Raw genomic sequence first — 288,358 nt, forward strand, 5'->3', positions numbered from 1 at the left:
GTGTTATATACCTGATACCTGTGTATGCTCACCTTGTTCCAGAGGCCATGTATACCTACCTTGCACCTGCATATGCTCTCCTGGTTCCTGAATGCCAAGCATACTTACCTAATATCTGTGTATGCTCACCTTGTTGCAGAGACCAAGCATATTTACCTAGTAACTGTATATGCTCTCCTGGTTCCTGAAAGCCAGACGTACTTACCTGATACCTTTGTATGCTCACCTTGTTCTAGAGACTAAGCATACTTACCTTGTACCTCCGTATGCTCACTTTGTTTCTGAAGCTGTACTTACCTAGTATCCCGTGACAGTCTCACCAACAATACCTGCTGGGTATCCTGTGCCTGCTGAGTGTCCGGCGTCTACTATACCAGTGACAGCTTTTCTCAAACCAGCTGTGCCTGCTATATCTACCTGGTACCTGGTGGCAATGTCACCAACAGTACCCGTTGGGTATCATTTGCCTGATGCATATCCTGTCTACTATACCGGTGGCAGCTTTCCTCAAAGAACCTGTGCTTGCTGTATCTACCTGGTATTCTGTGACAGTCTCACCAACCTGCTGGGTATCCTGTGCCTGCTGAGTATCCTGTGTCTCCTATATTAGTGACAGCTTTCCTCAAACTAGCTGTGTGTGCTGTACTTAGCTGTTACCCCGCAACAATCTCACCCTCTACACCACTGGGTGTATTGCACAATTCAAGCATCAGTGTCCACTGGACTTTGTTACTGCAACCTACTTGAGTATTCTGAACTTTGAATTGGACTTTTGTGTTTTGCATTGGGCCTATGTTCATACTTGCTGGCAGTTTCTGTAATCTTCAATTTGAACTACCAGCTGTTCTTTTGCTTATCATTCAGTAAAGCTTTTAAAAGATGTTTGCTGTTCAGTGTATCTGTTCCTGCATTCTGAGTTCCACACACCCTAACCTCCTCACATACACAGTTTGGACCCACTAGTGGCTCCTTTTTTCTGTCATTTATCCCCTGTTATTACCAATTATGTTCAGTTACTGAATATGTGGGGACAAGAGTGGCCCCCAAGTTGTCAGAAGGGGAAATTAATTTTCTATAATTTTATTTATACTCAGTGGAGGTTATTAAATATGTCCAACTTAAATTTGAGGTATTGGTCCATTTATTACAGGCACCCTATCTATGCTATGCAGCATGCATTTCTCTGATATACCACTGTACAGTACTTTTTAATATGACTATAAATATTGATGTAATTTTTTTAATGTATATTTTGCATGTAATGTTTGTTCAATCACCTAAATAAAAATTATATTTAAAAAAAAAAATATGTAAACCAGACAAGGTAGTAAGTGGTTACCAGAATCATAGGTCAAACCCTGTTTCAGGCAATGTACTAAGAAGTATACCAAAGGAAGCTTTTAGCATACAGTTAGACTTTTGCATATGGAGGAGAATACAAAGGCCTCAGGCAACCCCAGCCATACTGGTACAGACAGGAAACAAACTCTGTATCCTTGCAATAAATTCAGTTAGGAGTTCAATGGTGCAAAGGATGATGTGGTGGCAAAATGTCAGCCTATTGCTCAGAGAATACATTTGCAAAGCTATTATACAGAGAAGGGATGGACTGTAGAACATCAGGATTTATGAAACAAGCAGCAGAATGGAATGCTCCGTTTTTCATAAAGATACAATTCTTTTGACAAAGAGGGCTCCAATAATTTAGTTTGGACATCAAATTAATAATAGCATTATGAACCGGCCACACAGAATAACTCAAAATCTCAGTAGCTGAAGACACTTGGATGATATTAATGATATCATATTTCAAGGTTTTGGTATGAAAATGTCCAATTTGGTTAAAAAGTGACAGAGTTGGAGAAGATACAGTCCCGGAACCAACTGGTCTCCCATTAACAGCTTGTAAATACTAAAACGCATCTTTGGAGCAAATTGCTGGTGCAAAAGTTCATGAAAGAATAGGTACTTCTAGAACAATCTTTCAAGGAAAGTGTGATTGGAACCTGGAGTCTTCAAGGAAGAGGCTATTGAAGATAGCCAGACCTAAAAGATGCTGATTGAACTTTCCTGGTTTGCCTGGAATTTAATCATTAGAAGATCCTTTTTTCTGAAATAGAAATTAAACTCTTTATTTCATAATTGTTTCTCCTTCTTAATTAGACAAGACCTGCATCCTCAGAGATGGTAGTTGATGTAAGTATCTGCGCACTTTGGTGCTTATCAAAAATAACAAGGTTTCTTATCTCAGATATAAGTGAAGACAAGTTGAGAGGAGAACCCAGGGAAATATGCTTAACCTTATAAAAAAAATCTACTCTTGAATTATTTAAACAAACCCCTTTCTTAAATAAAAGAATTAGAATGTTCTCATTCCAGCCAGCTACTGCAGATTTATGGGCCGAATTATCAAGCTCTGAATGGACCTTGATGCCCCTGTTTCCGCGCGAGCCTTCAGGCTCGCAGGAAACAGCAGTTATGAAGCAGCCGCTGCTCCATAACTGATCCACTGCCTCTGAGGCTGCGGACATCAATCCGCCTGATCCTATATGATCGGGCTGATTGACACCCCCTAGTGTCTGACTGGCCACGAATCTGCTAGCGTTCGACTGAAATCTGCAGGGGGGCAGCATTGCACAAGCAGTTCACTACTTGTGCAATGATAAATGTAGACAGCGTACTCTGTCGGCATTCATCGATGTCTGTCGGACATGATCCTCTGAGCGGATCATGTCGGACAGACCGATGATAAATTGGCCCCTCAGTCTGAATCTCAGTGGCATTGTTTCCAAAATATTTATTTTATTGGTAGAAATTTAATAAGGCCATATCATCAGAAGAACTTTTACATAGTGTGACAAACCCCCACAGAGGCAAAACATTTTCTCCAACATAGGTGTGTCCGGTCCACGGCGTCATCCTTACTTGTGGGATATTCTCCTCCCCAACAGGAAATGGCAAAGAGCCCAGCAAAGCTGGTCACATGATCCCTCCTAGGCTCCGCCTTCCCCAGTCATTCTCTTTGCCGTTGTACAGGCAACATCTCCACGGAGATGGCTTAGAGTTTTTTAGTGTTTAAGTGTAGTTTTTATTATTCAATCAAGAGTTTGTTATTTTAAAATAGTGCTGGTATGTACTATTTACTCTGAAACAGAAAAGAGATGAAGATTTCTGTTTGTAAGAGGAAAATGATTTTAGCAACCGTTACTAAAATCGATGGCTGTTTCCACACAGGACTGTTGAGAGGAATTAACTTCAGTTGGGGGAACAGTGAGCAGACTTTTGCTGCTTGAGGTATGACACATTCTAACAAGACGATGTAATGCTGGAAGCTGTCATTTTCCCTATGGGATCCGGTAAGCCATTTTTATTACAGAAAGAAAAAAAGGGCTTCACAAGGGCTTTTTAAGACTGTAGACATTTTCTGGGCTAAATCGATTTATATATAAACATATTTTATACTTCATAGCCTTGAGGAATTATTTTAATCTTGGGAATTATGTAAAATAACCGGCAGGCACTGTATTGGACACCTTATCCTCTAGGGACTTTCCCTAATCACAGGCAGAGTCTCATTTTCGCGCCTCTATTGCGCACTTGTTTTTGAGAAGCATGACATGCAGATGCATGTGTGAGGAGCTCTGATACATAGAAAAGACTTTCTGAAGGCGTCATTTGGTATCGTATTCCCCTTTGGGCTTGGTTGGGTCTCAGCAAAGCAGATACCAGGGACTGTAAAGGGGTTAAATATAAAAACGGCTCAGGTTCCGTTATTTTAAGGGTTAAAGCTTCCAAATTTGGTGTGCAATACTTTTAAGGCTTTAAGACACTGTGGTGAAATTTTGGTGAATTTTGAACAATTCCTTCATACTTTTTCGCAATTGCAGTAATAAAGTGTGTTCAGTTTAAAATTTAAAGTGACAGTAACGGTTTACTTTAAAACGTTTTTTGTACTTTGTTATCAAGTTTTTGCCTGTTTAACATGTCTGAACTACCAGATAGACTGTGTTCTGAATGTGGGGAAGCCAAGGTTCCTTCTCATTTAAATAGATGTGATTTATGTGACACAAAATTTAGAGAAAATGATGCCCAAGATGATTCCTCAAGTGAGGGGAGTAAGCATGGTACTGCATCATCCCATCCTTCGTCTACACCAGTCTTGCCCACACAGGAGGCCCCTAGTACATCTAGCGCGCCAATACTCCTTACTATGCAACAATTAACGGCTGTAATGGATAATTCTATCAAAAACATTTTAGCCAAAATGCCCACTTATCAGCGAAAGCGCGACTGCTCTGTTTTAGAAAATACTGAAGAGCATGAGGACGCTGATGATATTGGTTCTGAAGGGCCCCTACACCAGTCTGAGGGGGCCAGGGAGGTTTTGTCTGAGGGAGAAATTTCAGATTCAGGGAAAATTTCTCAACAAGCTGAACCTGATGTGATTACATTTAAATTTAAATTGGAACATCTCCGCGCTCTGCTTAAGGAGGTGTTATCCACTCTGGATGATTGTGAGAATTTGGTCATTCCAGAGAAACTATGTAAAATGGACAAGTTCCTAGAGGTCCCGGGGCCCCCCGAAGCTTTTCCTATACCCAAGCGGGTGGCGGACATTGTAAATAAAGAATGGGAAAGGCCCGGTATACCTTTCGTCCCTCCCCCCATATTTAAAAAATTGTTTCCTATGGTCGACCCCAGAAAGGACTTATGGCAGACAGTCCCCAAGGTCGAGGGGGCGGTTTCTACTCTAAACAAACGCACCACTATACCCATAGAAGATAGTTGTGCTTTCAAAGATCCTATGGATAAAAAATTAGAAGGTTTGCTTAAAAAGATGTTTGTTCAGCAAGGTTACCTTCTACAACCAATTTCATGCATTGTTCCTGTCACTACAGCAGCGTGTTTCTGGTTCGATGAGCTAGAAAAGGCGCTCAATAATAATTCTTCTTCTTATGAGGAGATTATGGACAGAATTCATGCTCTCAAATTGGCTAATTCTTTCACCCTAGACGCCACTTTGCAATTGGCTAGGTTAGCGGCGAAAAATTCTGGTTTTGCTATTGTGGCGCGCAGAGCGCTTTGGTTAAAATCTTGGTCAGCGGATGCGTCTTCCAAGAACAAATTGCTTAACATTCCTTTCAAGGGGAAAACGCTGTTTGGCCCTGACTTGAAAGAGATTATCTCTGATATCACTGGGGGCAAGGGCCACGCCCTTCCTCAGGATAGGTCTTTCAAGGCCAAAAATAAACCTAATTTTCGTCCCTTTCGCAGAAACGGACCAGCCCCAAGTGCTACGTCCTCTAAGCAAGAGGGTAATACTTCTCAAGCCAAGCCATCCTGGAGACCAATGCAAGGCTGGAACAAAGGAAAGCAGGCCAAGAAACCTGCAACTGCTACCAAGACAGCATGAGATGTTGGCCCCCGATCCGGGACCGGATCTGGTGGGGGGCAGACTCTCTCTCTTCGCTCAGGCTTGGGCAAGAGATGTTCTGGATCCTTGGGCACTAGAAATAGTCTCCCAAGGTTATCTTCTGGAATTCAAGGGGCTTCCCCCAAGGGGGAGGTTCCACAGGTCTCAATTGTCTTCAGACCACATAAAAAGACAGGCATTCTTACATTGTGTAGAAGACCTGTTAAAAATGGGAGTGATTCATCCTGTTCTTTTAGGAGAACAAGGGATGGGGTTCTACTCCAATCTGTTCGTAGTTCCCAAAAAAGAGGGAACATTCAGACCAATCTTAGATCTCAAGATCCTAAACAAGTTTCTCAAGGTTCCATCGTTCAAAATGGAAACCATTCGAACAATTCTTCCTTCCATCCAGGAAGGTCAATTCATGACCACGGTGGATTTAAAGGATGCGTATCTACATATTCCTATCCACAAGGAACATCATCGGTTCCTAAGGTTCGCATTCCTGGACAAGCATTACCAGTTTGTGGCACTTCCGTTCGGGTTAGCCACTGCTCCAAGGATTTTCACAAAGGTACTAGGGTCCCTTCTAGCGGTGCTAAGACCAAGGGGCATTGCAGTAGTACCTTACTTGGACGACATTCTGATTCAAGCGTCGTCCCTTCCTCAAGCAAAGGCTCACACGGACATTGTCCTGGCCTTTCTCAGATCTCACGGGTGGAAAGTGAACGTAGAAAAAAGTTCTCTATCCCCGTCAACAAGGGTTCCCTTCTTGGGAACAATAATAGACTCCTTAGAAATGAGAATTTTTCTGACAGAGGCCAGAAATCAAAAATTCTAAACTCTTGTCAAATACTTCATTCTGTTCCTCTTCCTTCCATAGCGCAGTGCATGGAAGTAATAGGTTTGATGGTAGCGGCAATGGACATAGTTCCTTTTGCGCGAATTCATCTAAGACCATTACAACTGTGCATGCTCAGTCAGTGGAATGGGGACTATACAGACTTGTCTCCGACAATACAAGTAGATCAGAGGACCAGAGATTCACTCCGTTGGTGGCTGTCCCTGGACAACCTGTCACAGGGGATGAGCTTCCGCAGACCAGAGTGGGTCATTGTCACGACCGACGCCAGTCTGGTGGGCTGGGGCGCGGTCTGGGGACCCCTGAAAGCTCAGGGTCTTTATTCTCGGGAAGAATCTCTTCTCCCGATAAATATTCTGGAACTGAGAGCGATATTCAATGCTCTCAAGGCTTGGCCTCAGCTAGCAAGGGCCAAGTTCATACGGTTTCAATCAGACAACATGACGACTGTTGCGTACATCAACCATCAGGGGGGAACAAGGAGTTCCCTGGCGATGGAAGAAGTGACCAAAATCATTCAATGGGCGGAGACTCACTCCTGCCACTTCTCTGCAATCCACATCCCAGGAGTGGAAAATTGGGAAGCGGATTTTCTGAGTCGTCAGACATTTCATCCGGGGGAGTGGGAACTCCATCCGGAAATCTTTGCCCAAATTACTCAATTGTGGGGCATTCCAGACATGGATCTGATGGCCTCTCGTCAGAACTTCAAGGTTCCTTGCTACGGGTCCAGATCCAGGGATCCCAAGGCGACTCTAGTAGATGCACTAGTAGCACCTTGGACCTTCAAACTAGCTTATGTATTCCCGCCGTTTCCTCTCATCCCCAGGCTGGTAGCCAGGATCAATCAGGAGAGGGCATCGGTGATCTTGATAGCTCCTGCGTGGCCACGCAGGACTTGGTATGCAGACCTGGTGAATATGTCATCGGCTCCACCATGGAAGCTACCTTTGAGACGAGACCTTCTTGTTCAAGGTCCGTTCGAACATCCGAATCTGGTCTCACTCCAACTGACTGCTTGGAGATTGAACGCTTGATCTTATCAAAGCGAGGGTTCTCAGATTCTGTCATTGATACTCTTGTTCAGGCCAGAAAGCCTGTAACTAGAAAAATTTACCACAAAATATGGAAAAAATATATCTGTTGGTGTGAATCTAAAGGATTCCCTTGGGACAAGGTAAAAATTCCTAAGATTCTATCCTTTCTTCAAGAAGGTTTGGAGAAAGGATTATCTGCAAGTTCCTTGAAGGGACAGATTTCTGCCTTGTCTGTGTTACTTCACAAAAAGCTGGCAGCTGTGCCAGATGTTCAAGCCTTTGTTCAGGCTCTGGTTAGAATCAAGCCTGTTTACAAACCTTTGACTCCTCCTTGGAGTCTCAATTTAGTTCTTTCAGTTCTTCAGGGGGTTCTGTTTGAACCCTTACATTCCGTTGATATTAAGTTATTATCTTGGAAAGTTTTGTTTTTGGTTGCAATTTCTTCTGCTAGAAGAGTTTCAGAATTATCTGCCCTGCAGTGTTCTCCTCCTTATCTGGTGTTCCATGCAGATAAGGTGGTTTTACGTACTAAACCTGGTTTTCTTCCGAAAGTTGTTTCTAACAAAAACATTAACCAGGAGATAGTCGTGCCTTCTTTGTGTCCGAATCCAGTTTCAAAGAAGGAACGTTTGTTGCACAATTTGGATGTTGTTCGTGCTCTAAAATTCTATTTAGATGCTACAAAGGATTTTAGACAAACATCTTCCTTGTTTGTTGTTTATTCTGGTAAAAGGAGAGGTCAAAAAGCAACTTTTACCTCTCTCTCTTTTTGGATTAAAAGCATCATCAGATTGGCTTATGAGACTGCCGGACGGCAGCCTCCTGAAAGAATCACAGCTCATTCCACTAGGGCTGTGGCTTCCACATGGGCCTTCAAGAACGAGGCTTCTGTTGATCAGATATGTAAGGCAGCGACTTGGTCTTCACTGCACACTTTTACTAAATTTTACAAGTTTGATACTTTTGCTTCTTCTGAGGCTATTTTTGGGAGAAAGGTTTTGCAAGCCGTGGTGCCTTCCATCTAGGTGACCTGATTTGCTCCCTCCCTTCATCCGTGTCCTAAAGCTTTGGTATTGGTTCCCACAAGTAAGGATGACGCCGTGGACCGGACACACCTATGTTGGAGAAAACAGAATTTATGTTTACCTGATAAATTACTTTCTCCAACGGTGTGTCCGGTCCACGGCCCGCCCTGGTTTTTTAATCAGGTCTGATAATTTATTTTCTTTAACTACAGTCACCACGGTATCATATGGTTTCTCCTATGCAAATATTCCTCCTTTACGTCGGTCGAATGACTGGGGAAGGCGGAGCCTAGGAGGGATCATGTGACCAGCTTTGCTGGGCTCTTTGCCATTTCCTGTTGGGGAGGAGAATATCCCACAAGTAAGGATGACGCCGTGGACCGGACACACCGTTGGAGAAAGTAATTTATCAGGTAAACATAAATTCTGTTTTTTTTTCTAAAATAGCAGAAGTCCACGAAAGTGCTCTCCCAAACTTCAGGGAAAAAATGTAGGCCTTGTCATGGGCAACCCTGGTCTGATAAAAAAGCAAACACAGAATAGCCAGTAATAACTATATATACAGGGGTATACAATTGTTAGAGGATTTGATGAAAATATGATGAAAAACAAAACCTTCGAGTTGTTTTATGCATGTAAGGTGTGACACAGTCTACAAATATAGCTGTGGGTGTTGTTGATTTCATCCAGTGAGCAATTTATCCCACACGCATGCACACCTTGTTTCTATCAAAATCAGTTGAATCAGCTTTATCTTTTTCCTGAACACACGCACAATATGTTGTTTTATTTAGTGTCCTTTAAAAATAAGATATAGATGTATTTTGACAAAGGGTATTATGAACCATAATTATGGCGTCAAGTGAAAGACAGATGTCTTGTATGAGTAAGATGTGATTCAGCACAAGAATATTAGATGTACAAAACATACAACTGACACTGTAGTCATGGTTCTGTGTTTAAATTAAAACAGCACAATTCAAATGTTATTAAATTATATTAGAATTATTTTATTTAAAGATGCATGTTCCTCTTCTACTGTCCGCTATAAAACAGCAATTCTCCCTCCTCACCAATAAAGCTGTGGTGTTTGTCCTTACAAGTCACGGAGGACTAGTTGTATGTGTACAATTTAAATGTAAAAAGAAATATTTGCATCATGTTTAAATATTTCATTTTTAAATGTGCCCCTCAAGTTAAAGGGACATGAAACCCACATTTTTCTTTCATGGTTAAGATAGAACATGACATTTTAAACAACTTTCAAATTTTCTTCTATTATCAAATGTTCCTTGTACTCACTGTAGCTTTTGTTGAAAAAAACTCAGGAGCGTGCACGTGTCTGGAGCACTATAGGGCAGCATTTTTGCAAGAATGTTATCCATTTGCAAGAGCACTCAAAGGCAGCACTATTCCCTGCCAACAAAGGATACCATGGGAATGAAGCAAACTTGATCACTAAAGTAAATTGGAAATCGTTTTGTAAAATGGTTTGCTCTGTCTGAATCACAAAAGAATAGATTTGAATTTCATATCCCTTTAAATATGAGCTAAAAATACAACAACTTTTCAAATGAATAGAAATTAATATTAATATATTAAAGGGACAGTCTAGGCCAAAATAAACTTTCATGATTCAGATAGTGCATGTAATTTTAAACAATTTTCCAATTTACTTTTATCACCAATTTTGCTTTGTTCTCTTGGTATTCTTAGTTGAAAGCTTAACCTAGGAGGTTCATATGCAAATTTCTTAGACCTTGAAGGCCACCTCTTTTCAGAATGCGTTTTAACAGTTTTTCACCACTAGAGGGTGTTAGTTCACGTATTTCATATAGATAACTCTGTGCTCGTGCACGTGAAGTTATCTGGGAGCAGGCACTGATTGGCTAGACTGATTTGGTTATGCAAAACTGGGGAATGGGTAATAAAGGGATTATCTATCTTTTAAAAAAATAAAAATTCTGGTGTAGACTGTCCCTTTAATGTTTTGGACATAAACCTGTTCAGTGATGGTACAAAGATAAAATAAATACATGCTTTATAAGAGGGCTGTCAAACCTAAATACTTACCAATATGAGTACTTTTATGTGGCTTTTACTTCCTTTGATTCTATAATTTCTTAAACACAGAGGTGGCAGCACTTTCTCTCTATGCGTTACATCAACCTATACTTTTGCTGCATAGGGTTGGGTGATCCCATAGTGAAATATCTTTATTTTAAGTTTGTATAAACACACATCTGTTTTGGGGTCTGTTTCATGGCTCCCAACATGAGAGATAATATCCAGGACTGAGAGGCTGGAATAACTGTGGGAAAAGCTGTAGGTGGTGGTCTGTTTAGTGGGGAGAGCTTGTTTTGATGTTATGGACAGATGTTCCCATACTTAAAAAAAGAAAGTGTGTCAAGAAGGACAGCAGAATGAGCTTCCAAACGAAAATGTGGAACGGTTGGGCAATAAATTATTATTATTATCGGTTATTTGTAGAGCGCCAACAGATTCCGCAGCGCTAAATAAATCTGTTGATTTGCTTCTCTGGAGCTTACAGTGACTGTCATATTAAAAGGCCATACATCTTGTCACCTGCGGTCCCTATAACTCTTGCATGAGCCTTGCATAATTATCATTCTAGAAGTATAGTGTGTGCAGATCTGTACATTCCTGCAGTCAAGGTGGAGGCATCTACTGTGATATACTCAAAACATGTTCCTCACGTTATTTACGGCGCAGCTGAGCGGTAGCTCATTTCTATTTTTCTTTTCAGCTTTAGAGTCGCTTGTTCTTTATTTCCTTCTTTATCTGCATACCTGTGAACCTGTTTAATATCAGTGGCATCAAGATAAATCAGTGTATCCTGTATACAGCCTATGCCACAAAGTAACATCTGCATAGCTATGGATCCTGTATATAACCTGCACCATCATAAATCAGCATACCTGTGTATCCTGTATACAACCTCTGCCATCAAGTTACATCTGCATACATGTGTATCCTGTAAACAACCTGCAGCATTAAGATACATCTGTATACATATTTATCCTGTATACAACTTACACAAACAAGGTAAGTGTATATACCTGTGTATACTGTATATAGCCTGTTCTCTGAGTACATTTCATCTGTGCTAAAAAAAAACAAGCTTACTCATGAACTATACCTCCTTTGCCTTTAAATGTCAAGTCTGCAAAGTCTTTGTATTCAGCATTGTTTTTATGCTGTATACAGTATATATACATCATGAATTTGCACCAATGTGCTTAAAGAAGTTTCCCAGATACTCAAGTATTCAAATGTCTTCTAACCGCTGCAACACTTTTGGCTATTCAGCCTATTAAACTGTTCAAGTGCTCCTGAATCTCCTGTTGCCTCTGTAAATTGTAAGTGCGTCTCGGCTCCTTTCTGGTGGCAAGCACTAGGCTCTTTTGCCTTTCTACATTTGCCTTGAGATTTGTAGAGGTCCTAACCTTCCTGTATACTGTGGGATTGTCACAATATGGTAGTTCTACCCCACTGTCCCTCCTGCAACTTCCTCTTCAGGACAGATATCAACAGTTTCCAGAGCAAAACCAGGGACTATCCCTGCTCTACCCCTTAAATTATGGCCCCGGCACTTACAGAACACCAGTGGCCATCGTCCTTAAAGAGACATGAAACCCAATTTTTTTCTTTCATGATTTAGAAAGAGCATGCAATTTTAAAAACTTTCTAATTCTATTATTCAATTTGTTTAATTCTCTTGATATCCTTTGTTGAAAAACATATCTAAATAGGCTCAGTAGCTGCTGATTGGTGGCTGCACATAGATACCTCGTGTGATTGGCTCACCCATGTGCATTGCTATTTCTTCTTCAAAGGATATCTAAAGAATTAAGCAAATTAGATAATAGAAGTAAATTGGAATGTTGTTTAAAATTGTATTCTCTATCTATTTTTTGGGTTTAATGTCCCTTTAAGTCTACTCTCCACCTCCCAGTGCTGGTAAGCTTCTGGGAAAATGTGGGAGGTAGGGATTTGACCTATATTAAAGAGTTCTGTCATCTTGGGTTCCAAATTCTTCATACTTGTCACCTTACTGGCTATCAGAGCAGTTCACCAGTGATCCAGCCACCTGTACCTATAAGTTTAACCTGAAGAGTCGTCAAGCCCACCACTTCCTGTTTGCCAAGGGCGCTTTCAGTTTAACCATTTCTACGAGAATGTCTCCTCTCCTACGTTGATTTTGGATTTATGCCTGCCTGCACCTATTTCCTGAAGTTATAGAGGTTTTACTAATGATTTCCTCGTCTATGTATATGTTGTACCACACAGAGCTTTACCATGTAGTATACTGTACCCCATTCTTTCTGCTATGAGTTTACTCCTGCAATTTTAACATTATCCCTTTATGTATCAAATGATTTTGTTTGTTTAACAGCTTAGGCCAAGATTTAACCCCTTAAAGGGAATCTTATTTTATTTTGTGATTCAGATAGAGCACTCAATTATAAACGACTGTCTAATTTACTTCTATTATCAATTTTCTTCGTTCTATCAGTATGTTTTGTTGAAAAGTAGTGACATAAGCTCAGAAGCCTGCTCATGTCCAGAGCACTACATAGCAGCAGTTTTGCAACAATGTTATTCATTTGTAAGAGCACTAGATGGCAGCACTATTTCCTGTCATGTGGCGCTCCAGACATATACCTAGGTATTTCTTCACTAAAGAATAGCATGGGGACAAAGCACATTTTATAATAGAAGTAAATTGGAAACTTTTTTTAAATTGTATTTTCTGTCTGAATCACAAGAGCACATTTAGGGTATCATAGGTTTTCCCCAGTTTCCATTCTGAAATGACCCAACAATGTTGGCATTTTTGTGCACTATTGGTTGTCTGCTCTCTTGTTAAGTGCACCCATACATATTATACTTATTTTAACAGACAAACAGGCATTTCTAGTGATATCTTATATGGGTATATATGGGTATATAAAATAAAATTAAATGTTCATAATTTAAATAGATCATGCAATTTTAATCAACTTTGCAATATAAATCTATTATCAATTTTGCTTAGTTCTCTTGGTATCTATAGTTAAAGAGTAATCCTAGGTGAGCTCAGGAGCATGCACGTGTCCTTCGCCATCTGGCAGCTGTGTTTGTAACAATGTTATACAACTGCTGCCATAGATTGTCTGTATAATTCTATGGCAGCCAGTGTTTGCAACTATGTACAATATTTCTACATTGTTGCGAACACTGCTGCCAGATGGCTAAAGACACGTGCATGCTCCTGAGCTCACCCAGGTTTATTCTTTAATAAAGGTTACCAAGAGAACTAAGCAAAATTGATAATAGAAGTAAATTGGAAAGTTTATTAAAATTGCACAATCATTTTGAAATATGAACATTTTAAATTTTGACTTTACTGTCACTTTAAACTTTACTTCTAGTTTCAGATTGAAATCATATATGCGTTTTGGCCCTCTTGACTTAGCAATGGAAATGTCTGTACATATATTTATGTTTAATAAAATTATGTTGTGTCCATCCAGTTGCATCTTACATGACAGCGGCATTATGCTCCTCAGGTTATATTTCAAGACCAGATATTGTGACAGACAGAATTTTGAAATCAGTCACTAAATTAATTATACATCACATCTGATTCAGACGGTGCCCTGCATTTATGCAATGTACTATGCAGGGAATATGACAACCAGTCTAAAAGAATGCAGTGCAGAATGCAGTAAGCTGTGCTGTTATATGATTTGTTGTAAGAGCTGGCTCCTGAAACCAGCAGCAGAGCCATCAAGTCACACTATATGGGGTCTATTCTCGAGATCACACTATAAATAAGCATTTCACACTACAAAATGAATCAGCAAAATGCCTATAAAATATCTGCTAATTTACAGTATTATAAAACAAAGTATGTTGATAAAACCATTCCTGATTGTCATCCTATAATATAAAAGGCCAAGTGTGTTTGTCCGAAGCTGTCATGTGCAGTAGAGACTGCGTGAGGACAAACACACCTGGCCTTCAACAGACTGACCTGCAGTGGCATCTGGGTCCGACTGGGCGTGAAAGGGGCAGGACCAGGTGTGACAGGGGTGGGGCCATGTGTGACATGGGCGGGGCCATGTGGGGCCGTGAAAGAGAGAGCTCAAATGAGGGGGATAGAGAGAGAGCAAAAGAGGGGGATATAGAGAGCAAAAGAGGGGGATAGAGAGAGCAAAAGAGAGGAAGAGCAAAAGAGAGGGGGGAGAAAGAGCAAAAGAGAAGGGGGAAAGAGAGGGGGAAGATAGGGGGAGAGAGAGCAAAAGAGAGGGGGAGAGAGAGAGCAAAAGAGAGGGGGAGAGAGAGAGCAAAAGAGAGGGGGAGAGAGAGAGCAAAAGAGAGGGGGAGAGAGAGAGCGTAAAAGAGAGGGAGGAAAGAGAGAGAGCAAAAGAGAGGGGAGAGAGAGAGCAAAAGAGAGGGGGAGAGAGACAGCAAAAGAGAGGGGAAATAAAGCAAAAGAAAGGGGAGAGAGAGAAAAGGGGGGGAGAGAGAGAGAGCAAAAGAGGGGGGGGAGAGAGAGCGAGCAAAAGAGGAGGGAGAGAGAGAGCACAAGAGAGAGGGGAGAGAGCAAAAGAGAAGGGGGAAAGAGAGGGGGAAGAGAGAGAGCGCAAAAGAGAGGGGGAAAGAGAGCAAAAGAAATGGGAGAAAGAGAGCAAAAGAGGGGGGATAGAGAGAGCAAAATAGGGGGAGAGAGACAGCAAAAGAGAGGGGCAGAGGGCAAAAGAAAGGGGGGAGAGAGTAAAAGAGGGGGGATAGAGAGAGATCAAAAGAGAAGGGGAGAGAGCACAAGAGAGAGAGAGCAAAAGAGAAGGGGGAAAGAGAGGGGGAAGATAGGGGGGATAGAGAGAGCAAAAAAGAGGGGGGGAGAGAGAGGGAGAGCGTAAAAGAGAGGGGGAGAGAGACAGCAAAAGAGGGGGGATAGAGAGAGCAAAAGAGGGGGGATAGAGAGAGCAAAAAAGAGGGGGGGAGAGAGAGAGAGAGAGAGAGCAAAAGAGAGGGGGGAGAGAGAGCAAAAGAGGTGGGGATAGAGAGAGCAAAAGAGAGGGAGAGAGACAGCAAAAGAAAGAGAGGAGAGAACAAAAAAGGGGGGAGAGACAGAGTAAAAGAGGGGGTTAAAGAGAACAAAAGAGAGGAGAGAGAGACAGCAAAAAAGAGGGGGGGAAGAGAGAGAGAGCAAAGGAGGGGGGAAGAGAGAGAGAGCAAAGGAGGGGGGATAGAGAGAGCAAAATAGAGAGGGGAGAGAGAGCGCATAAGAGAGGGGGAGAGAGAGAGAGAGCAAAAGAGAGGGGGAGAGAGACAACAAAAGAGAGAGGGGAAATAAAGCAAAATAAAGGGGAGAGAGAGCAAAAGAGGGGGGATAGAGAGCGCAAAAGAGAGGGGGGAGCGAGAGAGAGCAAAAGAGGGGGGATAGAGAGAGCAAAAGAGGGGTGGAGAGAGAGCAAAAGAGAGGGGGGGAGAGAGCAAAAGAGGGGGGATAGAGAGAGCAAAAGAGAGGGAGAGAGACGGCAAAAGAAAGAGAGGAGAGAACAAAAAAAGGGGGGAGAGACAGAGTAAAAGAGGGGGAGAGAGACAGCAAAAAAGAGGGGGGGGGAAGAGAGAGAGAGAGCAAAGGAGGGGGGATAGAGAGAGCAAAAGAGAGGGGGGAGAGAGAGCGCAAAAGAGAGGGGGGAGAGAGCAAAAGAGAGGGGGGAGAGAGAGAGCAAAAGAGAGAGGGGGGAGAAAGAGAGCAAAAGAGGGGGGATAGAGAGGAAGAGCGACAGCAAAAGAGAGAGGGGAGAGAACAAAAAAAGGGGGGAGAGAGTAAAAAAGAGGGGGGTTAGAGAGAGCAAAAGAGAGGGGGAGAGAGACAGCAAAAGAGAGGGGGAGAGAGACAGCAAAAGAGAGGGGGGAAAGAGAGCAAAAGAGAGGGGGGAGAGGGCAAAAGAAAGGGGGAGAGAGAGAGCAAAAGAGGGGGGATAGAGAGAGATCAAAATACGGGGGAGAGAGAAAGCAAAATAGAGAGAGGGGGGAGAGAGAGAGCAGAAAAGAGGGGGGAGAGAGAGAGCAAAAGAGAGGGGGCAGAGAGAGCAAAATAGAGGGGGGATAGAGAGGGGCGCTGTACTGCAAAAAATGGCTTGTGTACACAGGCTTTAGGACTAGTTATTTATATTACATTTTCCATTAAACATTTAAAAAAAATTAAAAATCCTCAAAAAGGAAATCTCTATCAGACACACAAGTTACTGCACATTTTGAATTATTTTGTTTTATGAAACAAAAATACCATTCATTAGTATGTTTTTTTTTTTTATCAATAATATTTTGTAGTTTGAGTAGTTGCAACTGCTTTTTGGATACTGGATTGCATTTTCCCACTAGCATTGAATACACATTTACATTCAGCATCTTATAAGGTGCTAACACATTTGGATGTGATTTAAATATGCATTACATTTGTTTAACAGAACATTATGCTTATGTATATATGTATGCAAAACAGCAATTAAACATGTTCAAATATTTTTATCTAAGAAAGTTAACTAAAAGTTAAGGGACAGTCAACACCAAAATTGTTATTGTTTTAAAAGATAGCTAATGCCTTTACTACCCATTTTGCACCTCCAACATTGTTATATTAATATACTTTATAACATTTAAACCTCTACATTTCTGCCTGTTTCTAAGCTATTTCAGACAGCCTCTTATCACATGCTTTTTTATTAGGTTTTCACAACAGGAGACTGCTAGTTCATGTGTGCCATATAGATACCATTGTGCTCATGCCCGTGAAGTTGTGGCTGATACTGCAGTAATTGGCTAAAATGCAATTCAATAGATAATAAATAAAATGTCATGTGATAAGGGGGCAGTCTGCAGAGGCTTAGATACAAGTTTATCACAGAGGTAAAAAGTGTATTTATATAACCATGTTGGCTGTGCAAAACTGGGGAATGGGTAATAAAGGGATTATCTATCTTTTTAAAAAATAACAATTTTGGTGTTGACTGTCCCTTTAAGTTTAAAATTCAATTGGCAGAAACTGAAAATGCATGCTTAAAAACTGGGACCTAGATTTGGAGTTTGGCGTTAGCCGTGAAAACCAGCGTTAGAGGCTCCTAACGCTGGTTTTAGGCTACCGCCGGTATTTGGAGTCACTCAAAATAGGGTCTAACGCTCACTTTTCATCCGCGACTTTTCCATACCGCAGATCCCCTTACGTAAATTGCGTATCCTATCTTTTCAATGGGATCTTTCTAACTCCGGTATTTAGAGTCGTTTCTGAAGTGAGCGTTAGACATCTAACGACAAAACTCCAGCCGCAGGAAAAAAGTCAGTAGTTAAGAGCTTTCTGGGCTAACGCCGGTTTATAAAGCTCTTAACTACTGTGCTCTAAAGTACACTAACACCCATAAACTACCTATGCACCCCTAAACAGAGGTCCCCCCACATCGCCGACACTCGAATAATTTTTTTTAACCCCTAATCTGCCGACCGCCACCTACGTTATCCTTATGTACCCCTAATCTGCTGCCCCTAACACCGCCGACCCCTGTATTATATTTATTAACCCCTAACCTGCCCCCCACAACGTCGCCTCCACCTACCTACACTTATTAACCCCTAATCTGCCGACCGCAAAGCGCCGCCACCTACGTTATCCTTATGTACCCCTAATCTGCTGCCCCTAACACCGCCGACCCCTATATTATATTTATTAACCCCTAATCTGCCCCCCACAACGTCGCAGCCAGCTACCTACAATAATTAACCCCTAATCTGCCGACTGCAAAGCGCCGCCACCTACGTTATCCTTATGTACCCCTAATCTGCTGCCCCTAACACCGCCGACCCCTATATTATATTTATTAACCCCTAATCTGCCCCCCACAACGTCGCCTCCACCTGCCTACACTTATTAACCCCTAATCTGCCGACCGGAGCTCACCGCTATTCTAATAAATGTATTAACCCCTAAAGCTAAGTCTAACCCTAACACTAACACCCCCCTAAGTTAAATATAATTTACATCTAACGAAATTAATTAACTCTTATTAAATAAATTATTCCTATTTAAAGCTAAATACTTACCTGTAAAATAAATCCTAATATAGCTACAATATAAATTATAATTAGATTGTAGCTATTTTATGATTAATATTTATTTTACAGGTAACTTTGTATTTATTTTAACCAGGTACAATAGCTATTAAATAGTTAAGAACTATTTAATAGCTAAAATAGTTAAAATAATTACAAATTTACCTGTAAAATAAATCCTAACCTAAGTTACAATTAAACCTAACACTACACTATCAATAAATTAATTAAATAAACTACCTACAATTACCTACAATTAACCTAACACTACACTATCAATAAATTAATTAAATACAATTCCTACAAATAAATACAATTAAATAAACTAGCTAAAGTACAAAAAATAAAAAAGAACTAAGTTACAAAAAATAAAAAAATATTTACAAACATAAGAAAAATATTACAACAATTTTAAACTAATTACACCTACTCTAAGCCCCCTAATAAAATAACAAAGCCCCCCAAAATAAAAAAATGCCCTACCCTATTCTAAATTACAAAAGTTCAAAGCTCTTTTACCTTACCAGCCCTGAACAGGGCCCTTTGCGGGGCATGCCCCAAAGAATTCAGCTCTTTTGCCTGTAAAAAAAAACATACAATCCCCCCCCCAACATTACAACCCACCACCCACATACCCCTAATCTAACCCAAATCCCCCTTAAATAAACCTAACACTAAGCCCCTGAAGATCTTCCTACCTTATCTTCACCCTGCCAGGTTCACCGATCCGTCCTGAAGAGCTCCTCCGATGTCCTGATCCAAGCCCAAGCGGGGGGCTGAAGAGGTCCATGATCCGGCTGAAGTCTTCATCCAAGCGGGAGCTGAAGAGGTCCATGATCCGGATGCAGTCTTCATCCAAGCGGGAGCTGAAGAGGTCCATGATCCGGATGAAGTCTTCTATCAACGGCATCTTCAATCTTCTTTCTTCCGGATCCATCTTGCAGACCTCCGACACGGAACATCCTCTTCTCCCGACGCCTACTAGCCGAATGACGGTTCCTTTAAGGGACGTCATCCAAGATGGCGTCCCTCGAATTCCGATTGGCTGATAGGACTCTATCAGCCAATCGGAATTAAGGTAGGAATATTCTGATTGGCTGATGGAATCAGCCAATCAGAATCAAGTTCAATCCGATTGGCTGATCCAATCAGCCAATCAGATTGAGCTCGCATTCTATTGGCTGATCGGAACAGCCAATAGAATGCGAGCTCAATCTGATTGGCTGATTGAATCAGCCAATCGGATTGAACTTGAATCTGATTGGCTGATAGAATCCTATCAGCCAATCGGAATTCGAGGAACACCATCTTGGATGACGTCCCTTAAAGGAGCCTTCATTCGTCGTTAGTCCGTCGGGCCAGCAGGATGTTCCGCGTCGGAGGTCTGCAAGATGGATCCGGAAGAAAGAAGATTGAAGATGCCGTTGATAGAAGACTTCATCCGGATCATGGACCTCTTCAGCTCCCGCTTGGATGAAGACTTCATCCGGATCATGGACCTCTTCAGCTCCCGCTTGGATGAAGACTTCAGCCAGATCATGGACCTCTTCAGCCCCCCGCTTGGGCTTGGATCAGGACATCGGAGGAGCTCTTCAGGACGGATCTGTGAACCTGGCAGGGTGAAGATAAGGTAGGAAGATCTTCAGGGGCTTAGTGTTAGGTTTATTTAAAGGGGGTTTGGGTTAGATTAGGGGTATGTGGGTGGTGGGTTGTAATGTTGGGGGGGGGGGTATTGTATTTTTTTTTTTTACAGGCAAAAGAGCTGAACTTCTTGGGGCATGCCCCGCAAAGGGCCCTGTTCAGGGCTGGTAAGGTAAAAGAGCTTTGAACTTTAGTAATTTAGAATAGGGTAGGGCATTTTTTATTTTGGGGGTCTTTGTTGTTTTATTAGGGGGCTTAGAGTAGGTGTAATTAGTTTAAAATTGTTGTAATATTTTTCTTATGTTTGTAAATATTTTTTTATTTTTTGTAACTTAGTTCTTTTTTATTTTTTGTACTTTAGTTAGTTTATTTCATTGTAGTTATTTGTAGGAATTGTATTTAATTTATTTATTGATAGTGTAGTGTTAGGTTTAATTGTAGGTAATTGTAGGTATTTTATTTAATTAATTTAATGATTGTATAGTGTTAGGTTTAATTGTAACTTAGGTTAGGATTTATTTTACAGGTAATTTTGTAATTATTTTAACTAGGTAGCTATTAAATAGTTCTTAACTATTTAATAGCTATTGTACCTGGTTAAAATAATTACAAAGTTGCCTGTCAAATAAATATTAATCCTAAAATAGCTATAATATAATTATAATTTATATTGTAGCTATATTAGGATTTATTTTACAGGTAAGTATTTAGCTTTAAATAGGAATAATTTATTTAATAAGAGATAATTAATTTCGTTAGATGTAAATTATATTTAATTTAGGGGGGTGTTAGTGTTAGGGTTAGACTTAGCTTTAGGGGTTAATACATTTATTAGAATAGCGGCGAGATTGGGTCGGCAGATTAGGGGTTAATAATTGAAGTTAGGTGTCGGCGATGTTAGGGAGGGCAGATTAGGGGTTAATACTATTTATTATAGGGTTAGTGATGCGGATTAGGGGTTAATAACTTTATTATAGTAGCGCTCAGGTCCGGTCGGCAGATTAGGGGTTAATAAGTGTAGGCAGGTGGAGGCGACGTTGTGGGGGGCAGATTAGGGGTTAATAAATATAATATAGGGGTCGGCGATGTTAGGGCAGCAGATTAGGGGTACATAAGGATAATGTAAGTAGCGGCGGTTTACGGAGCGGCAGATTAGGGGTTAATAATAATATGCAGGGGTCAGCGATAGCGGGGGCGGCAGATTAGGGGTTAATAAGTGTAAAGTTAGGGGTGTTTAGACTCGGGGTACATGTTAAAGTGTTAGGTGCAGACGTAGGAAGTGTTTCCCCATAGCAAACAATGGGGCTGCGTTAGGAGCTTAACGCTGCTTTTTTGCAGGTGTTAGGTTTTTTTTCAGCTCAAACAGCCCCATTGTTTCCTATGGGGGAATCGTGCACGAGCACGTTTTTGAGGCTGGCCGCTTGCGTAAGCAACTCTGGTATCGAGAGTTGAAGCTGCGTTAAAAATGCTCTACGCTCCTTTTTTGGAGCCTAACGCAGCCTTTATGTGGACTCTCAATACCAGAGTTATTTTTATGGTGCAGCCAGAAAAAAGTCGGCGTTAGTTTTTCGGGTCTTTACCGACAAAACTCCAAATCTAGCCGTGGGTGTTTATTTTTCATTGCTGGATTAATGCTTGGTTGCCGATAATGGGGAAGTGGGTTCGTTGTATTGACGAAGAAGAGACTCTAGCCTCTACATGTCTGACATGAAAAGCACATATATTTAGCACATGAATATCCATTTTTTAATTAATATATTTTAAAATATTCCTTTTCACTGCTGAATTGATAGTTCCTTGCTGATACTGTGAAAGAGGGTTCAATCTACTAAGCAAGAGGGTCCAACGATCATCTCTATTGGGGAATGACATGAAATGCAAATTTATTCAGAACTTGAACATCCAAATATGCTGTATTCCAGGGGTGGCTCTAGTAAACTGAAGCACCTCTAAACCTCACAGGTGCCAGGTATCCTGAATGTGCAAGGTATTAACTTTTTGTTTTTCCCAGCTCTACAAGAGCAAAGAAAGAGGTTACAGAAAGAAGAAGGGTTATTAAAAAAAAATAATGATAGACATATGCGTTTCGTTTCGGTGGAATTAGTTTTTCGACCAAATTTTGGCCAATTCGGAGATTCAAATGCATCTGAATTTCTGAATCGGCACATCCCGAAAAATTCAGAAAATGAATAAATTAGTTTCCGAATTTTCGGATCCATTATTCATACTCAGAATCTAAATCATTAAATAAAGCTTTTAACCCCTAAACCGCCATTCCCTGACATTGCCGACACTAACTAAACCGATGTTCCGAAACATCGCAGACACGAACTAAACATATTAACCCCTAAACCGCTGTTCCCAAACATCGCCGACACGAATTAAACCTATTAACCCCTAAACCGCACCCCCCCACATCACCAACACTACCTAAACTTATTAAGCCATAAACCGCAGTTCCCCGACATTGCCAACACAAACTAAATCACTAAATAAAGCTATTAACCTCTAAACCGCCGTTCCCCGACATCACAGGCACTAACTAAACCTATTAACCCCTAAACCGCCATTCCCAAACATCGCTGACACTAACTAAACATATTAACCCATAAACAGCCATTCCCAAACACCCCCAAAACAAACTAAATCTATTAACCCCTAATCCGCCGTTCCCAAACACTATCTAAACATATTAACCCTTAAACCGCCGGCACCCACATCGCAGCAACCTAAATTAAACTTTATTAACCCCTAAACCTAACCCTAAACCAAACACCCCCTAACTTTAACATAATTAAAATAGACCTAAATGAAAGTTACAATTATTTGTAAAACTAAATACAAACTTACCTGTGAAATAAAACCTAAGCTAGCCACAATATAACTATTAGTTATATTGTGGCTAGCTTAGGTTTTATTTTTATTTCACATGTAAGTTTGTATTTATTTTAACTAGGTAGACTGGTTAGTAAATAGTTATTAACAATTTAATAACTACCTAGTTAAAATAAATACAAATTTACCTGTGAAATAAAAGTAAAACCTAAGCTTCCTTATACTAAAACCTAAAATTAAAAAAAAAAAAATGAACAATACAAAAATAAAAAACCTACCATTACAAAAATAAAAAACACTTAAATTACAAAAAATAAAAAAACTATCATTACAAAAAATAACAAACGAAATTATCCAAAAGAATAAAAATGATTTCTATTCTAATACCCCGTTTAAAAAAAAACAAAAAAACACCTGAAAATAAAAAAAAACTAATCTATAATAAACTACCAAAGGACCTTAAAAGGGCCTTTTGTAGGGCAGTGCCCTAAAGAAATCAGCTCTTTTGCTAAAAAAGAAAACAAAGACCCACTAAAAGTACACAAACCCACAAACTAAAAATAAAGTTAAACCTAATCTACCCATTGCCCTGAAAAGGGCATTTGTATGGGCATTGCACTTAAAAGGGCATTCAGCTCTTTACTGCCCATTAAAAATAAAAAATGGCTATTCTAAAATCCCCCTAAAAAAAAAAAAATACACAAAATAACCAACGAATTATCCAAAATAATAAAAATTATTCCTATTCTAATACTCATTTAAAAAAAACAAAAACCCCAAAATAAAAGAACCCTAATCTACGTATAATAAACTACCAATAGCCCTTAAAAGGGCATTTTGTAGGGCATTGCTCTCAAGAAATCAGCTCTTTTGCTACAAAATAAAAACAAACAGCCCCTAACATTACAAACCTCCACCCCCAAACCCACAAAATAAAAAACCTAACGGCTAGATTTAGAGTTCTGCGGCCAAAGGGGTGCGTTAGCTACGCATGTATTTTTCCCCTCGCACCTTTTAAATACTGCTGGTATTTAGAGTTCTCTGAAGGGCTGCGTTAGGCTCCAAAAAGGGAGCGTATAGCATAATTTACCGCCACTTCAACTCTAAATACCAGCGGTGCTTACGGACGCGGCCAGCTTCAATAACGTGCTCGTGCACGATTTCCCCATAGGAAACAATGGGGCAGTTTGAGCTGTAAAAAAAACCTAACACCTGCAAGAAAGCAGCGTTCAGCTCCTAACGCAGCCCCATTGTTTCCTATGGGGAAACACTTCCTAAGTCTGCACCTAACACCCTAACATGAACCCCGAGTCTAAACACCCCTAACCTTACACTTATTAACCCCTAATCTGCCACTCCACTATCGCTGACCCCTGCATATTATTATTAACCCCTAATCTGCCGCTCCGTACACCGCTGCAACCTACGTTATCCCTATGTACCCCTAATCTGCTGCCCCTAACACCGCCGACCCCTATATTATATTTATTAACCCCTAATCTGCCGCCCCCAACATATCCGCTACCTACCTACAATTATTAACCCCTAATCTGCCGACCGGACCTCACCGCTACTCTAATAAATGTATTAACCCCTAAAGCTAAGTCTAACCCTAACCCTAACACCCCCCTAAATTAAATATAATTTAAATCTAACAAAATAAAATAAATCTTATTAAATAAATTATTCCTATTTAAAGCTAAATACTTACCTGTAAAATAAACCCTAATATAGCTACAATATAAATAATAATTATATTGTAGCTATTTTAGGATTAATATTTATTTTACAGGCAACTTTGTATTTATTTTAACCAGGTACAATATCTATTATATAGTTAAGAACTATTTAATAGTTACCTAGTTAAAATAATTACAAAATTACCTGTAAAATAAATCCTAACCTAAGTTACAATTAAACCTAACACTACACTATCAATAAATAAATTTAATAAACTATCTACAATTATCTACAATTATATCAACTAAACTAAATTACAAAAAAAAAAATGACAAGAATTTTAAACTAATTACACCTACTCTAAGCCCCATAAAAAAATAACAAAGCCCCCAAAATAAATAAAATGCCCTACCCTATTCTAAAATAAAAATTGTAAAGCTCTTTTACCTTACCAGCCCTTAAAAGGGCCTTTTGCGGGGCATGCCCCAAAGAATTCTGCTCTTTTGCCTGTAAACAAAAACATACAATACCCCCCCAACATTACAACCCACCACCCACAAACCCCTAATCTAACCCAAACCCCCCTTAAATAAACCTAACACTAAGCCCCTGAAGATCTCCCTACCTTGTCTTCACCACGCCGGGTATCACCGATCCGTCCAGAAGAGGGTCCGAAGTCTTCATCCTATCCGGCAAGAAGAGCTCCTCCAGAGGGTCCAAAGTCTTCATCCTATCCGGGCAGAGGAGGACATCCGGACCGGCAGACATCTTCATCCAGGCGGCATCTTCTATCTTCTTCCATCCGGCGCGGAGCGGGACTATCTTCAAGCAGCCGACGTGGAGCCATCCTTCTTCACCGACGGACTAATGACGAATGAAGGTTCCTTTAAGGGACGTCATCCAAGATGGCGTCCCTCGAATTCCGATTGGCTGATAGGATTCTATCAGCCAATCAGAATTAGGGTAGGAAAAATCTGAATCAGCCAATCAGATTGAGCTCGCATTCTATTGGCTGATCAGAACAGATTTTTCCTATCCTAATTCCGATTGGCTGATAGAAGACTTCGGACCCTCTTCTGGACGGATCAGTGATACCCGGTGTGGTGAAGACAAGGTAGGGAGATCTTCAGGAACTTAGTGTTAGGTTTATTTAAGGGGGGTTTGGGTTAGATTAGGGGTATGTGGGTGGGGGGTTGTAATGTTGGGGGTGTGTTATTGTATGTTTTTTTTTACAGGCAAAAGAGCAGAATTCTTTGGGGCATGCCCCGCAAAACGCCCTTTTAAGGGCTGGTAAGGTAAAAGAGCTTTACAATTTTTATTTTAGAATAGGGTAGGGCATTTTTTTATTTTGGGGGGCTTCGTTATTTTTTTAGGGGGCTTAGAGTAGGTGTAATTAGTTTAAAATTCTTGTAATCTTTTTTTTTTTGTAATTTAGTGGGGTTTTTTTTTTTGTAATTTAGTTTAGTTGATATAATTGTAGATAATTGTAGATAGTTTATTATATTTATTTATTGATAGTGTAGTGTTAGGTTTAATTGTAACTTAGGTTAGGATTTATTTTACAGGTAATTTTGTAATTATTTTAACTAGGTAACTATTAAATAGTTCTTAACTATTTAATAGCTATTGTACCTGGTTAAAATAAATACAAAGTTGCCTGTAAAATAAATATTAATCCTAAAATAGCTACAATATAATTATTATTTATATTGTAGCTATATTAGGGTTTATTTTACAGGTAAGTATTTAGCTTTAAATAGGAATAATTTATTTAATAAGATTTATTTTATTTCGTTAGATTTAAATTATATTTAATTTAGGGGGTGTTAGGGTTAGGGTTAAACTTAGCTTTAGGGGTTAATACATTTATTAGAGTAGCGGTGAGGTCCGGTCGGCAGATTAGGGGTTAATAATTGTAGGTAGGTAGCGGTGACGTTGGGGGGGGCAGATTAGGGGTTAATAAATATTATGTAGGGGTCGGCGATGTTAGGGGCAGCAGATTAGGGGTACATAGGGATAATGTAGGTGGCGGCGGTGTGGTTGGCAGATTAGGGGTTAAAAAATTTTAATAGAGTGGCTGCGATGTGGGGGGCCTCGGTTTAGGGGTACATAGGTAGTTTATGGGTGTTAGTGTACTTTAGAGCACAGTAGTTAAGAGCTTTATGAACCGGCGTTAGCCCAGAAAGCTCTTAACTCCTGGCTTTTCTCTGCGGCTGGAGTCTTGTCGTTAGATTTCTAACGCTCACTTCAGCCAAGACTCTAAATACCGGCGTTAGAAAGATCCCATTGAAAAGATAGGATACGCAATTGGCGTAGGGGGATCTGCGGTATGTAAAAGTCGCGGCTGGAAAGTGAGCGTTAGACCCTTTCCTGACTGACTCAAATACCAGCGGGAGGACCCCCTAACGCTGGTTTGGACGGCTAACGCAGAACTCTAAATCTAGGCGTTACTAAATAAATAAACCTAATTTACCCATTGCCCTGAAAAGAGCATTTGTATGGGCATTGCCCTTAAAAGGGCATCCAGCTCCTTTACTGCCCTTAAAAGGGCATTCAGCTCCTTAAAGGATGCCCATTAGCCCTAATCTAAAAAAAAAAACACCCAAAAAAACCCCTTAAAAATACCTAACACTAACCCCTCTTTAGGTACTCACATTTGCTGAAGTCCGGCTTGAACGATCTTCATCCCAGCGGCTCCATCTTCATCCAGGCGGCTCCATCTTCATCCATTGTGGGACCGGCATCTTCTTCATCCTTGCGGAGGCAGAGGTCCAGGCGAAGGTCCAAGCGGAGGTCCATCAATCTGATGTGGAGGTCCTCTTCATGTGATTGTCCGCCGCACACTGAGGATTCAAATGCACGGTACCCCTTTTTTACTGAGGGTACCTTGCATTCCTATTGGCTAAAAAATTTAAATCAGCCAATAGGAATTAGAGCTGCTTAAATCCTATTAGCTGTTGAAATCAGCCAATAGGATTTAAGCAGCTCTCATTCCTATTGGCTGATTCAATTACATAATGAGTTATTTCATTTAAGCAGGTGGTGAATAACTACATACATAAAAAAAATTTGATGTGATGATGATAAAGCAATACACAAGAACATGGATTTGGAATCAGTGAAAAAAGCTGGAGGCAGCGATATATAGGGTAAAAGAATGTAAGAAGAGGTTTTCACTAAAGGAACAGTAAATAAACTTTTATGATTCACATTTGTTTTTAATAAACCATATTGCTTTTATACTGGTTGTGCGTCCCAGTTCTGTAGGTGGTGCAGACTTTACCAGAGTTTCAGTCAGCTGGAGACTGTGAATGCCAGTTTGCCGTTTTAGCACTATTTGTTAGTGCCAACAAAATTGTTACCATTTGGGACTCACAGGGAGGATATAAAATAAATGATTTAAAAAACTAAAATAAAAAAGATTTTTTTTAATTTATATCTGATTTTGTTAAAAAAAAAATGCTTTTTGCAGAAAAATCTATCAAAAGATAATTTCTATTTAAAACATTATAATCCAAATATAGATTAGTTTTTAAAGGGACAGTCAAGTCCAAAATAAACGTTCATGATTCAAATAGGGCATGTAATTTTAAACAACTTTCCAATTTACTTTTATCACCAATTTTGCTTTGTTCTCTTGTTATTCTTAGTTGAAAGCTAAATCTAGGAGGTTCATTGGTAATTTCTTAGACCTTGAAGGCCGCCTCTAATCCACTAGAGGGCATTAGTTCATGTGTTTCATATAGATAACATAGAGCTCACGCATGTGAAGTTACCTAGGAGTGAGCACTGATTGGCTAAAATGCAAGTCTGTCAAAGGAAATGAAATAAGGGGGCAGTTTGCAGAGGCTTAGATACAAGGTAATTGCAGAGGTAAAACGTGTATTATTATAACTGTGTTGATTATGCAAAACTAGGAAATAAGTAATAAATAAATTCTAGTGAACTGCTTGTGCAATACCGCCCCCTACAGATTCGCGGCCAGATTGGCCACTAGCAGGGGGTGTCAATCAGCCCGATCACATAGGATCGTCTATAGACCGCTGCTTCTTAACTCCTGTTTCCGGCGAGCAGGGCCGCCACTAGAAATTTTGGGGCCCCTGACTTAACCATTGATCAGGGCCCCCCCTCCTCCTTTGACATGTGCAATTTTTGACCAAGTGACTAAAACATAAATGCACTTTATTCTTAAGTGTCTATTTAAAGGGCCATAATACCCAAATGTTTAAACACTTGAAAGTGATGCAGCATAGCTGTAAAAAGCTGTTTAGAAAATATCTCCTGAACATCTCTATGTAAAAAAGAAAGATATTTTACCTCAAAAGTTCCTCAGTAGCCACCTCCCATTGTAAAGGATTTCTAAGCAGCATTTTAGTGTGTTTGTCCTGGGACATCTGAAGGGACTAGCATCGTGCACTCTCATATTATTTCACCAATCAGGTAAAGGAAGCTTACTATGAAATCTCATGAGAGTTAAGTGAAATCTCATGAGATCACAGTAAGAGTTCATGACCTCAGCACTGCTGATGCTGATTGGCTGCTGTTCATTTCTTCATTTTTTTTAAATTTGTTTACCTGCAGCTGGGAGCAGCTGAGTATAACTTTTTACACAGAACTTACTCTGGTGAGCTGAGGAGATTGCGAGGTAAAATATCTTCCTTTTTTACATAGAGATGCTCAGGTGATATTTTCCTGTCAGCTTTTTACAGTTATACTGCATCAGTTTCAAGTGATTTAGCATATGAGTATTATGTCCCTTTAAACTTGGAAATGTTGTAAAGTTAGTAACATACACTGACACACACACACACACTCACACATAAAGATTCACATATAGACACTCTAGCAGACACGCAAAGAAACTCAGACACAGACACCCAAACAGACACTCAGCACTTGTTTACATTGACCTGACAAGTAATGAGGTAAACTACAGTTTTGTAAAAAAAAAAAAGGAGATTTAGAAAACAAAATATGGAGTTCTGATTATCTTTTTGTAAAGGAAGATGCCAACTAAATGATGACAACAGCATGCAGTGGCTGAAAGGAAGGGCCCTGAACTGCCTAAACAATAATTTAAAGGTTAAATGGTAGATTGGTGACTTCCGGAAAGGTCTCATTAGTCTCAAAGTCTGTAGAAAGATGTGAATAATCAGTAGTAAGGTCAAAATGTCCTAAAAAGGAACAGACAATGGACACACACACACACAAACTCAAACTTGCACATACACCCAAGGAAACACCAACAGAGACAGCCTCAGAAAACACACAAACACAGAGACACCCACAGAAAACACACAAAGACATACACACATACACAGAGACAACCACATAAAACACAGAAAGACATACATACACACACCCTCACTGAGACATCCACAGAAAACACACAAAGACATACACACACCCTCACAGAGACACCCAAAGAAAATACACACCCTCACAGAGACATCAACAGAAAACACAGACATACACACCCACCCTCACAGAGGCATCCAGAGAAAATACACAAAGACAAACACACACACACCCTCACAGAGACACCCATAGAAAAAGCTCAAAGACATATGCACACACCCTCACAGACATCCACAGAAAATGCACAAAGACATACACACCCACCCTCAAAGAGATACCAACAGAAACAAATACATACACACTCATAGAGACACAAACCAAAGCACAAAGACATAAGCACAGACACCCACAGAAACACTCACAGGAGGAAACATTTATGCACCTTGTATCCCCTAAATCAACAGTGTGTGACATGCATGATAAATAAAAATGCAGAAATTAAGAGATCACTTTTTAAAGAATCATATTTGTAAATGTGCAAACAAAAATAATTCTGTGAATTCAAAATTGTACATTAATGATCTGGGTAGATGGCTAGATGAAGAAAAGTACTTTTAAAAGTTTGACATATGTTTGTTTGATATTTTCCCCATTTTCCCCAACCAAGAGCACCACTTCAAATATAGTGTACAAATGTTCCCATCTGTCAGCTGTACTTGTGGATTTTGAAAATGCTGTACTCTATATGGTCTTGGTGGAACCATAAGCTGTGGTACTCATACCATTAGATCTGGTTAAATGCAGGATTTAAGCTTGTTGGTATGCATTTCAAAATTAAGTCAGCTGTAGTGTAAACTGAACAGTTTTAAGTTAACCTGTCTCATTTCCAATACTGAGCAATCTTAGTCTGAGAGTATAACATGTTATGCAGATGTAAAAATCTTAGATAAAATGCCTCCTTTACCTGGAAAGTCCTTGCATAAAGGGGCAGTAAACTGGAATGTAATATATATAATTTGTGTATTGAGGAGCAAACATTTCTGCATGGTTTTAAATATAGAATTTCTACAGCATTGTCAAATAATCATAAATACACTGCTGCTAAAAAATTGTGTTTTTATGGACCCCTGGCCCCACCATACAATTACTACCACACTGGAGTTACAATCTTAAATTGCACAAAGAAATAAAAAACATTTGCTAATTAATTCCTACCTCCTCTGCAAATGAAAGTGATCAGCCATCTGACTCAGGCACACACTGTACAAACAAAGTGCCAAGTCTGTCTCACGCTGTGCATAGTGGTTTAGTGCACACTCAGAAATCCTCTCAAATGCTAATACTTTACTCCTTGTAATAACATTTCCCATGCTCAATTAGCACTCTGCTGTAGTACCCACTGGTGGCTGCCCTAGCCCATTGGGCCCCTGACAGGAGTCACCCCTGTCACCCCCTGATGGCGGCCCTGCCGGCGAGCCTAAAAGCTCGCGCAGAAACAGGGTGAATTGGGTAAATTGACCCCAATTTATCAATTTGTTGTAGCTAAACATAATACAATTTGAAATTCTTTTCTTATTTTGGAATCTTCTCTGAAATATATGTTCTTAGCCTTTTAGATATGGCTGCTACTTTTTTTTTAGATTATTCTACAAATACCTATAAATAAAAACCTTTGGTCCCACAAATTAAGAGCAGATGACTCATCATGAATTTTAAGGCTGGTTCCTAACCTTTATACACATTTTTCAAATCCAGTTTCAAATCAATAATAATGTTGTTATTGTTTACATAATATAATTATGCCAATTACAATGGCTGACTTGTTTCCAACAAAGGTTACAAAAGTCCATATGATCTTTATTTAATGTATCTAAATATACAAGAAACTTGGAGCTCACAACAGAATGCAAACAAGTAACTATTTATTACAAATATTATAAATACTTCTTCATTTTTAACAATCCATTTAAATAATAATTGCAGTAAATGTGTTGTTGTTTTATGCTAAGCATTGAAAACGATACATTTACCAATGCTTTCCTTCCTTACTGATTTTTTTAGGTGGCAAGCTGCCAGCCCTCTGCTTTGAGACTACCTTTTTAGTTGGTTCAGGCAATCATTTAAAGGGACAGTCTACTCCAAAATGTGTATTGTTTAGAAAGATAGATACGCCCCATTTTCAAGTTTTGCATAACCAATGAAAAAGATAGAAAAAACAGGTATCAGAGCACGCTGTGCGTGTCTGCAAGCTCCACTATGACGCCAATGGGTGTGGTATTACGCGTTTCGTGGGTTACCAGCATGCTCTGATACCGGTTTAAAGAGACGCCAAGTTAGTTTGGGCCAAGTGGAACTAATATACCGGAATGTGGGGGACAATGTGCCAATGAGAACTAACGGTTGGGAGCAGTTCAACCGCAACAGACAAGATTCCAAGTTACATCTGACGGTATCTTTGTTTGGTTATCCACTACAGAAATCTGTGCATTTTTATATTTTTAATGTTTGACACATACCTCGTGAAAGTTTTTCTATGAGGTAACTTTGTGTGCGAGCGCATTTTATATATACTTTTATTAAACGTTTTCACGACTGACATACTACACTTAAATTCTCTCTGCGCTTCATGCTTTTTCTATCTTTTCCTAGTGTAATGTTTGCTTACCAGTCATTGCAACAGTGTGGGGGAAAGCTGCAGTCAGAGTCGGAGTAACCAGCCGTTTTTCACTCACACAGTGGAATTCGTTTCCAAATCACTTGACATTGTGATTGCCTATATCATTTTTAATGTTTTTGTGGACAATATTGTTAATACATTGTACATTTCAAAGTGTTTCTTTGACGCGTTTTACTATATCTAGATTGTTTGCGTTTAAGGCGCTAGCGCTCTAAGACACAGCGAAACCAAGCCAGGATACTGGTTTGCTTTGGTGTTGATATGGATATGTTTGCATAACCAATATACTTTTTACCTAGGTGACTATTGTATATCTAAGCCTCTGAAGACTGCCCCCTTATTTCAGTTCTTTTGACAGACTTGCACTTTAGCAAATCAGCAATGACTGAATACCAAGAGAACACAGCAAATGTCATAATAAAAGTAAATTGGTAAATGATTTAAAATCACATGCCCTATCTGAATCATGAAAGTTTCATTTTGACTAGACTGCCCCTTTAAATCTTGTTGGGGTCTATTGGGCAGGTTGTATGGTGTGACTGAATGCATCAACCACCTGCAGTTTGATTTTAAGAAACCCAAAACAGTCAAATCAGAGCACTGTTGGCCTGTAACCTAGTGCTGGAGCAGTGAGCTAGGAAAACATATTACTGTAATGATGCAAATAGATTACTAAGAATGTTTGTGTCCCTTTAACCCTCACACCTAAAATACAGATAGTCATGACTGGCTATTTTTTTTTATGTATATGGATCTGCAATGCTTCCTGTTCATTTGCATTTTTACTGTTTATTTACAGATGAAAATAAAGATATCTTCTAACACTGACAATATCGAATATAGGTCTGACCCATACATAAACTGAAAAGACTTGACAAACTGGTTGTCACCTTCTTTTTTACATGCATTAGACGTATGCGGGCATGTGATAAATAACCAGCTATTACATGTGGCTGATTATTACTACCTCAAGCTCAAAATATTAAACAGAGATCTGACTCTCTGGTTAATGTTTACCAATTGCCCCCAAAATTAAGTCCCTTTTTAAAAAACAACATTTTGCATTTTTTGTTTTTTAAAAAAATAACTGCACTAGGCAGTTTTTGGAGGCTAAAGTTAGCAGGTGTGGGGTGTTTGGAAAAAAAACAAACGGCACTGAAAAGTGCCTTTACATAGTTGTCTGTGGGAACTGTCTGTTCCCTGTAAATATATATGTATATGCTTATAATTACATACTCTTTATGTGTTAATATGTGCATATACACATATTAAAACATAAATAAATATGTATATAATTATAAACGTATATATTTATATTTGCTGCCCATCGCTGCGCGACTTACCCCCTTCGCTGTGCTAGTTCTTATGCCGTGTCTGACGGATCCCATTGCAGCCTATGGAAGTGCGTTCTCATGAGCGTAATGCTTCCTTGCAATTGCACCTCACTTGTAATACCAGTGCACATTTGTAATCTGGTCCTAAATGTACAATTATTTATGACGTATGTACAGCATTGAAATACACTACTTCACCATTTCCAGTTCTCTTTCTTCTTTGGAGTTCTTTTCTACAAGGAGAAGATTACCAGACAAACTATTTTCTGGATTATATCCTTTAGTGCACCCATATACATATTTATTTGTGTTTCTATCCTGATTTTTATTTTGTGTATAATAAGTTGTATCTTACTATTTTTGTTATATGTGCAGCATTGACATACATCAGAGATTTACACTGGACCACCCTTGCCATACTTTTTGATACCCATAATAATGCAACAACCCATAGTCTCCATAATTTATTAGAATTATATAAAAAATAAATACTTTACTATTTCATAAATTTGGAGGATGACATCTATTTTCTGACTTAGTACTAAATAATATAGGTATTGTGAAGAGTAAACAGTAAGGCAGGATACCGTTAAAACTGTTCTTTATTTAGAAATATTTTTAACATAAATATGACACCGGTCAAGCTGATATCCATTATTTCTTAACACATTTCACACCTCTGTACTTACTCAGAGAACCATCAATGCAATTGGACACCAAGGGGGCGATTTACTAAAATTCGGACGGACATGATACAATGTAGCATATCATGTCCGCTGCACATCGATAAACGCCGACAGCATACGCTGTCGGCATTTAACATTTCACAAGCAGTTCTGGTGAACTACTTGTGCAATGCCGCCCCCTGCAGATTTGCGGCCAATCGGCCGCTAGCAGGGGGTATCAATCAACCTGATCATTTAGGATCGGGCAGACTGAAGACCGCAGCCTCAGAATAGGCGGAGAAGTTATTGAGCAGCAGTATTTAGAAGGCTCCATTCGGAGCTTGATAATTCGGCCCCCAAGTGTATTTGGCTCTGCCTGATCACATTCCTAATCCTAAACCAGTAATGGGAATGCAACAAATAAGAAGTCTACTTTTCTCACTCTAAACTGCAAATTCTACTCATGCCTCACCTGGATTATCTTAAAAATGGAACAAGTCCATGCAGAGACTCTGGATGGTTGCACTTTCAGGAGCTCCTGAAGAGAATCAAATAATCCGCTGAATATTGGGGATAGATTTATCATAGTGTGAGCGGACATGATACGATGTAGCGCTGCACATCGATTGCTGTCGGTATTTATCATTGCACCAGCAGTTCTTGTGAACTGCTGGTGCAATGCCGCCCCCTGCAGATTTGCGGCCAATCGGCCGCAAGCAGGGGGTGTCAATCAACACGATCTTATTTGATCGGGTTGATTTCTGTCTGTGGCCTCAGAGCAGGCGGACAAGTTATGGATCAGCGGTCTTTAGACCGCTGCTTTATAACTGCTGTTTCCGGCAAGCCTGAAGGCTTACGCAGAAATAGGGGCATCATTCCCAGGGAGTCTCATTCTATTATGAAGAGTAAAATCAGGAATGATTCAGCCCTCTGAGGCAAAGGACTGTAGTGTTAGGACCAGTCTATATTGGGGCACCTTGTAAATTGGTGACTGGCTAAGCAGAATTTGGCCATATTGTGTGACTAAGATCACAATTTTATTTAAAAAGAATAGTTGTCTCTCATTGTTTTTTGCAGGCAATTTTTTGCAGCAGTTCAAAAAATGGATGTGCGCCAATATCTTTTTGGTTAAGTATAGTATAATGTTAGAACATGTATGTAAACTGTAAGCGTGATTGTACAAATCTTCTATTGTATCCTTAGGCGTCTTTTTTTTTACTTATTTCACAATATTACGATTGTGATGTTGCATCTGTAATATTCATATTTCACAATATTACAATTACACTGTACTATGTTAAAGGGACAGTCTAGTCAAAAATTAACTTTCATGATTCAGATAGGGCAATTTTAAACAACTTCCAATTTAAATTTATAATCAAATTTGCTTTGTTCTTTTGGTATTCTTAGTTAACAGTGTTGGTTATGCAAAACTGGGGAATGGGTAATAAAGGGATTATCTATCTTTTTAAACAATAAAAATTCTGGTGTAGACTGCCCCTTTAATATTAATCTATATATACACACACAGTATATATATATATACACACACACATACATATATATTAATGTAGAACACATTTGCTACAGTGCGATCACAATATTATAAGTAAAATGCGGCCGCAAAAACACGTTCACAATATTGTGAAATATGAATATTGTGATTGCGATTGTCCGTTCTCAATATAATGTAAATATGAATACTGAGAACGTGCAATAGCAATCATGAAATAACTATACAAATATATGCCTAAGGATACAATAGAAGATTTGTACTATTACAGTTTATATACATATTCTAACAGTATACTGTACAGTCCGCCAGCTCCTATAGTTTCAAAAGTTTTTTTTGTCTTTATTAACAAAGTGAATTGCAGACATGACAAATATATAAGCTCTCTGTAGGAGTTTAAAGGGCGTTCCATGTGATTTACATGTATTTTAATGGGGGAACATTGCCGTGGGTTTCTAATATTCAAAGCACTGTCCTGACCTTTTCAGCCATATCAGTATTTTCAGTGGTGATATTTCCCTGTGTGACAAATCTAGTGACTGTATAGTGAAACTGAATTTACATATTTATAATTTAAGTGTCACTACACAGAAAACATTTTTTTTTTTGCATAAACACAAATTAAAGAAAACCACCCCCATGCTGCCTACATCGCAGCTCAGTGGCGATATGGGCGGACTTTTGCTGAAGTTGCAATCCCCATTATATTCTACAGGATACCAAGCTGTTCTCAGCGTCAGGTCCAAAAGTCAGCGGGGGTTTGCACATCTGTGAGGGCACCATTAATGCACAAAGATATGTATACATTTTGGCGCAACATATGCTGGCATCCAGATGTTGTCTTTTTTTCAGGGATGTCCCTGCATTTTCCAGCTGGAGAACGCCAAACCACATTCTGCCCAGATTACAAGGACATGGTTGCGTAAGCAGAGAGTGCAGGTGCTAGCATGGCCTGCCTGCAGTCCTGACCCGTCTCTGATTGAGAATATGCAGCACATTATGAAGCGCAAAATAAGGAAACAAAGGCCCCGTACATTTGCACAGCTGAAGACATACAAAATGGATGAATGGGGGAAAATTCTGCTTGCTAAACTTAACCAACTGGTGTCTTCAGTGCCCAAACGCTTACTAAGTGTTATTAAAAGAAAAGGTGATGTTACACAGTGGTAAACAGTTGACTGTCCCAACTTTTTTGGAGTGTGTTGCAGTCATCAGATTTGAAATGAGTGTATAGTTTTAAAAATATATTAAATTCACATTTTACAAAGTAAAACATCAAATAATGTGTTAATAATGTGTTTTCAATATAGTACAGGGTGAATTGTATTTTCAAATGGCTCTTTTTATTTTTTTAATTTTCCATACTGTCCCAACTTTTTCGGCAATGGGGTTGTACAGGGAGTGCAGAATTATTAGGCAAGTTGTATTTTTGAGGATTAATTTTATTATTGAACAACAACCATGTTCTCAATGAACCCAAAAAACTCATTAATATCAAAGCTGAATAGTTTTGGAAGTAGTTTTTAGTTATAGCTATTTTAGGGGGATATCTGTGTGTGCAGGTGACTATTACTGTGCATAATTATTAGGCAACTTAACAAAAAACAAATATATACCCATTTCAATTATTTATTTTTACCAGTGAAATCAATATAACATCTCAACATTCACAAATATACATTTCTGACATTCAAAAACAAAACAAAAACAAATCAGTGACCAATATAGCCACCTTTTTTTGCAAGGACACCCAAAAGCCTGCCATCCATGGATTCTGTAAGTGTTTTGATCTGTTCACCATCAACATTGCGTGCAGCAGCAACCACAGCCTCCCAGACACTGTTCAGAGAGGTGTACTGTTTTCCCTCCTTGTAAATCTCACATTTGATGATGGACCACAGGTTCTCAATGGGGTTCAGATCAGGTGAACAAGGAGGCCATGTCATTAGATTTTCTTCTTTTATACCCTTTCTTGCCAGCCACGCTGTGGAGTACTTGGACGCGTGTGATGGAGCATTGTCCTGCATGAAAATCATGTTTTTCTTGAAGGATGCAGACTTCTTCCTGTACCACTGCTTGAAGAAGGTGTCTTCCAGAAACTGGCAGTAGGACTGGGAGTTGAGCTTGACTCCATCCTCAACCCGAAAAGGCCCCACAAGCTCATCTTTGATGATACCAGCCCAAACCAGTACTCCACCTCCACCTTGCTGGCGTCTGAGTCGGACTGGAGCTCTCTGCCCTTTACCAATCCAGCCACGGGCCCATCCATCTGGCCCATCAAGACTCACTCTCATTTCATCAGTCCATAAAACCTTAGAAAAATCAGTCTTGAGATATTTCTTGGCCCAGTCTTGACGTTTCAGCTTGTGTGTCTTGTTCAGTGGTGGTCGTCTTTCAGCCTTTCTTACCTTGGCCATGTCTCTGAGTATTGCACACCTAGTGCTTTTGGGCACTCCAGTGATGTTGCAGCTCTGAAATATGGCCAAACTGGTGGCAAGTGGCATCTTGACAGCTGCACGCTTGACTTTTCTCAGTTCATGGGCAGTTATTTTGCGCCTTGGTTTTTCCACACGCTTCTTGCGACCCTGTTGACTATTTTGAATGAAACGCTTGATTGTTCGATGATCACGCTTCAGAAGCTTTGCAATTTTAAGAGTGCTGCATCCTTCTGCAAGATATCTCACTATTTTTTACTTTTCTGAGCCTGTCAAGTCCTTCTTTTGACCCATTTTGCCAAAGGAAAAGAAGTTGCCTAATAATTATGCACACCTGATATAGGGTGTTGATATCATTAGACCACACCCCTTCTCATTACAGAGATGCACATCACCTAATATGCTTAATTGGTAGTAGGCTTTTGAGCCTATACAGCTTGGAGTAAGACAACATGCATAAAGAGGATGATGTGGTCAAAATACTCATTTGCCTAATAATTCTGCACTCCCTGTATATAACCTAATAATAATAATAATTATCCATTTCTATAACCCACCATGTAATGGTAAAATATTACTAAAATTAACATATACTATTTTAACATTTAGAATCTGCACCTCTAGCATGAATATCTTGAGGTTACTGGCATTTTACTAAACCCAGTATAAGCTTTTTTTGATGAGTATCTTCTTTTCTGTTAGAGACTATGGTGAATGTTCCCCTATTCTTAGTTACACTTTCTTCCTTTATAGAGTAGTAAATTAGATTTACTCTCTTGTGTAGTGTTCAGTAAGTTTGTTTTATAGCATGTAAATAACAGGTGCAGGAGTCATCTTTATTTTCTGTTTATTATTCAAGTTATATATACAGATGGTTCTAAAATGGCCCTTTTGTAATCTTAACCCCTTATTGACTATAACTTTTATAATCCAGAGGTCCAAAAGTGACCTATTTAAAGCAGAAAGGGGGTGGGGGCTGTTACCTTCTATTACATTCAAACAGCTCAATGTATTGAAAAGGCAAGTAAATTGTGCTATAGCTGTTGCCCAACCTACCCAAAATGCAATTGAGAATTACAGGACTAACATAATTAACAGTGGCAAATATTTCAATAGAATCCCATAGAAACAAATTAAATGTATGCAAATATGGACTACACGAAGTAGAAATTAATCCAATACTGTAAATTGGCATACTCCCTCATATTTAGCTAAATGTTATGATTTTATTAGAGAGGCCACTAATATTTAGGATTAATAGTAGGCAGCATTTGATGGTGAAGAGTGATGTTGGATTTCTACAGCAGAATATTTCAAGAAAAACCAAGATGAAAATACCTAGATACACTTTAAATAGGTATCTTTTTAATACCTAACAAAAAAACAAACCACAAAATAAAAACATACAACTGAGCAGGGTCTGGGTCTACAGAGAGATATGGTCATAAGTGATCAGTGATGGGGAATTGTTTGACTGGGGTGAGGGTTTAGTTACACTAATAGAGCTGTGAAAGTTGTCCTTTTAGCTTGTGAACAACCTAGGCACGAGCTGTGCATTTTCAGTAAATATAAATTTAAACAGCTACATCTAGACCCCCTTACATGGATTTTTTTATATATATTTATATCTTTTTAACATGCTTCATTGCGGAACTGGCTCACTGACATACTTCTAGACAGGTGAGATGCACTGGTTTAAAGGGACATAAAACCCACATTTTTTCTTTCATGATTCAGAAAGAGCATGCGATTTTAAACAATTTTCCAATTTACTTTTATTATTCTATTAATTGTTTTGCTTCCTCCTCTTGTTATCCTTTGCTGAAAGGTTTATCAAGGTAAACTCAGGAGCAGTAAAGAACCTAGGTTCTAGCTGCTGATTGGTGGCTGCAGCCTGCATATTAATACCGATAGTCATTGGCTAACTCAGGTGTTCAGTTAGAAACCAATAGTGCATTGCTGCTCCTTCAACAAATGATACCAAAGAGAATGAAGAAAATGTGATAATAGAAGTAAACTGGAAAGTTGTTCAAAATTGTATGTTCTACCTAGTTGAGACTCCTATTCTGCAGATGAGAACTAGCTTCCTTATGGTGAACAAGCGAGTTCCCATACTTTTAATGGAACTTCTGCCCCCTAGTGGTCAGATCCTGTACAAGGATGGGAACTATACTATTCACAATAACATAGATAGAGGCCCATTTATCAAGCTCTGTATGGAGCTTGTGGGCCTGTGTTTCTGGCAAGTCTTCAGACTCGCCAGAAACAGCAGTTATGAAGCAGCAGTCTAATGACCGCTGCTCCATAACCTGTCCGCCTGCTCTGAGTAGGAGGACAGGAATCGCCACAATTCAACCAGATCGAGTACGATCGGGTTGATTGACACCCCCCTGCTGGCGGCCGATTGGCCACGAGTCTGCAGGGGGCGGCGTTGCACCAGCAGCTCTTGTGAGCTGCTGGTGCAATGCTGAATACGGAGAGCGTATTGCTCTCCGCATTTAGCAAGGTCTTGCGGACCTGATCCACACTGTCGGATCAGGTCTGCAAGACCTTTGATACATAGGCCTCATAGTCTCTACACTACTACTGGACCTTTTGTCAGGTCATGTATATGGATGGTAACTAGACCAGTGACAATGACATGCCTAGATACCATACCGTCAATGGTCTCTTAAAAAAAAACATACTGGTACAAAATTACATAGCTGTTAAAAGGGAATGTAAGTGGTTCATGTTCCATACTTCATAGAGAGGCCGAAAAATCAAACCTAGGTTTTAAAAATTCTGTAAATTGCCTAAATCAGCTATTTTGATTTTTTTCTTTTACAAATGCAAGAGATGTTAAGTGTTCTTTTAATATACATGCAGCTTATGCCATACTGAAAAATAAACACAAACATATAAATGCAAAGGGACTTTTCAGGTATGAAAAAAAGTTTTATTTAGTGTACAATAAAGTGAAAACGTGTGAAGCTGCATAAAACTTTACCTACACTGAAAAACAAACAAAAAACAAGGTGCTGTATATCCTGCTCTTGGGTATGTTCAGATATCCTACAATAAAAGAAAAAGGCGCCACACTGTGTGTTCAGTAGATTCACAGAGAAGCCACACACATATGACCAAATACTCACAAGCGTGGCAGCACTCACGTGTGCTGGACTAAGCAATCTGGGTTATTAAACAGTGGCTTAGCTCACTGACTCTCTCAATCACACCACTTTGCCGAATTCCGTCACCAGGACTGGGGATTCCTCCAGAGAAGTAGCACGCTCTCGTATCTGATACGGCAGGTCCAGCTATTAATGCTAGGCTGCTCTCGTTCATAGAGTGTTAGGGAAGTTCCACCACAAGAGACAGAAAAAGTAAGTAAAAAAAAATAACATACAATGAATGGCTCTTTATATATAAAAAAAATTAATTCCCCCCCCCCCCCCACATGTAAGGTCCAGACTTGAATTACTATGTGTTTGGCCTCAGGAGCTAGTGGGCACAGATAAGGCACTAGTATGGCACCTCTTTCTGTCTTTTTAGTCAGCAATGTGTTTTATCAAAAACATTAAAATACCAGTGCTCCTCTTTTTTTGTCAACATCAGATTGCCCTGAGCACACATCCCTTACAATGCACAAACTGCAGCTGGCACTGGTTGTGCTATATGTACGATTGTGTAACATGGCTGTGCAGTCAGATGTAGTGCCCCCTAGTTGGCATGGTAACCACGCAGCTTCTAAATGCACAAGAGAGATTTATTTGTATAGCATCGCAAAATGGAGGAGACATGCTTGATCTAATGACAGGAGCAATGTGCATCAGGGCACAGGCAAGACTAGACAGGGAATATGAATAGACCGGTCCGGTCGCCAATGGCGAGTAAAAATTCTTGCGGGCAAGTAAAATTTTTAAGTTACCAGCCCGAACTGCGACCTGACATTTTAAGTGAGATATAAGAAGCAATTAAAAAAAAATTCAAATTGCCTTCCACATGGGAAAGGAGGGTAGAAAGGGGAGGTTCTTTCTGTTAAATGCATTCAAAGACCTCCCCTTATCTTCATGGCTCTTGGTCTCTTCCTTGTCAGTTGCTACTTCCCACCCCTAAAGTTGTCTGCGCGGGAAGACATCCTGCTAGAGCGGTGAGTGTTTATTCTCTGTGTATGAATGAAGTATGGGTTAAAGTGACTATATAGTTATGGTAGGCAGCTTGCTCACGTACATTATGCCGACGTACTCCAGGGTCCTCTGCAGTACTTCAGCACAATGTACACGAGCAAGCTGCCTACTATAACAATATAGAGCACTGCACAATTTTTCTGGATGCTATTAATGCTCCAAAAACTGACTTTACCAATTAGTAGAGAACATACCATCTCCATGCACCCAGTTAAATCTGCTAGCACGGCACTGACAGTCGCGCTAGTAGTTGCAAGGCAGCCAGGCAGAAAGGGAAGAAAAAAAAAAAGTATTTTTAACATGCTCGTTATCTCACCTATTTATGCAGTACCACTCAAAGCGCTATAGGTTAAAGAGTGGCAGAATTAAATATGCTAAGTCAATCGTAACCCCACATATGCTGAAGGAAAATTTAAAAAAAGCTCAATTATATCTTTTTTTTTTTCCCCCTTAGGAGAAAATAAGTCAAGACTGTACATACAGTTTTTCAAAGATAATATCCCTGTTTTTTTCTACCTGGTGATAGAAAAATATTTTCTAAAGTTAAAGCCTTTTTATTAATGCTCAAGTCCCAAGTAGTAAGCAGCTTGTAAAACATTCAAATTGGGACCTCTGTCTGCAATGCATGTGAGATTACAATAACACTATTTATATTGCCTTTTTACATAAGATATATACACACTACATGCAGATATGCACGGGCGACTAAAGATTCTTGTGGGCTGGTAAGTTTTGTGATTTACTTGCCCGGTGGGCGAGGGAAGTTTTTGGGTATTCATAGGCCCTGCTAGAGAAGGGCAACATTCCTACCTGCCACTCTACAGCAAGACCCTCTAACAAAACAGCATGGTTGTGCTTGTCAGTATGGTAAAGAGATGGAGGAGACCAATGTTATCCAGGCACAGGAGCCGATGGCAAAGCAGATTACCAAGTCTGGAATTAGCTCATGAATAGTGGGTAGATGATATTCTGAATTAGAGAACAAAAATATATTTTGGAAGCAAAAAAATAAATAATCTAAAACATGTAATTAAATTTCAAAAAATGTTTACACTTTTACCCTTTAATACACTGTACGTCGCTGGTCATTAAGGTTTTTTTGGCCGCTCCTGCAGGCCTCCTCAAATAGTGTGATTTCATGCTATAAAAAAAAACAAGCCCCGTGCAGGGTACCTCGCTGGTTGTTAAGGGGTTAAACAACTTTCCGATTTACTTCTATTAGCTAAATTGCTTAGTTCTTTTAGTATCCTTTGTTGAAAAGCATACCTACGTACTAGGCCCAGAAGCAGCAATGCACTACTGGGGGCTAGCCAGTGGATGGTGGCTGCACATTTATGCCCCTTTCCATTTGGTCACCCTGTGTATTCAGCTAGTTCCCAGTAGTGCACTTCTGCTCCTTCAACAAATGATACCATAGGAATAAGGCAAATTTGATTATAAAAGTTAATTGGAAAATTGTATGCGCCTTATGAATCTTAAAACAAACAATTTAGGTTTAAGGTCCCTCTAAAATATGAACAAGAACAACATATATTGATGCATAAAAATAGCTTTGTGCATTCACTAGCAATATCTAGATAATCAATAAAATGTAAAGAGAGAAAAAACACAGTTCTTGACCCATTCGTTTCACAAACTGAGTTATCACCCTCTCACACTCACATAACTGCTGTTAACCTTTTATTACCGCACATCAACTGTTAAGAGACAAATTGCTTTTTGTATATGCAACATTTATATCAACAAAAATGTATTTAATTGCAAAATAATGCACATGCAAAATACATGTTTTGCATAGGATAACCACAATTTTTACAGCAAAGCAATCACAATAAACAATGAGCATCAGTGTTCTCCATAGAAAATGTTGCCAGATGGGCATGGGTGGCATTATGAAGTGGCCAGGTGGGGTCAGTGCAATACTTTGCAATCTTATTACATTCTGATATTTGTAAATGTAACTTAAAGTGAAGGTAAACTTACCTGGTCTTCGATCTACAATATCATTCTTTGTGCAAAAATAATATGAGTTTCATGCATCATTATTTTCTAATTTATGTGTAAATTCAGTTATTGCCATAATAAATAGATTTTTTATGCTGCCCAAATTCAACCCGTTATAAAAAAAAAAAATTCTATCTTGGTCACGTTTTCTGACTAGCCAACTGAAAATCTGGACTTTAGGTCGGCTGTCAATCTGCGTCATCTGCCTCCTTCTTATTCCGCGCATGCGCATTCAATTTCTTTTGAACCACCGCAAAACAACATCAGCTTTTACAGACGGCTCTTTCGCGCATAACATAGTACTGAATGAATAGATTTTAGCTATTCGAGTATTATGTTTCTAAAGCATGCACATTGTCGACTTCACTAAGAAGCGCATGCGCAGTAGACTTTCAGCGTGCTGAATCGCGCATGCGCATTTCAAAGGATCATTGTGAACAGGTTTTTGAGATATGTATAGAGCGGGTGGGACCGCTCTATAAGTCACAGCACAGAAACATAGGAAGTAGAGGTTGGGAGGAGTTATGGAAATGGTAGGAATATATATACAAATATGATTCAGATAGGGCATGCAATTTTAAACAACTTTCCAATTTACTTTTATCATTAAATTTGCTTTGTTCCCTTGGCGGTATTTTTCAAAAGCTAAACCTAGGTAGGCTCAAACTGATTTCTAAACCATTGAAAACCGCCTCTTAGCTCAGAGTATTTTGAAAGTTTTTCACAGTTAGGCAGTAGTAGTTCATGTGTGTCATATAGATAACATTGTGCTCACTCCCGAGGAGTTATTTAGGAGTCTGCACTGATTGGCTAAACTGCATGTCTGTCAAAAGAACTGAGATAAGGCGGCAGTCTGTAGAGGCTTAGATACAAGGTAATCACAGAGGTAAAACATATATTAATATAACTGTGCTGGTTATGCAAAACTGGGGAATGGGTAATAAAGGGATTATCTATCTGTTTAAACAATAACAATTCTGGTGTAGACTGTCCCTTTTAGGTGAAGGTAAACTTTACATATTTTAAAGTCTTGTCCGGAATCTGAGCGATATTTTAGAGGGACTTTAATTGATGACTTCTAAAGAAGATGCGCAGTAACTAACTTTTTAATCTAACCGTTCCATGTTAATACCTCGCTCTCCAGCCGCCCACTTCTAAACTCTAAATATTTTTGGTGAGCTAACGGTTTGAACTGTTCTCCAATCAGCGCTCTAGTTGTACAGCACTTTTTTTTCTGTAGCGCCGATTGAGAAACACTTCAAAACAAAAATATGAGTTTTGAAAGGGAGCGTGGGGTATTAGAATGGCACGGCTAGATTAAAGTAAAGAAAGTTACAGAGCATCTTCATTACAAGTGATCAATTAAAGTCCCTCTAACACACTGATTTCCAAACCTGTCCTCAGGCCACATTTTGAGGATTATCTGAACTAGAGCACAGGTGAAATAATCAGATGATTAGTAGACAAGGTTATTTAACTGCTCTTATCCAAGGAGGAAATCCTGCAAACCTGGCCTGTTGGGGAGGCCTGAGGACAGGTTTGAAAACCAGTGCTCTAAAATATCACTTCGATGCAGTGGCGTCACTAGGGGGGGGGCGGGCCGCACCCGGGTGACACCCTCCAGGGGGGTGACACAAAACAAAAAAAAAAAATTTTATTTTAAATTTTATTGAAATTCAAAGAAATACAATGTTGAGATGCATAGATTATTTTATTAGAGGCTGGCATTTGTGAACATTGGTGGGACTGGGGAAGATGTAGACATACAATTTTTTTGCCCCTTGAGCCAGTGCTGCAATTTCAACAAATAGTTTTCCCGGCTGCTTTTGCTTGTTTGTACTTTGCTCCTCCCCTGCCCAATTTCACTATGAATGTTGTGGGTGTGCCGTGGGGCTTGCAAAGTTGCGCTGCTAGCCTAAACCTGCCTGCCTATCTGTGCTCACTGCTCAGTGACATGCGGCCCAGGGCTGTGCATTGACAGACTTGGAACAGAGTCAGAGAGCAGAATTTTCATAGTTTGTGCGCCTAAACCTTTTCTTCAGTGATTTATTTTAGAGTGCTCTATTTATCTTTCATTTGATGTTCTGCAGTGCAGTTTACATATTTTGTATGTGTGTGTCTGAGTTTTTGTGTGTCTCAGTGTTTTTGTGTGTGTGTTTTTGTGTGTGTGTCTGAGTGTGTTTCCGAGTGTTTGTGTGTGCATCTGAGTATGTGTTTAAGTGTGTCTGAGTGTTTGTATGTGTGTTTGCCTGTGTTTTTGTGTGTGTCTGCTTTCTGGGGGGGGTGACACCATGACTTACCGCACCGGGTGACACCAACCCTAGTGACGCCACTGCTTCGATGATTCCGGACCTGATTTTAAAAAATAAAAACAAGTTTCCCATCACTAAGCAATCCAAATAACACAATTTGACATAAATGATAATATGAGCAACAAAAATGATTAGTCAAAAATAAACTTTTTTTTCTTAGCTTAACTACAATATATTTCCCACATCCAGGCCTCCTGCGTTTTTCCTGTAATTGGAAAACTAATCCTGACCTTTGAGAATCTATGAGAAACCTCAAGAACATTTATATAAATTTCAACTCCCCATTGCAGCCTCAGGCGGTGAAAGTATCACGTGGTATCTACATTCCCCTGACTGCTGGCATAGCAAGTCCTCTAACTGTATTGGAACTAGTAGTGCTCGTTACCATCTGTACCATATGATCGCAAATGTCACGTGACTGCAGTAACATCACAGGTCCTTTGGCCATGTGAGATCTAGCTGCTACCTGAATTTGATTGGTCAAAAAGTGAATAGCGACAACTTTCTGAAGAATGTAAGATGGATAAATATAGTCATTACTGAACTTGTATTTTAACTTTTTTTTTCTCCATCCTCTACTTCTGTTATGAAAATATTACTAAATGCCACGTTGCTGTATCGCATTAGGCACTAAGCAGGTACGTTTGCCTATTAGCAGATATTTGTGATATATGTTTTTTTTTAAATGTTGTGTACATTATTATAAAATGTTTATCGAGTGTTATGTTTTGGTATTATTTGAATCTGGCAATGCACATCTCTAAAAACGTGGAAAATATGAGTACATAGAATATCTCTCTGTTTTCTAAATGTCTAATTAAACAACGTTTAAAATGTGTAGGGATACAAGTATTTTAGTCCGTGACTCTTTATGATCTAATATAACCTTTGATTTGGTAGGTATAGGAATATTAAGCAAGAAATAGAACCCTTTATAAAGCTTCTGCCGTTACTATAGCAACGCTTAATGTAAACATTCTAATAACATTCTTTTTTGTGACATGAATCTATGGTAAGACATCATTATGTTAAAATGGAGAAAGGGTGAGTTGTTCAAGTTATCTTTTGTTGACACATTAGGGAAATATTAATATTCGAAACAATATATTTAGTGTTCTGTGTTTATGCATCTCTGTGTGTATATAACAGTTTCTGTTTATACTCCTGTGCTAAAACTATTATTTATGCTTGTTTGAATTGTAACTCTACACCAATAGAGATGGGATAGATGTTCTTACCATCCCATGGGCACATCAGTTTTCTTCCTATTAAAATTAATTTAAACAAATTTAATTTAAAAGGACATTGTATCTTAAAGGGAGAGTAATGTCAGTATTAAACTATCATGATTCAGAGAGGGAGTATGCAATTTTAAACAACTTTCGAGTTTAATTCTAGTATCAAACTTGCTTTTTCATGTGGTATCTTTTGTTTAAAAACATACCTAGGTAGGCTCAGGATCAGCAATACACTACTGGGAGCTAACTGGTCATTTGTGGCTTCACATATGTTCTTGTCATTGGCTCACTCAGTGTGTTCAGCTAGGTCCAAGCAGTGCGTTGCTGCTCTAAGCTCTTTAGCCTACCTAGGCTTATTATTCAACAAAGGATACCAAGAAAACAATGCAAATTTGATAATATAAGTGAACCGGAAAGTTCTCACGTGCTCTGTATGAATCACGAAAGCTTACCTTTGACTTTACTGTCCCTTTTAAAATGCTTATGCATATTTTTAAGCATATTTGTTTATTTTACTATTTGTTGAACTGCTGCAAATTAGTTAAATACATAGCCAAAGTTGTGATCTTATACCACTCCAGATCATGATTCAACTGTTAGCAAATGAGAATCACTGATCATATGCTCATCTGGAGCAGAATAGGGCAATTCCAGCGATTGGGGGGAGGGTGTCTGTGTAATCCACCGGTTATCACACCCTTACTACAGCATCCACCTCAAAAATATCTACTGCAGGATCGCAAAACATTGTGGGTCCTTTAGCTTTTACACTTAGCTATATTTTTGACTTTGGAGCAGCTTAGCGGACCCTGGAGGCCTATAGTGACAACTTATCATTAGGTCAAGAACCCCCCACCTCCCTCAATAATCCAAATGATCAAACACAACTGGATCAAAAATATATACATTTGCTGTTTGTTAGGTTTATCATCTATATTACAGCAAAGTTCTTATCTAGCATAGAGCAGATTTAATATGTCGCTTAGATGAAGCATACCTAAAGTTTGAGGTAAAGATGGCATCAATACTAGAGAGAGGATTTAATTAGCCCACATCTAAGAAACAGAACCAAGAACCCTCAGTGAACACTCCTCACATGGATAACTCAGATACAGGTTCCTATCCTGAGGACATCAAGCCGGCCAGCATGGGTAAGCCTGGCGTTTTACGTGACCCGAGCTCTATTCACTATCGCAACAAAAGGTAATATAATATTACATCAGACACCCCACCAAGTCACCAAAGATCTAACAAAAACATGGCTACGGTATGAAAATAAACCTCCTGACATGACTGATAATTTTCTAAATTTCTTCCCCTCTAAGATCGCAATATACAAATTTTCATAGTACCACTGCAACAAATAATGGGAGGACAGGTTCAAATGAACTCTCTGCCTCGCTCCACAAGACTCTCCCCTAGTTTTGAAAGCTTCATGCACTCCCTAAAGACTCTTCTGTTCAGGGATGCATACAACCTACACTAACCTTTCCTAATACCAGTTCCTCTCCTCCATTGCTATCCGCCATGAGCCCCCTTAGAATGTAAGCCTAAGAGCCCAACTGCTTGCAGATCACCTTCACAAGAGCTGACTACAACAGTGCGGCTTTAGGCAGGAACCTCTACCCATTTGATCCCTATAATTGCTACCTTGTATACGCCTATGTTTATAGCCCTGCAGAATCTGTTGGCGCTCTACAAATAACCGATAATAATAATAATAATAAAATAATAATTCTGCTAATATCACTAAATAGCAAGACATGCCTTTATTATACGCTATAACATTGTTCCACTGTCCCCAAACCAAGTTTACAATACTCTGAAACACCGGTCCTGCTATCCGGCACTTCAATATGTTACACACGAGACTCGACGCGGGGAAGCAACCATTAGGGATAGTGACTTTGGGTTCTACTTCGGTTCATATGCAGACTGGCTGTAAGTCGATAATGTCATATCCGAAAGGCAATGATAGTGGAATCTTATACCGCTTCTTCTCCAAGACTCCAGGAGCTTTTTACATCTATGCTTGGCTCTTCAGAAGCTCTTGGGGGCTTAAGGCATGCTTAAACATGGGACTTCCCGAGAGTCCAGTCATTTCTAATGTGTGTAGGCCTTACCTTCACTATGAAGAGCCTGCCCCTGCAACTAGAGAGGGTTAATTTGAGTTAACTCATTATTTTCTGCAGTTTGTTTTAACTCACATTCATGTATACGTCTGTATACTAAATCGGTTTTATGAATGTTCAATTGTCTATGGTTTTATTTTTCTGTTAAATTTTGTTTTGTAGAATTTAGAGATACAAGATCTTATCATTACAATTTATAGGTATTTTTGCTAATATTTTAGTTTCTAGAAATGCAACTTAGAATCCAGATATGTATCCTAGAATTGTTCATTTTTTATACCCTGCCCCTTTTAATGGTCTATATGCACTACACTCTTGCATTGCTGCTAGCGGCCGGGGCTGTAGGCAAGAGTTGGATACTGATGTATATCTGAAGTGCACTTATATATTTTATATAGGAAATCATCTAATTATCCATCTCTAGATCTATTTAGGATTGGAATTTATCCCTATGTTCTATTACTTACTTTATAGGATATTATCCTTATTCGCATAACTGCATTTAGCTGCTTCTTTTCCCACCAGTTGCCTAATTGTATCACATTCGTTTATTTACTATTAAAGGGATAGGAAAGTCAAATTTTAAAATTACATGATTTAGATAGAGCACGTCATTTTAAGACACTTTTAAGTTCACTTCTATTTTCAAATGTGCTTTGTTCTTTTGGTATCCCTTGTTGAACAAAATACCCACATATGCTGCACTAGTGGGAGCTAGTTGCTGATTGGTGCCTGCACACATTTGTCTCTTGTGGTTAGCTAACTAGATAAATTCTTCTAGCTGCCACTAGTGCAATGCTGTTCCTTCAGCAAAGGATAACAAGACAATGAAGCAAATTTGATAATAGGCATATATTGAAACAAATAAAGGGGACTTTCATTCATGAAGTATAAGATACTTCTTGTAAAAAGCTCCTTTATTTGTTTCAATCAATCGCCATTCTTAGCTGCTTCAGCAGCCCACGGCTAAAAAATTTTTTTGCATGGGCGCCATGCCGGATTTACCGCACGGCTATTGGCTAACAGGTGAAAACGTCGCCTCTTAGCAAATTTTTTTTTTTAACCGTGGGCTGCTGTAGCAGCTAAGAACGGCGATCAGTTGAAACAAATAAAGGAGCTTTTTACATGAAGTATCTTATACTTAAAGGGACACTGTACCCAAAATTTTTCTTTCGTGATTCAGATTGAGCATGAAATTTTAAGCAACTTTCTAATTTACTCCTATTATCAAATTGTCTTCATTCTCTTGGTATCTTTATTTGAAATGCAAGAATGTAAGTTTAAATGCCGGCCCATTTTTAGTGAACAACCTGGGTTGTCCTTGTTGATTGGTGGATAAATTCATCCACCAATAAAAAAGTGCTGTCCAGAGTACTAAAACCCAAAAAAGGCTTAGATGCCTTCTTTTTCAAATAATGATAGCAAGAGAACGAAGAAAAATTGATAATAGGAGTAAATTAGAAAGTTGCTTAAAATTTCATGCTCAATCTGAATCACAAAATAAATATTTTGGGTACAGTGTCCCTTTAATGAATGAAAGTCCCCTTTATTTGTTTCAATAGTCAATCCTAGCGTTTGTACAACGCTAGGATTGACTTTCACTTTAAGTCTAATTCACTTTTTGACCACTAGATGGCGACAATGACATAGTAAATAGAGCAATAATATCTACTATACAAATATATTCGTGAAATTGGCCAAAACTCTTCTTTTATTCATCAGAAACTATTTACCTATTTGGCTAAGCTCCTCCAAGTCTTTTTTTTAGAACGTTATGCTTGCATGGTGCAGTTCTTACATACCATTTTAATGTCCAGTTCTAGTTTTTTTTTATTTTTATTTTGTTCTATATTACCTTAATAACCTAGTTTTTCTACTTATCTTAAAGGCAATTTGAATTTAAAATAGCATAAGGTTCATAAATTACCTTAACCTTATATAATCCCTATATTTATTCCACATTATTATAAAGGACCCGAGAGTGGTTTCTTCTGATGATTCACGGTACAAAAATTAAGCCAGTAACAATGAATGTTTTATTTTGTTTTCCAGGCTCTCATTGTAATTCTGTTGTACATTTTTATTCTTTCATGTCTGTATGACTAGTTTTCTCTTCTTGCATGCCCTCAATAAAAATAACTAATAAAAAAATACTCTAGTGAAATAAATCTTTTTTTTTTTTACACTGTAATGTTTGTTTAACATTTTTCACAGAAATAATATGATTTTTAATTTTAAAATGGAGCTTTTTCTTGTGCTTCGTTGAATTTTCTTTTTATTTATAGATTGTTTAGTTTATTCTTGTATTTTGCAGGGTTATACATGATGGTGAGGTAGCGGTCTCATTTGTATGGGTTTTCATGAATACCTCAATATGGGTACTGCATCGTCCCTGGTGAACCCAGGAGAAGTGATTGAAGATACATATGGTGGAGGGGAAGCTTGTGAGATACCTGTAGAAGTGAAACCAAAAGCTCGCCTTCTCCGTAGCTCATTCAGGCGAGGCCCAAGGGTCATCGGAGCCAGCTTTAAATCCACGGCTTCAGTGGACCTTGAATATGCTGCTGAATATGAAAGGTTGAAGAAAGAGTATGAAATATTTCGGGTTAGCAAGAACAATGAGATTGCCTCGATGCAGAAGAAAGAGATTAAAATAGATGAAGAGAACAAGAGGTTGAGAGCAGAGTTACAGGTGATTGCAAGTCTTGTGTGTATTTATTGCTAGTTTATACTATTACTACTTCAAACATAAACCTTCTTTTTGAAAGACAATTGTTTTGTTCAGTTTAGGTGATGTGAGAAGGTGAACTGTTTCTCTAAGTCAAAAATAGACCTGTCACAGTAAAATAGTCAAGGCCAGGCAATATCCACGGTACATATGCTTTTAAACAAAGGATACCAAGAAAACAAAGTAAATTTGACAATAGAATTGATTTTAAAAGATTCTTAAATGTAAATGTTCTATCTGAATCATGAACGTTTACTTCTGTTATTAAATTTGCTTCGTTTTCTTGGTATCTTTTATTAAGAACTCAGGAGTGTGCACGTGTCTATAATACTCTATTTGTAGCTTTGTTATACAATGTTGCAAAACACTGCTGCCATAGAGTACTAAAGACACGTGCACACTCCTTAACTCTTAAGAGCCTACCTAGTTTTACTCTTCAATAAAAGATACCAAGAGAACAAATCAAATTTGACAACAGAAGCAAATTGGAAAGTTGTTTAAAATAGCATGCTCTGTCTGAATCAGGAATGTTTAATTTTGACTTTTACTGTCCCTTTAACCCCTTGGCGACCATGGATGTGTCAGGCACGTCCTACATTGGGTGTCCATAAATGACCAAGGACGTATCTGGCACATCCTCTGGGGTTTCAAGCATGCTTTCAGGGTATTGCAGCGATGCCTCGATGTTGAGGCATTGTGCAATACCCTTTTTTAGGCAATCAATGCAGAGAGGGCCACTCTGTGGCCCCCTCTGCATCGGCCAGCGATGGTGCCGAACGTTGGTGCCGAACGTTGGTGGCGTGGGAGGGATCGGAGGGTGGCGGGTGGGTGGCCTATCGCTGGGGGAGGCGGGAGGAGGGCAGGACGGGATGTGAGAGGGGCGGGAGGGGGCGTGCGGGGACCGCTATGCTACAAAAAGTCTGCACTTTTGTGCAACATGAAGCATAATACACATGTGGTGCGCAGCGGCATTTAGCGGCCTTCTAATTACCACAAAGCAATGCCAAAGCCATATATGTCTGCTATTTCTGAACAAAGGGGATCCCAGAGAAGCATTTACAACCAGTTGTGCTATAATTGCATAAGTTGTTTGTAAATAATTTCTGTGAGAAACCTAAAGTTAGTGAAAAAGTTTGTGGAAAAAGTGAACAATTTTTTTTTTTTGTTCGCATTTGGCGGTGAAATGGTGGGATGAAATATACCAAAATGGGCCTATATCAATACTTTAGGTTGTCTACTAAAACAAAATATATACATGTGAAGGGTTATTCAGGGATTCCTGACAGATATCAGTGTTACAATGTAACTATTGCTAATTTTGAAGAAAAAAAAGCTTTGGGAATAGAAAAGTGCTACTTGTATTTATTGCCCTATAACTTGCAAAAAAAGCAAAGAACATGTAAACATTTGGGTATTTCTAAACTCAGGACAAAATTTAGAAACTATTTAGCATGGGTGTTTTTAGGTGGTTGTAGATGTGTAACAGATTTGGGGGGTCAAAGTTAGAAAAAGTGTGTTTTTTTTCTCCATTTTTTCATCATATTTTCTGAAAAATTTTTTTTATAGTAAATTATATTATATAATGAAAATAATGGTATCTTTAGAAAGTCCATTTAATTGGCGAGAAAAACGGTATATAATATGTGTGGGTACAGTAAATGAGTAAGAGGAAAATTACAGCTAAACACAAACGCCACAGAAATGTAAAAATAGCCCTGGTCCCAAACGGTAAGAAAATTGAAAAGTGCTGTTGTCACTAAGGGGTTAATTTTGTCTTTTGTGTCCTTTTAAAATTGCCACCTATAGCTTCAGTCATTGCACTAAGACATCAGTTACACTAATCCTTAAATGGACATTAAACGCAAATTTTAATTTGTCAGAAATGTTTTATTAAAGAAAATAAATTAACATTGCAATATGCATAAATTGTTTGCCTTGCCTGCTTTTGCTGTAAAATGCCACTAATATAGACTAAACATGGTACAGGAGTTATATTATTATTTTTAAGTTAGGTTATAGCAGCGTTTATATAACAAATTGTACCCAATTATATATTGTTAGTAATAATGTTTGAGGCTTACATGTAAGTAGTTTGTTATGGGTTTTATTAATTTCAAATATTGTGGGCAATTGTTTACTTTAGGCTCTTCAAAAAACCTATCAGAAAATATTACGAGAGAAGGAGAGTGCAGTTGAAGCTAAATACCAAGCTATGGAGAGGGCAGCTGCTTTTGAGCATGATCGAGATAAAGTGAAGAGACAGTTTAAGGTGAGTCCCTCGCCAACAATATAAAAAATGGTAACTTACACTGGGTCTACATAAACTGTTTTATTTGCTCTTGTAATTCTTTAGTTTAAATAATGAATATTTAATTATAAGCAAAGCATTTGTATAATGCATCAAGAATCAGTCCACAACATAAAATATAGAAGCAGCTTGGCACAGCTTTATAAGTATATTTAATCAAGTTCAAGTGATCAGTTGTTATAAATACATCATGCTACAAAATAATCAAGACATTTAAAGTATTTAAAATGAGGACACTAGTTTAACTCATCAATGCAAAATACACATTCTTTTTTCAGAGCTACAAACAGTTTCGCATTTAGGGCTAAATTACAAGTGGAGCGCTAATTTATCACGTGCCCCAAATGGGCAAATTTAACCGGCAAGTGCGCGGTAGCAATTAGCACTTATAAAATTAACTAGAGATCAGATCTCTGGGTAATTTTATAAATGTGCCCCAAATGCCCCCAAAAATTGTAGCATTTTTATAAAATAACTGCAGTATTTTGGGGGTAAAACGGCATTGAAAAGTGCCTTTACATTGTGGTCTATGGGAACTGTGTGTTCCCAGTAAATATATATGTATATTAACACATAAATATATATGTATATAATCATATATATTTATAATTTGCTGCCATCGCTGCGCGACTTACGCCCTTCGCTGTGCTAGTTCGCATGCAGTGTTCACGTTCGCATTGCTGTCAACTTGTAATACCAGCGCACATTAATGTGCGCTGTTATTACTCAGTGGAGCGCAAATATTGCTTTCACGAAAGCGAAATTAAGCACTCCACTTGTAATTTGGCCCTTAGTGGGATAGTGCTGGTTTGGGAGCTTTGTTACCTCCCTCCTGCCCCCCCCCCCTTACCATAAGTGCCCTTGATTCACAAAATGAAACTAGGGAACTCAAAATTGACCAGTAAATGACTGACCACTCTGCAGAAATGTTACCATCTCCCCCGTTGCACTTCTCTGCCCCACCTACCCCAGGCTGCAGGTACCATAAACCAGTCCAAAAATGTTGGGAGATAGGTTTATTAGAAAAAAGAGAGGGAAGTGCACACCATACTGTGTTATCCAAGGAATCTTTAACTGCTAGAATAATGAAATACACTGACTACAAGAGAAATGTAGGCTTTGTAGTTATTGAGCCCCCAGATGTTGCTCCAGGTCTTTTGCTGAACTTCTGTTTAATTCAAGTGGGTTTCAGATGTATCTTCAGTCATTATACAGATAAGTCATGAATAGCTCTAAATACAATTGTCATAAATAGATGATTAAAACTTTATAAAGCACAATTACTTTAAAACAAACAAAAAAATGCTCCACGTCACTCAGGATGAGGTTGTTTTATCGACCATATCTAATAGTGAATAACAATATATGATTTTGTGTTAATGTTATTTTACAGATCTTTAGAGAAACAAAAGAAAAAGAGATCCAGGACTTGCTGAGAGCAAAAAGGGATCTTGAGGCTAAACTTCAGAGGTTACAGGCTCAGGGTATCCATGTGTTTGATCCCGGAGAGTCAGATTCAGATGACAACGGAACAGAAGTGACTGGTACATACTATCAGGGGTCATCATGTGAATTAAAGGGACAGTTTACTCAAAACATGTCTCCCCTTTAATTTGTTCCCAATGATCCACTTTATCTGCTGGAGTGTATTAAATTGTTTACAAGTATTTCCTTTACCCTCATATTGGCTATTGAAATAGTTTATTTAGCCTGTGGTATCCCCACCTATCCTGAAAGTTTTTGGCCTCGAGTCCAAGCTGTGTTAACACAGCCAGTAGAAGAGATTACACTCCCTGTAGGTTATAGAAGAAATAAGGTAATCAAATGATAATTTTCCATTGTTCTCTCCAAGTAATGGTGATTGGTTTATGGACAGATATAAGATAAAGAAGCAGGTATATGTACACAATGTGATAACGTAATGAGATCTGATTATACCTACAAGCTCAACCCATTTTATTAGGTTGTGGCTTCAAAACACAAAAAATCGTCTAATTCTTATACACAAATAAGCCTTAAAAAAGCAAATCTCATGCATTTTATACTCTGCATCTGATAAAAAAAGTTATTGGAAACACATTAAGGGAGAAACAATTTTATAGTGTACTGTCCCTTTAATCACAGTTTTTTTATTTTCCTGCTTTCAATTAAAAATGTACCTAAAGTCTAATGTATTAGTAACACATTTTATGGAATATGCTTTATTCCTTGTAGATGGCTAATACCTATTCAATACCAAGTTTATTTCTAATTGTCATTAATAGTAAATGCTAATATGCACAGCACAAGAAGTAAGTGGTGTGACCACAGGCATAAATTAGAGACCATATAAACTTTTATTTTGTGTTGCTAGTCCCCATTTACATACATTTTTATTACCAGAATTCTGTATACTGAGCTAGATTCTTGGGATTGTATATGGATGTGAGATGACAATTGCTATGCTATTGCATCCCATGTCCTTCTCAAAATTGATTTAAAGGGACAGTCTACTCCAGAATTTGTATTATTTAAAAAGATACTGTAGAATAGATAATCCTTTTTTTACACTTTTCCCAGTTTTGCATAACTATATCATGATTATATTAAATATATCATGATTATATTATGTTATATTATAACATGATTATATTAAAATACCTTTTACCTCTGATCACCTTGTATCTTATCTCTGTGCTTTTGACAGACTTGCATTTTAGCCAACAAGTGCTGATTCATAGATATTTCCAAGTAAGTGAGCACACTGTTATCTATATGGCACACATGAACTAGCTCTGTCTACCTGTGAAAAACTGAAAGTGCACTGAAATAAGGGGTGGCCTTCATTGGCTTAGATATCAGCATATTAGACCAACCTAGGTTTAGCTTTCAACAAAGAATATCAAGAGAACAAATCAAATTTGATGATTAAAGTGGAAAGTTGTTTAAAATTACATGCCCTATCTAAATCATAAAGTTTAATTTTGAATAGACTGTCCCTTTTGATGTAAGTTTCTCTTGGTACCTACATTCAATTTATTGAAAGCTTTTTTCCATGAGAGCCAATCTAGGTAAGTTCAGGAGCGTGCATGTGTGTCGGAAAGTTGTTTATAAAAATGTAATGTTTTGTCTAAATCATGAATACTTCATTTTGAATTTCATGTCCTCTTAAAGCTCTTATTAATGGTTCTAGTTAAACCTTAAGTGTGCCTCAGTTTCTATTTGTGAAACCTTTTTTAATAGATTTTAAATATGTTTTCAACTCCTTTTGATGTCTGTAGAATTGAGATGATTTTTATAAATCTAGCTGACCTCATCACAAGTTTAGCTTATTCATGAATAATTAGTCAAATGCATATGAATGCAAAAACAGTGATTATTAAGGATTAGTGGAGCGCGGTTGTATTATCTTGTGCTCAGTCCTGCGCTAAGAACAACGCATAATCTGGTATTACAAGTGAATGGCAAAAAAGGTTAAGGAGAGAATCTTAATATGGCTGTAATTTTTTTAGCGCACCCTATACTTTAAAAGGATAGCACATGGAGCACTATTTGAGCTCATATTATAAGTGCAAAACTGCTAAATGGGTAGTAAAGGCATTATCTATCTTTTTAAACAAACTTTTGTGTAGACTGTCCCTTTAAGTACTGGAGACCTGAAGTAAACCATTATGACTTGATAGTTTGCATAACAAAACGCGTGTAAATTATATTGAAAAAAAGTTTTTCATTTCTATTTCTATTTATTACATCTAAAAGGGATATGGAATATGACAAGGTGTGGGACTGTGAAGGGCTCAAAGATGCGTGTGTGTGTATATATATATATATATATGTATATCTGTATGTGTGTGTATGTATGTGTGTGTGTATATATATATATATATATATATATATATGTATATCTGTATGTGTGTGTATGTATGTGTGTGTATATATATATATATGTATATCTGTATGTGTGTGTGTGTATATATATATATATATATATATATATGTATGTGTGTGTATATATATGTATGTATGTATATGTGTGTGTGCGTGTGTGTGTTTATGTATGTATTTCTAAAAAGTTTTATACTTAAAATAAAATGATATGCTATTGTATAATATTATTATTGTTATTATTATCAGGTATGTGTACAGCGCCAACAGATTCCGCAGCGCTGTAAACATAGTCGGTGTACAGGATAGCTTATGTAGGGGTCAAGTGGGTAGAGGGCCCTGCCGAGAGTATCACTGTTGTAGTCGGCTCTTATGAAGCGATCTGTAAACAGCTGGGCCCATAGGCTTATATTCTAAAGGGTTCAAGGGGAAAGCAATGGCGTTAGGGAAGGTTAGTGTTGGTTGTATGCATCCCTGAATAGTAGAGTTTTTAGGGAGTGCTTGAAGCTGTAAAAACTAGGGGAGAGTCTTATGGAGCGAGGCAGGGAATTCCACAAGATGGGGGCCAGTCTGGAGAAGTCCTGTGAATGTGAGGAAGTAACAAGAGAGGGGGAGATCCTGAGCTGATCGAAGGGGACGGGAGGGAGAGTATATAGAGACAAGTTCTGAGATGTAGGGGGAGCAGTGCAGTTGAGAGCTTTATATGTCAGGGTGAGGATTTTATGTTTAATCCTAGAGGCAAGAGGAAGCCAGTGAAGGTATTGGCAGAGAGGCGCAGCAGATGAAGATCGAAGATGAGCCTGGCAGAGGCATTCATAATGGATTGTAAAGGAGCTATGCGGCAGCTAGGTAGACCAGAGAGGACGGAATTGCAGTAGTCGAGGCAGGAAAGGATGAGAGAGTGGATTAAAATCTTGGTTGTATCTTGTGTAAGGAAATGTCTAATTTTAGCGATGTTTTTAAGGTGGAAGCGGCAGGCTTTAGCCAAGGACTGAATGTGAGGAGTGAATTAAAGATCTGAGTCAAGTGTGACCCCAAGACATCGGGCGTGCGGGGTAGGGGTAATGATGGAATTATCAACAGTTATAGAAATTTTGGGGGTGTAGACATTGGAAGAAGGGGGAAAAATAAGGAGTTCAGTTTTGGAGAGATTTAGCTTAATACTAATGATTTTGATGAGATGATTTTACAAGTTTATGAACTAATTATATAATACCTTTCTCACTGCACAGTTTTTAACACTTGACTTGTGGTTATTAATTAGTGAATATGGTGTAGTACATACCGTTATATGTTTTTGTTATTTCTCTTATTAAGGACTAATACTAAGTAAATAACTTCACTACTTGAGAGGAGGTTCGTGGCACCATCAGTTTAGCACTCTAGGGATTAGCTGAAATTAGTTTTTCAGTCGGCCCTTATAGATGTCTATTTATGTGAGGGATTTAGCTCACTCACACTATCCAACATCCAGATGTTTGCATTATTTAGACTATCGCTCTAGCGATAAGATATTACTTTTTACTTGTAATATGAATGCAAAAATAGAAGTGCTATTGATTTACCTCAAGCAATGTTAATGTACAATAACTCTAATATTTTCATGCTCCACTTATAATCTTTGCATGCCAGCAAAACCTCCCTTTGAATGGAAAACTCTAATACCCTTTAGCCCAGGGTTCTTCAAACCACCGGTCAGGGCCCATTACTGGGTTGCAACACCATATTTACTGGGTCACGAGTCGCGACTTGTGTTTGTGGTGTGTGTGTTGTAGGAGTGTGTGTGGTGTGTGTGTGTGTGTGTTATATGACAGTGAGTGGTTTGGCTACAATCGGGTATAAAGAACGCACTAATTTTACTCACTTTACACTCATTTTACTCACTTTGACAAAAATAGAAGATATCTTGCATATTACTTCAGAAATTTTCAGACCAAGCATAAACAAAGTTTTGCAAAAGTATGTGGTGTCAATGCACTTGGTCTTGGGAAAAAAGTTTTTAACCCTGCTGTAACGAATGTAGGTAGGACCATATTGCTAAGTATTTGCTAATAATATGAGTATCTAGTGTTGGCGTTTTATATGTGATGCTAAATTAGCTAATTTTCCTACTTGCAGTTCCTGGAACACAATGTGATTACTGGACCGGTGGCGTATTGGGGAGTGAACCTTCTATGGGTAGTATGATGCAGCTTCAACAGTCATTCCGAGGCCCAGAGTTTGCTCATAGTTCAATTGATGTTGAAGGACCATTTGCAAATGTGAACAGAGGTAAGGAGGTTCCATAATACAGCAGCTGCACATTATGATCATTCAGGGAGACTATTTGTTAAAATACTGCACATAGTTAAATATAGCTTGTAGGGTTTTCTGCTTGAACTCTTGGAAAATTTGTGAGCTACTCTTTAAATCCCTAATTGAGAACTTGTACTGTAGTCTAGGGTAACCCGGAAGCACCCTTTACACCCATTATCAGGATGGCACTTTGAAATGACCATGAGGCAGCAGCCCCAAGGCAGAACATACAGTGATCTGAGATGTCATTGCAGAAAATGCAGCATGTCTGCAGAAAGAACAGGGCACATGCAGAAACTGTTAGCGATTTAACTTTTTAGTGCTGCTCCACATTAGGCTGTTCCCTGGCTACACTGTAAGTTTTCCTTATAACAGTTCCTCCAGAGCACCATACTGTTTGAAGTGAACAGTCAAATATGCAGTAGCGCTGAAAAGTAGCAGTGCATTAATTGATTGGCTCTCAGAGATCGTTTCAAGCCCGTCCCCTAGCCTTGTTTTTTTTTTCTGAATGTAAAACGTTCATATAAGCAATGCACCTTTTTTAGAGTGTCTGCAGCTAATTTGCAATGCAATTTTCAACTACTGCACTATATTATAAAACTTTAAATATTGCTTTATTCTCCAGTGAACTAACACATTACATTTGAACTGGTGCTTTAGTGTAACTGCCTATTTTAAGTCAAAACCAGAGCTGGTAGTCAGACGAGCCAAGTCAGGAGCCAAAGCGAATAGTCAGACGAGCCGGAATCAGGAACAAGGAGAACAGCAGAGTCAGGAACAAGCCAGGGATCAGGAATCAGGAAGGACGTCAGGCAGCCAGGTAATACACAGGAACTCTCACAAACAGGTCTCAGACAACGTAAAGGCAAAGCATACTGAACAGAGGCCCTTTAAATAATAAATGATGACATCACAATTCTGAGACGGCATCCTGTCTCACATGGATGATGCAAAACAGTCTGGCCATAAAAGGAAGTGCAGGAAGTGAGCAGCATCCCCCACAATGCACCAAGTCAGGAAGAGAGGTGAGTAAAATGGCTGCCAGCAGCACATGGCAAACACAACAGGAAAAAACCCTGACAGTACCCTCCCCTCAACAACCCCTCCCCCGCGGGAGGGCAAAAGGCTTATTGGGGAAACGGGCATGGAAGGCACGGAGGAGGGCAGGAGCATGAACATCAGAGGAGGGAACCCAAGAACGCTCCTCCGGACCGTAGCCCCTCCAGTGAACCAAATACTGTACACGGCCCCTGGACATACGAGAGTCAATAATGCTGCTGACCTCATACTCCTCATGGTTGTCAACAAAGATAGGACGGGGACGAGGCAACACAGTAGTAAACCGATTACAAACCAATGGTTTCAAGAGGGAGACATGAAAAACTTTGGAGATGCACATAGCAGGAGGAAGGTCAAGAGCGTAGGCCACAGGATTAACCCGTCTGAGTATTCGAAAAGGACCAACAAAACGGGGAGCCAATTTATTGGAAGGCACACGAAGGTTCAAGTTGCAGGAGGACAGCCAAACTCACCAACCTGGTAGGAAGGTGCGGGCAGACGCCTACGATCAGCCTGGAACTTTTGGCGCTGCATAGAACGATGAAGGCAATCCTGATTCTGCACCCACATGGAACAGAGTTGCCGGAGATGCTCCTCCAAAGCCGGAAAACCCTGAGACATGAATGAATCGGGCAACAAGGATGTTTAAACCCATAATTCGCCATGAACGGGGATAACTTGGAGGAAGCATTAATTACACTATTACTAGCAAACTCTGCCCAAGGTAACAGTTCAGACCAATTATTGTGGTGATCTGAGACATAGCAACGGAGGAACTGTTCCAGAGCTTGATTAGATCGTTCCGCAGCCCCATTGGATTGAGGGTGATATGCTGAGGAGAAGGAAAGCTGGATGCCCATTTGAGCACAAAAGGAACGCCAAAATCTGGAGACAAACTGGCTACCCCGGTCCGACACTATCTCCTTGGGTAACCCATGTAAACGGAAGACCTCCCGGGCAAAAATTGAAGCAAGCTCCTGAGCGGTAGGCAGCTTCATCAAGGGAATGCAATGTGACATTTTAGAAAAACGGTCAACCACCATAAGGATAACAGTATTGCCATTGGAAACAGGGAGCTCGACAATGAAGTCCATGGAAATATGTGTCCAAGGACGCTCACCATTAGCAATAGGTTGAAGAAGACCCACAGGAAGACGTCGAGGAGTCTTATTCTGTGCACAAACTGAGCAGGAGGCAACATACGCAGCTCGAAGATTCTCAGGAACAAAACACTTACCACTAGGTTTCTCAGGCGGTGCATTGGTTTGTGCAGCCAGGATCTCCTCCCCCAAGGGAGAAGTCAAATTAGTACGTATAGTAGCCAAAATATGGTCAGGAGGTATAACAGGAGTAGGTACAGACTCCTCCTTGGACAGAGGCGAAAATTGTCGAGAGAGGGCATCAGCCCTAACATTCTTACTACCAGGCAGGTAGGAGACCACATAATTAAATCGAGACAAAAATAGCGCCCATCTGGCCTGTCGGGGCGACAAACTTTTTGCTTCAGATAGATAAGTTAAATTCTTGTGGTCAGTAAGAATGTAGAAGATAAAGGTAGGCCCAGAACTCACTCCAAAACAGGGTGCACGCTGCAGGGGTCTCTGCACCAACCCCAAAGTAGACAATGTAGAAGCAGAAGGCAGCAGCACCACAATTTAAAGAATGAGCACTGGCACGCTAGTACCCTCAAGAAGATGCCTCCATTCCTTGAGTGCCAAAATTATGGCCAGTAATTCCCTGTCGCCAATTTCATAATTGCACTCCGCTGGAGACAATTTCTTAGAGAAGAAACCACACGGATGCAAGGAACCGTCAGGCGTAGGACATTGAGACAAGAGAGCACCTACTCCAGTCTCAGACGCATCGACCTCAAGAACGAAAGGCAGGACAGGGTTAGGATGAGCCAGAACTGGAGCGGCAGCAAAGGCAGTCTTAAGACTATCAAAGGCCTCAATGGCAGTAGGTGACCAATGGAGTGGATCATTCTCATTACGGGTCATGTCTGTTATAGGTTTGACCAAGGAAGAAAAGTTTTTAATAAACTTTCTATAGTAATTGGCGAACCCCAGAAAAGTTGAATAGACCGAAGACCAACTGGTCGAGGCCACTGCAGAACTGCAGATAACTTGTCAGGATCCATGGAGAACCCTGCAACGGAGATAACATAACCTAGGAAGGTTACTTGAGTCTGATGGAACTCACATTTCTCAAGTTTACAAAACAGGCCGTTCTCAAGTAGTCTCTGAAGAACCCGTGTAACATCAGAACGATGAGCCTCAAGTGTGGGTGAGTGTATGAGGATGTCGTCTAAGTACACCACAACACACTGTTGCAACATATCTCGTAGGACATCATTACTAAATTCCTGAAAAACAGCAGGAGCATTACATAGGCCAAAGGGCATTACAAGATACTCATAATTCCCGCTCCTGGTGTTAAATGCTGTTTTCCATTTGTGACCCTCCTTAATCCTAACGAGATTGTATGCTCCTCTCAAATCAAGTTTAGTAAAGACCGTAGCTCCCTTGAGGCAGTCAAAGAGGACAAACTTATCTTCACAGCCTGCCAGACAAACTGTGGGCAAATTAAGAGGCTGATTCCGCCTTATCCTACATCATTTTAAACAGTATGAAGGCTATTAGCTGGATCCAAGAGATGATTTTACAAGTTTGTGTTTATTTTTTTGTTATTTCTCTTATTAGGGACTAAGATACGCACTTGGATGGATTGATCTTTCCTATCAATATGCCTGATACTACTATATAGGGAACATATATATTTTTTATAATACTCAAAAAGTGACCGCACCACCAAATAAATGTAAAATGCTCAGGCACAGGATAGAGTCTGGTCCATGACTCAATAATAATATAATACTGAATAATTCCAGCCAATGAGTCTTGGAAGTTTGTCAACAAAGAATTTTAATTGTTTCACACTATGTAGTCAATCTGGCATTACTTAGATAACAACAGGAGACGACCAGAGATAAGCTCATTCATATCCACACAAACCCCATCCACCAAACACATCTGTACCATTAAACAAAAATAAAAAAATTAATAGAACAGAAAAACACCCCCAGGGCGTCCCCAGGGAGTGAAGGACAACAGCACCTGTCACACAACCTGTCAGAAATCATGTGACAATATAATTTCGAGAGAACACAAGATAATTCTCATCATTGGAAGAGAAATAGCATAAACTGTATCCAATGTATTGAAAGAGTTAATGAAACACAGTCATCACATTTGAATCCGGATATTTTGGCGGTCAAAGAGTTCCGTAATGAGCGGAATAGGGTAAGCATTCTTAATGGTAAGACGATTAAGACCCCTATAATTGATACATGGTCTTAACTCGCCACCCTTTTTCTTCACAAAGAAGAAGCCAGCCCCTGCAGGAGAGCAGGATTTGCGGATGATCCCCCGGGACAGAGCATCAGCAACATACTCCTCCATAGCACAATTCTCTGCAACAGACAGAGGGTACACCCGGCCCGAGGAGGAATGGCTCCGGGTTGCAGGTCTATGGCACAATCGTAAGACCGGTGAGGAGGCAACGTACCAGCACGCACCTTGTCAAACACGTCTCAGAACTCTCGGTACTCCTCTGGCAATTGAGATACCGAAGAAGTGCACAAGACTTTAACTGGTTTCCGAAGACAAGTGGAAATACATTACAGGGACCACAACAAAATTTCGGACCTGCGCCATTCGAGACTGGGATTGTGCTTTTGGAGCCAGGGATAACCCAGAACAACTGGAAAATGCGGAGAGTTTATCACCTGGAACTGGAGGGTTTCAAAATGGAGAGCCCCAACAGCCATGGATAACGGAGCAGTTTTGTGAGTAACGAGTGCGGGCTTAAGGGGCCTGCCATCAATGGCCTCAATAGCAAGCGGAACGGACCGAGGCAAAACAGGAATGGAGTGCTTTGATACAAAAGCACTGTCAATGAAATAGCCAGCAGCACCGGAGTCAACAAGAGCCTGAGTGACTATGGAGGAGTCCACCAAGGAAAGGACAACCGTGACCAAAGGTTTCTCCTTAAGCGGTTCCGGGGACAAGGATAAACCACCCAAGGTCTGCCCCCGACAGGACCTTAGGTGTGAGCGTTTCCCGGCCGTGTAGGACAAGACTTCAAAACTTGGCCCTGTAACCCACAATAGAGACAAAGCCCCTCCCTCCTCCTAAAGGCCCTCTCCGCCGCGGAGAGACGCGTGAATCCCAACTGCATCGGCTCAGCAGTACCTGGTGACTCTGGACCAGGAGGCATGGGAGGAGAGGGAGGCATGGGTGGGAACGAACACGTAGGAGACAACGGAACAGGAGGCTTCCGCAAGCGCTCCTTGAAAGAGGGCCTCTCTCTGATGTCAATTAGGATAAAAAAAGACACCAATCTCTGGCAGCAACTTCGTCTTTAATCGCATCAGAGAGCCCATGAAAGAAGGCGGCAACAAGGGCTTCATTGTTCCAACCTACCTCTGCGGCAAGCGTATGGAACTCAATAGCATACTGAGCAAAAGATCTTGTACCTTGCTGAATGGACATGAGTCGTTTAGCAGCAGAGGAGGAGCGAGCCGGAACATCAAATACCCTTCGAAAGGAGGCCACAAATTCAGGGTAATTTGAAATCACAGGTTTATTAGTCTCCCACAAGGGATTAGCCCAGGCAAGAGCTGTGTCAGAGAGTAACGAGATGAGAAATCCCACCTTAGCTCTGTCAGAGGGAAACGCCTGAGGTAACATCTCAAAGTAAATGCCCACCTGGTTCAAAAACCCTCTGCACTGAATAGGATCGCCTACATATCGCTGAGGTAGAGGTGAGAACCGGACATGCTCCTGGTAGGCAAAGATGCAGCAGCAGAAACAGGAGCAGCCATAACATGCGGGACACTTTGGTCCAAATGTGCAGTGCAAGTCAGCAGGGTTTGCAGGGCTAGTGCAAATTGATCCAAGCGGTGATCGTGTACATCCATCCTGGAAATGATGGCAGGTAAAGGTGGATAATTAGCAGCATCAGGATTCATGGCCTTTGCGTAATGTCAGGGTGCCAGGAATCAGACTGAGACGAGAAGTGCAAAAATAATCACACCTTTATTAATAGCAAAAAATTATAAAATGTCCAAAAGTCAAATAACAAGCCCGGAGTCAAAACCAGAGCTGGTAGTCAGACGAGCCGAGTCAGGAGCCAAAGCGAATAGTCAGACGAGCCGGAATCAGGAACAAGGAGAACAGCAGAGTCAGGAACAAGCCAGGGATCAGGAACCAGGAAGGACGTCAGGCAGCCAGGTAATACGCAGGAACTCTCACAAACAGGTCTCAGACAATGCAAAGGCAAAGCATACTGAACAGAGGCCCTTTAAATAATAAATGATGACATCACAATTCTGAGACTGCATCCTATCTCACACGGATGATGCACAACAGTCTGGCCATAAAAGGAAGTGCAGGAAGTGAGCAGCATCCCCCACAATGCACCAAGTCAGGAAGAGAGGTGAGTAAAATGGCTGCCAGCAGCACATGGCAAACACAACAGGGAAAAACCCTGACTGAGGTTGACTCAGTTGAAAGGTGCTACTATGGCAGCTGTTAAAGACATCTGCATCACTGTATTAGCACCCACTGCAATAGGCGAGAGAAAAAAAGGACAGTCCCGGCCTCATGAGAGAGATGACCGGGACAGTGAATGCGGCGACAAACTGGAGAGATTACCCTATTGTTACCAAATGGCTTCATATTAATTTTATGGGCCCTCTTCATTCTAGTATCTATCCTGCAACAGATACTAGTAGAAGGGGAATTGGCTAACGGCCCTCTACACAGCCAAACTTATCTTCACAGCCTGCCGGACAAACTGTGGGCAAATTAAGAGGCTGATTCCGCCTTATCCTACATCTTTTTAAACAGTATGAAGGCTATTAGCTGGATCCAAGAGATGATTTTACAAGTTTGTGAACTAATTATATAATACCTTTCTCACTGCACAGTTTTCAACACTTGACTTGTGGTTATTGGTTAGTGAATATGGTGTAGTACATACCGCTATATTTTTTTGTTATTTCTCTTATTAGGGACTAAGATACGCACTTGGATGGATTGATCTTTCCTATCAATATGCCTGATACTACTATATAGGGAACATATATATTTTTTATAATACTCAAAAAGTGACCGCACCACCCAATAAATGTAAAATGCTCAGGCACGGGATAGAGTCTGGTCCATGACTCAATAATAATATAATACTGAATAATTCCAGCCAATGAGTCTTGGAAGTTTGTCAACAAAGAATTTTAATTGTTTCACACTATGTAGTCAATCTGGCATTACTTAGATAACAACAGGAGACGACCAGAGATAAGCTCATTCATATCCACACAAACCCCATCCACCAAACACATCTGTACCATTAAACAAAAATAAAAAAATTAATAGAACAGAAAAACACCCCCAGGGCGTCCCCAGGGAGTGAAGGACAACAGCACCTGTCACACAACCTGTCAGACATCATGTGACAATATAATTTCGAGAGAACACAAGATAATTCTCATCATTGGAAGAGAAATAGCATAAACTGTATCCAATGTATTGAAAGAGTTAATGAAACACAGTCATCACATTTGAATCCGGATATTTTGTAATTTAAGAACTTTCAATCCGGTTACTTATAGCGTGTGGTGTCATATAATAAACCCAGGATACTTGTAAATGCTGATGGTATTTGTAATCCGTGTTATTTGTGTCACAAAAGAAAATTCAAGCTGTCATATGAGCGGCCACAGTTATAAGATACAGACATATATTCAGAAGCGAGGTAAATTCAGGCTGCAGGTCCAACCTCACACCCTTTGCTATTTTCACTCACGGTAAATATTCTAACACAGCATGCAAAATCACATTCATATGCTCAATATACAGCCCAAACATGGGGATTAGCTGAAGATGCCGGTTTAAAGTACCTTGTATTCAAATGGTAGACTCTTCACTGCAAAACAGAGCAGTAGCGATAAACAGTGTTACCTGTAACAGTCAGTGCTGGTATATGTGATACTACTGTGAGACTTGTCAGCGGCGTGTTTTTGAGTGTGGAAATGGACCGCAATCATGATACTCCCATCTCGCTTCCTCCGTCTTAGAAGCCGTTAACAATTAGCATGCAGAATGGCTTAGACAGCACAGGTAAGAACAGGTGTTGGCGTCCTAACTGGTTCCGACGTGCCTTTCGGGGACTCCGCCCCTTTGTCAAGGAATTTTTTTTAATCTAAGGGACAGATTGGGCTCCAGATGGGGCTAATAGATGCTGATACAGGATTGCCTGCATGGTGTGACCTAAGTCATATCATATGGTTATGCATTAAATATTTATATAACTGGGAAAGATAACTTTAAATACATCTCTTAAAATATTATAAGTAGAATTGTATGGATATATACATCAGATAGATATATTGTATAGATTTAAGGTTATGCATAGACCTGGTATCTGAATGTATAGGAAGTCTATATATATATATATATATATATATCCTCTTTTTTTTTTTTTTTTTTTATAATATATTATGGGATTGAAGTATGCTCATGCTTAGTCTCTATAGATACATGATACGTCATAGTAGATGGGACAGATATGTGACCAGACAGGTTTCTTAATATCAGGTAATAATGAGTATATTAAATATACAATTAAAAGATACATAGTAAACTGTATTTACTGTAGCAGTATTGATAATGATACTGCATTTCTGGTTGTTAAGTGGTTTAAAAGGGCCAAATCCTCATAATGAAAACCCCTCTATTAGCAATGATTATAATGTAGATAATTTTAAATCCCTTAAAGAATTGATGAGAAATGAACTGCAGAATATTAGGGAAGAATTTAATCAAAGGACCCCTATTGGGTCAGAAATACACTTCCCAAATAGACAGTCACCTTAGTTTATAAATTCAGAGAAGTGCTATACTTCAGATGAGGGGGTAAGATCTAGTAGTGAGTCAGAAGACGGAGCCAGCTACCCAAAACGTAGGGGGTCTCCCCATAGTAAATATAGGGCAGATAGGGGGAACTCCAGCCCCAAAAATAAGGTCCCTAGGAAAGCTCAAGATACGTCTAATAAGGTATATGACACCCCTAAAATAATTACTTTCTTAAAGGATGCAGTACCTAAATTTTCCAAAAACTGAACCACTTCTATAATTGACTACTTAGAGAACTATCAAAATGCTTTATCCATAATGAATGTTACTAGTGAGCAGTCACAAATTGAATTTCTGCCCTGGGTATTTGAGGGTAAACATCACAAATTCTTTGCTTCACTAAAGGATATGAATATTCATTCCAACAGGCACATTTATCAAAGGGCTTGCGGACCTGATCCGACACTGCGGATCAGGTCCGCAAGACCTCGCTAAATGCGGAGAGCAATACGCTCTCCGCATTTAACATTGCACCAGCAGCTCACAAGAGCTGCTGGTGCAACGCCGCCCCCTGCTGACTCCAATCGGCCGCCAGCAGGGAGCTGTCAATCAACCCGATCGTATTCGATCGGGTTGATGTCCGGCGATTCCTATCCGCCTGTTCAGAGCAGGCGGACAGGGTTATGGAGCAGCGCTGCTTCATAAGTTGTGTTTCTGGCGAGTCTGAAGACTCGCCAGAAACACGGCCCTTCAAGCTCCGTACGGAGCTTGATAAATGGGCCTGCTGGAGTGAAACGAAAAATCAGTGCAAAAAGGAGTTTGGGCAATATCGCACTAAAACCGCTGTGAAAATAGCTGTATGCGGTTTGAAATGTAGTGCCAATAAAAGCCCTATAGAATTCCTTTCTGTACTAAAAAGTGCGTACAGTATGGCCGAAGATTACCCCATATTTGAAAGCTCAGAATTTGTGAATTTATTTTACGAAGCATTGCCCGCGCACATCCAGCTGAATTTGGCTAGAGATTTTGATTAGCACTGCTCATAGGACTGGCTGATCAAAGAGAGTACAAAGTTATACTCTATTCAGCAGTCTGATAAACAGGGGGTTAAAAAGGAACCAAGGCCCAGCCCCGAAATTGTGGCAGAAACTAGGGTGTTACCTAGCCCCTCAATTTGAAGTCTAACAAGAAAACTTATGCGGAGGTAGCCCGAGAAAACGGGCATTCCCAGCAAAGTTTTAACTCTGCCCCTCCCCCAACATGGACTGAGGTGCAGAGAGAATATACTCAAAATGGGGGGCATACACAAATAGATAATTATCCCCAAAGAGATGAATACCCACAAGGTAATCGGTACCCCCATAAAAATAAATACCAAAAGTGGCGAAAATACACTCAGGGTAACCAGACACCCCAAATAAATAGTGCTCCCCAAGATATTAATTCTGAACAAGTTGAACCCCAAAGACAACCATGTAAAAATAGGAATAATAGCTATGATTCTGAGGGATCCCAAGGATCTAGGAATCAATACCCTGGGATATCAAAAAATCGGTCCATGGGAAAAAATAGCTTGTCCGTTCAAGTGGGCCAACTTAGTACAAAGTCAATTATGTACACTATTTACTAATATGAGTAAAGCTTTGACGGCTCAGCACCCTAATAATCCTTTTTTAGGGGTACAGCCAGTGACCAGCAGTGGACCACAGGCACAGTCATAAATACTGCAGTATTTACCTGAGAGAGGTGGGAGAGATATACCAAATAAAATGATAAATGTCAATAATGATACTAATCATGTTCTCTCCCTACATACCAGGAACGGATGATTTAGCCGTGATGACGAGCAATCTCAGCCTTAAAGCTCTAATAAACGTCTTCCTTTGCAGTTTTATCCTAACCTTATTCCCACAGATGCAATACACAGGAATCCTGTAGACCCTATTACAGAGGGAAGGACTGGTAAGAATGAAGTTTATTCTGCATCAGGTAATGTGGCGAATACAGGTAAAACGTGGCAAAGCCCACAGATATGTAATCATGCTAATTTTATGTGTGAAATGGTAGAAACTGCAGGAAGATATTATGTATGTGCTGAACGCCAGGATTCAGTTGCTGAACTGATCGTTTAATTATTGGTAGTGATCTCCTGAAGCGATTAAGCACCATAATTTATTACATAAATAATGTAATTTGGTCACAAGTAAAAAGGCCTATTAATTATGAGCGATCCAGTATATCTCGCAACCGACATAACTGTCACATGGTGGAAGAGAAACCAGATGGTGTGGAGATTCATTTCAGGAATAACTCTGTACCTGAAATTACTATCCTACAAATGGATGATCAGACTCCCTTAAGCAGCACAGATGGTAATACTTTTAAAATTTTGCCTGGAAAGATAGCAAATATTTCCCTAGACGGCGATGTATTAACCATATCTCTCCACAAGGGGGATCATACATTCCCTAAAGGGGGAGATCATTCGCAATTCCTCGCAGAAATTGAGAAAGTTAAAGAGGATCTATTTATCCCTATGCAAGTGCATGACCTTGGGAAAACCAAGTATGCCAAATTAAACTTAAAACAGGAAGCTAGCTATATAAGCTATATAAGCGAAGGCTTATTAGCACAGATCGCTGAACCTAAAGTGATTAATTATCTCCCCAAGACCACTGTGTCCATGACCTAGATGATAACTCTGAAAGCTATAAAATTACAGCTAAATGCTTATTATCTATCTCCATAGGTAATAAATCAGCAAAGCACCTGCTTTTAGCTTTAAATACTCCCCATAATCAAATATATATCGGCAATGATCTCTTACATAGATATGCCATACAAATAGATTTGATTAACCTTTGCCTCTGGAGCAGGTTAAAAGGGGACCCTGAAGTATTTTGCGATGAAAATGCGGCCCTGAAATCAAACAAGCAATTGCCATACGCTGTGAATATGCAGGTGTCTAATGATATTGTAATTCCTGCTGGGGCTGACAAATTCCTCTTGTCCTTACAGGTAAAAAGAGGTCAGAAATTAAAAACTTCTGAAACGCTAATTTGCTTCTCCCATAGAATGCAAAATCTGGGTATAACCATGACCCATACTCCTATGGTAAATATTGGAACTATTCAAATACATGTTATTGTGCATAACATGGCCCCACAGGATATAACCTTATCCAAGGGAACTACTGGAATCAAGTTATTACACCTTTTGGATTCCAGAATAATGTAATTTGGCTAATACCAGAAGGATACTTAACTGAAGAACAATTAATAGAACAATCCTTTGCATCTATGCCAGAGGCACTATTTATAATTCAGTCTATTTATCCCTTCAGCTCAGAGGAAGGCATCTGTAAAATTGAAGAAGCCTCTCTAGTATTTGATCAGCCTATCAAAGAGCAAGAATACCCTAATACCCAGAGTCATGGGGGCAATGTAAATTATAATCAAGGGGATCTCACCTCTAGGTTGGAAGAAGCCTATGAGATAGGACAGCCTGAAGTCTTTCCAGGATTTCAGCAAATAGTCAAAGAGCAAATATCTTTAGCTAATGGCCGTTCCAGTGATGATGAACGCCAACAGCTATGAGAACTCCTGATGTACAAGGATATTTTTGCTAAGGTTTCTTATGACTGTGTGACTACAGACTTGCACATTGCAAGAATACAAACAGATCCTAATGCGCCACCTGTCTTTGTTAAACAATACAGACTTCCTTTAGCTTCATATGATTCTCTTGCAGAAATCATAAGGACCTGGAAAATCTAGGCCTAACTTCCTTATCCATATTGCAAAAATACCTCTCTTAAATTTATGAGGTGAACTTCAATTTTATCTGATAACATATAAAAGGTTATTTCATACTTTTATATTTAAATCAAAGATATTCTAAAGCTTTAGTTAGATTGTAGTAAGTTTACTGATAATAAATATTAATGTTTAGAAAGAATTTTGTATTTTAATATCATAAATTAATTACAGTTATTGCTATATATATATTTTAGAATTTGCCTTATTGTAGCTAAATAAGAAGTTATTTCAGCTCAGATAAATTGGCATATAAATTGGATATTTGCATTAATCCAATTTCTAATGTTTCTAATTAAAGTTATATAGAATCATTTGTGGGCTAAATAACTTAATTATACTTGTCTGAAAGTTATCTTAAATCTATTGAGACCCAGTAAGATTTGTGTGAAGTATCGTAGTATATTGTTTGTTTATTTAAACACTGTTAAGGTAACGGTCCATACTCTGGTATTTTATTGTGGTATTTTAAGGCGATTATTGTGAGTAAAGTTAATTTTAAAGGTATTATTTTTTTTTAATGATCTGTTGTTTAGAATATTGTAACGGAATAAGCTTGCATAGTTGATTCAAAGCTAGTCTCTACTTACTATATTTCAATGTGTATATAAATCTTAACTAATCTAAAGAATTTAGGAATAATTAGGAAATTATTAATTTCAATTGTTTCGTATATACATTTTAATTGGAGGTTGTTTTAAAGAATAATATAAATAAATTGTATTATAACCCTGGTATATACTGACACCCTCTACTCTTCTCAATCTATACTTCCTCACTGGGTAAACTTATCAGTAACTATGGCTTCAACTATCCCCTCTATGCTGATGATACTCAGATCTACCTATCAACCCCTGAACTCTCTCCTTCTGTCCTTTCCCACATCAGCCACTGCTTACCTGCCATTTAAATCAACATGTCCGAAACTGAGCTTCTTCTACCCCCCCATCTAATTCTACTCCAGTTTCTAACTTTACTATCACTATTGGCGACACCACTATCTCCCCATCACCCCAAGTCTGCTGCCTAGGAGTTACACTTGACTCCAATCTGTCCTTCATATCCCACATCCAATTGCTCTCTCATCCTGTCGCAACCACCTACTCAATATCTCTAAAATTCGTCCTTTCCAGAGTGCTGAAACTACTAAACAGCTAATCAATTCGCTAGTAATTTCCCAGCTTGACTACTGTAGTAACCTACAAACTGGCCTTCCTCTCTCCCGCCTCTCCCCCCTTCAATCCATCCTAAATGCCTCTGCTAGGCTAATCCACCTCTCCCGACGCTCTGTATCTGCTGCACCCCTCTTTGAGTCCCTTCACTGGCTGCCCATTCACAGCAGAATTAAATTCAAAATTCTCACTCTGACCTACAAAGCCCTTACTAATGCAGCCCCCCCTACCTGTCCTCACTCATCAACAAATATACTCCAGCCCGTCTCCTAAGATCCAACAATGATCTACTCCTTGCATCTTCTACCATCACCTCCTCCCATGCTAGACTACAGGACTTCTCTCGTGTGGCACAAACCCTCTGGAATGCACTTCCTTGAACTGTTAGACTTTCCCCCAACCTCTCCTCCTTTAAATGCTCCCTAAAGACCTTTTTGTTCAAGGAAGCCTATCACCAAATCAGTAACTAATGAATTCCACTTGCCTAATAGTTGCCCTCATCTAACTCCACACTAACATTATCCCCACCTTTGCAGTCCCCACCTCCTGTTTCTCACCCTCCTACCCATCTAGATTGTAAGTTCCCACGGGAACAGGGCCCCCAATTCCCCCTGTATTTGTTTGTTAAATTTTGTCTGGTGTCTCATATTGTACTGTCCTTTTATCTTTGTTACCCATGGACAGCGCTGCAGAATCTGTTGGCACTTTATAAATAAAGAATAATAATAAAATAATAATAATATATATATACAGTATCCCACAAAAGTGAGTACACCCCTCACAGATTTGTAAATATTTTATTATATCTTTTCATGTGACAACACTGCTACAATGTAAAGTAGTGAGTGTACAGCCTGTATAACAGTGTAAATTTGCTGTCCTCTCAAAATAACTCAACACACAGCCATTAATGTCTAAACCGTTGGCAACAAAAGTGAGTACACCCCTAAGTGGAAATGTCCAAATTGGGCCCAAAGTGTTAATATGTTGTGTGGCCACCATTATTTGCCAGCACTGCCTCTTGGGCATGGAGTTCACCAAAGCTTCACAGGTTGCCACTGGAGTCCTCTTCCACTCCTCCATGATGACATCACAGAGCTGGTGGATGTTAAAGACCTTGCGCTCCCCCACCTTCCGTTTAAGGATGCCCCACAGATGCTCAATATGGTTTAGTTCTGGAGACATGCTTGGCCAGTCCATCACCTTTACCCTCAGCTTCTTTAGCAAGGCGGTGATTAGAGGTGTGTTTTGGGTTGTTATCATGCTCTACTTCCGTGTGTCACAGTACATGTTGACATTCATGGTTCCTTCAATGAACTGTAGCTCCCCAGTGCCGGCAGCACTCATGCAGGCCCAAACCATGACACTCCCACCACCATGCTTAACTGTAGGCAAGACACACTTGTCTTTGTACTCCACACCTGGTTGCCGCCACACATGCTTGACACCATCTGAACCAAATAAGTTTATCTTGGTCTCATCGGACCACAGGACATGGTTCCAGTAATCCATGTCCTTAGTCTGCTTGTCTTCAGCAAACTGTTTGCGGGCTATTTTGTGCATCATCTTTAGAAGAGGCTTCCTTCTGGGATGACAGCCATGCAGACCAATTTGATGCAGTGTGCGGCGTATGGTCTGAGCACTGACAGGATGACCCCCCACCCCTTCAACCTCTGCAGCAATGCTGGCAGCACTCATACGTATATTTGCAAAAGACAACCTCTGGATATGACGCTGAGCACGTGCACTCATCTTCTTTGGTCGACCATGGCAAGGCCTGTTCTGAGTGGAACCTGTCCTGTGAAACTGTTGTATGGTCTTGCCCACCATGCTGCAGCTCAGTTTCAGGGTCTTTGCAATCTTCTTATAGCCTAGGCCATCTTTATGTAGAGCAACAATTCTTTTTTTCAGATCCTCAGAGTTCTTTGCCATGAGGTGCCATGTTGAACTTCCAGTGACCAGTATGAGAGAGTGCGAGAGTGATAACACCAAATTTAGCACACCTGCTCCCCATTCACACCTGAGACCTTGTAACAATAACGAGTCACATGACACCGGGGAGGGAAAATGGCTAATTGGGCCCAATTTGGACATTTCCACTTAGGGGTGTACTCACTTTTGTTGCCAACGGTTTAGACATTAATATGTTGAGTTATTTTGAGGGGACAGCAAATTTACATTGTTATACAGGCTATACACTCACTACTTTGTAGCAAAGTGTCATTTCTTCAGTGTTACATGAAAAGATATAATAACATATTTACAAAAATGTGAGGGTTGTACTCACTTTTGTGGGATACTGTACTCTTCATATGCTCATATTTTTGCAAGGTGCCCCAGGAGAGTCTAAATGTATTTGCCATCATGCTACCAGCGGCTGAGGTAGTATGAACCCTCATTTAAGCCAGGGCTTTTTTTATCTAAATATTGTAAATGAAGTTTATATGAGTCACTGATTATATTTTTGACTATTGATCCTGCCAATATCTATGGAAACAAGTAGTGATACATCATATTTACTAGCTGTGTACCATATATACAGACACTCCCTACTTTATAAGATGATAGTATATTGCTATCACTAATGCTCCAGTATCCATTTTATGTTTCCCTGAATCATACATACACTCCCAAGGACCTAATACTAATCCTTAGATTACTCCAAGGAAAGTAGTGCTACTTGGATGTCCACTAGAAGAGTAAGAATATTGTTATAGTTGTTATTTTACTGTTAACACCACAAAATTGTAACAGGATAAATGTGCTTATCTGTTTTTCTATTTTTTAAATACCCACAACTCTACATTACTAACTTCGCATCTCCCGACCACACCCATATATTTTACTTAGTGAGCTAAGGAAAATATATCATACGAACTATACCCTTAAAATTATTATTTGCGACATTTTATACTAATTTCACATTTACAGTCCATTTCCCCTCTATGGCCTAGATTTGGAGTTCGGCGGTAGCCGTCAAAACCAGCGTTAGAGGCTCCTAACGCTGGTTTTGGCCGCCCGCTGGTATTTGGAGTCAGTGATTAAAGGGTCTAACGCTCACTTTTCAGCCGCGACTTTTCCATACCGCAGATCCCCCTACGCCATTTGCGTAGCCTATCTTTTCAATGGGATCTTTCTAACGCTGGTATTTAGAGTCGTTTCTGAAGTGAGCGTTAGAGCTCTAACGACAAGATTCCAGCCGCCTGAAAATAGCAGGAGTTAAGAGCTTTCTGGCTAACGCCGGTTCATAAAGCTCTTAACTACTGTACCCTAAAGTACACTAACACCCATAAACTACCTATGTACCCCTAAACCGAGGTCCCCCCACACCGCCGCCACTCGATTAAAATTTTTAACCCCTAATCTGCCGACCGCCACCTACGTTATACTTATGTACCCCTAATCTGCTGCCCCTAACCCCGCCGACCCCTGTATTACATTTATTAACCCCTAACCTGCCCCCCACAACGTCGCCGCCAGCTACTTAAAATAATTAACCCCTAATCTTCCGACCGCAAAGCGCCGCCACCTACGTTATCCCTATGTACCCCTAATCTGCTACCCCTAACACCGCCGACCCCTATATTATATTTATTAACCCCTAATCTGCCCCCCTCAACGTCGCCGACACCTGCCTACACTTATTAACCCCTAATCTGCCGAGCGGACCTGAGCGCTACTATAATAAAGTTATTAACCCCTAACCCGCCTCACTAACCCTATCATAAATAGTATTAACCCCTAATCTGCCCTCCCTAACATCGCCAACACCTAACTTCAATTATTAACCCCTAATCTGACGACCGGAGCTCACCGCTATTCTAATAAATTGATTAACCCCTAAAGCTAAGTCTAACCCTAACACTAACACCCCCCTAAGTTAAATATAATTTAAATCTAACGAAATTAATTAACTCTTATTAAATAAATGATTCCTATTTAAAGCTAAATACTTACCTGTAAAATAAATCCTAATATAGCTACAATATAAATTATAATTATATTATAGCTATTTTAGGATTAATATTTATTTTACAGGCAACTTTGTATTTATTTTAACCAGGTACAATAGCTATTAAATAGTTAAGAACTATTTAATAGTTACCTAGTTAAAATAATAACAAAATTACCTGTAAAATAAATCCTAACCTAAGATATAATTAAACCTAACACTACCCTATCAATAAAATAATTAAATAAACTACCTACAATTACCTACAATTAACCTAACACTACACTATCAATAAATTAATTAAACACAATTGCTACAAATAAATACAATTAAATAAACTAGCTAAAGTACAAAAAATAAAAAAGAACTAAGTTACAAAAAATAATAAAATATTTACAAACATAAGAAAAATCTTACAACAATTTTAAACTAATTACACCTACTCTAAGCCCCCTAATAAAATAACAAAGCCCCCCAAAATAAAAAATGCCCTACCCTATTCTAAATTAAAAAAGTTACAAGCTCTTTTACCTTACCAGCCCTGAACAGGGCCCTTTGCGGGGCATGCCCCAAGGATTTCAGCTCTTTTGCCTGTAAAAAAAAACATACCATACCCCCCCCCAACATTACAACCCACCACCCACATACCCCTAATCTAACCCAAACCCCCCTTAAATAAACCTAACACTAAGCCCCTGAAGATCTTCCTACCTTGTCTTCACCATACCAGGTTCACCGATCCGTCCTGGCTCCAACATCTTCATCCAACCCAAGCGGGGGTTGGCGATCCATCATCCGGTGCTGAAGAGGTCCAGAAGAGGCTCCAAAGTCTTCCTCCTATCCGGCAAGAAGAGGACATCCGGACCGGCAAACATCTTCTCCAAGCGGCATCTTCAATCTTCTTCCATCCGGTGCGGAGCGGGTCCATCTTGAAGCAGGTGACGCGGATCCATCCTCTTCTTCCGTTGTCTCCCGACGAATGACGGTTCCTTTAAGGGACGTCATCCAAGATGGCGTCCCTCGAATTCCGATTGGCTGATAGGATTCTATCAGCCAATCGGAATTAAGGTAGGAATTTTCTGATTGGCTGATGGAATCAGCCAATCAGAATCAAGTTCAATCCGATTGGCTGATCCAATCAGCCAATCAGATTGAGCTCGCATTCTATTGGCTGTTCTATTGGCTGTTCCCTTAAAGGAACCGTCATTCGTCGGGAGACAACGGAAGAAGAGGATGGATCCGCGTCACCTGCTTCAAGATGGACCCGCTCCGCACCGGATGGAAGAAGATTGAAGATGCCGCTTGGAGAAGATGTTTGCCGGTCCGGATGTCCTCTTCTTGCCGGATAGGAGGAAGACTTTGGAGCCTCTTCTGGACCTCTTCAGCACCGGATGATGGATCGCCAACCCCCGCTTGGGTTGGATGAAGATGTTGGAGCCAGGACGGATCGGTGAACCTGGTATGGTGAAGACAAGGTAGGAAGATCTTCAGGGGCTTAGTGTTAGGTTTATTTAAGGGGGGTTTGGGTTAGATTAGGGGTATGTGGGTGGTGGGTTGTAATGTTGGGGGGGGTATGGTATGTTTTTTTTTACAGGCAAAAGAGCTGAAATACTTGGGGCATGCCCCGCAAAGGGCCCTGTTCAGGGCTGGTAAGGTAAAAGAGCTTGTAACTTTTTTAATTTAGAATAGGGTAGGGCATTTTTTATTTTGGGGGGCTTTGTTATTTTATTAGGGGGCTTAGAGTAGGTGTAATTAGTTTAAAATTGTTGTAAGATTTTTCTTATGTTTGTAAATATTTTATTATTTTTTGTAACTTAGTTCTTTTTTATTTTTTGTACTTTAGCTAGTTTATTTAATTGTATTTATTTGTAGCAATTGTGTTTAATTAATTTATTGATAGTGTAGTGTTAGGTTAATTGTAGGTAATTGTAGGTAGTTTATTTAATTATTTTATTGATAGGGTAGTGTTAGGTTTAATTATATCTTAGGTTAGGATTTATTTTACAGGTAAATTTGTTATTATTTTAACTAGGTAACTATTAAATAGTTCTTAACTATTTAATAGCTATTTTACCTGGTTAAAATAATTACAAAGTTGCCTGTAAAATAAATATTAATCCTAAAATAGCTATAATATAATTATAATTTATATTGTAGCTATATTAGGATTTATTTTACAGGTAAGTATTTAGCTTTAAATAGGAATAAGTTATTTAATAAGAGTTAATTTATTTCGTTAGATGTAAATTATATTTAAATTAGGGGGGTGTTAGTATTAGGGTTAGACTTAGCTTTAGGGGTTAATACATTTATTATAGTAGCGGTGAGGTCCGCTCGGCAGATTAGGGGTTAATAATTGAAGGTAGGTGTCGGCGATGTTAGGGAGGGCAGATTAGGGGTTAATACTATTTATGATAGGGTTAGTGAGGCGGATTAGGGGTTAATAACTTTATTATAGTAGCGCTCAGGTCCGCTCGGCAGATTAGGGGTTAATAAGTGTAGGCAGGTGTCGGCGACGTTGAGGGGGGCAGATTAGGGGTTAATAAATATAATATAGGGGTCGGCGATGTTAGGGCAGCAGATTAGGGGTACATAGGGATAACGTAGGTTGCGGCGGTTTACGGAGCGGCAGATTAGGGGTTAAAAAAAATATGCAGGGGTCAGCGATAGCGGGGGCGGCAGATTAGGGGTTAGTAAGTGTAAGGTTAGGGGTGTTTAGACTCGGGGTTCATGTTAGGGTGTTAGGTGCAGACGTAGGAAGTGTTTCCCCATAGGAAACAATGGGGCTGCGTTAGGAGCTGAACGCTGCTTTTTTGCAGGTGTTAGGTTTTTTTTCAGCTCAAACAGCCCCATTGTTTCCTATGGGAGAATCGTGCACGAGCACGTTTTTGAGGCCGGCCGCGTCCGTAAGCAACTCTGGTATCGAGAGTTGCATTTGCGGTAAAAATGCTCTACGCTCCTTTTTTGGAGCCTAACGCAGCATTTGATTAAACTCTCGATACCAGAGTTAAATTTATGGTGCGGCCAGAAAAAAGCCTGCGGAGCGTTAACAGCCCTTTTACCGCCGAACTCCAAATCTAGGCCTATGTTATTACTACTATTCCAATTTATATTTACTTCTAGTACTCCAATTAGCTTCATTATATATAATATTATTACTCCCGAATATTTATCTATGTCTATAATTAATAGCCAAAATGTGGCTAGATGTTATACAGGAAATATGCTGATATCCTCTATAGAAAAAACATAAGTATGTACTTCATATCTGTTGTTATTTATCTTATGTAATGACTTGTTGTTACTCTGAAACTCACTGTTTGCCAATTGCTGACTTTCTATTGTTTATAAGTTTGAATCGAACCTTAATAAAAAATATTTTTTAAAAAAGTATTTTTTTGTGTTACATGTGTAAGTACAAAGGTGATATGAAGTGAAGGAAGCAACCAGTTAATACAATATCTTTGTTCTGTAGATGACTGGGATGCAGCTGTTGCCAGCCTTCTGCAGGTCACTCCTCTCTTTTCCCAGTCCCTGTGGAGTAACACTGTACGATGTTACCTGATAAACACAAAGGATGCCCAAGCTGAGGTGGACATCTTCTTAAGGGTGAGTGTGTCCAGATGTCTTTACATAGTGTTGTTTCACTTTCTGTGAGCTAGGTAGGTGTCGGCTGGATGTTTTAGCATTTTATTCCTCCTTTCTTTTATCAATTTTGTTTCCTTATCGTCCATCCACTTAATCTATTCCTTTCATTTTAAGTTATGTATCTAATTTATTCCTCCATTATTTCAGTTTTTTTTACTTCCCTATATAATTTTCTTAGCCTGAGGTACATATATCTGTGGGGTACTGGGGTACTTCGGCCATAAGCAATTTTTATCAATTTAAGCCTAGGTGCAGATTCATTAAAAAAAAAGATATAAAGAGTATCTCAAACATAGAAATGGACTTAGGCAAAGTTTTCTAAAACAATAAAAGTGGCATTGTGAAATATTAGACATAAAAGGGGCAATTTATCAAGCTGGGGCGGACAGGGGCGTACATACGCACCCCTGTCCGCCACAGCTCGCCTCTGGCGGGCTGAATTCCCCTGGCAGATTTCAGCATTGCATACGAGCGCTATTTTGCGCTCGCGTGCAATCCCGCCCTCTGCCCGCACACAACCAATTAAGCACGCGCAGGATTTGTCAATCTCCCCGGTTGGACTAGACCGCAGAGATTGAGTTTTGCCACTTTAGAGGTGGCGAAAGATTATGGAAGCAGCGGTCTGATGACCGCTGCTTGTTAAATAATACGTACAGGTTCTCTTGTGAGAACCTGCAGCCGTACTGGGTCGAAAGGCTTGCAAAGCCTTTGATAAATCGACCCCAAAGTATCCCATGATGAAACTTGCTAGCTAATATGCAAAAAAAACAGAGGTAAATTACACAAAGAAATTATCCAGTTTCACTAAAGAGTGTCAAGTAAAGTGTACCAGAGAGAACTGGAGCATATCAACCATGTATGGAACAGAGGAACAGAAGCTATAGACACAGTATCATGAACAATATTAGTTTATATATATATATATATATATATATATATATATATATATATATATATATATATATATATATATACACACACACAGAGAGAGAAGCACACTCACAGGAACGAATAACTGGCTCAATACTATTGTTAGCCTGTTCTATGGCGATTTACCACCTGGGTGCAGCTTCTTTTAGCCCAGTAATGCTTTTCACAGAGAAGAACTTTCCTGTAGTATATCAGTCTGATCCCGCCTATTACGGTCAGTCCAGCGCTGAAATTCCAGCCAATTCCTCTCTGAACAAGGAACACAGCAACCCCTGACGATCGCTTCAGCCTTCATTGGGCCTCGTCAGTGAGGTGTAGCCATATTCCTCTAAGCACACTGAGCAAGGAGTCCACGTCTGGTTTCCCCTTTTTCCCATAGGGAGACTAAATACACACAGAGAGAAGCACACTCACAGGAACGAACAACTGGCTCAATACTATTGTTAGCCTGTTCTATGGCGATTTACCACCTGGGTGCATCTTTTATTTATTTATTTTTTAAAACACGGATCCGGATCCTTAAAACCACTGATAAACAAGTTTAGAAGGATTGGAATCTACCCCAATATTGGGGCACACATTAAATGATAACCACCAACTGATCTAATTTGTAAAAGCTAAGTGTGATGCTTGACCTGCTGCTATTGATAGTGACTGGCCTGTTGCTATGCTTTGGATCTGATGCTATCAGTAGTTGACTGTAAAGCATTTAGCCCTATGTCAGCACTATTTATTTCAATGAACAATGCCACAAACAGTATTTTTATGAGTAGATCTACACTCTCCTGATCAAACTGTGTCTTGTTGTATTATAGGATTTCTGCCTGAAACTTCAGAGAATGTGTGAGGCTTTAGGGTATTTCTTTCAAGTAGTTATTTTCCCTGAAGAATCTGAAAGCCATTACGCTGCTATAAGGAAGTGGGAAATTGAGAAGAGCTCGTTGGTTATTTTGTTTATGTGTTCTTCCTTGCCCAGGTAGGCAAAATAATCCATTTACTTTTATTTTTATACATTACACATAAATATAATTTCTCTTGTAAGGTGTATCCAGTCCACGGGTTCATCCTTTACTTGTGGGATATTCTCCTTCCCAACAGGAAGTGGCAAAGAGAGCACACAGCAGAGCTGTCCATATAGCTCCCCCTCTAGCTCCCCCCCCCAGTCATTCTTTTTGCCGGCTCTAAGCAATCGGAAGGGTAAAGTGAATGAGGTGTTAGAATTGTAGTTTTTATTTTCTACAAGCAAAAGTTTATTATTTTAAATGGTACCGGTGTGTACTATTTACTCTCTAGCAGAAAGGAGATGAAGATTTCTGCAGGGAGGAAGATAATTTTAGCATGTTGTAACTAAAATCCACTGCTGTTCCCACAAAGGACTGAGGAGTACAAGAAAACTTCAGTTGGGGGGAACGGTTTGCAGGTTAGGCTGCAATAAGGTATGTTCAGTCATTTTTTTCTAGACAAGACTGTGATAATGCTGGAAAAGACTGATAATATCCCCATGAGGGAAGGGTAAGCTGTATTCAGAGACTCAGTAAGGAATTACAAGCTTACATAACAGGGCTAGTTTATGCTGGTTGACACTACTTAATGGCAAACGGGTTTTTATTGAAAATATCGTTTTTTGAGACACTTTGAAGGTTCCTTTGGGTTTCTTTCAGGGGCTGTTACCCACATGGCTATTATTAAAGCACTTAGGAGTGTTTCTTTAGGCTTCACAGCACCAGAGTAAGGTGGGAGGGGCCTAATTTCGCGCCTCAGATGCGCAGTTAATTTTGACTAGAAGTTCAGGCTGTTTCACATGGAGGGTCCTGCTGCAGTTTGAGGGCCTATAAGAAGCCTTTTCCCCACAAATCTGGTTCCTAAGGGCAGGTAGGGCCACAGCAGAGCCGTGGCAAGGTGCTGAAGGTTTTTTAACCGGTTTGTTGGCTTACTGACGATCCGGTTTGGGCATTAAGGGGTTAATCGTTTTTATTGCTAGTGGTGCAATCTTACTAATGCTTTAGGTACATACTGTGAAAATTTTGAAAAGTTTGCTGCATTTTTCACTGTTTTGCAATATTGTGTGCCCTTTTTATCTCTTAAAGGCACAGTAACGTTTTTTTCAAAGTGTGTTTTTTACTTGATTAAAGTGATTTCCAAGCCTGTTTGTGTTACTACTAGTCTGTTAAACATGTCTGACACCAAGGAAAATCCTTGTTCAATGTGTTTAGAAGCCATGGTGGAACCCCCTCTCAGAATGTGTCCCACTTGTACTGATATGTCTATACACTTTAAAGAACATATTGTTGCACTTAAAAATGTGGCCCAAGATGATTCTCAGACAGAAGGTAACAAGGTTAGCCCGTCAACCTCTCCCCAAGTGTCACAACCAGTTACGCCCGCTCAAGCGACGCCTAGCACCTCTAGTGCGTCTAACTCTTTTACCTTGCAAGATTTGGCGGCAGTTATGAATAATACCCTCTCAGTGTTTTTATCTAAACTGCCCATGTTACCTGCAAAGCGTGATAGCTCTGTTTTAAGAACATATTCTGAGCATTCTGACGCTTTAGTAGCCGTATCCGATATACCCTCACAACGCTCTGAAGTGGGGGCGAGGGATTTGCTGTCTGAGGGAGAAATTTCCGTTTCGGGAAAGGTTTCTCCTCAGACAGATTCAGATACGTTGGCTTTTAAATTTAAACTAGAACACCTCCGCTTATTGCTCAGGGAGGTATTAGTTACTCTGGATGACTGCGACCCTATGGTGGTTCCAGAGAAATTGTGTAAAATGGACAAGTACCTAGAAGTTCCTGTTTACACTGATGTGTTTCCGGTCCTTAAGAGGATTGCGGATATAGTAACTAGGGAGTGGGATAGACCAGCTATTCCGTTTGTTCCCCCTCCTGTTTTTAAGAAAATGTTCCCCATATCTGACCCCATGCGGGACTCGTGGCAGACGGTCCCTAAGGTGGAGGGGGCTGTTTCTTCACTTGCTAAACGCACAACCATACCAATTGAAGACAGTTGTGCTTTTAAAGACCCTATGGATAAAAAATTAGAGGGTTTACTTAAGAAAATTTTTGTTCAACAAGGTTTTCTTCTCCAGCCTATTGCGTGCATTGTTCCTGTAACTACTGCAGCTGCTTTCTGGTTCGAGGAGCTGGAAGATGCGCTCCAGACGGAGACCTCATATGAGGACATTATGGACAGAATTAAGGCTCTTAAGCTGGCTAATTCTTTTATCACAGATGCCGCTTTCCAAATAGCTAAGTTAGCGGCAAAGAATTCAGGTTTCGCCATTTTAGCGCGCAGGGCGTTATGGCTAAAGTCCTGGTCGGCCGATGTGTCGTCAAAATCCAAACTCTTGAACATCCCTTTCAAAGGAAAGACCCTTTTCGGGCCTGAATTGAAAGAGATTATTTCAGAAATCACTTGGGGAAAAGGCCATGCTCTCCCTCAGGACAAGTCCTTTAAGATAAAGAACAAACAAAATAATTTTCGTTCCTTTTGGAATTTCAGGAGCGGTCCCGCTTCATCCTTCCCTGCTACAAAGCAAGAGGGTAACGCTTCACAACCCAGGTCAGCCTGGAAACCTTACCAGGGCTGGAACAAGGGTAAACAGGCCAAGAAGAAATTAGGTTTAGGATATCTTACAGCGCTCAACCTACTTCCTTATAGCTCCTGGATGATAGGGTATCTAGCTCACCCTAAATAGAACAATAGTATAGCAAAATATCCAAGAAGCGCCTAAAAGGAGGCAAAGGAAGAATCTAACAGATTGAACCAATAATAATCAAACATTTATTAACATATAATTTCAAGTATTAACATAATAATTAATAACATGGATCCATGTAACACATAATCTTAAAATACAATTAAGAACAATATAAAAACAATTGACAATTTGGACAATAGAATCCTATCATAAATCAAAGATAAATATTATTGTGAAATATCGCCATTTAAGGAGATAAACAGATAAGAGTCAGATGAAATGATCTCTAAATGATGATAATGATTCCAAAGAGTGTGTGATATAATCCCCTTTCTTGTGAAAAAATATAATGAAAAATCAGGTGATCATTTCATCTGACTCTTATCTGTTTATCTCCTTAAATGGCGATATTTCACAATAATATTTATTATTGATTTATGATAGGATTCTATTGTCCAAATTGTCAATTGTTTTTATATTGTTCTTAATTGTATTTTAAGATTATGTGTTACATGGATCCATGTTATTAATTATTATGTTAATACTTGAAATTATATGTTAATAAATGTTTGATTATTATTGGTTCAATCTGTTAGATTCTTCCTTTGCCTCCTTTTAGGCGCTTCTTGGATATTTTGCTAAACAGGCCAAGAAGCCTGCAGCTGCCTCCAAGACAGCATGATGGGGTAGCCCCAGATCCGGGACCGGATCTAGTAGGGGGCAGACTCTCTCTCTTCGCTCAGGCCTGGGCAAGAGATGTACTCAATCCCTGGGCCTTAGAGATTGTATCCCAGGGATATCTTCTAGAATTCAAGGACTCCCCTCCAAGGGGAAGGTTCGACATTTCTCGTCTGTCTACAGACCAGACAAAGAAAGAGGCTTTCTTACGCTGTGTAGAAGACCTACATAAAATGGGAGTGATCCGCCCAGTTCCAATTGCGGAACAAGGGCTGGGTTTTTACTCAAACCTGTTTGTGATTCCCAAAAAGAAGGAACTTTCAGACCAATCCTGGATCTCAAAATTCTAAACAAATTCCTCAGAGTCCCATCATTCAAGATGGAGACCATTCGGACAATCTTACCAATGATCCAGGAGGGTCAATTTATGACTACCGTGGATCTAAAGGATGCGTATCTACACATTCCTATCCACAAAGATCATCACCAGTTTCTCAGGTTCGCCTTTCTGGACAAGCATTATCAGTTTGTGGCTCTTCCTTTCGGGTTGGCCACTGCTCCCAGAATTTTCACAAAGGTTCTAGGGTCCCTCCTGGCGGTTCTAAGACCGCGGGGCATAGCAGTGGCGCCTTATCTAGACGACATCTTAATTCAGGCGTCGACTTTCCAAAGAGCCAAGTATCACACGGAAATTGTATTGGCCTTTCTGAGGTCTCACGGGTGGAAGGTGAACATCAAAAAGAGTTCTCTCTCCCCCCTCACAAGAGTTTCCTTCCTAGGAACTCTATTAGACTCGGTAGAAATGAAAATATTTCTGACGGAGGTCAGAAGGTTAAAACTCTTAACCACTTGCCGAGCTCTTCATTCCATTCCTCGGTCATCTGTAGCTCAGTGCATGGAGACAATCGGACTAATGGTAGCGGCAATGGACATAGTCGCTTTTGCTCGGATACACCTCAGACCACTGAAACTATGCATGCTCAAACAGTGGAATGGGGATTATGCAGATTTGTCTCCTCAAATACAGTTGGACCAGGGGACCAGAGATTCTCTTCTCTGGTGGTTGTCTCAGGATCACCTGTCTCAGGGAATGTGTTTCCGCAGACCAGAGTGGATTATTGTAACGACCGACGCCAGTCTGTTGGGCTGGGTTGCAGTCTGGGACTCCCTGAAAGCTCAGGGCTTATGGTCTCGGGAAGAAGCTCTTCTCCCGATAAACATTCTGGAACTGAGGGCGATATTCAACGCGCTTCAGGCATGGCCTCAGCTAGCTGCGGCCAAATTAATCAGATTTCAGTCGGACAACATCACGACTGTAGCTTACGTCAATCATCAAGGGGGAACAAGGAGTTCCCTAGCAATGATGGAAGTATCCAAAATAATCAGGTGGGCGGAGGATCACTCTTGCCATCTCTCAGCAATTCACATCCCAGGAGTAGACAACTGGGAGGCGGATTTTCTAAGTCGTCAGACTTTTCACCCGGGGGGGGGTGGGAACTCCACCCGGAGGTATTTGCCCAGCTGTCTCAGCTATGGGGCACTCCAGAGTTGGATCTGATGGCGTCCCGTCAGAACACCAAGCTTCCTCTTTACGGGTCCAGGTCCTGGGATCCCCAGGTGGTGCTGATAGATGCTCTAGCAGCGCCTTGGTCCTTCAATCTGGCCTATGTTTTTCCACCGTTTCCTCTCCTCCCTCGTCTGGTTTCCAGAATCAAGCAGGAGAGGGCGTCAGTGATTCTAATAGCGCCTGCGTGGCCACGCAGGACCTGGTATGCAGACCTAGTGGACATGTCATCTGTTCCACCATGGACACTGCCAATGAGGCAGGACCTTCTAATACAAGGTCCTTTCAAACATCCAAATCTAATTTCTCTGCGTCTGACTGCTTGGAGATTGAACGCCTAATTCTATCAAAGCGTGGTTTCTCTGAGTCGGTTATTGATACCCTGATTCAGGCTAGAAAGCCTGTCACCAGGAAAATCTACCATAAGATTTGGCGAAAATATCTTTGTTGTTGCGAATCCAAGGGTTACTCATGGAGTAAGATTAGGATTCCCAGGACATTGTCCTTTCTCCAAGAAGGATTGGAGAAAGGATTATCAGCTAGTTCCTTAAAAGGACAGATATCTGCTTTGTCTATTCTTTTACATAAACGTCTGGCAGAGGTACCAGATGTTCAAGCGTTTAGTCAGGCTTTAGTCAGAATCAAGCCTGTTTATAGACCTGTGGCTCCGCCATGGAGTCTGAATTTAGTTCTTTCAGTTCTACAAGGGGTTCCGTTTGAACCTTTACATTCCATTGATATTAAACTTTTATCTTGGAAAGTTTTGTTTTTGGTAGCTATCTCTTCTGCTCAAAGAGTGTCAGAGTTATCTGCTTTACAGTGTGATTCACCTTACCTGGTTTTCCATGCAGATAAGGTAGTTTTGCGTACCAAACCCGGTTTTCTTCCTAAGGTTGTGTCTAATAAGAATATTAACCAGGAAATTGTTGTTCCTTCTCTGTGTCCTAATCCTTCTTCAAAGAAGGGAACATCTGTTACACAATCTTGATGTGGTTCCTGCTTTAAAGTTCTATTTACAAGCAACTAAGGATTTCAGACAAACAACTTCATTGTTTGTTATCTATTCTGGTAAGAGGAGAGGTCAGAAGGCGACTGCTACCTCTCTTTCCTTTTGGCTGAAAAGCATCATCCATTTGGCCTATGAGACTGCTGGCCAGCAGCCTCCCGAAACAATTACTGCTCATTCTACCAGAGCAGTGGCTTCCACATGGGCTTTTAAAAATTAGGCTTCTGTTGAACAGATTTGTAAGGCAGTGACTTGGTCTTCGCTGCATACTTTTTCCAAATTTTCCAAATTCGATACTTTTGCTTCTTCGGAGGCTATTTTTGGGAGAAAGGTTTTACAAGCAGTGGTGCCTTCCGTTTAAGGTACCTGTCTTGTTCCCTCCCTTCATCCGTGTCCTAAAGCTTTGGTATTGGTATCCCACAAGTAAAGGATGAACCCGTGGACTGGATACACCTTACAAGAGAAAACAGAATTTATGCTTACCTGATAAATTTCTTTCTCTTGTGGTGTATCCAGTCCACGGCCCGCCCTGGCTATTAGTCAGGTAGATTTTTGGTTTAAACTACAGTCACCACTGCACCCTATGGTTTCTCCTTTTTCTTCCTAACCTTCGGTCGAATGACTGGGGGGTGAAGCTAGAGGGGGAGCTATATGGACAGCTCTGCTGTGTGCTCTCTTTGCCACTTTCTGTTGGGAAGGAGAATATCCCACAAGTAAAGGATGAACCCGTGGACTGGATACACCACAAGAGAAAGAAATTTATCAGGTAAGCATAAATTCTGTTTTTTGTCTTTCTATATATGGAGCATTTTTGAGTTTGAGCACATTTCTACTTATGATAGGCAATAACAGACTTTCTGTATGCATTGTCTCTGCTTATTCACAATTGCATCATATTTTCCTATTTGTATCTGCAAATGTTCAATAAATAAAAAGTTCTAACCCCCCCCCCCCCCCCCAAAAAAAAAAACACCCACAACAACCCCCTCATTTTTGTTGAGAGCAATGAAGGAATCAAACACTAGTCTTTATGGAGTTAGCAGGGTCTATAGAATGAAGCTAGTTATAGATTTGCCAATAATCTGTGTTTTGATCTGAAATGTAGCTGCCTGTGGGAGGACTGTAATGAAGCATTCCTGAAGAATACTGAGGCCAAACCGCGCATTGTTTATCGTAAGGCGGAGGATGGCACAAGCTGCTCAGCGTTCTTGCAGCAGCTACTAGACCAAGACCCCAATAAGACCAGCAGGACAAAGGTAAGAACTGTAGCCTTATGTAAAGTTGGTATATATCATTCTCCTTAAAGGGATATGAAAATCCAACATTTTCTTTTGTGATTCAGACAGAGCATACCATTTAATAAAAACTTTCCAATTTACTTCTATTATGAAATGTTATTCTTTATTAAAGAGATACCTAGATAGGTAGCGTGCACATGTCTGTAGCACTACATGACAGGAAATAGTGCTGCCATCTAGTGCTCTTGCTAATGGATAACATACTTGCAAAATTGCTGCCATATAGTGCTCTAGAAATGGGCCGGCTTCTAAACATACGCCCCTGATTTTCAACAAAAGATACCAAGAGAACTGTGTCTGAATCATGAAAGAAAAAATGTGGGTTTCATATCTAAATTTGTATCTGCAGAAGATAAAAATATGACATTGGATTAGTAAAAATATTTCATATAATACTTAAAGGGACACTGAACCCAAATTCTTTCTTTCGTGATTCAGATAGAGCATGCAATTTTAAGAAACTTTCAAATTTACTCCTATTATCAAATGTTCTTCGTTCTCTTGCTATCTTTATTTGAAAAAGAAAGTCCAGAACACTGGACAGCACTTGTTTATTGGTGGATGAATTTATCCACCAATCAGCAAAAACAACCCAGGTTGTTCACCAAAAATGGTCCGGCATCTAAATTTACATTCTTGCTTTTTAAATAAAGATACCAAGAGAATGAAGAACATTTACTAATAGGAGTAAATTAGAAAGTTGTTTAAAATTACATGCTCTATCTGAATCACAAAAGAAAAAAATTGAGTTCAGTGTCCCTTTAATACTTACAGATATGTTATGGTTTGGGTGATATGTTCAGATAATGTGTTTTCAGAGCAGGATAAAATAAGGCATATTGATAAATAATATTAATATGATAATAGTTTGATTCTTGTAGTTGTTGTTTTTATGAATATTCTAGTACACCACCGACTATTATTTAATAATATGTTATTATCATCACAATGTGCTTTACAGAAATCTGCATCACCTTTCCCTGATGTCTGAAGAAGACACACAATCTTTGTGCTGTAAAGCTTTAAAGAGACATAAAGAAATAAGAATAAAATGCATAGAACTGTGTATTGTAACCCTTGCAAAGGAGGTTATCAGAGTCTAGGCAAATTGCAAAGTGATCAAGACTAAGGATCTGATTCTCTGAAGCTCTGTGGTCTGGCAAACATTATCTAACAAATCTCATCATTACTGTGAGGTCCCTAAATTTTTATCTTGCTGTGCAGGGTTCTGGGTGGAAGGAGAGATGCCTACTGCTGGACATCGCTGCAGGTGGGCAGTATTTGTTGTCCGCATTTATCATTGCACAAGCATTTCACCAGAAATACTTGTCCTATGCTGCCCCATACTCACTGGTGGCCAATCGGCCGCTAGCAGGGGCTGTCAATCATTCCGATTGTATTGGATCAGGATGATTAAGACCGCAGCCTCTTAACTTTTGTTTCAGGCTCAACTGAAACGATGGGACTCCGAAGCAACATCCGCTGCTTGATAAATGGAGCCCATAGTGTTATTTATATCAGCAAATTTTTTTATTTTTTTTTATTGAGGTTTAGCCAACAGTTAAAATACATAGCTAGTAACATAATCACATGTGGCAACGTGAAAAGCATAGAATGCAAATATCTGAAACAATATTGCACTGTGATTACATATAAAGATGTTAATCTGAAAGTCAGTACAAATGTTCCATTATATCAACATTAACAATATTATAACAAAATCCCTTTAGAAAAAGAAATTGGTCACTTTTGGACCTTAATGTTGGGCTTTAATAAGAATATAAGCAAAAGGGAGTTTATGATCTAATAAGGTTTGGAATTAGGACCACCAAGTTTGGTTCATTAAAGCTCTTCTCTCAAGTGATATCCTTTAGCGATATAGGATTCCGGAAAGTAACATTTTACATTGAGATTTATGTATTTTGCTATGGGCCGTACTTTTCATGCCTGTATGTGAAGGGAAACACGTGCAAAAATTACACACAAATTACACAAAATAAATCGTGCCATTTTTATGTCCTTTTAAATTAGAAACCACTGAAATATTTAAATGAATGCTTTATTAAATACTGATTTGTTTTTCTGATATTTCAGATCATTGACCACTGTGCAGATCCGGAGGAAGGCGCATATGAAACATTCTGTCAAGTGGAACAAGTCATTAAGCAGGTTTTTCTCACTCCTAGTTTCTCAGCATTTGGTAAAATGGGTGAGAGGCATGGGGCAATAAGTAAGGGGTACTACAGGACTTGCAACTTAAAGTGATGGTAAACTTTAAGTAATCAGATGCCATATATGTAATATTTGCCATTAAAAAGTATATGTGTAGCTTTTTTGTTTTTAATCCATCTGTGAAAGGGTTAAATTAGTGCATATAGTAATGCGCCTATTGCAATGTTATGCCGACCCACTTGGATGAACTTTTTTTTTTAATGACAAATCCAGTGAACATCCAATTAACATTATAAATCTTTTATTATAATATATATATATATATATATATATACACTTTTTTAAAAAAAATATTATGTTTTATTGCAACATTCTCTAAGGGTTCTATTTATGAAGCAGCGAATGCTGCTTCCGACCCTCTCTGCTTCAGTTCTAAGCAGTCCTAAGACCGCTGCTCCTTAACTCATCCGCCACCTCTGGTTGATTGACACCCCCTGCTAGCAGCCGATTGGCCACGAATCTGCAGGGGGCAGCATTGCACAAGAAGTTCACCAGAACTGCTGGTGCAATGATAAATGCAGACAGCGTATGCTGTGGGCATTTATCGTTGTGCGGCGGATATGATTCACTATAGCGGATCATGTATGTCCGCACCTACATAAATAGACCCCATAGTCTGGAATTTACCATCACTTTAATTTTTAAGAATATCTCCAGTGCAGATTCCAATTAGGTAAATCATTTATCACAGACTGGGAAAAGCGTTAGTTTAATGTACCAATGTAATAAAGTGACACTTTTAAAGGTGACAGATAAAGAGTTATAGTAAAATATTAAAGGTATAGTGTCATATACCAAGAAATGATCCAGTTTAATAGTGCCAACAAGAATTGTGTTACATAAAGTGTTGCATAGTGACATTAAACCAATAAACTGTGTATGGCATGATACTAGAAGAAGAGAGCTGGTATCATGAATAATATTTCCTTAAAGGGACACTTAACACCTGCCTGCTAAAATCCTTAAATCTTGCTCCTTCTAATCAATCAAAATCAAGTTAGCATGAATGTCTATGCCCACTTGTCATCTTACCCCAAAAAGTGTTTTCAATAACAATGGTATACCTGTGCTCTATGGGTGTATGCATGCCGCCATATTGTGACGTGCGTTACACACAGGTACACCAGTCACATGACACGCACGCATATTTTTCTATTATGTATTTGCTGCTTAGAAGGAATCACATCTGCAGCACACGCTCACTGTGATGCATACAACAGCAGCACATGTGATTCTTGCAGAGCGTGTGCTGCAGTGTTTGTGGAGATAATGTTTAAAATTTGACTAATAGTAATAAGATTTTTTAACACAGCAATACATAAGTTAGTAAATGCGGCGTCATGAACAAGAATTGAAAGTAACAAGCTCTGGGAAGGAAGGGGGAGATCAGTCCGGAAATAAAGGATAAGTCTTGCATAGGAAAATACAAGCTCCGGTTATATACAATGGTTGCTAAGCACTCCTGACCCTGCAGTGCATAATATTGCACTGGGAGATCCCTACCCTTCCAGCCCGAATGTTAGATTACACCTTGGGCTCAAAGCATGACTCCACACGCACGCTAACAAAAGGCAGCCTAGTCTGTCACTGCCAGGGAGCGTTTGTCACTGCCAGGGAGCCGGCTAACAAAAACTAATGTCACTCCACACACCCGCTAACAAAAGGCAGCCTAGTCTGTCACTGCCAGGGAGCGTTTGCAAACTCCACAACTGCAGCCTGTTACCAGCGTCTGGAAATTCTACATACTGGGGAGCATGTTCAAACTAATGTCAATCACTTAGCCGGGGAACTGTCTGACTTAGGGAGTGCTTTACCTCAGACAGATACAGAAGTAATGTCTTTCAGATTTAAACTTGAACACCTCCGCCTGTTACTACGTGAGGTGTTGATGACTCTGCACGACTGTGACTCTATTGTGGTCCCTCCAGAGAAATTGAGTAAGATGGACAGATATTTAGAGGTCCCTTCATGTTCTGATGTTTTTCTGGTTCCTAAGAGAATTTTGGAAATTATTGCTAGGGAGTGGAAAAGACCGGGTATCCCGTTCTCCCCTTCCCCTATGTTTAGAAGATGTACCCTATATCTGACACCATTCGGTATCCTTGGCAGTCGATCCCTAAGGTGGAGGGAGCTATCTCTACCCTGGCTAAGCATACGACTATCCCTATTGAGGACAGTTGTGCTTTTAAAGACCACATGGATAAGAAGTTAGAGGGTCTTCTCAAAAAGCTTTATATTCACCAGGGGTTTCTATTACAACCGACGGCCTGCATTGTAACAGTTACAACTGCGGCTGCCTTTTGGTTTGATGCTCTAGAAGAGTCTCTTAAGACTGAGACTTCCTTAGAGGAAATACAGGATAGAATTAAGGCCCTTAAACTGGCTAATTCTTTTATTACGGACGCCGCCTTTCAGATCACCAAATTGGCAGCTAAAAATTCAGGATTCTCCATCTTAGCACGGAGAGCCTTATGGTTAAAATCTTGGTCTGAGGATGTTTCCTCGAAATCTAAGCTCTTAGCTATTCCTTACAAGGGAAAGACCCTGTTCGGGCCTGACTTGAAGGAGATCATTTCTGACATTACGGGAGGTAAGGGGCACCTCCTCCCTCAAGATAAAACATCCAAACAAAAGGGTAGACTGAGTAATTTTCGTTCCTTTCAAATTTCAAAGGAGTCCCTTCCTCTTCTTTCACTAAACAAGAAGGGAATTATTCACAGGCCACGCCCACTTGGAGACCCAACCAGGCTTGGAACAAGGGTAAACAGTCCAAGAAGCCAGCTGTTGCTACCAAGACAGCATGAAGGGGTGGCCCCCGATCCGGGACCGGATCTAGTAGGGGGCAGACTTTCTCTCTTTGTCCAGGCTTGGATAAGAGACATTCAGGATCCCTGGACACTGGAAATCATGTCTCAAGGGTATCAGTTGGAGTTCAAAAATTACTCCCCCAGCCGAAGGTTTCTTCTTTCACGATTGTCTGTAGACCAGATAAAAAGAGAGGCGTTCTTACGTTGTGTAAAAGACCTCTACTTCATGGGAGTAATTTGTCCCGTTCCAATAGAGGAACAGGGACAGGGGTTTTACTCAAATCTGTTTGTAGTTCCCAAAAAAGAGGGAACATTCCAACCCATCTTAGACATCAAGAGTCTAAACAAGTTCCTCAGAGTCCCATCCTTCAAGATGGAGACTATTCGGACAATTCTTCCATTGATCCAGGAGTCAATATATGACTACCATGGATTTAAAGGATTCATACCTGCATATTCCTATCCACAGAGATCATCACAAGTTCCTAAGGTTTGCCTTTCTGGATGAACATTTTCAGTTCGTGGCCCTTCCTTTCTGTCTGGCCACGGCACCCAGAATCTTCACAAAGGTTCTGGGGTCCCTGCTAGCGGTTCTCAGACCGCAGGGCATTGCAGTGGCGCCTTATCTGGACGATATCCTGATCCAGGCGTCGTATTATCAGCTGACAAAGTCTCATACCAACATTGTTCTGTCCTTTCTCAGGACTCACGGGTGGAAGGTGAATCTAGAAAAGAGTTCTCTAATTCCACAGACAAGGGTTCCTTTCCTGGGAACTATAATCAACTCTCTATCCATGAAAATCTTTCTGACGGAAGTCAGAAAGTTAAAGATTTGGGAAACATGCCGGACCCTTCAGTCCAATCCTCGGCCGTCAGTGGCTCAGTGCATGGAAGCAATTGGATTGATGGTGGCAGCAATGGACATCATTCCATTTGCCCGCTTTCATCTCAGACCTCTACAACTGAGCATGCTCAGACAATGGAATGGAGATTATGCAGATTTGTCTCCTCAAATAGATCTCGATCAGGAGACAAGGGAGTCTCTTCTTTGGTGGTTGTCGTCGGATCATCTGTCCCAAGGGACGTGCTTCCGCAGACCCTCATGGGTGATAGTGACAACGGACGCCAGCCTGTTAGGATGGGGTGCAGTCTGGAACTCCCTGAAGGCTCAGGGTGTGTGGACTCGGTCGGAGTCTCTACTTCCAATCAATATTCTGGAGTTGAGAGCAATTTTCAATGCGCTTCAGGCTTGGCCTCAGTTGGCTTCGGTCAAATTCATCAGATTCCAGTCGGACAACATCACGACTGTGGCTTACATCAGGGAGTAACAAGGAGTTACTTGGTGTAATGATTTAGTAGAGAGTGAGGATGGATCACAACTGCAGAGTATGCAAAATAAATGATTTGTATCACTTTTGGCAAATGGACTATTGAACAGCATAGACCAAGCTGCTTTAAGTGAAGTTGTTATTCTCAAGTAATTGAATTGCAGATCAGAAACTTGTCTGGCAACGAATGATGTAAATCACATATGCTGTTGAATGTCACAGCAATAGTATAAACGTAAACAAAGGCTGGATCAGAAGAAATGTAAAAAATAAAACAATTTCTTAGTAGCAAACTTTAGTGTTCAGCTAGCTCCCAGTATGATAAATCTTGATAAAGAAAAGCAGAGTTCCAGAAAGCAGGTAGTGTTGCTATTAGTGCTGGAGTAAGATATAACAGTTCAGTGTGAAGTGTAACTCTCAGTTTTAGACACAGTTAGTTTGTCACAGAATGGTATACACATGTGCTGATAGTCTTGCGGTCAGTAGAGCAGCAGGGAAAAGCAAAGTTCAAGGTTTATTTGTACAGCACAGCTTAAAGTAACTACAGTGCTTACCCCCAGTCACCGGATGGTGTGAAATAGAAGCAGAATTAATTCTGAGATGTCCTTGTACTTAGTCCGTGGGAGGTTGTTTGTAGATGAGTTGCACTGTGTTGCAGTGGAAGAGAGATTGAAGTCCGCTGTGTGAGAAACGCTTCAGTGGCTCAAATGAGATAGCAACTCAGAGGGAGAAGGCAGCAAACACACTGCAGTATGAAATAAGTCTCTGTTGTAGCGTGCACGTTTAAAAGAAAAACTCGCCTCTGTAAAAGTTTATGTAGGCAAAATGAGCATATGAACCGGCAGTAAAAATAAGTAATCCCAAGGTAGTAGCTGGTTCAGAAATTGGAAGAAAAGCAGACTGGTTTGTTTTCAGAAAAAACACACAGCAAGTGGAAAACAGACAGACTTCAGAGCTAGTCTAGAAACTTAATAATTAAGCACCTGTCTGCAGTCAGCTGATGCCTTAAGTACAGGTAAGGCTGAAGTCAGGTGAATGGGAAAGGCATAGGTAAAACATGGAGTGGAATCCATACATAAGGTGAATGGGAAAGGCATAGGTAAAACATGAAGCGGAATCCTTACACTTGGCGATGACAGAAGTATCCAAGATAATTCAGTGGGTGGAAACTCACTCTTGTATTCTGTCAGCAATTTACATCCCAGGAGTGGACAACTGGGAGGCGGATTTCTTGAGCAGACAGACGTTTCATCCGGGAGAATGGGAACTTCATCAGGAGGTCTTTACCAGTCTGATTCTCAGGTGGGGCAGGCCGGAGCTGGATCTTATGGCGTCTTGTCAGAATGCCAAGCTCCCGAGATACGGATCCAGGTCAAGGGATCCTCAGGCCGAACTGATAGATGCCTTGGCAGTGCCTTGATCGTTCAACCTAGCTTATGTGTTTCCTCCGTTTGCTCTCCTCCCTCGGGTGATTGCTCGAGTCAAACAGGAGAGGGCCTCAGTGATTCTCATCGCTCCTGCATGGCCTTGCAGGACTTGGTATGCCGATCTGGTGGACATGTCATCTCTGCCACCGTGGAAGCTTCCATTGAGGCAGGACCTTCTCATTCAGGGACCCTTCCATCATCCAAATCTAATTTCTCTGCAGCTGACTGCTTGGAGATTGAACGCTTGATTTTATCTAAGCTAGGGTTCTCTTATTCGGTCATTGATACCTTGATTCAGGCACGCAAGCCTGTTACTAGAAAAATTTACCATAAGATATGGCGTAAATATCTTTATTGGTGCAAATCCAAAGGCTACTCATGAAGTAAGGTTAGGATTCCTAGGATTTTATCTTTTCTCCAGGAAGGATTGGAGAAAGGGTTGTCAGCAAGTTCCTTAAAGGGACAGATTTCTGCTTTGTCTATCTTGCTACACAAGCGTCTGGCAGATGTTCCAGATGTTCAATCTTTTTGTCAGGCTCTGACTAGAATTAAGCCTGTGTTTCGACCAATTGCTCCTCCTTGGAGTTTGAATTTAGTTCTAAATGTTCTTCAAGGGGTTCCGTTTGAACCTATGCATTCCATAGATATTAAGTTGTTATCTTGGAAGGTTTTATTTTTGGTTGCTATTCCTTCTGCTCGCAGAGTTTCTGAGCTTTCGGCATTACAGTGTGATTCTCCTTATCTTATTTTCCATTCTGATAAGGTAGTGTTACGTACCAAACCTGGTTTTCTTCCTAAAGTTGTTTCTAACACAAATATTAATCAGGAAATTGTTGTTCCTTTCTTGTGTCCTAACCCTTCTTCTAAGAAGGAGCGTCTGTTACATAATTTGGACGTAGTTCGTGCCTTGAAGTTCTACTTGCAGGCGACTAAGGATTTTCGGCAGACATCTTCTTTATTTGTTGTTTTTTCTGGGAAACGTAGGGGTCAGAAAGCTACGGCTACCTCTCTTTCTTTTTGGCTGAAGAGTATCATCCGTGTTGCATATGAGACTGCTGGACAGCAGCCTCCAGAACGAATTACGGCTCATTCTACTAGGGCTGTGGCTTCCTCATGGGCATTTAAAAATGATGATTCTGTTGAACAGATTTGCAAGGCTGCAACTTGGTCGTCTCTTCATACTTTTTCCAAATTTTACAAATTTGATACTTTTGCCTCGTCTGAGGCTGTTTTTGGGAGATAGGTTCTTCAAGCAGTGGTGCCTTCCATTTAGGTTCCTGTCTTGTCCCTCCCTTTCATCCGTGTCCTAAAGCTTTGGTATTGTATCCCATAAGTAAGGATGAAATCCGTGGACTCGTCATATCTTGTAAAAGAAAAGGAAATTTATGCTTACCTGATAAATTTATTTCTTTTACGATACGACGAGTCCACGGCCCACCCTGTCATTTTCTAAGACAGGTTTTTATTTTTGTTAAAGTTCAGTCACCTTTGCTCCTTAGCTTTTCCTTTCTCTTCCTAACTTCGGTCGAATGACTGGGTTGGGGGGAAGGGAGGAGCTATTTATGCAGCTCTTTGCCTCCTCCTGCTGACCAGGAGGCGATATCCCATAAGTAAGGATGAAATCCGTGGACTCGTGATATCGTAAAATAAATAAATTTATCAGGTAAGCATAAATTTCCTTTTTTTCTTGCTTTTTCCGGCCCCCTGTATCATGTGACAGACATCACCCAATCACAGACTAATACACCTATACCCTGTGAGCTTGTGCACATGCTCAGTAGGATCTTGTTCCCCAGAAAGTGTAAATATAAAAAGACTGCAAAATGTGATCATTGCAAAGTGTCTTAAAACTGCATGCTCTACCTGAATCATAAAAGTTTATTTTGACTTGAGTGTCCCTTTAACAACTGAAACATGCAAAACTCTAGAATACAATTCTTTGTAATATACATAATATCTACATTTAGTGACATTTTAAAAGAATTTTTGGTTCTAAATCAGCATTTACTCTCCTAATGAGATATGCTTCGCCCTATCCTTCGATAGATATTTTTACCATATAAATGTTGTTCTTATTGTCCCTGCCTAAAGCATTTTTTATCGGTGTGGGTTGTGATGGTGAAAGTGCTTTGACTACAGATTTGAGTAGTGTTCATGTATGAGGAAGGGACTCATATGTATTATGGGACACTAACTGAGAATTCTGATTTCTTAAATAGACATACAATATACAAGTGCAAGAAGGAAATGTTCTGTGTTACATCATTTTATTATTGCACTTTTGCTTACATTTAACTATGTGTTTAAAGGGACAGCAAGCACCTTGAGATGTCATAATGAAATGTTTAACTGTAATAAAATAATTTTGCAATATAAATACATACAGAAAGAGAGGAAATCTTCCAGGAATGAACAACAGCTCAGTAGCTTGTTCTATGGTCCAGTTACCACCTGGCAGTAGCTTCATTTAGACCAATTGTGCTTTTCCCATAGAAGAACTTTCCTGTAGTATATCAGTCTGATCCCGCCTAGTAAGGTCAATCCAGCCCCGAAATACCAGGCAATTCCTCTCTGAACAAGGGAAACGGCAACCCTAGACGATATTTCGGCCTCGTCAGTGAGGTGCAGCCATATCCCTCTAGACACATTGGGCAAGGAGTCTACGTCTGGTTTCCCCATCACTCTTAGGGAAACATTCCCCAGTGTTATAATACAAGTACATATAGAAAGAGAAGCATTTTTCCAGGAACAAACAACAGCTCAGTAGCTTGTTCTATGGCCTGGTTACCACCTAGTAGTAGCTTCTTTTAGCCCAATTGTGCTTTTCACAGAGGAAAACTCTCCTGAAGTATATCAGTTTATCCTGCCTAACAAGGTCAGTCCAGCCCAAAAATACCAGGCAATTCTCCTCTGTACAAGGAACATAACAACCCCAGACAATCATTTCGGCCTCTTTTGGGCCTTGTCAGTGAGGTGCAGCCATATTCCTCTAGGCACATTGAGTTAGGAGTCCACGTTTCCCAGGGTAATTAGAAGGATATAGCTGCACCTCACTGACGAGGTTCAAAGGAGGCAAGCATGTAAGGCAGGATCAGACTGTTGTACTTCAGGAAAGTTCTTCTCTGTGAAAAGCACAACTGAGCTAAAAGAAGCTACTCCTAGGTGGTAACCGGGCCATAGAACAAGCTACCGAATTGTTGTTCGTTTCTTGCAGATTGCTTCTCTTTCTTTATAACTTTGGAAAATACCATATTATTTATTTTGCACCCCTTTCATGTTATTTAGTTCTACAAATTGTAGATTTTCTAATTCCCAGAGCTGGAAATACACACTGCAGACTTCTCAAAGCTAACCTTACTACTTATCTTTGCCTTATTGGCTTTAACAGATAAAATAGACTGTTAAAAATCAATTGCAGTAAACACAGTGTTTGTTTTAAAAATGTTTAGACAACAGAAATGTCTTATAATTACAAGGTGTTTACTGACCCTTTAACTCCAGCAAAGAGGTTAAAGGGACACTCAATCAAAATAAAACTTTTATTATTCAGATAGAGCATGCCATTTTAAACAACTTTCCAATTTACTTCCATTAACAAAATGTGCACAGTCTTTTTATATTTAAACTTTTTGAGTCACCAGCTCCTACTGAGCATGTGCAAGAATAAGTGTGTATGCATTTGTGAATGGCTGTTGGCTGTCACATGGTACGTGTATGCATTTGTGTTTGGCTGATGGCTGTCACATGGTACGGGGGGTGGAAATAGACATAACTTTTAAAATTGTGAGAAAAAAATCTACTACTCATTTGAAGTTCATACTAAGTGCTATTGCATTGTCTTGTTATCTTGCATTTGTTGATTATGCAAATCTACTGTGTTGACTGGTCCACATAGATAAAGTCAACTAGATAGTAGCAATGCACTACGGGAAGTTAGCTGAACACATTTGGTGAGCCAATGATGAGGCAGATTTTGTAAGCTGCCAATCACCTGCTTTATCCTAGTAGAGCGTTGCTGCTCCTGAGCCTACCTAGGTCTACCTAGATATGCTTTTCAACAAAGGATTCCAAGAGAACAATATACATTTGATAACATAAGTAAGCTGAAAAGTCTCTTAAAATTGCATGCTCTATATATGAACCATGATAATTTAATTTAGCCCATCATGTCCCTTTAAAAGCATATTATGATTGATTATCTGTATCTGCTTAAAGGGGCAGTATACACCAATTTTCATTTAACTGCATGTAATAGACACTACTAAAAAGAATAATATGCACAGATACTGATAAAAAAATCCAGTATAAAACCTTTTTTAAAAACTTACTTAGAAGCTCCCAATTTAGCACTATTGATTAGATTAGCCTGGAACACCCACTGAAAAGGGCTGATTGCAGAACCTCCCCCTCCCCTGCATATGAAAAGACCCATTATATATACAGAAGCAGTCTGAAGCCTGTATACATCAGTATACATCTAAAATTTAGGGACTTGGCTAGGAGTCTGAAAATCAGCACAAAAATAAGTAAAACTATAGATTTTTACAAAAACACCCCCAGGTGGGCTATATAAATAGATCCTCTACAAAACATTTATGCAAAGAAAAATCGAGTGTACAATGTCCCTTTAATTTGTTTATTCAGCCATTAACCACATGTCCCTGATCCATGTAAGATTAGCTATTCTATTTGTTATAACTTTTCCCCTTTGGCTAGTTTTACCATAGTGATTTTCTAGCTCCAATTACATTTCATACATTAGCCCCACAAATGTTAATTTTCCTTCAATGCACTGAAAACACATTGCAATGTACTTATCTTTGTCTACTTTATACATTATGGAACTCCCACAAGATGCACTTGTTATATGCAGGCAGGGTAGCATTCCCAATGAGACCCACCAGTACAACAGAACTTGACTGATGTGACCATATTTTACAGTGTAATATGTTACACCTTTAAAATAGAGAAAATAACAATGTTACCAGAATACAGATATTAACGTTAGAGATACATCAATCCCTATTATACCCCTAAAACAATATATATTGTTATATAAAGGTAATTTTACACTTAAATGACTTTATTTTAAGTTTTAATCATTGTCAAAGTGTATGCTTATTATTTTGGAAAGTAGTATAATTAATTTAATAAATTATTTCAGATGTACACATCACCTGCAGCCTTATATGTTTTATGTGACCATTAAAAATGTTTCAGAGGCTTGTATAAACTACAATATATTATTAAAGAAACATGAAGGATTAATAATAAAATGCTCTGATATGGTAGAGCATTTTATTGTTACACTATTGCTTGCAAACAGCTGTGTTTAAACCCCACAAAGGGGTTAAATGCATAGTTAAAATGAGCTTTTGATCAGCAACGTACTTATGATTCTGAAGTAAACACAGCTGCCCCTTATTGGCTGAGCAGCTGTGTTCAGTTCCAGACCAACTGTGCGTTGACGGTCCAGAGCTGAGTTCAACTTGGTGTTTTAACGTTTTTTTTAAGCAGTAGCACAATCATAAATAAATATGTCTAGCACATTACAGTATTTTATTATGTCCATTTAATTAATTTTATTATGAACCATAATTTGGAAGGTCTGGGGGTTTGCATTAATAATCAAGTGGTGACTTTGTTTGCACCATAGGCAATTGGAGTAATACGTGAAGATTTTGTTTTTCCAGGATTTGTTGGGTTGTGAGGTCTCTGACCCTAATGCTAAAGGTGAGCAGGCAGTTCAGGAAGATGATGATTTTGGAGACCTCCTGTGGGATGTTCATGATGAACAGGAACAGATGGAAGCTTTCCAGCGAGCGTCTCATTCTGTATGTGAGCTGGGGTTTGAGAAAGTGAGTAAATGACTCTTAATATTTTTGTAAAATGATTACTGTGACAATTCTCTTACTACTCTGTCAGCCCAACGGTTACCATAAAAGGATAAAAAAACATTCTCATTGTTTACAGTTTTTATAAAATATTTTGATGCTTTGATCTATATGGCATTCATAGGTGCCAAAGCCCCTAACTTTCCCCCTAAATCTGATGCCTGGTCCGTAGTGGAGCAGCCTTGCAAGATGTTTTGTATGCACAGATATCTCCCTCTGTTCCCTGCCACTGGCCCCCAGCAGGTGATAAGACGCTGTAACGCCCCACAAGCCATGAAAAGCTGGACAGGCGGCGGGACCCTCTTACCTGCGAGCCCCATAGCATTGGAGGGCCTGCAGGGCAAGGATTTCCGCCACTTCTGTATACAGCAGTGTGTTTAGGATTGTGATTTTCCAAATTCTGATTATGCTTTGACAGTTTCTGTGTAACTTTAGAAAATTAGGGTCATAGTTTGTATATTTATGTGTATCTTTTACAAATTACATTGTACTTTATATATTTTTTTCTTATTTTCAGAGTAGACTGGAGTTTAAAGTAAACATATATACCTCTCAGTGAGAGTAATGATGAATGTTAGAGTCTGGAAATGCAGGGAAAGTATTTCTGCAAATCGATCCAGACTATCTAACGGCTCCTGGGTAATCCATGTTAACGGGTTACACTGCTTGCCTTTTTACACTCAGGTCCCTGTCAGAACACCGCAGCAAGGCTGTCACACTTGAGAGGTTGTACCTGTTCCACAGCATAGATCCTGGAGGGAAAGTCCGCTTTATTTATGATTTAGCATGGACTCCTTTATTAAGGGTCACAGTGTGGCTCCTCATAACCTCTATAGGATCCGGGGTTAATATCTCACTAGTTAGGAGATTGTTTTGGAACAGTTTGGGGAATTTATGTACTGCTTTGTTCCCTAAGGAGCACTTGTGAAGGTTTGGGCTCAATTAGACTTGGTACTTTCAGCAATGGAACTTTCTCAGACAGGTTTCACTTTAGTTTTTGTGAAGTTGCGCAGCTTCTAATAACTTTGAGCGCTTTCCTGATAGCAGGGGAGGTCCCTACTTGCACTCCACGTGATCAGGTGTGGCTAACTTCATTTCCCTTACAATCCTGCTGCAGGAACTCTGGCAGTCCTATGGAGAGCATTTTTCATAGTTTGTTTGGGTCTAGGAGGTGGTGAGTGCTCCAGCCACTGGGGTTATAAGGGTGCCTTTTCATTATTATGCTTACTGTGGAATTGCATCTCCAGCAATGGAGGACTCCGAGATTAACACTTTAGAGGGTTCTGTACCTTCTATTTTAATTAATAATATACCTGTTTATATTGTGAGGAGGCCATGGTTTGTCCACCTACTCAATTTTGTTCCACTTGCCTGGGTACCATTCTAAAGTCTAAGAAGGGAGCTAAATCTGTTAAACCCTCTAGCATAATTAGTCCCTCTGAGCCGTCAACCTCTTAGGACTCTGTAGTCCGGAAGAAGCCTACCCTATCCCTTCAAACCGCTTCACATGCAGTTCCCTGCGGCGTGCCTATTACTCCGACTAGAGGGGGCTTTTTTCCTGCTGACTTTACCACGCAGTTACAATCTGCTGTGTCCGAGGCCCTGAGTGCCTTACCTATCTCTGGGAAATTTCCTATCAGATTTAGCCAATTTGTCTCAACTGTCCGAGGATGAGTTAACCTGGGAAACGCAAGAGAAAGGTTAAGCATAGTTATACTGAGCTGGATACATCTAATTTCCTATCAGATTTAGCCAATATGTCTCAACTGTCAGAGGATGAGTTAACCTCTGTAGCGTCAGAGGGTGAACTTTCGGAGTCAGAGACTTCAATTTCTAAACCGCCTCCTTCTGAGGAGCCCTCCTTCAGATTTAAGATTGAGCATCTGCATTTTTAACTAAAGGAGGTTTTGTCTGCTTTAGAGGTTCCTGAAGCAAAAATGCCTGAGGAACCTAAAATTCCTAAGTTATACAGTGTCTATGAAGACAAGAAGGCACCACAGACTTTCCCTGTACCAGTTCGCATGGCAAACATCAGTAGCAAATGTGAAGGGATTGAAACTCTCTTTTCCCCTTCTTCAACTTTTAAGAAGTTGTTTCCGGTTCCTGACTCCCAGCTGAAACTGTGGGGTTCCATCCCTAAGGTGGATGGCACCATTTCAACACTAGCTAAGCGTACCACTATCCCTCTGGAGGTTAGCTCTTCCTTTAGGGAACCTATGGACAAGAAGTTGGAAAGTTACCTGAGAAGAATCTTCCAACACACAGGGTTTTTATTCCAGCCGGCTGCAGCAGTAGCTGCTGTGGCTGGGGCAGCCACCTACTGGTGTGACTCTCTGTCAGAACTTATCGAGGTGGAATCTTCCCTCTAGGATATTTAGCAGAGGATTAAGGCTTTAAGAATAGCTAACTCCTTTATCTGTGATGCGAATATGCAGATTGTTCGTCTGAACGCAAAGGCTTCAGGCTTTGCGGTCCTGGCTTACAGGGCTCTCTGGTTGAAATATTGGTCCGCGAATATGATTTCTAAATCCAGACTCTTTTCCTTACCATTAAAGGGGAAAGTTTTGTTTGGTCCAGGTCTGGACTCTATCATTTCTACTGTTACCGGAGGGAAAGATGCTTTCTTTCCGCAGGAACTGTATTCTGTCAGCGATCCACTTCCTCAGCAGACAATCTTTTTACCCGGGGGAATGGTCCCTCCATCCTGAGGTGTTTGCAGAGATTTGCAGCAGATGGGGATGCCGGAGATCGATCTCATGGCCTCTCGTCTCAATGCCAAACTACCCACGTACGCATCGAGATCGAGGGATCCTCAAACAGAGTTAATAGACGCTCTAGCGGTTCCTTGGAGGTTCAGACTCATGTATCTCTTTCCTCCATTGCCTCTTCTCCCTCGTGTAGTGGCCCACATCAAGCAGGAGCAGGCACCAGTGATTCTAATTGCTCCATCCTGGCCTCGAAGGACCTGGTTCGCAGATCTGGTGAGAATGTCCTCATCTCCTCCGTGGAGGTTACCTTATTGGAAGGACCTTCTTATACAGGATCCTTTCCTACATCAAAATCTAGATTCTCTGAGGCTGACTGCGTGGAGATTGAACGCTTAGTCTTAGCCAAGAGAGGATTCTCTGATAGTGTCATAGACACTTTGATTCAAGCTCGTAAGTCGATTACTCTGCACATCTACCATAAGGTGTGGCGGACTTACCTGCACTGGTGTGAAGAGCTTGTTTTTTCTTGGCATAAGGTAAAGGTTGCCAGAATATTATGTTTTCTCCAAGATGGATTGGAGAAGGGTCTATCTGCCAGCTCTCTGAAGGGACAGATATCGGCCCTATCGGTTTTACTGCACAAGAGATTAGCTGAGCTTCCATATGTGCAGTCCTTTGTTAAGGCTCTAACTAGGATTAGACCTGTGTTTAGACTTGTGTCTCCGCCTTGGAGCCTCAATCTTGTCCTTCGTGTCTTGCAGCAGGCTCCGTTTGAGCCCATGCATGTTGTTGACATTAAACTGTTATCTTGGAAAGTTTTGTTTCTATTAGCCATTGCCTCTGCTTGCAGAGTCTCTGAAATTTCGGCTTTACAGTGTGACCTCCCTTACCTTGTTTTCCATGCCTATAAGGCGGTTTTACGTACTAGGTTAGGTGGTGTCAGATCGCAACATTAATTAAGAGATTGTTGTTCCTTCCTTGTGTCCCAATCCTTCTTCAGCAAAGGAAAGTTTGCTTCACAATCTGGATGTGGTTCGTGCTTTAAAGTTTTACCTTCAGGCTACTAAGGAGTTCAGACAATCTTCATCTTTGTTTGTTGTTTATGCGGGTAGAAGTAAGGGCCAGAAGGCCACTGTGTTTTCATTTGTCTTTCTGGTTGAGGAGCGGCATCCGCTTAGCTTATGAGAAAGCGGGACAGCAGCCTCTTGATAGGATAATGGCTCATTCCACTAGAGCAGTTGCTTCTTCCTGGGCTTTTAAGAACAAAGCTTCTATGGATCAGATTTGTAAGGCGGCTACCTAGTCCTCCTTACATACTTTTTCTAAATTTTATAAATTTGATGTGTTTGCTTCGACTGAAACAGCTTTTGGGAGAAAGGTGTTGCAGGCTGTGGTGCCCTCAAATTAGGGTCTGCCTTTTCTTTTAGTTCCCTCCCTTTATTCATTCAGTGTGCTCTGGAGCTTGGGTATTGTTTACCAACAGTAAGGAAGGAAGTTATAGACTCTCCCTGCCTTTAAAAAGAAAACAAAATGTATGCTTACCAGATAAATTATTTTCTTTCCTGGCAGGGAGAGTCCACAACCCCGCCTGTGAGAATTTTTGGGCAGCTCCATTTTTGTTTTTTCTTCTGGCACCTTTATACCCTGATGTTTCTCCTACTTTTCCTCATTCCCTTGGCCGTATGACTGGGGGGATGGGGGAAGTGGGAGGGATATTTAAGCCTTTGGCTGGGGTGTCTTTGCCTCCTCCTGGTGGCCAGGTGTTGTATTTCCCAACAGTAAGGAATGAAGTTGTGGACTCTCCCTGCCAGGAAAGAAAATAATTTATCTAGTAAACCTAAATTTTGTTTTGAGCAAACTTCATCTGCATAAAGCTCTCAACAAAATTCAGCGAGACCAGCTTGTGTAAAATATTTACTGCAATTTATGAGAATTTTGGGAGAGCTTCAAACATACCCTGGGACCTCTTCTGTTCAGCCCAGGGGACTCCCCTGTCCCTCCCACTTTCTGAAATTGTCATTTTAAGTTAAAAAAAAAGAGCAAATACAAAGTGCAATGTAATTTGTAAAACATACATAATAATATACAAAATATAATCCTAATTTGTTAAAATTACACAGAAACTTTCAAAGCATAATCAGAATTTGTGAAATTACTGCTGTAATATAAAATACAAAGCAAAATGTTTAAGTGTAACCCTCATATCATGCAGTACTATGCTGAATCGGCTTGTCTCTTCTTCACATACAGAAATGCAAGCAATGCCCCTTAGAGAAGTATAGCAAAAATTGCCTGTCTAGAATCTTGTAAGAGATCTGGCAGTGCTGGAGGATGATTTTATATCATCTCATCTGAGTGGAGAGGTTTATGGGGGGCATCTTTGATCTCTCTTTTCTTGTAGCATTCAGTGAGTTCAGCCCCTGTGAAGTCTGCAATATAATTTCTCTCCAAGCAGGAGAATCTTTTTTATCATCAGGCCTGAAGTGAGGAAAGATTTATAGGACAACTAAAATATTCTACATATCTATGTCAATTGTGTGCCTAGAGATTTTGTAAAATGACAATGATAACACATTTACAAAGCCACTTCTCTCTGGATTGGGAATAGTTATCAAAAAAGGTCTTTGAGATAATGACATTGCGACTAAAGTCAAAAGGCACTACATTTACTTACCACGTTTTGAATAGATATGTTGGCAGGATGTATTTCTCAGTTAGTGACAGCTGCAGAGAAGGTCAATCTTGACTGTTGATATCCCTACCTGAAGTATAATCTCTAGGATAGCCAGGGGTCAAGTCGAGCGGGAACGCATGGGAACGGAGTTCCTGCACTATTTATGCAGGAGGAACTAAGCAGGGATAGGCACAGACAAAGGCTGTGGTGGACATTTTCCAAAGTACAGACCTTAGTGAAGGACACCAAAGTACATTTGAAATTAAAAACATTATTTTATAGTGCTGGGTGTTATTATACTGATGCAGATACCACTGATTGTATAACCAGCACTCCTCTGGCTATACCCATGAGCCAGTGTTACTACTGTGTCTTTGTATAGTGCTTGGTGTTATTATACTGATGCAGATACCACTGATCCTATAACCAGCCCTCATCTGGCTATACCCATGTGCCAGTGTCACTATTGTGCCATTATATAGTGCTGGGTGTTATTATACTGATGCAGATACCACTGACCCTATAACCAGCACTTATCTGGCTATACCCATGTGCCAGTGTTACTACTGTGTCATTATATAGTGCTGGGTGTTATTATACTGATGCAGATACCACTGATCCTATAACCAGCCCTCCTCTGGCTATACCCATGTGCCAGTGTCACTATTGTGCCATTATATAGTGCTGGGTGTTATTATACTGATGCAGATACCACTGATTCTATAGCCAGCTCTCCTCTGGCTATACCCATGTGCCAGTGTTACTACTGTGTCATTATATAGTGCTGGGTGTTATACTGATGCAGATACCACTGATTCTATAACCAGCCCTCCTCTGGCTATACCCATGTGCCAGTGTCACTACTGTGTCATTATATAGTGCTGGGTGTTATACTGATGCAGATACCACTGACCTTATAACCAGCCCTCTTCTGGCTATACCCATGTGCCAGTGTCATTACTGTGTCTTTGTATAGTGCTGGGTGTTATTATACGGATGCAGATATCACTGATCCTATAACCAGCCCTCATCTGGATATACCAATGTGCCAGTGTCACTACTGTGTCATTAAATAGCGCAGGGTGTTATTATACTGATGCAGATACCACTGACCCTATAACTAACCATTGTCTGGCTATACCCATGTGTCAGTGTCACTACTGTGTCTTTGTAAAGTGCTGGGTGTTATTATACTGATGCAGATATCACTGACCCTATAACCAGCCCTCCTCTGGCTATACCAATGTGCCAGTGTCACTACTGTGTCATTATATAGCGCTGGTGATATTATACTGATGCAGATATCACTGACCCTATAACCAGCCCTCCTCTGGCTATACCAATGTGCCAGTGTCACTACTGTGTCATTAAATAGCGCAGGGTGTTATTATACTGATGCAGATACCACTAACCCTATAACCAGCTCTTGTCTGGCTATACCCATGAGCCAGTGTCACTACTGTGTCTTTGTATAGTGCTTGGTGTTATTATACTGATGCAGATATCACTGACCCTATAACCAGCCCTCCTCTGGCTATACACATGTGCCAGTATCACTACTGTGTCTTTGTATAGAGCTGGGTGTTATTATACTGATGCAGATACCACTGATTCTATAACCAGCCCTCCTCTGGCTATACCCATGTGCCAGTGTCACTACTGTGTCTTTGTATAGAGCTGGGTGTTGTTATACTGATGCAGCTACCACTGATACTATAACCAGCCCTCCTCTGGCTATACCCATGTGCCAGTGTCACTACTGTGTCTTTGTATAGAGCTGGGTGTTATTATACTGATGCAGATACCACTGATTCTATAACCAGCACTCCCCTGGCTATACCCATGTGCCAGTGTCACTACTATGTCATTATATAGCGCTGGGTGTTATACTGATGCAGATACCACTGACCCTATAACCAGCCCTTGTCTGGCTATAAGCATGTGCTAGTGTCACTACTGTGTCTTTGTATAGAGCTGGGTGTTATTATGCAGATGTACATCCAGTATTTAACTCAGGCTTTATTTATTCCATAACTTATCACCCAATATCGCTAGCAGTCTCTTGACAAGCCACTAACTTTATTCACACTACATATTTTTTTTTATTCTTATTTTTAATCAGAAAGAAAAGATATACTAAGGTTGTGGCGGACACTGCAAGGTCTAGTCATGGACACCAGTGTCTGTGTACGGATACCTTGCCTATCCCTGGAACTAAGTTCCCTCTGGACAGAGAACAGAAACGCTTCAGTAAACACTGCTGCTGCTGGTGGGAGGAGATGGAGCACAGTCTGATTAGAGAGATAGTGAGATCCTCTAGTAATAGGCAGTAACACTTCCTACAATACACTAAATGCAAGCCTGTCAGTGTTCCTGCTGTGAGATCACCCCGCACTGTGTGGTGCTTACATTTCTGTGTGGCTTGCTCTGGGGTTATTTAGCCCCCCCCTGCAGAAATAGGATTATTGCACCTTAAGTGGGTGAGACTGGGACAGAGGAGGATTCTTAGGCCCAAAGGCAGCCATTCAACCTTTCATTGGATGTAATTTGCTTTAATTAACCAAAGTGTATAGATTATATACATATAAATACAGTGTGTGTGTGTGTATAAAACAATATTAATTGTGAGGGGGGGAGTCTTGGTGGGTTCCCACACTTTTTTTGTTGGACTTGACCCCTGAGGATAGCCTTATTCATATCCAAGCCATTCTTGAATTCATTTCCTGTATTAATCCTTACCACCTCTACCTGATGTACAGTATATTCCAAACAACCACTCATAGGCCTAGATTTGGAGTTTGGCGTTAGCCGTGAAAAACGCTGGTTTTAGGCTAACTCCGGTATTTGGAGTCACTCAAAATAGGGTCTAACGCTCACTTTTCAGCCGCGACTTTTCCATACCGCAGATCCCCTTACGTCAATTGCGTATCCTATCTTTTCAATGGGATCCTTCTAACTCCGGTATTTAGAGTCGTGTCTGAAGTGAGCGTTAGACATCTAACGACAAAACTCCAGCCGCAGGAAAAAAGTCAGTAGTTAAGAGCTTTCTGGGCTAACGCCGGTTTATAAAGCTCTTAACTACTGTGCTCTAAAGTACACTAACACCCATAAACTACCTATGTACCCCTAAACTGAGGTCCCCCCACATCGCCGCCACTCGATTACATTTTTTTAACCCCTAATCTGCCGACCGCCACCTACGTTATCCTTATGTACCCCTAATCTGCTGCCCCTAACACCGCCGACCCCTATATTATATTTAGTAACCCCTAATCTGCCCCCCACAACGTCGCAGCCAACTACCTACAATAATTAACCCCTAATCTGCCGACCGCAAAGCGCCGCCACCTACGTTATCCTTATGTACCCCTAATCTGCTGCCCCTAACACCGCTGACCCCTATATTATATTTATTAACCCCTAATCTGCCCCCCACAACGTCGCCTCCACCTGCCTACACTTATTAACCCCTAATCTGCCGACCGGACCTGAGCGCTACTATAATAAAGTTATTAACCCCTAATCCGCCTCACTAACCCTATAATAAATAGTATTAACCCCTAATCTGCCCTCCCTAACATCGCTGACACCTAACTTCAAACATTAACCCCTAATCTGCCGACTGGAGCTCACCGCTATTCTAATAAATGTATTAACCCCTAAAGCTAAGTCTAACCCTAACACTAACACCCCCCTAAGTTAAATATAATTTAAATCTAACGAAATTAATTAACTCTTATTAAATAAATTATTCCTATTTAAAGCTAAATACTTACCTGTAAAATAAATCCTAATATAGCTACAATATAAATTATAATTATATTATAGCTATTTTAGGATTTATATTTATTTTACAGGTAACTTTGTATTTATTTTAACCAGGTACAATAGCTATTAAATAGTTAAGAACTATTTAATAGCTAAAATAGTTAAAATAATTACAAAATTACCTGTAAAATAAATCCTAACCTAAGTTACAATTAAACCTAACACTACACTATCAATAAATTAATTAAATAAACTACCTACAATTACCTACAATTAACCTAACACTACACTATCAATAAATTAATTAAATACAATTCCTACAAATAAATACAATTAAATAAACTAGCTAAAGTACAAAAAATAAAAAAGAACTAAGTTACAAAAAATAAAAAAATATTTACAAACATAAGAAAAATATTACAACAATTTTAAACTAATTACACCTACTCTAAGCCCCCTAATAAAATAACAAAGACCCCCAAAATAAAAAATGCCCTACCCTATTCTAATTATTAGTTCAAAGCTCTTTTACCTTACGAGCCCTGAACAGGGCCCTTTGCGGGGCATGCCCCAAGAAGTTCAGATCTTTTGCCTGTAAAAAAAAACATACAATACCCCCCCCCCAACATTACAACCCACCACCCACATACCCCTAATCTAACCCAAACCCCCCTTAAATAAACCTAACACTAAGCCCCTGAAGATCATCCTACCTTGTCTTCACCTCACCAGGTATCACCGATCCGTCCTGGCTCCAAAATCTTCATCCAACCCAAGCGGGGGCTGGCGATCCATCATCCGGTGGCTGAAGAGGTCCAGAAGAGGCTCCAAAGTCTTCATCCTATCCGGGAAGAAGAGGCGATCCGGACCGGCAACCATCTTGATCCAAGCGGCATCTTCTATCTTCATCCGATGACGACCGGCTCCATCCTGAAGACCTCCACCGCGGACCCATCTTCTTCCGGCGACGTCCAACTGAAGAATGACGGTTCCTTTAAGGGACGTCATCCAAGATGGCGTCCCTCGAATTCCGATTGGCTGATAGGATTCTATCAGCCAATCGGAATTAAGGTAGGAATATTCTGATTGGCTGATGGAATCAGCCAATCAGAATCAAGTTCAATCCGATTGGCTGATCCAATCAGCCAATCAGATTGAGCTCGCATTCTATTGGCTGATCGGAACAGCCAATAGAATGCGAGCTCAATCTGATTGGCTGATTGGATCAGCCAATCGGATTGAACTTGATTCTGATTGGCTTATTCCATCAGCCAATCAGAATATTCCTACCTTAATTCCGATTGGCTGATAGAATCCTATCAGCCAATCGGAATTCGAGGGACGCCATCTTGGATGACGTCCCTTAAAGGAACCGTCATTCGGCTAGTAGGCGTCGGGAGAAGAGGATGTTCCGCGTCGGATGGAAGATGATGGCTCCCGAAGAAAGAAGATTGAAGATGCCGTTGATAGAAGACTTCATCCGGATCATGGACCTCTTCAGCTCCCGCTTGGATGAAGACTTCATCCGGATCATGGACCTCTTCAGCTCCCGCTTGGATGAAGACTTCAGCCGGATCATGGACCTCTTCAGCCCCCCGCTTGGGCTTGGATCAGGACATCGGAGGAGCTCTTCAGGACGGATCGGTGAACCTGGTATGGTGAAGATAAGGTAGGAAGATCTTCAGGGGCTTAGTGTTAGGTTTATTTAAGGGGGGTTTGGGTTAGATTAGGGGTATGTGGGTGGTGGGTTGTAATGTTGGGGGGGGGGTATTATATGTTTTTTTTTACAGGCAAAAGAGCTGAATTTTTTGGGGCATGCCCCGCAAAGGGCCCTGTTCAGGGCTGGTAAGGTAAAAGAGCTTTGAACTTTAGTAATTTAGAATAGGGTAGGGCATTTTTTTATTTTGGGGGTCTTTGTTATTTTATTAGGGGGCTTAGAGTAGGTGTAATTAGTTTAAAATTGTTGTAATATTTTTCTTATGTTTGTAAATATTTTTTTATTTTTTGTAACTTAGTTCTTTTTTATTTTTTGTACTTTAGCTAGTTTATTTAATTGTATTTATTTGTAGGAATTGTATTTAATTAATTTATTGATAGTGTAGTGTTAGGTTAATTGTAGGTAATTGTAGGTAGTTTATTTAATTAATTTATTGATAGTGTAGTGTTAGGTTTAATTGTAACTTAGGTTAGGATTTATTTTACAGGTAATTTTGTAATTATTTTAACTATTTTAGCTATTAAATAGTTCTTAACTATTTAATAGCTATTGTACCTGGTTAAAATAAATACAAAGTTACCTGTAAAATAAATATAAATCCTAAAATAGCTATAATATAATTATAATTTATATTGTAGCTATATTAGGATTTATTTTACAGGTAAGTATTTAGCTTTAAATAGGAATAATTTATTTAATAAGAGTTAATTAATTTCGTTAGATTTAAATTATATTTAACTTAGGGGGGTGTTAGTGTTAGGGTTAGACTTAGCTTTAGGGGTTAATACATTTATTAGAATAGCGGTGAGCTCCAGTCGGCAGATTAGGGGTTAATGTTTGAAGTTAGGTGTCGGCGATGTTAGGGAGGGCAGATTAGGGGTTAATACTATTTATTATAGGGTTAGTGAGGCGGATTAGGGGTTAATAACTTTATTATAGTAGCGCTCAGGTCCGGTCGGCAGATTAGGGGTTAATAAGTGTAGGCAGGTGGAGGCGACTTTGTGGGGGGCAGATTAGGGGTTAATAAATATAATATTGGGGTCGGCGGTGTTAGGGGCAGCAGATTAGGGGTACATAAGGATAATGTAAGTAGCGGCGGTTTATGGAGCGGCAGATTAGGGGTTAAAAATAAAATGCAGGTGTCAGCGATAGCGGGGGCGGCAGATTAGGGGTTAATAAGTGTAAGGTTAGGGGTGTTTAGACTCGGGGTACATGTTAGGGTGTTAGGTGCAGACTTAGGAGGTGTTTCCGCATAGCAAACAATGGGGCTGCGTTAAGAGCTGAACGCGGCTTTTTTGCAGGTGTTAGGTTTTTTTTCAGCTCAAACAGCCCCATTGTTTTCTATGGGGGGAATCGTGCACAAGCACGTTTTTGAGGCTGGCCGTTTGCGTAAGCAACTCTGGTATCGAGAGTTGAAGCTGCGTTAAAAATGCTCTACGCTCCTTTTTTGGAGCCTAACGCAGCCTTTATGTGGACTCTCAATACCAGAGTTATTTTTATGGTGCGGCCAGAAAAAAGCCGGCGTTAGATTTTCGGGTTGTTACCGACAAAACTCCAAATCTAGCCGATAGTGTATTTGACTTGTTTTTTTATACATTTACATAGTTTTATTGCAGTTTGTTGGTTTTGGCACATTGGAATGTCTGTTCTTTGGATTTAAAAGTTTAGTTTGTGTTAGGTTAAATAACATTATTTTTTACTTTTGGATTTCTTTTTAGTATTATGATCGCTTAAATGATTTAGTGGCTGCGCCTGCCCCTATCCCACCCCTCCTTATTTCTGGGGGCCCAGGCTCTGGAAAATCACTTCTATTATCAAAATGGTAAGTTTTGTGAGTTACTTTTGCGTTTACATTTTAATCTATTATATCTGGTGTAATAAGTATATTTTATGACATGGCTTCTATGTTACCCAACTCTATTACAAGAAAATGTCAAAGTTACGTACATATAGATAAGCAGGAAAAAGGTATTTTGCCATTTTTAGTTGATTTTTATATTTGCTAAATTAAAAACAACCTCAATTCTAGTCTGTTACAGTTTGCTGTTTAAAATGTTTGAAATTAACTCTGGTATACTTGTCTTACCTTTGTGTAGCTCAAAAAAGAAAACTCAAAATGTAAATTAAGTTGCAGTTGACAAAATGGCTTGCTAGTTATAAAACATCCATCTTTATGAAATATATTAAAAGTAATGCAAAAACTACTTATACATTAATGATCACTACCATAATCCTAAGGGGTAAATTTTGGAAGCAGCAGTCTTAAGACCGCTGCTCCTTGGACAGCAATCATCCCAATCAGATTTCGCCAGAAATGATTGTGCAATGTTAAATGCTGACAGCGTATGCTGTCGGCATTTAGTGATGTCGAGCAGACATCTGCTACAGCGGATCATGTCTGTCCAACATTTGTTAAATCTACCCCTATGTGTTTTGTGGAGAAAGCACTTTGTCAATGATAAAAGCACATTGACAAAGTGCTTTCTCCACAAAACACATAGGGGTAGATTAGAAAAGATGAACTCTTAGTAGTATACACCAGTGTACATTTAGTAATATAAGGTCACGGAAACAACAAAAGAAATTGCATTTTTGAAGATAACAAACATAAAACATTATATAAACAATCAAACAAGAAGTCACAAGAAAAATGCTCAGTTTGGTATTCGAATCCTTTAGACGTACATCTGCATAAATTAAAAAATATTTTATGTAATAGAAAGAGTTAACTAACCCTTTAACTGTCATCAGTTTGTGACGTAGAGGGTTAACCAACACATTCAACTTTAGCCAGGTAATCACAGCCAAACCACTACAGGTGAGCCTGTAACTTAGTTTAGTGGATACAAGGGTTAACAAAACTCTCTAGTCTATAGTACTGTATATACAGAAATGCCCAGGACTCGCCTTTTATTGCCACCCACACTAAACTATCTCTTTTGCCACCACGTATGGTTATTATTAGGGAAATCCTAACGAAACCCAAGACTAAGAGATTACCAACCTCAAAACCCAATTTGGCAAAACTCAACTAAAAACAGAATACTGTTATATTCGTCTCTTTAGTATTGTCGTTAAGATATTAGAAAAAAGCAAAACTGAATAAAAGCATTATCTATTATGAACAAAAATAGTTACAGCGCATGAATATGAAAAAAACAAAACAAAATTACACAAAGCGAACATATTTAAAAATACAAAGGAGACATTAACAGAAGCTAGTACTGTACCAGCATAATCTATACCTAAGGGAGATTGGAGGAAAATGGTCATATGTCTGTAGCCTCTCATGTGAAAAAGTCTTAGAGGGAACATTGGTTCTCATCTGTGTTTATAAAACATTGTAAACAGGAAACATGTAAATACAGGACACACAAAGAAATACTTGATATCCTGAAATAATGAGATTTTCATGATCTTTTATATTTAAATTTAGCTTAGTTCTGTAAGAAACCAGCAGCAAGTATGTAAAAAGTAATTGGCTAATTCAAAAGGAAAATGTGGTAATTTAATTGATTCAGTATAGACAATGATTTTCTTATGTGTTTGAATGCAGTTATTTTTGGTTTAACTAATGATATAATTTCTTGACCTTTATAATGATATACATGCCATGCATTTTATTGCAGGCCTCTGGAGGTATAAGGTGCAGTACTTCAGTACTAAATAAGCAAAACTTTATAGACCGATATATCAGCTTACCAGGGAAATAATTGTCCCCATTATTTTCATGTACAGGATTCAGCTTCAGCAGAAGCACTCCCCAAACACTCTGATACTATACCATTTTGTTGGGAGACCCATGTCAACAAGCGCAGAGCCTGCGCTGATAATAAAACGCCTAACGCTGAAGGTAACAAAGCAAAGAAATTTAAATAGGCTGATTAATCAACGTGAAAGTTATATGCCAACAAGTGACTCAACATTATGTGGTAGATGCCTCTTAAAGGGACACTAAAGTCAAAATTAAACTTTCATGATTCAGATAGAGCATGCAGTTTTAATAGACTTTCCAATTTACTTAACAGTTGTATAAATAAATATTTAAATTTATAAATAGATGTTTTTAACTTCAGAGATCCATTTTCTTCTCTGTATTGTAACATTTCATATAAGTAATGCATGTTTCTGATATTAAAACAGCTAATGCAATATTCCTGGTCAGTATCATCCTTGTCTATGGATCCAGGAAAGTTCTTGGAAGAATTTCCTCACTGGCTTGAAAAACTTTCAATTCGTTACCAAGGGAACATCATCATCATTATTGATTCTATTGATCAGATAGAGGTAGGAGCACAGTTCTTATCATGTTATCACGCTGTACTGTATGATTTGACTCTACTTGTATTTAAAAAGGCAGACCAATATGCTAACCTGTAACTGCTCTCATATAAGGAGTAATATTGGGTTTTCTAACTTATTCTAATCTAGATACAATATAGTTGTACAAAGATAAAGTACCAGAATTTCTTTTACAAGATACAATGGCCCCTATTTAAGAAAGTCTGGCGGACCTGATCCGACAGTGCGGATCAGGTCCGCCAGACCTCGCTGAATATGGCAAGCAATACGCTTGCTGTAGGAGGTGTCAATCAACCCGATCATACTCAATCAGGTTGATTTCTGGCGATGTCTGTCCTCCTGCTCAGAGCAGGCGGACAGGTTATAGAGCAGCGGTCTTTGTGACCGCTGCTTCATAACTGCTGTTTCTGGCGAGCCTGCAGGGCATCAAGCGGAGCTTAATAGATAGGCCCCGATGAGTCCACGGATTTCATCCTTATGGGATATCGCCTCCAGGTCAACAGGAGGAGGCAAAGAGCACTACAGCAGAGCTGTATATATAGCTCCTCCCTTCCCTCCCACCCCAGTCATTCTCTTTGCCTGTGTGAGAAATAGGAAGAGGTAAAGTGAGGTGTTAGTTTAGTTTCTTCAATCAAGAGTTTTTTATTTTTAAATGGTGCCAGTGCGTACTATTTTATTAAAGGGTGTAGCCAGGACCTGGTCAGCCTCTTGTTAGCAGAGCTACAGGTGGCTTTAAAGCATTGGGAACTGGTGGGATTAATTTCTCACTGCGCCTCCCAGACTGTATGCTGCCCTTCTCAATATGGTCTTAGCAATTCTAACTAAGGCCCTGTATGTCTCCACAGAATGACAAGAAGATACAGACGACTTCTTCATAGCTGTGGGACGATTCATGCTGCCGATCAGCACCAAGGTATGTGCAGCTCTTTTTCTGGGACAGCCATTAACTCAGGAATCGCTGCAACCTTTATTTCTATGAACCACTAATTTTACCCATGGCCTCCCTACAGGTGTTAAGGAGGATGTGGTGGTAGTGGATTAATTGGGACGCTCAGGACACATTTATGGGAAAATATGTGGGAGCGCATATGGACTTGGACTGACGCTTGGGCTAGTCATGTGTGACCCTAGAGCGGAGCATGCCTCCGGTGTTTATGGGGAGTGTATTACTGTCACTTTGCAATGGTTTTTAGTGCGCATAGACAGGGCTCTTTCTGTGGCCAGAGATTCAAGCGTGGGTGTGAGAGTCGAGACCGCATGGCTTTTTCACTGTGATCACAGCGACATACGGCTCACGGAGGGAGACCCAATCACTATGAAGCGGGGAGTTAGTGACGCCCACGAAGGGCGGAGTTTTTTCCCGCGCTCTGGATGCCGCACAGCTACGTTCCGTAGTACGCAGCGTGAAGAGAGAGAGTGATCAGAGCTTCTCTGTCTGCCGGGACCGCATGGTTTGATGTTATAGAGCAAGCAGTGTTAGGCAGTGTATATTTGAAAGCGGAAGTCAACTTTGAGGGGGCAGGTAGGCGCCTCAACAGAGCTGTTGAGGCGGCAGACGCATAGTTTAACGATCCGTTTTTTAAAAGTAATGTTGCTTGCTCTTACTTTTTATTTTCCTCTGATGTCCTCGGCTTAATTTGATTTGTGTGCATCCTTTGTCACTTTGATGGTTAATCTCGAAAGGTACAGCTGCACACTTTATTCAGAGGTCTTTTATTAACAGACCAAGTCTGTTTTTATTTATGCTGACATGGATATGAATGTTACATGTTCGCTATGTTTGAATGCAAATGTGGAACCTCCTGTTACCTTTTGCCCCTCGTGTATTGAGAGGGCTTTACAGTTCAGGGAGCAAATGTTTTTTGATACAGATTTAAATAAGGCGGATGCTTCTCAAGGTTCTAACGATGAGAATCAGAGTATGCCACATCTTTCTCCCCATGCGTCACAGTCCCTAACGCCTACCCAGGCACAGTCCAGTACCTCTGCAGTTTCGCCTGCATTTACTCTAAAGGACATAGCAGCTGTTATGTCCTCTACACTTTCTGAAGCATTGTCTGCCTTCCCCGTACTACAAGGCAAACGCAGAAGGAAGGACGATCTCGTGGCCAATACGACTTCAGATGCTTTAATAGCGAGGTCAGAGATGCCTTTACAGGGATCAGAATTGGAGCCCTTATCGGAAGGTGAGCTTTCTGAATCGGATAGCGCCCTGCTACCAACGGATTCAGAAGTAATGTCTTTCCGGTTTAAACTGGAACACCTCCGCCTGCGATTCAATCGTGGTTCCTCCAGAAAAATTGAGTAAGTTGGACAGATATCTAGAGGTCCCTTCTTATTCAGATGTTTTTCCAGTTCCCAAGAGAACTTCGGAAATTATTGCTAAGGAATGGAAGAGACCAGGTATACCATTCTCTCCTTCTCCCATGTTCAGGAAGATGTATCCCATAGCGGATTCTATCAGGAGTTCTTGGCAGACGGTTCCTAAGGTGGAAGGTGCTATTTCCACTTTGGCTAAATGTACTACTATTTCTATTGAGGATAGTTGCGCCTGTAAGGACCCTATGGATAAGAAATTAGAGGGTCTTCTTAAGAAACTTTATGTTCATCAAGGGTTACTTTTACAACCGGCAGCCTGCATCGTCATGGTTACCACGGCGGCTGCTTATTGGTTTGATGCTCTGGAGGAATCTCTTAAAACTGAGACTCCTTTGGAAGAGATACAGGACAGAATTAAAGCCCTTAAGCTGGCTAATTCTTTTGTGACAGATGCTTCTCTGCAAATTACTAAGTTGGCGGCTAAGAGATCAGGATTTTCGATCTTAGCACGTAGGGTCTTGTGGCTGAAGTCCTGGTCTGCCGACTTGTCACCCAAAACTAAGCTTTTGGCTATTCCTTACAAGGCGAAGACCTTGTTTGGTCCTGACTTGAAAGAAATTATTTCTGACATCACGGGAGGTAAGGGTCACCTCCTCCCTCAGGATAAGAAATCAAAACAGAGTGGTCAACAGAGTAATTTTCGTTCCTTTTTGAAATTTCAAGGGAACCCCCTCTTCCCCTTCCACTAAGCAGGAGGGGGGCTATTCTCAACCCAAGTCCACATGGAGGCCCAACCAGGCTTGGAACAAGTGCAAACAACCCAAAAAACCTGTTGCTGCCACCAAATCAGCATGAAGGGACGGCCCCCGATCCGGGACCGGATCTAGTGGGGGGCAGACTATCATTTTTTGTCCAGGCTTGGATAAGAGACGTTCAAGATTTTTGGGCAATAGATATAGTATCTCAGGGATACAAACTGGAGTTCAGAGATTCTTCCCCAGAGGAAGATTCCTTCTTTCTCGATTGTCTGTAGACCAGATAAAGAGAGTGGCGTTCTTACGCTGTGTAAGAGACCTATCCTCCATGGGAGTAATTTGTCCCATTCCAATTCAGGAACGGGGACAGGAATTTTATTCAAATCTTTGTGTAGTTCCCAAAAAAGAGGGAACTTTCAGACCTATCTTAGATCTCAAGAGTCTAAACATGTTTCTCAGAGTTCCATCTTTCAAGATGGAAACTATTCGTACCATTCTTCCATTGATCCAGGAGGGTCAATTTATAACTACCGTGGATCTAAAGGATGCATATCTTCATGTTCCTATCCACAGAGATCATCACAAGTTCCTGAGGTTTGCCTTTCTGGACAAACATTTTCAGTTTGTGGCTCTTCTTTTTGGTCTGGCCACGGCACCCAGAATTTTCACAAAGGTTCTGGGGTCGCTGCTAGCGGTTCTGAGACCGCGGGGCATTGTAGTGGCACCTTATCTGGACGATATTCTGATCCAGGCCTCGTCTTATCAGCTAACAAAGTCTCATACTGACATTGTTCTGTCCTTCCTGAGGACTCATGGGTGGAAGGTGAATCTGGAGAAGAGTTCTCTAGTTCCATAGAGAAGGGTTCCTTTCCTGTGAACTCTAATCGACTCTCTATCCATGAAAATATTTTTGACGGAGGTCAGAAAATTGAAAATTATGAACACATGCCGAGCCCTTCAGACCAATCCCCGGTGGCTCAGTGCATGGAGGTAATTGGATTGATGGTAGCGGCAATGGACATCATTCCATTTGCTCGGTTTCATCTCAGGCCTTTGTAATTGAACATGCTCAGACAGTGGAATGGAGATTATACAAATTTGTCTCCTAAAATACATCTGGATCAGGAGACAAGGGACTCTCTTCTATGGTGGTTGTCACTGGATCATCTATCCCAGGGGACATGCTTTCGCAGACTCTCATGGGTGATAGTGACAACGGATGCCAGCCTGTTAGGATGGGGAGCAGTCTGGAATTCCCTGAGGGCTCAGGGGGTCTGGACTCAGGCGGAGTCTCTCCTTCCCATCAATATCCTAGAGTTGAGAGCAATATTCAATGCGCTTCAGGCTTGGCCTCAGTTGGCTTCGGCCCAATTCATCAGATTCCAGTTGGACAACATAACAACGGTGGCCTACATCAATCATCAGGGGGGAACAAGAAGTTCCTTAGCGATGACAGAAGTAGCCAGGATAATACAGTGGGCGGAGTCTCACTCTTGCCATCTGTCCGCGATTCACATCCCAGGGGTGGAAAACTGGGAAGCAGATTTTCTGAGCAGACAGGCATTTCATCCGGGAGAGTGGGAACTCCATCCGGAGGTATTTGCCGACCTGATTCTCAGAAGGGGCAGGCCAGAGTTGGATCTCATGGCATCTCGCCAGAATGCAAAGCTTCCGAGATATGGGTCCAGGTCCAGGGATCCCCAGGCCGAGCTGATAGATGCCTTGGCAATGCCTTGGTCCTTCAGCCTAGCTTATGTGTTTCCTCCATTTGCTCTCCTTCCCCGGGTGATTGCTTGAGTCAAACAGGAGAGGGCATCAGTGATGCTCATCGCCCCTGCGTGGCCTCGCAGGACTTGGTATGCCGATCTGGTGGACATGTCATCCCAGCCCCAGTGGAAGCTTCCATTGAGGAAAGACCTTCTCATTCAGGGACCCTTCCGTTATCTGAATGTAGTTTCTCTGCAACTAACTGCTTGGAGATTGAACGCTTAATTTGATCTAAGCAAGGGTTTTCTGATTCGGTCATTGATACCTTGATTCAGGCACATAAGCCTGTTACTAGAAAGATTTACCATAAGATATGGCGTAAATATCTTTATTGGTGCGAATCCAAGGGATACTCATGGAGTAGGGTTAGGATTCCCAGGATTTTGTCTTTTCTCCAAGATGGATTGGAGAAAGGGTTGTCAGCAAGTTCCTTAAAGGGACAGATTTCTGCTTTGTCTATTTTGTTACACAAGCGTCTGGCAGACGTTCCAGATGTTTAATCTTTTTGTCAGGCTCTGACTAGAATCAGGCCTGTGTTTAGACCAATTGCTCCTCCTTGGAGTTTGAATCTAGTTCTTCAAGGGGTTCCGTTTGAACCTATGCATTCCATAGATATTAAGTTATTATCTTGGAAAGTTTTATTTTTGGTTGCTATTTCTTCTGCTCGAAGAGTATCTGAGCTTTCAGCATTACAATGTGATTCTCCTTATCTTATTTTCCATTCTGATAAGGTGGTGTTACGTACCAAACCTGGTTTCCTTCCTAAGGTTGTGTCTAATAAGAATATTAATCAGGAAATTGTTGTTCCTTCCTTGTGTCCTAATCCTTCTTCTAAGAAGGAGCGACTGTTGCATAATTTTGACGTGGTCCGTGCCTTGAAGTTTTACTTACAGGCTACTAAGGATTTTCGTCAATCTTCTTCCCTGTTTGTTGTGTTTTCTGGGAAGCGTAGGGGTCAGAAAGCTACGGCTACCTCTCTTTCATTTTGGCTGAAGAGTATCATTCGTTTTGCATATGAGACTGCTGGACAGCAAAACAACAAAAAATATTGGTGCACATCCAACCACTTAAGTCCACTCTTTCATGGCATATTTGAATATGCTTCTGTCTGCCAAATATACTTACATAGCTTCTAATAAGATTGGGATAAACATCTCGCAATAATATGAGCTTATATTTGTGCTGCAAAAACAAATATACTTCTATCTGCTAAATATACTTACATAGTTCAAATAAAATTGGGAATAACATCTCGCAATAATATTGACTTATATTTATGCTGCAAAATTTTTTTGTTTTTTTTTTTGCTTTAAAAAAATGCCTTTAAATGAAATGGGATCTTAGTCACACAATATGATCATATTCTGCTAAGCCAGTCACCACTTACAAGGTGTCCCTTAAAGACTGTCAGCAAATTCCTTAAAGGGACAGATTTCTGCTTTGTCTATTTTGTTACACAAGCGTCTGGCAGACGTTCCAGATGTTTAATCTTTTTGTCAGGCTCTGACTAGAATCAGGCCTGTGTTTAGACCAATTGCTCCTCCTTGGAGTTTGAATCTAGTTCTTAAAGTTCTTCAAGGGGTTCTGTTTGAACCTATGCATTCCATAGATATTAAGTTATTATCTTGGAAAGTTTTATTTTTGGTTGCTATTTCTTCTGCTCGAAGAGTATCTGAGCTTTCAGCATTACAATGTGATTCTCCTTATCTTATTTTCCATTCTGATAAGGTGGTGTTACGTACCAAACCTGGTTTCCTTCCTAAGGTTGTGTCTAATAAGAATATTAATCAGGAAATTGTTGTTCCTTCCTTGTGTCCTAATCCTTCTTCTAAGAAGGAGCGACTGTTGCATAATTTGGACGTGGTCCGTGCCTTGAAGTTTTACTTACAGGCTACTAAGGATTTTCGTCAATCTTCTTCCCTGTTTGTTGTGTTTTCTGGGAAGCGTAGGGGTCAGAAAGCTACGGCTACCTCTCTTTCATTTTGGCTGAAGAGTATCATTCGTTTTGCATATGAGACTGCTGGACAGCAGCCTCCTGATCGAATTACGGCTCATTCCACTAGGGGTGTGGCTTCCTCTTGGGCATTCAAAAATTATTCTTGTGTTGAACAGATTTGCAAAGCTGCAACTTGGTCTTCTCATTACACTTTTTCAAAAATTTTCAAATCTGATACTTTTGCCTCGTCCAAGGCTGTTTTTGGGAGAAAAGTTCTTCAAGCAGTGGTTCCTTCCGTTTAGGTTCCCTGTCTTGTCCCACCCTTTCATCCGTGTCCTATAGCTTTGGTATTGTATCCCATAAGTAAGGATGAAATCCGTGGACTCATCGTATCTTGTAAAAGAAAAGGAAAATTTATGCTTACCTGATAAATTTGTTTCTTTTACGATACGATGAGTCCACGGCCCACCCTGTTTTTCTAAGACGGGTCTTTATTTTTGTTAAACTTCAGTCACCTCTGCACCTTGGCTTTTCTTTTCTCTTCCTAACTTTGGTCGAATGACTGGAATGGGAGGGAAGGGAGGAGCTATATATACAGCTATGCTGTGGTGCTCTTTGCCTCCTCCTGTTGACCAGGAGGTGATATCCCATAAGTAAGGATGAAATCCGTGGACTCATCGTATCGTAAAAAAAAAAAACAAATTTATCAGGTAAGCATAAATTTTCCTTTTTCCGCTTTTAAAATGCACCTAAATAAACCACACACAGTTAAAGGGTCATTATAGTCAAAAATATGACATTCTCTTATAGCATGTCATTTTATCACTCTATCAAGCCTGCAGATTTATGTGATACTCATCCACAAAGAGGATAAACAAATAGGTAAAGTACCTCTCGTAAACCGCAGAGAACTTCTTGTCCCCAGTGGAAACAACCACAGATCCAATTACCAGCGCTAGTTACACAACCTAGCTGTGCAGTTAGCACTGCTGATTGGCTCAGCAGCAGTTTCCGCTCAGCACCAGCACTTGTCTTTGGCATTCGAGTGGTACTTTACCAATGTGTTTAAACCTTTGTGGATAATAAACACATAGATTTGCAGGGTTGTTAGTAATAAATTGACATGCCCTACCCCGTCTCCATCTTATATCTTTATGTCTATATTCCTTCCACTGCAAATACAATTACTAACAACTAGCCAGCAGAGTGTGCTCCTTCACATTGTAATTCTGGCATATAAGACGCAGGGAAAATTCAACGCACATTTAGTCACATAAACTTAACTTTAAAGAAACATAATATCCAAGTGCTGAATAACTCAAAAAGGATGCAGCATATATGTAAAAGGCTGACTAGAAAATATCATATTAACAGCTCTATGTAAAAAAGGAAGATATTTTACCTCAAAATGTACTCAGTAGCCACATCCCATTGTAAAGGGACTGTAAGCATCCAATTTGGATTCTAATCCCGGGGACTTGCAAGGAAGTGTGCATATGGCATGTGCAGACACAGTCACTTTATTTTTATCCTTTGTTAAAGGAAGTTTACTATGAAATCTTGCAAGATTTCAGTGAAATCCAATGAGATTTTACACCCTGCAGAATGCAGAAGACTGTGAAAACAGTAACTCAAAATCACAGAGCACTTATGAGCTGAAGTAATTTTGTGGTAGAATATCTTCCTTTTTTACATAGAGATGTTCAGGTGATATTTACTTGTCTGCTTTTTATAGTTAAACTGCATCAAATTCAAGCAATTTAGCACATGGACAACATGTCCCTTTAAATAGCAAAATAAGGTATTTGTTATTTTAAATGACAAATTCTATGCACTTTTCTTCACGCTTATGAATATATAGTGTTGTAGTTGATTTACTATATACAATGACTCACTGGAATGCACTCAATAGGTATATAATGCCAGCTAGAAAGCCACACGTGAGGAGTTCCTAAATGAAAAACATATTTTTTGTTGTAAGTTTCTTTTACTTCTTGTGTATAAAAAACTTTGTATAAAGCTGTGGCACAAACACTACGGTAATACCATGTTAAAAAGTATTTAGAATTTGGCACTTGAATATACTGTACGGTCTCACTTTTTTCTTAACTGCAGCAGTAACAATATACTTGTTTGTGAATATACAATATAAAATATATATAACGTTCCTGTACGTTTCTCATTGAGAAGACTTAAACAGAGTCTTGTGTGAAGTGTTAGTCTGATCTCATGGAAACTCTCTCATGACAGCATGCTGAAAAACACATGAAATGGCTAATTGATCCCTTACCCGTAAACGTTCGTGTAATTGTGTCTGTGAATGTGGAGACCTGTCCTCAGGCATGGAGGTGAGTCTTAATAATTTAGAAGTGTAAAATGAAAAGGCTTGCTGATGCTCTATTGTAATTAGTTAAAGGGACACTGTAGCCAAAAAAAATCTTTTGTGATTCAGATAGATCATGCAATTTTAAGCAACTTTCTAATTTACTTCTATTATCAAATTGTCTTCATTTTCTTGGTATGTTTATTTGAAAAGCAAGAATGTAAGTTTAGATGCCGGCCCATTTTAGGTGAACAACCTGGGTTGTCCTTGCTGATTGGACAGCACCTTTAAACAAGTGCTGTCCATGGTTCTGAACCCACAATTTGCTGGCTCCTTAGCTGAGATGCCTTCTTTTCAAATAAAGATTGCAAAAGAATGAAGAAATATTGATAGTAGAAGTAAATTAGAAAGCTGCTTACAATTACATGCTCTATCTGAATCATGAAAGAAAAAATTTGGGTTCAGTGTCCCTTTAAAGAAAAAAGTTTACATTATATGCACTTTTTTTTTAAAAAACAAATAAATGTGTGTATAGGTACAATTGGTTTCAAGAGACAAGTCAAATTATCACTGTATTCTGTGAAAATTTATATTTGCGATTTAGCTACTTTTATGATAACACCCCTCAAAATAATTTAGGAACACAAATTTTATCTTGAGTTATGTTCATCTCAGTTATGTTTTCTTTATGTGAATGAGAGACCCTAACATTACAATATAAGGTATAAAAAAAATCCAAAAGAATTTGTGTGATTTCTCTCCAAGCTAGCGAGTTTTTGAGCATATGCTTTCCTTGTCTAAGCTCAGAAATGAGAAAAGTCACCGTTTTTTATGTTCTCATTGACAGATTATGGCCAACACTTCACTTGGATCCACTGAATGCAAAGGATGTTAAATCTTTAATCGCTACAGAATGTAATGGAGTCAATATCACACTGACGAAGGAACAAGTATGTTTCATTTATGAACAGATGATTTGAAGCTCTAAGTCAAAAGCATTTATGACATATGTGATGATAAATTATATAAAGTTGTGTTTAAGGGGACATGGTAACGCTTTAATAAAGTGCTGCCATTTGTTAGAGCATTTTATTATTGCATGGATATCTTCTGGTAACTGTATTTAACCCGCTTTCAGGAGTAAACTTCTTAGTTATCAATAGTAATATCTATAAAAAGTTGCTCTAATACACTGGTTTTCAAACCTATCCTTAGGCCTCCGTAACGGGCCAGATTGTGAAGATATCTGAACTGGAGCACAGGTGAAACAATCGGCTGATTAGTAAACAAGGTTATTTTACTTGTTCTCACGCAAGGTAATCCTGAAAATCTGGCCTGTTGTGGAGACCTGAGGACAGGTTTGAAAACCAGCGTTGTAATGCATTACCATGTTCCTTTTAGATACTGTCTGCAATAGTCCATATATGTGAGATTTGTGTTGCTCTTTTCTGTTATTGTTTTATCATGCACAATCTCATATTTTAGGAAAGAAAGTTGGAAAGACACTGTCGTTCTGCCACAACATGTAATGCCTTATATGTAACTCTGCTTGCTAAAATAATTGTCTGGTAAGTTAAGGCAATGGTAAATTAATATATGGAATCTTCATCCAACATTGAGTTTTTTTTGTGTGAAAAGCGCTCTTAGTGACGTTTTGTCTTACAAAGGATCTTATTCTGTTGCTAAAGACAGAGAGGAAATCTGTCAGGTTTTTGTATAGATCTTGAGGTATAAATAACCTTGATACTTTTATCCCAACACTATCCATTATTAGCATTTAATCATCTGGTGCTAATGTGTTTATTTCAAAATGTTTATTTTTTTTTGCCTAAGTTTTTAATAATATAATAATATATAATAGGTTATATCCTTTCTAAATAATGTGTTCTAGTCCTTATCTATATGATTTGTTAATCTCCTCCATGACAATTTTAAATGTGCACAGATAGGGACAATTTTTTAACATTATTAAAATGTTCTCTGAGTTTATCCCTAAGCTTGCTGGTGATGCGTCCCACATACTAAAACGACATGGTTATTTGATCCCTTAAAGGGGCAGTATACTATAAAATAGTTTTTCCCTTAGTGTGTTTCCAATTACTTTTTTTGCCAGCTGCAGAGTATAAAATGTATGAGATTTGCCTTTTTAAGGCTTATTTGTGTGTATGAATTAGCTGATTTTGTGTTTTGAAGCCACAAACTAATAAAATGGGTTGAGCTTGTAGGTATAATCAGATCTCATTACTTTCACATTGTGTACATATACATGCTTCTTTATCTTATATCTGTCCATAAACCAATCACCAATACTTGTAGAGAACAATGGGAAATTGACATGTTATTACCTTATCTCTTCTATAACTAGGGTTACCACCTTTTGCCTAGAAGATTACTGGACACTTTTTAAATGGGGGTGGAGAGGGTGTGTCTCAGGGCATGGCTTCTTAGGGCCTCAAATTCAATATGAAATCAAATGTACCTAATATATATATATATATATATAAATATATATATATATATATATATATATATATGAAATATATATATTATATTATATACTAATATATAAATTTATGGAGCACATTCTTACTGCGTTTCAGGGGCAAAACTACAGGGGGTGCAGAGGTCGCAACTGCTTCAAAATATTTTTTTTTCTTTTTTCAATAAAAAACATTGACCTGCCACTGCCTGCAATATCATGTGAGTGTGACATGATGCCTCACTAGTGTCTCTGACTACAGGGGTTAGTGTTTCTGTTTTACCCATTAGTGTTTATGTGTGTATGTGACTGTGTGTGTATTTATGCATGTATGTGTGTGTATGTTTGTGTAACCAGCAAATTACAGACCTTGTTACTACAGCATGGGGGGGGGGGGCAGGGGGATAAACAGTGTCACTATACAGTACCACTATATACAGTACGGGGGGGCTGGACCATGTCACAGACTACTGTGGTCACTCTATAAAATACTGGGGCGGGTAGGGTCAGGCCAGCCATCTCACCGGCAGATTACAGACTGTCACTAACTCACTATATACAGTACTTATGGGTTAAACAGTATCACTATATACAGTAATATGGGGTCAGACCATCTCGCAGACATAATCTGATTCACATTTTTTTTTGTGTTAAATGTAAAAATAAAATAAAAAAATATATATATCCAATTCACCTTTTTTTTGTGTGTGGGGGGGGGGGGGGTAGCGGGGGCCCTTCGTAGATTCTTGCACCTGGGCCCTGTGGTTTCTAGTTACACCTCTGCTGCGTTTTACAGTTTATTCATGCATAAATCCCCAAATGCCATTTTGTTATAGTCATCCAGAACTACCCCAGTCATTTGTGCTTTTATAGTGAAGTGTCTGGGAAAAACAGCAGCCCTGCTACTAAGTGGTAAACCACACAAACTGAGCTTTATAATCTAGCTATAAATTATGCACATCTAACAAGACAGAGGAAACAAAAACAGTGTGATCCTAACCAGAGGTACACTATTTTTAAACCTGAAAGTAAAGGATCAGATGATATTTGGATCTGTACCAGGATAATATTTTGTAAACAAATTAGGCCAGTATTTACATTTAAGAAATTATTTAATTTAGCATGGTTCACTTTAATAGGGTACCGGGCTTGCTTGTTCATCTTTCCTTTTTTTATGAGGTACATATATAACAACTCTTATTATTAATATCTGGTGGCTTTATAATCTCAATATTACATATAGAGATGTATGGCTTTGGTGAGTTACCTCACCCTTAAATTCTAATCAAGATTCACAGTGTTCTATGTATCCTTAAATAAATTTTAGTATACCAACCTTTACCTCCCAATACAGATATTAGGTTAAGAATAGTATAGATACCTGAGAGATAATGTTATCTGACAGCTCTTTTGCAGGTTTGTTCACCTCAGTTTTGTAGAAACAAAGCCACTTATAGCCTTGATGTTTGTGTAGACACAGTCAATTCTCTGGCTCCCACATCGTCACCAGCTCTTGCCTTTCCCTCTAGCTCCTTCTCCAACGCACGGAAAACATAATTTATGTAAGAACTTACCTGATAAATTCATTTCTTTCATATTGGCAAGAGTCCATGAGCTAGTGACATATGGGATATACAATCCGACCAGGAGGGGCAAAGTTTCCCAAACCTCAAAATGCCTATAAATACACCCCTCCCCACAATTCAGTTTAACGAATAGCCACCAGTGGGGTGATAAAGAAAGGAGTAGAAAGCATCAACAAAGGAAATTTGGAAATAATTGTGCTTTATACAAAAAATCATAACCACCATAAAAAGGGTGGGCCTCATGGACTCTTGCCAATATGAAAAAAATGAATTTATCAGGTAAGTTCTTACATAAATTATGTTTTCTTTCATGTAATTGGCAAGAGTCCATGAGCTAGTGACATATGGGATATCAATACCCAAGATGTGGAGTCTTCCACTCAAGAGTCACTAGAGAGGGAGGGAATAAAATAAAAACAGCCATATTACGCTGAAAAAATAATCCACAACCCAAAAAATAAGTTATTTTCACTTTGAAAAGAAAAAAACTTAAAACAAAAGCAGAAGAATCAAACTGAAACAGCTGCCTGAAGAACTTTTCTACCAAAAACTGCTTCCGAAGAAGCAAATACATCAAAATGGTAGAATTTAGTAAATGTATGCAAAGAGGACCAAGTGGCTGCTTTGCAAATCTGATCGACTGAAGCTTCATTCTTAAAAGCCCATGAAGTAGAGACTGATCTAGTAGAATGAGCTGTAATTCTCTGAGGCGGGGCCTGACCCGACTCCAAATAAGCTTGATGAATCAAAAGTTTCAACCAAGAAGCCAAGGAAACAGCAGAAGCTTTCTGACCTTTCCTAGGACCAGAAAATAAAACAAATAGACTAGAAGTCTTCCTGAAATCTTTAGTAGCTTCCACATAATATTTCAAAGCTCTTACGACATCCAAAGAATGTAAGGATCTCTCCAAAGAATTCTTAGGATTAGGACATAAAGAAGGCACAACAATTTCTCTACTAATGTTGTTAGAAATCACAACCTTAGGTAAAAATTGAAAAGAAGTCCGCAAAACTGCCTTATCCTGATGAAAAATCAGAAAAGGAGACTCACAAGAAAGAGCAGATAGCTCAGAAACTCTTCTAGCAGAAGAGATAGCCAAAAGGAACAACACTTTCCAGGAAAGTAGTTTAATGTCCAAAGAATGCATAGGTTCAAAAGGAGGAGCCTGTAAAGCCCTCAGAACCAAATTAAGACTCCAAGGAGGAGAAATTGACTTAATGACAGGCTTAATACGAACTAAAGCCTGTACAAAACAGTGTATATCAGGAAGTATAGCAATTTTTCTGTGAAATAAAAAAGAAAGAGCGGAGATTTGTCCTTTCAAGGAACTTGCAGACAAACCCTTATCCAGACCATCCTGAAGAAACTGCAAAATTCTAGGAATTCGAAAAGAATGCCAGGAGAATTTATGAGAAGAACACCATGAAATGTAAACCTTCCAAACTCTATAATAAATCTTTCTAGAGACAGATTTATGAGCTTGTAACATAGTATTAATCACTGAATCAGAGAAACCTCTATGACTTAGAACTAAGCGTTCAATTTCCATACCTTCAAATTTAATGATTTGAGATCCTGATGGAAAAAACGGACCTTGAGATAGTAGGTCCGGCCGTAATGGAAGTGGCCAAGGCGGGCAACTGGACATCCGAACCAGATCTGCATACCAAAACCTGTGTGGCCATGCTGGAGCCACCAGCAACACAAAAGACTGTTCCATGATGATTTTGGAAATCACTCTTGGAAGAAGAACTAGAGGCGGGAAGATGTAAGCAGGTTGATAACACCAAGGAAGTGCCAGCGCATCCACTGCTTCCGCCTGAACATCCCTGGACCTGGACAGGTATCTGGGAAGTTTCTTGTTTAGATGAGAGGCCATGAGATCTATCTCTGGAAGCCCCCACATCTGAACAATCTGAGAAAACACATCTGGATGGAGAGACCACTCCCCTGGATGCAAAGTCTGGCGGCTGAGATAATCCGCCTCCCAATTGTCTACACCTGGGATATGTACCGCAGAGATTAGACAGGAGCTGGATTCCACCCAAGCAAGTATCCGAGATACTTCTTTCATAGCTTGGGGACTGTGAGTCCCACCCTGATGATTGACATAAGCCACAGTTGTGATATTGTCTGTCTGAAAACAAATGAACGGTTCTCTCTTTAGTAGAGGCCAGAACTGAAGAGCCCTGAGAATTGCACGGAGTTCTAAAATATTTATTGGTAATCTCGCCTCTTGAGATTTCCAAACCCCTTGTGCTGTCAGAGACCCCCAAACACCTCCCCAACCTGAAAGACTCGCATCTGTTGTGATCACAGTCCAGGTTGGGCGAACAAAAGAAGCCCCTTGAACCAAACGATGGTGATCTAACCACCATGTCAGAGAGTGTCGTACATTAGGATTCAAGGATATTAATTGTGATATCTTTGTATAATCCCTGCACCATTGATTCAGCATACAAAGCTGTAGAGGTCTCATGTGAAAACGAGCAAAGGGGATTGCGTCCAATGCTGCAGTCATGAGACCTAAAACTTCCATGCACATAGCCACTGAAGGGAATGACTGAGACTGAAGGTGCCGGCAGGCTGCAACCAATTTTAAACGTCTCTTGTCTGTTAGAGACAGAGTCATGGACACTGAATCTATCTGGAAACCTAAAAAGGTGACCCTTGTCTGAGGAATCAAGAAACTTTTTGGTAAATTGATCCTCCAACCATGTTTCCGAAGAAACAACACTAGTTGATTTGTGTGAGATTCTGCAGTATGTAAAGACTGAGCTAGTACCAAGATATCGTCCAAATAAGGAAACACTGCAATACCCTGTTCTCTGATTACAGATAGTATGGCACCCAGAACCTTTGAAAAGATTCTTGGAGCTGTTGCTAGGCCAAATGGAAGCGCAACAAATTGGTAATGCTTGTCTAGAAAAGAGAATCTCAGAAACTGATAGTGTTCTGGATGAATCGGAATATGAAGGTATGCATCCTGCAAGTCTATTGTGGACATATAATGTCCTTGCTGAACAAAAGGCAGAATAGTCCTTATAGTCACCATCTTGAAAGTTGGTACTTTTACATAACGATTCAAAATTTTCAGATCCAGAACTGGTCTGAACAAATTTTCTTTCTTTGGTACAATGAATAGGTTTGAATAAAACCCCAAACCTTGTTCCTGAAGAAGAACTGGCATGATTACCCCTGAAGACTCCAGATCTGAAACACACTTCAGAAAAGCCTGAGCTTTTACTGGATTTACAGGAATGTGTGAGAGAAAAAATCTTCTCACAGGAGGTCTTACTTTGAATCCTAGTCGATACCCTTGAGAGACAATGCTCTGAATCCAATGATTTTGGACAGATTTTATCCAAAAATCCTTGAAAAACCTTAATCTGCCCCCTACCAGCTGAGCTGGAATGAGGGCCGCACCTTCATGCGGACTTTAGTTTCCTAAATGGCTTGGATTTATTCCAATTTGAGGAAGGCTTCCAACTGGAAGCAGATTCCTTGGGAGGAGGATTGAGTTTTTGTTCCTTATTCTGACGAAAGGAACGAAAACGGTTAGAAGCCTTAGATTTACCCTTAGGTTTTTTATCCTGAGGCAAAAAAACTCCTTTTCCTCCAGTGATAGTTGAAATAATAGAATCCAACTGAGAACCAAATAAATTATTACCTTGGAAAGAAAGAGATAGTAATCTAGATTTAGATGTCATATCAGCATTCCAAGATTTAAGCCACAAAGCTCTTCTAGCTAATACAGCTAAAGACATGGATCTAACATCAGTTTTGATAATATAAAAAATGGCATCACAAATAAAATGATTAGCATGTTGCAGTAAGCGAACAATGCTAGATATGTCAGAATCCAATTCATGTTGCGCAAAATTTTCCAACCAGAAAGTTGATTTGGCCGCAACATCACCCAAAGAAATAGCAGGTCTGAGAAGATGACCTGAATATTAATAGGCCTTCCTTAGATAAGATTCAAGCTTCCTATCTAAAGGATCCTTAAAGGAAGTGCTATCTTCCATAGGAATAGTGGTACGTTTAGCAAGAGTAGAAATAGCCCCATCAACTTTGGGGATCTTTTCCCAAAACTCTATAGATTTTGCTGGTAAAGGATACAATCTCTTAAACCTTGAAGAAGGAACAAAGGAAGTACCTGGCTTATTCCATTCCCTAGAAATCATATCAGAAATAGCCTCAGGAATGGGAAAAACAGCTGGGGAAACCACAGGAGGTTTAAAAACAGCATTTAAACGTTTATTAGACTGAACGTCAATAGGACTGGTTACCTCAATATCCAAAGTAATTAACACTTCTTTTAATAAAGAACGCATATACTCTATTTTAAATAAATAAGTAGATTTGTCAGTGTCAATATCTGAGGAAGGATCTTCTGTTTCAGATAGATCCTCATCAGAAGAGGATGAATTATTATGTTGTTGGTCATTTGAAATTTCATCAGCTAAATGAGAAGTTTTAAAAGACCTTTTACGTTTATTAGAAGGTGGAAATGCAGACAAAGCCTTCATAATAGATTCAGAAACAAATTCTTTGAAATTTACAGATATATCATGCACATTAGAAGTTGAAGGAACTGCAACTGGAAATGTACTATTACTGATAGAAACACTATCTGCATGTAAAAGTTTATCATAACAACTATTACAAATGACATTCGGTGGAATAATTTCTACAATTTTGCAACAAATGCACTTAGCTTTGGTAGAACCGACGTCAGGCAGCAATGTTCCAGCAGAAACTTCAGAGACAGGATCGGATTGGGACATCTTGCTCAATGTAAAAGAAAAAACAACATATAAAGCAAAATTATCTATTTCCTTAAATGACAGTTTCAGGAATGGGAAAAAATTCAAATGCATAGGCCTCTTGATAGAAGAAAGCAGGAGGCAAACATGAATAGGGTATTTAAATAATGAAAAAATTGGCGGCAAGTATGACGCACAACGTAACGTAAACTTTTTTGGCGCCAAAATTGACCGGAAATGACACACGCGTCACTAATGACGCCGCCGTGTGAAAAGGTCTCGACGTCACGTATGACGCCGGAAACGACGAAGTTGCGTCAAAAAAAGTAATTTCCGCGCCAAAAAAGTTTGCGCCAAAAATGACGCAATAAAGTCTAACATTTGACGCACCCGCGGGCCTAATACCCGCAAATGCAAAAGTAGTCAAAATTGAAAAAGACTAAACCCCAGGTAAGAAACAAATTTCTTAAAGTGTTTATATTCCCAAATATGAAACTGACAGTCTGCAGAAGGAAATACATGAACCTGACTCATGGCAAATATAAGTACAATACATATATTTATAACTTTATATAAATTGCATAAAGTGCCAAACCATAGCTGAGAGTGTCTTAAGTAATAAAAACATACTTACCAAAAGACACCCATCCACATATAGCAGATAGCCAAACCAGTACTAAAACAGTTCTCTAGTAGAGGTAATGGTAAATTTGAGAGTATATCGTCGATCTGAAAAGGGAGGTAGGAGATGAATCTCTACAACCGATAACAGAGAACCCATGAAAAAGACCCCCGTTAGGGAAATCATCGTATTCAATAGGTGATACTCCCTTCACGTCCCTCTGACATTCGCTGTACTCTGAGAGGAATCGGGCTTCAACAATGCTGAGAAGCGCATATCAACGTAGAAATCTTAGCACAAACTTACTTCACCACCTCCATAGGAGGCAAAGTTTGTAAAACTGATTTGTGGGTGTGGTGAGGGGTGTATTTATAGGCATTTTGAGGTTTGGGAAACTTTGCCCCTCCTGGTCGGATTGTATATCCCATATGTCACTAGCTCATGGACTCTTGCCAATTACATGAAAGAAATCATTATTACAGACAAGAACATGCAATGGATAACGTAACCGGGGTTCTGTAGGAGAAATCATAGTACTCAGTGGGGCATCACCCTCTGTCTGACTACTCTGAGTTCATTGCCTCCTCGGGCCGTTCAGGAGCACCGGACACCCAGTTACAACTTTTCAAAACAAGGAAGTGACGGGATACGCCCATGTGTCGGACCAGAAGTCAATAGAGTTTGACAAATTGCCCAGACAAACCACAATAATGGAAGCTCTGTTCTTACATCTCTATGATTTTTAACTGCAGCGCTACATGGCTGAAAGTTACAGATGCAGAAGTGGTGAAGCCTGAAGGTTGCCCTGAGAAGGGCGTGGCCGGGATGGTTTCTTACAGTTGCTGGCTCAGCTGCCCCTCACCGCGGGAGTCTGGGACATTTAGAGTATGGCCCGGGACACGGGACATTCCTCCTGATTCGGGGGCTGTCCCGGTGATACCGGGGCAGGTAGCAACCCTATCTATTACCCACTGGGAGTGTAATTTCTTCTACTGGCTGTGCTAACACAGCTTGGCCTTGAGGCCAAAAACTTTCAGGATGGGTGGGGATACCACAGGCTAAATAAACTATTTCAAATGCCAATATAAGGGTAATGGAAATACTTGTAAACAATTTAATACACTTCAGCAGGTAAAGTGGATCATTGGGAACAAATTTAAAGGGGAGAAAACATTTGAGTAAACTGACCCTTTAAGTGCCATTATCTTTTCTTACAAATAATACATTTAACTCCTTGTTAATGTTAATGCAATAACAGAATGATTTAATTAATTAAGAATTATGTGTTAACCCATGCAAAGAAGTTAATCAAATGGTTAACCAGGTGTGCTGCAAAGCCAGTCCTGCTTCTGAGCCGTCATTTAACTCCTTTGTTCGTTGATTAATACAAAACTGCACAAAAATCAGCCATTGCAAAACTATTTTTAATATTATTGAGAGCAATAAGTTAAAAAATATTTAAATCATGTTTCAGTAACACATAGTTACTATTAGAGAATGAATTATATCCCTTTAATAAGTTTAGTGACAAAAATATGGTGGTATCATGAAAACCACTTACTCTGGTGTTTAACATCTGACAATATATCACAGTTATGTTAATGCAATTCTGTATTCTGTTATACTCAATCCATTAATCCTACTTGTTTTCCGCTTTCTCTTTTTCCTTACATCTGTTTTTGTTTATGTGTTTATATCTGCAGGACTGGTATAGCAGGAGGTACGGATAGTGCTCTGCAGCTTTGTCTGCAGTGCCAGGATACCGTGACATTGTACAGACTGGCGCTACATTTAGTACAAGACTTTATGCCGAGTGCTAAAGATAAGGACTACATGAGGGAGGTATGACGACTACTGGCTATAAAATCACACAAACAGATAGAGGCTCCTTATTACCTGTTATGCATTCATTTTAAATGTTTAATATTGTATTTGTTGTGCATGAATAAGTCACATGTAATTCTTGAACAAAGATGTTGTCTTAATTCTAAAGATAAAATATACTTCGTTACTCCTTCTTATTACAGAATATTTTGATTATATAGATGGTTAGACTGCTGAGTAGTGAAGGAATATTGTGCCTGCCTCGTTACTAAAAATAATGGTAAACACATAAAGACCTTTCAAGAGTTAGAGTTAAACCCATTTGTTGTCCCTGAAAATCGCATGGCACATTCTCTTTTTGCTTATTTTTACTATTGACAATAGAGAAATTTTCGGTAAGATGTCAGTGTAAAGAGCAACTAAAGGAACTTGAAGGTCACGATTAAAGGGACATGAAACCCACATTTTTTTCTTTCATGATTAGGATAGAACATGCAATTTTAACCAACTTTCCAATTTACTTCTATTCTCATATTGACTTCATTCACGTGGTATCATTTGTTGAAGGAGTAACTTGGCTGATATGTTATTCTATATGTTATTCTATAGCACAACAGAAATGTCTTGTAATTACAAGGTGTTTACTGAACCTTTAACTCCTGCAAAGGGGTTAAGCACATAGATACAGTCAGCTAAAGAGCAGAAATGCACTACTGAGAGCTAATTTAAAGGGACAGTACACTGTAAAATTGTTTTTATATTAATGTATTTTCAATGGCTTGTTATACCAGCTGCAGAGTATAAAATGTATGAGAAATTACATTTTCAGGTTTATTTGTGTATATGAAGTAGCTGGTTTTGTGCTTTTAAACCACAGTTTATTACAATGGGTTGAGCTTCAGATAATATCATATCTCATTATGTTATCACTTTGTGTACACAAACTTGCGGCCAGATTACGAGTTTTGCGTTAGGAGCTATGCGGTGCTAACAAGCAGTTTTCTCTCACCGCTCACTTACATGCAGCACTGGTATTACGGGTTTTTATAAATCCGGCGTTAAAAGACAAAAAGTGAGCGTAGAGCAAAATTTTGCTCCATACCGCACTTCAATACCAGCGCTGCTTAAATCAGTGGTGAGCTGGTCGTACGTGCACGTGCACGATTTCCCCATAGGAATCAACGGGGAGAGCCGTCTGTGAAAAAGTCTAACACCTGCAAAAAAGCAGCGTAAAACTCAGTAACGCAGCCCCATTGATTCCTATGGGGAAATAAGTTATGTTTACACCTAACACCCTAACATGAACCCCGAGTCTAAACACCCCATATCTTACACTTATTAACCCCTAATCTGCCGCCCCCGACATCGTCGCCACCTACATTATATTTATTAACCCCTAATCTACAGCTCTGGACATCGCCGCCACCTACATTATACATATTAACCCCTAATCTGCTATCCCCAACATCGCCGACACCTAGATTATATTTATTAACCCCTAATCTCCCTCCCCCAATGTCACCGCAACCTACCTACATTTATTAACCCCTAATCTGCCTCCCCAATGTCGCCGCCACTATAATAAACATATTAACCCCTAAACCGCTGCACTCCCGCCTCGCAAACATTAGTTAAATATTATTAACCCCTAATCTGCCGTCCCTAACATCGCTGCCACCTACCTACATTTATTAACCCCTAATCTGCAGCCCCCAACGTTGCCACCACTATACTAAATGTATTAACCCCTAAACCTAAGTCTAACCCTAACCATACACCCCCTAACTTAAATATAATTACAATAAATCTAAATAAAAATTAATATCACCTAAATAATTCCTATTTAAAACTAAATACTTACCTGTAAAATAAACCCTAAACTAGCTACAATATAACTAATAATTACATTGTAGCTATCTTAGGGTTTATTTTTATTTTACAGGCAAGTTTGTATTTATTTTAACTAGGTAGTATAGTTACTAAATAGTTATTAACTATTTAATAACTACCTAGCTAAAATAAATACAAAAGTACCTGTAAAATAAAACCTAACCTAAGTTACACTAACACCTAACACTACACTACAATTAAATAAATGACCTAAATTAAATACAATTAAATAAATTAAATACAATTAGCTAAAGTACAAAAACAAACAAACACTAAATTACAGAAAATAATAAACAAATTACAAGATATTTAAACTAATAACACCTAATCTAATAGCCCTATCAAAATAAAAAAAGCCCCCCCCCCAAAAAAAAACAAAAAACCCTAGCCTAAACTAAACTATCAATAGCCCTTTAAAGGGCCTTTTGCGGGGCATTGCCCCAAAGTAATCGGCTCTTTTACCTGTAAAAAAAAATACAAACAACCCCCCCAACAGTAAAACTCACCACCCACACAACCAACCCCCCAAATAAAAGCCTAACTTAAAAAACCTAAGCTCCCCAATGCCCTGACTTTAATATGCGGTACCAGTCTTGACAAGAGAGGGTCTACCGCTCACTTTTTGGCAGACTCGTAATACCGGCGCTATGCAAGTCCCATTGAAAAAAGAGGATACGCAATTTACGTAAGTGGATTTGCGGTATTTCCAAGTCTGACCAATAAAGTGAGCGGTACACCTGTACCTGCAAGACTCGTAATACCAGCGGGTGTTAAAAAGCAGCGTTAGGACCTCTTAACGCTGCTTTTTAAACCTAACGCAGACGGCAGATTAGGGGTTAATAAGTATAATATAGGTGGCGGCGATGTTATTGGCGGCAGATTAGGGGTTAATGATATTTCACTAGTGTTTGCGAGGCGGGAGTGTGACGGTTTACGGGTTAATATATTTATTATAGTGGCGGCGATGTCCGGAGCGGCAGATTAGGGGTTACAAATTTTATTATAGTGTTTGCGATGCGGGAGGGCCTCGGTTTAGGGGTTAATAAGTAGTTTATGGGTGTTAGTGTACTTTTTAGCACTTTAGTTATGAGTTTTATGCTACAGCGTTGTACCATAAAACTCTTAACTACTGACTTTAGAATGCATTACGGATCTTGGAGGTAGAGGGTGTACCGCTCACTTTTTGGCATATGGAAGTCCCATAGAAAAAAGGGTTTACGAAGTTTACGTAAGTCGTTTTGCGGTAAGGCCAAAGAAGTGTGCGGTGCCCCTAAACCTGCAAGACTCGTAATAGCAGCGGTAGTGAAAAAGCAGCGTTAGGACCTGTTAACGCTGCTTTTTCAGCTTAACGCACAACTCGTAATCCAGCCAATGTTTTCTTATTATATATTTGTCTGGAAAACAAAAACTCAATACTTAGACAGAACAATGCAAAATTATCATTGTATTACTTAAAGGGACACTGAAAACAAATTTTTTCTTTTGTGATTCAGATAGAGCATGCAATTTTAAGCAACTTTCAAATTTACTTCTATAATCAATTTATCTTTATTCTCTTGCTATCTTTATTTAAAAAAGAAGGCATCTAAGCTAAGGAGCCAGACAGTTTTTGGTTCAGTACACTGGACAGCACTTGTGTATTGGTGGGTGAATGTATCCACCAATCAGCAAGAACAATGTAAATAAATGGGTAAATCAGCAAGAACAACCCAGGTTTTTCACCAAAAATGGGCCGGCATCTAAACTTACATTCTTGCTTTTCAAATAAAGATACCAAGAGAATGAAGAAAATTGATAATATGAGTAAATTAGAAAGTTGCTTAAAATTGCATGCTCTATCTGAATCACAAAGGAAAAAAAATTGGGTTCAGTGTCCCTTTAACTATCCTGCACCCTACTGAGAGTGTAATTTCTTCTGCTGGCTGTGTTTACTTAGGCTATTCAATAGCTGAGACTCCAGTATACAAACTTTTACTATAGGTGGGGATACCACAAGCTAAATCAGCTATTTTAAATGCCAAAAAAGGGGTAAAGGAGCTACTTGTAAACAATGAAATACACTCCAGCAGGTAAAATGGGTCATTGGGAACAATTTAAAGAGGAGAACATTTTTGGTGAACTGCCCCTTTAATGTATCTGGTGAGCCAAAGACAAGAGGCATATGTGCAGCGAGAGAAACAAAAAAACACTGAGTCCCTTAGTAAATTTAATCCAAAAGTTTATTGGATCTGAGCCGTGAAATACAGAGGAGTGCTCCCTGCTACTGACGTGTTTCGCTGATGCGTACATGCACTTCATCAGAGATATGTGCAGCCACCAATCAGCAGCTAGCTGTCAGTAGTGCATTGCTGCACTGACCCATGTATGTTTTTCAAGAGAACTAATCATATTAGATAAAAGTAAAATGGACAGTTGTTAAAAATTGCACTCTCTGTATAAAAGAAAACAATGTGACTTTCCTGTCCCTTTAAACATTCATGTTTAAGAAAGAGCATGCAGTTTTAATAATTTTCTAATTTATTTCTATTATCAAATGTACTTTGTTCTCTTAGTATTCTTTGTTGACGAACATGCTTCTTAAGATTAAGACTTGTCTCTTCATCCACTTTTTATTAATACATTTAACAAATTACTGTCAATCATATAACATATTTTGGCATGAAAAGGATTCAGTTAAAGGACCATAATACCCAAATGTTTAAACACTTGAAAGTGATGCAGCATAGCTGTAAAAAGCTGACTAGAAAATATCACCTGAACATCTCTATGTAAAAAAGAAAGATATTTTACCTCAAAAGTTCCTCAGTAGCCACATCCCATTGTAAAGGCCTTCTAAGCAGCAAATCAGTATGTCTGTCCCGGGTAGGGTTGCCACTTCGGCCATGTTTTCGTGGACACTTATGAGTTACACATGCTGCAGGGTGTGCAGGGAGGAACATGTATTGTGTTTCTGGATAGCACTATTCATATTCCTCCCTGCACACCCTGCAGCATGTGTAACTTATAAGTGTTCTGTATTTTAAGGGACAGGTGGCAACCCTAGTCCCGGGACAGCCGAAGGGATGAGCCTTGTGCACTCTCATGTTATTTCCCAATTTAGTGTAAGGAAGTTTACAATGAAATCTCATGAGAGTTAAGTGAAATCTCATGAGATCATAGTAAAAGAGTTCATGACCTCAGCACTGCTGATGCTGATTGGCTGCTGTTCATTTATTCATTATTTCTCCTGTTAAGTGTAGTCAGTCCACGGGTCATCCATTACTTATGGGATATTAACTCCTCCCCAACAGGAAGTGCAAGAGGATCACCCAAGCAGAGCTGCTATATAGCTCCTCCCCTCTACGTCACACCCAGTCATTCTCTTGCACCCAACTAATAGATAGGATGTGTGAGAGGACTGTGGTGATTAAACTTAGTTTTTATATCTTCAATCAAAAGTTTGTTATTTTAAACGGCACCGGAGTGTGTTGTTTTCTTCTCAGGCAGAATTTGAAGAAGAATCTACCTGAGTTTTGTGTATGATCTTAGCGGACGTAACTAAGATCCATTTGCTGTTCTCGGCCATTCTGAGGAGTGAGGTAACTTCAGATCAGGGGACAGCGGGCAGGTTCACCTGCAAAGAGGTATGTTGCAGTATATTATTTTCTAAGGAATGGAATTGACTGAGAAAATACTGCTAATACCGATATAATGTAAGTACAGCCTTAAATGCAGTAGTAGCAACTGGTATCAGGCTGATATGTATGTATGTTTACACTTAAGTATTTCTGGGGAATGGCACTTCACTGGGAAAATACTGTATGCATATAACTTTTAGCCTAACTTGCAGTGGGAGCGACTAGCAGCAGGCTTTTAATGACATTTCATAAATTAGATTTTAAACGTTTGCTGGCATGTTAAATCGTTTAATTATCTGAGGTACTTGGTGAAAAATTGTTTTGGGCGTTATTTTCCACATGGCTGTCGTTTGTTTTAAATTAAAACAGTTTACTGAGTCCCTCACTGTTGTATTGTGAGTGGGAGGGGCCTATTTTGGCGCTTTTACTACGCATCAGAAATTCAGTCACAGTCTGCCTTTTTCTCCCTGCATGATCCAGGACGTCTCCACAGAGCTCAGGGGTCTTCAAAACTAGTTTTGAGGGAGGTAATCACTCACATCAGACCTGTGAGACTGTGCTTTGACTGTGATAAAAACGCTTATATTTTCAATTGTTATCCGTTTTTTCTGATATTAAGGGTTAATCATCCATTGCTAATGAGTGCAATCCTTTGCTAAATTTATGCTTTTACTGTGAAAATTTGGTTTCTATAACTAATCTGGTTCATTGTTATTTCAACTGTGACAGTTTTTGTGTGCTTCTTAAAGGCACAGTAACGTTTTGCATATTGCTTGTAAATTTAGTTGAAAAGTATTTCCAAGCTTGCTAGTCTAATTGCTAGTTTGTTTAAACATGTCTGACACAGAGGAATCTCTTTGTGCAATATGTTCAAAAGCCAAGGTGGAGCCCAATAGAAATTTATGTACTAATTGCATTGATGCTACTTTAAATAAAAGTCAATCTGTACATGTTAAGCAACATTCACCAGACAACGAGGGGGAAGTTATGCCGACTAACTTGCCTCACGTGTCAGTACCTGCATCTCCCGCTCAGGAGGTGCGTGATATTGTAACGCCAAGTACATCAGGGCGGCCATTACAAATCACTCTACAAGACATGGCTAATGTTATGACTGAAGTTTTTTCTAAATTGCCAGAACTTAGGGGTAAACGAGATCACTCTGGGATGAGAACAGAGTGCGCTGATAATGCTAGGGCCATGTCTGATACTGCGTCACAATTTGCAGAGCATGAGGACGGAGAGCTTCATTCTGCGGGTGACGGATCTGATCCAAATAAACTGGATTCAGACATTTCAAATTTTAAGTTTAAGCTGGAAAACCTCTGTGTTTTACTAGGGGAGGTGTTAGCGGCTCTGAATGATTGTAACACAGTTGCAATCCCAGAGAAAATGTGTAGGTTGGATAAATATTTTGCGGTACCGACGAGTACTGACGTTTTTCCTATACCTAAGAGACTTACTGATATTGTTACTAAGGAGTGGGATAGACCCGGTGTGCCTTTCTCACCCCCTCCTATATTCAGAAAAATGTTTCCAATAGACGCCACCACACGGGACTTATGGCAAATGGTCCCTAAGGTGGAGGGAGCAGTTTCTACTTTAGCTAAGCGTACCACTATCCCGGTGGAGGATAGCTGTGCCTTTTCAGATCCAATGGATAAAAAGTTAGAGGGTTACCTTAAGAAAATGTTTGTTCAACAAGGTTTTATATTGCAACCCCTTGCATGCATTGCGCCTGTCACGGCTGCGGCAGCATTTTGGTTTGAGTCTCTGGAAGAGACCCTTGACTCAGCGCCATTAGATGAGATTACACACAAGCTTAAAACCCTTAAGCTAGCTAATTCATTTATTTCTGATTCCGTAGTACATTTAACTAAACTTACGGCTAAGAATTCCGGATTCGCCATTCAGGCACGCAGAGCGCTGTGGCTAAAATCCTGGTCAGCTGATGTAACCTCTAAATCTAAATTACTTAACATACCTTTCAAGGGGCAGACTTTATTCGGGCCCGGTTTGAAAGAAATTATCGCTGATATTACGGGGGGTAAAGGCCATGCCCTGCCTCAAGACAGAGCCAAACCTAGGGCTAGACAGTCTAATTTTCGTGCCTTTCGTAACTTCAAGGCAGGAGCAGCATCAACTTCCTCTGCTCCAAAACAGGAAGGAGCTGTTGCTCGCTACAGACAAGGCTGGAAACCTAACCAGACCTGGAACAAGGGCAAGCAGGCCAGAAAACCTGCTGCTGCCCCTAAGACTGCATGAAGTGAGGGCCCCCGATCCGGAAACGGATCTAGTGGGGGGCAGACTCTCTCTCTTTGCCCAGGCTTGGGCAAGAGATGTCCAGGATCCCTGGGCGTTGGAGATCATATCTCAGGGATATCTTCTGGACTTCAAAGCTTCTCCTCCACAAGGGAGATTTCACCTTTCAAGGTTGTCAACAAACCAGATAAAGAAAGAGGCGTTTCTACGCTGTGTACAAGACCTTTTACTAATGGGAGTGATCCACCCAGTTCCGCGGTCGGAACACGGACAAGGGTTTTACTCAAATCTGTTTGTGGTTCCCAAAAAGAGGGAACCTTCAGACCAATATTGGATTTAAAGATCCTAAACAAATTCCTAAGAGTTCCATCGTTCAAAATGGAAACTATTCGGACAATCTTACCCATGATCCAAAGAGGTCAGTACATGACCACAGTGGATTTAAAGGATGCTTACCTTCACATACCGATTCACAAAGAACATTACCGGTATCTAAGGTTTGCCTTTCTAGACAAGCATTACCAGTTTGTAGCTCTTCCCTTCGGGTTGGCTACGGCTCCAAGAATCTTTACAAAGGTTCTGGGCTCTCTTCTGGCGGTACTAAGACCGCGAGGAATTTCGGTAGCTCCGTACCTAAACGACATTCTGATACAAGCGTCAAGCTTCCAAACTGCGAAGTCTCATACAGAGTTAGTACTGGCATTTCTAAGGTCGCATGGGTGGAAAGTGAACGAGGAGAAGAGTTCTCTCTTACCACTCACAAGAGTTCCCTTCTTGGGGACTCTTATAGATTCTGTAGAAATGAAAATTTACCTGACAGAGGACAGGTTAACAAAGCTTCTAAATGCTTGCCGTGTCCTTCATTCCATTCAACACCCGTCAGTGGCTCAATGCATGGAGGTAATCGGCTTAATGGTAGCGGCAATGGACATAGTTCCTTTTGCACGCCTGCATCTCAGACCGCTGCAATTGTGCATGCTAAGTCAGTGGAATGGGGATTACTCAGATTTGTCCCCTACGCTGAATCTGGATCAAGAGACCAGAGATTCTCTTCTATGGTGGCTTTCTCGGCCACATCTGTCCAGGGGGATGCCCTTCAGCAGGCCAGACTGGACAATTGTAACAACAGACGCCAGCCTACTAGGTTGGGGCGCTGTCTGGAATTCCCTGAAGGCTCAGGGATCATGGACTCAAGAGGAGAGTCTCCTTCCAATAAACATTCTGGAATTGAGAGCAGTTCTCAATGCCCTTCTGGCTTGGCCTCAGTTAGCAACTCTGAGGTTCATCAGGTTTCAGTCGGACAACATCACGACTGTGGCTTACATCAACCATCAGGGAGGGACAAGGAGTTCCCTAGCGATGATGGAAGTATCAAAGATAATTCGCTGGGCAGAGTCTCACTCTTGCCACCTGTCAGCGATCCACATCCCAGGAGTGGAGAACTGGGAGGCGGATTTCCTAAGTCGCCAGACTTTTCATCCGGGGGAGTGGGAACTTCATCCGGAGGTCTTTGCCCAGATACTTCGACGTTGGGGCAAACCAGATATGGATCTCATGGCGTCTCGCCAGAACGCCAAGCTTCCTTGTTACGGGTCCAGGTCCAGGGACCCGGGAGCGGTCCTGATAGATGCTTTGACAGCACCTTGGACCTTCAGGATGGCTTATGTGTTTCCACCCTTCCCGATGCTTCCTCGTTTGATTGCCAGGATCAAACAGGAGAAAGCATCGGTGATTCTAATAGCGCCTGCGTGGCCACGCAGGACCTGGTATGCAGATCAAGTGGACATGTCATCCTGTCCACCTTGGTCTCTGCCTCTGAGACAGGACCTTCTAATTCAGGGTCCTTTCAAACATCAAAATCTAATTTCTCTGAAGCTGACTGCATGGAAATTGAACGCTTGATTTTATCAAAGCGTGGATTTTCGGAGTCAGTAATTGATACCCTAATACAGGCTAGGAAACCTGTTACCAGGAAAATTTACCATAAGATATGGCGTAAATACTTACACTGGTGCGAATCCAAGAGTTACTCATGGAGTAAGGTTAGGATTCCTAGGATATTGTCTTTTCTACAAGAAGGTTTAGAAAAGGGTTTATCTGCAAGTTCTTTAAAGGGACAGATCTCAGCTCTGTCCATCCTTTTACACAAACGTCTGTCAGAAGTTCCAGACGTTCAGGCTTTTTGTTAGGCTTTGGCTAGGATTAAGCCTGTGTTTAAGACTGTAGCTCCACCGTGGAGTTTAAACTTAGTTCTTAACGTTTTACAGGGTGTTCCGTTTGAACCCCTTCATTCCATTGATATCAAGCTGTTATCTTGGAAAGTTCTGTTTTTAATGGCTATTTCCTCGGCTCGTAGAGTCTCTGAGTTATCAGCCTTACATTGTGATTCTCCTTATCTGATTTTTCATTCAGATAAGGTAGTTCTGCGTACTAAACCTGGGTTCTTACCTAAGGTAGTCACTAACAAGAATATCAATCAAGAGATTGTTGTTCCATCATTGTGCCCTAACCCTTCTTCAAAGAAGGAACGACTTTTGCACAATCTAGACGTAGTCCGTGCCCTGAAATTTTATTTACAGGCAACTAAAGATTTTCGCCAAACTTCTTCCCTGTTTGTTGTTTATTCTGGACAGAGGAGAGGTCAAAAAGCATCTGCTACCTCTCTATCCTTTTGGCTTCGTAGCATAATACGTTTAGCTTATGAGACTGCTGGACAGCAACCTCCTGAAAGGATTACAGCTCATTCTACTAGAGCTGTGGCTTCCACTTGGGCCTTTAAGAATGAGGCCTCTGTTGAACAGATTTGCAAGGCTGCAACTTGGTCTTCTCTTCATACTTTTTCCAAATTTTACAAATTTGACACTTTTGCTTCTTCGGAGGCTGTTTTTGGGAGAAAGGTTCTTCAGGCAGTGGTTCCTTCCGTATAAAGATCCTGCCTGTCCCTTCCGTCATCCGTGTACTTTAGCTTTGGTATTGGTATCCCATAAGTAATGGATGACCCGTGGACTGACTACACTTAACAGGAGAAAACATAATTTATGCTTACCTGATAAATTCCTTTCTCCTGTAGTGTAGTCAGTCCACGGCCCGCCCTGTTTTTTGTGGCAGGTCTAAATTTTAAATTATACTCCAGTCACCACTGCACCCTATAGTTTCTCCTTTCTCGTTTGGTTTTCGGTCGAATGACTGGGTGTGACGTAGAGGGGAGGAGCTATATAGCAGCTCTGCTTGGGTGATCCTCTTGCACTTCCTGTTGGGGAGGAGTTAATATCCCATAAGTAATGGATGACCCGTGGACTGACTACACTACAGGAGAAAGGAATTTATCAGGTAAGCATAAATTATGTTTTTTTTTTTTACCTGCAGCTGGGCTGCAGCTGAGTATACATTTTTACACAGAACTTACTCTGCTGAGCTGAGGAGATTGTGAGGTAAAATGTCTTCCTTTTTTACATAGAGATGCTCAGGTGATATTTTCCTGTCAGCGTTTTACAGTTATACTGCATCAGTTTCAAGTGATTTAGCATATGAGTATTATGTCCCTTTAAAGCTGTTTTATTTAGATTTTTTTTTTTAAACTAACAGGAAGTGCAGATGTACAGATTTGACTAATTTAAAGCTCAATGACTAATAAGTAAAATTCCAAATTGCTATTAGTGGATAGTGACATGCCCCACAGATAAGAGCAAAAAATATTTTTTTAGCATAGGAACATCATGTTTACAAAAAAAAAGAAGGTAATGCTTATTAAATTGTCCCCTTTTAGATTCAGCAATGAGTGACTTTAATGTTCCTTTAAAGGGGAATTAAACACCAAAATAAATAACTCATTACAATATTTTATTAAGCATAGTAAATTACAGTGTATATCCATTTGTATATACCTGTGTATCCTGTATCTGGGGTCAGTAATGCATCAATAAAAACAAACAGAAGGGGCACCAGGTGGTGTATTGTATCTAATGTATAGAAACTGAAATGAATGAAAACTGTCATACTCAAAAGAAAAGCACATCTTGGTGCTATCAGTGTGTGCTTAAGTTTTATAGTTCTCCACCCAACTGACCCCACAACATTTGGTTGCCCTCAGTGATAGTGAGCATATAACTTCTCTTTGTAATGCACTTCCAAACATAAGCTGCAGCAAAAAAGAAAAACAAAAGGTTTAAAACAGAACTTAAAATGTATTGAATGACTAAAAAATGAATAAGAGCGTGGAATCTTAGCAGTAGAATGTGGCTTCAACTCTCTGGTTAGAATAAGGGGGATTATAATTATCTGCTAATTATAACGTTATATGTATAAGTAGTTACTATATCAAGTAGGATCGTCAGGGGATGTAATGGACTCTTTTTCTTCCTTACAGATTTTATGTCTAATCAGTGTTAGCCACAATGGAGTTAGTGAATGTGAGCTGATAGAACTTATTCCTGGGCTGACATGGCCAATCCTAACCTCCCTGGTTTACCATCTGCACAGGCTGGTGTTACTAAAATACAGCTGTGGTCTGCTCCAGTTTGACCACCTACAGGTGAGTTCTCCATCTTGTCTTTCTCAGTGACATAAAGTAATATGATAAATTACAAAGCACGGGATAAAAGAATAAAAACAAATAAGGATTCATATAACAGAATTACCTCACAGAATGTTAAGGAATAATGGGCCAGATTATGAGTGGAGCGCAAACGTTTGGGCCTGGGTGATAAGGGGTATATTGCGAGGGTTTGCGCTCATCGGGCTTACCGCACGTATTACAAGTTGAAAGTAAATGCGATTGTGTGAGCACAATCGTGATTTAAGCTAGAATGATTGCTGCGACTTCAGAGCTCTGGTTAGCTGTTTCGAGAAACATAAAAATTGCACAAAACCCCAAAAATTAAAAAAAATTATAAACAGTTACTCTCATAATAAAACTGTCTAATAAAAATTATTAAAATAAATATTGCACACAAATGTTATAAAGGCTCAAAGATAGGAGGTCTCAGGTGTTTACATGTTTATATATGTATGTGTGTGTGTATGTGTGCATATATATATATATATATATATATGTGTGTGTGTACATATGTATTCATGTGTGTATATATGTATTTGCAGATATATTTACAAATATAAACACATAAATACATATGTATACATGTATAGACATATATAAGTGCATTGGAGCCTTTTGCCGTTAAGTAGATTAAAACATGTAAAAACATATTTATGCAATACTCATTTTTAATAAAGGCTTTAACTATGTATTTACTGTAAATATTTCACATTCCAATGTTCTGCACATAAGGGAATATGTTCTATGTACTTGTAAATAGATATCCTATATAAATCTGTATATACTGTATCTATACCTATATATAATTATGTGTGTGTGTATATATATATATATATATATATATATATATATATATGCTACCAAAATATCATCAGATATATAGAGAAATATGTATTTATGAATAAATGTAAAGAACATTAGAATAGGAAATATTCATATTTTCATGTCTGGCTAACGCAAATAAGAATATGCAATTAGGTTTGCGCAAGAGTGGGGTGTTAGGCTGATCCCCGCCCCCCCCCACACACACACACATTTTGTCTCCATTAAAGTAAATGTCAATTTTATCATCAAGGAATTTGTATAATGATTTCTAAACTAGTAAATAGTTAAACCGCTAAGTTTTTTTTTGTTAAAAATATATAGTTTATTATTTTTATTACCAAAGTTTAATCCGTTTGCACCTCGACTCCTCCTACTCGCCACTTCCTGTTTCTGTACATGTTGACGTATATGAATTTAAACAGGTAAATGAAATACAGCACCCACCACTCACAGAACATGGAAAAGGCTTACCAAGCCCAGCAGAATCCACAAAGAAAAAGTATTCTCCAGCTGTGATCAATAAAAACGACCTTTATTGTGCATACAGGGTCCAAATAAGCAACGTTTCGGGCTGACACTTAGCCCTTTTTCAAGCTTGAGATATAATGAACATAGCAGTGTTTAAATAGCCATAATGGCACCAAACAATTGTGATTAACACATTAATATTGCCATCTAGTGGTAGAATAAGTGAACAATTCAAATACAAAATGTATCTATACAAAATGTTTCTATGTATCCATTATGATATAATGAATACAACAATACCCCCTAGTGGACTAAAAATATACGTGTGTCCTTTTTCCAAAAATATATATGTGATCATAGTGCAATAAATTATTATACAAAATCATAATTAAATCATTTTAAAATGTATCTATATATGAAAATTATAAAGATTAATTTCCACATATAGCTATTAGTCAAAACAATGAATACTCAGTTTAGAGATAGCTGAAAAATAAAATACAATACAACTTAAGCTCACAGTTTACACATCATGGCAAGTTAAATGTAGATATATTAGTCAGATAAATAGAATTGAAGACAAATTGAATACAATATACAGAATCATAAACATAATCATATGATAAATTATTCACTACCAAAAGGCTGTCCAATTGCATTCTCTATTAAGGCCTTTGGGCCATAAAGTATTCAATTCATTAATCCAAAAGGTCTCTCTTTTATTTAATAAAGCTTCCATATCCCCGCCTCTTCTAGGCATATAGACTTGCTCAATAATCTGAAAGCGGAGCTGACTAATGTTATGCTCCGCTCTCAAAAAATGAGACGAAACTGGGGCATCTTTATCTCCACATCTAATATTTGACTTGTGTTCAGAGATCCTTTCATGTGCCTCCCTGGTCGATTGCCCGATGTATAATAAAGAACATGGGCATTTAATGGCATAAATAATGAATCTCGATCTACAAGTCAAATATTCCTTAATAACATATCTTTTACCTGTATACGGATGGGAGATTCTATCTCCTTTAATCATAGAGTTACAATTGATGCATACTAGACAAGGGAAACATCCTGTGCGTGCCCTGCCTGTAATAGTTTTCTGAACACTTTTGCTACTGCCTACGTCAACCTTAATTAACCGGTCTTTGATGTTCGGACTTCTTTTGTAAGCTGGCATTGGGGGTTCTATAAATGCATTAAAGGGACACTCAGGTTAAATTACATTTTCATGATTCAGATACATCATGTAATTTTAAACAACTTTCCAATTTACTTCCATTAAAAAAAATGTGCACAGTCTTTTATATTTACAATTTTTGAGTCACCAGATCCTACTGAGCATGTGCAAGAATTCACAGGCTATACATATATGCATTTGTGATTGGCTGATTGCTATCACATGGTACAAGGGGAGTGGAAATATACATAACTTTGAAATTTGTTATAAAAAAATCTACTACTTATTTGAAGTACAGACTAAGTGCTATTGCATTGTCTTGTTATCTTGCATTTGTTGATTATGCAAATCTAATGTGTTGACTGGTCCTTTAATATCTGAATGGCATTTCTGTAAAATATGCCAGTATTTACGTATGATCCTTTTTTCTTGGCTGTTTCTAGTATTATATTGGGACACAAAAACCAGTCTGTCTGTCTTAGTGATTTTCTTTACTGGGTTGGACAAAGATTTATTAGACATTAAGATAACATTTTGTTTATCCTTGTGAACAAGTTCAGCAGGGTAACCTCTTAACATGAACTTTCTAGACATTTGTTCAAGGCGTAACTTTTTCAATACCGAATCAGACACATTGTGATCTTCATGTTGACGTATAGACCGTTCCCACCCGCTCTATACGTATGCCTAAGGCGTGCCCCCGTTGACATTTACTACGCGCATGCGTTAGAAACATATCTGTTAAATATGCGCATGGGTTCGAAAGATGATCAACTTACTTTGCGCATGCGTTAACGTTGGATAGTCGATACTTACTAACAAACTATGGTTTTCTACCGGAAGCTCTAAATCAGTGATTTAGAGCATGCGCGTCGTGGATGATATAGAAAAGCGAGAAGGGCATGACGTAGAAAAAAAGGGGTTGAACGCCCCGGGGGGAAAAGTTGATTTGCAAATCAAGGCTGTCAAAATGGAGGGTGGAGGAACTGAGCAACAAAATTACATCGAAAAAACATAATTTATGTAAGAACTTAAAAAAATCTACAGATCCCAAGAAGGGATGGATCTGATAGAGGAGCGCTCTCTCATTGAAAAATGCAAATATAAAAGTGAATTCACAGAATAAAATGTGGAGACCAGAATAAAAATGATGATATGAAATTTGATGATAAACTAAAAAGCAAACAATGAATAAAGAATGAGAACAATATAAAACAATATTAAATCATTTAAAATAGAAAATAAAAAAATAAAAAAAATATAAAATAAAAAATATATGCTGAAGAGATAGCGCTTGATGATAAGAACAATGCAAAGTAAATCCCAAAATGTTCGTAAATAGATGGCTTGTTACCAAGTCAGATGACAAGTAAGTCTGGTAGTAGTGGATGTTTGAAAATCCTTTTAGGCAATAACTGTAATGAAAGCAGGCAGCTCCTCTTGACCCAGTGCAAGGCGATTCTAAAGGAGTAAAACAAAAAGAGGGCGCCACATAGTGTAGTATGACCTTTATGAAACGGTAATATAAGGTGGAAAAAAGGAGGCTTACCAAATGTAGTGGCACTGTACTGTGACCAGTGCTATCAGGCAGACTAGCACTTTTAGCGGCTAGCACACTTATTCCCAGTGGTTAGTATCTGGAGCGAGTTCCGTCAGGTGCGGCGTCTTTGAATTGGAAACCGGACGGCACTAATAGTAGCAAACAGGCTGACAACTTCAGTAGTGTTTAAAAATTGAACGCTTTAATAACAAACAACGTGTTTCTCGACCACAGACTGGTCGTTTCATCAGGTAATTTAAAAAAAGCGGATTTCCAATTCATACTACACTATGTGGCACCCTCTTCTTGTTTTACTCCTTATGTAAGAACTTACCTGATAAATTAATTTCTTTCATATTGGCAAGAGTCCATGAGCTAGTGATGTATGGGATATACAATCCTACCAGGAGGGGCAAAGTTTCCCAAACCTCAAAATGCCTATAAATACACCCCTCACCACACCCACAATTCAGTTTAACGAATAGCCAAGTAGTGGGGTGATAAAAAAAGTAGTAAAAAGTATCAACAAAGGAATTTGGAAATAATTGTGCTTTACACAAAAAATCATATCCACCATAAAAAGGGTGGGCCTCATGGACTCTTGCCAATATGAAAGAAATGAATTTATCAGGTAAGTTCTTACATAAATTATGTTTTCTTTCATGTAATTGGCAAAAGTCCATGAGCTAGTGACGTATGGGATAGCAATACCCAAGATGTGGAACTTCACGCAAGAGTCACTAGAGAGGGAGGGATAAAATAAAAACAGCCATTTCTCTTGTTAAGTGTATGCAGTCCACGGATCATCCATTACTTGTGGGATATTCTCCTTCCCAACAGGAAGTTGCAAGAGGATCACCCACAGCAGAGCTGCTATATAGCTCCTTCCCTCACTGCCATATCCAGTCATTCTCTTGCAACTCTCAACAAAGATGGACGTAGTAAGAGGAGAGTGGTGTATTATAGTTAGTTTTTTAACTTCAATCAAAAGTTTTGTTATTTTTAAATGGTACCGGAGTGTACTGTTTATCTCAGGCAGTATTTAGAAGAAGAATCTGCCTGCATTTTCTATGATCTTAGCAGAAGTAACTAAGATCCATTGCTGTTCTCACATATTCTGAGGAGTGAGGTAACTTCAGAGAGGGAATGGCGTGCAGGTTTTCCTGCAATAAGGTATGTGCAGTTAATATTTTTCTAGGGATAGAATTTGCTAGAAAAATGCTGCTGATACCGGATTAATGTAAGTTAAGCCTTAAATGCAGTGATAGCTACTGGTATCAGGCTTATTAATAGAGATGCATACTCTTATAAAAATGTAATATAAAACGTTTGCTGGCATGTTTAATCGTTTTTATATGTGTTTGGTGACAAAACTTATTGGGGCCTAGTTTTTTCCCACATGGCTGGCTTGATTTTTGCCTAGAAACAGTTTCCTGAAGCTTTCCACTGTTGCAATATGAGTGGGAAGGGCCTATTTTAGTGCTTTTCTGTTGAGCTAAAAATACTGACAGAGACATTCAGCTTCCCTCTGCATGATACAGGACATCTCTGAAGGGCTCAAAAGGCTTCAAAGTCATGTTTGAGGAGGGTAACAATCACAGTAGTCTGTGGCAGTTGTTGTGACTGTGTTTAAAAAAAGTTTTTGTCATTTATTATTCTGTTTTTGTTATTAAGGGGTTAATCATCCATTTGCAAGTGGGTGCAATGCTCTGCTGACTTGTTACATACACTGTAAAAATGTTGTTAGTGTAACTGCCTTTTTTCACTGTTATTTCAAATTTTGTCAAAATCTGTTTCTCTTAAAGGCACAGTAACATTTTTTATATTGCTTGTTAACTTGCTTTAAAGTGTTTTCCAAGCTTGCTAGTCTCATTGCAAGTCTGTACAAACATGTCTGAAACAGAGGATACTTGTTCATTATGTTTAAAAGCCATGGTGGAGCCCCATAGGAGAATCTGTACTAAATGTATTGATTTCACCTTAAACAGTAAAGATCAGTCTTTATCTATAAAAGAATTGTCACCAGAGGGGTCTGTCGAGGGGGAAGTTATGCCGACTAACTCTCCCCACGTGTCGGACCCTTCGCCTCCCGCTCAAGGGACGCACGCTAATATGGTGCCAAGTTCATCAGGGACGCCCATAGAGATTACTTTGCAGGACATGGCTGCAATCATGAATAATACCCTGTCAGAGGTATTATCCAGATTACCTGAATTGAGAGGCAAGCGCTATAGCTCTGGGGTTAGACAAGATACAGAGCGCGTAGATGCTGTAAGAGCCATGTCTGATACTGCGTCACAATATGCAGAACCTGAGGACGGAGAGCTTCAGTCTGTGGGTGACGTCTCTGAATCTGGGAGACCTGATTCAGAGATTTCTAATTTTAAATTTAAGCTTGAGAACCTCCGTGTATTGCTTGGGGAGGTATTAGCTGCTCTGAATGACTGTGACACAATTGCAGTGCCAGAAAAATTGTGTAGGCTGGATAAATACTATGCAGTGCCGGTGAGCACTGATGTTTTTCCAATACCTAAAAGGCTTACAGAAATTATTAGTAAGGAGTGGGATAGGCCCGGTGTGCCCTTTTCCCCACCTCCTATATTTAGAAAAATGTTTCCAATAGATGCCACTACACGGGACTTATGGCAGACTGTCCCTAAGGTGGAGGGAGCAGTTTCTACTTTAGCAAAGCATACCACTATCCCGGTTGAGGACAGTTGTGCTTTTTCAGATCCAATGGATAAAATATTAGAGGGTTACCTTAAGAAAATGTTTATTCAACAAGGTTTTATTTTACAGCCCCTTGCATGCATTGCGCCTGTCACTGCTGCGGCGGCATTCTGGTTTGAGGCCCTGGAAGAGGCCATTCATACAGCTCCATTGACTGAAATTGTTGACAAGCTTAGAACTCTTAAGCTAGCTAACTCATTTGTTTCTGATGCCATTGTTCATTTGACTAAACTAACGGCTAAGAATTCCGGTTTCGCCATCCAGGCGCCTAGGGCGCTATGGCTAAAATCCTGGTCAGCTGATGTGACTTCAAAGTCTAAATTACTCAACATTCCTTTCAAGGGGCAGACCTTATTCGGGCCTGGTTTGAAAGAAATTATTGCTGACATTACTGGAGGTAAGGGTCATACCCTTCCTCAGGACAGGGCCAAATCAAAGGCCAAACAGTCTAATTTTCGTGCCTTTCGAAATTTCAAGGCAGGTGCAGCATCAACTTCCTCTGCTTCAAAACAAGAGGGAACTTTTGCTCAATCCAAGCAGGCCTGGAAACCTAACCAGTCCTGGAACAAGGGCAAGCAGGCCAGAAAGCCTGCTGCTGCCTCTAAGATCTAGTAGGGGGCAGGCTCTCTCTCTTCGCCCAGGCGTGGGCAAGAGATGTTCAGGATCCCTGGGCGTTGGAGATCATATCTCAGGGATATCTTCTGGACTTCAAAGCTTCTCCTCCACAAGGGAGATTTCACCTTTCAAGATTATCTGCAAACCAGATAAAGGAAGAGGCATTCCTAAGCTGCGTACAAGATCTCCTTGTAATGGGAGTGATCCATCCAGTTCCGCGGACGGAACAAGGACAGGGGTTTTATTCAAATCTGTTTGTGGTTCCCAAAAAAAGAGGGAACCTTCAGACCAATTTTGGATTTAAAGATCCTAAACAAATTCCTCAGAGTTCCGTAATTCAAGATGGAAACTATTCGAACCATTTTACCCATGATCCAAGAGGGTCAGTACATGACCACAGTGGACTTAAAGGATGCCTACCTTCACATTCCGATTCACAAGAATCATCATCAGTTCCTGAGGTTTGCCTTTCTAGACAGGCATTACCAATTTGTAGCTCTTCCATTCGGGTTGGCTACAGCCCCAAGAATTTTTACAAAGGTTCTGGGCTCACTTCTGGCGGTCCTAAGACCGCGAGGCATAGCGGTGGCTCCTTACCTGGACGATATCCTGATACAGGCGTCAAGCTTTCAAATTGCCAAATCTCATACAGAGATAGTTCTGGCATTCCTGAGGTCGCATGGGTGGAAAGTGAACGAAGAAAAGAGTTCTCTATCTCCTCTCACGAGGGTTTCCTTCCTAGGGACTCTAATAGATTCTGTAGAAATTAAAATTTACCTGACGCAGTCCAGGTTATCAAAACTTCTAAATGCTTGCCGTGTTCTTCACTCCATTCCGCGCCCCACAGTGGCTCAGTGCATGGAAGTAATCGGCTTAATGGAAGCGGCGATGGACATAGTGCCATTCGCACGCCTGCATCTCAGACCGCTGCAATTATGCATGCTCAGTCAGTGGAATGGGGATTACACAGATTTGTCCCCTCTACTAAATCTGGATCAGGAAATCAGAGATTCTCTTCTCTGGTGGTTATCTCAAGCCCATCTGTCCAAGGGTATGACCTTTCGCAGACCAGATTGGACAATTGTAACAACAGATACCAGCCTTCTAGGTTGGGGTGCAGTCTGGAACTCCCTGAAGGCTCAGGGTTCATGGACTCAGGAGGAGAAACTCCTCCCAATAAATATTCTGGAGTTAGCAATATTCAATGCTCTTCTGGCTTGGCCTCAGCTAGCAACACTGAGGTTCATCAGATTTCAGTCGGACAACATCACGACTGTGACTTACATCAACCATCAAGGGGGAACCAGGAGTTCCCTAGCGATGTCAGAAGTCTCCAAGATAATTCGCTGGGCAGAGACTCACTCTTGCCACCTGTCAGCGATCCATATCCCAGGTGTAGAGAACTGGGAGGCGGATTTTCTAAGTCATCAGACTTTTCATCCGGGGGAATGGGAACTCCATCCGGAGGTGTTTGCTCAATTGGTTCTCCGTTGGGGCAAACCAGAATTGGATCTCATGGCGTCTCGCCAGAACGCCAAGCTTCCTTGTTACGGATCCAGGTCCAGGGACCCAGAAGCGGCACTGATAGATGCTCTAGCAGCGCCTTGGTTCTTCAACCTGGCTTATATGTTTCCACCGTTTCCTCTGCTCCCTCGTCTGATTGCCAAAATCAAACAGGAAAGAGGATTGGTGATATTGATAGTGCCTGCGTGGCCACGCAGGACCTGGTATGCAGACCTAGTGGACATGTCATCCTTTCCACCATGGACTCTGCCTCTGAGACAAGACCTTCTAATACAAGGTCCTTTCAATCATCCGAATCTACTTTCTCTGAGACTGACTGCATGGAGATTAAACGCTTGATCCTATCAAAGCTTGGCTTCTCCGAGTCAGTAATTGATACCTTAATACAGGCACGAAAGCCTGTCACCAGGACAATTTACCACAAGATATGGCGTAAATATCTTCATTGGTGTGAATCCAAGAATTACTCATGGAGTAGGGTTAGGATTCCTAGGATATTGTCCTTCCTCCAAGAAGGTGTGGACAAAGGATTATCAGATAGTTCTTTAAAGGGACAGATTTCTGCTCTGTCTATTCTTTTACACAAGTGTCTGGCAGAAGTTCCAGACGTTCAGGCATTTTGTCAGGCTTTAGTTAGAATTAAGCCTGTGTTTAAACCTGTTGCTCCTCCATGGAGCTTAAACTTGGTTCTTAGAGTTCTTCAAGGGGTTCCGTTTGAACCCCTTCATTCTATTGATATCAAACTTCTTTCATGGAAAGTTCTTTTTTCTGATGGCTATTTCCTCGGCTCGAAGAGTCTCGGAGTTATCTGCCTTATATTGTGATTCTCCTTATTTGATCTTTCATTCAGATAAAGTTGTTCTGCGTACAAAACCTGGGTTTTTACCTAAGGTGGTTTCTAACAAGAATATCAATCAAGAGATTGTTGTTCCATCATTATGTCCTAATCCTTCTTCAAAGAAGGAACGTCTTTTGCATAAATCTAGATGTAGTCCTTGCCTTGAAGTTTTACTTACAGTCTACTAAAGATTATCGCCAAACATCTAACCTGTTTGTTGTTTACTCTGGACAGAGGAGAGGTCAGAAGGCCTCGGCGACCTCTCTTTCTTTTTGGCTTCGGAGTATAATCCATTTAGCCTATGAGACTGCTGGACAGCAGCCTCCTGAAAGGATTACAGCTCATTCTACTAGAGCTGTGGCTTCTACCTGGGCCTTTAAAAATGTGGCCTCTGTTGAACAGATTTGCAAGGCTGCAACTTGGTCTTCCCTTCATACTTTTTACAAATTTTACAAATTTGATACTTTTGCTTCTTCGGAGGCTGTTTTTGGGAGAAAGGTTCTACAGGCAGTGGTTCCTTCCGTTTAAGTTCCTGCCTTGTCCCTCCCATCATCCGTGTACTTTAGCTTTGGTATTGGTATCCCACAAGTAATGGATGATCCGTGGACTGGATACACTTAACAAGAGAAAACATAATTTATGCTTACCTGATAAATTTATTTCTCTTGAAGTGTATCCAGTCCACGGCCCGCCCTGTCCTTTTCAGGCAGGTCTAAATTTTAATTAAACTACAGTCACCACTGCACCCTATGGTTTCTCCTTTCTCGGCTTGTTTCGGTCGAATGACTGGATATGGCAGTGAGGGGAGGAGCTATATAGCAGCTCTGTTGTGGGTGATCCTCTTGCAACTTCCTGTTGGGAAGGAGAATATCCCACAAGTAATGGATGATCCGTGGACTGGATACACTACAAGAGAAATACATTTATCAGGTAAGCATAAATTATGTTTTTCCGCTGCAAAAAATTAATCCACAACCCAAAATATAAGTTTATTCTCATAAATGAAAAGAAAAACTTAAAACATAAGCAGAAGAATCAAACTGAAACAGCTGCTGAAGAACTTTTCTACCAAAAACTGCTTCTGAAGAAGCAAATACATCAAAACGGTAGAATTTAGTAAATGTATGCAAAGAAGACCAAGTTGCTGCTTTGCAAATCTGATCAACTGAAGCTTCATTCTTAAAAGCCCATGAAGTGGAGACTGATCTAGTAGAATGAGCTGTAATTCTCTGAGGAGGGGCTTGACCCGACTGCAAATAAGCTTGATGAATCAAAAGCTTTAACCACGAAGGCAAGGAAACAGCAGAAGCCTTCTGACCTTTCCTAGAACCAGAAAAGATAAAAAATAGACTAGAAGTCTTCCTGAAATCTTTAGTAGCTTCAACATAATATTTCAAAGCTCTTACCACATCCAAAGAATGTAAGGATCTCTCCAAAGAATTCTTGGGATTAGGACACAAGGAAGGAACAACAATTTCTCTATTAATGTTGATGTAGCAAGAGATAGTAGTCGCACCACCAAGTTCAATGAATCATTTTCTTTATTGAGCCAAGATCAAAAAATCAGCAACGTTTCGGACACAAGTCCTTAATCTTGCATAACAAACAGACACTGATTCACTTCTTATATACCCAAAATAAGTCACACCTGCACAGCTAATTGTAACACCTGAAAAGTCAGGTATAACATTAACAGCCAAATGTTGCCACCATGTGGTCACCTACCAACATTACACTTATCTAAATAATTTTAATTTAACTATTACTTATCCAGCAATGAATTAATACATAGTCTAAAATATATCTATGTACAGTGCAGACTCTCAAGCAGTATATGATTTTAACTTGTTCCTTCATACTACATATTAACAAAGATAGATGTAAACATTTTATTTAATAAAGATTTTCATAAAGATCCCTACAGAAAAATTGACCAATCTAATTCTTTATTCATGCCCCCTGGAGATAATGTCCCTAATTCATAAATCCAATACGCTTCACGTTTTTGTAATAATTTAATTCTATCACCTCCTCTTCTAGGATGTTGCACTTGTTCCAAAATCTGGAACCTTAATTGGCTTAGATTATGCCCTGCAGACAAAAAATGATGGGCAACTGGGGCATCCTTTTTCTTGGTTCTAATGCTACTTTTGTGTTGAACTATGCGTTCTTTGACGCACTGGGAGGTCTCGCCCACATAACCCAGCCCACATGGGCATTTAATCAAATATATCACAAAATCAGTATTGCAAGTGTAGTGTCCCTTAATGAAATATTTTTTGCCAGTATTTGGATGACTGAATGTTGGCCCTTTAATAATACTGTTACAATTTGAGCACCCTAAACAGGGAAAACTACCCAGATTTTTCTTACCAAAATAAGTTTGAACTGGTCTCTTAGATGGACCAATATCTGCCCTTACCAGAACATCTTTTATGTTTTTTCCTCGTTTAAAAGCTGGCATAGGGGGAATCTTAAATTCCTGAATATTAGGATTACAGGTGCTCAAAATGTGCCAATGCCTACGAATAATCTTCATAACCTGTTGATTCCAAGGGGCAAATTGACTTACAAAAACTAGTCTAGGGCTTTTTTTATTATCATCCATCATAGGTTTTTTCTTTTCCAATAACAACTCTCTAGGGGTGTTTAATGCATTCCTAAATTCAGTCTCAATTAATTCACATGGATAACCCCTTTGTAGGAAACGATCCCCCATTTCTTTAAGCCTGTCTTTAACCACTGTTTCATCAGACACAATACGCCTTACACGTAAAAACTGGCTCCTGGGTAAAGATCTTACCAGTGAAGGGGGGTGTGCACTTTTATAGTGCAGGAGAGTGTTGCAATCTGTATCTTTCCTATGAAGGTCCACAGTTAGACCTGATTTACACTTTGACACAACTGTGTCCAGAAATACAACACTCTCCTCACTATAGACTAACTTAAATCTAATGTGACTAGTTGCTGCATTTAATTCATTCACAAAATTTACCAGGGTTCCAATGTCGCCCCCCCACACCCCAAACACATCATCAATATAGCGCCACCAGGTGGCGCCATATGATAAAAATAAAGAATTATTATAAACAAAATGTTCCTCAAACATATTCATAAAAATATTTGCGTATGTGGGAGCGACATTGGAACCCATGGCGGTCCCTTGGAGCTGAAGATAATAATTGTCCTCAAAAAGAAAATAATTACACCTTAAAATAATATTAAGTAACTGCAAAATAAACTCTGCCTGTGAAGTAGTGTATCTATCAGATTCACTCAGAACTTTCTCCACTGCTCCAATCCCCGCCTCATGTGTGATAGCTGTATACAGCGATGTCACATCCAGACTAAAAAGAATGCATTTATTATCCCCTAGATACAAATCACGCAATTTAGCTAGAAAATCTCGTGTGTCTTGGATGTATGAATTAGAATTAACAAAGGGTCTAAGAACCTTATCCAAATATATTGATACCTTGGACAATACTGAGCCCATGCCGGCCACAATTGGGCGGCCAGGAGGTGCTTGCAGATTTTTATGCACTTTGGGCAGAGTGTACATCACAGGAGTGATGTCCTCAGATTCTAGTAAAAACCTTCTCACATCCTTATCAATAATGCCATTATTAAATGCAAATCGAACACAAGCCTCAATCTCCTTTTTTATCTCAAAGATAGGGTTGTGGGTCAATTGTTTATACACATTAATATCAGATAATTGTGTTTTAATTTCTTGGACATAATATTTTTTGTCTAATAAAACAATTGACCCACCCTTATCCGCACTTTTCACCACCAATTGTTTATTCTTACTTAGATTATCTAAAGCACATTTATCCTTAGATGTAAAATTCTTATTGTACTTTAAATAATTAGTATGTGACCCAGTTTTTTTATCCAAAGCTACAATATCATTTTGTACCAATTGTATATATGTTTGTACCCCAGGATTTACCTGCACAGGTGTAAATACACTTTTATTCGAAAGACCTAGTATGTTCAAATTCAATGCTCTATCAGTTACAGTGTGAACATCTCTCTTCCCACCACTTGCAACATCAGGCATTTCAGAAAAAAAGCTTTTAAGTTTTAAAGTTCTAAAGAACCGATTTAAGTCCTTTTGTAGCTCAAAGCTGTCCCCTTTGTTTTGTGGGCAGTAGGAGAGGCCCTTATCGAGCAAACCCTGTTCTGTAGATGTAAGTGTAACATTGCTTAAATTAATAGTTACATTTTGTTTCTGCGGGTTTTCACTCTCTGACTGCCTGAAGCTCCCGGTTGACGCTTCATGCTTCCTTTGGCGATTCCACTTGTGTTTCCTGCCTCCACGTCGCTTGTGTGTTGTTCCGTGCCTGATTCCCCCGACCCGGACTCAGAAGTTGTGCCCTCCGAACTATTGGAGCTCTGTCTTGTCCCGGACTTGCGTTGTCTGCGGCGCCGGAAACCGGAAGTGTCCCCTCCAAATCTGTTCCTCGGATCACTCAGCCAGCGGTAAACAGTTCCGGTAGTGTAGTCACTCTCATCCCGGGCAAACTTCTGTTTCTTCCGTTCCTGGATCTCTTTCTTCAAAGTATCCATCTGTGTGTCCAGGGAAGAAATCAATGACTCCATCTCTGTACCGGGTAAGTTTGCAGCCAATTCCTTCTTCATCTCTTCTATCTGTGCACTCTGTTTATCGATCTCTTTTTGCAAACACTCCACAGTTAACACCATCAAATCAAAACTGCATTTATTCAGAATCATCTCAAATTTCTGGCAGTATTCTTGGTTATCTGTCATCAAAGTGGGTCTGGTATGCATACGTAATCCTCTTGGGATACGTTTCACCCTATGGTATTCAGCCAAAGTCACTGCATGCAGCTCAAAAGCCACATGTTTTTTGCTTAAATATTCAAGCTTTTTACCTACTGCCTGTGAAGGTGAAGACTTCAGAAAGTCCCTTGAGCCACGAGTCAAAGTGGTAATTCTCGCGGCCTCCATGTCTGTATATCCAAATGTCTTAGGCTCTGTATTCTCTTGTATTGTTTCCATGATCTCCAGTGCAAAGGAACAACTTGCAGACAAAATAGTGAAAAGTTCTCAAAGTCCAGCACCTGGGATCTAAGGTGTGCAAACACAGGGGCACTGCACAATACCCCCAGTAAATGTAGCAAGAGATAGTAGTCGCACCACCAAGTTCAATGAATAATTTTCTTTATTGAGCCAAGATCAAAAAATCAGCAACGTTTCGGACACAAGTCCTTAATCTTGCATAACAAACAGACACTGATTCACTTCTTATATACCCAAAATAAGTCACACCTGCACAGCTAATTGTAACACCTGAAAAGTCAGGTATAACATTAACAGCCAAATGTTGCCACCATGTGGTCAACTACCAACATTACACTTATCTAAATAATTTTAATTTAACTATTACTTATCCAGCAATGAATTAATACATAGTCTAAAATATATCTATGTACAGTGCAGACTCTCAAGCAGTATATGATTTTAACTTGTTCCTTCATACTACATATTAACAAAGATAGATGTAAACATTTTATTTAATAAAGATTTTCATAAAGATCCCTACAGAAAAATTGACCAATCTAATTCTTTATTCATGCCCCCTGGAGATAATGTCCCTAATTCATAAATCCAATACGCTTCACGTTTTTGTAATAATTTAATTCTATCACCTCCTCTTCTAGGATGTTGCACTTGTTCCAAAATCTGGAACCTTAATTGGCTTAGATTATGCCCTGCAGACAAAAAATGATGGGCAACTGGGGCATCCTTTTTCTTGGTTCTAATGCTACTTTTGTGTTGAACTATGCGTTCTTTGACGCACTGGGAGGTCTCGCCCACATAACCCAGCCCACATGGGCATTTAATCAAATATATCACAAAATCAGTATTGCAAGTGTAGTGTCCCTTAATGAAATATTTTTCTAATATTCAGGAATTTAAGATTCCCCCTATGCCAGCTTTTAAACGAGGAAAAAACATAAAAGATGTTCTGGTAAGGGCAGATATTGGTCCATCTAAGAGACCAGTTCAAACTTATTTTGGTAAGAAAAATCTGGGTAGTTTTCCCTGTTTAGGGTGCTCAAATTGTAACAGTATTATTAAAGGGCCAACATTCAGTCATCCAAATACTGGCAAAAAATATTTCATTAAGGGACACTACACTTGCAATACTGATTTTGTGATATATTTGATTAAATGCCCATGTGGGCTGGGTTATGTGGGCGAGACCTCCCAGTGCGTCAAAGAACGCATAGTTCAACACAAAAGTAGCATTAGAACCAAGAAAAAGGATGCCCCAGTTGCCCATCATTTTTTGTCTGCAGGGCATAATCTAAGCCAATTAAGGTTCCAGATTTTGGAACAAGTGCAACATCCTAGAAGAGGAGGTGATAGAATTAAATTATTACAAAAACGTGAAGCGTATTGGATTTATGAATTAGGGACATTATCTCCAGGGGGCATGAATAAAGAATTAGATTGGTCAATTTTTCTGTAGGGATCTTTATGAAAATCTTTATTAAATAAAATGTTTACATCTATCTTTGTTAATATGTAGTATGAAGGAACAAGTTAAAATCATATACTGCTTGAGAGTCTGCACTGTACATAGATATATTTTAGACTATGTATTAATTCATTGCTGGATAAGTAATAGTTAAATTAAAATTATTTAGATAAGTGTAATGTTGGTAGTTGACCACATGGTGGCAACATTTGGCTGTTAATGTTATAGCTGACTTTTCAGGTGTTACAATTAGCTGTGCAGGTGTGACTTATTTTGGGTATATAAGAAGTGAATCAGTGTCTGTTTGTTATGCAAGATTAAGGACTTGTGTCCGAAACGTTGCTGATTTTTTGATCTTGGCTCAATAAAGAAAATTATTCATTGAACTTGGTGGTGCGACTACTATCTCTTGCTACATTTACTGGGGGTATTGTGCAGTGCCCCTGTGTTTGCACACCTTAGATCCCAGGTGCTGGACTTTGAGAACTTTTCTCTATTAATGTTGATAGAATTCACAACCTTAGGTAGGAATTTAAATGAAGTCCGCAAAACCGCCTTATCCTGATGAAAAATCAGAAATGGAGATTCACAAGAAAGAGCAGATAATTCAGAAACTCTTCTAGCAGAAGAGATGGCCAAAAGGAACAACACTTTCCAAGAAAGTAGTTTAATGCCCAAAGAATGCATAGGCTCAAAAGGAGGAGCCTGTAAGCCTTCAAAACCAAATTAAGACTCCAAGGAGGAGAGATTGATTTAATGACAGGTTTGATACAAACCAAAGCCTGTACAAAACAGTGAATATCAGGAAGTTTAGCAATCATTTCTGTGAAATAAAACCGAAAGAGCAGAGATTTGTCCCTTCAAGGAACTTGCAGACAAACCCTTATCCAAACCATCCTAAAGAAACTGTCAAATTCTTGGAATTCTGAAAGAATGCCAAGAGAATTTATGAGAACGCCATGAAATATAAATCTTCCAAACTCGATAATAAATCTTCCTAGAAACAGATTTACGAGCCTGTAACATAGTATTAATCACTGAGTCAGAGAAACCTCTATGACTAAGCAATAGGCGTTCAATTTCCATACCTTCAAATTTAATGATTTGAGATCCTGATGGAAAAACGGACCTTGAGACAGAAGGTCCGGCCTTAATGGAAGTGGCCAAGGTTGGCAACTGGACATCCGAACAAGATCCGCATACCAAAACCTGTGAGGCCATGCTGGGGCCACCAGCAACACAAATGATTGCTCCATGATGATCTTGGAAATCACTCTTGGAAGAAGAACTAGAGGCAGGAAAATATAAGCAGGTTGATAACACCAAGGAAGTGTCAACGCATCCACTGCTTCCGCCTGAGGATCCCTGGATCTGGACAGGTACCTGGGTAGTTTCTTGTTTAGATGGGAAGCAATCAGATCTATTTCTGGAAGACCCCACATCTGAACAATCTGAGAAAACACATCTGGATGGAGCGACCACTCCCCTGGATGTAAAGTCTGACGGCTGAGATAATCCGCTTCCCAATTGTCTATACCTGGGATATGAACCGCAAAAATTAGACAGAAGCTGGATTCCGCCCAAGCAAGTATACGAGATACTTCTTTCTTAGCTTGGGGACTGAGAGTCCCACCCTGATGATTGACATATGTCACAGTTGTGATATTGTCTGTCTGAAAGCAAATGAATGGTTCTCTCTTCAACAGAGGCCAAATCTGAAGAGCCCTGAAAATCGCACAGAGTTCCAAAATATTGATTGGTAATCTCGCCTCTTGAGATTTCCAAACTCCTTGTGCTGTCAGAGATCCCCAAACAGCTCCCCAACCTGAAAGATTTGCATCTCTTGTGATCGCAGTCCAGGTTGGACGAACAAAAGAGGCCCCTTGAACTATACAATGGGGATCTAACTACCAAGTCAGAGATAGTTGAACATTGGGATTTAAGGATATTAACTGTGATATCCTTGTATAATCCCTGCACCATTGGTTCAGCATACAAAGCTGAAGAGGTCTTGTGAAAACAAGCAAAGGGGATCACGTCCGATGCTGCAGTCATGAGACCTAAAACTTCCATGCACATAGCTACTGAAGGGAATGACTGAGACTGAAGGTTCCGACAGGCTGCAACCAATTTTAAACGTCTCTTGTCTGTTAGAGACAGAGTCATGGACACTGAATCTATCTGGAAACCTAAAAAGGTGACCCTTGTCTGAGGAATCAAGGAACATTTTGGTAAATTGATCCTCCAACCATGTTTTTGAAGAAACAACACTAGTTGATTCGTGTGAGATTCTGCAGAACGTAAAGACTGAGCTAGTACCAAGATATCATCCAAATAAGGAAACACTGCAATACCCCGCTCTCTGATTACAGAGAGTAGGGCACCGAGAACCTTTGAAAAGATTCTTGGAGCTGTCGCTAGGCCAAAAGGAAGAGCGACAAATTGGTAATGCTTGTCTAGAAAAGAGAATCTCAGAAACTGATAATGATCTAGATGAATCAGAATATGAAGATATGCATCCTGCAAGTCTATTGTGGAAATATAATGTCCTTGCTGAACAAAAGGCAGAATAGTCCTTATAGTCACCATTTTGAAAGTTGGTACTCTTACATATTGATTCAAAATTTTCAGATCCAGAACTGGTCTAAATGAATTTTCTTTCTTTGGGACAATGAATAGATTTGAATAAAACCCCAAACCCTGTTCCTGAAACGGAACTGGCATGATTACCCCTGAAAACTCCAGGTCTGAAACACACTTCAGGAAAGCCGGAGCCTTTACTGGATTTGCTGGGATGCGTGAGAGAAAATATCTTCTCACAGGAGGTCTTACTCTGAATCCTATTCGGTACCCCTGAGAGACAATACTCAGAATCCATTGATTTTGGACAAAATTTATCTAAACATCCTTGAAAAATCTTAATCTGCCCCCTACCAGCTGAGCTGGAATGAGGGCCGCACTTTCATGCGGACTTGGTGGCTGGCTTTGGTTTCTTAAATGGCTTGGATTTATTCCAATTTGAGGAAGGTTTCCAATTGGAAACAGATTCCTTGGGGGGAAGGATTAGGTTTCTGTTCTGTCAGCCGTAAAGGACCAGCCCAGGATTCAACCCAACTGCTAGCGTGAAAAGTAAAAACACACGCTAGCACACTGAGAAATATCCAGGACGTGACCCACTCAGGATTGAGGAAAGCAAATGTCCTTTTAAGAAGATAAATAAAACCAAGTGAAATTCTTTTTAGCAAGTGAATAAATAATGTCCTTTTGAGCAGGATAGCAAACAAACAGATAATCCTTTTAGTAGATCTGGATAAAGCAAATGTCCCTTTAAGCAGGTTAGAAAATAAACAGAGATTCCTTTTAGCAAGTTTGAATAAAGCAAATGTCCCTTTAAGCAGGTTAGCAAACAAACAGAGATTCCTTTTAGCAGGTTTGAATAAAGCAAATGTCCCTTTAAGCAGGTTAGCAAACAAACAGGATTCCTTTTAGCAGGTTTGAATAAAGCAAATGTCCCTTTAAGCAGGTTAGCAAACAAACAGGATTCCTTTTAGCAGGTTTGAATAAAGCAAATGTCCCTTTAAGCAGGTTAGCAAACAAACAGAGATTCCTTTTAGCAGGTTTGAATAAAGCAAATGTCCCTTTAAGCAGGTTAGCAAACAAACAGAGATTCCTTTTAGCAGGTTTGAATAAAGCAAATGTCCCTTTAAGCAGGTTAGCAAACAAACAGAGATTCCTTTTAGCAGGTTTGAATAAAGCAAATGTCCCTTTAAGCAGGTTAGCAAACAAACAGAGATTCCTTTTAGCAGGTTTGAATAAAGCAAATGTCCCTTTAAACAGGTTAGCAAACAAACAATGAAGTAATCTTTGCAGCAGCTTTGTTAAAGCAATTATCCCCATAAGCAGGTTTAGCAAACATACTGAGAGACATTCTGGCAAGGAGATTCTGGCAAGGAAGGAGACATCAGGACATACTCACACAGGTCCGGTCAGAATGTAGGGGAAGAGAAACAAACGGGCGCCGATTCAAATCTCCCGCCGAGATTTGAAGGCAGGAAGACTCTGACGTCAGGAGGAGTGCCAGATACCGCGTCACGTTGATAGGCAACGTAACGTGATACAGAGGAGATCCGTGAGCCGCGGCAACATGGCAGTGAGCGGATCCGATTCATGACATCACCCCCCCCCCTCAAGGACCCCTCCGGGGGACAGGACCAGGCCTAGCAGGATAAGCTTTGTGAAAGGCCTTAATCAAAGCAGGGGCGTGTACATGCTGGGCTGGTTCCCAAGTTCGCTCCGTGACTGGATAACCCTTCCAATGGATGAGATAGTATAGTTTCCTGCCACGAAGTTTGGAATCCAGAATGTGAGCAACCTCAAACTCAGGTTGTCCCTGCACCAAGAGAGGAGATGGTTTGGGCAGAGATTTAGAAAATCTATTAGATCTCACCGGTTTCAGGAGAGAAACATGGAAAACAGGGTGAGCTTTGAGGGTTTTGGGAAGAGCAACACGGTATGCAGTAGAACAAACTTGACCCAGTATTCGGAAAGGACCCACATATCGTGGCCCCAATTTGATAGAAGGTTGTTTGAGATGAAGGTGACGAGTAGAAATCCAAACCTTGTCTCCAGGACGAAAATTAGGAGCCTTCTTCCATCTGCGATCAGCAAACAACATGTATCGATTAGAGGCTTTGGAAAGAAGAACACGTATCTTACGCCAATGTCGAGTTAATCTCCGAGCAGTTTGATCAGAAGCAGGATTTTCAGAAGAGGAAGTATACAGAGGAAATGTTCTGGGTTGAAATCCGTAAGCTGCAAAAAAGGGAGAAGACCGAAGAGAAGAATTGTAACGAGCATTATGGGCCAACTCCGCCAAAGGAAGATAACGAGTCCAATTAGAATGATGATGGTCCACATAATGTCTAAGGTAAGTCTCCAGACACTGGTTTACTCTCTCGGTTTGGCCGTTAGACTGTCGATGATGAGAAGTTGATAAAGAGACTGTAGTGCCAAAATGTTTGCAGAGCCATTTCCAGAACCGAGAAACAAATTGTACCCCTCTATCGGAGACGATGTCAATAGGAAAACCATGTAATTTCACGATATGCAAAAGGAAAAGCTCAGAAAGTCCCTTGGCAGATGGAAGACCAGGCAAAGGAATGAAATGAGCAGACTTCGTAAACCTGTCGACCACCACTAAAATAGTGTTGTTTCCAGCAGAAAGAGGAAGGTCTGTAATAAAATCCATAGATAAATGGGTCCAAGGCTGGTGAGGAATGGGTAAAGGTTGAAGTAAACCAGAAGGGAGTTGACGAGGAGTTTTATTTGTAGCACATTGTGTGCAAACTGAGACATAATCTTTAACATCTTGAGTGAGAGTAGGCCACCAGACATACTGTTTGAGATTCCGAGTCGTGTTACTGATGCCAGGATGTCCAGAGAGAGGACTATCATGAGCCCAATGTAGAATCTTTGGACGGAGATGTTCAGGAACAAATAATAACCCGTCAGGAGGTTTGAGGGATGAAGGAAAATCCTTTTGAGCAGACTGTAAGTCCTGTAAACAAGAGGTTGATAATTGAGCTATGACTTCTTGTGGTTGAAGTATGGTACCAGATTCAGGAGTAGAGGTAGATTGAAACTGTCTGGATAAGGCATCCGCCTTTATATTCTTAGAACCAGGTATATAGGAAAGATTGTAGTTAAAACGTGAAAAGAATAAAGACCAACGAGCTTGTCTGGAATTCAATCGTTTGGCAGTTTGGAGATAAAGAAGATTTTTATGATCCGTGAGTATGGAAAATGGAAAGGTAGTACCCTCCAACCAATGCCTCCATTCGTCCAGAGCCATCTTGATGGCTAATAACTCTTTATTGCCAACGTCATAATTTAATTCAGAAGAAGTAAATTTCTTGGAAAAGAAACCTACAGGATGAATCTTAACCGTGTCAGGTATTCGTTGAGAAAGAACAGCCCCAGCAGCAACAGAAGAAGCATCCACTTCTAGGATAAATTGAAAATCCGGATTTGGATGACGGAGTATGGGTGCAGAAGAAAAAGCCTTTTTGAGGGACTCAAAGGCCTTAATAGCCTCTGGAGACCATTCTTTACAATCTTGCCCCTTTCTAGTGAGTGACGTTAGGGGAGTAGAAATAGTAGCAAATCCTTTGATAAATTTCCTGTAATAATTGGCGAAGCCAAGAAACCGTTGTAGGGCCTTAAGAGAATCAGGTCTAGGCCAGTCCAAAATGGAAGAAAGTTTATTCGGATCCATTTCAAATCCAGATTCAGATATTACATAACCCAAGAAAGATATGGATTTTTGATGAAATGAACATTTCTCCAACTTGGCGAATAGATGATTGTCTCGTAATCGTTGCAAAACCTTCCTGACGTGGTGTACATGATCTTGATAATCGTGGGAAAAAATTAAAATATCGTCAAGGTAGATAATGACGAAGAAAAATCTCATTCACAAAGTGTTGAAAAACAGCAGGGGCATTACACAGCCCAAAGGGCATGACCAGATATTCATAATGCCCAAATCGAGTGTTGAAGGCTGTTTTCCATTCGTCACCTTTGCGCATGTGAATAAGGTTATAAGCACCAGGAAGGTCCAGTTTGGTAAAAATTGTAGCTCCTTGAAGATAAGTAAACAGTTCAGGAATAAGAGGCAGAGGGTAACTATTCTTGACTGTGATTTGATTCAAACCCCGGTAATCAATACAAGGTCGTAGACCTCCATCCTTTTTTCCCCACAAAAAAGAATCCTGCCCCTAGAGGAGAAGAGGAAGGTTGAATAAAACCTCTAGCCAAACTATCTTGGATATATTCGTCTAAGGCAGCATTCTCAGGCCTTGAGAGTGGATACGTCTTGCCACGAGGGTAGATTGCCCCAGGAAGTAGATCAATGGAGCAATCAAAAGGACGATGTGGGGGAAGCCGTTCAGCTTCTTTCTTGGAAAAAACATCAACATAATCTTGATAAGGTGCGGGTAACGACCCAGAGGTATTAATTGTGAGAGCAATAGTGAGAGGCACTTTAGTGGGTATTTGAAGACACCTATTTTGATATGTATATCCCCAGGAAATGAGTTCGCCTTGAGTTCAAGAGAAGACAGGGTTATGTAACTGGAGCCAGGGAAGACCCAAAATTATGGGAAATTGAGGAGTCGAGATTACGTCAAAACATATTGTCTCTGAATGAAGAATTCCTACAGAAAAGAGAATGGGTCTAGTAGCAAACTGGATAAGTCCGGGACCCAAAGGATCTCCACTAACAGTGGAGACAGGAAAAGAATACTCCTTTTTGCATAATGGAATAGAGTGAGTAGTTACAAATGTGGAATCGATGAAGACTCCTCCAGCACCAGAGTCCACAAGGGCTTGAGTATGAATCTTGTCTCCTCCAACTTGAAGAGTAACCGGAACAAAAAGTTTATTATTGAGGGAATGAGATCCTATTTGGCTTAACTTAGCTCCCTGGACAGAAGTTAAGCCCTGGCTTTTAACGGTCTGGTAGGACAATCTTTTAATAAATGTCCTTTAAGGCCACAGTATAAACACAATCCAAGAGAGCGTCTCCTCAGACGTTCAGTTTCAGTTAATTTAATGGTGCCTATTTCCATTGGTTCAGCCTGATCGGAAGGTGGAGAGGCGGGAGTTAAAGGGTTAGAGAGGCGAGGTACCAGACGAAAAGGTCGATTAGAAGCTTTCTGACTTCTCTCTCTTTCTTGTTGGCGTTCGCGGTATCTGGAATCGAGGCAAATACAAAGATTTATCAGAGCTTCTAGAGATTCTGGAAGTTCACGATAGACCAACTCATCTTTGAGACGTTCAGAGAGTCCTTTGCGAAAAGCTGCTCTAAGAGCTCCCTGATTCCAAGTAGTCTCAGAAGCTAGAGTGCAAAATTCAATGGCATATTGAGATACAGGTTGACCACCTTGTCGTAAGTCTAGAAGAGAAGCTTCAGCAGCGGCAGACCTCCCAGGTTTATCGAAGACATTTGAAAAGACAGAGAGGAATGTATCCACATCCTGGAGTAGTGGATCATTCTTTTCAAGCAAAGGTGATACCCAGGCTAAGGCTCTACCTTTCATTAAGGAAATAAGGAAAGTGATCCTAGAGGAGGGTGTTGCAAAGACAACAGGACTATTCCGAAAATGAAGGCGACACTGATTCAGAAAACCCCTACAATCCTCAGGATTCCCATCATATTTGTCCGGAAGAGGTATCCTGGGACTGAGCTGACCTTGTGACTGATTTGTAGGATTCGTAGGGGGAGAGGGATCCAAAGGAATAGGATTAGGAGGTATAGGAGCAGCCATGTTCTGAAGTAAAGTAGTTATCTGATCCAACTTTGCGTCCAAGGATAGCAAGTGGGTAGCTTGAGATCCCAATAACTGTCCCTGGTGGGTCACGGCCATGGATAATTCAGTGGGGTCCATTTTATGGCCCGTTTGTAATGTCAGCCGTAAAGGACCAGCCCAGGATTCAACCCAACTGCTAGCGTGAAAAGTAAAAACATACGCTAGCATACTGAGAAATATCCAGCACGTGACCCACTCAGGATTGAGGAAAGCAAATGTCCTTTTAAGAAGATAAATAAAACCAAATGAAATTCTTTTTAGCAAGTGAATAAATAATGTCCTTTTGAGAAGGATAGCAAACAAACAGATAATTCTTTTAGTAGATCTGGATAAAGCAAATGTCCCTTTAAGCAGGTTAGAAAATAAACAGAGATTCCTTTTAGCAGATTTGAATAAAGCAAATGTCCCTTTAAGCAGGTTAGCAAACAAACAGAGATTCCTTTTAGCAGGTTTGAATAAAGCAAATGTCCCTTTAAGCAGGTTAGCAAACAAACAGGATTCCTTTTAGCAGGTTTGAATAAAGCAAATGTCCCTTTAAGCAGGTTAGCAAACAAACAGGATTCCTTTTAGCAGGTTTGAATAAAGCAAATGTCCCTTTAAGCAGGTTAGCAAAAAAACAGAGATTCCTTTTAGCAGGTTTGAATAAAGCAAATGTCCCTTTAAGCAGGTTAGCAAACAAACAGAGATTCCTTTTAGCAGGTTTGAATAAAGCAAATGTCCCTTTAAACAGGTTAGCAAACAAACAATGAAGTAATCTTTGCAGCAGCTTTGTTAAAGCAATTATCCCCATAAGCAGGTTTAGCAAACATACTGAGAGACATTCTGGCAAGGAGATTCTGGCAAGGAAGGAGACATCAGGACATACTCACACAGGTCCGGTCAGAATGTAGGGGAAGAGAAACAAACGGGCGCCGATTCAAATCTCCCGCCGAGATTTGAAGGCAGGAAGACTCTGACGTCAGGAGGAGTTCCAGATACCGCGTCACGTTGCTAGGCAACGTAACGTGATACAGAGGAGATCCGTGAGCCGCAGCGACACGGCAGTGAGCGGATCCGATTCATGACATGTTCCTTATTTTTTGAAAGGAACGAAAACAGTTAGAAGCTTTAGATTTACCCTTAGGTATTTTATCCTGAGGCAAAAAAAACTTCCTTCCCCCAGTGACCGTTGAAATAATCTAATCTAACTGAGAACCAAATAACTTATTACCTTGGAAAGAAAGAGATAGTAATCTGGACTTAGACGTCATGTCAGCATTCCAAGATTTAAGCCACAAAGCTCTTCTAGCTAAAATAGCTAAAGACATAGATTTAACATAAATTTTGATGTTATCAAAAATGGCATCACAAATAAAATGATTAGCATGTTGAAGCAAGCGAACAATGCTAGACAAATCAGAATCCAATTCTTGTTGCGCTACATTTTCCAACCAAAAAGTTGATGCAGTTGCAACATCAGCCAAAGAAATTGCAGGCCTGAGAAGATGTCCCGAATATAAATAGGCTTTCTTTAGATAAGATTCAAGTTTCCTATCTAAAGGATCTTTAAAAGAAATACTATCTTCCATAGGAATAGTAGTACGTTTAGCAAGAGTAGAGATAACCCCATCAACTTTGGGGATCTTTTCCCAAAACTCCAATGTAACTGCTGGCAAAGGATACAATTTTTTAAACCTTGAAGAAGGAATAAAATAAGTACCAGGCCTATTCCATTCCTTAGAAATCATATCAGAAATAGCATCAGGAACTGGAAAAACCTCTGGAGTTAACCACAGGAGGTTTATTAACAGAATTTAAATGTTTACTAGTTTTAATATCAAGAGGACTAGTTTCCTCAATATCCAATGTAATCAACACTTCTTTTAACAAAGAACGAATATACTCCATTTTAAATAAATAAGTAGATTTGTCTTTGTCAATATCTGAGGAAGGATCTTCTGAATCAGATAGATCCTCATCAGAGAAGGATAATTCAGTATGTTGTCGGTCATTTGAAATTTCAGCAACTTTATGAGAAGTTTTAAAAGACCTTTTTTGTTTATTAGAAGGCGGAATGGCAGACAAAGCCTTCTGAATAGAATCAGCAATAAATTCTTTTAAATTCACATGTATATCTTGTACATTAGAAGTTGAAGGAACAGCAACAGGTAATGTACTATTACTGATTTACACTTTATCTGCATGTAAAAGTTTATCATGACAACTATTACAAACCACAGCTGGAGATATAATCTCCACAAGTTTACAACAAATGCACTTAGCTTTGGTAGAACTGTTATCAGGCAGCAGGGTTCCAACAGAGATTTCTGAGACAGGATCAGATTGAGACATCTTGCAAAATGTAAGAGAAAAAACAACATATAAAGCAAAATTATCAATTTCCTTATATGGCAGTTTCAGGAATGGAAAAAAAATGCAAACAGCATAGACCTCTGACATAGAAAAAAAGTCAAGAGGCATATAGGAATGGGGTTTTAAATAATGAAATGATTTGGCGCCAAGTATGACGCACAACGTAACTGAAATTTTTTTGGCGCTAACAACATCCGGAAATGACACACTCGCGTCATTAACGACGCAACCTTGTGCAAGGAACTCGGCGTCAACTAAGACGCCGGAAATGACGAATTTGCTTCATCGGACGTACTTTTGCGCCAAAAACAATTCTCGCGCCAACAATGACGCAATAAACTTTGGCATTTTGCGTCCTCGCGGGCCTAATTTTGCCCTCGAAATTGAAAGAACAAAACAGTCAATTTGAAAAAAGACTAAACCCCAGGTAAGAAAAAAATTACCTAAATGTTTTTCCCCAAATATGAAACTGACAGTCTGCAAAAGGAAATACATAAACCTGACTCATGGCAAATATAAGTGCAATACATATATTTAAAACTTTATATTAATGCATAAAGTGCCAAACCATAGCTGAGGGTGTCTTAAGAAATAAAAACATACTTACCGAAAAACACCCATCCACATATAGCAGATAGCCAAACCAGTACTGAAACAGTTATCAGTAGAGGTAATGGTATATGAGAGTATATCGTCGATCTGAAAAGGGAGGTAGGAGATGAATCTCTACGACCGATAACAGAGAACCTATGAAATAGACCCCCGTTAGGGAAATCATCGTATTCAATAAGTGATACTCCCTTCACGTCCCTCTGATATTCGCTGTACTCTGAGAGGAATCGGGCTTCAACATTGCTGAGAAGCGCATATCAACGTAGAAATCTTAGCACAAACTTACTTCACCACCTCCATAGGAGGCAAAGTTTGTAAAATTGAATTGTGGGTGTGGTGAGGGGTGTATTTATAGGCATTTTGAGGTTTGGGAAACTTTGCCCCTCCTGGTAGGAATGTATATCCCATATGTCACTAGCTCATGGACTCTTGCTAATTACATGAAAGAAAGGTAAATATGTGAATTTGTAAATAAAAATTAAAAAAAACGATGAATTAAAGTCACCCTTATTTTGTAAGATTGTTAATATGACGATTAGCAATACGGTTGACTTTACATTCACTTTAACTTCTATGGGGGAATACGTGAACACGTATGCAAAATTCTAACTTCAGATTTTTTAGCTTGTTGGATTGCCGCAAGAGCGAAACAGTTCACTTTCAACTCATAATACGAGCACAACCCGACAAACTCAAAAATCTTAATTCTAGCGCAATTAACGCTCAAGCGGGAGCATTAATTTGCGCTCCACTCGTAATCTGGCCCAAAATGTGTAAATATTATATCTTATAGATAGGAGAGACAAGCGTTTCAAGCTGATAGGCCTCATTTTATTTCTCTTTTTGTTATCTGATTAAATAAATCATTTATTTATTTATTTCCAGGCCTGGGAAGCTGTCCGCCTGGAGTACATGCAAGGAGGGCAGAATATTATTTCAGAATACAGAGAGAAAATCATAGAGCATTTTACCATGCAGTTAAGGTACATGGGTTTGTATTAAAACATATGGACTAATATATATTTGTTTTATCAGTTTTTCATTTTGTTTGATAAATAAAAAACTGATTTGCAACGTTATGTGATGTTACAATTAAAAAAATAATTATGAAAGGGCAATTTTAAAGGTAACTTAAAGGGGCATTTAACACAAAATAAATTCTAGATAGAATGATGGATTCAAAGAAAAGATTAGTCTGAGAATAAAATGTAGATGTATTTTTTTAAAGTTTCAATAGCTATTTAAATATTTCAAAATTAGTGTAAAGTTTTAGTGTCTATAAAACAATGGGAGCTGCCATGTTGTAACGTAGGTTACCTTCTCTGCTGTGGCCAATTAGGGACAATTATAAATAGGTCACTAGAGTGTACAGCCAGTGGCTGTGTGGAATATAACAGTGTCCTGCACTTTCATTTCAAACAGGAACTGAAAAACTCACAATTTCAGAATGGAATTACAGGAAAAGGGGACAAAATAAATAATAAAAGTATATTGCAGATTTTTTTTTTATATGATTTATCATTTTATATTACCATCTCAAAGTGTTTGTCCCTTTACATGCATATATTTGATGATTATTCACTTAACCTTTGTACAGATTAATTTAATCTTAGTCTAAGTACCAATAAAAAAAGAAAATTATTTTATTCAATTTTTTTTAAAGAAAAAGGCTAGAACTGCATAATGATGGAAAATATTTGTGCATGAACAAAAGCAAAGGAAGAGAGTACCTAGCAAAAGATGTAGGGAAACAGTATCACCATTTGGGTCAGAGGCGTAACTAGAAACCACAGGGCCCAGGTGCAAGAATCTAAGAAGGGGCCCCCCCACAGCCCCCCCCCCCCCCAAAAAAAAAGGTGAATTTAATACATATAGTTTTTTATTTTATTTTTTACATTTAACACAGAAAAAAATGTGAATCAGATTACATGTCTGCAAAAGGAGGTACCCTGTGCCCACAGTCTGTGAGATGGTCTGACCCCCTATTACTGTATATATATAGTGACACTATTTAACCCCCCAGTACTGTATATAGTAAGTTAGTGACACAGTCTGTAAACTGCCGGTGAGATGGCTGGCCTGACCCTACCCGGCCAGTACTTTATAAAGTGACCACAGTAGTCAGTGACATGGTCCACCACCCCATACTATATATAGTGGTACTGTATAGTGACACTGTTTACCCACTGCCCCCCCATGCTGTAGTAACAAGGTCTGTAATTTGCTGGTTCCACGAACATACACACACACACATACATACATGCATAAATACACACACAGTCACATACACACACACACACCATACACACACACATAAACACCAATGGGTTAAACAGAAACACTAACCCCTGTAGTCATGTCACACTCACATGATATCAGTGCAGGCAGTGGTAGGTTAACGTTTTTTATAAAAAAAAAAACCTCTGCACCCCCTGTAGTTTCGCCCCTAATTTGGGTGGTAAAATGTGCTAATGCATCTCCAGTTTCTAATATTGATATATTTATATTGACAGTATCATAATATTCATATTCACCTCTGAAGTGTAATATGTGAATGTTAGATTCTGCCCACACGAGCTAGGTGTCACCTCACAATTGTTTGTTTTAATAAAGTTAGCCATTTTGTATAACAGGTGAACAATTTCTTCATTATATTTTGTAACAATAGCCTGTTTTATAATACATTCTGCTATCATGTGACTGGTTACATACCTGTGGTCCAACATTTGTCATTGCACTATGCTGCCATCTGACCCTGCAACTCTTATATGATGCTATTCATGTCCTGTGAGAGGACACTTGTGCAGCTCTGGGCAAAGGCACTAAGCAATGTAGTCACTTCAGCCAGAGGTCCCATTGTCCTGTGAAAATGATGGCACACAAATGTGATTTTGAAAGTGATCTTAAAAAACTGTGATCTATAGTTTTTCTTCCTTGTGTTGAATTTATAAGGCAGAAGAGCTAGTATTCTTCTGACAAACTGACATACTGGTTTGGAGGCATGACCAGGAGGAATCAGCATTATAAAGAAAATGTATTTCCATATTATAACAACTATATTTTGTTGTTGTTGTTGCAATTGTTTTATAATAGGTAAAATAAGCAGTTCTTGCATCAGATACTGATAGGGGCCGATTTATCAAGGGCCAAATGGCCCCTGATGCCCCTGTTTCCGCGTGAGCCTTCAGGACCGAGTCTTAAGACCGATGCTCCTTAACTGGTCCTCCGCCTCTGAGGCGGCGGACATCAATCTGCCCGATTGTGTACAATTGGTTTGATTGACACCCCCTGCTGCATCTGCAGGCGGCAGCATTGCGCAAGCATTTCACCAGAATTGCTTGTGCAATCTTAAATGCGATGTCTGGCGGACATGATACGCTACAGCGTATCATGTCCGCCAGACTTTGATAAATCGGCCCAATAGGGGCCTATTTACTAATGTGCGAGCGGACATGATCATGTCCGCCGCACATCGATAAATGCCGACAGCATACGCTGTCTGCATTTATCATTGCACCAGCCCCCTGCAGATTCGCGGCCAATCGACCACCAGCAGTGGGTGTCAATCAACCCTATCGTATTGGATCGGGTTGATTTCCGGCAATGTCTGTCCGCCTCCTCAGAGCAGGCGGACAGGTTATGGAGCAGCGGTCTTTTGACCGCTGCTTCATAACTTGTGTTTCTAGCGAGCCTGAAGGCTCGCCAGAAACACGGGGCTTCAAGCTCCATACAGAGCTTGATCAATCGGCCCCATAGTCTTAACATGAGCATGGTCAGAATTTCCATTTAATGTTAGTTATTGAACTTAATTGTGGACCACAAATTCTTGGTGATATTTTAAGAGTATCTGACTTCATACTATAGTATATGAGTGACATACGTGATGTTTAAAGCTTGCATTTCAGATGATCTATTTCTGTCTTCTCTAAGGCATTCTTTTGACTAATTTTGCTTTCAGAATTGTCCTACAGTTTGCATTGAATTATCTACTGGGATAAATATATGTGACATTGCACGGTTCTTTTCATTACCTAACATCTTTATTACATTAGTAATGACAGGGTCACATGGCGGAGTGCAGATGAACTGACCTGGCTTTTCCAGCAGCAAGGAGAGAAGCAGAAGTTACACAGATGTCTGATGAACCTCTTTGTTTCTCAGAACCTATACAAAAGGTACGCTTGTAAAAATGGAAAATATTAACATATCTCAATTATCTCTGTAGGTTAATAGACAGAAGCAAACTGTAATATTACTCTCATTATAAAGGAAGAGATGAAATTATTCATGTTCAGCACTTTGGATAATATTTTGCTTCTGATGAACACATCAAGAATAATTTATTAGGTCAGCGCTGATACATAAGAATGGCGCATGTACTTGTCAAGCATTGAATCCTACAATATTTAGCGTACTTTAATATGTAGTCCTATAAAATGATGCTATTACATTACTCCTGATGATCATTCTGGCTCAAATATGTATCTTCTAAATTATCTTCATTAAAGGGTCTTTATAGTGATAAAATGAAAAGCGCTAATTCATTACCATTAGCGACAGTGCTAAGCAATTTGTTTAACTTCTGCAAAGGGTTAAACACGTAGGAAAGTACCACTTGGGACCTGCAGAGCACTGCTGGTCCCCTGCGAAAACTGACGCTGATCCATTCAGCAGCTCCAGTTGCACAAATCAGTAGTAAAAAAGCAAAAAGTGCTTTTATTTCTGTACTACACAAAGGAAGACTCTCTAATCTATATTATAACTTTCAAAAGTCTGTTTAGGCCTCTATTTTACATGTGGCTACACTTGATGACAATTTAGTAAGGTGATTACAGTAACAGCAGTGGTCGCTCAATTTCAATCAATTTTAAATCTTTAAAAAATACACATTTTCTTTACAGTATTTGCCACAGCTATCTCACATCATGAAATATAAATATAATAATGGTATATATATATATATATGTATAGCTTGTGTGGGTCACTTACAATAGGGTTTAAATTTAGGTAGCAAAAAAGCTCAAAATTGGCTCAGCACTGGGGTGAAAACGGCTTAGCAGTTAAAGGGATACTGAAACTATTTTCTCTTGCAAGGTGTATCCAGTCCACGGCTTCATCCTTTACTTGTGGGATATTCTCATTCCCTACAGGAAGTGGCAAAGAGAGCACACAGCAGAGCTGTCCATATAGCTCCCCCTCTAGCTCCACCCCCTAGTCATTCTCTTTGCCGGCTCTAAGCACTAGGGTCTCTCTACGGGAGGGTAAAGTGAATGTGGTGTTAGATTTGTAGTTTTATATCTTCAATCAAGAGTTTGTTATTTTTAAATGGTACCGGTTTGTATTATTTACTCTCTAGCAGAAAAGTGATGAAGAATTCTGCTGAGAGGAAAATTATTTTAGCATGTTGTAACTAAAATCCACTGCTGTTCCCACACAGGACTGAGGAGTACCAGAAAACTTCAGTTGGGGGGAACAGTTTGCAGGCTTGACTGCAATGAGGTATGTTCAGTCATTTATTTCTAGACAAGACTGAGATAATGCTAGAAGACTGACAAGATCCCCATGTGGGGAGGGTAAGCTATGTTCTGAGACTTAGTATAGAATTGAATGCTTACATGACAGGGCTAAATAGGCTGGTTGACACTAATGCAGGGAAATCGATTATTTATTTAAGAAATACTCGTTGGAGACACCTTTTTAAGCACTTTGGAGTGTTTTACTGGGGTTATTATTCACATGGCATAAATTTAGTCACTTAGAAGTGATTTTTGTAGGCCTCACAACTCCGGAGTGGAGTGGGAGGGGCCTAATTTCGCGCCTCAGATGCGCAGTTAGAATTGAAAGACTGTTTCATGCTGCTTCACATGGAGGGTCCAGCTGCTGATTGAGGGCCTAGAAGAAGCTTTATTTCCCCAAAACTGATCCCTAAGGGCAGGTAGGGCCACAGCAGTAAGCTGTGGCAAGGTGCTGTAGTTAATTAACCGGTTGTTGGCTTTAGGCTGCTCCGGTTTGGGCATTAAGGGGTTAAACGTTCTGAAACTTGCTGTGCACTCATATTAAAGCCTTAGGTACATACTGTGAAAAATTCAAAAGGATTGGTGCATTTTTCACTGTTTTGTAAAATTGTGTGCTCTTTTTATTTCTTAAAGGCACAGTAACGTTTTTTCAAATTGTGTTTTTTATTTGATTAAAGTGTTTTCCAAGCCTGCTTGTGTATGCTACTAGTCTGTTAAACATGTCTGACACTAAGGAAAATCCTTGTTCAATGTGTTTAGACGCCATGGTGGAACCCCCTCTCAGAATGTGTCCCAATTGCACTAATATGTCTATACACTTTAAAGATCATATTGTTGCACTTAAAAGTGTGGCCCTAGATGATTCTCAGACTGAAGGTAATGAGGATAGTCCGCCTACCTCTCCCCATGTGTCACAACCAGTTACGCCCGCTCAAGCGATGCCTAGTACCTCTAGTGCGTCTGCCCCTATTACATTGCAACAACTAGCGACAGTCATGGATAATTCCCTTGCGGCCTTTCTATCCAAACTGCCAGTTTTTCCTGCAAAGCGCGATAGCTCTGTTTTAAGAACAGATTATGAGCAGTCTGAAGCTTTGGTAGCCTTATCTGATGTACCCTCACAACACTCCGAAGTGGGGGTGAGGGATTTGATGTCTGAGGGAGAAATTTCCGACTCAGGAAAGGTTTCTCATCAGGCAGAGTCAGATTCATTAGCGTTTAAATTTAAATTGGAACACCTCCGCGTATTGCTCAGGGAGGTATTAGCCACTCTGGATGATTGTGATCCTATGGTGGTCCCAGAGAAATTGTGTAAAATGGACAAGTACCTAGAGGTCCCTGTATACACTGATGCGTTTCCGATCCCTAAAAGGGTTGCTGATATTGTTACTAGGGGGTGGGATAGACCAGGTGTCCCTTTTGTTCCCCCCCCTATTTTTAAGAAAATGTTCCCCATAACTGACCCCAGGCGGGACTCGTGGCAGACGGTCCCTAAGGTAGAGGGGGCTGTTTCTTCACTTGCTAAGCGCACAACCATACCAATTGAAGACAGTTGTGCTTTTAAAGATCCTATGAATAAAAAATTAGAAGGTTTACTTAAGAAAATTTTTGTTCAACAAGGTTTCCTTCTCCAACCTATTGCCTGCATTATTCCTGTAACTACTGCAGCGGCTTTCTGGTTTGAGGCGCTGGAGGAGTCGCTCCAGACGGAGACCTCATATGACGAAATTATTGATAGAATTAAGGCTCTAAAGCTGGCTAAGTCTTTTATCACAGACGCCGCCTTGCAATTAGCTAAGTTAGCGGCAAAAAATTCAGGTTTCGCCATTATGGCGCGCAGAGCGCTTTGGCTCAAGTCATGGTCGGCCGATGTGTCGTCAAAATCCAAATTATTAAATATCCCTTTCAAGGGAAAGACCCTTTTCGGGCCAGAATTGAAAGAGATTATTTCAGAAATCACCGGGGGAAAGGGCCATGCTCTCCCTCAGGACAAGCCCTTTAAGGCTAGAAACAAAGCTAATTTTCGTTCCTTTCGTAACTTCAGGAGCGGTCCGGCTTCAGCCTCTACAGCTGCAAAGCAAGAGGGTAACGCTTCACAGCCCAAGGCAACCTGGAAGCCTTACCAGAGCTGGAACAAGGGTAAACAGGCCAAAAAGCCTGCAGCTGCTACCAAGACAGCATGAAGGGGTAGCCCCCGATCCGGGACCGGATCTAGTAGGGGGCAAACTCTCTCTCTTCGCTCAGGCCTGGGCAAGAGATGTTCACGATCCCTGGGCACTAGAGATTTTTTTCCAGGGATATCTTCTAGAATTCAAGGACTCCCCCCCAAGGGGAAGGTTCCACATTTCTCGTCTGTCTACAGACCAGACAAAGAAAGAGGCGTTCTTACGCTGTGTAGAAGATCTACATACGATGGTAGTGATATACCCAGTTCCAATTTCAGAACAAGGTCTGGGTTTTTACTCAAACCTGTTTGTGGTTCCCAAAAAAGAAGGAACTTTCAGACCAATCCTGGATCTAAAAATTCTAAACAGATTCCTCAGAGTCCCATCATTCAAGATGGAGACCATTCGGACAATCTTACCTATGATCCAGGAAGGTCAATATATGACTACCGTGGATCTAAAGGATGCGTACCTGCATATCCCTATCCACAAAGATCATCATCAGTTCCTCAGGTTCGCTTTCCTAGACAAGCATTACCAGTTCGTGGCTCTTCCATTCGGTTTAGCCACTGCTCCCAGAATTTTCACAAAGGTGTTAGTGTCCCTTCTGGCGGTTCTAAGACCGCGGGGCATAGCAGTGGCGCCTTATTTGGACGACATCTTAATTCAGGCGCCGTCCTTTCACAGAGCCAAGGCTCACATGGAGATTGTATTGAGGTCTCACGGGTGGAAGGTGAACGTCAAAAAGAGTTCTCTGTCCCCACTCACAAGGGTTCCCTTCCTAGGAACACTAATAGATTCAATTGAAATGAAAATATTTCTGACGGAGGTCAGAAAGTTGAAACTTTTAACTACTTGCCGAGTTCTTCATTCCATTCCTCGGTCATCTGTAGCTCAGTGCATGGAGGCAATCGGATTAATGGTAGCGGCAATGGACATAGTCCCTTTTGCTCGGATACACCTCAGACCACTGCAACTATGCATGCTCAAACAGTGGAATGGGGATTATGCAGATTTGTCTCCTCAAATAGAGTTGGACCAGGAGACCAGAGATTCTCTTCTCTGGTGGTTGTCTCAGGACCACCTGTCTCAGGGAATATGTTTCCGCAGGCCAGAGTGGGTCATTGTAACGACTGACGCCAGTCTGTTAGGCTGGGGTGCGGTCTGGGACTCCCTGAAAGCTCAGGGCTTATGGTCTCTGGAAGAAACGCTTCTCCCGATAAACATTCTGGAACTGAGGGCGATATTCAACGTTCTTCAGGCATGGCCACAACTAGCTGTGGCCAAATTCATCAGATTTCAGTCGGACAACATCACGACTGTAGCTTACGTCAATCATCAGGGGGGAACAAAGAGTTCCCTAGCGATGACGGAAGTAACCAAAATAATCAGGTGGGAGGAGGATCACTCCTGCTATCTCTCAGCAATTCACATCCCAGGAGTAGACAACTGGGAGGTGGATTTTCTAAGTCGTCAGACTTTTCACCCGGGGGAGTAGGAACTCCACCCGGAGGTATTTGCCCAGCTGACTCAGCTATGGGGCACTCCAGAATTGGATCTGATGGAGTCCCGTCAGAATGCCAAACTTCCTCTCTACGGGTCCAGGTCCCGGGACCCCAAGGCGGTATTGATAGATGCTCTAGCAGCGCCTTGGTCCTTCAATCTGGCTTATGTTTTTCCACCGTTTCCTCTCCTCCCGCGTCTGGTCGCCAGAATCAAGCAGGAGAAGGCTTTGGTGATTCTGATAGCACTTGCGTGGCCACGCAGGACTTGGTATGCAGACCTAGTGGACATGTAATCTGTCCCACCATGGACACTGCCAATGAGGCAGGATATTCTAATACAGGGTCCGTTCAAGCATCCAAATCTAGTTTCTCTACGTCTAACTGCTTGGAGATTGAACGCTTAATTCTATCAAAGCGTGGGTTCTCTGAGTCAGTTATAGATACTCTGATTCAGGCTAGAAAGCCTGTCACCAGGAAAATCTACCATAAGATATGGCGGAAATATCTTTGTTGGTGTGAATCCAAGGTTTACTCATGGAGTAAGATTAGGATTCCCAGGATATTGTCCTTTCTCCAAGAAGGATTGGAGAAAGGTTTGTATTCTAGTTCCTTAAAAGGACAAATATCCGCTCTGTCTATCCTTTTACACAAGCGTCTGGCAGAGGTACCAGACGTTCAAGCGTTTGCTCAGGCTTTAGTCAGAATCAAGCCTGTCTATAAACCTGTGGCTCCGCCATGGAGTCTAAATCTAGTTCTTTCAGTTCTTCAAGGGGTTCCGTTTGAACCTTTACATTACATAGATATTAAGTTGTTATCTTGGAAAGTTTTGTTTTTAGTAGCTATCTCTTCTGCTCGAAGAGTTTCAGAATTATCTGCCTTACAGTGTGATTCACCTTACCTGGTGTTCCACGCAAATAAGGTAGTTTTGCATACCAAGCCTGGTTTTCTTCCTAAAGTTGTTTCTAACAAGAATATTAACCAGGAAATAGTTGTTCCTTCTCTGTGTCCTAATCCTTCTTCGAAGAAGGAACGTCTGTTACACAATCTTGATGTAGTTCGTGCTTTAAAGTTCTATTTACAAGCAACTAAGGATTTCAGACAAACATCTTCCTTGTTTGTTATCTATTCTGGTAAGAGGAGAGGTCAGAAAGCGACCTCTCTTTCCTTTTGGCTGAAAAGCATCATCCGTTTGGCCTATGAGACTGCTGGCCAGCAGCCTCCTGAAAGAATTACTGCTCATTCTACCAGAGCAGTGGCTTCCACATGGGCTTTCAAAAATGAGGCTTCTGTTGAACAGATTTGTAAGGCAGCGACTTGGGAGCCCATTTATCAAAGGGCTTGCGGACCTGATCCGACACTGCGGATCAGGTCCGCAAGACCTCGCTAAATGCGGAGAGCAATACGCTCTCCGCATTTAACATTGCACCAGCAGCTCACAAGAGCTGCTGGTGCAACGCCGCCCCCTGCTGACTCGCGGCCAATCGGCCGCCAGCAGGGAGCTGTCAATCAACCCGATCGTATTAGATCGGGTTGATTTCTGGCGATTTCTGGCGATTCAGAGCAGGCGGACAGGGTTATGAAGCAGCGGTCTTTAGACCGCTGCTTCATAAGTTGTGTTTCTGGCGAGTCTGAAGACTCGCCAGAAACACGGCCCTTCAAGCTCCGTACGGAGCTTGATAAATGGGCCTGATTGTCTTCACTGCATACTTTTGCCAAATTTTACAAATTCGATACTTTTGCTTCTTCGGAGGCTATTTTTGGGAGAAAGGTTTTGCAAGCAGTGGTGCCTTCCGTTTAAGGTACCTGTATTGTTCCCTCCCTTCATCCGTGTCCTAAAGCTTTGGTATTGGTATCCCACAAGTAAAGGATGAAGCCGTGGACTGGATACACCTTGCAAGAGAAAACAGAATTTATGCTTACCTGATAAATTACTTTCTCTTGCGGTGTATCCAGTCCACGGCCCGCCCTGGCATTTAAGTCAGGTAAAACATTTTTTGTTTAAACTACAGTCACTACTGCACCCTATGGTTTCTCCTTTTTCTTCCTAACCTTTGGTTGAATGACTGGGGGGTGGAGCTAGAGGGGAAGCTATATGGACAGCTTTGCTGTGTGCTCTTCCTGTAGGGAATGAGAATATCCCACAAGTAAAGGATGAAGCCGTGGACTGGATACACCTTGCAAGAGAAAGTAATTTATCAGGTAAGCATAAATTCTGTTGTTTTTTTCTTTATGATTCAGGAAGAGCATGTAATTTTAAGCAACTTTCTACTCACTTCTATTATCAATTTTTATTCTTTCTCTTGCTATCTTTATTTAAAAAATCAGGAATCTAAGCTTAGTAGCTGGCCCATTTTTGGTTCAGAACCTGGGTAGCACTTGCTGATTGGTGGCTATATCTAGCCACCAATCAGCAAGAAAAGAAAAATTGATAATAGGAGTAAATTAGAAAGTTGCTTAAAATTGCATCCTCTATCTCAGTGATTTTTAACCTTTTTTTTGCCGTGGCACACTTTTTTACATTAAAAAATCCTGTGGCACACCACCATCCCAAAATTTTAAAAAAATCACACATTGTAGCCTAATACAGCATATATATATATACACATACACACAAACACACACATACTGTATGTATTGTGCTGTTATACCATGCTTCCTACAAACTACCCCTGCACTGGGAGTAAAAAACAAGCAAAGTTTAAAAAATATGTCACACTGTTGTCAGTCTGCCGTGGCACACCTGAGGATCTCTCACGGCACACTAGTGTGCCACGGCACACTGGTTGAAAAACACTGCTCTATCTGAATCATGAAATAAATCATTTGGGTTTAGTATCTTTTTAAAGACAAAGGGACATTAAACACCTTGAACTTATAAGACATGTCTATTGTCTTGCTACAGAAGAACAGATCAGCTGAGTCTAAACATTATTGCAAACAAATTAACATCTTGTTTACTGCAGCTGGTTTTCATTATTTGGTGGAGCCAATCCGTGCTCGAGTCTGCAAACAACAAGACTAGCCGCAGTCATTAAGTTAGTATAAAGTAAAAACATTTTTTTTTTAAGTCTGTTAACTGTTAAAGCCAATTATGGAAAGATATTTAACTGAGTTATCATTGATAAGTCAGCAAGGGGCATTTTTAGCTTCAAAAATTAGAAAATATACAATTTAAGCACATGAAAAGGGTGCAAAAATAATGATATATTGCACATTTGTTTAATATTGTTGTTTATTACGATCTCAATGTGTTTGAAAGACACATGAAAGCCCATTACAGTACAAAAATCTGTTTGTATACAGTACAAAAATCTGTTTGTATACAGTACAAAAATCTGTTTGTATTAAGAAAATTAAAAAAAAAATATTTGATTTAAAATTAATTTCTGGTTTTTTTTACCCCTGGCTCCCATTCTCATCCGTACTGCTCAACCTTAGGGTAATATAATTACATTAAAGGTTGCACTGTGCACTGTGCAGGTATTTTGTATCTTGTTACACCATCTTCCAGTTTTTGTTTATTTCAGGGGACATTTTGCCGAGTTGCTCAGTTACTGGCAACTTGTGGGGAAAGACAAAATCTCTATGTCGACTGAATACTTTGATGCACTCAAACAGTATGAAAAGAGCTGTGATGGGGAAGAGGGCATGACTAATCTGGCAGACCTCTACGAAACCCTTGGGCGCTTTCTTAAAGACTTGGGCCTTCTTAGTCAGGTAATTTGTGTTCAACTATTTTATGCTCATTTTCATTTGGTTAATTCATAAATTAACAAGGAGATAGCTTTCAAAAGAACTACATTTCACAAAATAATCGTTGCATGCCTTATTTGAGGTATGTATAAAAAGAGAGATCAAAGAGAAGTGCAAAACTAACAAATAAATAACACAAGAATTTCCATACAAATTTTATAAAAAATATAAATGTTATAAAATTACCGGTCACTAACAATAATACACAATCTAATAAAATTCCCAATTGGAAACAAATGCGGATTCAGATAATACAATAAGTACAAAAGGATATATTAAAGAATATATTCTATAAAAGGTCATATAAGAGTCCACAATTTTTAACTTGTAGACACTGCTCACATTAGCCGATATGGGAAAGTCTCTGGTTTAAGTTACTGATATATGGAAATCACGTGCCACCTGTTTTCATAGATTGGTGAATAGATACATCCAAATATTTGCATAGGATCCAAATAACAATTCAACTCAGTGTATTTCAAATAAATGCAGTGAGGTTCTTTTTACTTTAACACTTTAGGCATCCGACCTCCTGGGTAACCTCAAACTTACACGCCTTCATGGGTAACGTACCTTACTCCCCCGGTCTGGAGGAATACCCTCAGAGAATGTAAAAGTCTTGCTGTTTCCAGTCTATAGTTATATGGTTAAACAGGTTTAAAGGAATTTAAAAAGTGAATTTGAAATGCATTATTTTTGTGCTTAAATTATATTCAATCACATTAATAATATAATTATTATTATCGGTTATTTGTAGAGCGCCAACAGATTCCGCAGCGTTATATATAACTGCTTATAATAATTTGGTTGGCTAATATTAGGCTTCTGGATCAATATACAATCTTATATTTAAAGGGACATAAAACCCACATTTCTTTCATGTAATTAACAAGAGTCCATGAGCTAGTGACGTATGGGATATACATTCCTACCAGGAGGGGCAAAGTTTCCCAAACCTTAAAATGCCTATAAATACACCCCTCACCACACCCACAAATCAGTTTTACAAACTTTGCCTCCAAGGGAGGTGGTGAAGTAAGTTTGTGCTAGATTCTACGTTGATATGCGCTCCGCAGCAAGTTGGAGCCCGGTTTTCCTCTCAGCGTGCAGTGAATGTCAGAGGGATGTGAAGAGAGTATTGCCTATTGAATGCAGTGATCTCCTTCTACGGGGTCTATTTCATAAGGTTCTCTGTTATCGGTCGCAGAGATTCATCTCTTACCTCCCTTTTCAGATCGACGATATACTCTTATATTTACCATTACCTCTACTGATTCTCGTTTCAGTACTGGTTTGGCTTTCTACAAACATGTAGATGAGTGTCCTGGGGTAAGTAAGTCTTATTTTCTGTGACACTCTAAGCTATGGTTGGGCACTTTATTTATAAAGTTCTAAATATATGTATTCAAACATTTATTTGCCTTGACTCAGAATGTTCAACTTTCCTTATTTTCAGACAGTCAGTTTCATATTTGGGATTATGCATTGAATTATCATATTTTTCTTACCTCAAAAATTTGACTTTTTTCCCTGTGGGCTGTTAGGCTCGCGGGGGCTGAAAATGCTTCATTTTATTGCGTCATTCTTGGCGCGGACTTTTTTGGCGCAAAAATTCTTTTCCGTTTCCGGCGTCATACGTGTCGCCGGAAGTTACGTCATTTTTTTGACGTTATTTTGCGCCAAAAATTTCGGCGTTCCGGATGTGGCGTCATTTTTGGCGCCAAAAGCATTTAGGCGCCAAATAATGTGGGCGTCTTATTTGGCGCTAAAAAATATGGGCGTCGCTTTTGTCTCCACATTATTTCAGTCTCTTTTTTCATTTGCTTCTGGTTGCTAGAAGCTTGATATTTGGCATTCTTTCCCATTCCTGAAACTGTCTTATAAGGAATTTGATCTATTTTGCTTTATATGTTGTTTTTTCTCTTACATATTGCAAGATGTCTCACGTTGCATCTGAGCCAGAAGATACTACAGGAAAATCACTGCCTGCTGGATCTACCAAAGCTAAGTGTATCTGCTGTAAATTTTTGGTAGCTATTCCTCCAGCTGTTGTTTGTAATAATTGTCATGACAAACTTGTTAAAGCAGATAATATTTCCTTTAGTAATGTACCATTGCCTGTTGCAGTTCCCTCAACATCTAAGGTGCAGAATGTTCCTGATAACATAAGAGATTTTGTTTCTGAATCCATAAAGAAGGCTTTGTCTGTTATTTCTCCTTCTAGTAAACGTAAAAAGTCTTTTAAATCTTCTCTCTCTACAGATGAATTTTTAAATGAACACCATCATTCTGATTCTTTGGACTCTTCTGGTTCAGAGGATTCTATCTCAGAGATTGATGCTGATAAATCTTCATATTTATTTAAGATGGAATTTATTCGCTCTTTACTTAAAGAAGTACTAATTGCTTTAGAAATAGAGGATTCTAGTCCTCTTGATACTAATTCTATACGTTTGGATAAGGTTTTTAAAGCTCCTGCGGTTATTCCAGAAGTTTTTCCTGTTCCTAATGCTATTTCTGCAGTGATTTCCAAAGAATGGGATAAATTGGGTAATTCATTTACTCCTTCTAAACGTTTTAAGCAATTATATCCTGTTCCGCCTGACAGGTTAGAATTTTGGGACAAAATCCCTAAAGTTGATGGGGCTATTTCTACCCTTGCTAAACGTACTACCATTCCTACGTCAGATGGTACCTCGTTTAAGGATCCTTTAGATAGAAAAATTGAATCCTTTCTAAGAAAAGCTTATCTGTGTTCAGGTAATCTTCTTAGACCTGCTATATCATTGGCTGATGTTGCTGCAGCTTCAACTTTTTGGTTGGAAACCCTAGCGCAACAAGTAACAAATCGTGATTCTCATGATATTATTCTTCTTCTTCAGCATGCTAATAATTTTATCTGTGATGCCATTTTTGATATTATTAGAGTTGATGTTAGGTTTATGTCTCTAGCTATCTTAGCCAGAAGAGCTTTATGGCTTAAGACTTGGAATGCTGATATGGCTTCTAAATCAACTCTACTTTCCATTTCTTTCCAGGGAAACAAATTATTTGGTTCTCAGTTGGATTCTATTATTTCAACTGTTACTGGTGGGAAAGGAACTTTTTTACCACAGGATAAAAAATCTAAAGGTAAAAACAGGGCTAACAATCGTTTTCGTTCCTTTCGTTTCAACAAAGAACAAAAGCCTGATCCTTTGTCCTCAGGAGCAGTTTCAGTTTGGAAACCATCTCCAGTCTGGAATAAATCCAAGCCTGCTAGAAAGGCAAAGCCTGCTTCTAAGTTCACATGAAGGTACGGCCCTCATTCCAGTTCAGCTGGTAGGGGGCAGGTTACGTTTTTTCAAAGAAATTTGGATCAATTCTGTTCACAATCTTTGGATTCAGAGCATTGTTTCAGAAGGGTACAGAATTGGTTTCAAGATGAGACCTCCTGCAAAGAGATTTTTTCTTTCTCGTGTCCCAGTAAATCCAGTGAAAGCTCAAGCATTTCTGAATTGTGTTTCAGATCTAGAGTTGGCTGGAGTAATTATGCCAGTTCCAATTCCGGAACAGGGGATGGGGTTTTATTCAAATCTCTTCATTGTACCAAAGAAGGAGAATTCCTTCAGACCAGTTCTGGATCTAAAATTATTGAATCGTTATGTAAGGATACCAACGTTCAAGATGGTAACTGTAAGGACTATATTGCATTTTGTTCAGCAAGGGAATTATATGTCCACAATAGATTTACAGGATGCATATCTGCATATTCCGATTCATCCAGATCATTTTCAGTTCCTGAGATTCTCTTTTCTAGACAAGCATTACCAATTTGTGGCTCTACCGTTTGGCCTTGCTACAGCTCCAAGAATTTTCACAAAGATTCTCGGTGCCCTTCTGTCTGTAATCAGAGAACAGGGTATTGTGGTATTTCCTTATTTGGACGATATCTTGGTACTTGCTCAGTCTTTACATTTAGCAGAGTCTCATACGAATCGACTTGTGTTGTTTCTTCAAGATCATGGTTGGAGGATCAATTTACCAAAAAGTTCTTTGATTCCTCAAACAAGGGTAACCTTTCTGGGTTTCCAGATAGATTCAGTGTCCATGACTCTGTCTTTAACAGACAAGAGACGTCTAAAATTGATTACAGCTTGTCGAAACCTTCAGTCACAATCATTCCCTTCGGTAGCCTTATGCATGGAAATTCTAGGTCTTATGACTGCTGCATCGGACGCGATCCCCTTTGCTCGTTTTCACATGCGACCTCTTCAGCTCTGTATGCTGAACCAATGGTGCAGGGATTACACGAAGATATCTCAATTAATATCTTTAAAACCGATTGTTCAACACTCTCTAACGTGGTGGACAGATCACCATCGTTTAATTCAGGGGGCTTCTTTTGTTCTTCCGACCTGGACTGTAATTTCAACAGATGCAAGTCTCACAGGTTGGGGAGCTGTGTGGGGATCTCTGACGGCACAGGGAGTTTGGGAATCTCAGGAGGTGAGATTACCGATCAATATTTTGGAACTCCGTGCAATTTTCAGAGCTCTTCAGTTTTGGCCTCTTCTGAAGAGAGAATCGTTCATTTGTTTTCAGACAGACAATGTCACAACTGTGGCATACATCAATCATCAAGGAGGGACTCACAGTCCTCTGGCTATGAAAGAAGTATCTTGAATTTTGGTTTGGGCGGAATCCAGCTCCTGTCTAATCTCTGCGGTTCATATCCCAGGTGTAGACAATTGGGAAGCGGATTATCTCAGTCGCCAAACGTTGCATCCGGGCGAATGGTCTCTTCACCCAGAGGTATTTCTTCAGATTGTTCAAATGTGGGGGCTTCCAGAGATAGATCTGATGGCCTCTCATCTAAACAAGAAACTTCCCAGGTATCTGTCCAGATCCCGGGATCCTCAGGCGGAGGCAGTGGATGCATTATCACTTCCTTGGAAGTATCATCCTGCCTATATCTTCCCGCCTCTAGTTCTTCTTCCAAGAGTAATCTCCAAGATTCTGAGGGAATGCTCGTTTGTTCTGCTAATAGCTCCGGCATGGCCTCACAGGTTTTGGTATGTGGATCTTGTCCGGATGGCATCTTGCCAACCATGGACTCTTCCGTTAAGACCAGACCTTCTGTCGCAAGGTCCTTTTTTCCATCCGGATCTGAAATCCTTAAACTTAAAGGTATGGAGATTGAACGCTTGATTCTTAGTCAAAGAGGTTTCTCTGACTCTGTGATTGATACTATGTTACAGGCTCGTAAATCTGTATCTAGAGAGATATATTATAGAGTCTGGAAGACTTATATTTCTTGGTGTCTTACTCATCATTTTTCTTGGTATTCTTTTAGAATTCCGAGAATATTACAATTTCTTCAGGATGGTTTAGATAAGGGTTTGTCCGCAAGTTCCTTGAAAGGACAAATCTCTGCTCTTTCTGTTCTTTTTCACAGAAAGATTGCTATTCTTCCTGATATTCATTGTTTTGTACAAACTTTGGTTCGTATAAAACCTGTCATTAAGTCAATTTCTCCTCCATGGAGTTTGAATTTGGTTCTGGGAGCTCTTCAAGCTCCTCCGTTTGAACCTATGCATTCATTGGACATTAAATTGCTTTCTTGGAAAGTTTTGTTCCTTTTGGCCATCTCTTCTGCCAGAAGAGTTTCTGAATTATCTGCTCTTTCTTGTGAGTCTCCTTTTCTGATTTTTCATCAGGATAAGGCGGTGTTGCGAACTTCTTTTGAATTTTTACCTAAGGTTGTGAATTCCAACAACATTAGTAGAGAAATCGTGGTTCCTTCATTATGTCCTAATCCTAAGAATTCTAAGGAGAAATCGTTACATTCTTTGGATGTTGTTAGAGCTTTGAAATATTATGTTGAAGCTACTAAATCTTTCCGAAAGACTTCTAGTCTATTTGTCATCTTTTCTGGTTCCAGAAAAGGCCAGAAAGCTTCTGCCATTTCTTTGGCATCCTGGTTGAAATCTTTAATTCATCTTGCCTATGTTAATTCGGGTAAGACTCTGCCTCAGAGGATTACAGCTCATTCTACTAGGTCAGTTTCTACTTCCTGGGCGTTTAGGAATGAAGCTTCAGTTGATCAGATTTGCAAAGCAGCGACTTGGTCCTCTTTGCATACTTTTACTAAATTCTACCATTTTGATGTATTCTCTTCTTCTGAAGCAGTTTTTGGTAGAAAGGTACTTCAGGCAGTGGTTTCGGTTTGAATCTTCTGCTTATGTTTTTCATTAAACTTTATTTTGGGTGTGGATTATTTTCAGCAGGAATTGGCTGTCTTTATTTTATCCCTCCCTCTCTAGTGACTCTTGTGTGGAAAGATCCACATCTTGGGTATTCATTATCCCATACGTCACTAGCTCATGGACTCTTGTTAATTACATGAAAGAAAACATAATTTATGTAAGAACTTACCTGATAAATTCATTTCTTTCATATTAACAAGAGTCCATGAGGCCCACCCTTTTTTGTGGTGGTTATGATTTTTTTGTATAAAGCACAATTATTCCAATTCCTTATTTTATATGCTTCGCACTTTTTTCTTATCACCCCACTTCTTGGCTATTCGTTAAACTGATTTGTGGGTGTGGTGAGGGGTGTATTTATAGGCATTTTAAGGTTTGGGAAACTTTGCCCCTCCTGGTAGGAATGTATATCCCATACGTCACTAGCTCATGGACTCTTGTTAATATGAAAGAAATGAATTTATCAGGTAAGTTCTTACATAAATTATGTTTTTTTCTTTTATGATTCAGATAGAACATACAATTTTAAACAACTTTCCAATGTACTTCTATTATCAAATTCTCTTCGTTTTCTTGTTATCCTTTGCTGAAAAGCAAGCTCAGGAGTGTGTACATGTTTTCAGCACAATATGGCAGCAGTTTTGCAATAATGTTATTCATTAGCAAGAGCACTAGATGGCAGCACTATTTCCTGTCATGTAGTGCTTCAGGCATGTGCACGCTACCTACCTAGGTATCTCTTCAATAAAGAATAACATGAGAACGAAGCAAACTTAATAATAGAATAAATAATTTAGTAAGTCATGAACATGATCAAAACATTTTATTTTCTACAGGCCGTGACTCCTCTTCAGCGCTCACTAGAGATTCGAGAGACAGCCTTAGACCCTGACCACCCAAGTGTGGCGCAGTCACTGCACCAGTTGGCAGGGGTTTACATGCAATCCAAGAAGTTTGGCAATGCAGAGCAGCTGTACAAACAAGCACTGGAAATCAGTGAAAATGCTTATGGCGGAGAGCACCTAAGGGTGGCCCGAGAACTTGATGCTTTGGCAATCCTGTATCAGAAGCAAAACAAGTGAGGCTGGAAGATTGTGTCTTAACTCCCTTTCTTTCATGTAATTAGCAAGAGTCCATGAGCTAGTGACGTATGGGATATACATTCCTACCAGGAGGGGCAAAGTTTCCCAAACCTCAAAATGCCTATAAATACACCCCTCACCACACCCACAATTCAGTTTTACAAACTTTGCCTCCGATGGAGGTGGTGAAGTAAGTTTGTGCTAGATTCTACGTTGATATGCGCTCCGCAGCAAGTTGGAGCCCGGTTTTCCTCTCAGCGTGCAGTGAATGTCAGAGGGATGTGAGGAGAGTATTGCCTATTTGAATGCAGTGATCTCCTTCTACGGGGTCTATTTCATAGGTTCTCTGTTATCGGTCGTAGAGATTCATCTCTTACCTCCCTTTTCAGATCGACGATATACTCTTATGAATACCATTACCTCTGCTGATTCTCGTTTCAGTACTGGTTTGGCTTTCTACAAACCTGTAGATGAGTGTCCTGGGGTAAGTAAATCTTATTTTCTGTGACACTCTAAGCTATGGTTGGGCACTTTGTTTATAAAGTTCTAAATATATGTATTCAAACATTTATTTGCCTTGACTCAGAATGTTCAACTTTCCTTATTTTTCAGACAGTCAGTTTCATATTTGGGATAATGCATTTGATTTATTCATTTTTTCTTACCTTCAAAAATTTGACTCTTTTTCCCTGTGGGCTGTTAGGCTCGCGGGGGCTGAAAATGCTTCATTTTATTGCGTCATTCTTGGCGCTGACTTTTTTGGCGCAAAAATTATTTTTCCGTTTCCGGCGTCATACGTGTCGCCGGAAGTTGCGTCATTTTTTTGACGTTATTTTGCGCCAAAAATGTCGGCGTTCCGGATGTGGCGTCATTTTGGCGCCAAAAGCATTTAGGCGCCAAATAATGTGGGCGTCTTATTTGGCGCTAAAAAAATATGGGCGTCGCTCTTGTCTCCACATTATTTAAGTCTCATTTTTCATTGCTTCTGGTTGCTAGAAGCTTGTTCTTTGGCATTTTTTCCCATTCCTGAAACTGTCATTTAAGGAATTTGATCAATTTTGCTTTATATATGTTGTTTTTTCTCTTACATATTGCAAGATGTCTCACGTTGCATCTGAGTCAGAAGATACTACAGGAAAATCGCTGTCTAGTGCTGGATCTACCAAAGCTAAGTGTATATGCTGTAAACTTTTGGTAGCTATTCCTCCAGCTGTTGTTTGTATTGATTGTCATGACAAACTTGTTAAAGCAGATAATATTTCCTTTAGTAAAGTACCATTGCCTGTTGCAGTTCCTTCAACATCTAAGGTGCAGAATGTTCCTGATAACATAAGAGATTTTGTTTCTGAATCCATAAAGAAGGCTATGTCTGTTATTTCTCCTTCTAGTAAACGTAAAAAATCTTTTAAAACTTCTCTCCCTACAGATGAATTTTTAAATGAACATCATCATTCTGATTCTGATGACTCTTCTGGTTCAGAGGATTCTGTCTCAGAGGTTGATGCTGATAAGTCTTCATATTTATTTAAAATGGAATTTATTCGTTCTTTACTTAAAGAAGTACTAATTGCTTTAGAAATAGAGGATTCTGGTCCTCTTGATACTAATTCTAAACGTTTGGATAAGGTATTTAAAGCTCCTGTGGTTATTCCAGAAGTTTTTCCTGTTCCTAATGCTATTTCTGCAGTAATTTCCAAAGAATGGGATAAATTGGGTAATTCATTTACTCCTTCTAAACGTTTTAAGCAATTATATCCTGTGCCGTCTGACAGATTAGAATTTTGGGACAAAATCCCTAAAGTTGATGGGGCTATTTCTACCCTTGCTAAACGTACTACTATTCCTACGTCAGATGGTACTTCGTTTAAGGATCCTTTAGATAGGAAAATTGAATCCTTTCTAAGAAAAGCTTATCTGTGTTCAGGTAATCTTCTTAGACCTGCTATATCTTTGGCTGATGTTGCTGCAGCTTCAACTTTTTGGTTGGAAACTTTAGCGCAACAAGTAACACATCATGATTCTCATGATGTTATTATTCTTCTTCAGCATGCTAATAATTTTATCTGTGATGCCATTTTTGATATTATCAGAGTTGATGTCAGGTTTATGTCTCTAGCTATTTTAGCTAGAAGAGCTTTATGGCTTAAAACTTGGAATGCTGATATGGCTTCTAAATCAACTCTACTTTCCATTTCTTTCCAGGGTAACAAATTATTTGGTTCTCAGTTGGATTCTATTATTTCAACTGTTACTGGTGGGAAAGGAACTTTTTTACCACAGGATAAAAAATCTAAGGGTAAAAACAGGGCTAATAATCGTTTTCGTTCCTTTCGTTTCAACAAAGAACAAAAGCCCGATCCTTCATCCTCAGGAGCAGTTTCAGTTTGGAAACCATCTCCAGTCTGGAATAAATCCAAGCCAGCTAAAAAGGCAAAGCCTGCTTCTAAGTCCACATGAAGGTGCGGCCCTCATTCCAGCTCAGCTGGTAGGGGGCAGGTTACGTTTTTTCAAGGAAATTTGGATCAATTCTGTTCACAATCTTTGGATTCAGAACATTGTTTCAGAAGGGTACAGAATTGGTTTCAAGATGAGACCTCCTGCAAAGAGATTTTTTCTTTCCCGTGTCCCAGTAAATCCAGTAAAAGCTCAAGCATTTCTGAATTGTGTTTCAGATCTAGAGTTGACTGGAGTAATTATGCCAGTTCCAGTTCCGGAACAGGGGATGGGGTTTTATTCAAATCTCTTCATTGTACCAAAGAAGGAGAATTCCTTCAGACCAGTTCTGGATCTAAAAATATTGAATCGTTATGTAAGGATACCAACGTTCAAGATGGTAACTGTAAGGACTATCTTGCCTTTTGTTCAGCAAGGGAATTATATGTCCACAATAGATTTACAGGATGCATATCTGCATATTCCGATTCATCCAGATCATTATCAGTTCCTGAGATTCTCTTTTCTGGACAAGCATTACCAGTTTGTGGCTCTGCCGTTTGGCCTAGCTACAGCTCCAAGAATTTTTACAAAGGTTCTCTGTGCCCTTCTGTCTGTATTCAGAGAACAGGGTATTGTGGTATTTCCTTATTTGGACGATATCTTGGTACTTGCTCAGTCTTTACATTTAGCAGAATCTCATACGAATCGACTTGTGTTGTTTCTTCAAGATCATGGTTGGAGGATCAATTTACCAAAAAGTTCATTGATTCCTCAGACAAGGGTAACCTTTCTGGGTTTCCAGATGGATTCAGTGTCCATGACTCTGTCTTTAACAGACAAGAGACGTCTAAAATTGATTGCAGCTTGTCGAAACCTTCAGTCACAATCATTCCCTTCGGTAGCCTTATGCATGGAAATTCTAGGTCTTATGACTGCTGCATCGGACGCGATCCCCTTTGCTCGTTTTCACATGCGACCTCTTCAGCTCTGTATGCTGAATCAATAGTGCAAGGATTACACAAAGATATCTCAATTAATATCTTTAAAACCGATTGTTCGACACTCTCTAACATGGTGGACAGATCACCATCGTTTAATTCAGGGGGCTTCTTTTGTGCTTCCGACCTGGACTGTAATTTCAACAGATGCAAGTCTCACAGGTTGGGGAGCTGTGTGGGGATCTCTGACGGCACAAGGAGTTTGGGAATCTCAGGAGGTGAGATTACCGATCAATATTTTGGAACTCCGTGCAATTTTCAGAGCTCTTCAGTTTTGGCCTCTTCTGAAGAGAGAATCGTTCATTTGTTTTCAGACAGACAATGTCACAACTGTGGCATACATCAATCATCAAGGAGGGACTCACAGTCCTCTGGCTATGAAAGAAGTATCTCGAATTTTGGTTTGGGCGGAATCCAGCTCCTGTCTAATCTCTGCGGTTCATATCCCAGGTATAGACAATTGGGAAGCGGATTATCTCAGTCGCCAAACGTTGCATCCGGGCGAATGGTCTCTTCACCCAGAGGTATTTCTTCAGATTGTTCAAATGTGGGAACTTCCAGAAATAGATCTGATGGCGTCCCATCTAAACAAGAAACTTCCCAGGTATCTGTCCAGATCCCGGGATCCTCAGGCGGAGGCAGTGGATGCATTATCACTTCCTTGGAAGTATCATCCTACCTATATCTTTCCGCCTCTAGTTCTTCTTCCAAGAGTAATCTCCAAGATTCTGAAGGAATGCTCGTTTGTTCTGCTGGTAGCTCCGGCATGGCCTCACAGGTTTTGGTATGCGGATCTCGTCCGGATGGCCTCTTGCCAACCGTGGACTCTTCCGTTAAGACCAGACCTTCTGTCACAAGGTCCTTTTTTCCATCAGGATCTGAAATCCTTAAATTTAAAGGTATGGAGATTGAACGCTTGATTCTTGGTCAAAGAGGTTTCTCTGACTCTGTGATTAATACTATGTTACAGGCTCGTAAATCTGTATCTAGAGAGATATATTATAGAGTCTGGAAGACTTATATTTCTTGGTGTCTTTCTCATCATTTTTCTTGGCATTCTTTTAGAATACCAAGAATTTTACAGTTTCTTCAGGATGGTTTAGATAAGGGTTTGTCCGCAAGTTCCTTGAAAGGACAAATCTCTGCTCTTTCTGTTCTTTTTCACAGAAAGATTGCTATTCTTCCTGATATTCATTGTTTTGTACAAGCTTTGGTTCGTATAAAACCTGTCATTAAGTCAATTTCTCCTCCTTGGAGTTTGAATTTGGTTCTGGGAGCTCTTCAAGCTCCTCCGTTTGAACCTATGCATTCATTGGACATTAAATTACTTTCTTGGAAAGTTTTGTTCCTTTTGGCCATCTCTTCTGCCAGAAGAGTTTCTGAATTATCTGCTCTTTCTTGTGAGTCTCCTTTTCTGATTTTTCATCAGGATAAGGCGGTGTTGCGAACTTCTTTTGAATTTTTACCTAAAGTTGTGAATTCCAACAACATTAGTAGAGAAATTGTGGTTCCTTCATTATGTCCTAATCCTAAGAATTCTAAGGAGAAATCGTTGCATTCTTTGGATGTTGTTAGAGCTTTGAAATATTATGTTGAAGCTACTAAATCTTTCCGAAAGACTTCTAGTCTATTTGTTATCTTTTCCGGTTCTAGAAAAGGCCAGAAAGCTTCTGCCATTTCTTTGGCATCTTGGTTGAAATCTTTAATTCATCTTGTCTATGTTGAGTCGGGTAAAACTCAGCCTCAGAGAATTACAGCTCATTCTACTAGGTCAGTTTCTACTTCCTGGGCGTTTAGGAATGAAGCTTCGGTTGATCAGATTTGCAAAGCAGCAACTTGGTCCTCTTTGCATACTTTTACTAAATTCTACCATTTTGATGTATTTTCTTCTTCTGAAGCAGTTTTTGGTAGAAAAGTACTTCAGGCAGCGGTTTCAGTTTGAATCTTCTGCTTATGTTTTTCATTAAACTTTATTTTGGGTGTGGATTATTTTCAGCAGGAATTGGCTGTCTTTATTTTGTCCCTCCCTCTCTAGTGACTCTTGTGTGGAAAGATCCACATCTTGGGTAGTCATTATCCCATACGTCACTAGCTCATGGACTCTTGCTAATTACATGAAAGAAAACATAATTTATGTAAGAACTTACCTGATAAATTCATTTCTTTCATATTAGCAAGAGTCCATGAGGCCCGCCCTTTTTTTGTGGTGGTTATGATTTTGTATAAAGCACAATTATTCCAATTCCTTATTTTATATGCTTTCGCACTTTTTTTATCACCCCACTTCTTGGCTATTCGTTAAACTGAATTGTGGGTGTGGTGAGGGGTGTATTTATAGGCATTTTGAGGTTTGGGAAACTTTGCCCCTCCTGGTAGGAATGTATATCCCATACGTCACTAGCTCATGGACTCTTGCTAATATGAAAGAAATGAATTTATCAGGTAAGTTCTTACATAAATTATGTTTTTGAACAAATAGTGGGAATTCACAATGTTTTTTTAAAGGGTCACTAAAATATTTTTTTTTTATTGAAATATTAACGTGAGATATCATAAGTACGTTTACGCTGTACACATAATAATTAATATAATACCAACGAGAAAAGGGAACAAAATCAACTTACAAGAGAGAAAGGGTGATACTCATACGTTGCTTATACATAAACATTTATAATTCTAAACAGAAACTTATTCATTCGATATAGTAACATAAAAAAATGTTTTATATGTTAATATTTTATTTAACTTAAATAATAATCTTCACTTAAAGGGACAGTCTACAATATAATTTTCTTTAACAAGATACGACGAGTCCACGGATTTCATCCTTACTTATGGGATATTGCCTCCTGGTCAGCAGGAGGAGGCAAAGAGCACCACAGCAGAGCTGTATATATAGCTCCTCCCTTCCCTCCCACTCCAGTCATTTTCTTTGCCTGTGTTAGTGATAGGAAGAGGTAAAGTGAGGTGTCAGAAAGTTAAAGATTTTGAATACATGTCGAACCCTTCAGTCCAATCCTCGGCCGTCAGTGGCTCAGTGCATGGAAGCAATTGGATTGATGGTGGCAGCAATGGACATCATTCCGTTTGCTCGCTTTCATCTCAGACCTCTACAACTGAGCATACTCAGACAATGGAATGGAGATTATGCAAATTTGTCTCCTCAAATAGATCTCGGTCAGGAGACAAGGGACTCTTTTCTTTGGTGGTTGTCGTCAGATCATCTGTCTCAAGGGACGTGCTTCCGCAGACCTTCATGGGTGATAGTGACAACGGAGGCCAGCCTGCTAGGATGGGGTGCAGTTTGGAACTCCCTGAAGGCTCAGGGTGTGTGGACTCGGTCGGAGTCTCTACTTCCAATCAATATTCTGGAGTTTAGAGCAATATTCAATGCGCTTCAGACTTGGCCTCAGTTGGCTTCGGCCAAGTTCATCAGATTCCAGTCGGACAACATCAGGGAGGAACAAGGAGTTCTTTGGCGATGACAGAAGTATCCAAGATAATTCAGTGGACGGAAACTCACTCTTGTTAACTGTCAGCAATCTACATCCCAGGAGTGGACAACTGGGTGGCGGATTTCTTAAGCAGACAGACGTTTCATCGGGGGAATGGGAAGTCCATCCGGAGGTCTTTGCCAGCCTGATTCTCAGGTGGGGCAGGCCGGAGCTGGATCTTATGGCGTCTCATCAGAATGCCAAGCTCCCAAGATACGGATCCAGGTCCAGGGATCCTCAAGCCGAACTGATAGATGCCTTGGCAGTGCCTTGGTCGTTCAACCTATCTTATGTGTTTCCTCCGTTTGCTCTCCTTCCTCGGGTGATTGCTCGAGTCAAACAGGAGAGGGCCTCAGTGATTCTCATTGCTCCTGCATGGCCTCACAGGACTTGGTATGCCGATCTGGTGGACATGTCATCTCTGTCACCGTGGAAGCTTCCATTGAGGCAGGACCTTCTCATTCAGGGACCCTTCCATCATCCGAATCTAATTTCTTTGCAGCTGACTGCTTGGAGATTGAACGCTTGATTTTATCTAAGCTAGGGTTCTCTGATTCGGTCATTGATACCTTGATTCAGGCACGCAAGCCTGTTACTAGAAAAATTTACCATAAGATATGGCGTAAATATCTTTATTGGTGCGAATCCAAGGGCTGCTCATGGAGTAAGGTTAGGATTCCTAGGATTTTATCTTTTCTCCAGGAAGGATTGGAGAAAGGGTTGTCAGCAAGTTCCTTAAAGGGACAGATTTCTGCTTTGTCTATCTTGCTACACAAGCGTCTGGCAGATGTTCCAGATGTTCAATCTTTTTGTCAGGCTCTGACTAGAATTAAGCCTGTGTTTCGACCAATTGCTCCTCCTTGGAGTTTGAATTTAGTTCTTAATGTTCTTCAAGGGGTTCCGTTTGAACCTATGCATTAGATATTAAGTTATTATCTTGGAAAGTTTTATTTTTGGTTGCTATTTCTTCTGCTCGCAGAGTTTCTGAGCTTTCGGCATTACAATGTGATTCTCCTTATCTTATTTTCCATTCAGATAAGGTAGTGTTACGTACCAAACCTGGTTTTCTTCCTAAGATTGTTTCTAACAAAAATATTAATCAGGAAATTGTTGTTCCTTCCTTGTGTCCTAACCCTTCTTCTAAGAAGGAGCGTCTGTTACATAATTTGGACATAGTCCGTGCCTTGAAGTTCTACTTGCAGGCGACTAAGTATTTTCTTCAATCATCTTCCCTGTTTGTTGTGTTTTCCGGGAAGCGTAGGGGTCAGAAAGCTACGGCTACCTCTCTTTCTTTTTGGCTGAAGAGTATCATCCATGTTGCATATGAGACTGCTGGACAGCAGCCTCCACACTAGGGCTGTGGCTTCCTCATGGGCATTTAAAAATTATGCTTCTGTTGAACAGATTTGCAAGGCTGCAACTTGGTCGTCTCTTCACACTTTTTCCAAATTTTACAAATTTGATACTTCTGCTTCGTCTGAGGCTGTTTTTGGGAGAAAGGTTCTTCAAACAGTGGTGCTTTCTGTTTAGGTTCCTGTCTTGTCCCTCCCTTTCATCCGTGTCCTATAGCTTTGGTATTGTATCCCATAATTAAGGATGAAATCCGTGGTTTCGTCGTATTTTGTAAAAGAAAAGGAAATTTATGCTTACCTGATAAATTTATTTCTTTTACAATACAACGAGTCCACTGCCCACCCTGTCATTTTCTAAGACAGGTCTTTATTTTTTGTTAAACTTCAGTCACCTTGCACCTTGGCTTTTCCTTTCTCTTCCTAACTTCGGTCGAATAACTGGAGTGGGAGGGAAGGGAGGAGCTATATATACAGCTCTGCTGTGGTGCTCTTTGCCTCCTCCTGCTGACCAGGAGGCGATATCCCATAAGTAAGGATGAAATCCGTGGACTCATCGTATTGTAAAAGAAATAAATTTATTAGGTAAGCATAAATAAATCCCTTTATTATCCGTTCCCCAGTTTTGCATAACCAACACGGTTATATTAATATACTTTTTACCTCTGTGATTACCTTGTATATAAGCATCTTCTGACAGCCCCCTGATCACATGACTTTTTATTTTTTATCTATTGACTCATTTAGTACTGTGTTGTGCTAACTCTTAAATGACTCCTTGGGCGTGAACATGTTATCTATATGGCCCACATAAATTAGCAGTCTCTTGTTGTGAAAAGCAAATAAAAAAGCATGTGATAAGAGGCTGTCTATAGTGGCTTAGAAACCAGCAGAAATTTAGAGGTTTAAATGTTGTAAAAGAAAATTTATGCTTACCTGATCATTTTTTTTTTTTATGTCACGATGAGTCCACGGATCATCTCAGTTACTAATGGGATATTCACCTCCTGGTCAGCAGGAGGAGGCAAAGAGCACCACAGCAGAGCTGTTAAATAGCTCCTCCCCTCCCTCCCACTCCAGTCATTCGACCGAAGTTAGGAAGAGAACGGAAAAGCCAAGGTGCAGAGGTGTCTGAAGTTTATACTAACCCATAACCAGTCTAAAAGAACAGGGTGGGCCGTGGACTCATCGTGTCAAAAAAAGAAATAAATTTATCAGGTAAGCATAAATTTTCTTTTCTTTTTTAAGACACGATGAGTCCATGGATTCAATACCCAAGCTAGAGTACACAGATGATACGGGAGGGACAAGACAGGATACCTAAACGGAAAGGCACCACTGCACGAAGAACCTTTCTCCCAAAAACAGCCTCAGCCGAGGCAAAAGTGTCAAATATGTAAAAAGTGTGAAGAGAGGACCAAGTTGCAGCCTTGCAAATCTGTTCCACATAAGCTTCATTTTTTAATGCCCATGAGGAAGCAACAGCCCTAGTGGAATGAGCCGTAACCCTTTCAGGAGGCTGCTGTCCAGCAGTCTCATATCCAAAATGTATAATGTTCTTAAAGGGACTGTAAACATTGGTTAAATAAAAACTTTGATTATTTAATTATAATATAATATTACATTTATTATTGTTATGCAGAGAAAAAGCGCAGTGGAAGCGTTAAAAACAGTTATAATATTTATTGCCAAACTACCCTTTTCTGGCCGCCTATCTAAAAAAACTTTTTTTATATATTGATCGTCATAGCCCCTTCATCCAACAGCCGTTCGAACGTTCGTCTTCTCCTTTATTCACAGCGCGCGTTCCCTCTTGACGTGCGCATGCGCACTGCAATCCTGACTTCTTCCTTATACAGAATCGCAATGCTTTGTCGTGCATTGCGATTCTGTGTGTCTGATAGAGCGGTGAGTCACTCCTACAGACGAACGAGCAACAGTACTAAATTTTTTATTTTTAATCAAATCTTTTTTCTAACGTTCATAATATGATGAAATATATTGCACCGTTAAACATATTTGCCATAATTTTTACAAATAAATATACACATAGATCATAATTTATAATGCATCAATTTTCAATAGATTTGTCCATAGGATATATAGTTATTTACTGATATTGTGCATTATTTATTGTGCATTACATGATTGTATTGTGCTTACATTACATTGTGAAGTAGACTGGCGGAATTGCGCATGCGCAGAGTAACACAGAATACGCGCTCCAGGTATAGAGATGGGAGGAGGAAGTGTGTAGTGTGACGTAACTGCCCTGCAGCACTGACTTTGATAGATTTTACTCAGGCTGCATGGGCGGACAGAGAAGGAAAAAAACGGCAAAGAGAAAAATTGTGTTTTATTCGCTTCCGTAGCGCTTACACTCTGCACACTATAATGTTTCTATTCAAGTTATAGTTAAAAATGTAAATAGTGGTTAATAAGTATGAATGTTTACAGTCCCTTTAAGCCAGAAAGAAGGAGAAGTAGCCGTAGCTTTCTGACCCTTAAGTTTACCCGAGAACACCACAAACAAAGAAGAAGACTGACGAAAGTCCTTAGTCGCCTTTAGGTAAAACTTTAAAGCACGGACCACGTCCAAATTGTGCAAAAGTCTTTCCTTCTTAGAAGAAGGATTAGGACACAAAGAAGGCACAACAATCTCCTGATTAATGTTCCGATCAGAAACAACTTTAGGAAGAAAACCTAATTTTGTACGCAAAACAACCTTATCTGCATGAAAAATAAGATAAGGAGACTCACACTGCAATAAAGAGAGTTCGGAAACTCTGCGAGTAGAAGAAATAACCACCAGAAATTAAACCTTCCAAGATAACAACCTAATATCTAAGGAATGCATAGGCTCAAACGGAACTCCTTGAAGAACATTGAGAACTAAATTAAGACTCCAAGGAGGAGTAACTGGTCTGAACACAGGCCTGATTCTGACCAAAGCCTGACAAAAAGACTGAACATCTGGAACATCCGCCAGACATTTGTGTAACAGGATAGACAATGCTGAGATTTGACCCTTTAAAGAACTCGTTGATAAACCCTTCTCCAGTCCTTCCTGGAGAAAAGACAAAATCCTAGGAATCCTAACTCTACTCCATGAGTAGCCCTTGGATTCACACCAATAAAGATATTTATGCTAAATCTTATGATAAATTCTTCTAGTTACAGGCTTACGAGCCTGAATCATGGTCTCTATGACCGAATCAGAAAACCCTCGTTTGGATAATATAAAGCGTTCAATCTACAAGCAGTCAGCTTCAGAGAATCCAAATTTGGGTGACGGAAGGGCCCCTGAATCAGAAGGTCCTTCCGCAACGGAAGTCTCCAAGGAGGTAGAGACGACATCTCCACCAGGTCTGCATACCAAATCCTGCGAGGCCAGGCCGGTGCTATGAGCATCACTGAGGCCTTCTCCTGTTTGATCCGGGCAATTAGTTGAGGAAGAAGAGCAAACGGAGGAAACAGGTATGCTAGATTAAAGGTCCAAGGAGTCGCCAGGGCATCTATCAGCTCCGCCCGAGGATCCCTGGATCTCGACCCGTATCTCGGGAGCTTGGCATTCTGCCTGGATGCCATGAGATCTAACTCCGGCTGACCCCACTTGAGTATTAAACTGGAAAACACTTCCGGATGGAGTTCCCACTCCCCCGGATGAAAAGTCTGTCTGCTTAGAAAATCCGCCTCCCAGTTGTCCGCCCCTGGGATGTGGATTGCCAACAGACAACAAGAATGGGTCTCCGCCCACTGAATTATTTTGGCAACCTCTGTCATCGTCAAGGAACTCCTTGTTCCTCCCTGATGATTGATGTAGGCCACTGACGTTATATTGTCCGACTGGAACCTGACAAACTGTGCCGAGGCTAACTGGGGCCAGGCCAGGAGAGCATTGTAGATTGCTCTCAGCTCCAGAATGTTTATGGGCAAAAAGGACTCTGTCTGAGATCATAGTCTCTGAGCCTTCAGGGAACCCCAGACTGCTTCCCACCCTAGAAGACTGGCATCTGTTGTCACAATCACCCAGGATGGTCTGCGAAAGCACGTTCCCTGGGAGAGAGACGGTCCAGAGACAACCACCAATGAAGTGAATCCCTTGTCTCCTGCTCCAACAGAAGCCGAGGGGACAAGTCTGAATTGGGAGCCTCAAACTGCTCCCCACCCCTGAAGCCTGGCATCTGTTGTCACAATCTCCCAGGATGGTCTGCGAAAACATGTTCCCTGGGAGAGATGATCTAGAGACAACCACCAAAGAAGAGACTCCCTTGTCTCCTATGCCAATAGAAGTCAAGGGGACAAGTCCAAATAAGCTCCGTTCCATTGTTTCAGCATGTCTAACTGCAGAGCCCTGAGATGAAAGCGAGCAAACAAGACAATGTCCATTGCCGCCACCATCAGTCCGATTTAACTCCATGCACTGAGCCACTGAAGGACGAGGAGAAGACTGAAGGGCTAGACAAGTATCGATAATCTTTGATTTCTTGACTTCTGTCAGATAAATCTTCATAGACAGAGAGTCTATTATGGTTCCTAGAAAAGTCACTCTTGTGTATGGGACTAAGGAACTCTTTTCTAAATTCACCTTCCAGCCGTGTGATCTTAGGAAGGACAACACCAAGTCCGTGTGAGATTTTGCTAGCTGAAAGGATGGCACCTGAACTAGAATATCGTCCAGATAAGGTGCCAATGCAATGCCCCTTGGACGAAGCACTGCCAGCAGAGATCCCAGAACCTTTGTGAAGATTCTGGGGACTGTGGCAAGCCCGAAAGGAAGAGCCACAAACTTGTAATGTTTGTCTAGAAAGGCAAACCTTAAGAATTTGTGATGATCCCTGTGAATGGGAACATGCAGATACGCGTCCTTTAAGTCCACTGTTGTCATAAATTGACCCTCTTGGATCAATGGAAAAATGGAACAAATAGTCTCCATTTTGAAGGACGGTACACTGAGAAACTTGTTTAGACTCTTGAGGTCTAGAATTGGCCTGAAAGTTCCTTCTTTTTTGGGAACCACAAACAGATTGGAATAAAATCCCAGACCCTGTTCTTGAATTGGGACGGGAACAATCAGTCACAGAGCTGAGAGGTCTTCTACACAATGTAAGAACGCCTCTCTCTTTGTCTGGGCTGCAGATAATCTTGAAATTAGAAACCTGCCTCTGGGAAGACAAACTTTGTATCCCTGAGCAACTATTTCTATAGCCCAGGGATCCTGAGCGTCCCGAATCCAGGCTTGAACGAAGAAGTAAAGTCTGCCCCCTACCAGATCCGGTCCCGGATCGGGGGCATGACCTTCATGCTGTCTTGGAATCACTGACCGGCTTCTTGGACTGCTTTCCCTTGTTCCAAGACTGGCTGGGTCTCAAAGTAGGTCTAGCCTGTTCCTGCTTAGAGGAAGAAGAGGAAAAGAGTGTCCCTTGTAATTTCGAAAGGAACGAAAATTGCTCTGTCGTCCCTTTTGTCTATTTCTTTTATCTTGAGGGAGAAGATGATCCTTACCTCCCGTGATATCAGAAATAATCTCCTTCAGCTCCGGACCAAACAAGATCTTCCCCTTGTAAGGAATAGCTAAGAGCTTTGACTCATCCGCAGACCAAGGCTTTAACCATAAGGCCCTGCAGGCTAGGATAGAGAAACTGGAAATTTTAGCTCCCAATTTAATAACTTGAAGGGAAGCATCCGAAATAAAGGCATTAGCTAGCTTAAGAGCTTTTATCCTGTCTTGGATCTCATCCAAAGAAGTTTATGTCCTGAGGGCCTCAGACAGTGCATCAAACCAATATGCCGCTGCACTAGTGACGGTGGAGATGCACACAGCCGGTTGCCACTGCAGACCCTGGTGCACATAAATCTTCTTGAGTAACCCCTCTAACTTCTTATTCATCGGATCCTTAAAGGCACAGCTATCCTCTATGGGAATAGTAGTTCTCTTAGCCAAGGTGGAAACAGCTCCTTCTACCTTAGGAACAGTTTGCCAAACCTCTCTAACTGAATCAGCTATTGGAAACATCTTCTTGAAAATAGGAGAGGGAGAGAAAGGAATGCCCGGTTTCTCCCACTCCTTAGCAATAATTTCAGAGGCTCTCTTAGGGACTGGAAAGACATCCGTAAAGGAAGGAACCTCAAAATATCTGTCTAGTTTACTAGACGTTGGAGGGACAACCACCACTGTGGAGTCACTATCATCTAAGGTAATTAAAACCTCCCTAAGTAAAAGACGAAGGTGGTCTAATTTAAACCTAAAAGACACCACCTCCGAATCAGTCAAAGGTAAGATATCCTCTGAATCTGAGACTTCTCCTTCAGACGCTAGTGCGTTAACCTCCTCTTCAGGTCGTTGAGAAGAAACCTCCGAATTAGCCACAACTGCATCAGAGACTTCGCTGACTGCAGGAATGGCCGTTTGCCCTGCAACATTGGAAAGGCAGACAAAGCATCAGAAATAGTGGAAGACATGAGAGAGGCTATGTCCTGTAATGAAATCCCAGAAGGGACTACAGCTGAAGCGCAGGGCACTGCTGGTGGGGGCATTAATTGGGACGCTTGGGGAGAAAGCTGCGGCATAAGTTGACTCTCATCAGAAGACTCTTGGACAATATCAGCCTTAGAGGAGATTGCCACAGACCCCCCTTATGTTCCTGAGTGCTAAATAAAAATTCTGAGACTCCTTGTACCCCAGAAAGGTAGAACTTACCTTAACTACTGCCTGGCAGTAAGGCAGCTCTCAGGCTTGAGAGGTCCTCTCCCTCACATCGGCCTGAGGATGAAAAAAATTCGGAGTCAGTGAGAACCTCAGACTGAAGGATATAGGGCAGCATAATATGGGAGGCGCAGTGAGAATTATGTCCCACAAGTTCCCATTAGTCTAAAGCCACCAAAAGCTCTACTGTAGAGACTGATATGGACTACGGCTACACCCTAGGACAAAGCAGCACTCTCTGGTACTACTTTAAAAATAATAAACTCTTGATTGAAGAATCTAATCTAACACCTCACTTTACCTCTTCCTATCACTAACATAGGCAAAGAGAATGACTAGGGTGGGAGGGAGGGGAGGAGCTATTTAACAGCTCTGCTGTGGTGCTCTTTGCCTCCTCCTGCTGACCAGGAGGTGAATATCCCATTAGTAATTGAGATGATCCGTGGACTCATTGTGTCTTAAAAAAGAAAGTATATTAATATATCAGTGTTGGTTGTGTTAAGCTGGGGAATGGGGGAATGGGTAGTAAAGGTGTTATTTATCTTTTTAAACAATTACAATTTTAGTGTAGACTGTCCCTTTAAGGAAATTCACTAATTAAAAGCCAAATCCATTCGCTATTCCTTAATGGGGAGAGAAGAAAAAAAAAAGTACTTTTCTCTCTCTCTCCTCCTCCCCCTCCATCCACTCTCCCTCCCTCAACTTCTCCCCTCTTTCTGTCTATAGTTCACTTCCTCTAGTAACCTTATTCTTTTAATTTTCCCAATTAGGGAATACTCAATTTTGTTTCTTTCAATCACACTCTGATCTATCCTTTTACAAGTAATAGACAGGAAGCAATGCCTCTCAAGTTCTTCAGCTTTGTCTGCCACTCAAGTCTGCCTCCATCTTCACCAGTTCCTGTGTAATTTTTATGCATATTCACTATAAACAAATCCTATTCTTTGGGGAATCTGCACCATTGAATAATATAGAAACTGAGAACGATGGAGATTGGCTGGAAATACTAGTGAAGCCAAAGCAGCTGGAGAGACATCTTAGTCAATGCTGCCATCTGACTAATGGATTAGCAATATAGGGAAATAGGTTACTGGTGACATTTTAAACATTATAATTTGCTAACAATGTGGTAGAATTGAGCCAAAAGGTCCATCAAGTTTGCCCATATTTCCTTCTGAGGTGTAAGTTTAATTCATTCTTAGGAAAGTCTTATGCATATGCCAGGTATCCCTGAATTCCATCCTATTTTATTCTAATGGAAGTCTATTCCATGATACATTTCCCCTTTTTATAAAGTAAATAAGTTGTCTTGTATATTACTCCCAAACCTCCTACCTTCGACCTTCAGATCATAACCACTTCTGGTGGTTTTGCTCATGTTATGGCATATACTCCCAGCCTTAGTTTTAATCAATGTCTTAATATCTTATGGGATTATATCAGAACCCCTCTCTTCTTTCTCTCTATTATGCTATATATATTAAGGTTTTTAGATATTTCCTTTTATGTTTTAGAACTACATAGTTGCAGAACTCTCACTATCCATAACTGGTCGTGATTCATCACATTTGTACCACTCCAAATTTCAGTTTCTGAACTACTGCACAGCTCCCAAGTAATAGTAACTGCTATTACTTACTATGGTAACTGTTACAACATAATAGAGACAGCATACATTGTTGCTACTATGTGCAGCAAACACAGTGCTTTGTTAGTCCTAAAAGCAGTTGTACAATTTTTGTAGCTATCTTACAAATTCTTTTAGGTAAAAAAACTATGCTGAAGATCTTTATCAACATTAAAGGGAAAACCCACAGTGTTTCCTTCATAGTTCATATAGAGCATACAGTTTTAAACAACTTTCCAATTTACTTCTATTATTTAATTATTATTTGAGCATACCTAGGTAGGCTCAGGAGCTGGGATCTAGCTGCTGATTGGTGGCTGCACATATATGCCTCTTATTATTGTTGTGATTGGCTTACTAATATGTTCAGCTAGCTCCCAGTAGTGCATTGCTGCTAATTCAAAAAAGGATACCAAGAGAATGAAGCACAATTGATAATAGAAGTAAACTGGAAAGCTGTTTAAAAATGCATGCTCTATCTAAATTGTGAAAGAAAAAAATTGTTTCATGTCCCTTAAATTTAACCCCCCTTCGTTACTGTCTATCCCTAACTTCGACTCATCTGACACATGCCACTGCTAACCCTAACAGTTGCTACCCACCAACACCCTCCCCCACCCGCAAATAATTCTAACCACTTTGTACTGATTTTCCCACAAAAAATTAACAGGGATATGAAACTTAAAAAACTAAATGCTCTAATTTTAGAGCTTTTTCATATTGCACTATTGCTTGTATATAACTGTTACCATGAGAACAAAGTAAGTTTGAAAATGGAAGTAAATCTAAAAGTGTCTTAAAATTACATGCTCAAGTTTAATTTTTATTTTCCTACCCCTTTTAAGTTTGACAGTCTGTATATTTAGAATCCTAATTGCAGGTGTGTGTGTTTGCTTGTGGGATGTCATCTAATGGGGCTACCAATGGGAAGATTGTTTGTAGGAAGGGTGGTTATGGTTAAAGTGAAATGAGTAATCAGAACAGTGCAGTTAGCGTTAAACTGCTGTTGAATGGGATCCAGGTATGCTGTTTGGTTTAAAGTGAGCTAGACTGTGTGGTTAGGGCTAAAGTCCGATGGGAGGGACTCAAACAGTGCAGCTCACTTTAATTGTGAGGGTCAGAACTGCATGGTAAGGGTTTAAGTGTGTTGGGGGCTGCGAATATGGTTGGTGGCCTGTAACACTGGTACTTTATTTAAAATTAAATTTATATTGTAACATCTCCCCCCCCCCCCCCAAAAAAAAACCCCCAAAAAAACGTAAAGTATGTAAATATATGAATTGATTGGTTGTTTATTTTTTTGGAAATCTATATTATTTTTTTGGAAATATATATTATTTTTTTGGAAATATATATTATTTTTTTCTGTAGGTATGAGCAAGCAGAACAGTTGAGGAAACGGTCATTAAAAATTCGTCAGAAAGCAGCAAAACGTAAAGGCAGCATGGTAAAATTAATTCAGAATGTTATTAATAGCTCTAATTTATCATTGTGAAAACTTTTTATTCTATTTGGACTCTAGTAGCATTATGTACAGGTATATAGTAATATGTACAGTAATCATTAATCATTTTTTGTACAAACTTGATGCTTAGCTCATATCTAATTTTGATTATTTTTTTGTCATTTTTAGTATGGATTTGCTCTATTGCGCCGTCGAGCTCTGCAGCTGGAAGAACTCACAATGGGTAAAGACACAGCTGACAATGCTAGAACACTGAATGAACTTGGAGTTCTTTACTATTTGCAGAATAACTTGGAGTAAGTGTCTGTAACTGTACCATATAATGCTTGACAGAAGCTCCTAATCAAATGAATGACAATAAATATAGCCAATAGTCCCTAGAACAAATATACGGCTAGATTACGAGTTTTGCGTTATGAGGGGTGCGGTGTTAACTTGCACGTTATTGTCACCGCTCACTTACCTACAGCGCTGGTATTACAGGTTTTTCTAAACCCGGCATTAAAAGACAAGAAGTGAGCGTAGAGCAAAATTGTGCTCCATACCGCACTCCAATACCAGCGCTGCTTAAGTCAGCGGTGAGCTGGTTATACGTGCTCTTGCATGATTTCCCCATAGACATCAATGGGGAGAGCCGGCTGAGAAAAAGTCTAAAACCTGCCAAAAAGCAGCGTAAAGCTCCGTAACACAGCCCCATTGATTCCTAAGGGTAAACACATTTTATGTTTACACCTAACACCCTAACATGAACCCCGAGTCTAAACACCCCTAATCTTACACTTATTAACCCCTAATCTGCTGCCCCCGACATTGCCGACGCCTACATTATACTTATTAACCGCTAATCTGCCTCTCCGGACATCCCCACCACCTACATTATACTTATTAAACCCTAATCTGCTGCCCCCAACATCCCCACCACCTACATTATATTTTATTAACCCCTAATCTCCCGCCCCCAATGTCACCGCAACCTACCTACACTTATTAACCCCCAATCTGGCACCCCCAACGTCGCAGCCACTATATTAAATTTATTAACCCCTAAATCTAAGTCTAACCCTAACACCCCCTAACGTTAATATAATTAAATTAAATCTAAATAAAACTTACTATCATTACCTAAATAATTCCTATTTAAAACTAAATACGTACCTGTAAAATAAACCCTAAGCTAGCTACAATATAACTAATACAAAAATTAAAAATCAGTGCGCCAGTGGTTAAATTGAAATGGTGTACAAAACGTGATATACCAAAAATGACATATAATATAGTATAAACTTAAAATTATAAGTTAAATGTGCTGTGTACTGCATAAAATCAAACCGGTATTAGTGACGTTATGCACTCATCCCAGAGTGTACTGTGGACATAATACTGACAATATGCATATAATGCAAAACTAAAGATACTTAATATCAGGAGTGTCCATTAAAAGTTCAAATCTTTGCTGTGTGTATCCAGCTAATGGGAAGGCAAGCTGCTTCTTCAACCGAATCCTGTTGGTGACCCAAGACGAAATTCTATAGATAAAGTGAGACAGAAGAAGGCGCCAACATAGTGCACAAATCAGTAGGATCAGACACGCTAATTTGCTAGTTGAAATATACTCACAAGATGTCAGACACTTGAGAAGTGTCACAATGGTAAGTGAGTATATTTCAACTAGCAAATTAGCGTGTCTGATCCTACTGATTTGTGCACTATGTTGGCGCCTTCTTCTGTCTCACTTTATCAATATAACTAATAGTTACATTGTAGCTAGCTTAGGGTTTATTTTTATTTTACAGGTACGTATTTAGTTTTAAATAGGAATTATTTAGGTAATGATAGTAAGTTTTATTTAGATTTATTTTAATTATATTTACGTTAGGGGGTGTTAGGGTTAAACTTAGATTAGGGGTTAATAAATTTAATATAGTGGCTGCGACGTTGGGGGTGCCAGATTGGGGGTTAATAAGTGTAGGTAGGTTGCGGTGACATTGGGGGCGGGAGATTAGGGGTTAATAAAATATAATGTCGGTGCCGGCGATGTTGGGGGCAGCAGATTAGGGTTTAATAATATTTAAATAATGTTTGCGAGGCGGGAGTGCGGCAGTTTAGGGGTTAATATGTTTATTCTAGTGGCAGCAATGTCCGGAGCGGCATATTAGGGGTTAATAATATTTAACTAATGTTTGCGAGGCGGGAGTGTGGCGGTTTAGGGGTTAATATGTTTATTCTAGTGGCAGCAATGTCCGGAGCGGCAGATTAGGGGTTAATAATATTATTTTAGTGTTTGTGATGCGGGAGGGCCTCGGTTTAGGGGTTAATAGGTAGTTTATTGGTGTTAGTGTACTTTTTAGCACTTTAGTTATGAGTTTTATGCTACAGCGTTGTAGTGTAAAACACATAACTACTGACTTTAAAATGCGTTACGAATCTTGACAGTATAGGGTGTACCGCTCACTTTTTGGCCTCCCAGGACAAGCTCGTAATACCGGCGCTATGGAAGTCCCATAGAAAAAAAGACTATATGCAATTTGCGTAAGTTGATTTGCGGTAAGGCCAAAAAATTGTGCTTTGCCCCTAAATCTGCAAGACTCGTAATACCATCAGTAGTAAAAAAGCAGCGTTATGAGGCTTAACACTGCTTTTTTACTCATAACGCAAGACTCGTAATCTAGCCGAAAGTGATTTAAACAGATGGGAGTGGAAAGAAGCAAAATAACGCTACCTGCAAAGAGTTGCTTTAGTAGCTTTTGAAACCAAAAAATGCACAGCTGCCACTTGCTTTTTCTACTGCTGAAAATGAGATACCTTAAATTAAAGCCATATCAACTCCAGATTGATCCTCAGCTAATCTAGAGCTGATATGGTCTTGTAATGGTGAAAGCATTTTCAGACACTGAAAAGGTCGCTTCTTGAATGCTGTGTTTTTTTGTTTTTTATTAAACTTTATTTAGGAATTGTTATTATACATAGACAAAGCTTGTGTGTCAAGTACACCACCATTTTTGGGAGGCTAACGAACTATTTTTGTCTTGTGTAACCTCTGATAGTCTATAAAGAAAAGACAAACAGAAAATTATTTATTGTATATTGCAGTTCTAGTACATGGAGATTGAAATGAACTTATAACAAAACTTAAATTACTCACTGTTGACCATGAAAGCACTAAACATGGTAGATAATAAGTGCTATTGCTTTTTAGTATCTATACTGACATCTATTTAAATCATTTTAAATTACAGTGTGATTAAGTTACATCTGGGTAGAGATCCTGAAATTCTGTTTAATTTGCAGCCTTCAGGGGTCAGTTCATAGAAAGATACATTAAGATATTTAGCACAATGTTTGCATAAAATTGCAAAGCTTTTATACATGACTTAGACATTATGATACATAAACAATGTAATTATATAACTTAACCACTTCCGTTTGTGCAGAACGGCAGAATTGTTTTTTAAACGTTCTTTGGAAATGAGGGAGAGAGTCCAGGGACCAGACCATCCAGATTGTGCCCAGTCCTTAAACAATCTGGCAGCATTGCATAATGAGAAGAAGCAGTATGATAAGGCTGAGGAGCTGTATGAGAGAGCGCTGGATATACGTAGAAGAGCACTGTCACCTGACCATCCCTCCCTGGCTTACACTGTCAAACATCTTGCAGTGCTCTACAAGAGAAAAGTATGTTTGTTCATATTACTATATTTTCAAATGAATGTAGGTGATAAACCTTTGCTTAGTTTCAACCAATTTTAATAAAAACTAATATACGTACTAAGGTGTGAGAAAACTCTAGTACCTATACTGTTTAGAGAACCTAGAATCTAACATTTGTTAAATTCATAGAACAACCAACCTAGACACTTTCTGTCACTGAGCTGACGTTCTCAGGTTTGCCTATATTCCATATGTTTTAACTTGTATTACTGGTTCCTTATTGTGGGAAGTCATTTTTTAAATTGAACCTTGACAAATATGACAATTATTTATATTATATAAGGGCTCGACAAACCCAGGAGCCAGGGAGCCACTGACTCCTAGAATTTTACCACTGGCTTCTAACGTTTTGGGTTAGACTCCATATATCTATATAGAAATACCACGGTCTGGTTCCTAAAAGTTTGCCTGGCTCCCTAATATTCTTACTGGCTCCTAAATTTTAAACAGATTTGCCGACCCCTGCTTTATTTCAGTTCATAAACATTCACTTGCAAAGTGGTAATTAGCTGTTTTTTCAAATTAAAACACATTCTAATCCATTTGAAAACTCTACAATAACCCAATAAGCACAACCTTTTTAAAAGCATTTGTGGCACTATAACACCCCAGATACCTTGCATGGGACAATTTAACACTATGTCATTTAACTAAAGCTTCCAGACACTGTCTCCTTTGTGGCAGTGATGACACAGAAGTAGGAAATTATTCATACATGGGCTGAACTTTTATCAATGCAGCTTCTTCATTATTATTTCACTCTTCCTTCTTAGATTAAAATAAATTACTCCCAGATAGTCAGGTAAAGCTTTACTCTCTTTTGTGGTGTTCAGGTAGTATCACTTAAGACACCACTTTCGCAGCTGCACCCGAACAGGTCTTTTGGTGCTGCTTCTCACCCTACAGTTCTCTCAGATCAAACTCCTTTTGGATCTAACCAGCTACTAATTTTACCTCCTTCACAACCTCTTTTCTCTCCAAAAGACCGGACCCCAGAGCTATAAACCAGTGAAAGCCTGCAGACATGACCTTTAAGTTCTACTTCCCTTACTCTGGGGGGTGGCTGATCTGTTGATTCTCAATGGTTGAAATTAGTCAAGGAGTTACTCCAGCAGTGGTCCTCCAGCTCTATTGACATTTTGGATAAGCCTAGTTTCTTAACTAATTTCTTCTACTGGCATTCTTCTGCATGAGCTTCCATGTGAGCAATTAATGCTCATAGAGTCCCCATTAGCAGACATTTTATCTGAAAATAAATTTGTTATTTTTTATTATTTGAGGGAAACTTATTTGGATCAAAGTTGGAAATTCTTATAAAAAATCACTAGAAAGCTTGTAGTCTATCTTCTTTAGAACAAAGATCAGCTGTGTCTTTGACAAATGAGTCACAGTCATAAAATTGGACCAATGCATGCCACCATCAACCTCAAAAATGCTCATCTCCATATCTCCACCTACTTCACTCATTACAGAATTCTCCCTTTTGCTTTAGATCACCAACATTTCCAGTTTGTGTTCCTTTCTATTTATTTGGCCAAGGGTATTCACTATTGTCTTACAGCCTTCATCTCATGTTCTCTTTTATCACTTTGTCCTAATATCTCTAATATTTAGGAGGCTCTCTGACACATTTGAAATGTGGTCAGAGTTTTAAAATATTACCTAAAACTATGGCACCATTTTGCAAGATTGACACTCCTAGGAATTGTGTCTTGGTGCTTCTGAATTCACTTTCTCCTTAGGTTTCCAACAGCTTACCCACTATTGTGACACATCCATACAGCTGACAACAGAAGATGGGGAAAAGTTTGTCCCTCTTTTCTGCATAATTTATGTAAATCTTATTCCATATATCACTGCTCATTTAAATTATGCTTATATAAAAAAAATATTTATTTATTTTTCTGAAAAGTCCATGTGAGCTAATTTTTCTCACACTTGGAGTTGATCAAGCACTAGTAATAGGTAGAAAAAGTTACTGGAGCTAACATTAAAGCTTTTGTGTTCAGCTATTAGCTTAGAATGTTCTGAATAGGAACTAGTTTTGGTTCTTTATTCCTACACACTGAGTTTCTCTTTTTCTTTTGTTTTTCTTTCCCTTCCTCCTCTTATGGAGCTTGGTTTATGTTTGTATCTTGAGATCCTCTGCAATTGCTTTATCTCTTAGCCTTTCACATGCAACTAAGGATTGCACCTGATTATGTACCAATAAGCAAAGGCGATTAGACACTTTAAATATTATTTTGTTATATATACTGTGTCCTAAATGTTTCAGCATTTATTGCTTTCTCATTTACTGTAACTGTGTCTTAAATTTCAATATAAATATTTAATATGAAATAAATATATATATACACACACATACATACATACACACACATACATATTTTTTTTTTTTCTTGTGATTAATATAATTTTTAAAATTGTTTACTGGCCCCATGATTACAATTATAGAAAAACAAACAAACAAAAAAAAACTTAAAATGAAAAATTCTTTAGAAAAAAAATATCCATATGTAAAACATTGTTTAAAACTTTTTTTTTTTTATTCTATAAGGACTCACTTTTTTTTCTTCACTTAGGGCAAGTTTGATAAGGCTGTTCATCTTTATGAACTGGCTGTGGAAATCCGTCAGAAGTCATTTGGCCCAAAACACCCAAGTGTTGCTACTGCGTTGGTGAATCTTGCTGTTTTATACTGTCAGATGGTAGGATTATTTGAATATTGATATTCTTTTTTACAAATAATCACATTTTACGTATATTTCGAATATGTAGTGGAATTGATACTATTACAATGCTTCAATATAAACTAGATCAATGTCTTGCAATAATTCATAATGTGTTATTGCGTTATACAAGGGTACCTTGCACTTTCCATTGATAGACTTCTAGTCCTAATCGGCAATCCATTTGCTGAGTTACACGGATCTGTTTTATATGATTGAAGATAGATGAAGCTCAAAACCAGGGCATTAAAAGCTTCAACCATATATACAAAAAACCCATATAACAAAGCAATTCGATTTTGGTCCAAACTATCAATATTTAGTATGCCAACAAACTACATTTTTTATATTTTATATTGTGTCATTGATAATTCCATAATCAATTTAATTTAAAGTTATTTTTTGAAACTCTTAGACTAGTGCATCAGTACATTGCAACTGTGCCCGTGTAGATAACTGCATTTTAATTTAAACCAAAAACATCTAAAAAGCACAAATGTGCAAGTCTATTAAATATCCAGCAAATATCAATATTTGGAAATACTGATAATTATATGTACAAAAAACGATATTTAGGATATGGTAACATTTAGACACCACATCAAAGAGCCAAGTGTGATTTGACTCATGACACCAAAGCTTACCTAGGAAGAGATCTGCCTAATCATTGAAATGAAGGAACAAATGTATTTTATAAAAAATGCTGCTAATCAGACCAGTTATTCCTTGTGCTTGCTAGCACATCTCTTGTAATAGCACATTATTTTTACACATCTTCTGCTTTGCTCTTTACAACAGAAAAAACAAAATGAAGCATTACCGCTGTATGAGCGAGCAATGAAGATTTATGAAGATAGTTTGGGTCACATGCATCCAAGAGTCGGAGAAACACTAAAAAATGTAGCTGTATTAAGGTAAACATGAAATAAACTGTTTTGATTTTATTATTATTATTATTATTATTATTAATAATAACAACTACTTATGAAGGACCTGCATTTTACCAAGTTCATTACAGAGGTATAATTACATACTTTACATTACTTACATTATCAAATAAGTGAAAAGAGAAAAATAGCCATGTCCTAGAGTACAAAGTGACCTACAAGTAGAAGGGCCAATGAGCTTAGAGAAGGAGGAAGTAACGCAGAAGGTGAGTGAGAAAGGGAGATAAGGTCAGAAGGATGGTAAATTTGAGCTGAAATTAAAATTAATCAGAAAATGGGAGAAAAGTGTAGCAGAATATGGAGGTCTTGCAGTGATGACTCTAGGAACAATATATAGGGGGGACACATAAGATATCACAGTCAAAACTGGGGGGGACACTAATAATTGTTACCACTAAATCATACCATGGTTTCTAATCACCCCATATCAGGGGCTTAGTGTGGCTACTAAGCACCCCATATAAGGGGCTTGGTGTGGTTGCTAAGCACCTTATATCAGGAGCTTGGTGTGGTTGCTAAGCACCCCATATCAGGGTCTTGGTGTGGTTGCTAAAAATCCCACACCATGGGCTTGGTTTGGTTGCTAAATATAAACACCCCATATCACGGGTTTGTTACAAAATGCGCCCCCAAATTATATATATCAATACACCATGCAGTGCACTCTCACTCCTTAGTCTTAGTGCTAGGGTGCTTGCAGATAATATCCAATATGCTGAGTGCTTGTTTGTTACTCTGCGTATTATATATATATATAATTGAAGAAAGGCATGCAGTCACTGGATTTGTGCAAGAAAAGGTGCTTTTAATGGCACTTCAAACAGGTAACGTTTTGGGGATCAATCACCCCTTCATCAGACCTGATGACCTTGGTCTGATGAAGGGGTGATTGATCCCCGAAACGTTACCTGTTTGAAATGCCATTAAAAGCACCTTTTCTTGCACAAATCCAGTGACTGCATGCCTTTCTTCAATTTTATGCATATGTTTGCCTGCACCCTGGTAGTTGCCCTCTAGGTGAGAGTGCGCTCTAAATTGGAATTTTATATATATATATATATATATATATATATATTCAGTATAAATCATCAGCTTCAGATTTTCCTGCATCCCTATATAATTGAACATTTAAATTACATGTAAAATTAATGTAAAATATGTCAAAATGTACTAAAACACTTTTTATTGCAGTGATTTCCAAAACCTTATCCAAATGAGCCCTATTAATATCAGCAAATGCAAATTTGCCCCCCTAGTGACGCCACTGAGGTCTTGCAATACAGAGTCAGTGATGTGAGAGGATGTGGGACTGTTTATCTTTTACTGCAATCAGATCATTAAAAAAATGGCACTTAGATTCCTGATCAGCCAGTAGGTTAGCAGGCCTGTTGTCTTGTCCTCTGACATTGGACCTTTGTATACTGCTTTATGTGCCAAATGTAAGACCTTTTGGAAGCATTTTTCTCAATTTATTTAATGTGCTGATAAATGCTTTTTGTTGTCATCAACTGAAGCCAAACTGTGTATCTGCCCTCCTAGAGCATAGGGCAAAGTGCTCTGTTAAATAGAAATATGGCATTGAAATAATGCTTGTGGATCTTAGTAGTAGAACCCCTGCACAGCACTTAATGTGACAGTGTATATAGGCAAGTAATAGATAAGATTTTATTGTATGTAAAGCTGAATTGGAAATACTGGTCTCTCCTTATGTTTACATAGGTTTTCTATAGCCATAACTATACTATTGACATTTTAGTATGGAAGTTTCAGCAGGAAAAGCATATATTTCACATGACAAAATAAAGATAATGGATCTATTTGTAAACAAATTAATATACTCCAGCAGGTTAAATGGATCATTAGGAACTTTTTACAGTATACTGTCCCTTTTAAAGGGACACTAAAGTCCAAATCAAACTTTCATGATTGCCGTTTGTAAAAATTTTTTTACTTCAGTTATCAAAATGTACACAATCTTTTCATATACACACTTTTACTGAGCATGTGCAAAAGTTCACAATAAATACATATGTGTGTTTGTGATTGGCTGATGGCTGTCACATTGTACAGGGGGAGGGGAATATGGAAATAATTTGTCAGAAAAAAGTACTGCTCATTTGAAATTCTGAGTGCACACTGTTGTTGTTTTATTAGGAATTTGTTAATTATGCAATTCTCAAAAAAAGAGAAAACGGCTGCACAATACAGGTAGTAAGTTAAAAAGTAACTTAATGTAAGCAAGTAAAAACAAGGTACAGAGGCCACAGAAACAGAAGTCCTTTTGCGTTTTGTGCCTACACTTGGCACTTAATCATAGGACATAGGTTTCCTATGACTAAGTGCCAAGTGTAGGCACGAAACGCATAAGGACTTCTGTTTCTGTAGCCTCTATGTACCTTGTTTTTACTTGCTTACATTAAGTTACTTTTTAACTTACTACCTGTATTGTGAAGCCGGTTTCTCTTTTTTTTATTCTTTTGTTCCATGGCGGAACCGGACGTTTTCTGGCGTGCACCCCCTCGGCTGTTACACACTATTGTTTCCCCAGCACTCCGGTGGCGTTTACAGCCTCTGTGGGATCTGGAGCGGTCTGCATCGTGGTGGAATTATGCAATTCTACTGTATTTAATGGTCCTTAAAGTACCACCCCCAGTACTCCCACTGCAACCATTACCCCTTAGTCCCCACCGTTGTTCTAATGTAAAGCAAGGTGGGGACTAAAGCCTAGGCCACTGCCGTATAGACACTGCCATTAAACCCATTCACATTCCATGAAAAGTGCAAAAAGGGACTTCCAGTAGCTTGAAAAAAAAAACTGTAGGCAAGCTTTGATAATTATTTTTATGTTTAATGCCACTCATCTCTCTAATTTTAGAGGATGGGTTCATATAATACCACACGTTCTAGTCTGTACCGGCCGTAGCAAATCTAGGGGACTGTTTAGCAGTGTTTGTTATCAATAAAGCTAATATAACACTTTTCTCATTATTTTATCAGGTACGAAGAGGGCGATTATGAAAAAGCAGCTGAGTTATATAAAAGAGCAATGGAAATCAAAGAAGCGGAAACGTCTGTCTTGGGAGCAAAAGCTCCTTCAGGTCATTCTTCTAGTGGAGGAGATACCTACAGTCTTAGGAACACGTTACCCGTTGGTGCATTCCCTGAGTAAAACCTCTGATACCAATTCTGCATTAGCAGGAGACACTCAGCAGGTGTGCAGATTTCTACATTTAGTCTAGCAGAGTCTTTTGTCCCTGTGAAAAAAAAAATCTAATCCAAACCCATTTTGACCCTTTTCTATACAAGTAATAAGACAGACAACATTATAAGGCAAAGTTCATTTAAAGTCTGCCTTTAATTCTCATGAGACATCATTTTGTGGTTTTTATTTAAAATTGGCCTATGCAATATCACTCTTTAAAGCAACACTATAGCACAACTGTAGTTTAAGTCCACGCTGGAGATTGGCACCGCTATGCACAGCTCAGGAGTGGACGTGCTTTGATGTGGAGCAGACATTAACCATTTGTTTCAAGGTGTTAAACTCATAAAAGCATGCAGTAGTGCAATCATAAAATGCGCTAGCACATTACAGCATTTTACAATTACACTATTATGTCCTTTTAAATGTGTTTAAAATATTTTTTGCATGAAAAAAGATTAAGTTAAAAAAAAATTTGATTTTGAAATTAACTTAAAGGGACACTGAACATTAATTTTTTTCTTTCGTGATTCAGATAGAGCATGTAATTTTAAGCAACTTTCTAATTTACTCCTATTATCAATTTTTCTTCATTCTCTTGCTATCTTTATTTGAAAAAGAAGTAATCTGAGCTTTTTTTGGTTCAGTACTCTGGACAGCACTTTTTTTATTGGTGGATGAATTTATCCACCAATCAGCAATAACAACCAAGGTTGTTCATCAAAAATGGGCCTGCATCTAAACTTACATTCTTGCTTTTCAAATAAGGATACCAAGATAATTAAGAAAATTTTATAATAGAAGTAAATTAGAAAGTTGCTTAAAAGGTCATGCTCTATTTGAATCACGAAAGAAATACATACACATCACGCATGCGTAAAACAAAATGCAATTTTAAAATGCCCTTTTTTATTTGTAATAATGGAAAAAGAAAATGGAGATTGTTTTCATTTGTAAATCAAGCTGCATGAGAAATACTTTGTTTGTCCTGTCCTTTTCATATTTTGCTAGGTACTTTGAAATTTCATATAGAATGGGGTACATTCCTTGTTTAGAGTAGACAAAGATAAGACTGTACGGTTAGACGTGCTGAAGAATGAATATAGATATATTTGAATCATTATGTATATTTATGTACACCTCTTATACAGCCAATTTGTTTAAAGTCATTATGTATGCAGCATACTGTATGACTTTATTTGTATAGCCACACAAGTTGCACAATTATATATATTTTTATTACCAGTCTTTTGTTTTGTATATTTATTTGTATATTAAATGGACCAAAGATGTGTTTTCTATATTTTATAAACAATTTTTAAGAATGCATTAAATTGATTTTCCCAATTGAATGTGTTTCAAATATATTTGATATTAAGAGGTAATTGTTTATTTAAAGGGACACTGGACCCAAATTTTTTTCTTTTGTGATTCAGATAGAGCATGCAATTTTAAGCAACTTTCTAATTAACTCCTATTATCAAATTTTCTTTATTCTGTTGGTATCTTTATTTGAAAAGCAAGAAGCCTCCTTTTGAAACAAATATGGCGGACATGAAAATTGTCTATCTAGATGTAGGGGTTGACCTTACGCATTACATAGGTAGGACAATGTAACAAGGTAGGGACATATTACAGAACACCGGCCCATTTTTGGTTAACAACCTGGCCTGTTCTTGCTGATTGGGGGATAAATTCACCCACCAATAAACAAGTGCTGTCCAGTGTCCTAAACCACAAATTGGCTGACTTCTTAGCTTAGATGCCTTCAAATAAAGATAGCAAGAGAATGAAGAAAAAATGACAATAGGAGTAAATTAGAAAGTTGCTTAAAATTGCATGCTCTTTCTGAATCATGAAAGAAAAAAAATTTGGTTCAGTGTCCCTTTAAGTTTTTCATAACATTCCAGGAAACTAAATCTCTCCAATTACTATAATATGTTTAGGGGACTCCTTAAAGGGATAGAGAGGTAAAAACTACACATGCATAGGTGCATTTCAATCTGAAATAGAAGCAGTTTTGTAATATACTTTCATTAGCAAAAAAAAGCTCTTTTTCTGTGGCATACACACATATCCTTTGAGGGCCTATAAACCTGTATTTAAACACCACACCAGCAGTGGCTTGTATGACACACCGCCACCAGCTCTCTGAGCATGCATGGTGTTTGAATACTGAAGCATTCAAAGAATACCGAGGCCCTCACAGGATATGTGCATATGCCGCAGAAAAACAGTAACAGCTTTTATTAGAATTATTTTTTGCTAATGGAAGTATATTGCAAAACTGCTTATATTTCAAACTGAAATTCATCCATTTACATTTTAATTTTTACCTTTCTATCCGTTTAAATTATCAAGAATCTTCACAATTTAGCTATGTAACATAAACACAAGTGTTTAACTCATCATCGTAGGGACAGTGTACTGTAAAGTTGTTTTCCTTTTAATGCATTTACAGTGACTTGTTTTACCAGCTGCAAAGTATAAAGTGTAAGGGAAAATGATCTCTTGGGCTATTTTTTTGTGTATGAAATAGCTATCTCTGCTAATTGAAACTACAACTCAATTAAATGGCCTGAGCTTCCAAGGAGAGCAGAGCTCATTAGCTTATCTCGCTACACAAAATCATACTTATCTCTCTATACATGGTAAGCCCAATACTTAGGACCCGATATTCAAAACATTGACAGACTGACAAGAAACTGCCAGGCTCGCAGTCCGGCGGTTTGTCGATATATTCTAAAAAAATTGACTGAGCCTTGTTGTGCTTACAAGTGGTGATGTGTCTCCTATAGGATATAATGGGGATCATAACTCCAGCAAAAGTCCGCTGACATCACCACTCACCTGCGATGTATGCAGCGGGTGGGGCTGTCTTTAAAGCGCGTTTACACAAAATGTGCGTTCGAAAAAATAAAAGTTTTCTGTGTAGTAACACTTCAAATTATGCATATGTATATTCAGTTTCACTTAACATTCACTAGATTTGTCACTCTGGGAAATATCGCCACTGAAAAGCATATGAGACTGATGAAAAGGGAAAACTACGATGGGGGGCAGTGCTTTGAATAATAGAAACCCACAGCAATGTATACCCATTAAATTACAGGTTACTCCCATGGAAAGCCCAGTAAACTCTCTTTATATGACGCCTTTATATTTGTCATGTCTGTGATCGACTTTGTTACTTAAGACAAAACTAAAAACTTCCTATTAAAACTATAGGAGCTGGAGATTGTATTGTATAATGTAGCTTATGTATGTAAACTCTAAGTGAAAATACTAATCCTTTATTGTATCCTTAGGAGAGTATTTTTACTTATTTTAGGATTGTGATTATAAGTTCTCAATATTTATGTTTACATAATATAGAGAATATGCAGTCACGATCACAATATTCATATTTCACAATATTGCGATTGCACAAACGTGTTTTACTTATATATATATATATATATATATATATATATATATATATATATTAATATATGTGATTGCAATATAAGTAAAACACAATCGCGCAATCGCAATATTGTGAGATATGAAAATACTAAATCACGATAGCAATATTATGAAATATGAATATTGTTATTGCGAATGTGTATTCTTAATATAATGTAAATATGAATATAATAATATAGTCTTAAAATAAGTAAAAACACACACCTATGGACACAGTAGAAGATTAGTACATTCATGTTTACAGTTCACATACATATTCTCTAACACTATACTATACAATACATATACATATATCATATACCCACAATTCCCCAGCTCCTATAGGTGTATTATTAATATGTTTAGTTCACTATTGTATTGTAAAACAGGGGTTGAGTTTCTGCTGACATATGTAAATTGTATTGTCATACAGTACTGTACATTACACCTAAGATGTAGGTGGCGATGCTGCTTTGAATATATTGCCAGTATCAGAGAAGCATTACCACCCACTGAAATGTATTGTAAAACGCCTCTCAGCCTTTAAACATTACTGTCAGCTCTATTTTGCCATTTGTCTCGACATCGCAATGGATCCCTTTTGAATATCTCGCCACCTCGTGGCACTTTCGATCATCAGAGCCTTAGAGAGAACAATGGAAAATTAACATTTTATTATCTCTCTGTGTCACCACCCACCCAATTATTACTTTTAACGTTCTTGTTTTTATAGCTTTTCTAAAACTAGTAAATAAGTATTGACAGTTTCAGTATAAGTGGGGCTACAACAGGCAAAATAGCTATATAAAATGACAAAATAATGCTAAAAGGACCTATTTGTAAACAATTTAATACACTCCAGAAGGTAAAATTGATCATTAAGGGAAGCACACTAAATCACAGTACACTGTCCCTTTAAAGAGTTCTTATTTAATATAAAACACATAGGGCCAGTCAGATTACAAATGAAGCGATATTTAATGCTCCCGTCCCAGCGTTAACCGCTAGATGTTTGCTTGCGCGCTAAACCAATGCGTGTAAAAAGTCAAACTTAGAATATCACGCAATAACCTATAGAATCAATGGAGGAAAAAACCTAACACCCTACTTATGTTCAAACCCGATCACATGTTCTCAAGTGCACCAACCTGACACAACATACTGTATATACACATATAAATACACGTGTATATATATATATATATACGTATATATATACTCACACACACATTTAGACATTTATGTTTGCATCTCTATGTTAAAGCCCTTTGCAGCCTTTTTTCCCCCCTTACACCTGAGACCTCATATCTTTGAGTCCTTATAACTTTTTCATGCAATATTTTTTTTACAAATAATTTTTATTAGATGGTGTTACTGTACTTTGTAATGTATCTTTGATTTGCTTTGTGGCACTTATTTGTTTTGCGAAACAGTTAACCAGAGCTCTGAGGATGTGCTAACCTGACACTTGAATTGCGGTTAAGCAATTCCTTTCAGCTTGTAATACGGGCGAAAAACTCGACGTGTGCAATCCCCCGCGATAAACTCCTTATCACTAGTGCGTAACTGTTAGTGCTCCACATGTAATCTAACCCCTTCATGCTATTAAAGGGACAATCTAGTCAAAATTAAACATTCATGATTCAGATAGGGCATGCAATTTTTTTTTAATATATATTTCTTTATTTAAAATCCAACAGAGTATATACTTCGATCTGTGCATATAAGTTTAGAACAGGAAACAAAAAAAAAAAAAACCCAAAACAATAAAAAGAAAAAAGATCACCTCGCAGGGTGACTAAGTATCTCATTAAAAGGAAAAGCATCACAAATGGGAAAAAATTACTAATTACAGGTATCCTCCTGACCTAAAGTAATTACAACGAAACAAATAGAACCCCTCCTTATTGCTCCTCCTCTAACTAATCTGCAAGATGCCTTTTTTTTTTTTCTTTTTTCAAAAGGTTTATTAATTTTGTACATCAAATACAATTCTAAACAATCAATCTTTCCTGTTTTAACAAGATCATAATATATAACATTTTCATAATCTTTACTTTCTATTTCAGATAATATGTAATAAAGTATATATTTGCCATATCTTGACCGCATAAAAATAACTAAATCTCAAAAAAAAAAAAAAAAAAAAAAAAGCCTTCTCTCTCCTCCCTTCCCCCCCCTCTGTGTTCTAAACTTAGTCGGGCCCTTCAAAAAGCCATTCCCCTCTCAATCTACAGTTTTCCATATAGATTGTATTTTTGAAATTTCTAATTATTTTCTTTTGCTCTTCGATCTCCCTAGTTTTAATCCAATTCTCCCATTTACTAAAGAAGCGTGTTATATTGGTATCAATGTGGTATAGAGTGTCTTGTAATTCTATAAGAAATTGGTGGTGAATAACTTCTCCAAGATTCCCAAAGGAGGGTGATCTAGCCTGTTTCCATCCCTTTAATATAAGATTTCTTGCTAACAAAATTATCATCGTTATAAATTTCCGACTTTGTAGCTGTTCTTTTTTATAGTGGAAAAAGAAGATCTGTTCTGGTTGTAAGAGCACTTGAGTTCGATAAACTTTGCTCAGCCAATAATTTATCTTTCCCCAAAATCTTTGTATCTTGGGGCAGAGCCAGAAGCTATGAATCAAGTTTGTCTTTGATTGTCTACATTTAGTGCAGAACGTTCCTTCCCCTATACCACCCCATTTGGCAATCTTCTCAGGTGTGATATACACCATCCACATTAATTTTACATGCTGTTCACGCATAGGGATGGCTAATGATGCTTCCTCCACTCTCTCCACGCTTTTTAGCATTAGTTGCGCGGTTAAATTTGGAAAATACAGTTCCCTCCATTTTACAGTTCCAGTTTCAATATGTTGTTTGTGGTTTATATTATTTATTAGATTGTATAACGGAGATATTGAGTATTTGCCACTTTTAATAAGCTTGATTGCCGGCACTAATGGTGCTAGATCCCAGTTGTTCCCTTGTTTTTGTATTAGTTTAAGGCAATAATGCCTGATTTGTAAGAACGAAAAAAAATGTTTCTCTGAGAGGATATATTTATTTTTGATTGTTTCGAAGTCTTCAACCTGAATTAACCCCTGGTTATTTTTTGTTAGTTGGATAATATTAGATAATCCCTTTTCTTGCCAAACTGAAAATATTTTGGATGAGAGACCCTGTTTGAATTCTGAGTTTCCTTTAATAGATAAATAACATGTTGCATAGGGATATATGTCTAAATATTTACATGTTCTGTGCCACGCTACAACTGTGTCCCTGAGCAGATCTATTCTTTTAACATATGGTGGGAGATTTTTAACCTCAAGATGGAGAATATTTTTTAAATATAAAGGTTTTATCAATCCACTTTCTATCTCTGGCAAAGTAAAATGATTACTCTCTAAGAGCCAATCTAAAGCAATCTTTGTTACTGCCACCAGGTTATATATTATTAAGTTAGGGAGACCCAGGCCCAGATATTCTTTTTTAAGTATTAATTTTTGATGACTAAGTCTAGGCCTACTATTCGTCCATATATATTCCTTAATTGCCTGATTAGATAACTTAATCTCCTGTTTCTTAATTAGAAAAGGAATATTCTGAAAAAGATATAGTAGCCTTGGGAGTGCTATCATCTTAAGTAAATTTATTTTACCAGAGAGAGAGAGTGGAAGAGAGGTCCAACTTTTGAGGGTTTCACAGAATTGTCTAATGCCATTACCAATGTTCAGAGCATACCATTCTGAAGGGTCGCTAGATATTTTAACCCCCAGATATGTCATATATTTAGTTACTTCTTTAAATATTTTTGTTTCTGATTTTTGATTTTTTTGAAGCCAGAATACTTCCGATTTAGACTGGTTAATATGATACCCTGAAAAAGAGCCATAGTTTTCTATAATCTGGCACATTTTATTAAAGTTTTTGTTTGAATTTCTAGAAAATACCAATAGATCATCTGCATAGACCGCCAACTGTATTCTCTTACCACCTATCTCAATCCCCTGTATATTATTTCTCAAAGCAATCAGTAAAGGTTCCAAAGCAATATTAAAAATTAAGGGCGACAGAGGGCATCCCTGCCTTGTCCCTCTCAAGAGGGGGAATTAGGGTGTTTTGTTACCATTGATAATTATCGCAGCCCTAGACTCGCTATAGAGTTTCTTAATTAAGTTAAGACTATTACCTGAATATCCAAATTTTATAAGAGAGGTAACAAGGTGGTCCCATGTAACGGAATCAAAAGCTTTGCTTGCATCCAGTGATACTATTGAACTATCCTCTTTGTTAGCTTTTTTATTATATTTATCATTATACCACTAATTTCATTTTGCATAAAACTAGTAAATAAGTATTGACAGTTTCAGTATAAGTGGGGCTACAACAGGCAAAATAGCTATATAAAATGACAAAATAATGCTAAAAGGACCTATTTGTAAACAATTTAATACACTCCAGAAGGTAAAATTGATCATTAAGGGAAGCACACTAAATCACAGTACACTGTCCCTTTAAAGAGTTCTTATTTAATATAAAACACATAGGGCCAGTCAGATTACAAATGAAGCGATATTTAATGCTCCCGTCCCAGCGTTAACCGCTAGATGTTTGCTTGCGCGCTAAACCAATGCGTGTAAAAAGTCAAACTTAGAATATCACGCAATAACCTATAGAATCAATGGAGGAAAAAACCTAACACCCTACTTATGTTCAAACCCGATCACATGTTCTCAAGTGCACCAACCTGACACAACATACTGTATATACACATATAAATACACGTGTATATATATATATATATACGTATATATATACTCACACACACATTTAGACATTTATGTTTGCATCTCTATGTTAAAGCCCTTTGCAGCCTTTTTTCCCCCCTTACACCTGAGACCTCATATCTTTGAGTCCTTATAACTTTTTCATGCAATATTTTTTTTACAAATAATTTTTATTAGATGGTGTTACTGTACTTTGTAATGTATCTTTGATTTGCTTTGTGGCACTTATTTGTTTTGCGAAACAGTTAACCAGAGCTCTGAGGATGTGCTAACCTGACACTTGAATTGCGGTTAAGCAATTCCTTTCAGCTTGTAATACGGGCGAAAAACTCGACGTGTGCAATCCCCCGCGATAAACTCCTTATCACTAGTGCGTAACTGTTAGTGCTCCACATGTAATCTAACCCCTTCATGCTATTAAAGGGACAATCTAGTCAAAATTAAACATTCATGATTCAGATAGGGCATGCAATTTTTTTTTAATATATATTTCTTTATTTAAAATCCAACAGAGTATATACTTCGATCTGTGCATATAAGTTTAGAACAGGAAACAAAAAAAAAAAAAACCCAAAACAATAAAAAGAAAAAAGATCACCTCGCAGGGTGACTAAGTATCTCATTAAAAGGAAAAGCATCACAAATGGGAAAAAATTACTAATTACAGGTATCCTCCTGACCTAAAGTAATTACAACGAAACAAATAGAACCCCTCCTTATTGCTCCTCCTCTAACTAATCTGCAAGATGCCTTTTTTTTTTTTCTTTTTTCAAAAGGTTTATTAATTTTGTACATCAAATACAATTCTAAACAATCAATCTTTCCTGTTTTAACAAGATCATAATATATAACATTTTCATAATCTTTACTTTCTATTTCAGATAATATGTAATAAAGTATATATTTGCCATATCTTGACCGCATAAAAATAACTAAATCTCAAAAAAAAAAAAAAAAAAAAAAAAGCATTCTCTCTCCTCCCTTCCCCCCCCCTCTGTGTTCTAAACTTAGTCGGGCCCTTCAAAAAGCCATTCCCCTCTCAATCTACAGTTTTCCATATAGATTGTATTTTTGAAATTTCTAATTATTTTCTTTTGCTCTTCGATCTCCCTAGTTTTAATCCAATTCTCCCATTTACTAAAGAAGCGTGTTATATTGGTATCAATGTGGTATAGAGTGTCTTGTAATTCTATAAGAAATTGGTGGTGAATAACTTCTCCAAGATTCCCAAAGGAGGGTGATCTAGCCTGTTTCCATCCCTTTAATATAAGATTTCTTGCTAACAAAATTATCATCGTTATAAATTTCCGACTTTGTAGCTGTTCTTTTTTATAGTGGAAAAAGAAGATCTGTTCTGGTTGTAAGAGCACTTGAGTTCGATAAACTTTGCTCAGCCAATAATTTATCTTTCCCCAAAATCTTTGTATCTTGGGGCAGAGCCAGAAGCTATGAATCAAGTTTGTCTTTGATTGTCTACATTTAGTGCAGAACGTTCCTTCCCCTATACCACCCCATTTGGCAATCTTCTCAGGTGTGATATACACCATCCACATTAATTTTACATGCTGTTCACGCATAGGGATGGCTAATGATGCTTCCTCCACTCTCTCCACGCTTTTTAGCATTAGTTGCGCGGTTAAATTTGGAAAATACAGTTCCCTCCATTTTACAGTTCCAGTTTCAATATGTTGTTTGTGGTTTATATTATTTATTAGATTGTATAACGGAGATATTGAGTATTTGCCACTTTTAATAAGCTTGATTGCCGGCACTAATGGTGCTAGATCCCAGTTGTTCCCTTGTTTTTGTATTAGTTTAAGGCAATAATGCCTGATTTGTAAGAACGAAAAAAAATGTTTCTCTGAGAGGATATATTTATTTTTGATTGTTTCGAAGTCTTCAACCTGAATTAACCCCTGGTTATTTTTTGTTAGTTGGATAATATTAGATAATCCCTTTTCTTGCCAAACTGAAAATATTTTGGATGAGAGACCCTGTTTGAATTCTGAGTTTCCTTTAATAGATAAATAACATGTTGCATAGGGATATATGTCTAAATATTTACATGTTCTGTGCCACGCTACAACTGTGTCCCTGAGCAGATCTATTCTTTTAACATATGGTGGGAGATTTTTAACCTCAAGATGGAGAATATTTTTTAAATATAAAGGTTTTATCAATCCACTTTCTATCTCTGGCAAAGTAAAATGATTACTCTCTAAGAGCCAATCTAAAGCAATCTTTGTTACTGCCACCAGGTTATATATTATTAAGTTAGGGAGACCCAGGCCCAGATATTCTTTTTTAAGTATTAATTTTTGATGACTAAGTCTAGGCCTACTATTCGTCCATATATATTCCTTAATTGCCTGATTAGATAACTTAATCTCCTGTTTCTTAATTAGAAAAGGAATATTCTGAAAAAGATATAGTAGCCTTGGGAGTGCTATCATCTTAAGTAAATTTATTTTACCAGAGAGAGAGAGTAGAAGAGAGGTCCAACTTTTGAGGGTTTCACAGAATTGTCTAATGCCATTACCAATGTTCAGAGCATACCATTCTGAAGGGTCGCTAGATATTTTAACCCCCAGATATGTCATATATTTAGTTACTTCTTTAAATATTTTTGTTTCTGATTTTTGATTTTTTTGAAGCCAGAATACTTCCGATTTAGACTGGTTAATATGATACCCTGAAAAAGAGCCATAGTTTTCTATAATCTGGCACATTTTATTAAAGTTTTTGTTTGAATTTCTAGAAAATACCAATAGATCATCTGCATAGACCGCCAACTGTATTCTCTTACCACCTATCTCAATCCCCTGTATATTATTTCTCAAAGCAATCAGTAAAGGTTCCAAAGCAATATTAAAAATTAAGGGCGACAGAGGGCATCCCTGCCTTGTCCCTCTCAAGAGGGGGAATTAGGGTGTTTTGTTACCATTGATAATTATCGCAGCCCTAGACTCGCTATAGAGTTTCTTAATTAAGTTAAGACTATTACCTGAATATCCAAATTTTATAAGAGAGGTAACAAGGTGGTCCCATGTAACGGAATCAAAAGCTTTGCTTGCATCCAGTGATACTATTGAACTATCCTCTTTGTTAGCTTTTTTATTATATTTATCATTATACCACTGGTCTGAAATTAGTAAAAAGACTTTCCTTAAGTTGACATTTGAAGACCTTCCTTTCATGAAGCCTGTTTGATCCGGGTGTATTATTGTGTCCAATGAAGCCTGTATCCTCTTAGCTAGAATGCTAGTCATTATTTTATAATCGAGGTTGAGTAGTGAGATGGGCCTGTAGGAGTCTATTAATTGTGGATCTTTTCCCGGTTTAGATATGACTATTATTGTGGATTCGTTAAAATCAGCTGATGGATCCAATCGTCCATTCCAGAGCCCATTCAGCAGAGCATTTAATGTAGGGGTTATTTCCTCTATGAGAATTTTTTAAAATTCGGATGGAAGGCCATCCGGACCTGCCGCTTTGTTATTTGCCATTGTTTTGATTATTTGTCTTATTTCATTTTCTGTAATGGGTTCATTAATTTTTGTTAGGCAATTACTTTCTATCTTTGGGACTGTCAAAGACTCCCAGAATGAATCCTTTGTAGTAAAATTAATATGCTGTGCTGAATAGAGCTCCGTAAAATATTCAAGGAAGGCCTTTTGTATGTCCTCTGACTGGGTCCAGGTATGATCTTTATTTTTAATTTTTTTTATAAAACTTTTAGTTTTGTGATTTTTGTCAATTCTTGCTAGAAAGCTGCCCACCTTGTTACCATACCTATAGAACTGTGCGCAGGATTTTATATTTTCGCTAATTTCATTTTGCATAAGGTAATTGTCCCTATCTTTTTTAGCCTGAATATATTGTTGCCAATTTTCTGCAGTTTTTGCCTGGATATATCTAGAATATTTATTAATCAAACAATTAGTTAACTGCTTTCTGTATGCGTGTGTTTTTTTATTTTGTTTTATTTGATATGCCAGAATTTCGCCTCTTAGTACGGCTTTTGCAGCATTCCAATATATATGAGTTTTGTCAAAAGAACTATTGTTAAACTGTTTATATTCAACCCATTTAGATTTTAAAAAATTTATGAACTTACTATTTTTTGCTAGATATTTTGGAAAGAAGAACTGGTTGGATTTCCGAGTCTTTTGTTTGGGATCTAATGTAATTGAGATAGGGGCGTGGTCTGATATAGTTATTATATCAATAAATGTCTCCTGGATACAATCTGTTAACTTTTCTGAAGTAAGGAAATAATCTATTCTCGATAGAGGTTTTTTTGATTTCGAAAGGCATGTATACTCTCTTACATCAGGATGTCTGATTCTATATATATCAATTAGTTTTAGATCTTGCTGAAACCTCTTTATAAGAAGGGACTCCCTTTTTCTTCTCGCTATTGTAGATTTATCTAATGACTTTTGCCTTATTGCTTGCTCACTATTACCTCTACTTCTGTCTACTGTAGTATTGGGAGCGATATTAAAATCTCCTCCGATAATTATAGTGTTTGTGGAGTATATTAGCAGTTTATCTCGCAGACTTTGCCAGAAGTCTATATCCTCCTCATTTGGGCCATAAACATTGCAAATAACAATCTTCCTACCCGCAATTTCAACTTCTAATATGATATATCTTCCTTCCACATCTCTCACTAATTTGTCAATTTTATATTCTATTGTTTTACTAAACAAAATAGCCACTCCTTTTTTCCTTTGGTGCCCTGTGGTGTATATAACCTCTTTGACCCATCCTCCTTTTAATTTGATAGCCTCTTCCCCTTTTAGGTGTGTTTCCTGCAAGAGCAATATCTGAGCACCTAGTTTTTTTGCGTACCTCAGAATAGTTTTACGTTTCATGGGTGATGTAATTCCCCCTATATTCCACGAGACTACTTTAAGACTCATTTTCACTAATCTGTGGTTTTAGCTATTTCTGATAAGACGTCCATAACTATAGAGTGTTTACAAGATGGGACATCCGTAATTGCGCACAGGAGAGAGAAGAAGAGAAGAGAAGAAAAAAAAAAAAAAAAAAGGAAGTAAATTATCACTATAAATTACCAAAACTTCATTAATTCCCTTTATTTCACTGGAGGACTTCCTCTTTCCTTCCAGTTTCCCCTCCAAGGGGGTTTCCCCCCCATAACTTAATTTTATTCTACACATTTTTCTAAAAGCAAAGTTTGTATACATTATACTCTTTTATGTATTAAACTTACAAAGTAAAACCAGTACCAAAAAATTTGAGTAAGACCGGGACAAGGTTCATGTTACAGGGCCTTGTTGTCTTTCTAAACTATCTTTATGCTCTTTGAGAAACTCATTTACTTCCTCTACATCTGTAAATATCCTGTGCCCTGTAGTAGTATGTATGCTAAGTCTAGCTGGGTATAAAAGTCTGACTCTCCACCCTTCTTGTATTAGCTTGGTACATATTGGCGCAAGAGATCGCCGTTTATTAGATGTCTCGTAACAGAAGTCATTAAATAACAGGAGTTTTCTACCCCTATAGTTAATTTCTCCATTTGCCTTCCGATAAGCATTCATAATTTTGATTTTTTCCTGAAAATTCAGCAGTTTCATAATAACCGGTCTACCTGTTTTATTCCTTCCCTCCTCTTGTCTCTCTGAGCCTATTCTATGTATTCTCTCAATTGTTATATTTTGGGTTTCTACTCCGATGTTTAATAGACCCATTAGATCCACCTCCACAAATCTCTTAAGATCTTTCTCCTGTATATCCTCTGTCAGGCCAATAAGACGCAGATTATTTCTTCTAGCCCTGTTTTCTAGGTCCTCAAGTTTATTTTTCATATTTTCAATCTGGGTGGACATAGTGCGTAGTGTCTGTTCCCTCTGTAGGGCCCCATCCTCAATATCTGATATTCTCTGTTCTGCATATGTGAGTCTGGTTGCAAAATGTTTTACTTCAAGTGTTAGTGAGGTGATATTATTTTGAATTAAGTCAAACTTGGGTGTAAATAGTGCGTCAAGCTGCTTAATTAATTCTTCGTTGATAGAGCTTTGTGAAAGACTTATTTCCCCCATTCCCCCCTGTGCTTCTTGTGAAATTCTATTCCCTTTTTTTTCTTGATTTTTACTTCTGGAAGACATACCTGGTGACGTGATTTTGCTTTTGTTTAAGTATTTTTCCATAAATATATGTGTTCTCCTCCTTTACCGCTCAATTAAGTGATATCCTCTTGTGTTTAAAAAGTGAGACTATATATCAATAAATAATACCAGACTATGTGGTTGATGTTGAGGAGTTTTAAGGCCCACCTCTATTAGTAGGAGGGTGCAGAATGTTTTTCCAAGTTAAATTTAATTATAGACTACCCCTTTAAGTAAGTATAGACGTGCTTGTTCGTGTTTGCTATTTTCTCTTCTGTCTTAAGCTGTCTAAGCGGGGTATATAATGTTCCGATTTTACTTGTGGCTAACAAGTATGCTGGCCTTCACCAGGCTACTTCAGAGTCTTAACACCTACTTAGATGGGGAGATTATATATAATTGCGTTTAAATTATACCTTCCAAAATTTTAGTACTATCTGAACCAAACCTAATTTTACCTAATTTCTTACATTCAGGCTTAATCCGAATTACTTTTGTTAACTTTTACCACACCGTTATATATAGAACCTCTAAGGTTGCTTTTAGTTCTCTATCCACCTTATCAGGCACAAAAAAATCTTGATTTTTTATAAGAAGGTCTCTGAGAGCAAGTTCATAAAGAATAGATCAGTGTTAAACTAATTTTGTCAAGTTGAAACCTGGAGGTGAGGTTTTTCTACTATTGCAGACTATTTATAGTTTGTAGAGTTTTAATGACCCCACTTTAACTCTCCTCTTCTACTAAGCCTTATTTACAGGGCTTTGTGTACAATCAGAGAAAGAAAAAAAAAAAAGTTCCCTTCCCTTTTTCTGCTATCTTGGGGAGTAAAGCTAGCTCAATTGTATATTGTCACCTTTGCTTTAAACCCTAAATTGTCTTGTGAAGTACAGCACACCAGAATATCCTAAATACCTAAATATGAGACATGTATGGTTTCAAAACTAACTCAGTTGTCTACTATCACCTTTGCTTTAAGCCTTATGTTATTTTACAAAGTACAACATACAAAAATATCCTAGATATCTAAATATAAGACATATATAGTGTCACTTAATATCACAGTCATGTACATTTTTATCATGATTTTTAGCCCTATACCAAAGTTATCAGTCAGAAAGGAAAAACAACAAAAATCATGAGTAATACAACTCTTTTAGCCCTGGGTTACCCCCGGGGCATATTCAGTGAGAGTTTCTTTAGCCAGTATCTATATGCAAGAAAGCTAATTGTTCCACTGCTGATATTATTATAGCAGATGCTGCTTGAGAGTGCTTATAAGTCCCACATCTTTATGTATTAAGTAAACAGTGGAAAAAGAAAGAAAGCAGTTCTCTAGGCTTTCCTTATCCTTCTTCTCTTCTTCTTTTCTTTTTCCTTCTTTCTCCACCCCCTCTCTCACTTCTGTTCTCTTTCTTTCCTTTCTTTTCAACAGCAAGCCCGGCTATTAGTCTATGTTTAAGAAAATCTCCTTTTCTTTTTCCACTCTCTTTCCCCTTTTAGGCCAGTTGCTTGCTTTGTTTTCCTTTGTAAGTGCTCTCTTTACTCTGTTTTCTTATAGGGGAGACTTTAAATGTTCATAAACTGATATTCTTCCTTCAGTGCTTTTAGTCTTCTGGGGGTTGCGCTACACTAAGAGGGGTGAGGGGGGGGATGAGTAACCTATGTCAGGCCCTACTCTCGCAGGAGCTCTAGTATATTCACAGTCTGGCTCTACACCTGACACCCCCCCCCTCCACCATTTGTATGCAGTCACTGTTTCAGCAAAGTTATTGATTAAAAACAAATCCAAACTTATCTTATTCTGTAGAGGTGTTTGTAGAATCTGTGGTTCCACCGCTCAGCAGGACTTACTCTCCTGCTGCTCTTCTAAGTATGTAGACTTACTGGCAGGTCGAGGTGATGTTGTGCTCAGGGTCCTTTTCGCCTGTGTCCTGAGCTAGCCGACAAGAAACTCTTCTCTCCTTTCCTCCTGGGGCAAGAAGTTGATGTATGTGACACCTTTCCCACTGCTGTATCCGCTCACCAACTGCTCCTTGGGTCCTGGCGGGCAGCGTGTGTCACTGGAGGCTCTTCGGACAGTCACTGTAGATGGGCCTTATAGGCCGGTGTTAGCAGGCTCTGCAGAGGTGCCAGTCTCCTTAACGGCAGCTACGGGTCCTGGGCTGGGTGATTTCGGCCCGCCTATAGGCACTCGATGCCGCGGCTCCTTACTTAGGCCTCTGGAAGCAGGCAGCGTACTTCACACGCGTCTGCTTGCTTGGCCCCTCCTACCCTGCAAGATGCCTTTATACTACTCTGTTGGAGTATTTTACAGCTTTTATTTTTATTTTTTATTTTTCTTCTCTTTTTCCAATACAACATTTGAAAAAAAAGAAGAAGAAAAACAATTGGCCAAAACCCAGAATGGCCACGACCAGACAGAACAAAACAAAACATGACTGGACAAAACCAGACAAGACAAAACAAAAAAAAAAAAAAGGAGGGGGGCTGCGGCAAGCCAGCTGGTTACCATAGACCTAACAGAACAAGTTCTGAATTTCTGAATGGATAAATTATATGGTCAATTTCGCTGGGAAGAAGAGTTTTAATAAAAACTTACCATTTCGAGAAAAATTCAACGATATCCTGTTCATCATTCAGATTGGTATCTATCTGTTCTAGAATGCATTGTTTCTTCAAACAATTCTTAACCTCTGGAATACCGGGGGTCGCTCTCCCTTTCCATTTTTTGAAGATTAAATATCTGGCTGCTAGAATAGCCATATTAACAATCTTATTATTAACCTGCCGGTTCTTCAAAGCTTTCCAAAGATACAGTGGGGCCTAGTTATCAAGCCGTCAACCTCAAATACGCTGGAATTCCGCAGCGTATTTGTGGCGAGGCTGATTCGCCTTAGTTATCAAAGGCTAGAGACCGGCAAAAGTAGAATTTTGTGACGTAAGCTTCGATCCGCCGGACTCAGTCCGACACAGATTGATTCTTATGTCACTACAGATGTTCCGCACACAAGTGCGGCACAATCTGACTACTTTTGCTAGTTATCAAAAAACTAGCAGGTACGCTCTGCACTTTTCCGGCCCAGCGTACCTGGTTTTCAATCCGCCGCCCTGGAGGCGGCGGATCCCATAGGAGTCAATGGGAGTCTGACCATAGCGAAAGTACAAGTTCGCTGCTGCCAGACATCCCATTGATTTCTATGGGAGCTGTCTACACCTAACACCCTAACATGTACCCCGAGTCTAAACACCCCTAAGCTGTCCCCCCCTACACCGCCGCAACTAAATAAAGTTATTACCCCCTAAACCGCCGCTCCCGGAGCCCACCGCAAGCTACTCTATACATATTAACCCCTAAACCGCCGCTCCCTGACCCCGCCGCAACTATAATAAATGTATTAACCCCTAAACCGCCGCAACCTACATTATACCTAGTAACCCCATACTGCCCCCCCAATACCGCCGCCCTCTATAATAAAGTTATTAACCCCTATCCTGCTGATCCCGCACCTCGCCGCAACTAAATAAATAGTTTAACCCCTAAATCGCCGCTCCCGGACCCAGCCGCAACCTATATTAAATTTATTAACCCCTAATCTGCCCCCCCTACACCGTCGCCACCTATAATACATTTATTAACCCCTATCCTGCCCCCCACTACACCGCCGCCACTGTAATAAATGTATTAACCCCTAAACCTAAGTCTAACACTAACCCTAACACCCCCTAACTTAAATATTAATTAAATAAATCTAAATAATATTTATATTATTAACTAAATTAATCCTATTTAAAACTAAATACTTACCTTTAAAATAAACCCTAATATAGCTACAATATAAATAATAATTATATTGTAGCTATCTTAGGATTTATTTTTATTTTACAGGTAACTTTCAATTTATTTTAAATAGGTACAATAGCTATTAAATAGTTATTAACTATTTAATAGCTACCTAGCTAAAATAAAGAGAAATTTACCTGTAAAATAAAAACTAACCTAAGTTACAATTACACCTAACACTACACTATACTTAAATAAATTATTCCTATTTAAAACTAAATACCTGTAAAATAAACCCTAAGATAGCTACAATGTAATTCCGATTATCCTAGCTTAGTGAAGGAATAATCTAGATTTTATTAAAGACACAGAGACGAATATTTGCTTTACTTTCCTTTACTACTAGTGTGCAGCATTTTAAAGAACAATAAAATACGTTACATAAATAAAGAGAAAAAAGAACCAAGGTAATTGGCTATAGTAGATAACAGTGTAATAATGGACCAATCAGAAGACCCATATTGTCCATAAACCGACCAGTGAGCTCCCCAACTTCCTCTTTCTTGTTTAAGGCTCATGAAAAAGAACTTCCCAAAAAGACATAAAACACAAAAAAGTCCAACAATTAATAAAAACATAAACAGGAACCAAAAAACTTGAAATAACTTCGGGAAAACTTGATACGATGAACTCTGATATTTGATAGAAGAAAGGTAATTAATCCATTTGCAACTTCCAATTGAAGATTGCTGTCCAGTGTCCTAAACCACAAATTGGCTGACTTCTTAGCTTAGATGCCTTCAAATAAAGATAGCAAGAGAATGAAGAAAAAATGACAATAGGAGTAAATTAGAAAGTTGCTTAAAATTGCATGCTCTTTCTGAATCATGAAAGAAAAAAAATTTGGTTCAGTGTCCCTTTAAGTTTTTCATAACATTCCAGGAAACTAACGGCTAGATTTAGAGTTCGGCGGTAGCCGTCAAAACCAGCGTTAGAGGCTCCTAACGCGGGTTTTTTACGCACTCCGGTATTTAGAGTTTATTTACCGCGACTCAAAATACACCTAACGCTCAACTTTCTACCGCCACCTCAGACCCAGTAGTAAACATATACCGCACAAAAAAACATCCACGAATCACAAAACAAATATTACACAAAGTACACTTACACTCATACAAACACAACACTATCTTTATTTTTCGGAATTGTTATTTTTTCTTTAAAATACAAAGGATTAAAGTTGCGAGATCTCGGGTGTTTGAAAAAAATCCACACAAATCCATTTTCCCATTGACTTACATGGACATACGGGAAAAGACCCTCATATACCTACATCTAACGAATAACATTATCACAAACATACACTCATCGATGCATACAAACAATATACACCACATTACATACACAAAATATTTATTTATTACAAAAAGAACACGATTTAGTTACTTTTTCACACAAGCTCATGACGTCACTCACTTTACGAGGAAAACCAGTCTTAGAAAAAAAAATATAGAAATCTTTGGAGCCTCCATTGACTTCTATTGGGAAGACGTGCTCGTGCACGCGAAACCCTCATTTCCCTAACGCACGCAAATAGCGTAGACGGAAAAACTCCAAATACCAGCGCTAGAAAATACATGCTTTTATGCGTTAGACCCAGCTATGATAAATAGATCAAGAAATGACTATTTCCCTATGGTGGATTTATGTTTTTTAATATTAAATATTCACCACACCATAAATATTTTTAACACTTTTAGATTACATCAACTACAAATCCCCATCACTAGTAACACATTATTATTTCAATAAAATTACATTTACAATTAAAATAAAATTCAATACACATTTCTGGATTCACAAACACTACACAATGGGAAACATCTCTCATTTACCTTTATTATTGCATTTCTGTTATTCAACTCATATGCTTGCAGCAACTGCATATCTACATAGGCTTAACACATGATCACTCATGGATGCACATACATTACTTTTAACATTCACTCATACATGTGCATTCAAATGATGGGGGAAAAACACATTACATTCTCTCGAGGAATCACAAAACACAACATATGGATTTTACTGTACTTTTAACATCATGATTCCATCACCAGAAACCATTAGGAATTACCTACAACAATAACATCATTACACCAGATTACAGATGTCACTTTATGGGAAGGAACAACAATGCCAGACCGCTATATAGAAGTCAGCATATGTGGGACACAATCACAATATATACGTACATGTACATAACACGCATCACCCATCACGCAACCACAAAGCACACATTTAGATTTTATTCAGCACACAATAACAATGTAGCACAATACAACAACACAATGAGGATTTCACAACTACATAGGCAGGTTAATAATATCATGACGTCATTACAAGATTCAACCATACACATCACAGATTCACCACTGTACCGCCCCTTTAGGAACTTTAACACTCAATACTACAATACAACATATACGTAAAACACACTTTTGAACAGCATTATTATGGAGATTTCAATGGGACAATTCAGAAATATTGTCAGATCGCACATCAATTATATATATATAATACTACAGATGGCAGCCGGAAGTTATTCAGTATTCGTGCAATTTTTATGGGACGCATACAATATCGTCAGATCGAAAATCACTTATATATATAATACTACAGATGACAGACGGGAAGTTCGGAATTATTATTGCGATTTTAAAGGGACGCGTACAATATTCACATCTCGGCAATCACTTATATATACAATACTACAGATGACAGCCGGAAGTTATTCAGTATTAGTGCGATTTGAAAGGGACGCGTACAATATTCACATCTCGGCAATCACTTATATATACAATACTACAGATGACAGCCGGAAGTTATTCAGTATTAGTGCCATTTGAAAGGGACGCATACAATATTGACAGCTCGGCAATCACTTATATATACAATACTACAGATGGCAGACGGGAATTTCGGAATTATTATTGCGATTTGAAAGGGACGCGTACAATATTTTACAGCTCGGCAATCACTTATATATACAATACTACAGATGGCAGACGGGAATTTCGGAATTATTATTGCGATTTGAAAGGGACGCGTACAATATTTTACAGCTCGGCAATCACTTATATATACAATACTACAGATGGCAGACGGGAAGTTCGGAATTATTATTGCGATTTTAAAGGGACGCGTACAATATTGACAGCTCGGCAATCACTTATATATATAATACTACAGATGGCAGACGGGAAGTTCTGAATTATTATTGCGATTTTAAAGGGACGCATACAATATTGACAGCTCGGCAATAACTTATATATACAATCCTACAGATGGCAGATGTTCCTTTATCATTTACAAACAATATTGCAGCAACATTGATCGATCACATTTGATGCACATTATACACAACTATGCACTTTCATTCATGTTAGCCTGGACGTGTGCTTGTTACTATAACATCGCGTTTAGGAAATATTGATTACGCATATGAACAAACATTACAAACATGCACTGTATGTGTGATATTTGACACTTTCACATTGAGAATCATTGTTTGAAAATAACATTTCAGCAAACAACAAATAAACGCCCACTGTGAAAGCATTCGCGCCGCTCACATACAAACAGGTGAATACAATCAGCAATCATTACAAACTCACTACCATTGGACTAATTGTACTATAAATCCCCCAAACAACATGGCCAATGCATCACTTGTGATCCACATCAGATCAAGTGCTTACCTTGTTACGCTGTTTTGAAAGATGGATGACGATGACATGGTAGACGCTGCTGGTGGTGCTATTGGCGAACTAGCTGTTGGTCGAATCAGGCAGCCTCGGCGGCTCAGACCGAGACGAAGGGGTCGTCTGGTTCGAGGTCCTCGTGTCTACAGGGTGAGACCCACCTTGGAAAACATGAGTGACTTTGAGGTTTTTGATAAGTATCGGCTCGATCGCGAACAGCTCATTGGCCTTTACGAGCTTCTTAAACCTCATTTGGAGCCACGTATACAAATAAGGACTGCTGTTCCCCCCATGAGTAAGATGCTAAGCTGTCTATACGTCCTGGCCTCCGGGAGTTTTCAATCCGGAGAACTGTACATGCATGGCCTGGCTCAAGGTACATTCTCTGGGGTGTTTGATAACTTTCTGAACGCCATGGTACGTATCAGTAAGCAATACATAGGATTCCCACAGAATGATGGTGATTGGAGGCGCCTGAAGCGGGAATTCTTTGATATTGCTCAATTGCCCAATGTCTTGGGAGCCATTGATTGTACCCACATTGCGCTGCGTGCTCCAATTGATGACTTGCCCTTCAGAAATCGCAAACATTTTCATAGCCTCAACGTGCAGTATGTTTGTGACGCACGGATGAGGATTATGCATGTGTATGCGAATTTTGGAGGTGCTTGTCATGATGCCCGCATCCTCTCTCTGTCGTCCCTGTGGAGACAGTTTGAGGAAAGACAAATGCCCCCTGGTTATCTCGTTGGTGAGTATTTGTGCACAACATGGTTAATTATTTTGACAATTGCCCCTGTATTTTTTAACTGTTAGCGTCATGTTCAGCTATAGGATTAAATTTAACCATTTGTTATTTACCGACGCTAATGTCTATTTTTATTGAAATGCAGATATGTAGCATGTCTTACCTTAAGTGTTCAGATAGAGAATGCAATGTAAACATGTAGTTAGCATTTTACACAAGGTTTGGTTTAGGAGAAATACGCATATGTAGCATGTCTTAGATGAAATGGCAAGATATTATCTCATGCAATTTAACCCTGTCATTGTCTTTTTCTGCTAATGTCTATTTTTATTGAAATGCAGATATGTAGCATGTCTTACCTTAAGTGTTCATATAGAGAATGCAATGTAAACATGTAGTTAGCATTTTACACAAGGTTTGGTTTAGGAGAAATACGCATATGTAGCATGTCTTAGATGAAATGGCAAGATATTATCTCATGCAATTTAACCCTGTCATTGTCTTTTTCTGCTAATGTCTATTTTTATTGAAATGCAGATATGTAGCATGTCTTACCTTAAGTGTTCATATAGAGAATGCAATGTAAACATGTAGTTAGCATTTTACACAAGGTTTGGTTTAGGAGAAATACGCATATGTAGCATGTCTTAGATGAAATGGCAAGATATTATCTCATGCAATTTAACCCTGTCATTGTCTTTTTCTGCTAATTTCTATTTTTATTGAAATGCAGATATGTAGCATGTCTTACCTTAAGTGTTCATATAGAGAATGCAATGTAAACATGTAGTTAGCATTTTACACAAGGTTTGGTTTAGGAGAAATACGCATATGTAGCATGTCTTAGATGAAATGGCAAGATATTATCTCATGCAATTTAACCCTGTCATTGTATTTTTCTGCTAATGTCTATTTTTATTGAAAAGCAGATATGTAGCATGTCTTACCTTAAGTGTTCATATAGAGAATGCAATGTAAACATGTAGTTAGCATTTTACACAAGGTTTGGTTTAGGAGAAATACGCATATGTAGCATGTCTTAGATGAAATGGCAATATATTATCTCATGCAATTTAACCCTGTCATTTTATTTTTCTGCTAATGTCTAGTTTTATTGAAATGCAGATATGTAGCATGTCTTACCTTAAGTGTTCATATAGAGAATGCAATGTAAACATGTAGTTAGCATTTTACACAAGGTTTGGTTTAGGAGAAATACGCATATGTAGCATGTCTTCGATGAAATGGCTAGATACAGATTTAGATATAATTTTTTATTTTTTTTTTATGTTTCTGACAACTTTTAATATGGATTATGGTTTTTAAAAAATATATTTATACAACAATATACTAGTTTAAGTATTCTGTTTGAATTATGTTCTGTTCTAAATTTATAGGTGATTCTGGGTACATGAGCCGGCCTTGGCTCATTACCCCCTTGCGTAGCCCAACTGATGTGTCTGAGGAGCGCTACAATAGGGCTCATAAGAGAACCAGGGCGGTGGTTGAAAGGATGTTCGGGCTCCTGAAGATGAGATTCAGGTGCCTGGACCGTTCTGGAGGAGCACTCCAGTACAACCCAAAGAAGGTGGCTAAGATCGTTGTAGCCTGTAGCGTCCTGCATAATATTGCACAGCGGGCTGGGATGCTGCAGGCCGTCCCGGTGGACAGAGACCTCCTCAGAGATGAGGAGGATGATCCTGTTCTAGAGGGGGAATTCCAGGACGAGGGACTTGATGTCAGAGCAGACGTCATCAACCGCCACTTTAGACGGTAAATAATAGAAGTTACACTGGAGTATTTTCAATAGATGTGAACTCTAGGGAAATGACAAGTAGAGAATTGTGCAAACATGTTAGTATTGATAAAATGTTATAATAATATTTATTTCTCATAATATAGGTGATGCTCTGGGCATTGGGTCCTATAGCGAGTCTTTGCCACCTGGTTTTTATAGAGGACATCAGATGGTAAGTAGAAATGTATGGACTGTTGCTGGCATGATTTGTACACAAATACATAATATGGCATAAATTTTTAAAAATATAACTTTGTTTACACATTACTTATGTACATAATCAGAAAGGGATACTCTAGAATGACTATGGTTCAATGTCACACAGAGGTTTGTTCTGCTCAATATGACTCATCTTCACACTTGATAGAAAATAACACAGGTTCATACACAGGCTTAGTAAGCTAGTGATAGATATTTATTATGAAATGGGGGGTGGGAGAGGGGTACAGAACTGATTCACACACTTGTATGAAATCTTTATATATAATTTCTTACATTAGGGAGATGACTTAATATAAAGACTGAAAGGGAACAATTTGAAGCCTGACAGTGAAGATTTCCAAGACTGACAGTGGGGAAAAAGCCAAGATTGAAATTGAAGTATACCAATGGGATCATGTCTGGCATATTTAAATTCTGCTGACCTTGAAAACCATACAAAGACATGTTCACATGGTAAGTGCAAACTATTTGATAGAATAAGGCTGTGGAGACATCCTATTGGAGACACTTAGATGATTTTCTATTTTGTAGATGGTATTTCCCAGTCCTCTATTTAATGAACTGATGAATAAGACACCTATTGAAGATCAACTGTTTACCCCTGAATTGACATTCAAAGACCATGCATTGTCCAGGTTGGTGTACCAATGCATGCTAGTGAAGACTGTAGAATATTAGTAGCTTACATACATTAGTCATATTTAGTTCTTAATTAGATATTTAGGGATCACAATCAGACACTTAGATGATTTTACTTTTTTAGATGGTATTTCCCAGTCCTCTATTTAATGAACTGATGAATAAGACACCTATTGAAGATCAACTGTTTACCCCTGAATTGACTTTCAAAGACCATGCATTGTCCAGGTTGGTGTACCAATGCATGCTAGTGAAGACTGTAGAATATTAGTAGCTTACATACATTAGTCATATTTAGTTCTTAATTAGATATTTAGGGATCACAATCAGAAAAAGGAATACATATTATAGTTGATATAGAGGTATTTGAATGGACATGAAATATTACATTTATGTTCAGCATACATATATTGTTTACATGTGATATACATTATTATGTATAAATTTAATTTTTGAAATTTAAATATTATTTTTAATCAACAATATAATGGTGTATGTATTTCATTAATTTAAAATGAATGTAATGATTATCTTTAAAAAATGTTGATCAAAGTTAGAGCATAGACACCATATGATTTTAAATGTATTTTATGAATATTTTACAACGTGTGTATTAACTTTGTTCCATTTTTATTATTTGTCATTTCAGATTGGCATCTGATGACTTCATGGAATATTTATTTATTTTCTATTAAATATATATTTTTTTTTTAGCAGATTCTAATATATATCAATATAATCTGTAAATAAATAAAACTTGGACTCCCATGACTGGTAGTTGGCTATTTGACAAGCACATGCATAAGAGAAAATAATGCATTAATAGTAGAAAATAAAATTCTTCAGAGAATATTAAAAGATATATTTTAACATTAATTGGGGAGTCATATTCTTCAATGCTTTTATATTGAAAAAGTATATATTAAAAATATTTAGGATATGTATTAATATTATGATTGTTTTAACATTTAATAAGGTGAAGTGGTTCAATTACATGAAAGTGACAGTGTTGTTGAATGTAAAAAGAATTGTATAAGATCATGTATCTTCCTTAGGTATCTCAAAACATTATTAGAAAATATTTTACAATTATTACATTTATAAATGGTAGGTCATTTAACTTTATAATTTTTAATAATTAGTTATTGGATGCCAGGTTAATCTATGTAATTTTCTAGTGGAGTCATTTAACTATACTTAGTAATATTATGTATTTATTACAATCTTACCTCTTGGGTTAGACATCAAATATCTATATAGAATGTAATTTCCCCTTTAGTTTATTTTGTCAATGTTAAATAAAAATACAATATGTTTGGGTCCTTAAAGGGGTCATTCAAAATGTATATTTTGTATACATTGTTACAAATATCATACAAGAATTTAAACATATTTAGAATGTACTATAGAATTACATTCAGTCTTTAAATATACTTGTTAAAATAAAAATAAATGCACATATCTTAGTGAATGATATAAGGCATCTATATGCAAACAACAATCAGCATCAAAATAGCCTATGTAGAGATGTATTTAATCCACGAATATATATAATTACAATATAATGATTGAATAACAAAACATATTAAGTTGGTCAAATATAAGATTATGATACAAAATGCATACATAACATATAGCTTAATGTCCCTCTACGCTGAAGGCTAAAAAATACCTCATTTAATAAATATATTTCAGTCAGTGTGTAAAACAATCTAGAAGTTAATCTAAATTTGCTTTACTCATATGTTAGACTCATTTAGCAAAAGGAAGGTGCCTAGGTTTATGATATATTAAGCATTATTGTGAAATGTTTATTTAAAGGGACATGAACTCAAAATATACTTAAAGGTAGCCATTTAAAAAAACAATGATTTATACATTCTGAATGAGTATTCTATTTTAATCAACTTTAAAACTTGTCTCATATTATGAATGCTCATTGTGATGTTGCTATCATTACTTTAGAAATAAGGCAGTAAATAGCTAATTTATTTGCTTCAGTACTCTGGACAGAACTTGATTGTTTGGAATAATTGATGCAACAATCGTCAAGGACAACCCAGGTTTTTATTAAACAATTGTCCGTAATATAAAATATCATTATTGATTTTCAAAGAAACATAACAAGATAACTTAACATTTGATAATCGTATTAAATAATAAAGTTGATTAAAATTTAATGCTCAATCACCAATGGTAAATTTGTTTGGACAGTGTCCCTTTAAGAGCTTGAAATAGTGTATTTACTTCTCTTCCTATCTTGACATACTTTGCTTGAAAAGCATATCGAGATAGGCTCAGTAGATGAAGATTGGTGGATGCACAGAGATGCCTTATGTGATTGGCTCAACCATGTGCATTTAAATTTCTTATGTTGAGGATATATAAATACTAAGAGAAAATGATTTACATTTTAAAGTCTAAACAATCTTCTATCTCTACAGATCATTTGATACAATTGTTTGTAATGTCTCTTTAAAACTAAAGACGCCATTGCACAATAACATATATGAGCACTTCAGAGAAATACAAGCTCGAGGTTTATTTGCGAATAACAAAGCTGTAGTTTAACATTTATAAACAGATTATCAAAGTTACTGACATTCTTCCCGGAATTTTAACATTAATAAATATTGCGTTGGAAACGCATCTTCAAACACCAGATTAGCATATTTAAACATTAGTGTAATGTCACGCAATAGCACACAATCAATGTGCATTATAAATACATTTAATAGAGCAATGTCAATACTTCACAATCAATTTATTTAAAGAACAATAAAGACATACAATATTAAATGTGTATTTGTATTAAAGAAACAGACCGTTATTAAACCGAGAAATGTCTACAACATTAATAATGTGACAGGATGAGATTTTAAAGAGTATTTAATCATTAATATTTCACGGATCACGGATATTAAATCTGCGTCACACATATCCGCATGACAGGCCCATGAGTTACAAATAAGTCTACATGAAAAATGAAGTTACAGCACCACCAAGCGGTATGTGTAAGGAAGTTACTAAGATATGAAACATTAAGGAACGGCCAATCAGAGTTCATCACACAAACACAACTTGAGTCAGGATGGTCTCACAGACATTATAACAATATTTCAAACTTTTATCCAATCAGATGTACAGATAAATTGTCCCATGGTGCATCTCATGTTTACTTCACCATATAAAAGTCCATTACACGTTGCCATCTTTGTCAGTTCTCTAATGCATGCAGGCAGTCTTATATATTAATATTATTATAATATATTTAGTAGCCAACCGAGCAGGCATGTCAGTTCCCAGGTTCACCAAGGAGGAGAGCGCTGCACTGGTCCACGCCGTCAAGGACTTTTATCCCCAGCTGTTTGGGAACAAGAGGAGCTCGACAGATGCGCCTGTTAAGAAGGCCCTCTGGGAGTCTATCACCAATGCGGTTAGATTGGTGTGTGACGTCCAGAGGACCCAGGATCAGATCATGAGGAGATTCGGAGATATGAGGTTGCGTTTATCGAAAAAAGTCAACCTCATAAGGGACTGGGTACAAGCCCGTAAAAGAGGGGGCCAAAGAAAGGCCCCGCGGAAACTGTACCTACTCCCTTATGAGGTGACTTTATGCGAGCTCCTCAATCTCCGGGTCCCCAAAAGATTTAGATCCTCGCCATCCTCGGCCTCCTCTTCTTCCCTCCCAGCTGCGGGATCTGAAAGTCCTGACGCGGGGGACAGGGCAGATGCTTCTCCGTCCGGTGGCCTGGGAGGACCCGATAGAGAATCTGAACCAGGTAATTATCCAACTTCATATAATATTTATAATGTTAAAAATCCAAAATGTGTATTTAGTCAGATACTAAACCTATACAGATCTCACAACATACACTACATATGATGTTTAGATATCTGATTTTACATTAGTGATACATGAAATTGGAATGATGTTTATTGCGCTCTACAGAATATGCGTCACAGAGCGGAAATCTAATTTCGCATCCACGTTAACATGGGTTTGCGGAAAGTGGCATTGCTTTATACATGTTGGTCAAATGACGGATGCGTAATTCCGCTTGGAATCATTGCGCAATGATCGCGAAAATGGCATTTCTCATCCACGTTAACATGGGTTTGCGGAAAGTGGCATTGCTTTATACATGTTGTTAAAAATTAAATGGAAAATCTTAGATTAGTGAAGAATACAGTATTCTTATTTTAAATATTATATCTAATAAAAAACGAATAATACTAATAAATTATAACATATGGCCATCAATTGATGATTATGTAATAACAAGCATATATTCTTAAAGATACAGTAAACAACACAACTGATTGAAAATAAGAGTCCAGGATATATTTATCATTCATTTAATTGCGGAAACTATTAACTCATGGGACTACCAAAGGATTAATATTTTTCTATTGATTTGTTATTAATGTAAATATTTTAAACATGGCATGATTAGTATTAATGATATGCAATCCTCATTTAATATATTACAGATATGGATGTGGCTGCTGGATCCTCAAGCCAGGGCTTGTCACAGTATGGTATGTCTCATTTTAATTGACATTTGTCTTAGAAACATGGAATGAACATTACATACTAAATACACATTGTTCTATATTTATATGTAATGTCTATTTAATAGATGAAAATTATATAATTATTCGGATATACTTAAATAACATATTTGATTTTAATTGCATGCTCAATACCATTCATTACATCAACATATGGAGTAGATAATTCATTAACAAACAACAACATTGTGGAATCTATTTAATTTTAGATTAAAGGGATACTGAACTACAATTATTAATATTGTCTTTCACATACAGTATGCAATATTAATAAACATAAAATATAATACTATCATCATATGTGACATATTCTATTGCTAAATGTATTTTAAAATAAATAAAGTACGTTTATGTGCATCTAAATATTTGTTGACCAACCTGGGTTTATATTGATGATTGGTGGATACCTTCAACAAACAATATTTATTGAATCCAATATTCCTTATCTGCCTTTAAGATTAATATCGAACAACATTCGAATTATAATAGGAGTCAATGTTAAATCATTTTTTACAGTTTGAACATAGAAATCAATTATTTAAATTAATCATGTCAGTGTCCCTTTAAGACAAAATAGATTCATTCATCATTACATTATTTTTATTAAAAACTATTGATATATAAATCTAATTATCTGTTGGAGTTACTTTATATATATCTGCATACTCTAACAGCACCATGATTACATATTTGTAATAATAAAGTTTGTTATGTATTGTGATAAATATGTGTTGTGTCCTAAACAAGATTACTGTACATTGAAAAAATGGCTCGATGTGACACATGTTTGTTTAGATTTGTCAACAGATGCTCCTCAATATGTGGTTTGTGTGTATTCTTGTAACTTCTTAAGGACATATGACGGAATTATTCCGTCATAAAACAATTGAGCTAAGTGAAAGCTGTGTCCTTAAAGGGTTAAGAACATTGATCATTGGGTATATTTAGATATGCAATAGCAGCATCTGAGATGAATTTGATGTCTAATGTAGTCTGACATTAAACATATGTTGAATACAGATATGTTTACAGAATCCCCTTGATTCAATCAAGCATTTTCTGGTGTAATGACTGCTCTATTCTTCACATTTTAAAGTTGATTAATGTTAAAATTCTAGACAGATGTGATTTAGTGATATCCAAAATGTGTTTAATAATATATATCTATATCATTCATAGAGAGAGTTGGTGTGGGGAGCCCACAGGAATCCAGCAGTGACATAGAGCCGCCTTTGCGGTCTCCTGGTAAGTCCATTGACTCATTTATATGTAATTGAAGGTGTATTGCTAATCAATATTATGATCATGATTCCGATGAAGCATAACATTATAAAAAATCATAGAATTTATCTTCTGATTATATATTTATTTTTTATATTGAGCGATTAATAATTTCTACTTTATTATTCTACACATTTGTTATTCATAAGATGTCTAACATATGTTTTTTTAAATTTTTTTTTTTTAACAACAGTCATCAAGTGATACACACATGAGAAATCTTAAATGTTCTATGTACTATGCTTTTATGAATTTAACATTAAGACAAACAATACATTAATATTCTGATTTATTGACAATAACAAATCTATTGTCATTTGTATGCTCCATCAAAATGATGTAAATCATAACTTTGTGTGTGTATATCTTTAATGCAACATTGATGTGCGTATTTGAGCAACAGTAACATATGTTATAATATCTGATCTTAAGGTGTACACAACATGTTATGTTTTACAGAGATTGATGTCACATGTGGGATGGAGGAGGAAGAGGCTGCCTTGGAGTCTGATGGTATGTGAAATATATCTATCATGTTTCCAACATGTTTCTTTTTTTGAAATCATTTTATTGAAGACATTCAAAGTCTACAGCTTTTTCCCTTTAAAAAGGAATATTATTTGTCTGTTCAAATACACTACTGCCCCCTTTCTATATCAGGCAGCATGAAAATCTGCTTGTATATATTTTTTTAAGAATATATAATTCATGACATCATTATGTCACATGCATATTCCATGCCAAAACACAATAATAAGTTTCACATTGTACAGACAGTCATTGAGATTCATCTGAGTGCCTATATAGATACCATATCCTCATTTCAGAATAGTTTACAGATTCAAACACACTTCGAGGTATATTGAAAACATAATCAATTTTAAATGCGTTGATTTGATGTCAGGATGTATGAGATGTTAATATATTTATTTTACATTTTCAGATGGATCCACCACTTCTGGTCATCTGGATTCCGCCCCTGCCCAGTCACAGACCCCTCCCCGTGCACACACCCCTGACCATGGCCACACCTCTGCACACACCCAGAGCCCTTCCCATCACCAAACCCATGACCATGCCCCGACCACTGCCAGCCCTTCCCATATTTCATATCCTGTCCCTCCCAAAAAACGCCCATACACCCCCCTTCGCCGCTCTCCCCGTATTCTGGCCCGTACAGCTGCCCAGACCCAAACTCCCCACTCCCCAGCTGTACGGCCTACCCTGGAGCAGCAGCTCACCACTCCCCAAGCCATTCCCATCCCTCCCCGAGCCAATCCCATCCCTCCCCCCTGTTTAAACCTTCATTGTCCTGGGTGTCAGATTGTCCTTCCCAGGCACAGCTGTAAGTATCATTCTAAATACACTTTATAAGATACTTAAAGGTACAGTGAAGTTAAATTGGTTAAATTGTGATTCAAATCCAGCATGCAATGTTAAGCCAATGTATAATAGAATACTCTTATGAATTATTCGTCATTCTCTTGATATATTAATTGAAAACAACTTATTCCTATAATTAGTTTAAACAATAAAATAAATGTGGCCATCATTTCTTTATTGTTGGATGAATGTATCCATCAACCAGCATGCACAAACAAGGTTCATCAACAAATATTGGCTTCCATAAAAACCAACATTCTTGCATTCAAAATATAGCTTGACAATTAAAACATATAATGAATATGTGTAATTTCTAAAGATTTGTCATGTCATGCTCTATCTGAATCAGTCCATTAAATATTTAGGTTCAGTGTCCCTTTAATTGGATATCACTACATATACCAAACACCACTACTTGGATACAAAATTTTATGTCCAAATGTGGATACATTATCTCTTGTCTAACCCAGTGGGAATGTAATTTCTTCTGGTTGCTATGTTTACACAGCTTGTCCTCAATGCCAAAATGTTTAAGGATATGTGTGCCTACCACAGTCTAAATTGAATTTTTAAATTGCTAATGTAAGTACAATGTAAATCCTTTAACAAGATTTGATACACTCAAGCTGTATAAGTGGATCATCTAAAACCAATTAAAGGGTTCAACATGTTTGAGTAACATGAGCCTTTAATGATTTCTGTCTGTCTGAATAACCTAATTCATGTGTAAAGAATATATGAAAAATAATTGATGTAAATAATTATTTGTCTTTATGATGACAATGTATGTATTAAAATCTTTTATTCTGTTGTGTAATTATCCTTAATATTAATTTTTATTTTATTTTAGGCTGTGACTCAGCATGGCTCATGCTAGAAGGGATAGCAAGAGTAGAGCAGGCCGTGTTGAGGAACGCAGCTGTCCTGAGAGGGATGAACGACACCATGCAGGCCCAGCTCCGGGTTCAGGACTTGACTCTGCGTGAAATTATGCAATTACGTTCAAGGCCTGAATCTGGAGCTGGACATGCACAGGACAATGAAGAGGATGACCAGTAAGTGGAGGATCTGGATATGCTCCATGGTGGCAGATAATAATCCTCTGTCCACATGTTGAATTTGTATTTATATTGTTGCCATTTGGCCTTTTTATGAGTTTTTTGTTGTGCCTGTTGCACTCTTTTACCTTGTCATGTGTCTCCAATGAGGCTATGCTGGCCCTTGGCAACTCTCTTCATGGACTGTGATGCACTGTGTTACCTTGTCATGTGTCTCCAATGAGGCTATGCTGGCCCTTGGCAACTCTCTTCATGGACTGTGATGCACTGTGTTACCTTGTCATGTGTCTCCAATGAGGCTATGCTGGCCCTTGGCAACTCTCTTCATGGACTGTGATGCACTGTGTTACCTTGTCATGTGTCTCCAATGGGGCTATGCTGGCCCTTGGCAACTCTCTTCATGGACTGTGATGCACTGTGTTACCTTGTCATGTGTCTCCAATGAGGCTATGCTGGCCCTTGGCAACTCTCTTCATGGACTGTGATGCACTGTGTTACCTTGTCATGTGTCTCCAATGAGGCTATGCTGGCCCTTGGCAACTCTCTTCATGGACTGTGATGCACTGTGTTACCTTGTCATGTGTCTCCAATGGGGCTATGCTGGCCCTTGGCAACTCTCTTCATGGACTGTGATGCACTGTGTTACCTTGTCATGTGTCTCCAATGAGGCTATGCTGGCCCTTGGCAACTCTCTTCATGGACTGTGATGCACTGTGTTACCTTGTCATGTGTCTCCAATGTGGCTATGCTGGCCCTTGGCAACTCTCTTCATGGACTGTGATGCACTGTGTTACCTTGTCATGTGTCTCCAATGGGGCTATGCTGGCCCTTGGCAACTCTCTTCATGGACTGTGATGCACTGTGTTACCTTGTCATGTGTCTCCAATGGGGCTATGCTGGCCCTTGGCAACTCTCTTCATGGACTGTGATGCACTGTGTTACCTTGTCATGTGTCTCCAATGGGGCTATGCTGGCCCTTGGCAACTCTCTTCATGGACTGTGATGCACTGTGTTACCTTGTCATGTGTCTCCAATGGGGCTATGCTGGCCCTTGGCAACTCTCTTCATGGACTGTGATGCACTGTGTTACCTTGTCATGTGTCTCCAATGAGGCTATGCTGGCCCTTGGCAACTCTCTTCATGGACTGTGATGCACTGTGTTACCTTGTCATGTGTCTCCAATGGGGCTATGCTGGCCCTTGGCAACTCTCTTCATGGACTGTGATGCACTGTGTTACCTTGTCATGTGTCTCCAATGGGGCTATGCTGGCCCTTGGCAACTCTCTTCATGGACTGTGATGCACTGTGTTACCTTGTCATGTGTCTCCAATGGGGCTATGCTGGCCCTTGGCAACTCTCTTCATGGACTGTGATGCACTGTGTTACCTTGTCATATGGCTCATATATTCCTTATTTTTACAAGATTATTTATAAACGTTGTGTATGTTTTCTTACATACTAATAAAATAAATTTTATTTCACAAATATTTGTCCTCATTCTTCCTGTTATTTTTTGCAAGCTCTAGTTTATGTTGTTTATCCTTAAAGGGACCTAACAAATCTATTTGTTATAATGAAATCATATATGTAAGACAATAGTAAATGACTTTAAGATTAACATCTCCAATGTAATCTTATTATTTGTGTTTATATTATTTTCTCTTAGCTCTATCATTGCCTGATTATGATTAGCAGAGTAATTTCTTTATATATGTATATATATTTTTGTATTTGTGTATATATGTATATTTAAATGTTCATATCCATGTGTGTATTTATAAACTCTGCATGAATTGATGCACCTTTACCAAATGATCTGAGTATTGATACAATGATATAATCCCTGTAAAGTGTTCATTTTATTTAAATAGTATTGACTATGTGTATGCTCTTTTTAAAAACAAAATAATGTCCCTTTAAGTGATGTTGATCACTATTGTAAATGAATGTATTTCCATTTGTAAAGCGTTTTTGTCCTTTTTACAAGAACAAGGACATATAGTTTTATTAATAAACAATCTTATTGTAATGTTGACAGCACCTGTATTTCATTTTCTAATCTATATTATTGTCAAAGTGTAACCAAATCAATCTCTGTGTGTAATACAAATAATGTAGATGATGAATATTAGTTAACTAATATGTTAACAAAATACATCTCCTCCCATATATGGCTATAGGTAGGCTGACCATAATTAAACTTGAATAAATGACACGTTTAATCAATACATGTATAACTATTGTTATTCAACAACAATCCAAAGATATCTTAAAACATCAATGGCATATGTATTTCTCATGTGTATCTTTTAAATGTTAAAGATATACACCATAGCTATAGTTCAAGGGACAGTCAAGTCCGAAAAGATGATTCATGATTTGGTGACATTCCTAGATAGCAATCTACACACATACTAGTTCCTAAAATATAAATACGTTTCTTAATGATATGCCAAGATGTCACTGAGTCCTTGTATTGTCTGCGGTTTTTCAGCGATCTCGGATGCGCCATGTTGCTTAAGACGTCACCTGCCAGGCTGTCCAATGATTCCTTGTATTGACTGACGTTCTTACGTGATCAGGAATATGCCTTTTATTGGATTGCGTTTTGACGCGATCAAGGATGCGCCTTTTTTTTTTGGGCGTTCTTACGTGATCAATAATGTGCCTTTCATTGGATGGCGTTCTTACGTGATCAAGGAAGCGCCATGTTAAGACGGCACATGTAAAGTTAAAAAAACGTGTGATTGGATTGCGTAGTCCCGCAATATTTGTGCACGTTAAAAACGTTTGTGACTGCATGCAATTTTAAAAAGCTTGCGAATATGTATTATTTGCATCATGTTACATTGTTGACCCGTAGCTGATAAAGACCAACACATTCTCTTTTGCTGGATGTCTGGTTGAATCAACGAACGAAAGCAAAATGTTTTCATGCATAGGATATTTCTAGGCAAGTGCAAATCTCTACAGTCCATGTTTAATATGTTTGTCAACAATGTTCCTTTTTCTTAAAAATTAATGTTGTGTTTAATGTTGAACATATCTAATTAATAAATATGCGCTATTGTGTTTGAATAAAGTAATCAATATGCATTTATCATATGCTAAATATATGATGCCGACTTCTTCTAAATGTAATTTCGTTGTATATTTTATGAAAGGTTCATTAGACACTCACATTATAAATAAAAATATTTGATTTTGTCTCTAGTTAGATAGTCCATTGTTTAACCAATAGGTTTATTTTGTCTTGTGTTGTAAGAAAATGTAAGTAATTTTCTTACTCCTCGCAAAGCCAATGAGTTTCATGTGAGTACCATCTCCAGCTTTGTCCAGTTTGTGTAAAGGTTCTTTTCATATGTTAATGATGGGGTATTGTGTTTTACGGTTGTAATGGTGGTTCATCTATATTTAAAATATAGCTAACCCTATTTTATTTGCAAGTGTTTGAAGATTTTTAATATTGCTATCAGTATATGGTAATCTTGTTGTTTGTAGTAGTGTCTATTACATACAGTTATGTAAAAAATATAGGATACTGTCCCTTGAATGCAAATGTTGTTTTTTTGTATCATGTATGAGATCCACATAGTTTAATCTTCAAATATATTTTTGTTAGCATATTTCACCCCCCCACTCCTAAAAGGACTTTAAACCATATTCATTGTTAAAATAAAAATAGTTACAATAAAATATTAACACAATAATGTCTCTTAAAGAAAATAGACTTTATTTAACACGTCAATATAAATGTGATTTTCAAATATTTTTTTTTACAAAGTACATGTAGATATAGCAACAAGCTTAAAATGTGTTAGCATATGTAATGTTGTTAAAGGGACAGTTTCGAAAAAAAATATTTTTACATTATTCGAAAAGTCAATTCTGTAATAACAAGGATATCAAATGTTTCTCAACAATTGAACATTTGCTATCTAAATTTGCTATCTAAACCTATGAGGTTGGTGTGCTCATTTCTTAAATCTTGAAGAGTGCTTGTAATCATTATACAATTTGAGCACTAGAGGGCATTTGGATAGCATTTGTATATGTAAAATCTTGTGCTCATACAGCATATTATTGACCATGTATTGATCATTGATATCTAAAATGTTGTTATGTCAGAACAACAAATAAGTGGTCATTTTTCATAGTCATAGATACAAGGGTAAGCACATAAGTCACACATGTATTTCTCCATGTTTTGTTGTTTCAAACTTTATAATGCGTAATACAGTGTTTTCTTTGTAATCAATAATTTTCTGACTGTCCCTTTAAGCTGTGTTATTGGCATTCAAACAGTAATATGCCATCATGGATAATTGTTATGGTAATTTAGTTAGCGATTCGGGAAACAGTTTGGACATCACATCACAGAAACCAATCAATATCATGAACAAGGATAGGTATGTGATGATGTGGTTTTCACACACTTATAACCCACACTCTGCAAAGAATCTTCCTCCATGGACCCGGTCCCATAGAAGTCGATTATATACAGAGTGTGGTCCACAAGTGTATGAAAACCACATCATCACATACCTATCCATTACACAAAAAACAAAATTTAAGATGGAAAAAAAAAATTACTTCCTCTTCCTTCCCCTCTTCCCACGGGGCTGAGGCTCTGGGAGAGGCAACTGCCGACTCCGAAGAGTCCTCCTTGGAGCTGTTGTGGGAGGAGTGGAAGGAAGAGTACTGGGACGACCAAGGTGAGGAGTAGATGGCTGAGGAGGAGGAGGAGAAGATGGCTGAGGAGGAGGAGGAGAAGATGGCTGAGGAGGAGGAGGAGTAGATGGCTGAGGAGGAGGAGGAGATGGGCCGGCAGGAGGAGATGGCCCAGCAGCAAGAGGCCCAGCAACAAGAGGCCCAGCAACAGGAGGTAGACCAGCATGCGCCTCCCGGAAAAATGTGAACATTTCCTGATGAAGATTGAACATTCTTGTTTGTCCTTCTTGTATTGTATTCAGTATACTGATTATTTCGTTTTGGCCTTGAATTATTTGATTCTGCCCATCAAGTATTCTGCGTCGTCCTTCTATGTTTTCTATCCGGGAGGTACGCATCTGGTCTATGTACTCCAGTAGAACCCGCACCTCCGCTATTTCTTCTTGTTGTGCCTGTTGAACCCGTGCACGGCGGGGTGCCCGTGCACGGCGGAGTGCGGGTCTTTGAGGGACCTCGGGTTCCGCGGCTTCAGCGGCATCCTCCTGTGCTTCCGGGGCCTCTTGATCATCTCCCGTGCGCTGTTCGTCACGGGGGGCCTCTTCCCTCCGAAGTGGGAATTCCTCACCACCACTCTCATCCCGGGGAGATGCAGGAGGCTGTGCTGCCTCGTCCCCAGACTCTGTATATTAAAAAAAAAATAAAAAAAGAAATGTATATATTAGCATATTTGCAAATAAAGGTTTAAATGACTTAGCTTACGATACAATTACAAATGCAGAATCATTAATCCACTTTGAAATCTAACAAACAATCAATACGATTTCCGCTTTTTCTAAACAGTGTTTGTGATATCTGGTCAATGTGAATGTTTTTGCGTTTGTTTTCAGTCTGTTTAAATGCACACCTAACCTATAGCCTAGATACTGATGTAACCGCTAAGTAATAGAATGCGTGTAAACAGCGTAATAGCATTAATCGGATCCTTAACACATGAAACCCAATGTTTTATCTTTCATGATTTATAAGCATACATTTAGTATCAACTTTCGAATGTACTTTTGTTATCTAATTAGCTTCATTCTCTGGATATTCTTTGCTGAAAAGCATATCTAAATATGTTTATAAGATTCTGATTGTTAGCTGAATATAGCTGCCTCCTGTGATTGTTTCACCGTGTGCATGGCTATTTCTTCATTAAAATATATCTCAAGAATGAATCAAATTATGTAATATAAGTACATTTGAATGTTTTGTCAAATTGTATTCGCTACCTCAATCATGAAAGTAAATGTTTGCGTATAGTGTCCATTGAAATACATTCGTATGTGAAATTATTGTTAAATGAGCTTACCGTCAGATGAGAGTGGCAGGTTCCCGGTATCGATTCCTCCGATACCGACTACTTCCACCTCGGAGATGCTGGGCCGCAACATTTCCTCCCATCTGCAGTACTCCATTTCAAGGGCAGGGCCGCCACCGGTCCCTGCGGCATGTCGGGCCTCCAGGCTTAACTTTTTTTTAAGTTCAAGTTTACAGTCCCGGTACCGATGTTTGATGGAATCCATATCCCTGTTCCGGCAACCCACTGCATTGACTGCATTCCGAATCTCGTTCCAGAGCCTCCTCCTGTCAGTCGGGGTAGTCTTCTGGTGCTGCAGCATCCTATACCTGGCCATATAGGCCTCTACGAGGGCCTCCTTCTCCTCCATCGTAAACCTCGCCTCCCTAGTCGCCTTGGCCTTCCCCTGTGACGATGCCCTCTGTTTCCCGGACTGTGAAGCCCTACTCTGACCGCCACTGGGCCCAGCCACTTGGTCATCTTGAACCAAGTGGCTGGGTCCACCCACCGCTTCCACCCCCGCTTCCTGCCCCCCTTCCTGCCCCCCTTCCTGCCCTGTTCCTCTCCCCCTCCCTCTACTCCCCCCTCTACCTGTCCCCTGCCTGGCCTCCATCTCCTCCCTAAACTAAACCCCAAATAATCAAAAAAAAGTGAGTGTGATGAAATGAAAGGGGGTCAAAATAAAGAACTAAAAAGACAAAAAAGGTGCTTAAAGTGTGAGGGATGTAAAAAAAAACAAAGAGGGTAAGGAGTATTTAAATAAACGAAAAGAATAAGACTAAAAGGAGGATATGTAAACTAAATGTAACTAGGGGATGGGTATGGGATGGGTATGGGGTATGGGATAAGAGTAAATGGGATGAAAGGGAATGGGACTACAAGGAATGGGGTATGGAGTGTAGTATGAGGGGGTAGGGGGTATGGAGTGTATGTAGTGTTATTGATAAGTGTATGTATGTATTGAATGTGTTTGCGTGTAAATGTGTTAAGTGTACAGATAAATCACTCGCTCGCTAACTAACACTACTTCTAATTCTCAATAACAAACACTCCCACTAACGCTCACTAACTACCACTAACTGACGCTCACACTAACAACTATCACTAATAACTCCCACTAACTCACTCACGCTCCCACTAACAGACTCTCTCCCACTCCCGCTACCTCCCACTAACTCACTCACTCTCTCACGCTAACACTACCAACTGACTATCTCACGCTAACACTACCAACTGACTCTCTCACGCTAACACTACCAACTGACTCTCTCACACTAACACTAACTCACTCTCAAAAAATCGCAAAATCTCTATTCTTAACTCTCCAAAGACCCACCAGCAACACAGTCAAAGAAGCCCTGCTTGTGTGGTGCTTATATACCCTGTGTAAATGTTTAATGATGTCCCAATTTCCATTGTAATTAGTGTTCAGGTGTGCTTTATTAGCAATTAATATTATTGCAATGTGTATTAGGTGTGTTAATTTGCGCATGCTCATTTTGAGTTGGTATTTGTGGAATGTGTAGAATGCGATGATGTCATAGTGGTCGTTTTCTCTAACATTGTCCAATAGTATTCTTTTTAAATGTGAATTTGCGATGGTGTGTTCTTCGTGAAGTGTTGTATATGTATGTTTTTCATAATATATAATGATATTGAATGCGATTTTTTTTTTAGTGTATGTATATATTTTTTAATCCTTGTTGTTATTGTGCGATTTTCCGCATCTTAAAGTATATGCGTATTCCCCGTATAAATAGTATTAAAACTTCCCCCGCTTGTGAATGTGTAATGCTTGTGTGCTTTGTTGATTGATTGATGTTGTGACATTTGCGGCGTGTTATTGTTGTGCATGATGTGGTATGCGTCATATGACCGAGCTGTGCGTATTTCTCGCGAGATCGAGTGTTAGGTGAAAAAAGCTATTTTTTGCCTTTCCCATTGTTCTCTATGGGAGACTGTCTAACGCGGGCAGGATTACGCGTGTGACATACACGCGTTAGGAGCATCGTTAGATGGTCTTATATTAACTCTAAATACCGGAGTCAAACAATGCCGTGCGTTAGACATAAAACACGCGTGGCGTTAACAGCCCATCTACCGCCGAACTCTAAATCTAGCCGTATATCTCTCCAATTACTATAATATGTTTAGGGGACTCCTTAAAGGGATAGAGAGGTAAAAACTACACATGCATAGGTGCATTTCAATCTGAAATAGAAGCAGTTTTGTAATATACTTTCATTAGCAAAAAAAAGCTCTTTTTCTGTGGCATACACACATATCCTTTGAGGGCCTATAAACCTGTATTTAAACACCACACCAGCAGTGGCTTGTATGACACACCGCCACCAGCTCTCTGAGCATGCATGGTGTTTGAATACTGAAGCATTCAAAGAATACCGAGGCCCTCACAGGATATGTGCATATGCCGCAGAAAAACAGTAACAGCTTTTATTAGAATTATTTTTTGCTAATGGAAGTATATTGCAAAACTGCTTATATTTCAAACTGAAATTCATCCATTTACATTTTAATTTTTACCTTTCTATCCGTTTAAATTATCAAGAATCTTCACAATTTAGCTATGTAACATAAACACAAGTGTTTAACTCATCATCGTAGGGACAGTGTACTGTAAAGTTGTTTTCCTTTTAATGCATTTACAGTGACTTGTTTTACCAGCTGCAAAGTATAAAGTGTAAGGGAAAATGATCTCTTGGGCTATTTTTTTGTGTATGAAATAGCTATCTCTGCTAATTGAAACTACAACTCAATTAAATGGCCTGAGCTTCCAAGGAGAGCAGAGCTCATTAGCTTATCTCGCTACACAAAATCATACTTATCTCTCTATACATGGTAAGCCCAATACTTAGGACCCGATATTCAAAACATTGACAGACTGACAAGAAACTGCCAGGCTCGCAGTCCGGCGGTTTGTCGATATATTCTAAAAAAATTGACTGAGCCTTGTTGTGCTTACAAGTGGTGATGTGTCTCCTATAGGATATAATGGGGATCATAACTCCAGCAAAAGTCCGCTGACATCACCACTCACCTGCGATGTATGCAGCGGGTGGGGCTGTCTTTAAAGCGCGTTTACACAAAATGTGCGTTCGAAAAAATAAAAGTTTTCTGTGTAGTAACACTTCAAATTATGCATATGTATATTCAGTTTCACTTAACATTCACTAGATTTGTCACTCTGGGAAATATCGCCACTGAAAAGCATATGAGACTGATGAAAAGGGAAAACTACGATGGGGGGCAGTGCTTTGAATAATAGAAACCCACAGCAATGTATACCCATTAAATTACAGGTTACTCCCATGGAAAGCCCAGTAAACTCTCTTTATATGACGCCTTTATATTTGTCATGTCTGTGATCGACTTTGTTACTTAAGACAAAACTAAAAACTTCCTATTAAAACTATAGGAGCTGGAGATTGTATTGTATAATGTAGCTTATGTATGTAAACTCTAAGTGAAAATACTAATCCTTTATTGTATCCTTAGGAGAGTATTTTTACTTATTTTAGGATTGTGATTATAAGTTCTCAATATTTATGTTTACATAATATAGAGAATATGCAGTCACGATCACAATATTCATATTTCACAATATTGCGATTGCACAAACGTGTTTTACTTATATATATATATATATATATATATATATATATATTAATATATGTGATTGCAATATAAGTAAAACACAATCGCGCAATCGCAATATTGTGAGATATGAAAATACTAAATCACGATAGCAATATTATGAAATATGAATATTGTTATTGCGAATGTGTATTCTTAATATAATGTAAATATGAATATAATAATATAGTCTTAAAATAAGTAAAAACACACACCTATGGACACAGTAGAAGATTAGTACATTCATGTTTACAGTTCACATACATATTCTCTAACACTATACTATACAATACATATACATATATCATATACCCACAATTCCCCAGCTCCTATAGGTGTATTATTAATATGTTTAGTTCACTATTGTATTGTAAAACAGGGGTTGAGTTTCTGCTGACATATGTAAATTGTATTGTCATACAGTACTGTACATTACACCTAAGATGTAGGTGGCGATGCTGCTTTGAATATATTGCCAGTATCAGAGAAGCATTACCACCCACTGAAATGTATTGTAAAACGCCTCTCAGCCTTTAAACATTACTGTCAGCTCTATTTTGCCATTTGTCTCGACATCGCAATGGATCCCTTTTGAATATCTCGCCACCTCGTGGCACTTTCGATCATCAGAGCCTTAGAGAGAACAATGGAAAATTAACATTTTATTATCTCTCTGTGTCACCACCCACCCAATTATTACTTTTAACGTTCTTGTTTTTATAGCTTTTCTAAAACTAGTAAATAAGTATTGACAGTTTCAGTATAAGTGGGGCTACAACAGGCAAAATAGCTATATAAAATGACAAAATAATGCTAAAAGGACCTATTTGTAAACAATTTAATACACTCCAGAAGGTAAAATTGATCATTAAGGGAAGCACACTAAATCACAGTACACTGTCCCTTTAAAGAGTTCTTATTTAATATAAAACACATAGGGCCAGTCAGATTACAAATGAAGCGATATTTAATGCTCCCGTCCCAGCGTTAACCGCTAGATGTTTGCTTGCGCGCTAAACCAATGCGTGTAAAAAGTCAAACTTAGAATATCACGCAATAACCTATAGAATCAATGGAGGAAAAAACCTAACACCCTACTTATGTTCAAACCCGATCACATGTTCTCAAGTGCACCAACCTGACACAACATACTGTATATACACATATAAATACACGTGTATATATATATATATATACGTATATATATACTCACACACACATTTAGACATTTATGTTTGCATCTCTATGTTAAAGCCCTTTGCAGCCTTTTTTCCCCCCTTACACCTGAGACCTCATATCTTTGAGTCCTTATAACTTTTTCATGCAATATTTTTTTTACAAATAATTTTTATTAGATGGTGTTACTGTACTTTGTAATGTATCTTTGATTTGCTTTGTGGCACTTATTTGTTTTGCGAAACAGTTAACCAGAGCTCTGAGGATGTGCTAACCTGACACTTGAATTGCGGTTAAGCAATTCCTTTCAGCTTGTAATACGGGCGAAAAACTCGACGTGTGCAATCCCCCGCGATAAACTCCTTATCACTAGTGCGTAACTGTTAGTGCTCCACATGTAATCTAACCCCTTCATGCTATTAAAGGGACAATCTAGTCAAAATTAAACATTCATGATTCAGATAGGGCATGCAATTTTTTTTTAATATATATTTCTTTATTTAAAATCCAACAGAGTATATACTTCGATCTGTGCATATAAGTTTAGAACAGGAAACAAAAAAAAAAAAAACCCAAAACAATAAAAAGAAAAAAGATCACCTCGCAGGGTGACTAAGTATCTCATTAAAAGGAAAAGCATCACAAATGGGAAAAAATTACTAATTACAGGTATCCTCCTGACCTAAAGTAATTACAACGAAACAAATAGAACCCCTCCTTATTGCTCCTCCTCTAACTAATCTGCAAGATGCCTTTTTTTTTTTTCTTTTTTCAAAAGGTTTATTAATTTTGTACATCAAATACAATTCTAAACAATCAATCTTTCCTGTTTTAACAAGATCATAATATATAACATTTTCATAATCTTTACTTTCTATTTCAGATAATATGTAATAAAGTATATATTTGCCATATCTTGACCGCATAAAAATAACTAAATCTCAAAAAAAAAAAAAAAAAAAAAAAGCCTTCTCTCTCCTCCCTTCCCCCCCCTCTGTGTTCTAAACTTAGTCGGGCCCTTCAAAAAGCCATTCCCCTCTCAATCTACAGTTTTCCATATAGATTGTATTTTTGAAATTTCTAATTATTTTCTTTTGCTCTTCGATCTCCCTAGTTTTAATCCAATTCTCCCATTTACTAAAGAAGCGTGTTATATTGGTATCAATGTGGTATAGAGTGTCTTGTAATTCTATAAGAAATTGGTGGTGAATAACTTCTCCAAGATTCCCAAAGGAGGGTGATCTAGCCTGTTTCCATCCCTTTAATATAAGATTTCTTGCTAACAAAATTATCATCGTTATAAATTTCCGACTTTGTAGCTGTTCTTTTTTATAGTGGAAAAAGAAGATCTGTTCTGGTTGTAAGAGCACTTGAGTTCGATAAACTTTGCTCAGCCAATAATTTATCTTTCCCCAAAATCTTTGTATCTTGGGGCAGAGCCAGAAGCTATGAATCAAGTTTGTCTTTGATTGTCTACATTTAGTGCAGAACGTTCCTTCCCCTATACCACCCCATTTGGCAATCTTCTCAGGTGTGATATACACCATCCACATTAATTTTACATGCTGTTCACGCATAGGGATGGCTAATGATGCTTCCTCCACTCTCTCCACGCTTTTTAGCATTAGTTGCGCGGTTAAATTTGGAAAATACAGTTCCCTCCATTTTACAGTTCCAGTTTCAATATGTTGTTTGTGGTTTATATTATTTATTAGATTGTATAACGGAGATATTGAGTATTTGCCACTTTTAATAAGCTTGATTGCCGGCACTAATGGTGCTAGATCCCAGTTGTTCCCTTGTTTTTGTATTAGTTTAAGGCAATAATGCCTGATTTGTAAGAACGAAAAAAAATGTTTCTCTGAGAGGATATATTTATTTTTGATTGTTTCGAAGTCTTCAACCTGAATTAACCCCTGGTTATTTTTTGTTAGTTGGATAATATTAGATAATCCCTTTTCTTGCCAAACTGAAAATATTTTGGATGAGAGACCCTGTTTGAATTCTGAGTTTCCTTTAATAGATAAATAACATGTTGCATAGGGATATATGTCTAAATATTTACATGTTCTGTGCCACGCTACAACTGTGTCCCTGAGCAGATCTATTCTTTTAACATATGGTGGGAGATTTTTAACCTCAAGATGGAGAATATTTTTTAAATATAAAGGTTTTATCAATCCACTTTCTATCTCTGGCAAAGTAAAATGATTACTCTCTAAGAGCCAATCTAAAGCAATCTTTGTTACTGCCACCAGGTTATATATTATTAAGTTAGGGAGACCCAGGCCCAGATATTCTTTTTTAAGTATTAATTTTTGATGACTAAGTCTAGGCCTACTATTCGTCCATATATATTCCTTAATTGCCTGATTAGATAACTTAATCTCCTGTTTCTTAATTAGAAAAGGAATATTCTGAAAAAGATATAGTAGCCTTGGGAGTGCTATCATCTTAAGTAAATTTATTTTACCAGAGAGAGAGAGTGGAAGAGAGGTCCAACTTTTGAGGGTTTCACAGAATTGTCTAATGCCATTACCAATGTTCAGAGCATACCATTCTGAAGGGTCGCTAGATATTTTAACCCCCAGATATGTCATATATTTAGTTACTTCTTTAAATATTTTTGTTTCTGATTTTTGATTTTTTTGAAGCCAGAATACTTCCGATTTAGACTGGTTAATATGATACCCTGAAAAAGAGCCATAGTTTTCTATAATCTGGCACATTTTATTAAAGTTTTTGTTTGAATTTCTAGAAAATACCAATAGATCATCTGCATAGACCGCCAACTGTATTCTCTTACCACCTATCTCAATCCCCTGTATATTATTTCTCAAAGCAATCAGTAAAGGTTCCAAAGCAATATTAAAAATTAAGGGCGACAGAGGGCATCCCTGCCTTGTCCCTCTCAAGAGGGGGAATTAGGGTGTTTTGTTACCATTGATAATTATCGCAGCCCTAGACTCGCTATAGAGTTTCTTAATTAAGTTAAGACTATTACCTGAATATCCAAATTTTATAAGAGAGGTAACAAGGTGGTCCCATGTAACGGAATCAAAAGCTTTGCTTGCATCCAGTGATACTATTGAACTATCCTCTTTGTTAGCTTTTTTATTATATTTATCATTATACCACTAATTTCATTTTGCATAAAACTAGTAAATAAGTATTGACAGTTTCAGTATAAGTGGGGCTACAACAGGCAAAATAGCTATATAAAATGACAAAATAATGCTAAAAGGACCTATTTGTAAACAATTTAATACACTCCAGAAGGTAAAATTGATCATTAAGGGAAGCACACTAAATCACAGTACACTGTCCCTTTAAAGAGTTCTTATTTAATATAAAACACATAGGGCCAGTCAGATTACAAATGAAGCGATATTTAATGCTCCCGTCCCAGCGTTAACCGCTAGATGTTTGCTTGCGCGCTAAACCAATGCGTGTAAAAAGTCAAACTTAGAATATCACGCAATAACCTATAGAATCAATGGAGGAAAAAACCTAACACCCTACTTATGTTCAAACCCGATCACATGTTCTCAAGTGCACCAACCTGACACAACATACTGTATATACACATATAAATACACGTGTATATATATATATATATACGTATATATATACTCACACACACATTTAGACATTTATGTTTGCATCTCTATGTTAAAGCCCTTTGCAGCCTTTTTTCCCCCCTTACACCTGAGACCTCATATCTTTGAGTCCTTATAACTTTTTCATGCAATATTTTTTTTACAAATAATTTTTATTAGATGGTGTTACTGTACTTTGTAATGTATCTTTGATTTGCTTTGTGGCACTTATTTGTTTTGCGAAACAGTTAACCAGAGCTCTGAGGATGTGCTAACCTGACACTTGAATTGCGGTTAAGCAATTCCTTTCAGCTTGTAATACGGGCGAAAAACTCGACGTGTGCAATCCCCCGCGATAAACTCCTTATCACTAGTGCGTAACTGTTAGTGCTCCACATGTAATCTAACCCCTTCATGCTATTAAAGGGACAATCTAGTCAAAATTAAACATTCATGATTCAGATAGGGCATGCAATTTTTTTTTAATATATATTTCTTTATTTAAAATCCAACAGAGTATATACTTCGATCTGTGCATATAAGTTTAGAACAGGAAACAAAAAAAAAAAAAAACCCAAAACAATAAAAAGAAAAAAGATCACCTCGCAGGGTGACTAAGTATCTCATTAAAAGGAAAAGCATCACAAATGGGAAAAAATTACTAATTACAGGTATCCTCCTGACCTAAAGTAATTACAACGAAACAAATAGAACCCCTCCTTATTGCTCCTCCTCTAACTAATCTGCAAGATGCCTTTTTTTTTTTTCTTTTTTCAAAAGGTTTATTAATTTTGTACATCAAATACAATTCTAAACAATCAATCTTTCCTGTTTTAACAAGATCATAATATATAACATTTTCATAATCTTTACTTTCTATTTCAGATAATATGTAATAAAGTATATATTTGCCATATCTTGACCGCATAAAAATAACTAAATCTCAAAAAAAAAAAAAAAAAAAAAAAGCATTCTCTCTCCTCCCTTCCCCCCCCTCTGTGTTCTAAACTTAGTCGGGCCCTTCAAAAAGCCATTCCCCTCTCAATCTACAGTTTTCCATATAGATTGTATTTTTGAAATTTCTAATTATTTTCTTTTGCTCTTCGATCTCCCTAGTTTTAATCCAATTCTCCCATTTACTAAAGAAGCGTGTTATATTGGTATCAATGTGGTATAGAGTGTCTTGTAATTCTATAAGAAATTGGTGGTGAATAACTTCTCCAAGATTCCCAAAGGAGGGTGATCTAGCCTGTTTCCATCCCTTTAATATAAGATTTCTTGCTAACAAAATTATCATCGTTATAAATTTCCGACTTTGTAGCTGTTCTTTTTTATAGTGGAAAAAGAAGATCTGTTCTGGTTGTAAGAGCACTTGAGTTCGATAAACTTTGCTCAGCCAATAATTTATCTTTCCCCAAAATCTTTGTATCTTGGGGCAGAGCCAGAAGCTATGAATCAAGTTTGTCTTTGATTGTCTACATTTAGTGCAGAACGTTCCTTCCCCTATACCACCCCATTTGGCAATCTTCTCAGGTGTGATATACACCATCCACATTAATTTTACATGCTGTTCACGCATAGGGATGGCTAATGATGCTTCCTCCACTCTCTCCACGCTTTTTAGCATTAGTTGCGCGGTTAAATTTGGAAAATACAGTTCCCTCCATTTTACAGTTCCAGTTTCAATATGTTGTTTGTGGTTTATATTATTTATTAGATTGTATAACGGAGATATTGAGTATTTGCCACTTTTAATAAGCTTGATTGCCGGCACTAATGGTGCTAGATCCCAGTTGTTCCCTTGTTTTTGTATTAGTTTAAGGCAATAATGCCTGATTTGTAAGAACGAAAAAAAATGTTTCTCTGAGAGGATATATTTATTTTTGATTGTTTCGAAGTCTTCAACCTGAATTAACCCCTGGTTATTTTTTGTTAGTTGGATAATATTAGATAATCCCTTTTCTTGCCAAACTGAAAATATTTTGGATGAGAGACCCTGTTTGAATTCTGAGTTTCCTTTAATAGATAAATAACATGTTGCATAGGGATATATGTCTAAATATTTACATGTTCTGTGCCACGCTACAACTGTGTCCCTGAGCAGATCTATTCTTTTAACATATGGTGGGAGATTTTTAACCTCAAGATGGAGAATATTTTTTAAATATAAAGGTTTTATCAATCCACTTTCTATCTCTGGCAAAGTAAAATGATTACTCTCTAAGAGCCAATCTAAAGCAATCTTTGTTACTGCCACCAGGTTATATATTATTAAGTTAGGGAGACCCAGGCCCAGATATTCTTTTTTAAGTATTAATTTTTGATGACTAAGTCTAGGCCTACTATTCGTCCATATATATTCCTTAATTGCCTGATTAGATAACTTAATCTCCTGTTTCTTAATTAGAAAAGGAATATTCTGAAAAAGATATAGTAGCCTTGGGAGTGCTATCATCTTAAGTAAATTTATTTTACCAGAGAGAGAGAGTAGAAGAGAGGTCCAACTTTTGAGGGTTTCACAGAATTGTCTAATGCCATTACCAATGTTCAGAGCATACCATTCTGAAGGGTCGCTAGATATTTTAACCCCCAGATATGTCATATATTTAGTTACTTCTTTAAATATTTTTGTTTCTGATTTTTGATTTTTTTGAAGCCAGAATACTTCCGATTTAGACTGGTTAATATGATACCCTGAAAAAGAGCCATAGTTTTCTATAATCTGGCACATTTTATTAAAGTTTTTGTTTGAATTTCTAGAAAATACCAATAGATCATCTGCATAGACCGCCAACTGTATTCTCTTACCACCTATCTCAATCCCCTGTATATTATTTCTCAAAGCAATCAGTAAAGGTTCCAAAGCAATATTAAAAATTAAGGGCGACAGAGGGCATCCCTGCCTTGTCCCTCTCAAGAGGGGGAATTAGGGTGTTTTGTTACCATTGATAATTATCGCAGCCCTAGACTCGCTATAGAGTTTCTTAATTAAGTTAAGACTATTACCTGAATATCCAAATTTTATAAGAGAGGTAACAAGGTGGTCCCATGTAACGGAATCAAAAGCTTTGCTTGCATCCAGTGATACTATTGAACTATCCTCTTTGTTAGCTTTTTTATTATATTTATCATTATACCACTGGTCTGAAATTAGTAAAAAGACTTTCCTTAAGTTGACATTTGAAGACCTTCCTTTCATGAAGCCTGTTTGATCCGGGTGTATTATTGTGTCCAATGAAGCCTGTATCCTCTTAGCTAGAATGCTAGTCATTATTTTATAATCGAGGTTGAGTAGTGAGATGGGCCTGTAGGAGTCTATTAATTGTGGATCTTTTCCCGGTTTAGATATGACTATTATTGTGGATTCGTTAAAATCAGCTGATGGATCCAATCGTCCATTCCAGAGCCCATTCAGCAGAGCATTTAATGTAGGGGTTATTTCCTCTATGAGAATTTTTTAAAATTCGGATGGAAGGCCATCCGGACCTGCCGCTTTGTTATTTGCCATTGTTTTGATTATTTGTCTTATTTCATTTTCTGTAATGGGTTCATTAATTTTTGTTAGGCAATTACTTTCTATCTTTGGGACTGTCAAAGACTCCCAGAATGAATCCTTTGTAGTAAAATTAATATGCTGTGCTGAATAGAGCTCCGTAAAATATTCAAGGAAGGCCTTTTGTATGTCCTCTGACTGGGTCCAGGTATGATCTTTATTTTTAATTTTTTTTATAAAACTTTTAGTTTTGTGATTTTTGTCAATTCTTGCTAGAAAGCTGCCCACCTTGTTACCATACCTATAGAACTGTGCGCAGGATTTTATATTTTCGCTAATTTCATTTTGCATAAGGTAATTGTCCCTATCTTTTTTAGCCTGAATATATTGTTGCCAATTTTCTGCAGTTTTTGCCTGGATATATCTAGAATATTTATTAATCAAACAATTAGTTAACTGCTTTCTGTATGCGTGTGTTTTTTTATTTTGTTTTATTTGATATGCCAGAATTTCGCCTCTTAGTACGGCTTTTGCAGCATTCCAATATATATGAGTTTTGTCAAAAGAACTATTGTTAAACTGTTTATATTCAACCCATTTAGATTTTAAAAAATTTATGAACTTACTATTTTTTGCTAGATATTTTGGAAAGAAGAACTGGTTGGATTTCCGAGTCTTTTGTTTGGGATCTAATGTAATTGAGATAGGGGCGTGGTCTGATATAGTTATTATATCAATAAATGTCTCCTGGATACAATCTGTTAACTTTTCTGAAGTAAGGAAATAATCTATTCTCGATAGAGGTTTTTTTGATTTCGAAAGGCATGTATACTCTCTTACATCAGGATGTCTGATTCTATATATATCAATTAGTTTTAGATCTTGCTGAAACCTCTTTATAAGAAGGGACTCCCTTTTTCTTCTCGCTATTGTAGATTTATCTAATGACTTTTGCCTTATTGCTTGCTCACTATTACCTCTACTTCTGTCTACTGTAGTATTGGGAGCGATATTAAAATCTCCTCCGATAATTATAGTGTTTGTGGAGTATATTAGCAGTTTATCTCGCAGACTTTGCCAGAAGTCTATATCCTCCTCATTTGGGCCATAAACATTGCAAATAACAATCTTCCTACCCGCAATTTCAACTTCTAATATGATATATCTTCCTTCCACATCTCTCACTAATTTGTCAATTTTATATTCTATTGTTTTACTAAACAAAATAGCCACTCCTTTTTTCCTTTGGTGCCCTGTGGTGTATATAACCTCTTTGACCCATCCTCCTTTTAATTTGATAGCCTCTTCCCCTTTTAGGTGTGTTTCCTGCAAGAGCAATATCTGAGCACCTAGTTTTTTTGCGTACCTCAGAATAGTTTTACGTTTCATGGGTGATGTAATTCCCCCTATATTCCACGAGACTACTTTAAGACTCATTTTCACTAATCTGTGGTTTTAGCTATTTCTGATAAGACGTCCATAACTATAGAGTGTTTACAAGATGGGACATCCGTAATTGCGCACAGGAGAGAGAAGAAGAGAAGAGAAGAAAAAAAAAAAAAAAAAAGGAAGTAAATTATCACTATAAATTACCAAAACTTCATTAATTCCCTTTATTTCACTGGAGGACTTCCTCTTTCCTTCCAGTTTCCCCTCCAAGGGGGTTTCCCCCCCATAACTTAATTTTATTCTACACATTTTTCTAAAAGCAAAGTTTGTATACATTATACTCTTTTATGTATTAAACTTACAAAGTAAAACCAGTACCAAAAAATTTGAGTAAGACCGGGACAAGGTTCATGTTACAGGGCCTTGTTGTCTTTCTAAACTATCTTTATGCTCTTTGAGAAACTCATTTACTTCCTCTACATCTGTAAATATCCTGTGCCCTGTAGTAGTATGTATGCTAAGTCTAGCTGGGTATAAAAGTCTGACTCTCCACCCTTCTTGTATTAGCTTGGTACATATTGGCGCAAGAGATCGCCGTTTATTAGATGTCTCGTAACAGAAGTCATTAAATAACAGGAGTTTTCTACCCCTATAGTTAATTTCTCCATTTGCCTTCCGATAAGCATTCATAATTTTGATTTTTTCCTGAAAATTCAGCAGTTTCATAATAACCGGTCTACCTGTTTTATTCCTTCCCTCCTCTTGTCTCTCTGAGCCTATTCTATGTATTCTCTCAATTGTTATATTTTGGGTTTCTACTCCGATGTTTAATAGACCCATTAGATCCACCTCCACAAATCTCTTAAGATCTTTCTCCTGTATATCCTCTGTCAGGCCAATAAGACGCAGATTATTTCTTCTAGCCCTGTTTTCTAGGTCCTCAAGTTTATTTTTCATATTTTCAATCTGGGTGGACATAGTGCGTAGTGTCTGTTCCCTCTGTAGGGCCCCATCCTCAATATCTGATATTCTCTGTTCTGCATATGTGAGTCTGGTTGCAAAATGTTTTACTTCAAGTGTTAGTGAGGTGATATTATTTTGAATTAAGTCAAACTTGGGTGTAAATAGTGCGTCAAGCTGCTTAATTAATTCTTCGTTGATAGAGCTTTGTGAAAGACTTATTTCCCCCATTCCCCCCTGTGCTTCTTGTGAAATTCTATTCCCTTTTTTTTCTTGATTTTTACTTCTGGAAGACATACCTGGTGACGTGATTTTGCTTTTGTTTAAGTATTTTTCCATAAATATATGTGTTCTCCTCCTTTACCGCTCAATTAAGTGATATCCTCTTGTGTTTAAAAAGTGAGACTATATATCAATAAATAATACCAGACTATGTGGTTGATGTTGAGGAGTTTTAAGGCCCACCTCTATTAGTAGGAGGGTGCAGAATGTTTTTCCAAGTTAAATTTAATTATAGACTACCCCTTTAAGTAAGTATAGACGTGCTTGTTCGTGTTTGCTATTTTCTCTTCTGTCTTAAGCTGTCTAAGCGGGGTATATAATGTTCCGATTTTACTTGTGGCTAACAAGTATGCTGGCCTTCACCAGGCTACTTCAGAGTCTTAACACCTACTTAGATGGGGAGATTATATATAATTGCGTTTAAATTATACCTTCCAAAATTTTAGTACTATCTGAACCAAACCTAATTTTACCTAATTTCTTACATTCAGGCTTAATCCGAATTACTTTTGTTAACTTTTACCACACCGTTATATATAGAACCTCTAAGGTTGCTTTTAGTTCTCTATCCACCTTATCAGGCACAAAAAAATCTTGATTTTTTATAAGAAGGTCTCTGAGAGCAAGTTCATAAAGAATAGATCAGTGTTAAACTAATTTTGTCAAGTTGAAACCTGGAGGTGAGGTTTTTCTACTATTGCAGACTATTTATAGTTTGTAGAGTTTTAATGACCCCACTTTAACTCTCCTCTTCTACTAAGCCTTATTTACAGGGCTTTGTGTACAATCAGAGAAAGAAAAAAAAAAAAGTTCCCTTCCCTTTTTCTGCTATCTTGGGGAGTAAAGCTAGCTCAATTGTATATTGTCACCTTTGCTTTAAACCCTAAATTGTCTTGTGAAGTACAGCACACCAGAATATCCTAAATACCTAAATATGAGACATGTATGGTTTCAAAACTAACTCAGTTGTCTACTATCACCTTTGCTTTAAGCCTTATGTTATTTTACAAAGTACAACATACAAAAATATCCTAGATATCTAAATATAAGACATATATAGTGTCACTTAATATCACAGTCATGTACATTTTTATCATGATTTTTAGCCCTATACCAAAGTTATCAGTCAGAAAGGAAAAACAACAAAAATCATGAGTAATACAACTCTTTTAGCCCTGGGTTACCCCCGGGGCATATTCAGTGAGAGTTTCTTTAGCCAGTATCTATATGCAAGAAAGCTAATTGTTCCACTGCTGATATTATTATAGCAGATGCTGCTTGAGAGTGCTTATAAGTCCCACATCTTTATGTATTAAGTAAACAGTGGAAAAAGAAAGAAAGCAGTTCTCTAGGCTTTCCTTATCCTTCTTCTCTTCTTCTTTTCTTTTTCCTTCTTTCTCCACCCCCTCTCTCACTTCTGTTCTCTTTCTTTCCTTTCTTTTCAACAGCAAGCCCGGCTATTAGTCTATGTTTAAGAAAATCTCCTTTTCTTTTTCCACTCTCTTTCCCCTTTTAGGCCAGTTGCTTGCTTTGTTTTCCTTTGTAAGTGCTCTCTTTACTCTGTTTTCTTATAGGGGAGACTTTAAATGTTCATAAACTGATATTCTTCCTTCAGTGCTTTTAGTCTTCTGGGGGTTGCGCTACACTAAGAGGGGTGAGGGGGGGGATGAGTAACCTATGTCAGGCCCTACTCTCGCAGGAGCTCTAGTATATTCACAGTCTGGCTCTACACCTGACACCCCCCCCCTCCACCATTTGTATGCAGTCACTGTTTCAGCAAAGTTATTGATTAAAAACAAATCCAAACTTATCTTATTCTGTAGAGGTGTTTGTAGAATCTGTGGTTCCACCGCTCAGCAGGACTTACTCTCCTGCTGCTCTTCTAAGTATGTAGACTTACTGGCAGGTCGAGGTGATGTTGTGCTCAGGGTCCTTTTCGCCTGTGTCCTGAGCTAGCCGACAAGAAACTCTTCTCTCCTTTCCTCCTGGGGCAAGAAGTTGATGTATGTGACACCTTTCCCACTGCTGTATCCGCTCACCAACTGCTCCTTGGGTCCTGGCGGGCAGCGTGTGTCACTGGAGGCTCTTCGGACAGTCACTGTAGATGGGCCTTATAGGCCGGTGTTAGCAGGCTCTGCAGAGGTGCCAGTCTCCTTAACGGCAGCTACGGGTCCTGGGCTGGGTGATTTCGGCCCGCCTATAGGCACTCGATGCCGCGGCTCCTTACTTAGGCCTCTGGAAGCAGGCAGCGTACTTCACACGCGTCTGCTTGCTTGGCCCCTCCTACCCTGCAAGATGCCTTTATACTACTCTGTTGGAGTATTTTACAGCTTTTATTTTTATTTTTTATTTTTCTTCTCTTTTTCCAATACAACATTTGAAAAAAAAGAAGAAGAAAAACAATTGGCCAAAACCCAGAATGGCCACGACCAGACAGAACAAAACAAAACATGACTGGACAAAACCAGACAAGACAAAACAAAAAAAAAAAAAAGGAGGGGGGCTGCGGCAAGCCAGCTGGTTACCATAGACCTAACAGAACAAGTTCTGAATTTCTGAATGGATAAATTATATGGTCAATTTCGCTGGGAAGAAGAGTTTTAATAAAAACTTACCATTTCGAGAAAAATTCAACGATATCCTGTTCATCATTCAGATTGGTATCTATCTGTTCTAGAATGCATTGTTTCTTCAAACAATTCTTAACCTCTGGAATACCGGGGGTCGCTCTCCCTTTCCATTTTTTGAAGATTAAATATCTGGCTGCTAGAATAGCCATATTAACAATCTTATTATTAACCTGCCGGTTCTTCAAAGCTTTCCAAAGATACAGTGGGGCCTAGTTATCAAGCCGTCAACCTCAAATACGCTGGAATTCCGCAGCGTATTTGTGGCGAGGCTGATTCGCCTTAGTTATCAAAGGCTAGAGACCGGCAAAAGTAGAATTTTGTGACGTAAGCTTCGATCCGCCGGACTCAGTCCGACACAGATTGATTCTTATGTCACTACAGATGTTCCGCACACAAGTGCGGCACAATCTGACTACTTTTGCTAGTTATCAAAAAACTAGCAGGTACGCTCTGCACTTTTCCGGCCCAGCGTACCTGGTTTTCAATCCGCCGCCCTGGAGGCGGCGGATCCCATAGGAGTCAATGGGAGTCTGACCATAGCGAAAGTACAAGTTCGCTGCTGCCAGACATCCCATTGATTTCTATGGGAGCTGTCTACACCTAACACCCTAACATGTACCCCGAGTCTAAACACCCCTAAGCTGTCCCCCCCTACACCGCCGCAACTAAATAAAGTTATTACCCCCTAAACCGCCGCTCCCGGAGCCCACCGCAAGCTACTCTATACATATTAACCCCTAAACCGCCGCTCCCTGACCCCGCCGCAACTATAATAAATGTATTAACCCCTAAACCGCCGCAACCTACATTATACCTAGTAACCCCATACTGCCCCCCCCAATACCGCCGCCCTCTATAATAAAGTTATTAACCCCTATCCTGCTGATCCCGCACCTCGCCGCAACTAAATAAATAGTTTAACCCCTAAATCGCCGCTCCCGGACCCAGCCGCAACCTATATTAAATTTATTAACCCCTAATCTGCCCCCCCTACACCGTCGCCACCTATAATACATTTATTAACCCCTATCCTGCCCCCCACTACACCGCCGCCACTGTAATAAATGTATTAACCCCTAAACCTAAGTCTAACACTAACCCTAACACCCCCTAACTTAAATATTAATTAAATAAATCTAAATAATATTTATATTATTA

The 288,358-nt window shown here is 39.0% G+C and overlaps 1 protein-coding gene across 1 annotated transcript; it reads left to right on the plus strand.

Annotated features, from left to right (window-relative positions):
• The first annotated feature begins 47,499 nt into the window (after positions 1-47,499).
• On the plus strand, positions 47,500-231,739 carry NPHP3 (nephrocystin 3). Its single transcript, XM_053690853.1, has 28 exons — positions 47,500-47,660; positions 52,707-53,084; positions 55,264-55,389; positions 56,822-56,972; positions 61,411-61,563; positions 82,980-83,113; positions 84,898-85,058; positions 92,136-92,286; positions 94,423-94,497; positions 105,816-105,980; positions 118,602-118,705; positions 120,622-120,736; positions 121,027-121,170; positions 130,213-130,310; positions 131,133-131,235; positions 131,771-131,853; positions 141,446-141,584; positions 153,702-153,866; positions 182,343-182,440; positions 185,510-185,632; positions 194,171-194,360; positions 201,481-201,722; positions 219,708-219,783; positions 219,970-220,097; positions 223,233-223,473; positions 226,092-226,217; positions 227,037-227,152; positions 230,183-231,739. The coding sequence occupies exons 2-28, from the start codon at positions 52,743-52,745 to the stop codon at positions 230,352-230,354; spliced, it is 3,921 nt and encodes a 1,306-aa protein (XP_053546828.1). The 5' UTR covers positions 47,500-47,660; positions 52,707-52,742; the 3' UTR covers positions 230,355-231,739.
• Positions 231,740-288,358: the final 56,619 nt, after the last annotated feature.

The sequence above is a fragment of the Bombina bombina genome, chromosome 8, assembly GCF_027579735.1.
Source record: "Bombina bombina isolate aBomBom1 chromosome 8, aBomBom1.pri, whole genome shotgun sequence".
Taxonomy (NCBI): Eukaryota; Metazoa; Chordata; class Amphibia; order Anura; family Bombinatoridae; genus Bombina; species Bombina bombina.

Bases quoted from the DNA above. Each gene is read 5' to 3' on its own strand.
- NPHP3 (XM_053690853.1), top strand. From the start codon at position 52,743: ATGGGTTTTCATGAATACCTCAATATGGGTACTGCATCGTCCCTGGTG. The intron at 61,564-82,979 runs GTAAGGAGGTTC...TTTGTTCTGTAG, and splicing joins ATTTGCAAATGTGAACAGAG to ATGACTGGGATGCAGCTGTT. The intron at 92,287-94,422 runs GTAAGAACTGTA...CTGATATTTCAG, and splicing joins ATAAGACCAGCAGGACAAAG to ATCATTGACCACTGTGCAGA.